This window comes from Geotrypetes seraphini, chromosome 9, assembly GCF_902459505.1.
Source record: "Geotrypetes seraphini chromosome 9, aGeoSer1.1, whole genome shotgun sequence".
In the NCBI taxonomy this organism is placed as follows: domain Eukaryota; kingdom Metazoa; phylum Chordata; class Amphibia; order Gymnophiona; family Dermophiidae; genus Geotrypetes; species Geotrypetes seraphini.
Genome location: NC_047092.1, coordinates 148,604,942 through 148,893,299, shown reverse-complemented (window position 1 = coordinate 148,893,299; position 288,358 = coordinate 148,604,942). Strand labels below are relative to the sequence as shown.

At 42.1% G+C, this 288,358-nt stretch overlaps 1 protein-coding gene across 2 annotated transcripts; it reads left to right on the top strand.

Moving 5' to 3' along the window:
• Positions 1–74,460: 74,460 nt before the first annotated feature.
• Positions 74,461–281,730, top strand: SPHKAP (SPHK1 interactor, AKAP domain containing). Of its 2 annotated transcripts, none has more exons than XM_033959773.1 (12): positions 74,461–74,568; positions 171,591–171,702; positions 196,298–196,408; positions 217,110–217,169; positions 221,682–221,816; positions 247,692–247,947; positions 250,052–253,760; positions 258,039–258,212; positions 272,569–272,655; positions 275,310–275,362; positions 277,559–277,743; positions 278,445–281,730. In XM_033959773.1, exons 2-12 carry the CDS (start codon positions 171,610–171,612, stop codon positions 278,586–278,588), a joined length of 5,007 nt encoding a protein of 1,668 aa, XP_033815664.1. In that variant the 5' UTR covers positions 74,461–74,568; positions 171,591–171,609; the 3' UTR covers positions 278,589–281,730. The 2 variants fall into 2 exon arrangements, with proteins under 2 accessions (XP_033815664.1, XP_033815663.1); XM_033959772.1 differs by having other exon boundaries at positions 74,486–74,571.
• The last annotated feature ends 6,628 nt before the right edge of the window (positions 281,731–288,358 follow it).

The following is a 288,358-nucleotide window of genomic DNA, read 5'->3' as shown; positions in this document are numbered from 1 at the left end:
AATTTTATTATTTGGTGTTGTCTGCAAATTTTATTATTTTGCACAAATTTTATTATTTCGCACAATATTTTATTATTTCGCAAATTTTATTATTTCACCCAATATTTTAGAAAAGTGTTAAGTAGCCAATATATTGAGTTACTCCCTTAAAACCTTTTAGTAAACACTCCGCTCAACATGTTAATGCAGTATTTAATAGTAACTGATTAATCTTAGTTATTCAAACTGAATGCCTAAGTCTACTTGCTCAGACTTTGAACAGGTAGATTTAGGACTCTTTTTATTAAGGTGCGTTAACCGATTTAGCACGCTCTAAATGCTAAGATGCCATAGAATATAGTGGATGCCTTAGTATTTAGCACACGCTAAATCAGTTAGTGTGCCTTAATAAAAGGACCCCTTAGTTAGATGGTCAACCATAGAAACATAGATATAGACAGCAGATAAGGGCCACGGCCCATCTAGTCTGCCCACCCTAATGACCCTCCCCTACCTTTGCCTAGTGAATAGATCCCACGTGTCGATCCCATTTGGCCTTAAAATCAGGCACGCTGCTGGCCTCAATCACCTGCCGTAGAAGACTATTCCAACGATCAACCACCCTTTCAGTGAAAAAGAATTTCCTGATGTCACCTCGTAGTTTCCCTCGTAGTTTCCCTCGTAGTTTCCCTCGTAGTTGCCCTCTTGTTACCGTGGGTCCCTTGAAAAAGAAGATATCTTCTTCCGCTTCGATGCGGCCTGTGAGATACTTGAACGTCTCGATCATGTCCCCCCTCTCTCTGCGCTCCTCGAGCGAGTATAGCTGCAGTTTGTCTAACCGTTCTTCGTACGGGAGATCTTTGAGTCCCGAAACCATCCGGGTGGCCATTCTCTGAACCAACTCCAGTCTCAGCACATCTTTGCGATAATGTGGCTTCCAGAATTGAACACAGTATTCCAGATAACAGAGCAAATTTACTTTGTAGGTTACTGAATATATTCCCTATAATAAATATATAACTATAAAAAATATGAAACATTTTAAAACATGAAACATATATTTCATAATCAATCCTTTGTACTATTTATTTATTTAAAAAATTTATATACCGCCTAAAGTCTAAGCAATTTACAAAACAACATACAAAATAAATAATAACAATACAACATATACCTATGGAGGGGCATGAACAAAAGATGCATCTAAGTCTGATTCAGATGTATGGCATTAGACGCCCAAAGTCGGCAGGGGAGAAAACGTTCATTTTCACAAAATACGTCTAGAATTTTTTTTTTTTTTTTTTCATAAAACGTCTATCTGGACGTCCAGGCAATTGCTCATCCAGACTGCCAGTACATCTAGCCTTTATACCACATTTTCGACCCAAAATTTGTCCAAGTCCCAAATGCCCAGAACAAGACCATTTTGATGCAGTAGGGGCCAGCATTGTGATGTACTGGCTACTCAGCCATGGCAACAGAGTAGTGGGGCACCTTAAAGGGCACTGCTGTGAACTTCACAAAAAGGGTGCCACATAAACATCTCACCAGAACTCCCTTATAGGATATGGTGAGCCCTCCAAAACAACTCCAAAAATACACTATACTCACTTGTCTATAAACCCAATAGCCCTTATGGCTGCAGGTGGCACCTATACGACAGTAGCGTAGGGTTTGGGGGAGTTTTGATGGGCTCACATTTTCCACCATGAATGTCGTGGTTAGAGTGGCTTGTGGGCCTGGGTCCTCCTCTCCATGGTTCATTAGCCCACATACCAGGCTACTTAAGACACCTGTATGCAGCTCTACTAGGCTTTCCTATAGCAGGTGCTGATGTTCCAGAGACAGGTATGCACTTTTTTATTCTGATATGTGTGGTAGTGTGAGGGGATCAGTGATCACTGGGGGACTATGTGGGGGTCTTTACTTTGTCTCTGCAGTGGTTATCTGGTTACTTTGGATATCTTTTTGCCACTTATACCTGCTTTTACATCATCTAAGTCAGTGGTTCCCAACCCTGTCCTGGAGGACCAACAAGCCAATAGGGTTTTCAGGATCACCTTAATGAATATGCATGGAGCCGATTTGCATATCTGTCACTTCCATTATGTGCAAATCTCTCTCATGCATATTCATTAGGCGATCCTGAAAACCCGATTGGCCTGGTGGTCCTCCAGGACAGGGTTGGGAACCACTGGGCTAGTGTGCCATAGTAAAAGGATCCCTAAGTCTAGGTCGGCCCACATCCCGCCCAAATACCACCCTAAAAACTCCTCCTGAAATGCTTCTTTCAGCTCTGGGCGCACAGTAGCATTCAGAGACCTAAAAAGTCCAGAAATTTTGTTTGATTATTGGCACTTGGATGACCTGTCTTATAGGTTGTCTAAATGCCGACTTGGGTGGTTTTTTAGACGTGTTTAAGTTTTGATTATGAGCCCCATAGGCTCTCCTACATCTTCCACTGCGAACATACTCATTTCATTCACATACATGCATTGACCTATAACTAAGTCTTCATGAGTTTTTAAAAGTATCACAGAAATACTGTATTTTGTTCACATAACAAATTGACATTGACAAATAACTGCCTTCAAAAGTTTCTTAAAAGTATCCCTAGATTTACATAATCGTAAATAACCTGTCAATGAGTTCCAAAATTTCACCCCTACTATTGAAAACATAGAATTCCCAACCCTGGTATGTATCACATTTCATCAATGACAATCTCATATCCTGTGATCTTAATTCCCTTCTTGGACAATACAACTCCAACATATCTCAAAAACACCCAGGGGCTATATGGTATAAAACCTGATGTACAATCGACAAAAGTGAGAATTCTTAAATTTAAATAAATATGTGGCTCATTTTCAAAGCACTTAGATATACAAAGTACCAATGATATGAAACGAAACGAAAAGTGTGAAATAACTTGTAAGTTTCATGGCTCCACATCATTCTTTTCTTGGTTGGGCTGAGATCTTTTCAGCGGCCCCTCATATATCTTCCAGGACCAGTCCATTTCAGACAAGGGGAGTGGGGGTTTTGCCTAGAAGAGACCCTTATATCCTTATATTCTTTATACTAAGGACAATATATTTTAGTGAGAATCCAAAAGGTCTCTACACTAGCAATGCAAATGTTAAGTAAGAAAGGTTAATACCAATTCTCAACATAGTTAAAATGCTAAACATTATTTTCTGCATCTTATCAACGTAGTATGATGGGTTTCATGCAATAAATTGGGTAAGTTGCTCAGCAACTTTTTTAAAAGCAATTTAAGAGATGAAAGTGTTTTAAGAGATGAAAGTGTGAATCTGGACTTATTACTGCACATCAGCATTCATCAATGTCCTTCAAAGATAATGGTGACAAAATGTAACAGTATTCATTGATAACCTTTTATGTTGTAATATTCTAAGGCAATGTAGGCTGATTTTATTTTGCATAATTTGGATGAAATTTGAAAGTTGGAAGAAAGTGGAATATTGTTTTAGCGTCTTCCTCTGTGACAGCTCTCTCGGAATTCATCAAGCAATTTTAAATTGTATGTCTGAATCATTAGCTATTGGTACTTGAACTCTTCCAGTATTTGCATTTCTATTACGACTTAAATCAAATGATTATAAATTAAACATCCATGTAATAAAAGGTTAAATGCGTTTTGTGCTACCAAGTAGGCTCTCCATATGCATAAGACCTCCTTGATATTGGCTTTTTGAAGTTCTTCATTTAGAATATTTTAACTACGTAATCAAATATTTAGTAAAAATGATTGTTACAGTACTGAACATTCCATAAATAATTTTAGAGAGATGAAAGAGTACGAGTAGGGTTACAGTAAAAAAATACCTCTCATTTGCAGGATTCTGTTGTTTACTGAGATGAGTTTTAAATGTAATGCAACCCAACAACGTCTATAATGAGGATTTGGAGTCTATAACACATATGTTTAATTTTTGATGTGGCTTTTTAGAATATTAATGCAATCCTATATGTAAAAGCTACAGGCATCCCTCTTCTCTTACCTCTTCTCCATCTACCCATTTATCCCCTCCTCAATTAATATTTACAATACTTTAGCTGGCAAGATCCTGAAGTCCCGCCAAATGAAGAAATCCAGAGCCACTACAATCATTTAATGCCTGATAGACTGAAAGTTCTACTGCTGCACAAAAGCAGGTTCATAGACAACGGCGCGAAAGACAAAAGCGTGCGCCGACAATTGAGCGCAGCGCGTGCCACCGCGCCACTCTAAATTACAGTTTTTAGGGGCTCCGACATCGCGCCGGCATTATGGGGGTTTGGGGGGTTATAACCCTCCACATTTTACTGTAAACTGAACTTTTTCCCTAAAAACAGGGAAAAAGTGAAGTTTTCAGTAAAATGTGGGGGGTTACAACCCCCCACCCTCCACAACGCCCCCACAACACGGCACGATGTCTATTAAGTAAAGTGGGGGGTTCCCCCCCCACGCCCCCCGTCGGAGCACTAAAAACAGTAATTTAGAGCAGCGCAGCGGCGTGCGCTGCGCTCAATTGTCTGGGCGCGCCTTTGTCCCGGCGCACTTTTGACCTGACACCCCAAAAGCATGCTCTTTTTTTCCATACATAAGCAGAGCATATGTGAAAACTAGGCATGCACATGGTGCTGGTGTCAGCTGTAGCATTTCAAGCAACTAACATTTGGACTTTAAGGGGCTGATTCTATACACGCCGCCTAAGTCAGCCAGCCATGGGTCAGTTACACTTAGGCGCCATTTACAGAATCACGGCTAGTGGTGCCTATGTTAAAAAAACTTAAGCGCCTGAAATGTAGGTGAGGGTTTTAAAGGCCTACATTTCAGGCACCTAAGAAGAATTGTGCGTAGTGGCACCTAACTTACACTCCACCCAAAGAAATGCCCTTTTAAGCATTAAGGCCCAAATTCTGTAACCAACGCCTAAAGTTAGGCACCTATTTCGGGGGCGCCCAACTAGTTAGGTACCTATCTAAATTGAATAACAAGCTCAATTAAGATTTTTAATCAGCACTTATTGAAACATAGGCGCCTATCGAGAAAGCGATTCTGTAACGAGGCGCCTCTAAAAATTTAGGTGGCCTCTAAAAAAATAGGCACTATGCACGTTAGGCGCCTTCTTACAGAATCACTGCTCTTGAGCGTGCTTAAGTGCTCGCATGGGCGCCTAACTTTTAGTTGTGCCTAGAGCTGGCCTCCAAAATAGGTACCGCTCAGCGTGATTCACTAAAGATCACCCAGTTGGGCTTGAATCACGCTGAAAGGTATCTATATCAGTACCTAACTTTTGGCCGCTTCTTATAGAATTTTACCCTAAGCGCTGCTAAGTACCATGTGATAGGCACTTATCTTTTATAGAATCAGATAGATGCCTATTGCCCAATTAATTTTTTTAAGCAATTATTGAGCCTATTAAGGATATTATCTCAATTAAGTGAGGTGTCTAAGAGGCGTCTAATTTTAGGCACCCTTTATAGAATCAGCCCCTAAATGATCAAGGCAGTTCTGGATTGCTGTAGCCGATGCCACTTGGGGATCTCTGCCAGCAAGATAACTGGTGCATCCAGCAGCTGGGTGGGACTGAAACAAAAGTGGATGGGCTCAGGCCAGTCCTGGCCCACCTGTGGCTATGCCCTTGCTGTGAAGTATTGGTAGAGACTCTGGATAAGACCATGGTGGGCAAGCTGAGTGATTGAAACATTCAAGATAATGAAGGGAATAGACTTAGTAGATAAAGACAGGTTGTTCACCCTCTCCAATATAGAGAGAACGAGAGGGCACTCTCTAAAGTTAAAAGGGGATAGATTCCGTACAAACGCAAGGAAGTTCTTCTTCACCCAGAAAGTGGTGGAAAACTGGAACGCTCTTCCGGAGGCTGTTATAGGGGAAAACACCCTCCAGGGATTCAAGACAAAGTTAGACAAGATCCTGCTGAACCAGAACGTACGCAGGTAAGGCTAGTCTCAGTTAGGGCACTGGTCTTTGAACTAAGGACTGCCGCAGGAGCGGACTGCTGGGCACAATGGACCACTGGTCTGACCCAGCAGCGGCAATTCTTATGTTCTTATGTTTTAACCATTTGGAGTGGCTGCTTCCCAAAAAGTTATATTGCTTATGTGGGAACAGGGAACACAGCAGTCCTCATATGGGTGAGCCTTGTGGTACATTAAAAAGAACTAAATTTGACTGGTCAAGTTGTTCAAGTCTTTTCCCAGATGAAGCTTCAAAGATTGGAATCTTGTAAAGAAAAATTTAAAAACAGAGTTTGATGATTTTTGAAGGTGAAGGAATAGCCTAATGTTTAAAGCAGCAGGCTGAGAACCAGAGACACCTTATTCAAATCTCAACATGGCACCTCATGGTTTTGGGTAAGTCACATTACCCTCCATTGCCTCAACTCTCTAGGGACATAGAAATATCTAGTGTACCTGAATGTAACTCATTTTGAGCTACAACTGAAAAATATGTGGGCTAAATCCTAAATTTACATACCCTCCCCCCGCTGCCCTTGTACAAAGCCACATTAGCAGCTGCCACGCAGCAGTAACACTGAAACATAGAAACATAGAACATAGAAACATAGAAATAGACGGCAGATAAGGGCCCACGGCCCATCTAGTCTGCCCACCTTAATGTCCCTCCCCTACCTTTGCTCTATGAAGAGATCCCATGTGCCGATCCCATTTGGCCTTAAAATCAGGCACGCTGCTGGCCTCAATCACCTGTAGTGGAAGACTATTCCAGCGATCAACCACTCTTTCAGTGAAAAAGAATTTCCTGGTGTCACCTCGTAGTTTCCCGCCCCTGATTTTCAACGGATGCCCTCTTGTTGTCGTGGGACCCTTGAAAAAGAAGATATCTTCCTCCGCCTCGATGCGGCCCGTAAGATACTTGAACATCTCGATCATGTCCCCCCTCTCTCTGCGCTCCTCGAGCGAGTATAGCTGTAATTTGTCAAGCCGTTTTTCGTATGGTAGATCCTTGAGTCCCGAGACCATCCGGGTGGCCATTCTTTGCACCGACTCCAGTCTCAGCACATCCTTGCGATAATGCGGCCTCCAGAATTGCACACAGTATTCCAGGTGGGGCCTCATTAATTCCCAATAGGCTTCTGTGAGATTATCAGAGGCTGCTACGGCAACTGGCTTTGTAAAAGGGGGCCAGAGTTAGCCATATGAGCCTCAGTTAAATATTGGCAGGATCCGCATAACTTTTTACATTGTTCAGCCCTTCCAATTCAACTCCCCAAATCTCCCTGTAGGGTCAAAATGTAGGGTCATGAAATAGTTAACTGTTGTTTAAAATATTGCTCTGGCCTACATAGCTAAAAACAGTGTATAATCTATTGACTGCATCTGCCTGAAATGTATGTCCTTGCCCTACCACATTGTAAGCTGAATAGATAAGAGTTTGAGCCATGATGTGCCCTGCCCTTCTGTACATGTAGCCTTTAGACCTGTAAGATTTAGATAAGCAGAGAAATGAGCTAGTTTCCTATAGGACTATAAGTTGTATCCCTGAGCCTATCATAAGTGCTGGCTTAGGACCAATAATAATTGTAGAAAGTTATAGAAGTAACAAATGAAAATTGTAGTTTTTGCATATATTAGTTTGCGAAAAGGGCATAAAAGTCCGTGTATTTCCTGTTTCTGACACTCTAGTAGGCAGGCTATTAACTGCACTAGAGTCCCGGCATGCTGTGAATAAAACTTGTATTTTCTTCACGCCTCTGACTTTGTGTATCCAAGTGACCTTTCATTTGGCGCCCGAACAGGGACTTGAAGGTCTCTTGACCACTGGTTACTCGATTGGTCACTTGTTTCTGGTCCTACGGCTGATATGTCTGCTTAGCCGGCTGCCTTCCTTTTGGGGGGTTGGCAGACCTCAGGACGTTGGACCGCTTCAACTGACTTATCTAGTCTCAGTTTAAAGTACAAGAATCTGTATCTGTATCTGTATCTGTATCTGTACCTGGAGTGGCCACTATCTGGTAAGTGGGGATTGATCATCCCTATCCTGTCTCTTGTCTCCTGCCTAGTAAGCCACGTGATCTGTCGCTGAAAAGTTGTGGGAAAGAGATTCTAGGAACTGTTATTTTCTGGTTGAGTAACTGAACTGAAATCTGTTGTGTTTTGTGTGTTTGAGAGTGTCTGAGACGTCCTTGAGGACGAAGCGAGTGTGGACCTGTTAGTACTGCGTTTCCCTAGTCCGGAGACGGGCGGGGCCAGGAATTCAGGGAAGTGTTTTTGTCCTCCATTGCACAATGGGGGGATGTCTGTCTACCTGTGGGGATCCCTTGATATGTTAGCTAATTTTAAAAAAGGAATTTGTCTTTGATTATACTTAACAAATCAACCCTTATTTGTCTGTGCCAGTTAGAATGGCCGATATTTGGTGTGGGCTGGCCCCCTCTGGCTCCCTGGAAGAGGACATAACTCGTCAGGTTTTTATGCATTCGTTTGCTGTCAGTTCCTCTTCCAGTCAGCCAATTTTTGCATTCCAATGGGAAAACCCTTCCACTGGACAAACCTCCTAAGTAACCTGGACCCGTCTACCCCAGGGCTTTAAAATTAGCCCCTCTCTATTCAGCACTGCCCTTGCTTCAGACCTTGCCAAATTCTTCCCTTCATCTGATTCCCAAGTCCTGCAGTATCCCGGGTTCTTTATGACTTCTGTCTGTTCAAATGTATCAGTGAAGTTTAAACTGTCAGTTGTTCACAGCATGAGAGGAGAGTACTTTTCCTTTTGTGCTGATAAGGGCCATGAAGTGTGTAGCACTTCCAATGTGGTTTCTCCTGAAACAGATAAGTGGTTTTGCATTTGAAGTTTTTGGCTATGTTATAAAATGTATATGCATATTCAGAAATGCATATAAACGAAAAATATGATTTCTGGAACTTATATTCCATGCTAAAAAGAAGTTCCTTGTCCAAATTTAGTAGTTATTTGTCTAAATTTAAAAGTTCTGAAAAGGACTACATCTGTAATTTGATCTCTTTGATCTTTAAGCAACTCTCTCTCCTTTGTGAAATTCTGTAGGAAGGGGGAGTAAGTCTCTACTGAGACCCATGTTGATTGTAAAAAAAAATAAAAATGAACAATGTTTAAACTTGTGAGTACAGTAAAACTTTGGTTTGGGAGCATAATTTGTTCCAGAAGTATGCTTGTATTCCAGGGCACTAGTGTACAAAAATATACATACTTGTATTGCAAGCCCTTGCTCGTTTGGAACAGTTACTGCATTCCTGCAGCGTCATATAGAGAGGAACCATTGGCTCAGTTGTGAAAATGTGATGCTTCTATACTGTATGTACGTGTATTGCAAGACGTTGCTGGTATAGCAAGTTAAAATTTAATCATTGCTTGTCTTATAGAACACTTGCAAACCAAGTTATTTGCAATCCAAAGTTTTACTGTATATTCCAATCTTTGTTTTGTATTTCTGTATATAAAAAATGTAAGTTTAGGTATAACAATGTAATTTTTAGGAATGCTTTTGTATTGAAGTAAATATTTTTGCCAGTCAGCTGATAGTGAAGGGACTGCTGCTTTAGAGAGCGCTTGTGTCAGACTACCCTGCTTAGTGGGTGGATCCAGAACTGCATTTTACTTAATTTTTACAAGTCAGCTCTTTGGGGTAGGAACCTGATATAGAATAGGGATTGAGAACAATTCTTATGTGTTAGTACACATCTTAAGTTCAATTATTTTGTACCTTCTCTAATCTTTTGTAAACCACATAGCTCTTCAAGGTATTGCGGTATATAAACTGTTATTATTATTATTTATTTGAGTCTTTCAGATAGTGGGTCTGCCTTTTAAATTTTCCTGTGGCCATATTTACATTGATTTCAAGTATGCCTTCCTCGTGTCACCTACCTTGGCTTTCAAATCTCCCAGGGTACCAGGTCCCTTCCTACACCCGTGTCCAGGCTGTCTGTAGTCTCCCTGTCCCTGATAACTGCAAGGCTCTGATCACCTTTCTCAGTATTGCAGGATACTGTCCCATCTGGATCCCTGATTTCTCTACTATTGCTCGTCCTCTGTATGATTCCACCAAAGGCGCTGACTCAGCCCCTTTTGTCTGGACCCAACTTCAGGAGCGGTCTTTTCGCTGCCTCCAAAAACTTCTGACTCAGGCCCCTGCCTTCTGGCCCTTCTGCCCAAGAAGCTGAGCTTTATGCCCTCACTTTTGCCCTGCGCCACTCTGCCTCTCAGTCTTGCAATATATATATACTGACTCCAAATATGCTTTCCTTAACTTGCATTCCCATAGGGCCATCTGGAAACATCGAGGTTTCTTTATAGCCTCCGGCCGCCTGATCCATCATGCTCCCCTCATTCTTGACCTTCTTGAGGCCGTACAACTACCCTCATGTGTTTCTGTTATGCACTGCCATGCTTACAGACGCGTGATGGACCTTGTCTCTCGTGGCAATGCCCTTGCCGACCGCACAGCCCGAGCTGCCAGTCTCTGCCCCCTCTTTCGGCTCCTCTGTATACAATCATTCCTTTTCTGGATTCCCTTACACCCCAGTACGCTTCTCAGGAACAGACTTGGGCATGCATTATTTTGGGCCAGTCTGTCCTGAAAGGGGGGTGGATACAAAATGCACCAATTCAAGTGCCAATCCAGACCCACACACTGATACTTCAAACGCAAGCACAGCACCCTCATAGTTATTCCTCAACACCTGGCCCTCACGATTGTCAAAAGATGCCATGATCTGGCACACTCTGGAGCAGTGGCGTACCTAGGGTATGTGGCACCCGGGGCCCATCATTTTTTGACACCCCCCCCCCCATGTAAAAAAATTTTTTTTTTTTTTTTTTTTGCAATAACCATGAAATGGAATAAATGGTCAGAATAGAAACAGGCAGTGAAAATTTTCTTTTATTGAACCTCATATATGTAACCATTATTCCAAACATAACATAACATAAATTATGTCTAAATTGTCATGACATTAGAAGTACATATGGAGTAGTTGCAGGTGATGCTTGGGACAGTTCTGATTGTGTTAGTTCGGTTTTATGTGTTTTTTGAATAGAAGGGTTTTTATTTCTTTTTGAAGGTTTTGCAGTCTGTGGTTGATATCAATTGGTTGTAGAGTTGGGGGTCGAGTGTTGCAGCTCGAATGGCTAGGAGGTTGTCGAACAGTTTTTTTCTTTTGACGTTTTTGGTTGGAGGGTGTGTGAATGGTGCACAAGTTCTCCTATGTCTGTTTGAAGTGGATTGAATTATTTAGCTGAAGAAATTAGTTACCCCCCATTCCACACACATTAATTCTCTTCCATTTTTGTTCCCATTATAAAAAACACTGATAAGTTCCCAGAAAAAAAATACATTAAAATAAGAAGTGAAAACAAAGGCCCCTACAGATGAGAACATAACATAAGAATAGCCTAACTGGGTCAGACCAATGGTCCATCATGCCCAGTAGCCCATTCTCATGGTAGCCAATCCAGGACACTAATACCTGGTCAAAACCCAAAGAGTAGCAACATTCCATGCTACCGATCCAGGGCAAGCAGACACTTCCCCCATGTCTTAATAACAGATTATGGACTTTTCCTCCAGGAATTTGTCCAAATCTTTCTTAAAACCAGCTACACTATCTGCTTTTACCATAACTTCTGGCCACTTCATTTTTAAGTTTAGATCTTTCCTTTCAAACAGAGACCTTGCTAGATGTCAAATACAGCACAAGGTAACTTCACATGGACTTAGCTGTGCAGGAAATGTGAATCTCCTCATACACCCACCATATAGTGCAAAAATGTGCAAAGGTCTGTTTTTTTCTTTCGATCACTACATAGCCTAATGCCACACAAGCAGCGCTGTTACAAACATATTCTGTAGGTCAATGCTAAGGATAACAAAGTTTCCTTCCTTGGACCAGAAGGAGATAAACCACTGGAAGAGATCCCAAAACAACACCCAAAGACCCACTCAGTGTGTGAATCAGTTGAGTGGAGTGGACTAACTGGGGGGTGGAAATGGGCCCGGAGTTTGCTCAGCAGAATTTCCCAGACCACCTCTTCCTCTCAACACATTGACACGCTGCCACCATCACCACTAGGAACACCTCACTGGGTAGGCCAGCTATGCTATAAACTTTATAAAACACATTATTATATTTTCTTATAAAGCACATATTTTAACTGACCTCTCTGACATCCTCAGCCTTTCTATTCACAAAAATAGAAGGAAGAAAAGTTCCCATTTCCTGCTGTCTCATGTCCCCGGCCTATACAATATTTTTTTTCTGCAGACCCTTCAAAAGTCTGACCAAATCCTCGTTTCACTTGCATTATAAAGTACTGAGGATGCCATCTCTCCCCAATCCCAGGTCCTAAAGTCTAAGACAGTAGCGCAAACTAATGCTGCCAGATACAGGAAAAAAAAAATTTTGATTCGATTCAGCCCTATTGAATTGGTTTTTCAATTCGATTTTCCTGCCCAGTTGGGTGATTTTTTTCAAAACTCCTGGTGGGTTTTATAGCTTTTTCACCCCCTTTGGCTTCTCCTAACCACACTGGCGCTGTGGTGTAAATAAAATAAAGAAACAAAAAGGACTTTTCCTCTTTCTGTTAAATCCTAGCTCACGTTTGCAGTCCAACACCAGCTCTGGCAGGATACACATTTCAAATCTGACATGTTATAATCACAAAACAGAAAATAAAATTAATTTTTCTACCTTTTGTTGTCTGGTTATATTTCAAATCTTGTTAGTCCAAGGCTCTGGTTTTCTTCTGATAACTTGCTTGCCAGGGTCTCCTTCTTTCTGCATGCTAACCATCCATCTGCCAACTCTGTCCTCCCTTTCCATTTCCCTTCCCTTCCCAGGAAGTCTGGTATCTTTCCTTTTTTTCATCTCCCTCCACAGATCCACCTTTTCTTAAATACCCTTTCATCCGGCATCTCTCCCTCCTTCCCCACCATCCCAGAGTCCACCATCTCTCCGTTTCTTTTCCTAATTACCCTCCTATCCAGTATCTCTATCCCTCCTCCACACCATCCCTTGTGTCCAATTTCTCTCCCTTTCTGTTCCTTCCCTCCCTAACTCCCATGGTCCATCATCTCTCTCCCTCTCCTCTATTTTCAGACCCATTATTTCTTCCCCCCCCCAAAGTTTGGCATATGCATGTCTCTTTGAACACCCCCTTCCCTCCGTGTACTTCTAAATCATGGTCCCCCCCAAAGGCCTGTCCCCCCTTAAAGGTCTGCCTGTCCCACCTTGAAGGCCTGCACCCCCCTTGAAGGCCTGTCCCTTCCCCTTGTAGGCCTGTCCCCCCCTTGAAGGCCTGCCTGCCTGTCCCCCCCTTGAAGGTCTGCACCCCCCGAAGGCCTGCACCCCCCCGAAGGCCTGTCCCCCACTTGAAGGCCTGTCCCACCCCCTTGTAGCTTCTCCCCCCCCTTGTAGGCCTGTCCCCCCTTGAAGGCCTGCCTTTCCCCCCTTGAAGGCCTGCCCCCCTTGAAGGCCTGCACCCCCTTGAAGGCCTGCACCACCCCCCTCGAAGGCCTGCACTCCCTTGAAGGTCTGCACCCCCCCCAAAGGCCTGTCCCCTACTTGAAGGCTTGTACCACCCCCTTGTAGCTTCTCCCCCCTTGTAGGCCTGTCCCCCCCTTGAAGGCCTGCCTGCCTGCCTTTCCCCCCCTTGAAGGCCTGCACCCCCTTGAAGGACTGCACCCCCCCCCCGAAGGCCTGCACTCCCTTGAAGGTCTGCACCCCCCCGAAGGCCTGTCCCCCCCTTGAAGGCCTGTCCCACCCCCTTGTAGGCCTGTCCCCCCCCTTGTAGGCCTGTCCCCCCTTTAAGGCCTGCCTGCTTGCCTTTCCCCCCCTTGAAGGCCTGTCTCCCCCTTGAAGGCCTGCACCCCCCTTGAAGGCCTGCACCCCCCCTTGAAGGCCTGTCCCCCCCCCTTGTAGGCCTGTCCCCCCCTTGTAGGCCTGTCCCATCCTTGAAGGCCTGCCTGCCTTTCCCCCCTTGAAGGCCTGTTCCCCCCCTTGAAGGCCTGCACCCCCTTGAAGGTCTGCACCCCCCCAAAGGCCTACACCCCCCCCGAAGGCCTGCACCCCCCTGAAGGCCTGCCTGCCCCCCTTGAAGGCCTGCATCCCTTGAAGGTCTGCACCCCCCCCCGAAGGCCTGTCCCCCCTTGAAGGCCTGCCTGCCTGCCTGTCACCCCCCTCCCCCTTGAAAGCCTGCTTGCCTGCCCGCCCGCCCCACCCTGAAGGCCTGATGCCCCGACCCACCCCGAAGGACCGCTCGCCCCCCTGGCCTCCCCGCACCACCTATGAACAGCCGCAGCAGGATCGCGAAGCCAGCGTCAGCGATCCCTGCGCTGCTTCCTGCACCACGGTCCCGCCCCTCCTCTGACGTCAGAGGAGGGGCGGGATCGCGGCGCAGGAAGCAGCGCAGGGATGCTGACGCTGACTTCGCGATCCTGCTGCGGGCTGCTTCACAGGTGGTGCAGGAAGGTCAGTGGGGCGAGCGGTCCTTCGGGGGTGGCGGGGGACTGAACGGCAAGGCCGGGAACACCCCCTTAGGGCTGGTACCCGGGGCGGCCCGCCCCCCCCCGCCCCCCCCCTAGGTACGCCACTGCCTTCCGATCACCTTCCCACCCATTTGAAAAAGCCCCATCCTGATGTAGTTTATTTGCAAGAAACCCACCTCCCGCCCGCTGATGCCTCGAAATTCCAATTAAAGGGATTCTCCACTCATTTATACTCCTCTGCAACTCACCGAAAGAAAAATGGTGTGTCAATATTTCTCAATGATAAACTTTCTCCTGTAGTTCACTCTTTTAAAACAGACACGGAAGGAAGATGGTGTCTGGTGTATGCTGCGGTGCACTCAGTAAATTTTGTTTTTCTTAATATATACGCCCCGGTCCAAGATCACCCAGATTTCTTCAAAGAGCTGCAGCTGGCGTTGGTTGAATTTGATTCTTGTTCTATGATATTAGGAGGGGATTTTAATCAAATTCAAGACTTATATATTGATAGATCATCTTCTTGCAAACCCTCCAAATCCAGGTCTTTCACAGCTCTTCATGCTTTAAATGATGCCTTCTCCCTTGTAGATCCTTGGCGCTTGCTTCACCCGAAAGGCAGAGAATACACACATTTTTCACCTCCACATAACACGTACACAAGAATTGATTTCTTTCTCTTGTCCTCTTCTCTTATTCAAGATCTTACCAATACTATTATACATCCAATCTCTCTCACAGATCACGCTGCCATCTCTTTATATATATCCATATCTGCCCCACGTAAAGAATCCCCCTCTTGGCGACTGAATAACACCTTACTCTTAGATGAGGAAATTGTTGAAAAAATCAATTCTTTTACTGTGTGGTTTTTTGAAATTAACTCTAAAGATCCTGAAATTTGTCCTTCAATTGTCTGGGTAGCATACAAAGCAACCCTCAGAGGTGAATTGATCAAAATAGCTTCTTGAAAAAAGAAACAGTCTATGAGAAAGGAAAAAGACTTAGAAAATTCTATTAAAGCCTTAGAATTACAACATATGTCTAATCACCTACATGACCCAACTACTTTCCAACGTATCCAAAATCTTAAATATGAATATAACACTTTGGTTTCATGTACAGCCCGACGTGATATCTTCATTTCCACCTCTGGTCACTACATGGGAGATAATCTTATGGGTCGCCCTTTTGCTAGATACCTTAAAACCAAATCCAAAAGACTACATATCACAGCTATTCAAGATCCATCAGGTCATTTAGTCAAAACCAGATCTTTAATTTCCTCTCAATTTGAAAATTTTTATGCTTCTCTATACCAATCCGAATCTGCTGCTCCTGAATCAGATATAGATTCCTTTCTTACCTCCTTAACCCATCCATCCATATCGGACTCTGTTAAATTAGAACTAGATTCCCCAATAACTATATCAGAAATTGAAACTGCCATATCTTCTTTACCCGCTGGGAAAGCCCAAGGCCCAGACGGCTTTACTAATGAATTCTTTAAACAATTCTGAGCCCTCTTAGCGCCTTACCTTCTTACATATTATGATTTCCTCCACTCCACTCCGGACAAACAATTCAATTTCACTGAGGCCACAATTGTAGTAATCCCCAAACCTGATAGAGACGCCACCTTGGTTAAAAACTTCCGCCCTATTTCTCTCCTTAACTTAGATTATAAGATAATGGCAAAACTACTTGCATTAAAACTTACCAAAGTAATCCCGACTCTCATACATAAAGATCAAACAGGGTTTATTAAACAAAGATATATAGGAGATAACCTGCGTCTCTTTCACCATATTAACGCTCACGCTAAAACAATGTCAGACCCTGTAATAGGCCTAGCTATTGATGCTGAAAAAGCCTTTGACCGGGTGGAGTGGTCTTTTCTTTTCCGTGTCCTGAAGTGGTATAATTTTGGCTCATTCTTCACGGATTGGATAGAAACGCTATATCGCCAACTCACAGCTCGTATTCTGATTAATAACTCTTTATCTAATAAATTTTCCCTTCACAGAGGTACTCGACAGGGCTGCCCTCTCTCACCATTGCTATTTAATTTAGTGTTGGAGCCCTTCCTTTCAGCTATCCGACAATGCCCCTTAATTAAAGGCATACCCTCCTCTAATAGAGACTTCAAATTAGCAGCATATGCCGATGATGTTTTATTCTTTCTTAGGAACCCTCTAGTCTCTCTTCCTCACCTTATTCATATTGTCACTCAATATTCCCTCCTCTCCGGTTATTCTGTCAATTGGGAGAAATCAGAGATCTTCCCTCTGAATGATAATATTCTCCCCTCAGATCTAGCTCACTTTCCCTTCTCATGGTTGCATGAAGCTGTGAAATACTTGGGGATCTTAATACATAAAGATCCGGTTCATGCTCAAGATCTTAATATATCCAAAGTCAAAAATATAGTTCTAAATACTACATCTAGATGGTCTCCACTTTTTTTATCCTGGTGGGGTAGAATAACATCCATCAAAATGACTTTGGCCCCTCAAATTAATTACATTCTCTCTATGCTTCCTCTTCTATGCCGAAAGTCATTTTTTCAATGGCTAAATAGGAAGCTATCTGAATTCATTTGGAACAAGAAAAAACCTCGAATTGCTCTCGCCAAGCTGAAAGCCTCTAAGATTAACGGTGGTCTTAACTTTCCAGATTTTTATCATTATTATATTGCTTCACTAGCTAAATATGGTGCTTACTGGCTCACTGACTCCTCTCTCCAAGATCCTCCTGCCTGGTTTGAAATGGAGTGCTTTTTATGCAAGCCTTTACACACCTCCTGCCTACTAACGGTGTCAATTCCCAGACACTTGAGAAGGTACTCTTTGTTGAGTTCAACGCAACATGCTCTTCATCTTTTAGATAAATTGGCTGAGAACTCAATTTATGATAGTCCACTCATGTCCCTTTGGAATAATTCTAAAATCCAAAACCACGGTAAATCCCTCTCATGGAAACGATGGCAGCGGGCGGGTCTATGGTTTGCCCATCAATTGTCTACTCCAACTGTGTCTGTTCCTTTTGATGCAATTTGCTCTACATACTCGCTACCTCCTTCTGTTTATTCACAATGGCTTTCACTCACTGAAGTACTGTCTTCTGTGCATATACGTTTTGACTTCATGACTTCCATCCATACTATTCGTCATTGGTCTGTACTGTCTCTACTAAAAGGCAAGGCAATATCTCTTTTTTATAGTATTTTAAGAGATCACTCCTTCACTTTTTCTCCCCACTCTAAGAAACACTGGGAAACTATACTCACTACTCCGCTTTCTGACATTGATTGGGAACTTTTCTGGTCTTCAACAAATCGCCCACTTTTATCTTCTAGAGTCTCACAATCAATGTTCTTTATTATGTGGCATGCAGTATGGACTCCAATTCGCATGTGGAAAGCCAACTTAAAACAAGACTCTGTTTGCTGGAACTGTTTAAAAGAAGTGGGAACTCTTGACCACATGCTTTTTCACTGTACGCTAGTCCGATCCTTTTAGACTCGCATTTGGATCACCATACAATCTATTACTAACTGCTCGGAAGAGATCTCTATGGACATTGTAATCCTTCGCTCTCAACATCCCTGCTTTGCACAATCAAATTGTCCTCCTAAACTCATTGATACCATGTTTGTGACTGCTCTCATGCACATTCTGAAAAATTGGAAATCATCTTCATTATTAGACTATACTTTTTGGTGGAACTCTCTGTGTATGTATCATAGATTTGAATCCTATGCATATGAGAAAAAAAATGCATCCAGAACCCCCATGAACTTGAAGCTTAACAAATCACCTTGGTCATTCCTGGATACCTATGTACGTTCTGCTCCGTAGACACTCCTGTCTTCCTTTTCTTTCCTTTTCCTTTCTACTTTTTCTTCCTATTCCCCTTTTTTTTTTGTTGTTGTTCTCCCTCACTTTTTTCTTATATATTCTTCACATGCAGTTCTAATAGTAGGAACCTTTCTTACTGTTATGTTCCTCTATAGTTGAATATAGATTTGTAGGTTCTTTATACAGAAAGCTTTATTTTGATCTTATGTATTTGAACTGCTTCCTGTATTTTCTAAAAATACTCAATAAAAAATTATTGGGAAAAAAAAAAAAAAGAAAAAGCCCCCTCTTCCCCCTCCCCTGGCAATCTTCTCCCACCCATTGGTCTCAGCTATTCAGTTCCAGTACCTGGACTTGGCCCAGCACTGAATATCCGGAACTAATATGGCTGTCGACAATTAGCATTTAAAAGAACACCAGTGGCTGAATACTGACCCAATTGCTTTTTGACTGCTGTTAAGGCTTGGTCATTTGTTTCCTCCAGTTTAGCCTGTTGTCATCCAAGAAATATTTATGCCATCTCCCTTCCATTTTGGTCCTTTGAGCTTAAGGGTCCGATATTCTAGAGAGAACTAATGTGAGCATTTGTGTGGGGGGGGTATAAGACCTTTTTAGTTGTGCAGTTTTCTCTGGGGTCTTAGCAAAGTGAACACTCTAAATATCAAGCTGCACTGATACTGTAGTTGTCTTTTCATCTGCATGGGGATAGTTCAAGACCGTTAGGAATCTTAGCGTAGGTTGCAACAGGTGTTATTGGACAGAAAGTAATCAAATACGAGAAGAAGGGGAAAGCCAACAGACGATCTAACAACAACGCTTCGGACAAGAGTATCAAATGAAGATACTGAGCGGGGAAAAAGTAGAGAGAGACTTAAGGATGAGCAGGAAAAATGTGAAAAAGTACCAAAGGATGAAATACAGGGGTTCAAGGAACAAGTGAAACTAGAGGGCAAAAAGAAGAACGAACAGCAGGAGATAGAGGGACATGTGAAATTGGGGAAGCAGGCTGAGGACGGGGAAGGCATGCCGCAGAAGGAGGAAGAACAAAGTGAACCTCAGGAGCCGACAGCCCATAAGGGGGTTGGAGGGAACACAAAACCACGAGAAAAACCAGCAGGGAAAGCAAACAACCGGGACCTAAATTGCTTATACACAAATGCAAGGAGCCTAAGAACCAAAATGGGAGAGCTAGAAGTCATAGCCAACAAAGAGGACCTAGACATAATTGGAGTCACAGAAACATGGTGGTCTGAGGACAACAAATGGGATGTGGTCCAACAAGGGTACAAACTCTACAGGAGAGACAGGACATACAAGAAGGGTGGAGGAATAGCGCTATACATAAGGGACTCCATTCACTCGACCAGGATGGAAACAGCAACAAGGGTGGACGGTTTGGAATCACTATGGGTTAAGTTACCAGGAAGAAATGGGGCTGACATAAAACTGGGACTGTACTATCGCCCACCAGGACAACCGGAAGCCGAAGACCAGGACCTGGAGGCTGAATTGAGGCAACAATGCAAAAGCGGAAGTGTGGTGGTGATGGGGGATTTCAACTACCCTGGGATAGACTGGAGCATTGGACACTCCAACTGCGTGAGGGAAACAAAATTCCTGGAGGCTGTGAGGGACTGTTTCATGGAACAGATGGTCACGGAACCGACGCGAGGAGATGCCACTCTCGACCTAATCCTCAACGGACTAGGGGGACCCGCAAAGGAGGTGGTAGTAATAGCACCAAGATCCAGTGCAAATTAGAAGTAGGAGCATCAAAGGTAAAGAGAACCACGACAACAGCTCTCAATTTCAGAAAAGGGAATTACGACACTATGAAGAAAATGGTGGGGAAGAAACTCAGAAGTGGCTCAGGGAAGCTGGAGACCGTTTAGAAGGCCTGGTCCATACTCAAGGACATGGTGCACAAGGCACAAAACCTGTATGACCCCAGGTTTAGGAAAGGGTACAAAAAGAATCAAACAAAAAACCCAGTGTGGATATCAGATGCAGTGAAAAAGGCGATAGGGGACAAGAAAATATTGTTCAGAAATTGGAAGAAGGACCAAACAGAAGACAACCAGAAGGAACACAAAAAACACCAAAGGGAATGTCACCGAGTGGTTAGGGAAGCAAAAAGAGAATATGAAGAGAGGTTGGCGAGGGAAGCGAGAAACTTCAAACCGTTCTTCAGGTACGTAAAGGGAAAGCAACCAGCAAGGGAGGAAGTGGGACCGTTGGATGATGGAGACAGAAAGGGAGTGGTAAAGGAGGAAAAAGAGGTAGCCGACAGGTTAAACAAGTTCTTCTCATCAGTTTTCACGAGCGAGGACACATCCAATGTTCTGGAGCCCGAGGAGATCATAAGTGGGGATCAAGATGAAAAACTGGAGCAAATAGAGGTAAGCCAAGAGGATGTCCTCCGACAGATAGACAGATTGAAGAGCGACAAATCACCAGGCCTGGACAGAATCCACCCAAGGGTACTAAAAGAACTGAGAAATGAAATAGCGGAAACACTCCAGCAAATATATAACCTATTCTTAAAAACTGGCGAGATCCCGGAGGACTGGAAAATAGCAAATGTCACGCCTATCTTCAAGAAGGGATCGAGGGGTGACCCAGGAAACTACAGGCCGGTGAGCTTAACCTCGGTTCCAGGAAAGATGATGGAAGCACTGGTTAAGGACAGCATCTGCGAGCACATAGAAAACAATGGACAGCTGAGGGCGAGCCAGCACGGCTTCTGCAAGGGAAGGTCGTGCCTCATGAACTTACTGCACTTCTTTGAAGGGATTAACAGCCAGGTGGACAAAGGTGAATCCATTGACATCATTTACCTTGACTTCCAAAAGGCCTTCGACAAGGTACCCCATGAACGGTTGCTCAAGAATCTGGGGAACCACGGGGTGAAAGGGGATGTCTATCGATAGATTAAACACTGGTTGGAGGGCAGGAAACAGAGGGTTGGAGTGAAGGGCCAATATTCAGACTGGTGATGGGTCACGAGCGGAGTTCCGCAGGGGTCGGTACTGGGACCGCTCCTGTTCAATATCTTCATAAACGACCTGGAGACGGGGTACAAAATGTGAGGTTATTAAATTTGCAGACGACACCAAACTCTGCAGTAGGGTTAGAACCGTGGAAGACTGTGAAGACTTGCAAAGGGACCTAGCGAGACTGGAAGAATGGGCAAAAAAGTGGCAAATGAGCTTCAATGTAGAGAAATGCAAGGTCATGCATGTAGGTAAAAAAGAACCCAATGTTCAGCTACAAAATGGGGGGATCACTGCTAGGGGTAAGTAACCTTGAAAGAGACCTAGGTGTGTTGGTGGATACAACAATGAAAGCATCGGCACAATGTGCAGCAGCTTCCAAGAAAGCAAACAGAATGTTGGGTATCATCAAAAAGGGTATCACGACCAGGACAAAAGAAGTCATCGGGCAATGTTGCGCCCGCATCTGGAGTACTGTGCCCAGTACTGGTCACCGTACCTCAAGAAGGACAGGGCAATACTTGAGGGAGTTCAGAGAAGGGCAACTAAATTGATAAAAGATATGGAAAACCTGTCATATGCTGACAGGTTAGAAAAGCTGGGGCTCTTCTTCCTGGAGAAGCAGAGACTTAGAGGAGACATGATAGAAACCTTCAAAATCTTGAAAGGCATAGAGAAGGTAGACAGGGACAGATCCTTCAGACTGTGGGGAACCGCAAGTACAAGGGGGCACTCAGAGAAATTGAAAGGGGACAGGTTTAGAACAAATGCTAGGAAGTTCTTCTTTACCCAGAGGGTGGTGGACACATGGAATGCGCTCCCGGAGATTGTGATAGGGCAGGGCACGCTACAGGGGTTCAAGGAAGGTTTAGATAAATTCCTGAAGGATAAGGGGATTGAGGGGTACAGATAGAGTTAGAGATAGGTTATAGGAAAAGGCAGGAACCACTTAGGTCGTGGACCTGATGGGCCGCCACGGGTGCGGACTGCTGGGCACGATGGACCTCTGGTCTGACCCAGCGGAGGCATCTTTTATGTTCTTATGTTCTTAAATGGAAAAAAATGTATTTCAAAATACCTTTATTTCTTCATCATATTTTTTTCTATTGAACAGACTTTTTTTTAAATTTATTTTTGAAGTTCTGACAGCCTTAAAAAGAGTTTATTGAAAGATTCTTCATCTCTTAGTATCTGGAACAGTATGTGCAGATTGAAAGAAGATCCAAAAGGTTCCCTAGACGACGATGTCTTGTTTATTTTTTTAGGTTTGATACTAGACATTTAAGCAGAAATGTTTTCCAATCAAGTCTGTATGATGAACCCTGTCTACTTAAAACTAGATCATGTTGAATTATATATTAAATTGAAGCACTGATAACATATTGAATTATAAACTTTGCTAAATAGATACTAGAAAATGGAGAATATACTCATAGGATGGTTGCTTCAAGTATTTTGTGCATGTTTTTTTCTTTAAATTACTTTCCTAATATATATTCATTGTTTGTTGGGTAGCAATGTACCTCATGGTGCAAGCTGACATGATATACTCTGGGAGACTGATTTGTTTGCAGACCAGAGGAACAACGTCAGAGCTCCCAGGTTTTCAGCTTGTACTGTTTCAGGCCCAGATTCTTAAAACTTTAATGTCGTCGCTAAACTGTTTTCCAACGGTTTAGCCTGTACACAGTTTAACGGCAGATTATCAAAACGGATTATCTTCGGCTTTAGCAAGGTTTTTAGCAGTCTCCGACATTGACATGCAAATGGGCTCTTCAACATTGAAATGAGCCCTCCGGTGGATTCTTAAAAAATGCTGAGCCATTTTCAAAAAGCAGCATCGGCTTTTGGCAATTAAAAAAAGCAACTGGTCCAAGGGTGCCGGTCAGTGTCAGAGACTGCTAAAGCCTTTGTTGTGATGCCCATCTCTCCACTGCCTCACAAAACCCCTAACCCTCCTGCAGCAGGAGAGATGCCTACTCTCTCCTGCTGCACTAACCACCGCTATCCGACCCTCCCCCCCCCCAGGAAGCAGGACAAAGGGGGACACTCGAAGGAGATACTTTTAAAACCAATAGGAAGAAATATATTTTTCACTCAGAGAATAGTTAAGCTCTGGAATGCATTTCCAGAGAAGGTGGTAAAAGCAGTTAACATAGCTGGGTTTAAAAAAAAAAGTTTGGACAAGTTTCTGGAGGAAAAGTCCATAGTCTGCCGATGAGACCGACATGGGGGAATCTGCTGCTTGCCCTGGATAGGTAGCATGGAATGTTGCTACTATTTGGGTTTTTTTTGCCAGGTACTTGTTACCTGGATTGGCCACCGTGAAGACGGGCTACTGGGCTAGATAGATCATTGATCTGACCTAGTAAGGCTATTCTTATGTTCTTCATCCCACCTTTTACCAGCTCACATTCATATGGCTAATATTAATCTGTTTAGTGATTTAAATGGCCCCCACACTATCTGCATTAGTTATAAAAATAACCGGATTGGCTAATTATGTGTTTGCTCACTACCAGAAAAGGCATGATTGGCTTTAAATACCAAAATATTTTCAATAGTTTATTTTATTTTGTATCTTCTTGCTGATAAAATAGGAAACTTCTGGGGCTGAACTGGAATTTGCAATAGAAACATAGAGTATGATGGCAGAAAAGGGCCATTGGCCCAACACGTCTGCCCACTCAAAAGAACCCTCCCCTTAAAAGAACACTCTCTCTAAGCAATTCCCCGAAGTGAACCCACATGTTTATCCCATCGTTTCTTGAAGTCGAGCACGTTGCTGGCCTCAACTACCTGATGTGGAAGGCCATTCCAAGGGTCAACCATCCTTTCACCTGATGTCATCCTTTTCCTGATGTCACCATGAAATCTCCCACCCTTGAGTTTGAGCAGATGCCCTCTTGTTGCCATAGAACCCGTAAGAAAAAGGATATCTTCCTCCACCTCGGCACGGCTTGTAAGATATTTGAACATCTCTATCATGCCTCCCCTCTCTCTGTGTTCTTCAAGAGAATATAACTTCAGTCTGCTTAGACGTTCTTCTTATGGGAGATCCTTGAGTCCTGAGACCATCTCAGTGGCCATTCGCTGAACCAATTCCATTCTCTTCACATCCTTTTGATAATGTGGCCTCCAAAACTGAACACAGTACTCCAGATGAGGTCTCACCATGGACCTGTACAACGGCATTATGACTTCAGGCTTTCGGCTGACAAAACTTCTTCGGATGCAACCTAGCATTTGTCTAGCCTTGGCCAAAGCTTTCTCCACTGAGTGGCAGTCTTCATATCTTCGCTAATGATTACACCCAGGTCCTGTTCTGCGATAGTTCTTGTTAAGGTTTCACCATTTAGGGTGTATGTTCTGCTGGGGTTGCCGCTACCAAGGTGCATAACCTTACACTTTGTGGCATTAAAACTCAGTTGCAAAGTATTAGATCATTGTTCCAGTAAAAGTAGGTCCTGCCTCATAGTGTCGGGCACGGTTGCACTGTCAACCACGTTGCATAGCTTAGTGTCATCGGCGAATAGTGTAATTTTACCTCGAAGTCCCTGAGGCAGGTCTCGTACAAAGATATTAAACAGTATCGGACCCAAGACTGAGCCCTGCGGCACTCCACTGGTCACTTCCGATGTTTCTGAGGGGGTACCATTTACCACCACCCACTGAAGTCTACCACTGAGCCAGTCTTTAACCCATGCCGTCAATGTTTCTCCTAGTCCCATCGTTTTCATCTTATTCAATAACCTACGGTGTGGGACACTGTCAAAAGCCTTACTGAAGTCCAAATACACGATATCCAGAGACTCTCCCTTGCCAGTTGTTTCGTTACCCAGTCAAAGAAGCTTATCAGATTGGATTGACAAGACCTTCCCTTCGTGAATCCATGTTGGTGGGGATCCCTCAGCCTCTCGTCATCCAGAATTGTATCCAATCTGTTTTTAATCAAAGTTTCCATAAGATTACACACTATTGATGTGAGACTCACCGGTCTGTAATTTTCAGCCTATGACCTGCATCCCTTTTTGTGGAGCGGAATGACGTTAGCAGTTTTCCAGTCCAAGGGGACTTTTCCCTTGCTTAGGGAAAGATTGAAAAGCGCAGTTAACGGCTCTGCCAGGGCATCTCTCAGTTCCTGAAGTACGCTGGGGTGTAGATTATCCGGTCCCATAGCTTTGTTCACCTTTAGCCTCGATAGCTCATGTTATACATTGCTCACGATAAATTCAAAATCCCGGAACGGGTCCTCCGAGCACTCCCTTGTTTGCAGCTGCGGTCTGGAACCTGGCGCCTCACAGGTAAAGACAGAGCAGAAGTATCCATTGAGTAGTTCAGCTTTGTCTGAGTCTGAGTCTACATAGTTACCGTTAGATTTCCTTAGGCGCACAATCCCGTCTGTGTTCTTTTTTCTGTCGCTAACATACCTGAAAAAGGATTTATCCCCTTTGTTTGCATGCCTAGCTATATTTTCTTCCATCCGGAGTTTGGCATTCCTGACTGCTGTCTTAACAGTTCTAGATATCACCAGATATGCTTCTTTAGCTTCCGGTTGTTGTGATTGTTTGTAGGATACAAATGCTCTTTTTTTTTGCTTTACTAGTTCCGAGATCACCGCGAAGAACCATTGGGGTCTATTATTTCTCCGTCGTTTACTCACGGTCTTTATGTAGAGGTTGGTTGCTTCCTGCAGGGTAGATTTCAGAGCCGACCACAGTACCTCCACACTGTCCATTGTGTCCTGGTTTTGCAGCGCCTCATAGACAAAATCTCCCATGCTCTGGAAGTTAGCTCCCTTAAAGTTAAGGACCTTTGTCGATGTATTTGATCTAGTGACTCCCTTCCTGAGGTGAAACCACACCATGTTGTGGTCACTGGAGGCTAAAGCCTCACCTACCGAAACCTTTGTGACACTGTCTCCATTGGTGAGCAACAGGTCCGGAATCGCCAGATCCCTGGTGGGCTCCAGCACCATCTGTTTGAGGTGTGCTCCTCGTATGGAGGCTAGTATGGAGGCAATGACTTAGGAAAATTTATAGTCAAAGTACACATATACATATTCACAAAACAACTGCAGACCATAACAGCTTAGAAGTTATTATCGAAAGGAGAAATTACTCCTGTAGCCATTTGTTTCACAAATTTGAAATCTACTTTGCAAAGTCCTGTGAACTGAAGATTTTACGTTGATCCATCTATGTATAACCCCTCATATTTTTGAGTACTTTGGTATTCCACATGTCATACCAAAGTGGCGAAAACCCATCAAAAACACAATAGGTGTACAAGAAAAACTGATGGCTCACTGAAATGTGGTAAAAAATAAATGCAAAATAATATAGCCCAATAAAAACACTACGGGGCTCATAATCGAAAGAGAAAAACGTCCAAAAACTGGCCTAAGTCGGCACTTGGACGAACATTAGCCAAATACATCCAAGTGCCGATAATAAAAATGGGTTTTGGACGTATTTCTAAATGACCTAGGCCTTCATAGTGCCGCTGAACGACCAAAGCTAAACGGGGCATTTCAGGAGGAGTGTTTAGGGCGGGAGTTGGGCAGGACATGGGCCAGCTTAGACTTAGTCGTACAGCATGTATAACCGAAAGTTATACAGCCCAGGATCGACGGAACTTGGAAGTTTTGACTTAGACCATGTAAAACATGGTCTAAACCACAACAACCCACCTAAACTCAACAGATAAGCACTGCAAACACATAATACAGACCCACCACACACTACCCCAGTGATCACCGACACCCCACCCTCATACAAATATTAATCACACCTTTAAAATTTAGCCTCCAGACCATCATCACCTGGCAGCCTGGCATAGGAAAGCCTAGTCGCCCAGCACAGAGGTGGCTTAAGCCGTCTTGGGGGTGGGTTAGGGACTCATGGAAGGAGGACCCATGCCCATAAGCCCCTGTAATCACTGCATTGATACTTAAACATGTGCACTCCCCTATACACCCACAAGCCCCTTTTTTTACTGGCATATAAGTGGCTCCTGTAGCCATAAGGGCTATTAGGGAGGTAGATAGGTGGGTCCAGGGGATTGTGGAGGTGGTTTGTGGGGCTCACCATGACCTATAAGGGAGGAGAGGAGAAGACATGGCACCCTTTTTGTGAAGTTCACAGCAGTGCCCTGTAAGGTACCCCACTATTTAGGTGCCATGTCTGGGTGTTCAGCCATCAGTTTGCAGACCCCTCCCACGTCCAACAGGGCTTGTTCTAGGCGTTTTTGACTTGGATGAAAAGTTGGATGAAAATGTGGTATAAAGATGGACGATTAGCATTTTAGACGATCAGATCGGCAGGACATATAGTTAGATGATTTTTGAAAGAAAAATAATTTTGGATGTATTTTTTGAAAATGTGTCCTAGGCTGTTTTTTACTTTGGACGACTTGTGACTTAGACGAAAATGGACTTAGACGTTCCTTTCAATTATGCCCCTCTATGCGCTCCTTTTACTAAGCTGCGTTTGGGCTTTAACGCATGGAATAGCGCGCACTAGACCTTAACGCCAGCATTGAGCTGGCATTAGTTTTAGAAGCGCAGCGTGTGGTAATTTCCTGCGTGCGCTAAAAGCGCTAGTGCACCTTAGTAAAAGGAGCCCTATATTTTGTAAATTCTTTATAAAGAGGATGCTCTCCACTTAGCTAAAGAACAATAGAGCAAGTCAGAGCAGTTTTTGAATAAGGTACAGTGCTACTGCAAGAATCTCTCAACAAAAACACTAGTTTTAGGCTGCCTATTGTAACATCCATGGTTTCATTATATTTATTGTTCAAAAGAATAATGTGAATGGAACAGAAAGGTGGTTTTGGATAATAGTCTTCAGCTGTGACTTTCAGAACAGGAATGCATTTTGTTGTGATATTCTTTTGCGTTGGCATCCCTTAAGCGTTAGCAATTTCTATACTAACACCGTGCCCAGTTTCCAAGAACATTTGTTGCACCAAATGTTGAGCCATATGCCATAGGTAGGTAAAGTAAGAAAGAAATAATAAATGATTGTGTTCAGAACCTTGTAATTTGCATAAGAGTTTGCATATACTGACAAAGCATTTATATGGACACAAGTTCCTTTAATGCTAACTTATCAAATATAATCTGTAGAACACAAAACAAAGACAAACGTTGTGCTTAATAGAAGAACACATGGGGCTCCTTCTACTAAGGTGCGTTAGGGCCTTAACGCACGGAATAGCGCACGCTGCATGTGCTAGACCTTAACGCCAGCATTGAGCTGGCGTTATTCTAGAAGCGTACCGCGCGGTCTAGCGCATGGTAATTTCGTGCGTGCGCTAAAAATGCTTACGCAACTTAGTACAAGGAACCCATGGACTTTTCAGAAAAATGTTTCACATGGTAAGTTATTTCACATTAATTATACACTCTCCTTGTGTTGGTAAGCTACTAGTCTCCAGACAAGGGAGCACTACAATCCTGAAGCTGATGCCGTGTGGAACTTTTTAAAATTCATTTACTGAAAAACTAACATAACCCTGGGGCCTATGTGCTTTTAAGTATAATGTAGATGTTAGTGGTACATGCTGAAATTAACATGTATCCCTATGCAAATTAAACTAAACTAAACCTTAAGTTTGTGTACCGCATCATCTCCGAGCTCGACACGGTTTACAGTTAATTCAATAAATAGGGGAAGGACATAATAAGAAATTAGAGGTTATGAAGAAGATAGTTAGCTTTACATTTTAAATAGATAGCTTTATGTTTTGGAGGAAAGCCAGGTTTTCAGATGCTTTCAGAATAATTGGAATGAGCCTAGGTTCTGCAGCAGGGCAGGGAGGTTATTCCAAAGCTCAGTGAATTTGAAGAAAAGGGATTTCCTAATTTACCAGACCAAAGGCTGCTGCAAAATCAGATGGTATTCTTTCATGATTGACCTTTTAGTCAGATCCAATTGACTGCCACTGTATCGTGCATTTCACCCATCACGTCTTTTAAGACTCCTGAGGCAGGCCGGAGGGCTGAAACATGTACATGTCGAGTCATTGAGTCGTGAATGTGTCATTTAGATGTTTTGAACAATAAAGATCTTCATATCATCAGACGGATTGGAGGACACTTTTTTTCAAGTGCACATCTTTCTGATTTGGACAATTCCACTCTGGTCTTTACATATTCAGTTCTGTGGTGTTGTTTCCCCTCTTTTTTTCTTCTTCTTTCTAATTTACCTGCATTTATGACGCCTTTTAAAGAAGGGAAAGATAGTTTGAGTATGTGGGCGGATCTGGTAGTGTCAGGTCTCGAAGAATTCCAGGGTAGTGGGATAAGGGGAGGAAGAATGCCATGTAGGATTTTGAAAATTAGGCAGGTACATTTAAAGTGAATCCTAGAAATCACCGGAAGCCAATGAAGTTTTGACAGAAGCGGGGAAACATGATTGAATTTGCTTTTTGCGAAGATCAACCTAGCCGCAGTGTAAACAGCATTGCATACAATTTAGGTAGAAGCATGGCATAGTATCTTGTACGTGTCATTTCATGTGTACATACTATAGATATGCAACGTCCTGCCGTAGAGCAGGTGTCACTTTTTTTGTTGTTTACATGCTATTTCTCAAAATCCTTCAGCAGAAGACCTCTGCCCATTTCAAAAGTCCCATCATTAAAGAATATGGGGCTCATAATCGAAACAGAAATACGTCTTAAAAACCCGCCTAAATCGGCACTTGGACGATCATTAAGACAAGTCATCCAAGTGCCGATAATCGAACTGGATTTTAAACGTATTTACATTACATTACATTAGTGATTTCTATTCCACCATTACCTTGTGGTTCAAGGCGGATTACATACGATTGTCATGATATTACAAAATACATAAAGTGGATTCCATGAGAACTGTCAAGATATTAGGAGATACATAAGGAGTGGTTTGAACATTTTGATTTGCTAAGAAGTATATAGTAACATAGGTGATGCTTGGGAGGAACTGTTTTGTTGTATAAGTTTTATGTGTTTTTTGAAGGGTAGGGTTTTTGTTTCTTTTTTGAAGGTTTTGTAGTCTGTGTTCGAAGATAGCAGATCGGTGAACTGTCTGTCCAGTTTTGCTGCTCTGGTGGCCAGTAGGTTGTCATACATTTTTTTCTTCGTTTGACATTTTTGGTTGGCGGGTGTATGAATGGTGTGTGAGTTCTCCTGTGTCTGGTTGAGGTGGATTGAGTTAGTCGATTGTTCCAGTAGGCCTTGTCAATGCTGCTGTACACCCAGAGCTAAAGGGGGCGTGTTAGGAGTGGTGGTGAGGGCGGGATGTGAGCTGACCTAGACTTAGTCGTACTGCAAGTATAACCAAAAGTTTAACGAGACTGCCTAGATGGAACTTATACGTTGTGACTTAGGCCATCTAAAAACAGGTCTAAGTGGCAAAAAGGTATCCAAAGTGACCAGATAACCACTTCAGACACAAAGTACAGACCGCCACACTCTCCTGCAGTGATCACTGACCCCCCCCCCCCCCACACACACACACACTGCCATAAAAATCAGAATAAAAACATACACATCTGCCTCCAGAACATCAGCATCTGGCATAGGATAGCCTAGTAGAGCTGCACAGAGGTGGCTTAAGTGGTCTGGGGGGTGGGCTAGTGAACCATAGAGAGGAGGACCCAGGCCCATAAGCCACTCTAACAGCTGCATTCATGTTAAAACATGTGCACCCCTCCAAAAAACCCCAAACCCTTTAGTACTGCCATATAGCTGGTATCTACAGCCATAAGGGCTATTGGGTTGGTAGACAGGTGGGCATTAGTGCGTTTTGGGGGGCTCACTATGACCTATAAGAGAATTGTGGTGAGATGTTTGTGGCACCTTTTTTGTGAAGTTCACAGCAGTGCCCTGTAAGTTGCCCCACTACTGTGTTGCCATGTCTGGGTGGCCAGTCCATCATTTTGCTGACTCCTCCCACATCCAAAAGGTCTTGTTTTGGACTTGGATGAATTTTTGGATGAGAATGGGGTATAAAGATAGATGACTTAGCAGTCTGGACGATGAAATGGCTGGATGTATAATTAGATGACTTTCGAAAAAGCAAAATATTTTGGATGCATTTTTCGGGAATGAACTTTTGACATTGCCAACTTTGGGTGACTAGCGACTTAGGCCCAAAACGGACTTGATTATGCCCCTCCACGTATTCAACCCAGTATGTATTGGCAAATCTCTCTTGAAACTTTCCCAATTTTTCTCAGTGCTGCTAAAAAGCTTCTATCGTGAATCAGCACAATGCACACAAAGAGAGGAGAAACATCAGACTCGTAATTGGAAAAAGGATCATGGGGTTTCTTATTGCATTCAGCTATTCCAGTGCCCACTTCAGTGATCCAAGTCATATAATCATTTGTTTCCCCCCTCCTCCCACTTTCTCCCTTATCCACTTTCTGTACTCATAAAAAAAATACCGAAATGCTAGGAGGGGCAGTTTAGGCGTTGTGCCTTCCGCATCGGGAGTGCCATTTATAGCAGCGCTGGAGTCCTGAGGGACAGTTAAGTAGTGCCTCAGACATTGGAAGAAATTGTGTGATGTTTTATAGTTAGTACAAAGTTATATTTAATTGAAAATATTTAAGGATTGTTTATTTTTTATGAGTACAGAAAGTGGATAAGGGAGAGAGTTGGGGGAGAAACAAAGGTCATGGACGTGGTAAACTTTTTCAGGAGCTGACACCATTTCAGGCCTCCCAGATCTTGCTGCAACTTCGGTCTCAATCTCCATGCTGAAAGTTTGCACACCATTTCTTCACTGTGGAATATGATGGGCATTTGTCACTCAATGTTTGCATCATGCATTCATGGATTTCCTTTGGAATTTTCTTCTGCGGGAATAGGAACTTTATAGTGGTTTGGAGTTACACACTTGAAAATTCCACACGTTTTTTTGACATGGTTCAATCAACGATCTGAAACAATGTCAAAACATAGCATTACAATTCTGCAAATTGGAACATTGCAAAATAAAATAACACTTTTGAGCTACAGTGACAAAATAATGCTTAGAATTTAGGAAGTTGGATGGGCTGAGAACTTTTCAACACCCCCTCCCAATATGATATTTCTTAACTGCGCTGATCTTGATTAGTATATGACCTCAACTATCCTATTACCTCTGTTATATGGCATATTTGGCTACAGTTTACTCTGATTGTTGTAAAAGATTTTGGAAAATCTCAATAAAATTTCTCTGAAAAATAATGGGTTTTTTAAAGACTTTTCCTCCAGTAATTTGTCCAAAACTTTTGTTAAACCTATTAACTTCTTGTAGTGCTTTCTCTAGCTACAAGTCCCAGAGTTTTAATTATATGATGAGTGAAAAATATTTTCTATTTGTTTTGAATGTGCTCCTATGAAACTTCAAAGAGCGTCCCTAGTCTTTGTACTTTTTGAAAGCATGAACAATGGATTCATGTCAACATATTCTACTCCATTCAGGATTTTATAGACTTCTATCATCTTCCCTTGGTTGTCTCTTTTTCAAGCTGAAGAGTTGTAACTTCTTTAACCTTTCCTCACCTGAAAGTTTTTCTATTCCCTTAATCATTTTGGTTGCTCTTTTTTGTATTTTCTTCAATTCCTCTACATCTCTTTTAAGAATTGCACACAGTACTCAAGGTATGGTCTCACTGTAGAGTGAACAATCAAATCCAATCAGCAGTATAACTACTCAAGACCCTTGGAAGAAGGCCAACAAAAGATCAAAAGGATCCCAACCTAAATAGAGACAAAGACTATATATCTCAAGTGACCTAGAGTCTCCCAGCTTAGACTAAATGGGGTAGAAATACATTCTTAATTAATTGCTTTTATATCTCTTCTGTTGTAGAATAACTGTTTAACAAAATGCTGTCCTGAAGAAGCTCTCCATATGTTGATGAGAGCGAAACAGAGATCTTCCGTCGGGAGGATAGCCGGGTGATATATTAAACCCGAGCTAAGTATTATACAGCATAAGTTAAATATCATTACGGCATATTAAGCAATAGCCATATACATACACTGCTCATTGAGAAAATAAGACGTTTATCAATGATAGCCCTTTTATAAGCCTAGTAACTACGACTTGCTCTGGTTACTGGCTTTGGGCACTTGAGATATATAGTCTTCATATATTTTTGAGCAGGTTGGGATCCTTTTGATCTTTTGTTGGCCTTCTTCCAAGGGTCTTGAGTACTCACTGTAGAGTGACACAGAGGCATTACGACATTCTTTGTTTTATTTTCTATTCCTTTCCTAACAATTCCTGATGTTTTTTTGGCCCCTGCCACATGCTGAAATTTAAATTTTTTGTCCATGATGACACGTTTTCCTCAGTGGTGACTCCTAATGTGGTACTTAGAATCATGTAGCTATAATAAGGGTTATTCTTCCCAACATGCATCACTTTGTACTAGAGGTCTGCACAGGAACGGGGATCGCGGGAATCCTGCGGGTCCCGCAGGGGTCCCACGGGAATCCCCCCATAACCCACGGGACTCCCATGGGGACCCACCTCTGGCCCACGGGACTCCCACGGGGATGGAAGGCTTTGAAAGCAGGGTTCATCCATATAATATAATGGACACGTCAGCCTTAGTAAAAGAGGGGGCTTATAAGTTAATTACCTGAACAGAAAATAAAAAAGGGTTCCACCAAAGAGATTCCACAAGGAAAACAGCAAAAGAAACTGTAGAATTGATGATCCTGTCAGAAATAATTGCTGCTTTTTATAGGGATGGAGAGGATCCTGACGGGGACGGGTGGGGACGGAGAGGATCCTGGCAGGGACGGGTGGGGATAGAGATGATCCTGATGGGGATGGGTGGGGACGGAGAGGATCCTGATGGGGACGGGTGGGGATGGGTGGGATTTCTTTCCCCACGCAACTCTCTACTTTGTACTTGTCCACATTAAATTTCATCTGTCATTTGGATGCCCAGTCTTTCAGCCTAAGATCCTTCTATAGTTCCACCCGGTCTGCATGATTGTGTCAGCAATGCAATCCCAGCAGCAGAGGCAACCTAGGGTCTTGGTTCCCATGCTGGAATGCCAAGAGAGGTGCCTAAAGATAGGCACATAAATAAATAGGCACTATCTTACCCACCCCCACCCCTTTTTTACTAAGCCGTGGTACAAGTTTCTATCATGGCCCAGAGTGCTGAATGTTTTGACACTGCTCCGACACTCATAGAATTCCTATGAGCATTGGGGCATTTAGCACCCCGGGCCATGATAGAAGCCTTGGTAGATAGGCACCTATTCTCTTAGATACGATTCTATAAAAGATAGGTACCTATTACATGGTGCCTAATGGCGCCAATAGGGCCTAACTCAAAAGTAGGTGTGTTTAGGGGTGGAGAAAGACTTAGGCACTACTAGGCACAATTCTCTAAAGGACTTAGATGCCTATAATGTAGGCCTTTAAAACCCTGGCCTACATTACAGGTATCTAAATTTTAAGTTAGATGGCACCTAACTTTAGATGGTACCTAACTTTACGTATTACACCTATCTTTTTTAGGCGCCATTTACAAAATCTGTCTCTAAAAGCCGCCCATGTCAAAACCCAACACACTTCTTTTCAAAACATGGTATTTTCTGCATTATCAGCTCATCCATGTGCAGATCTCAGCTATCCCAAAACTGTTAGGTGCTAATATTTCCATGTGGAAATTGTGCATTGAACTTCAAAAATAATTGCTATAGTATCCTAACATCTGTCATGCATCCTTCTTTTCTAAATTTCTTTTGTGGAGTCTCACTTTTATGAAAGTTCTCCTGTTGTAGGCCTTCCATTATGAGAATGGTAGAAGAGTACCAAAAGGACCAAGAATGACATGGCAAATTCTGGCTCTAGCAAGATCATACGAGTACATTCTGCAGTTTATCTTCACTGACAGACATATATGAAGAATTAATTAATGTTTCAAGACATAAGCAGTGGAACACTTTTTTGTTTGGGGGGCAAAAGCTCCACCCCCAGATGCCACCCAAGCTCCACCCCAGACCTTACCCTATAATAGTACTAATTGTAATACTATTTTTCCCATTCATTGTTCATATATATATACAATATAATCTTATTAATAACACATAATGGTTAACCACAAAATTAAACTACACAAAGCACACTGTATGATTCTCAACATTCATTTCTACCAGAATACCTGGCCTTGGTCACACATGCAGAACACAGATAATCCCTATGCAAATAAAGGACCTCAAACTAAAAGTATATATACAAATGAAACCCTAATATGCAAGACTCTGCATGCAGTACAACCCCAGAGAAATAGAAACAAATATATTTCTTCCTGAACAGTGCAAAATATAGACAGCAGATATAAATTCTCAAAATGGACACAATTCAATCACTAAATTGTAAATAAAATAATTTCCCCTTCCTTTGTTGTCTGGTGATTTTATTTTTCTAACCATCTTTTCTCAGTCTCTGGCTGTACTTCCTTCTGTCTGTGCTCTTAACTCTTGTTTCCAGGGCCTTCTTATCCATTTGCTGTTTTTCTTTCCTTCTTCACTTTCTGCCCTACATCCATCTTTAGCATTAACTTTTAACATTCAACTTTCTTCCATTTTTCTGCTTTCTTCTCAAAACTCTACTTTTCCATGTCTTCCCTTCCCTTCTTTCCATGTGTACCATTTCCCACTTTCTTCTCCCCTATTCCCATCTATCCATAAGAAGCATTTCTTCTTATCTGTTCCCTGCCATGCAATCTCCTCCCTCTGTCTCCCCTTCCATCCCTGTGCACTTTCTCCTCTCCTTCTCATAGCCTGGAATCTTTCTCCTCTCCCATGGTCTGGCATCTTTCTCTCCTTCCCTTCCTCTTCCTATGGTCTAACATCTCTCTCTTTTCCTTCCTGCAGTCTGACATCTTTCTCCTTCCCACAGTCTGGCATTTCTTCTCTCTCCTTCCCTTCCTTGGTCTGACATCTCTCTCTCCTTCCCATTCCAGTGGTCTGACATCTCTCTTTCCTCCTTCCATCACCCTTCTCTGGAATCTGACATCATCTCTCCTCCCTCCCAGTGTAATATTTTTCCCTCCTCTCCTTCACTACCATATTCAGCAATTCTCCCTCTTTCTTCCTTTCCCCATATATAACATCTCCTTTTCTCTCCCATGCTACACACCTATGTACAACAATTCTCTTTTTCTCTTCCCTCACCTTCCGGCAGCATCTCTCTTTCCCTCACTTCCCACCACCCCACCCAAGCATCTCTCTTTCCTTTCCTATCCCCCCAGCCTGTGCAGCATCTGTCCTTTCCAAACCCCTCCCATTCCGTACAATAACTGCCCTTCTTGCTTCCCCCCAGCCCTTGCAGCATCTGTCCTTCCCTCATTCCCAACCCCAGTCACCTCCTGCCTCTCAGCTGTATACTGTGGTACGACCTCTCCCTAGTTCCCAACTCCCCCACCTACTACCTCCCCGGCGCTGTAATTTAAAATCTATGGGCAGCCGGCGGCACAATGAAGCGAGCCTCCTGCTGTTGGTCTGCCCCGGAAGTGTTCTTTCTGCAACATCCTGCCTAAGCGGGAAGAGAATGTGCTTGCAGAAAGAACACTTCCTGGGCAGGCCGACAGAGGGAGGATCGCTTCGTGGTGCGGCTGACTGCCCAAAGATTTTCAATTACAGTGGCGGGGAGAGGGTAAATAGGGGAATTGGGAGAGCCATTCTTCAGACTGCCAATTTTTGGGGAGGCCATGGCCTCTGTGGCCTCCCCCGTTCCGATGCCTATGCTTCAAGATACAGCTCCAAAAAGTGAAATTGCACAGAGATATTTGATGAGTCACAGTAACACCAGACCTATGGACCTAAATATATTAACCACTTAATTAAAGGCCTTGTTCATGCTGTTCTATACCCATGGGGGGCGGGGATTCTTGTCGAATTAGTCCTATATAGTGGCATCCTATTAGATAAGAAAGCAATAAAGAATTGTGTGTGAGCATTTAGTTAAATTGCCAGATGCCTCCTCTTCCGCTTCTTGGAAAAGAGACTGATAGGCCGGGGAAAAGGAACATGACCGGCAGCAGCAAGGCAACAAAGCTCAGTTTATTATACATACTGTAAATACCTTTAAATTCTTATGTAAAGGAAAAACTACCATCTGCTTTCATGCACAAATCTTCTAGACATAGAGGGCCAACACTCTTAGCATCAATAGCTGCTACTGTAATAAACTGAAGAACATTATGGTGCATACAGCATTGTACCACAATAAATTCATACTAATAATTACTGCTACAGTATCAATCTTAAGCACATTTACTGGTATCCTGCTGTAATTTGTCAATTCAACTACAGAACAGTACACTTAAGTACATAAAGTAGCTGCTTTACAATGCGATATCCTGTTTAATTTATTGATGATCTTGAAATTATTTCATATCAAATCAATAAATTATAAGTTTGCAAAGCAGCCCAGTTTTCTTTGGGAACAAAAATATTAAGTTCTATAGACTGGATTTGCAGAGCTGTCCAACATGAAGCGTGCAATGCTGTAATTATGAGAAGCACTGTATAGTGTCATTCCAAATGTGGATCCGGACACAGTCCTTACAAAAGAAATTCTACTTTTGCTACCTCAATAATTACTGCATTTGTTTAGCAGCTGACAATATTACCATTCAGCTCTGCGTGTGTACCAGCTGATGAATATCATCAGCGTCATAGTTAATTGTCTCAGAATCAATTAACATATCTTGTCTTCATGTAATTGGGAAAAGGGAAGCAGAAGTCAAAACTAGCTCACAATAGTAAACACAATAATCATTACCTCTTATGGTTCACTGTCACCATCAAGTCAAAGCCAGATGGTTGGAAGAGAAAAGTGGTGACAGGTAAAGAACAGAACTTAATTGAATATGCAAAAACCTACCCTTTATAGCAGAGGTGTCAAAGTCCCTCCTCAAGGGCCGCAATCCAGTCGGGTTTTCAGGATTTCCCCACTGAATATGCATGAAATCTATTTGCATGCACTGCTTTCATTGTATGCTAATAGATCTTATGCATGTTCATTGGGGAAATCCTGAAAACCCAATTGGATTGCGGCCCTCGAGGAGGGACTTTGATACCCCTGCTTTATAGAGTCCAACATATGAAAAGCTTCCTTCCCTGTGGCACTAGTATCATTTCTCACAAGTACAATAATTTTATTTGCTAAGTAGGTGCAATCAGTGGTGTGGAAGGCCATTTTCGATATGACGTCTAAATCTGACTTTGGACGTTTTATGAAGTACGTCCAAAAACATTTTCAAAACCGCAAAGTGTCTGTCTTTATCAAAAATGGACATTTCTAGATATGTTTGCCCTTAGTGTGTCTATCTTTTTTGGTCATTTTCGAAAAACAAAATGTCCAAATGAAAAACGTACAAAACAAGCCATTTGGACGTAGAAGGTGCCAGCATTGTTAGTACACTGACAGACACCAGCAGAGTAGTGGGGCATCCAAGGAGGCACTGCAGTGAAATTCACTTTAAAAGTCCCAGGTATACAGCCCACCACAACTCCCTTACATTGTATAGGAAGCCCTCCATAACTCACCCAAACAAACTTTACCCAACTGTCTACCACACCTATAGCCCTTATTCCTGCAAGTATCACCTGTATGTCATTACAGTAGGATTTTGGTGGGCTCACACTTTCCACCACAAGTATAGTGGTTAGGCTGGGATAAGGGCCTGGGTCCCCTTCTCTGCAGTCTACTGTACTGACCACCAGGCTACTCCAGACACCTGCTTGCTGCTCTAATAAGACTGGCTATTATATCTGCTGCTGTCATAGAGACAGATATGTGCTGTCCTGTTCACATCTTTGAGGGGTTGGAGCAGGTCGGTTACCCCTGGGGGAGCGTGGGAGAGCCATGCCTTTATGTCTCCAGTAGTCATCTGGTCAGTTTGGGCACATTTTTGGCTCTTATTCATTTCTATAACAGGTCTAGCCCCAAATGTCTAAATGGTGCCCTGGACATTTTGTGAAATGTTTGATTATCACTGCAAAATGTCAGAATCCTAAGCCTGCCCTGTTCCTGCCCACAACATACCCCTAACAAGCTCCCTTGAGATTTACACACACTGGAGACAAAGGGCCAGATTTTGTAAATTTTGTCTAACTTTAGGCACCCACAATGTGGACATCCATCAACTTTTTTTTTTTTTTTTATCATTTTTATTAGTAGGAAGGGAACAACAAGATAACAAGGGCAATAAAGATACCAACGGTGTACATACCAAAAATGCAAGTACAAACAGCAATGGGAGAACCAAAACTGTGCCCTAGGAAAAGGGCAGAGAAGGTAGCGTCCAAATAAAGTGGATAATAAGTTCAATTAATAACTTTAACAAGCATTAATTGGAACTGGACGTGATTCTACAAACAGACATCTACAATTTCGTGGATGCCTATTGGAAAAAGCTGCACCTAAAAAATAAGCATGGGCATGGCATAGGCGTGGTATGGGAGTGGCTTTGATTTGGACATCCATTCAGAGAATTGCATGCCGCTCAGCATACAAACGTGTTTACCTAACCCCTAAAATGTAGGTGTTGGAAAACCAGGTCTACTTTTGAGCATGAGCTGGGTGTTAGGTATACACGATTTAGATGGACATGACTTAGGCGTCAGTTAGGCATGCCATAGGCGTCAATTTATAGGTGAACTGGGCTTTTATTTTGGGGGTATAGAGGACTACAGGTTGATATTAAGCTCAAAATATGTTTAATAAGGCATTACTTAAGCAAAGCACATGAAAAAAATATATATATATTGCATACTAAACTTCTATTTTGGGGCTAAATAGGAATCCTATTTGATAATAATAGAAAAAGATGTTTAATAATGCATTACTCAAGCAAAGCACATGAAAAAATATATATATATTGTATACTAAACCTCATTTCCAAAAGGTTAAGAAAAGGAGATACACTACTCACACAATGGCTGCAGTAGTTCAGAGCTAGTAGATGTGCCTGGTGCATAATCTTGACATCATTGTGACATCATCAAGTGCCATCTAGATGGCAGAATGTCACTACAAAATAATAGGAGCCTCAACCTAAACAAAAAGTCCTGTAGCTCAGTGGTTAAAGGCAGTGCTTCCATCTTTCAAAGGTCACAAGCTCAAATCCACACACCCCTCTATTAGAGTCACAGCTTTTTGGTCTCATAAGAGATTATGGATTGTGGACTTTGCCATTTACATTAGCACTCTGCCTTTTCCAGTGTCCAGAGGGAAACTTTATTTTACCCTAAGATGCCTATGATCTCACATCATCTCAAATGGCAGGAATCCCTGCCTAAAAGAAAGTGTCTGTGGTTAAAGGCACTGCTTCCATCTTCCAAAGGTCATGAATGCAAATCCCAAGGATGGTCAGATACCCCAACACACATTCCTATTTTTTTTTAGTGCCATTCTGCCATCTAGGTACATTTTTGGCTAACTTTCAGAGACCAAAATCCCCTTCCTCAGGTCAGTGGCGTACCAAGGGGAGGGGGGGGGGGGGGCGGGAGGGATGGTCTGCCCCGGGTGCAGCCTTAGGGGGGGTGCACAGCCTTAAGGAAGGTGTTTAAATGAATGAAAATAATTTTATTGAGATCTATCTTTTTTGTATACTATTGTATATATGTCCTAATATTAAACCTGTATTTTGTAAGCCACTTAGGTGTAAGCAGGTAAGAAATTTTTTAAATAAATAAATCCGAAGTTAGACATTGCCCGGAACATGTCCAAAATCTAAGTGATAATCAAAAACACCTAAAACATAGAGTGTGTGGTGGAAGAACAAGAACATTGTAGGAAGGACGAAGATACACCCGCAAGGAATAGAGAGCAAGAGCAGTCGGACTCCAAGGAAGAAGAAGCCCATAGAAGAACTCCGCAGGAAGGGGAGGCAAGGTCTTGCCGGTGCCTAGAAGAGGAAGCAGTAAAGCACACCAAGGACACAGACCTGCGACTGAAGCGAAAATTGAAGAAGGGGAAGTCTGCGATCCTAGTGGGAGACTCAATCCTAAGGAATGTAGACAGTCACATAGCAGGTGGGAGAGAGGATCGACTAGTGACCTGTCTCCCAGGAGCAAGAACAAAGGACATCGTGGACAAAATTGGAGAGATCCTGAAAGGAGCAGAGACAGAAGAGACTACAGTAGTGATCCACATCGGGACAAATGATGTCAGCAGGAGAGACTACAGAAGAAGTGCACTGATAGAACAGTTCAAGATTCTGGGAAGGAAGTTGAAGTTGAGGACCCAGAAGATAGCGTTCTCAGAGATCCTACCAGTACCGAGGGCAGATGTGAAGAGGCAGACGGAACTACAATCAATAAATGTTTGGATGAGGAGATGGTGTGAAGAAGAGGGGTTCCACTTCGTGAGGAACTGGACAGCGTTTTGGGGAAAGAGCAAGCTCTTCAGGAGAGATGGACTGCACCTGAGCGCGGCAGGAACTAGACTTCTAGCAAACAACGTCAAGAGAGGAATAGAACAGACTTTAAACTAAGCAGAAGGGAAAAGCCGACAGTCGACCAAAGGTCGACGATTCGGAAGAAGGTATCCTGCGAAGATACTAAGGGGGAAAAATGAGAAGAAACAATGGGCAAAACACAGGAGTTGACTAACCCAGAAGAGGAGGATAAAAGGATTGCAGCACATGAGAAGAAAATAAAGTTCGAAGCACAGCGAAATGAAATGAAGACAAAAAAAAAATACCAGGACCTAAATTGCATATATACTAATGCAAGGAGCCTAAGGAACAAAATGGGGGAATTAGAAGTCATGGCCAAAACCGAGAACATAGACATCATAGGGGTGTCCGAAACATGGTGGAATGAAGAAAACAATTGGGATACAGCACTACCGGGGTTCAAACTCTATCACCAGGACAGGTCAGGTCAGAAAGGAGGAGGAATAGCCCTATACAAAAAAGAAAGCATACGAAGGAAGTCATCATGCTGCTGTATCGTGCAATGGTGCGCCCACATCTGGAGTACTGTGTCCAGTACTGGTCGCCGCGCCTCAAGAAGGATATGGCAGTACTTGAGGGGGTCCAGAGAAGAGCGACTAAACTGATAAAAGATATGGAAAATTATTCATACGCTGACAGGTTGAAAATGCTGGGGTTGTTCTCCCTGGAAAAGCAGAGACTTAGAGGAGACATGATAGAAACCTTCAAAATCCTAAAGGGCATAGAGAGGGTAGACAGGGATAGATTCTTCAGACTGTGGGGAACCACAAGCACTAGAGGTCACTCGGAGAAATTGAAAGGGGACAGGTTTAGAACAAATGCTAGGAAGTTCTTTTATACCCAGAGGGTGGTGGACACATGGAACGCGCTTCCGGAAGATGTGATAGGCCAGAGCACATTACAGGGGTTCAAGTAAGGTTTGGATAGGTTCCTGGAGGATAAGGGGATTGAGGGATACAGATAGAACTAGAGGTAGGTTATAGAAGTGGTCAGAAACCACTTCACAGGTCACAGACCTGATGGGCCGCCGCGATAGCGGACCGCTGGGCGCGATGGGCCTCTGGTCTGACCCAGTGGAGGCAACTTCTTATGTTCTTATGTTCTTATTAACTCACTCAACAATCAATATCCAAGATATAGCAAGAGTGAAGTTACACCTACATATTAACAGCTTTGTGGCAGATAATGTGCAATAGTACCATTATCATATGGTAAGTATTAGTAAATTCATGATTAACTTTTTCATGATTCTTGAAAACAAATGGTAGGAGCTCAACATCATGCCATTTTAATATGTGTCTGCTGCATATTGTCTGTTGTGTATATCTGCCAATTTCTGCCTCTCTGTGGGAACTTAAGCACATGCCAATTTCGCACTTTGTTCCGTTGTTTCCTGGTTTCAATGACAGTGAGTGGAATTGCAGTATTATATGCAGTGGTGACTAATACTACAGCTACATGCTGGCAGATAAAATTAGCAGCTGATCTGCAATGTGCTTTCAAAAGCCATCATTAGAGCTTTCAGAATGTCCATCAGTAGGGTGGCACATTTTCATCTCCGAATGACTTCTTCTTGAACAGATGCTTTATAAAAGCTTCTGGAGATAGACAGGCTCCTACTTATTATGACTGGTGTTGCTTTGCAGATGATCACACGGAATTGGAAGCAATGTGATCATTTAAACTTCTCATTTTGGTGGGAGACATTGTGTATGTATTATCGTTACGAACGGACAATGGCAGAGCAAACTTGTCATTCTCGAAGGTTTAAGACTATCTGGGGTCCTTTGGATACTTATGTTCAGCTCCTTTAAGTTTGGGAATGGTTGTCATGTAATCTAGCCTTTTGAAGATTATTGATGCTTATTTCACAGACCCCTACCAGATTTCTCTTTCTTTTATTGCTTTTCATATACATCCAGGATCAGGGGGGTGGGGGGTTGTTTTCCTTTTTTCCGGAATTAGTACCTTAGTGCTTTTTTGGTTGTACTTATTGTATATGTATCAGTTTTTGTTCTTTATAAAATCAATAAATAGTTCTTTATAAAATCAATAAACAGTTTTTTGGGGAAAAAACTTCTGGAGATGATTACAGTCAGAGTTTGTTCATGGTTTTAGACTCGTATGACAGTTAAACAGTTGGGCCAGTATTCAAAGGGGCTCACATATGTGGAGGGGCATAATTGAAAGGAACTTCTAAGTTTGTTTCCGTCTAAGTCACAAGTCGTCCAAAGTAAAAAACAGCCTAGGACACATTTTTGAAAAATATGTCCAAAATTTTTTTTGTTTCGAAAATCATCTAATTATACATCCTGCCGATCTGATTGTCCAAGTCACTAAATCGTCCATCTTTATACCACATTTTCGTCCAACTTTTTGTCCAAGTCAAAAACGCCTACAACAAGCCCTGTTGGACGTGGGAGGGGTCTGCAAAGTGATGGACTGAACACCCAGACATGGCACCTAAATAGTGGGGTACCTTACAGGGCACTGCTGTGAACTTCACAAAAAGGGTGCCATGTCTTCTCCTCACTACAGCTCCCTTATATGTCATGGTGAGCCCTCCCCAAACCACCTCCAGAATCCCCTAGACCCACTTATCTACCACCCTAATAGCCCTTATGGCTGCAGTAGCCACTTATATGGCAGTACAAAAGGGTTTTGGGGGTGTATAGGAGAGTGCACATGTTTAAGTATCAATGCAGTGATTACAGGGGCTTATGGGCATGGGTCCTCCTCTCCATGGGTCCCTAACCCACCCCCAAGATGGCTTAAGCTTTCCTATGCCAGGCTGCCAAGTGATGATGGTCTGGAGGCTGAATTTTAAAGGTGTGATTACAATTTTTATGGGGTTGGGGGGGTCATGTTTGGGGGTAGTGTGTGTGGGGGGTCTGTATTATGTGTTTGAAGTGCTTATCTGGTGACTTTAGGTGGGTTTTTGTGACTTAGACCATGTTTTAAATGTAAAGCCATCATCCAAAGCTCAAACTTTTAGCAATTTAAGCTGGATTTGAATACCACATAAATAAGCATAGTTCCCCCCCTAAACCCAAACCCAAACAAGAAGATGGTCAAGAGTTGTGCATGACTCAAAAAAAAGGTGCAAATGCCGATGGGGAAGTTTCCTGAGATACAGTATATGTACTATTCTATACTTTGAAGTCCTATCTAAATTATGGCTCCCCAAACTTCTGAGTCACTGACAGTCTATGAGCTTTCATAGTCTGTGTTTAGGCAGACAAAAGTAACTCATAATATCAACAAGTGATCATCATTTATACATTCATGGAACAGTTTCAAGAATTGCACCCATGTTTGCTGTACCTTTAGAGTAGAAGCAGTATCTAAAAATTGATTGCTTTGCAAGGCATACTAGTCAGATATTTAATTATTAGAATTGATGAGAACTAGAGCACTTGCTGTAAAATCTAACGGCAAGTCAATGAAAGAAGCATGGAAGAATGACAATCAAATTAATAGGCTTTAGTATAAAAATGATGAATAGAAATTCTTGAAAGGCTAAAGTCAATAGTCCAAAAGAAATGCTCCTAATGAACAGACTGAACAGAAAACACAGTTTTGCACAAGCAAGATTGATTCTTTAAAACAGCACACCCACATTTCAGGAATTAATTTGTAACAGCAAGATCCATATTCAATGAGCATTGTGGCAACAATTTAGGGAGTAATATTCAGATGATGGTGGTCACTGTTTTTTAAAACAATGAGTGCTGCCAAAGAACTTAGGCCTGACTGGTCAATGCAGGGCTAAGTCCAGGGACCGGCATTAAATATCCAGATATATGTGGGCATCTGATACTTAACTGGCTAAGGGCTCATTTTACTAAGGTGCAATAGGCCTTAACGCGCGGAATAGCACGCGCTAAATTGCTGCTCATGCTAGACCTTAATGACAGCATTGAGCTGGTGTTATTCTAGAAGCATACCGCGCAGTGTAGCATGCGGTAATTTCATGCGTGCGCTAAAAACGCTAGCGCACCTTAGTAAAAGGAGCCCTAAGTGCCAATATTCAGCCTTAACCAATTAAGTTAAACCAGCCAAAGATAACATTGCTATTTATGTGGCCCTAATAAAAGCGTAATATTGACAATCAACCAGTTAAGTACCAACACTGCTTCATCTCCACCCCAGATGGTCTACTGAATAGCTATTTCATTTTAGGCAGTTAGAGGGGATATTCAGCAGCACTGAATATTCCTTTGGAAGGCCACTCAGCACCTTGCTATATGTCTCTATGTCTCCTCTATCTCTACTACCTCTTCTCCTCTCTGTAACTCTCACAAAGAAATGTTTCGCCACTTGTAGCACTATTGTGGGAACATCATCTCGCCACTACGGTACTGTATTCATGTCATTACTGACATTCTCCATACCTGGTAATTTTTTATGAGGTATTTTCGATGCATGGCAACGTTTTTATCGGTGAACGCTGATACTGTCTGTAGATGCCAATTTCCCAGACGTCTATTGTGCAATTTTCAAAACATGCCATATGTTTTAGGTGTTTTTTGATTATCACTTAGATTTTGGACATGTTCCGGGCAATGTCTAACTTCGGATTTATTTATTAAAAAAATTTTGTACCCGCTTACACCTAAGTGGCTTACAAAATACAGGTATAATATTAGGACGTATATACAATAGTATACAAAAAAGATAGATCTCAATAAAATTATTTTCATTCATTTAAACACCTTCACATACAATGATACTAATGTCTCCATGAAATTCATTCATTTAAACACCTCCACAGCCAAAGTAGTTTTCAATACTTTCTTAAATTTGTGCTCTCAATGGTCCTGTCAATTTGTTCCATAAGGGCAGCCCTACAACTGAAACTGCAGATACTTTCGTCTTTTCATAATGTACTTGTGAAAACTCATTTAATGACAGCCGAATTGCCCCTTCCAATCTTAAAGATCTAGAAGGCAAGTAGAGTATTATTACTTGCATTAGATACCAAGGGATGTTAAAGTGAATAGCCTTAAATACCAATTTTGAAGAGGATTCAAAATTTGATAGACAACCAATGGAGTTTTTTCAACCATGGAGTAACATGTTCAAACTTCTTCCCACCACATATCAACCAAGCCGCAGCATTTTGAATCATCTACAAGGCCTTACATTAAGAAGATGCAATCCCTAACTAAGTGCATTGCAATAATCCAACTTTTCAATGATTATGGCCACTATACCATCATCTGAAAATCATACCTTGTTAACATCGATGTGAGTCTACTCAGTAATCTCATCTGGAAGAATGCTGATTTAACCACAGTCAATACTTGATCTTTCATGCTCAATGTTGAATCTAACCAGAACCCTATAATTTTCAGTTTCAGAGAGCATAATATGAGGTTGAGAGGTGGTAGACTCAAGAGTAATGTTAGGAAATTCTTCCTTACGGAGAGGGAGGTTGATGTGTGGAATGCGCTCCCGAGGGAGGTGGTGGAGAAGAAAATGACAGAGTTCAAACAAGCATGGGATGAACACAGAGGATCTCTAATCAGAAAATAATGGGTATACATTGAAGGAACTAAGGCCAGTACTGGGCAGGCTTGTACGGCCTGTGTCCCATATATGGACATTCAGTTGAGGATGGGCTGGGGAGGGTGTCGATGACTGGGATGGTTAAGATGGGCTGGAGTGAGCTTTGATGGAGACTCCAGTAGATGGAACCTAAGCACACTACTGGACAGGGCTCTGGGTGTCTGGCCCAGAAATATCTAAGAAAAAGGACCATTTAAACAAAATTAATTTATGGAGCATGTATGGTTGGGCAGATTGGATGGACCACTTGGGTCTTTATCTGCCATCATTAACTTACTATAAGATTTAAATCATTGCGGATCTTCTCTCCTCCCTATCAACATCACATCTGTTTTTTGCCCCTCAACATAATCATTGCATAGCATGGAGGAAAAACATATCATGATATTTAGCGTGAATTCAGTAACTCCTCGTTTGTAAGTTAGCTTCCTGACGCTAACTTCTTTTTAAATGGCTTTAATGTTCAAGTTATGACCTTCCTACATGACATAAGAACATAACTACGTAGAATATACGAGAGCAGATGAATTGCTTCTTAATATTATTTTGATTTCATTTCTCCTATTATGTATTACTTTGTGTCATCTTGATCTGCTGTTCATTTTTTAATGAAATACAGTAATTATTAAATGTTAATAATCTATCCCAGCTGTAAAGTACTTAGTAAAATTCCTGATGCTTTTCCCATAAATACACAAGTCCAGGAAAGAAGAATCTTTTACTTTTCTATAGCTGAACTAAAACATTCAGACTAGAAGCTAATTATACTTCACCATGCAATTACATCTTTGCTATCAAACAAGTATCATAACAGAAGCTTCACATTAATATCAGTAAATTGTATACAATGGTATAATCTTTAAAAAAAAACCAAAAAACCTGGCGGCCCTGAATCATTTTAGCTCCTAAAATTGATATATAACAGCAATAAGACCCTTTAGGGAGTTTATTGGTTTGCTGAAATTGCACCCTTCCAGTGGCTGACTCAGTCTGTTTATGACCTTCTGTCTAATAACACACCTGAGGCATGTAATTGTAAGGCAAGGCATACCTTGTACCTTATGGAGGTATTAGAATTCAGGCAAAATATCACAGTGACAAAAGCTACTAAGAACCAGATTTCCACCCACGGAAGCACTGTTATAGATGAGAAATTATGAAAAGGAGAGAGAAGAGGAATTTTGGAACATTTCCTGCAATCTACTGGCATTGAATAATAGGGAGAGGCAGCTAAAAAATTTTTGTTCATTTTTTTTTTTTAAATTTCAAAATGAAAGTCATTAATAGTGTGCAGTATTTGCATATAGGGCAGAATTCAGTAAATGGTGCCCACAGTTAGGTGCCAGGAAGACCTTTACTCTGTAAAGGGTGCTCATGCTTAATTTGGGTATGACACCCACGCCTATTGAAAACTTAATCCAGTGATTTTTCCACTTTTTTTCGTTCCATATTTTTGGGACGGAATAAAAAAAAGTGGAAAATCACAGGACTAAGGGCTCCTTTTACAAAGGTGCGCTAGCGTTTTTAGCACACGCACCGGATTAGCACGCACTATAGCGCGCGCTACCTGAAAAACTACCACCTGCTCAAGAGGAGGCGGTAGCGACTAGCGGGTATGGCATTTTAGCGCATGCTAAGCGCGTGCTATAACCGCTAGCGCGTCTTTGTAAAAGGAGCCCTAAGTGTAAAGCTCCCGACGAAGACTGCCCCAACTTTGTTGGCTGGACTGAGAACTTTTCAGCGGCCCCCTCGTAAAATTTAGGCCTGCCTTTGATAAAATAGGGCACAGGGTAGATCCACGCACAAACCCAAATGAGTGGCAATTGACACCAATTATTATTATTTATTTATTGCAGACTTGAGCTGTCAGATCAGGACAAAGTGGAGTACATTCTAAAACAAATCCATAAAGGAATTACAACATCAATAGGAAAGCAGCCATTCATACCAAGGTAGAAAAGCTGAACAAATAATAAACATATACTGTAAATGCAAGCAAATAGGCCAGTAGAGAGACATGGGTGGTCCAGTCAAGAGGAACCTTAATGGATTATTAATTAGTTTATCTGCAGATCTCTCCAGAGCAACCTTGTACAGGCCCCTTTTACAAAGCCATGGTACCGCTGGTGCGGTAAATGCACTGAAGACCCTAGGAATTGAATAGACTTTGGTGCATTTACTGAGGTAGCATCGCTACCACAGCTTTGTAAAAGGGGCCGTAAGTGCAATATACACTATTCTATAAGGTAGGGTGAACATTTGGGTATGTAAGAAACAGAATATTGTGAGTTGCATTGAGGTGCATCCATTTATGCCGCAAGTGAGCACAATGCAGGTTTATCCCATATATTACTTAATGTATATGGGATCTTCAGATTGCCTCTGGTGAAGCATAACATCCCATAGCCGCAATCCTCATTAGTCCCGTTACACCTGCTGTTTTATCTTTTACTTATAGTTATCCTTTAATTTTTCATTTTGTAAGATTTATAAGATTATTAAGTAGTTTCTGACTTATCTTGCAATGTATGTTCTTTAGCCGACACGTTTCCCCCCTGTTTTTTCCGACGTGGTTCGCATCCTTTCTCAGGGTGGGGGACGACTGCTGAGTAATGAGCATTACTGCTGCCCCTTTCAATCTGCCACTGTAAAGGACACGAAACGCGTCAGAAAAAATATATGGTGAAAATCTCTGGTACAGCTCAACGCTCGCATGTGTAGAAGTCTTTGGGGATTTGGGAATTCAAGTTGTGCAGTATTTGAGGAATGCAGGTTTATAACAGTATTCTTGTAGCAGCATATTTGAACACAGATGTCCCTAAGGTCTCACCTGGCAGCTAACAGGCGACAAGCTGAGCCCTGGAGACAGAGATTACTAAAGGTACCAGAATGTTACCTTCACCTACTACTGAAAAAGGTGTAAATTTATTATTATGGAATAAGTTTCCTAGGCATGGTCATTTTGCACCTCCTTAAGAAGGTATTAAAGATCTATCTATTTATACAGGCATTTTTTGAGATGTAATCTTTAAGTTTTGATATGTTTATGAGTGGGAAGATTTTGGCCAGTGTATTTCTATGAATAGGTTTTGTAGAGATGAATCTGCTGATAAAGTTTTGCTTTTATGTGGTATTATTTTCTCTGTTTTATTGTAAGCTGCTTGGTTTCAGACAGTGTAAAAGTTTTAAAATAAATAAATCAGTAAATATATCAAATACCCCCATATCTCACACTCACATATACAGTAGAAGAAATAGAGACAAAAGTTCATAACCCATTATTAAGATGGACAATAAGCAGCATAAAATCTGTTTTACTCCTTGGGAATTTGCCAGGTACTTGTGACCTGGGTTGGCCACAGTTGGAAACAGGATACAGGACTTGATGGACCTTTGGTCTGCCCCAGTAATGGCAACTTTTATGTTTGACTAAAATTTACACACCTAGAGGAAAGGAGATATAAGAAATACGTTCGTAAGCTATAAAGGTGTCAAAAATGGAAAAGGATCAAAAAAGGAAATATTTCTTTTTGGACAGTGTAGTAGATATATGGTTAAGCCTTTGAGGGAGGTAGTAGAAGCAGAAATAAGCTAAAATATGACACTTCTTTTGGAGGGTAATTCTATAAGTGGGTGCCTCCTTTTAGGCACCTTGATACTGCATGGTGAGAGCCTATTCTAGAATGGCATCTGGGCACCCAGATTCCATTATAGAATTTTAGCACAAATTGGTATCTAGGTGTCTGCAAGTTATACCAGCCATAGAATGGCTAACTGTGGCAAGAACATGAGTAACATACAGTATTCTGAAAGTGGTGCAAATAAATGGAAACACTACCCATGTCTTCCTATGATCCTCTCATATGAATGCCCCTCCCCCTCCTCTCATATGAATGCCCCTCCCCCTTGCACTGTGCCACATATACATGTCCCCACATAATAGCACTTTGATGTTTTGCTGCCAGTTATGTTTGCATGTGTACAAAAGAGTTGGAAAATTGTCCATGTGTCCCAGTAATAACGTTATCTTTTAATCCCCTGTTTTATCAGATACTAGCTGATCACCCGGCGTTGCCCGGATATTTATTTATTCCAATCTTCCGGTATCGATAGACTTGTATTCAGTGATTACGCCTGGTAAAACGGGAAGTATTTGACTGTTTATTTTGTGGACATCTTCATTTTTAGCAGCAAGAATGGCCCTGTCTATGGGGCTGAACTTGAACTTAAATGGCATTGGGAGTATCAGTATTCATCTCAGCGAGCCCGAAAACTATGGCTTAGACCAGGGGTCCCCAAAGTCCCTCCTTGAGAGCCGAATCCAGTCGGGGTTTCAGGATTTCCCCAATGAATATGCATTGAAAGCAGTGCATGCACATAGATCTCATGCATATTCATTGGGGAAATCCTGAAAACCCGACTGGATTCGGCACTCAAGGAGGGACTTTGGGGACCCCTGGCTTAGACACTGTTGTTTTTGATAATTTTTACATGTCACCCCTTCCCACCCCATAGTATTTTTTCCCAGATAGTAAGTCATATGTATACCAAGTTTGGTTGAAATCTCTCCATGCGTTTCAGAGTTATTCTGGAACATACATACATACATATACAAACATATTACCACTCAAAGTGGTCTTCATACAGGCACTTCCCCTATTTGGGCTTACAATCTATCTAATGTATCTGGGGTAAAGGTGGATTAAGCAACTTGCTCAGGGTGACAGGGAGCAGCACAGGGTTTGAACCCACAACCTCAGGGTGCTGAGGCTGTAGCTCTACCCACTACACCGCACTCTCATTGCTGTAAGCAAAAAGAGAATATGAGGAGAGATTGGCGGGGGAAGCAACAAACTTCAAATCGTTCTTCAGGTACGTAAAGGGGAAGCAACCAGCCAGGGAAGAAGTGGGGCCATTGGATGATGGAGACAAGAAGGGAGTGGTAAAGGAGAAAAAAGAGATAGCTGACAGGTTAAATAAGTTCTTCTCGTCGGTCTTCACGAGAGAGGACAAATCCAATATTCCAGAACCCGAGGAGATCATAAATGGGGATCAGGATGAAAAGCTGGTCCAACTAGAGGTAAGACAAGAGGATGTCCTCCGACAGATAGAACAGACTAAAGAGCGACAAATCACCGGGTCTGGATGGCATCCACCCAAGGGTACTCAAAGAGCTAAGGAATGAAATAGCGGAACCACTTTGCCAAATATGTAACCTATCCTTAAAAACTGGGGAGATACCGGAGGACTGGAAAATAGCAAATGTCACGCCCATCTTTAAAAAGGGTTCAAGGGGTGACCCGGGAAACTACAGGCCGGTGAGCTTGACCTCGGTTCCAGGAAAGATGATGGAAGCACTGGTTAAGGACAGCATCTGTGAACACATAGAAAACAATGGACAGCTGAAGGCGAGCCAGCACGGCTTCTGCAAGGGAAGGTGCCTCATAAACTTACTGGGGCAAGTTTTATGTCTGCGGACAGGATTTGGATCCGAAGGACTGGGTTGTTGAATGGGATGCCGAGTTGTTGACTTACGGAGTTGGGTTGTTGACTTGGCAGCCATCTATGCGCACATATATGAGCCAATATACCATTATTTAAAACATTTTACCACCGTAATATGTGTTATTCGGCAAAAATCCTATTATATCCTCTTCCTACACTTTTGTAACTACTCCCTTTAAATTCTCATCATGGTGCCCCAGTATTCCACAAAGTTCACTAATCAGAAAAAAAGGTTTTCTTTAAACAAAACATAACAAGACTACCAAACTGCTACTGTAAAGCAGCACAAAATTAATTTTATTCTCTTTTTCTAATACTATCTAAGTTTTGTCATGGTATTTGGGCTTTCACTAACGGAGCATTTACCACATCAGTCCACAGTAGAAACCTCTACCGTAACTTTGTAAAAGGGGCCCTAAGTTTGATGTTGCTATATTATGAACCATGCCTAGAAAATTATAATTGTATTAAATGGTAGTGCAGGTCTGTTTGGGATGGGTTCCTTTTGATAAATTGACAATGAAAATGAGCAGGAGTTTTGCAATTCAATTTAAAACTTCAACTGTCTTATGTATTCCTTTACTATATAAATCAAGATTCTTCCTCTGACATGCCATCTGGAAGCAAGGCAGAACTGCTTGGGCAGGAAATTCACTAGCTGAGCTCATAAAAATATTAATAAAAAAAAATCATCTAAAGCAGTCTGTAGTCATAGTGATCCAGAAACATACATGTAATTCTCTCTGAAAATGAAAAATCTGGAATGTTTTCACCATTTGAATACTGCATGGTAGCTTGAAAAGGGGGAATATGTTCATGTCATCATATGGTTAAAAAGAGATAAAGGGATCTGTGCTGTTTTAGGTGAAGGTCAAAAGTGACTTGGATGATGCAAGTGTATTGAATACTAATGAAAGCAAAAGAGGTCATGTGACTCATCACAACACAATCTCATTCTCCAAGAATATGTAAGTTAAGCCCATTACATTAACGGGTGCTAGAATATATGTCTGTCTGTCTTTCTCCCTACCCCTGTCTTTTTCTTTCTGTCTCTCTCCCTCCCGCTGTCTTTCTTTCTGTCTGTCTTTCTCCCTGGCCCCCTTTGTCTGTCTGTCTGTCTTTCTGTCTCTCTCCCTGCCCCTGTGTCTTTCTTCCTTTCTTTCTGTCTCCCTCCCCACTTCCCTGTGCAGAAGCCGAAGCAGCATTCCCTCCCCCTCCATTTCCCTGTGCAGCAGCAGGATTTCTCCATCCCCCCTTCTCTTCCCGTGGTCTGGCCAGCTCCCTTGCTGGAGTTATTTTTAAGTTTAAAGGTGCCCCAGCGGCTCCTCTAACGATCCCCGCTTGCATCGGAAGTCTTCTCCGATGCAGGTGCGGCTCGTGAGAGGAGCTGCAGTGGCACCTGTAATCTGAACAATAACTCCAACAAGGGGGCCAACCAAGTGGCAGTTCAATGAGAGCTACAGCTTCAAAATGGAGCCCTCTGTCAGGCAGTGGATTTGCTCACCTTTGTAAAGCCTTGGGGTTTTTGAAGCTTCAGTCTGGCCTGCTCCCTGCGTGCCTTGCCGTAGTGTATTTTTAAGTTGAAAGACGCGGCGGTAGCTCCTCTCACTATCCTCGCCTGCGTCGGACTTCCGACGCAGGTGGGGATCGTGGGAGAAGCCGCCGCCGCCACGTCTTTCAACTTAAAAATACACTATGGCAAGGCGAGCAGGGAGCAGGCCAAACCGAACAACAGCACAGAAAACAGAGCCCTAAGCGCGCATGCGCACTCCTACCTGCCGGAGACCTACTGATCGCAGAAAACGGAACACGAAAGTAGGAGTGCACATGCGCGCTTAGGGTTTTATTATAGTAGATGGATTCTTCTCTATTTTTATAAATACAGTACATAGAAACATGATGTCAGATAAAGGCCAAATGTCCCATCTAGTCTGCTCAACCCCATGTAACCATTACCTCTTTCTCTCTCCGAGAGATCCCATGTGCCTATCCCAGGCCCTCTTGAATTCAGACAGTCTCTGCCTCCACCACCTCTTCCGGGAGACTGTTCCATGCATCTACCACCCTTTCTGTAAAATAGTATTTCCTTAGATTACTCCGGAGCCTATACACACAACTATCTTTACCTCTGTAAAAATACTTAATACATTCGTCGTACATAGAGGTAGAGATGTATATAGATATAGTCATTCATTTATTCAATTTTCTAAACCGTTCTCCCAGGAGAGCTCAGAATGGTAGAATGGTTTACATGAATTTATTCAGGTACTCAAGCATTTTCCCTCTCTGTCCTGGTGGGCTTATAATCTATCTAATGTACCTGGGGCAATGGAGGGGATTAAGTGACTTGCCCAGGGTCACAAGGAGCAGTGTGGGTTTTAATCCACAACCTCAGGGTGCTGAGGCTATAGCTTTAACTACATGCTCATATATGCACATCCCTAATACTTACACTTATACAATATACTCAGGGCGCCTGATTTTATAAATGGCTCTTTACTTGTACGTGCCAGTTTGCCAAGTTGTCAATCAACTGCTAGCTGCCACTTTTAGAATCATGCTTAGCAGTGCTTAGGCATTCTTAGGTGTTGTTAGGCATCCTTGTGGTAGGCGCCAGTATATTAATACCTAATAAAGCTCTAAGATCATCTCCAACATGACCAATTTGAAATCCCAGGCCTGAGAGATATAAAACTACAATCAACTAGAAAGAAAGCCTTTTCATATGTAGATCCTAATCTATGGAACTCCATACTTCAAGGATTCATTGAAGAAATCCGGAAACAATCAAAATCAATTCTGTTCCACCAGCACTATGGAACCCCATGTGATTACTCGCCATAGAGGGACATAATTAAAACTTTAAAACATCCAAAAACCTGCCTAAGTCAGCATTTGGATGTCCTAATAGCAGGGAGGTACAAGTGCCAATAATCAAAACAAACTTTCTGGATAAGGAGTGTGTTGGGAGGTGTGTTATAAGTGGGAATCTACAAATAAAGTAGAGATACCAAGGATGGCTAGTCCCCAAACTGGAGATTTACCACCGCTGTGCTGGAGATTGAAGGCTAATGAATGAGGTTTTTCTCACAGGCCCCAGCCATGTTTGAAAGCAGCTCTGACAGATGTACATTCCAAAAAATTTACATATTTATTTATTATTTTTATTTTAAAAATTAATATACCACATACAACTATGCGGTTTCCATATCACATACATAAAATCTTGTTTCCCTACAATTATCACATATAACATAGACATGTCTAAACAACATCATTAATCGTCCCTGTTATAAATTCAATCAATTCAGAAATACAAGCAAGCTTTAAATCATACATTGGTGCTAGAAAAAATTCTAAAAGATGATAATCAACTGAAATATACCTTAACATAAGAAGGCATTGGCAAATAATTGAGTTTTCAGCATTTTCTTAAAATTCATCCTCCCCATACAAAACTATAGGATACAAGGAAAGGCATTCTATAGTTTTACGCCAACCACGCATATCATTGATGCTCCGATCCTAGAATGCATAGTCGACATTCTACCCTCCAAACTTAATTTAATCCCATTTATATCTCTAAGCTCTCTTCTCGGTTTATAGATCTCAAGGAATTGTAAATAGAATTCTTTTCTCTACCTTTGTCATCTGGCCATTTTATTTTTCTAATGATGTTGGTCCCAGTCTCTCTGTCTTTTCTTAACTATCTTGCCAAAGTCTCCTTGTCCATTTGGCATGTCTTTTCTCTCCATGCCAAGGGTGACCCACTCCAAAGACTAGTGGCGTAGTGAGAGTAGGAGACTCCCAGGGTGGTGGCATCTCCCTGCGCCCTCCTCTCTGCTCCCCCCTCCACTCCACTAACCCTATCCCTAACCCCTAACCCCCTCCACTCACACCCTCCCTTCCCACCTCCGTACCTCTTTAAATCTTTGCTGGCACGAACAGCTTCTCCGGTCTGCTGCTTGCACGGGCGTTGGCTTTCCCTCTGACGTCACTTCCTGGCCCCACGACCTGGAAATTATTTCATAGGGAACCAGGCAGGTGCAAGCAGCAGGCCAGAGTAGTGGCTCACGCTAGCAAAGATTTAAAGAGGTTATGGGGTGGGAAATAGAGGGTGCAAGCATGGCATGAGGGGTGGAGAGGTGTCGGCACCCCCCACCAAGACAGTGCCCGAGGCGATATGTCCCCTCCCCCTGCCAAAGACTGAGATTTACATGCCAAGGAGTGAATTGAAGACCATAGATGTGGGGTGGAGGGCTTATCAGCGACATCCAAATAGAAAGGGCTGCCAACTGTCAGACCACCAGTAGAGGAATTCTTTGGCTGGTGGGGCTTAGGGATCTCTTCAGGTATAGGGGGTCAGTCTGGCTATGTGGCTGCAAATAGGCACATATGATGCTCTTATAGAAGTATTTTATTATTACTACTAATCATTTCTATAGCATTACTAGATCTATACAGGGCTGTACACATTGTATAGTAAATAAGTATTTTTTATGTCCCTAGTGGGCTCACAATCTAAATTACTTTTTTTTGTACCTGGAGCAATGGAAAATTAGGTTACAAGGAGGTGCAGTAGGAATTAAACCCTGTTCCCCAGGATCTCAGGCCACTGTAATAACCATTAGACTACTCTTTCACTCCAACTTCTATGCCTTTCTATTCCTTCTCTCCCTCCATCTCATTGTCCACCATCTCTCACCCTCTCCTCTGTTTTTAGACCCACCATCTCCTCTGTTTTTAGGCTCATTTATTATATAATTTTAGTACTATTTAGAGTACTATATTTTTATCATTGTTTGTATAAAGTTATTAATGTATGTGAACCGCCTAGAACTTTGCGGTAGGGCGGTATATAAATAAATTATTATTATTATTATTAACATTTCCCTCTAGCTGAAGTAATGCAGGGCAGTGGTGGGATTTGGAACGTGCAACCCTGGATGCACCCCAGAAAATTAAGTGCCCCAAAAATTGAAATCATGCACCAGAAAATTGAACATTATAGTCTAAAATATTGAAAACTATGCAAAATTGAGCAAAATTAATTATATGTTGTTATTCAATGTATTAAAGAAGTGCATTATAAATCCCTTTTAGAGTTGAGGGGATACAGTATGTAGAGAATGACACGGGGACAAAGTTTGTCCCTGTCCCATCCCCGCAGGCTCTGCCCCATCCCATGCCCATCCCCACAGGCTCTGTTCCTGTCCCCGTGGACTCCATCCTCATTTGCACAAGCCTCAAACACTTACAATTTTATATTTAAATCTTTTTATTAAGGTATAAAAAGGGACAATATTCTGTACAACTGTTTATAAATCACAAATAGAGCCTTCCATTTCGATCTGGTTTCGGTCAGCAACTCTCGACCCCCCCCAACTCCACAACTCCACTTCTACTACTAGATTATTATTTATAATTTCTATAGCGTTGAAAAGCGTACGCAGCACTGTATATTTAACATGTTATAGACGGTCCCTGCTCAGAAGAGCTTACAATCTAATTTGGACAGACAGGGCATATAGGGGTTTGGGAGTTACTTGCAGAGAGAAAATTGGGTGGATAAAGGTAATTTTATGGGAAGTGGAAGTTAGAAATTGAAAGCAGCCTCAAAAAGGCTAAGAATGCTGCCAGAGATGGAGCCTGGCGTAATGACTCAGGTAGCCTGTTCCATGCAGGCGGTGCAACAAAATAGAAGGGATAGAGCCTGGATTTGGCAGTGGAGGAGAAGGTTACAGATAGGAGGGACTTGCCTGATGAATGAAGGGGGGAATATAGGGGGAGATAAGTCTGGAGAGAGATTGAAGGGCTGCAGAGTGAATGCACTTATAGGTTAGTAAGAGGGAGTTTGAACTGTATTTGGAAATGGATAGGTTGCCAATGAAGTAACTTGAGACGAGGGTAATGTGAGTATGGCGGCTCTCACAGAAGTCATGCAGTAGAATTTTGCAAGGATTAAAGGGGAGAGAGATGGCTGAGCGGAAGATCTGAGAGAAGCAAGTTGCAGGAATCTAAGTGAGAGGTGATGAGCGCGTGGATAAAGGTTTTGGTAATGTGCTCGGTAGAAGCGACAGACATTAGCAGTTTCTTGGATCTGAGTGGAGAAGGAGAGAGAGAAGTCAAAGATGATCCCGAGGTTGTGAGCTGATGAGACAGGGAGGAGGAGAGTGTTGCCCATAGAAACTGAGAATGGAGGGAGAGGGATTTAGGAGTAAAGATAAAAAGCTCGGTCTTAGCCTTATTTAGTTTTAGATGACTGTGAGACTAGCGGTTACCAGACTTCTGGGAAAACCCAGACATGTCCTCTTTTTAGAGAATTGTCTGGGTTCCCAGAGGAACTTTTCAAAACCCGGCAGTTTGTCCGGGTTTTGGAAAGCCCCAAGCTCCGGCCACGTCTGGAGGGCCTTCAACAAGCATGCACAGATGACGTTACATGCATCTGCACATGCTGGAGGCTCTCCAGACACAGCCTGGAGGTCAGGAAAAAAGAAATGAGGCTTTGGGAGCAGGGCTGGAGGCAGAACTGGGCAGGGCTAGAGGTGGAACAGGATGGGTTGGAGGCAGCAAGGCGGGGCTGGGGGTGGAATGAGGCGGAGCGATGCGTCCGGGTTGGTCCATCGTTAAATATGGTAACCCTATGTAAGACAAGCATATGGCGATGTAGGATAGGCAGGCTGAGACTCAGGCCTGGTTTCCTGTAGAGATATGTGGTGTGGAGAGGTAGGTCTGAGAGTTATCAGCATAGAGGTGATACTGAAAACCATTATGTGGAAAAGAGGAGAGGTCCCAAGACAGAGCCTTGAGGTATTCCAATGGACAGTGGGATAGCAGTGGATGAGGATCCCCCATTGCATACATTAGATTTCACAGTGGAGTTTAAAATTCAACAAAAGAAAACCATGTTACTTATCTGATGTTCTCAGTGGACAGCAAGGTACCTCAGTGGTCAGCAAAATATCAGACACTACCTTGCATTTTATCTCATCATCTTGTAAACGGGACACTTTCCACTCCATATTGCTCTGCAGTACCACAGCTGATGAAAACTCAGTTCCTAGGGGAAGTGGGAAGCTATGTGATGACTTGTATTCCTCTATCCACAGAGCACATCTGCTACCAGTCAATAAGCTTTTCTCTGAGAACAAGCAGGATAGAAAATCTTCACCGCTGGGATTTCCTAGCTACAGGCTACCTCCAAAAGGAATATAAACAAAATAATACTGCCAATGGATAAATACTCAACATTGGCTTTTCCAGTTGTATATGTTTATGTAGTTATGTATGCAGCTATTAACGCAGTATCATAACGTATCTCCCCTCCTTCCTCTCTCCTCCCTTTTTATTTTTATCTCGATGTATTCACTAACTTACCTTCACCTCTTCCCTCTCGTTTCGTGTACGTTGGTCTGTTCAAATTCCCTTTTTATTTATTTTGTATTGTATTATTATTATTTTTTTTTACTCTAGATAAGTTATATCTTTTATTTTATTTCATTTAAATTTCATTTTATTGTAAGCCATTTAGATACCTATTTGATAAACGGTATATAAAAAATAAAGAAACTTGAACTTAATAGCTATAATATTTTGGCCCAAATTCTCTCACCGGCACCTATGTTGGAGGCGCCCAACTAGATAAGCGCCTATCTAAATTGAATAACAAGCTCAACTGAGCTTTTTAATCAGCAATAATTGAAACTTAGGCGCCCATCAAGAGCAATTCTGTAACAAGGTGCCTCTAAAAATTTAGGCGGCCTTCAAAATAATAGGCGCTATGCATGTTAGATGGCTTCGTGTCAGGTGCCTTGTTACAGAATCGCTGCTTTTAAGTGTGCTTAAGCGCTCGCATGGCCACCAAACTTTTAGTTGTGCCTGGAGCTGGCCTATTTATTGTGCGCCTCCAAAATAAGTTCTGCACAGCGTGATTCACTACACAGCATCCAATTTTGCTTGAATTGCGCTGAACGGTGCCTATTTCAGTGCCTAACTTTTGCCGTTTCTTATAGAATCTGCCCCTTTGAGCCTTGATATGACCCCTATAATGTGAAGTCTACCTAGGCATATGTGAAGGAGATGCAGTCTGTTATCTACCTGGGAAAGTGTACAAGGCCCTCGTATCCGCTGATTCTGTATCTGCACTTTCAATTATTCACGGTTTACCGTGGCCTGAGCGCCTAGCACTATCACCTGAACTCTACCCCGCCACAGCCATGCCCCCCCAACATACTTCCTCGAGCAGCATCAGTATTCTGCCATATGCTCCCCCTCCAAAACTCCGTTCTGTGGAACATGGTAATTTGTGCCGCCTGTTAAACACTTGCATTTGCAGGTTTCGAGGGCAAGTATGTTTTTTTGGAGAGGCCCGAAGGCATGGAATGAGATCCCTCTATACATCTCCGGGAGCAGAGAAATTTGCACAATGTTAAGAAATTACTGAAAAAGTATTTGTTTTGTAAAATGAAATATGGGAGTTGAAGCTTTAATATAATTGTGAGCTCTGGTCGCTTAAATGTATTGTTTGTTTGATTTGTTTTTAATATTATATGAGTACTTTTTGGAACCCACTTTGTATAAAGCGGGATATAAGCCAATAAACCATAAACTATCTCCTGCCTGCCATTCGCTCCGGCCCCAGCTTTCCTTCTGATGCCAGCTCCTAGCATTCTTGCTGTTTGAAGTATTTGTGTTCAGAAGACCCCCCCCCCCCAAACTGGGAAATACCTACTATACTTGAATGCAACTGACCTTGAGCTATATCCAAAAAAATAATAACAAAAAATAAATAAAACAGGCTTTCTATGCAGAAAAAAAGCTTTATAAAATGACTCCCCACATATTTAAATCCTGTGGCATTGTCACTTTAGCATTTTGTAATTGCAAGCTTAATGAAATGAGTACCTAGTTAGATATAGAGCATTACCGTAATCTTAGAGAGAAGATTTTCATTGACATCTAGCCATGTTAATAATAATTACACAGCCATGCTGCCCATTTGAATACCGTCCACTCTTAATGTGGTTGGAAATAAATGTGTTCTGAAACAAGCAGTATGCTTTTCCCATGGCCTCAAGGGATAGTGCTGGGAAGCAGAGTTTGGCTGAGGAAAGTACATGGCAGTTTATTGTATGTGAATTTCCAGGAACAGGTTTGGGAATCTCTGATCTAGACTGATAAACTATGGCCAGGGGACTTATCTTTGATGATATTGCAACAACAACAGCAGCAAGGATGTGGGCAATTTTTGAAATCAGCTCAGATGTGAAGTCTGTGGGAACTTTTCCCAGTAGACTTTGTACCACATTACTATATCCAAGTTTTATATCGATATCAGTCCTTTCCATCAAACATCAAAACGGTTTGCAACAATTATTACATGAAAAGGAAGAAGAAAGGAACTACAAATTACAGAGAGTTTAAAGAGCAAGAAGGTGGAGAAAAGAGAAAGCACAGGCTCAACAGTACTGCTAGGGGAGAACAGGGAGACCCCTAGGCACCTTGAAGGAAGGCTAGAATGTAAAGGTAGGTTTTCAGAGAGGTCCTAAATCCCGCATAATGACCTGAATGGAGGTTGGAAGTGAATTCCAGAGGGAAGGTGCAAGTAAAAATAAATGCTGAACAGTGTATAGACTCCAGACGGGGATTGACCCACCAAGGGAGATTCTGAGATCCTGAGCAAAGGGCATGGGAGAGTAGATACAGGGGAATAAAGGTTCCCTTTTATCAAGCCACATTAGGGTTTTTTTTACTGCCAGCTACTGTGGTAAAAGCTCCAATGCTCATAGTAATTCTATGAGCGAGGGAGCTTCTACTGCAGCGACCAGCGATAAAAAAAAACCCTAATGCGGCTTAATAAAAGGGGGCTAAAGGCAGAAAGGTTCAGAGCCTTATGGGAGAGTATGAGGATTGTATGATGGATATGGAAAGGGACAGGAAGCCAGTGATAGTGAGCCAGAAAAAGAGAAGCAACCTCAAATCAATGTGAATTAAAAAGCAAGCAAATAGCAGTTTTTTTAAAATCTAGTTGCAGCTCTTTTTAAAAGCAACAGAGGGAGGTCAACAAGCATGGTAAAAAGAACTGGATAGATTATACCTGCTTTTCCTGCAGATATTTTTCCTTAGAAAATATGACACTAGTGCATATAAATTCATAAGTTATCTCCCGTCCCCAGCTTATGTTTCCACGCTTGCTTTCTTTTTACTCAGCTAATAATAACGTATTGATCCCTGTGCATACTTTTAGCAACGTAAGTGCAGGGCAATTTTCATACAGGCAACCTATCTGGATAAATGAGCAGTTACCCAAGTAAATGATTTCTAAAAATTCTCCCAAATACATTTAATTTGGTGAGATGAGAGGAAAGGAGTAAAACTTAGAGGTTCCTGTTCCTATGGCAACACAGAACAGCACATAAATACTCTAATGCTCATGTCTTATTAGATCCCTAGTAGGTGTCGAATTAGGATCAAAACTTGAATTGAAAAACCTTGCACTGTAACTATGTCAAATTGCAAATTGCATTATGGGGCTCATAATAATAAACAAAAAGTCTAAAAACCTGCCTAAATCAGTACTTGGACGATCAAAAAGACAGGTTGTCCAAGTACCAATAATTATCAAACAAGGTTTTAGACACATCTAAAACCAGCTTAGGTCTTTTCCCTGCCTCTGTGCGCCCAGAATGAGAAGGGGCATTTTTGGAGGAGTGGGTAAGGCGGGATGTGGGCCAACCTAGACTTAGTCATCCAGCCCTAATTGAAAACTTTGACAGGTTGCCATTATGGAACTTATGCATTTTCACTTACAGCACCAAGTCAAAACAGGTATAAGTTCCAGACTGGGCCGCTGAGCTAATCGTGGCTGCCATGATCAGCTCAGTGGCCCAGGCAACCAATCCCCCCACCTTCGTAATGTTCAACAGCAGCAGGAGGGATGCCCAGTCCCTTCTGCCCAAACCACTGCGACCCCCCCAAATGTTCCCCTGCAGGACAGATGCCCAAGCTCTTCTGCCGCAATCCTCTGAACCCTCCCCTAATGTTTTCCAACAGGAGAGATGCCCAGTCTCTCTTGCTGTGATCCCCCGAACCCTCCACAATGATCATTCGGGGGGGGGGGGGGTAATGCAGATTCCGGCTGGAGAGATTGGGCATCTCTCCTGCCATAATTATTAGGGGGTTTGCGACAGGTGTTGGCAGGAGGGAATGGGCATCCCTCCTGCCAAAATTGTTTGGGGTGGGGTGGGATGGGGTTCCAGCAGGAGAGATTGGGCATCCTTCCTGCCGGTGATGTACCGGGGGGGACAGGCGACTGCTAAACTTATCGCGGCAGGGAGATCCCTTGCAGCAATAAGCTCAGCAGCTGCATCTGCTTACAATGTAGACCAGCATTTTGCTGGCCTACATTGTATGTGTCTACCGTGGGTCTACAGAGTTGCGTATGGCTGCCTAGGTCTGCCTAAGGCTACTTCCTGGCCAAGCCACACCCATGCCTAGCTTTAGGCGAGCTTAGGTGGGCTTGTGTGCTCCCTAAGCTCCTGGAGGCACCTCCAATGTAGGCAGCCTACCTCGGGAGGTTTTGTTTTAGAAAACGTGCATCCCAATTGGCTGGTTAGGAAGCAGTTGGCCGCCTACGATCAGGACGCCATTTATAGAATCCAGGCCTTAGAGCTGAGTGCCCATTGAGACACACAGATTTGGGTGCCAAAAACTTGCATCTGCTGAAAGGAGGTATAAATTCCTTGTGACCAATTTCGTTGCACATCCATGGAATTCTATAACACTATGTGTAAATTTTAGGAACACTCCTGTTCTGCTCATGTGCCTCCCATGGCCATACTCTCTTTTGAGTTGGCTTCGCACCATGGCATTTGAACACACGGTATAACGTATAGCAAGATGTGCACACAAATCCAAATTGGTGCTGATTATTGCTCTATTATTGACACTGATTGGCTTGTGAGCCAATTTAGTTGGGTGCATATATTGTATCAATACCCAATTTTGCACTCCCTTTATAGAATCCAGGGGTCTATGCAGATCTCTCCCTCTCTCTTGCATATTCATTAGGGATATCTTGAAAACCTGGTTTGATTGCAGCCCTCGAAGACTGAACTTGAACAAGCCTGCTTTAGAATATGTCCAGGAAATACATTTCACACACGTTTGCATGTACTAACTTGTTTGTATAGGTTTTTCTAAGGGAGAGAGCGCCAAAAAGCCTGGGTCTGAGCTGCCAAGATTACATGCTGATCTACCAGGATCTACCATTTTAACCAGTCCAATGTGATACTACAGAAAAGGAGACTCCCGAGGAAGCCATTGCATGCCAAAACATGGACCATGTTGGGTCTTCATGCTTCAGATTTCGTGCAGAGTTTGACCACTGCAATCAAGGTTGACAATAGGTCTTCTAGATACAGAGTGTCAATTATCCCACTCCGTTTTGTGTTTTGGTTATCTTTCACATGGATAATTTGTTTATCCCTTTCTGGTTAATATATGTACATACATTTGAAGATGCTAAAGTATGTTTCTAGTTTCAAACCATACCCCAGTCCTACACTAGGAAGGCTCCCTCCCCTTCACTGGGTAACAGTACACTTGAAATAACTCTACAGTATTTTCAGTGCACTGTATGTGTGTTAGGTGCCATCGACTCGTATTCGAGTCCTAGCAACTTGATGAATTACAGATCAGCTTTGTGCTAGTCTGGTAAGGTCCTCCAGTGTCATTCCCATGGTTGTTTTCAATATGCCCAGCCATCTGATTGCCGGTCACCTTCTTTGCCTGGTTCCTTTGATCTTCCCAAACATAGGGCTCCTTTTACTAAGGTGTGCTAGCTTTTTTAGCGCACGCAGAAGATTAGCGCCCACTAAACCTGTGCTACGCGGCTAGAACTAATATCAGCTCAATGCTGCACTGAAATCTGTTTTCAAACACCTTTTCATCAATTAGTCTTAAGGCATTATATATGTTACTTCCTGCTCCTTCCATTTTCATTGGAGATCCTGCTCGCTTGTCATCTGCTTGTATTTTTGGTCTTGGCTATTGTGAGAATTTATTTCTCTTTTTGTGCTATCTAATCTCTGTAGACCATCATATTATGTTTAGCTGATCTGAGGCTTCCAGATCAGATGTGCTCAACTTAGTAATTAGAAACATAGAAACATAGAAACATAGAAAAAAGCAGCAGAAAAGGGCTATAGCCCACCAAGTCTGCCCATTCCAAGTATCCCCTCCCCTGAATTTACTCCCTTAAAGATCCCACGTGAGTATCCCATTTTCTCTTAAAATCCGTCACGCTGCTGGCCTTTATCACCTGGAGTGGGAGTCTGTTCCAATGATCCACTACTCTTTCGGTGAAGAAGTACTTCCTGGAGTCGCCATGAAACTTCCCTCCCCTGATTTTCAGCGGATGCCCTCTGGTGGTCGAGGGTCCCATGAGCCAGAAGATATCATCTTCTGACTCGATGTGTCCCGTGATGTACTTATATGTTTCAATCATATCTCCCCGTTCTCTTCTTTCCTCAAGTGAGTACAGCCGCAATTTTTTAAATCTTTCTTCATACGTGAGATCCTTGAGCCCCAAGACCATCCTGGTGGCCGTTCGCTGAACCGACTCGATCCTCAGCACGTCCTTTCGGTAGTGTGGTCTCCAAAACTGAACACAGTACTCCAAGTGAGGCCTCACCATGGCTCTGTACAACGGCATCATAACTTCAGGTCTCCTGCTGACGAAACCTCTGCGGATACACCCCATCATTTGTCTTGCCCTGGAGGAAGCCTTCTCCACTTGATTGGCAACCTTCATGTCCTCACTAATGATCAGTGCACTGTCATTCTTCTACAGTCTCAGCTATTGCACAGAAAAATCAATTAAGGACGGTTCCATTAGGAGCTGACATAATTAAACAATGATCTTGCGTTGCCTACTGATTGCTCTACCATCAACAGTCTTCCTGAGCTCAGCAGTTCACTAGAGTCACGTCAGCAGAAAAAGACTGGAAAGGCTCTAACTAGCCAGGACACCCCTTTCTATTTCAAAAAACTGAAAAAAAAAACCAAACCAAACCAAATCCTGGGCAAAACTTGCAGTTCATATCCAAGTGTTGTGTTATCCTATTTATTCATCTACCAGGCATTTGAAATGCTTATTATATCGAATGTAGAGGAAACAGAAAAAACAAATGCAAATGAGCAAAAGTAATGTGAAATATTTATTGATAAAAATGAGCCAGTTGATATTCGGCAAGAGTTAGTTGAGCGGGAGTGGCTTCCACCCAGCAGCCTCTACTGAACAGCACCACCACAAATATTCAGTGGCACTTCCATATCTGCACAGACCACAATGGCATACTCTGGCCATACTTGGTTTTTGGGTTTTTTTAAATTCTTTATTGATTTTCCACATATTAACAGTGCAAAATACAAATATAACAACATATAATATATCAAGAAAAGCACATTCATCTTACAAATATACATGAACAACCATTTCCCCCCCACCCACCCATCCTCTCAATGACTCAAATATGTAGTAATTTAATCCTACTACTGAAAGAATTGGCTAAACCTACCCACCCTGGATATATATTCTCAAAGGACCCAAATTAAGATCCCTCTCTCCCTGGATGTGTATGGAAGCAAACAAAAACCAAAGATAATTACAGTGAAGTAACAAAAGACGTCAATGGATCCCAAACCAGTTTAAACAAATTACTATGCCCCAATATATCAGCATTCATTTTTTCATATCTATAGCTGGAGCATAGATTGTCCCACCAAAAAGAAAAATTTAGGAGATCATTATTTTTCCAGTTTCGAGTTACCATCTGCATAGCTATCCCAGTCATAATTAAGAAAAGCCGGCATTTATATCGGTCCATGGGGGGTTTAATATGTAATAATGTACTACATATAACTACCTCCTATGTCGAAGGAATTGTTGTTTCCAGTATGAGATATTGACTTCCAGAAGTTGAGTATCAAAGGACAATAGAACAACAGATGATCCAGTGTCCCTATGTCCAGATGACAGTGCCAGCATCTATTAGATTTAGAACTGTCTAACTTGTGTAACACAGTTTTCTTTTTTGGAGCGTGAAAAATGTCGATATTTTTTATATACAGATTGTTTCAGTTTCCCCTGCTGTAGCACCTTTGAGCTGCGAAACAGGAGTATCCTCTGTCGGGATCTGTTTATACTGATAACAGAAGGACTACATTCCTGGGACTGTCATTGATACATAAGATAAGTGAATGTTTGTTTTCACGCCAATGCTTTTTGCTGCTGGACTTGATTACAATAACTTACCCAGTTGTAGCCACTCTTATTCAAGTTTGTTGGGGTGGAGCCAGTGAATTTGTCAATTAAAAATTTTTGTGCTTTACAAATTTATTTAAAGAACTAGAAGAATGCTTGATTAATTTTTTTCACATGTGGAGTTTTTTTTACAGACCAGTTTTGGGTACCTTGCGGCCCGGTGGTCACTGTATTGAGGTCTGGTTTTCTCCACTGTTTATGTGCTTATGATTTCAATGTTGGAAGTCTTGTTTGAATGATTGTGGTCCCACCCCCACCCCCAACACTTACTAAACAGTGCGCTTTCACTTGTGAAATTGTCTTTGTTTTTACACTCTGGTTAGTGCCAAGGTAATCCAAAAGGCTATATAGCCTACTCATAAAGAGAGGGGCGATCAGCTTAGGCACTCCCTTTAACGGACTTCTTTAATCAGGTGGACGTTTGCGGTCTTCATCAAGATAAGTTTCCATTTTAAACGGATTGTATTTAAGATTGAAGACTATTTTTTCTCTGACATTAGGGAACTTCTTGAAGTGATTTTACATTGTTGAATGTTTTTTGAATTCTCACAAATTATATTTGAACTCAGCACTTTGGGAAATTATTTAGCATATTTATAATTCATTTGGAAAAGATAAAAGAATGTATTAAATTCATTAAAATTGCCTTCAGAATTGAACAGCATGATGTTTGTGGGCTATTCCTGCAATGTACTCTAGGGTGCAAAAACGCGTGGATATACCCTGGTGAACTCTCTGTTGATTTTTGAGAAGTTCCCATGAACTGATTGAACACCCTGGGTTCAAAATATTGAATAATTGTGCTCTGTACCCATAATCCTGAGTGCTTCTTGAGAATCGAGAGCGGGTCTTTAGTGCCAGGGTAGCCCTGGGGTGGAACTAAGCTTCAACAACCACTGATATTTGATGCTAATGCTGGGTAAGTTGGATCACAGAAATAAGTCTAAACTACTCAGATAACTCTTGGTATCAGCATTGAATATTACTGGTACTGTAGTAGGATTTATGGTTCACTCAGCAGTTTTATAAACACGTTACGTCTCTGTTAAGTTGTCTAGGGAAAACCATAAACTCTTATCCAGGTCCAAATATCAAGGTCTATTTATACGACACAAAACCCAGGCTAATGAGAAATATCTTTATTATGAAAATAGAAAAATATAATTCACAAGCCAGCTGCAAAATCTAAATATTGTTCACAAAATATCTGATTACACAAATGAAACTCAGTACATAATTATCACAATACAATTGTTAGACAATTAAGTAATTCTACTTGTTAAACACACACTAAACAATTCCTTATAATAATAATCCCTGATTAGCAAATGATTATATTATCACCAATGGATCTTTACGAACCTTGTCCTTATCACAATTGGATCCTCAACTAACCCAGCTGATAAGAGTGTAAATTCCGTATTCTCACCTTAGGATCAGCCGCTCAGGCGAAATTAGGTGGAAGGGAAACCTTCTTGTTAGCTTTGGAAGACGTCAGGAATCCTGTTGTTAAAGGTACATGTGCTGACAATCCTTGATGAGGCTATAAATCATCGGCAACAAATCCCGTTTAGTGCTGAATTCAGAGCTGTTTTAAAAGTCCGAATTTCACTCTCTTAGGCAGAGAATCACACGAGGTAACTTATAGGTCTAATTATTAAAAGAAAAAGGTTACATATAGAACATCTGTGAGAAGATCTGAGCTTCCCCGCACCTTATCACAGACTAACTAATTAATTAATTAGCCGTCTTTCTTGTATCTCATCAGATGACCTCCTTGGACCAATCCAGAAACAAAACTTGGATGAATAGCCTTTCTGTGGAAAGTATCATATAGGCTGGTAGACCCAGGGCCGTTAGACAGATAAGAACAGGATAATTTCTTCAAGATTCACACTGTCCCATTATGAAAGCACAGATAGATGTCCTTGCACAGTAACATTCTGGTACATACCCATAATGCATCAGACAGAAACAGCAAAGCTGTGTACTTCTTTCTTCTTGCAATTCATGCTGGAAAAATCTCTTGTTCAGCAGAAAGATATCTTGAGAATGGTTCAGGCTTTGATGACATCAGAGAGGCCTAACCCACAGGTGTGAATATGGAAACATCCCTACAGTACCATTAAAACTTATGGTGGTCAATGACTCGAATATTCACAGCTAGTAGCCCTCTGGGTTTAAATTAGCCTGCAGCAGCCAATGTTTAAATGGTTACCGACTGCCACAGGCTGAATATTGACCAGACAATGGTTAAATCAGAAAGTGTGGCAGAATCAGAAAGGATAAGGGAAAAATCAGTGTTGTTCAAAGTACTTATCCAAACCTTTCTTAAAACCAGTTACATTAACCATTCTTAACACATTCTCTGGCAACGCGTTCCAGAGCTTAACTATTCTCTGAGTGAAAAAATATTTCCTCCTATTGGTTTTAAAAGTATTTCCCTGTAACTTGAGTTCCCCCTAGTCTTTGTAATTTTTGTCAGAATGAAAAAGTGATCCACTTGTATGCGTTCTACTCCACTCAGGGTTTTGAAGACTTCAATCATATCATTCCTCAGCTGTCTCTTATTCAAAACTGAAGAGCCCTAACCATTTTAGTCTTTCCACATACGAGAGAAGTTCCATCCCCTTTATCATCTAGGTTGCGCTTCTTTGAATCTTTTTTAGTGCCGCCTTTCTTGAGAAGGAGACCAGAATTGAATGCAATACTCCAGGTGAGGTCACACCATGGGGCGATACAGAAGCATTATAACATTCTTAGTCTTGTTAACCATCCCTTTTTTAATAATTCCTGGCATCATGTTTGCTTTTTTGGCCAACGCCACACATTGAATGGAAGATTTCATCGTATTGTTTACAATAACACCCAGATCCTTTTCTTGGACGCTAACCCCTAAGGTGGACCCTAGCATCTGGTAACTGTGATTTGGGTTATTCTTCCCAATGTGCATCTCTTTGCACTTATCCACATTAAATTTCATCTGCCAATTGGACACCTAGTCTTCCAATTTCCTAAGGTCTGCCTGCAATTTTTCACAATCTGCATGCATTTTAACAACTTTGAACAGTTTACATTATATTATATTAGTGTTTTCTATCCCTCTAATACTTTTTAGTCCTAGGCAGTTTACAAAAAGAATTGGTCTGGGCATTCCCAGGGAACTTACAGAATTGATAGAATGAGCTTACAAGAATTGAAGACTAGCATGAGCAATGGGATCTGAGGAAGGGTTTATAAAGTTTTAGTTAGATCATTTGACAAATTTTTTGAAGAGTATAGTTTTCAGTTCTTTTCTGAATGTTTTGTAGTTAGTCATCTTGGTCAATAGCTTGGAGAGGTGGTGGTCTATTTAGTGTCATCTGCAAATTTAATCACCTCACTCATCATTCCAATTTCCAGATCATTTATAAATAAGATAATAAGCAAAAGTCCCAGTACAGATCCCTGAAGCACTCCACTGTTTAATCTCCTCCATTGAGAAAAATGACCATTTAACTCTACCCTGTTTTCTTTCTGACAACCAATTCCTAATCCACAACTGAACTTTGCCACCTATCCCATGACTCTAATTTTCTCAGGATCCTCTCATGAGGAACTTTGTCAAAAGCTTTCTGGAAATCTAGACACATTACAATAACCGGCTCATCTTTATCCATATGTTAGTCACACCTTCAAAGAAGTCAAGCAAATTGGTGAGGCAAGATCTCCCTCTGCTGAACCCATGCTATTGTCTCATTAAATCATGTTTGTCTACGTGTTCCACAATTTTATTTTTTAGAATTGTTTCCACCATTTTGGCCGGCACTGAAGTCAGGCTAACTGGTCTGTAATTTCCCAGATCTCCCCTGGAACCCTTTTTAAAAATCGGCGTAACAATGGCCACCCTCCAATGTTCGGGTACCCTGGGATGTATACCATTTGGTCCAGGTGATGTATCACTTTTTAACTTGTTGATTTGGCTTATGACATCTTCCAGATTCAGCAAGATTTATTTCAGTTCCTCCACATCATTACCCTTGAAAACCATTTCCTGTTCAGGTAGCTCTGTTACATCTTCTTCCGTAAAGAATGTCATCAGAATTTGAATGCTGGCTTCTTTGACTCTCAGCTAGGACTGAAAAACGATTATAGTACAAAGTACAATGCTATTACTACCTTTTCACTGTGCAGGTTCAAGTATTCAAATTGCAGAAAAATTAACAATAGCTTAAAGAGTTAAAAAAAATCTTGGAATGGTTAATATGCACTTACTTCACTTTTACTTTTTGTTTGTTTTATTTTGGGGGGGGTTAAACTTTTTTATATGATCAAGTTCCTCCATATTATATATCCTAAATCTATTGTTTCCAAAAAAATATGCATTTTCTATCTAATCTAATCTTCAGTTTTTATACCGGATCATTTCACGAAGGAACTCGATTCGGTTTACAATTCATTAAAAATATAGATAATATACCTAATAGCCCATATAGAAAGAATACTATTAGTTAAGATTAGATAGATATTAAAAAGGTTAAAAAGTAGAATATACTTAGTTACTGTTCGTCAGCTAACAGTCTTAAAGAATTTGGGAATCTATTCCAAATTTCCACCAATTTAAATGCCATAGATTTACTGAGCTTCGGCACATTTAACTGTATTAAAGGCCATTTTCTCATTCTTAGAAATCACAAGCTTTCTGTGCAACCACCTTTGGAAAATTTATAGTCAAAAGTAGGCAAGTTTCATCCAAGAAAAAGCATCACAATTGTATTATAGTGCCATATGTTCTTATTAACTGCAGACATTTTTGGAGAACTTCTCCCTGCAAAGTCTCCATCTGCTGTAACTTCTCCTCAGCAACCTTTTATGGTCTAAATAGCATACTAGCATTTTTGTTATGCAAGTTGAATATGATGCTTTCTCTTTATGCATTTCATTATAGAGTCAAGTGATTTATCAAAACAATTATTTGGTCTAATAACTTCTAAATATCCAAAATTAGCTCTTCAATTTTCTTGGACATTCTGGCTAACTCTATGCATGGCAGTGAGATTCAGCCACAACCACTATAACTTAGGGTTTTTCCTTACTAAAGTGCATTAAGCAATTAACACATAAATTGGAACTTTTACCACTTCCAGCTAAGCGTGCCAGTTTGTGCATGCTAATTTGTACATTAACTGCATGTTAGGTTGTGAAGGGAATTAGATGGGTCATGGACATAGAATGGGCATGGAATGCATACTTCAGTTAGCGCATTGTACTTACCGCACACTGTCACTTTTGCAGGTTCATTTAGTACAGGTTCATTTAATGCCTCATATAGGAGGCAATAAATGTATCCACACTAATTGCAAACAGGTTCACATACTTAGTGCAATTTTCAGTGCAGTAATTGCTGAAGGCTTGCTGGACACACTTCCAATAATTTCCAAACAGCCTTTGCTTAGCACATTTTCATTTTTGCTATTAAGGCATGCTAAGTGCCTTAACAGTAAATTTAGTGGACTTTGGTAAAAGACCCACTGGGGGTGGGGGGGGTGTAATTAATCAAAGAGCCCTGCCGCATTAGGAATATAAGAATACAAGTAGCCACTGAAAAGTTCTCAGCTCAACCAAGAATGTCGTGGATCCATAAAACTTACAAATTATTCCACACTCTTCTTGACACTTTTAATTTCATTTTATTGAAACAGTAAGTGTCAAGAAAAGTGTGGAATAACTTGTAAATTTCATGGCTCCACATCATTCTCTTCTTGGTTGGGCTGAGAACTTTTCAGCTGCCCCTCGTATTGTGATGTCATAATGCCTCATTCCACCAATGCCTAAGAGCCAACCTCAACAATGATGTCACAATGGCTCACTTTCTCTATACTTGTGCCCATTTACTAGATGCATCTGCCTCACTGAAACAAAAAGTGTCAAGAAAAGTGTGGAATAACTTGTAAGTTTCATGGCTCCACATTATTCTCTTCTTGGCTGGGCTGAGAACTTTTCTGTGGCCCTTCATATAATGGGCATCTTTAGTGTTTAGTATGTAACACCCTTTGATGAATTCCCTCCTAAGTTATTTAAATTAGGCCAGTAAAAAGGCTGTCCTGATACAACGATGCTGATATTATTTTTGATATAGAAAAATATGCAGGTTTATCTATGTAAATACTGTAGACTGACTAAACAATTTAGGCAAACTACTTATGGATCTTTTCTGCTGTCATATTCTGTTATAGTGGTAGGAACAGGATTGGGCAATTGCAGTATTGCGAATAACCAACTCTTCACTCGCTTGAGAGCTGAGGTGAGGGAAGGGTCAATAAGTAATCCACACTTTGGAACAACTCCAGAGAAGAGGTAGTAAGTTTATGTGTCTTACCTGCCATTTGTCTGTCACTTTTGATGAGCACCTTGGGTAGTCAAAATTAAATGTGTAGTATGAAGTGAAGACCCAATCCCCAAAAGCAATCAAATGTGTTGCGTGAACTTGACAGCACACCACAGGAGTTACTGTCCAATTTCATTTTCTACAGAATCTGTTTCAAAGCTGCAGAAGTTTGAGGTTCTCAGTTCACACTTCAGGTAGGATATCGGCCAGACCTAAACATGTTTTTTCTAGGAACTAACCCCCTTTTAATAAACCACGGTAGAGGTTTCTACCACGGCCCAGAGCACCAAATGCTCCAATGCTGCTCTGGCATTCATAGAATTCCTATGAGTGTCAGAGCATTTAGCGCTCCAACTGAGGTAGAAACCTCTACTACGGCTTAGTAAAAGAGGGCCTAATTCTATTCAGAGGAGAAAAACTCCCTCACTGAGGATATACTAATGGGAAGGTTAGTACATGGAACTAATACTGAAATTAGAAAAATCAACCCTTTTACCAGACTGCAGTAAAAAGTGACCTTAGTGCATCCTTATTCAGGTCATTCCCGCACACTAAGCCATTTTTACTGCAGGGGTAAAATGGCCAATTTTTCTATTTTCATTAATTCCATGCACTAATTTTCCCATTGGTACATGGCCATTGACATGGGAGCTCTTATTGCCACCTGTTTTGTAGATAGTAAGTCACTGCTAGCAACCCTACTAGACACAGCCCGACAGCACCTTAGCAAAAGCAGAAGGATGCTGATAATTCAACTTGATCTCTCTGCTGCATTTGACCTGGTTGACCACTCCATACTACTACAGATACTTGAAGCCATAGGGATCTCAGGCAGGGTATACAACTGGTTCCAAGGATTTCTTAAATCAAGAACTTACAGAGTAAAATCAAACAATCTTAAATCAGAACCATGGTCTAACCCCTGTGGAGTTCCACAAGGGTCACCACTGTCGCCTACGCTCTTCAACCTCTTTATATCCTCCCTTGGGACCTCTCTAGATAACCTAAATGTATCATCTTTCAGCTACGCAGACGACATCATCATGCTCCTCCCTTTTGATTCTCCAGATCCCACTTCAACAGAAAAACTAATAAAAACACTAGAAGCAGTGGAAAAATGGATGATAGACCACAAACTGAAACTAAACTCAAACAAAACAAAATTTCTTTTGCTCGAAAAGGCCAAAACCCTTTCCATTTCAGAATTAGAAAATAATGCCATCAAATACCCTATACAGTCCAATCTTAAACTCCTAGGAGTGATGATAGATAGATGCTGCACAATGCAAGTCCAAATTAACAAGACTACCCAGAAAGCATTTTTAACCATGAGAAATCTATGAAAAATAAGAAAATTATTCGACATAGAGCAATATAGGCTCATAGTCCAATCCCTAGTCCTAGGTCTAGTGGACTATTGCAACATCTTCCATCTACCTTGCCCTGCAAACATGATAAAACAACTACAGACTGTACAAAACACAGCTCTCAGATTTATCTACTCGCTAAATAAATATGAACACATCATCACTGCCTACCTAGACTCACACTGGTTACCAATACAAGCATGAATTCAATTCAAATTATACTGTCTATTATTCAAAGCATTAAATGGCACTGCCCCCACTTACCTAAACAACCGCCTAAATCAGAACCTTACTACTAGACAAAGAAGAACTCAGACCCCATTTACTTACCTCCCATTCAAAGGTACTCGGCACAAGAAGATATTTGACAACCTACTAGCGACGCAGGCAGCAAAACTTGACCACTCCATCTCCAACTTGCTGACAACAATGAGCGACTTCAAATCATTTCAAAAAGGAATCAAAACCCTGCTATTCAAAAAATTTATCCAGATATCTTAACTCTTCCCCTTGTCCTTTCCCCTCCCTTGTAAATCCCCCCCTCAAAGTCTCACCCTCTCTTGTAATTTTTTCTCTCCAAAGTATCAACCATGTAAACAGCTCCCTAAATTGCAAATCCCCTGGAAATGTCGTTATCTTCTTTGTAATCCTAATTCCTAAACTGTAATTTCCCTGGAAATGTCCAGTTAGCTTCTTTTGTAATCCGCCTGGAACTGCAAGGTACGAGCGGAATAGAAGTCACTAATGTAATGTAAGGTCTCACACACTTTTACAAAGGTGCGTTAGGGCCTTGACACGCGGAATAGCGCATGCTAAATTGCCACGCGCACTAGACCTTAATGCCGGCATTGAGCTGGCGTTATTCTAGAAGCGTACCGTGCGGTTTAGCATGCGGTAATTATGTGCGCGCACTAAAAACACTAGCGCACCTTAGTAAAAGGAGCCCTGTGTGCTAAGTGACTAGTGCACAGCAATGTAGCTGCACTAACTGATTAGTGGAGAACATGCCCACTCTCCGAGCCCAGACCTGCCCTCACTGCTAAGAAAATAAATTTTATTTTGGGGTGTGTGAGTAGTGCGCACGCATGCAAAAGTTACCACTGACCAAATCCCAAGGTACAGAATGTTTTGCTGCGATAAGTACATATTAATGCTTACTGCAGCTTAGTTAAAGGACCCCCTTTATTTGCTAGGATTCAAAAACTGTTACAGTACACAGTGCACACCTACTCTCTGTGCAGGTTCAAGTACTGATACTATAAGGCAGGGGTCTCAAAGTCCCTCCTTGAGGGTCGCAATCCATTCGGGTTTTCAGGATTTCCCCAATGAATATGCATGAGATCTATGTGCATGCACTGCTTTCAGTGCATATTCATTTGGAAAATCCTGAAAACCCAACTGGATTGCGGCCCTCAAGGAGGGACTTTGAGATCCCTGCTATAAGGTAATATGCTTAATGAGAAGGATCTTAGAGGTGTGGAGGGGCATAATCGAAGTTCCATGGACGCCCAAATTGGAACGTCCACTGCTGTACATCCAACATCGCGAGACAATAATTGATAGTATGTCTACGAGAAACGTGGCAATCGATTATGGCATGCTATACATCTAAAATATTGCTGCACAAACAAACCTGTACTGTACTTCTAAATCTATCCATTCTATGACCCTCTTTACGTATAAATTTAGCTGTACAGGACGTCCATTATTCAGCGAACTGGTCGTCTAGCGTAGGTGTTCTGTTGGCCATCCCAATGGATGTGTCGATATCACTGCTAGCATCACAAACGTAATGTGCCTGTATATTTATATAGCTATGCACATGGAATCACGATATTTGTGGGTGTTACGAGTTTATAGTGGTGTGAAGAGCTACAATCAAACTCTGCATATGTAGCAGCAAATGAAAAAATATTGATCAGCAAGAGAAAACAGACTTCTGAGAACTATCCCACACCCTTTGGCAGGTGTTGGGAGATAGCAGGGATTATCAAAATGATTTGACTGAGATCTGAAGCAGTTGTTCCCAGCCCTATAATACAGGCCCCCAGGTACTAAATGGACCCCTAAGTATCTCTGAAAAATGATTAAACTAGATGGTGGCTGGGGAGGACAGTGGGTCCCCTACTGCTGTGTAGTTTTAGGCACTGCCCCATTTTCCCAATGAAAGTAAAGATAACCAAATATTCAAAGAATATAATGGGTTGAATGAACACACTGAAAATCACAGTTTGGACTTAACTGGATATCTTATCCAGTAAAATTTAAGACATCATTTTTTTTTTTCAACCAGACTTAACCAGTTAATTTTAACCAATAGCATTGAATATCAGCTTTAAACTGCAGCTAAGAATCCTCCTCCTCATTAATCGGCTACCTTGTGACTGAACATTAAGATGTCTAGAAAACAGACAAATCTTTCAAATATCCACACAAAGTTAGGCTGCGACACAGCATACAGTATAATGCCCGAAGCTGATCATTTTACATTCCTTTATTAAAATTAAATAAAGCTTTAAAGTTTCCAGCATCCATTCAAATTATAACATATCCTTTTTTTTAATCGACTCATTATCAAAATTAGTACTTCGACAATACATCCTGTTGTTTCAGGTGAGACAGTGAAACCAGCAGAGAAGAAGGGAACCAGTAACATTCAAAGAGCCTGAGAAGCAGCCATCTTGCATTCCCCATATTTCATTAAATCATTCACTGAAAAGGCCACTTTCTATAATAATGAGTTAGTTCTTCAGAAGCAAAAGGTCTCAAATTGAGAGCTATATTTCAATTGGAATAAAGTCAAGAAACTCTTTCACACCTGCAATGTATTGTTCATCTACAAGAGAGTTAACGGTACTAGATGAGTCATGGCAGGCTTTCACAGAAGGAAAATGCAAGCTGTTAATCCCAGGGAAAAAAATATAGTGTGAATTTATTTTATAGTGAAATGAAATTTGGTGTAGGATTGTAAGGTTCTGAGCAATCAGCTATTAATCCTGTTTTCAAAATAATAATAATTTTAGAAGTGAGAAGGGTACTTCCTGGTTTGAGGATGACTACCGGTAATCAAGTTGATAGTCGTGTTCTGGTCTTTTCCAAGTTCACTAAAACTGCTTTCAACCATGCAATGCTAAGAAACTTGTAATATAATAATAATAATAATAATAATTGTATTCTTATATACTGCCATACCGAAAAAGTTCTAGGCGGTTCACAACAAGGTGAGCTAATACATGGGATACAGATAAAATACAAATTAGAATAATGGACTTAAAAACAGATAAAGACAGAAAGCATTTACAATATAATGCAGGGAAAGAAATTACCTTGTGTGTTGTAAAGTGAATTGAAGAATAATATAAGAGGTAAAATGGCTCAGGAGTGGCAAAGTGGATTTTGTTTTTCTAATGATTTAAGGGAAAGAAGTAATACATAGAACAGATAAAATACATCAAGTTGAATATAAGGAACTTGATTGAGAAAATGAAGCAGAATGCATTAAGATACCAACCTATCAAAGAGTTGAGTCTTTAACAATTTAATATGAGCTCCTTTGCTATGATTTTAGAAAATGATTCACTTGTTTTCTACCACGGTCAGTAATAACATAATGCAAGATGAATTATAACCAAGGATAATGCGGATTACTGTCACCGCTGGCAAAAATCTAAATATAACTTCATCTTGTAGTGCACAATTCCAATTAAAGAATGCATCATAATCAATAGAACCATGAGAAAACTGGGTAATCTGTTGAGAAAAATAACATAATCATTTTTAGCTCTCCACCACCTGTAAGATGTATAAAAATATACACATACAAAAAAAACCCCAAAAACCTAAAACAGGAGCTGAGTTTATCCTAGTAGTCTGGTAGGGCTATACTACTAGCTCCCAGAACAGAATGAGCAGACAGATGAAAAAATATTTACAGAGATTAGGAAAGCTGGCAAAATGGGCAACAGTATACTATTGAGTGATTTCAATTATCCAGTTATTGACGGGATATAAATAAAGCTATTATTATTATTATAAAGGTGAGCCAGTTGATGTAGTGTGTCTATATTTTCAGAAAGCTTTTGACAAAGTTCTTCATGAGAGACTCCTGAGAAAATTAAAGATTTTTGGGATAGGAGGCAATGTTCTATTGTGAAATCAGAATTGGTTATTGGACAGAAAACAGAGGATAGGGTTAAATGGCCATTTTCCTCATGCAGGAGGGTAAATAGAGTGCTGCAAGGATCTATTTAACATATTTATAAATGATCTGAAAATTGGAACGGTGTCAAACACAGGAGAGAGTTCCTTCTCACACCCAAGGAAGAAAAAAGCACAGCAAAAGCGATCTCTAGGTTATAAAAAGCAACAATACATTGAGGTATGAAATTTTTTTTTTTTTTTTACCATTTTTGTTTTTTTCTTTTCATTTTCAAATTATATTTTATTTATAGTTATATGGTTAACGTTAAATATTTTTTGTTGTCTAGTAGTTCATTCAAACCACAAGTGATTAGATGTGCGGTCTCATAAGTTCCTAACAGATGTCAGGTTATGTTTTTTCCCACATTTTTTTTTGCTAAATTATAAAAATTAGCATCATAACACAATTTAGATAGGACAAATAGGCCATAAGACAATTATCTCCTAGAGTTTATCATTATTATGGGGTATGTTTATTTGTAAAAGTCAAATTTCATGATCTAGTATGGATATATTCATATTGTTGTGATTTTTTTGCTGTTGACTCTCCATAAATAAAGCATGGCAACCTCTCATCCAAAAGAAACTTAGTGCAAAAAGGACTTGGGCTGAGGACAAATGCCTTTTCCCTCTTTTCTGACAATCATCCTGGATTTCCAAAGAATGTTCCTGCCAAAATTCAAATTCATGACCAACAGACTTCCCTATTCTCAATCAGGTCAGTCCAACAAACTTTCCCGCCAAAAATTCAAATTTCTTGACCCACAGACTGCCATTTTCTCAATCAAGTCACTGAATCTCTCAATCTCTTTCTCTCTCTCTCTCTCTCTCCGACTTATCTTTGGGCTAAAAAAATGGAAACACATAACTCCCTACTACCAAAAACTCCACTGGCTGCCCTTGGAAGCACGAGTGCAGTTCAAGTTTGCCTGTCTCTGTTTCAAATCCATTCTTGGTTCGGCCCCCATATACTTGGTTCCCCATTTAACCTTAGATTGTTCATCCAGACCCACATGCAGAGTTCATCTGTTTAACCATACAACACTAAAGGCCTGCCGTTTAAAAGATATCTGAACAGAAAACTTGCCTTCCAAGCGGGTCAACTAAATGATTGGCTGGGCAATATTATCTCGCGCTCCTCATCCTACCTAAATTTCAGAAAATTATTAAAAACAAACCTGTTTAACCGATTTGTAACCTAAGACCTCGTATGCCCAACCTCTTGTTTCCCAAGATCTCTTATGCCTTACCTCTGTATCCTGCTCACCTATATATATTGTACCTGTATTCTGCTCACCTATATAAATTGTATCTATACTCGCTGATTGTACCTATATTCGCTGATTGTCCAGCCCTTCTTTGTTGTAAACCGCCTCGAACTACTACGGCTTTGGCGGTATATAAGAATAAATTATTATTATTATTATTATATATATATATATATATACATATATATATATATATATATATATATAAAGACACACTGCAGACATAACAGCAAACCCTAAAGAAAGCCACAGCATGATGGCTGAAACATCGGTTCTTTTTACACAGACACGGCAAGACCCAGAAATCTGCTACAATCATGACGCCAGCTGTGGAAGCCTAACAGAATATGGACTTATATATTTAATTGATTTTTATACAACTTTGTATTCACATTTTTGTAAGCACAAAAATTTTGGGGTTTTGATCTGATTGGGAACCCTTAAAATTGCATTAGAGATTGGGAACCCTTAAAATTTTGCAGAAAAAATTCTTACATCTGTGAATATGGTTCACTGGGGTCCTTTTTTCCCCATATAAAAAATAACATTATAAAAATCTAAGGATGGCAAAATACTAATTTCTTTTATAAAAATTGTTCTACATGTATTTAGCTACTCAGACCTTTTTATATAGTTAAATTTGTTTGAGTTGTCTGAGTCTATAAGTTTGAATTGTCTTCCAAATTTGGTCCCACCTTCAATGTGTTTACCCTCCCCCCCAACATACTTTATGAGACATTAGGATTTGTATGCCAAGCCTATCAGTATTTTGCTATTATCTAGGTGTATCTCCTCTACATTTTCTCCCTTTTTTCTATGTTTTTTCCCAGGGAGCTGGAAATACATCTGTTTTATTTGGTACATATACTTGTAACTGGTTTTGTAAAATATGTCCCTTTTTCTGTACATTTTTTGCTAACACATCAACATTCACACATCATGACCTATCTAAAGCGACACAGTATCCCTCAGATTATATATATTGTGTTTTGAGTTGCATGCACAGATTTGGACATGTGCCTCAATGAACCAATTTGCACTGATAATTGACATCTTAACAAGCAATTATTAGTGCTAATTAGATATAATTGAAATTTAATCACATAAATTTAGGCGCAGAATCCATGCATAAATATTACATATGGCTCCAAAAAGGGGCACACCCAGGGAGGTTCATGGGTGAATTAAGAGTGTTCCTCAAATTTACACATATTTCAATCGGTGTAAATGGTCAAGCCTAAATTTTGTTGCAGCTCCTGGGTGTAAGCACTATTCCATAAACTGCGCCTAACTTTAAGCACCATTTATGGAATAGCATTAAGCATGAATTTTTTTTCAGCACTGATTTTTTAAGTGTCATATATAGAATTTAGTCCTATATGTTTGGCATCAGGAAGCAAAACTTTGGTATTACTCTTAGAAAGGGCCACCCAAAAAGAAAGTGATGTGGAGCCATGAAACTTACAAGCTATTCTACACTTTTCTTGGCACTTTTGTTTCATTTCATATCATTGAAATGAAACGTGTCATGAAAAGTTTAAAATAACTTGTAAGTTTCATGGCTCCACTTCATTCTCTTTTTGGTTGGAGTGAGAACTTTTCAGCAATCCCTCGTATTGTGATGTCATAATGCCTCATTCCACCAATGCCTAAGAGCCAACCTAATCAGTGATGTCACAATGGCTTGGTTTCCCTATACTTGTGCCTATTTACTAGATGCATTTGCCTCACTGAAACGAAAAGTGTCAAGAAAAATGTGGAATAACTTGTAAGTTTCATGGCTCCACATCGCTCTCTTCTTGGTTGGGCTGAGAACTTTTCAGCAGCCCCTCATATATTAAGAGTCAGTACAGGGTTCTAATGCAAAGTTTCTACATCAGCTCCTTTATTTCTATTGAACAATTGAACCATGCCCTTACATTTAATTTGCCCATACAATATTGCTAGGTATTATGGGAAACTTAGCATGTTTTCATAGATTTTTTTTTTTACATTTTGAGTTCTAAATACCAGTAAATGAAAGGTGGAATAAAATATAAGAAAATTTCTTAGCAGCAAACATAAAAATTTGAGATTGTGTCAAGTGGGAGGTGAACTTGCTCACACTAGGATGGAAAGGTTGCAGTTCACATTACAATTAACAATGATTTCATCACTACAATAAGTGACCGTTTCTTCAGAGAAGCTGCTCAAGAAGATCCCAGAGGACCCATTGCTGTTTTTGATTACACTGCTTTAGAGTGTATAACCTTCAAGATGCATTAGGTAGATGCGACTATGTTATTTCTCTGACAACCCCCCCCCCCCCACACACACACACACACACTAAATACAAAAGTTAAACTTCATTTCTAGAACAAAGTGAACTAATTCAATATGAAACAATGCAATCTTCTGAAAGCCTGTTAAAGATTGATTTTACTTGGGTTCAATAAGATACATTCTAAGACTGTAGTCTCCAATTTTGGGATCTTGCTAGGCACTTATGACCACTTATGGGTTGGTCAATGATGAAGACAATATACCGGCCTTGATGGACCTTCAGTCTATCCCAGTAAGGGAACTCTTATGTTCTTATGGACCACAGTGTGAATACAAGGAAGCTCTGAAGGCCACCAAATGATTTCAAGCTCACACATGCTACTAATTTTGTAAACCGCCTTGACCTGCATGTTCAGACTAGGTATTAAACAAAAATCAATTCTAATATTGATTCTGCAACAAGGATATATTTTTAAAACTCACTATATTTTAGATTATCAACAGTAGCAAATTCCATAAATGAGTCACCCAAGTAACACACTTAAGAAATAATTTGCAGTTATTAGATGAAGTAGGCAAGGTTGAAATGAATGCATTTAAAGGATTTGAACAGCATTTCAGCCAAATGTTTGAGGGTTGCAGTGGAGGACTTTGGGGGCCGCATGTCACCCTGGAACCATGCATCGCCTGTTTGCGCCAAATCTTTTGTCAAACTGTTGAATTCCATATGGTTGTTGATATATGTGACACATAACATCCTGGAACCTGAGAAAAGGGTTTCATTTGAAACACGGACTGTGTCGAGTCCTGTCTTTTTAACCCTCTTTTGGATCACAACATTTTATTGACTTTAATAAAAGTTCCTGTGCCTTGTACATCAACTCTGCAGTCCTTCCTTTATTTTTGCCATGCGTTGGAGACCACGTTTCTAAGCTATATATCATTCTTTTACAGAGAGTTATTTATTTAAAACCAAAGTACAAAACAGGCTAAATATATATGGGGTCAATATTCAGTGTGGTTTAACTAGGTAGGAGGACTCCCACCTGGTCTGGGATTGATATTCTTTGGAACCCAGTTGGAGACTCTGAATAGTTGTATAGACTACCAAGGCACTCAGGTTAGTACCACGGTAATCTGGGAATAGTGTAAAGGTGGAGCCAGGAGTTATCCAGGCTCCTCCAATATTCAGCGCCATTGCTTTGACAGGGCTAGCCTTAAGCAGGAGTAACAAGGGTAGCAGACCTCCCCCTCCCCCTCTTATAACATACATTGCTCTGTAGAAGATTCAGATCAACAGCAGCGATTCACATAGGCCTTCTGCAACCTGTCACATCTTGCCCTATGTCCTGCCCTCTTCTGAAATAACTTTCTGCTGTGGGTCACAACAGAGAGCAAACTCTAGGATCGGCGGCAAAAAGCCTATGTGAATCGCTGCTGCCCTTTCCCTGAGCTCTCCAAGGAGAAATACATATTTTAGGGTGATGGGGGCTCAGAGAAAGGGGAACAAACTAGATCACCGGGGCTCCCCCCCAAAAAAAAAATTGATCCAACAGAGGTCTCACAATTGGTAAGGCTGGCCCCATTTCCAGATAACTATTGGGGTGAGTAGGACAGGTTTTTTGTTTTCCTATCCACAATTATGCAGATGGCTATATTCAGATACTGGCACTGAATGCTGCCAATCTCCATATAAATCCCAGCTTTGCCCAAGCTTGACCCCTGAACTGCCTCAGTGCTATCTGGATAGTACCAGTCAATCTGTAGTGGTTTTCAGTGGCATTATCTGATAGCAGGTGCTGCTCATCAGATAAGGAACTTTGAATTTCAGGCCTTTTGTTGAGATTTCTGGAGGGGAAATCAGAATCCTGTTTTTCTCCCTAAATATGTCACAGTCAGGTCAGAATTGACAACCACATTTCCTCAGTCTAACATAACTAGGAAATTAAACCATAGCTGACTCATCCATTCCTATTTTGAGCATTGCGATGTATTCTGTTCTTCTGCCTCTGAGCACCACATTTAGACTGAAAGTGAGAATATTATGAAAGATACAAGCATGAGGATATGAAGGTAGTTGCCCTGCAGGAGTTCTGTTGTCTGACTCACAGAAAAATGGTCATGGATATCTACTTTTCTTTCCTGTTCTTCTCAGTTCTCAGTGTGGCTTTTGATACTCTTGATTTTGTTTTGTGGAACATTGATCCTTTTCTGTGGACTTTGGTCGAGTTGTTCTCGCAGTGGTTAAAGCAATAGCCTCAGCACCCTGAGGCTCAAACCCACACTGCTCCTTGTGACCCTGGGCAAGTCACTTAAGGGCAAATTCTATAAGAAGCGCCCAAAAGTTAGGCACCGATGTAGGCATGTTCAGCGCGATTCAAGTAAAATTGGGTGCTGTTTAGTGAATCACGTTGAGCGGCACCTATTTTGGAGGCACCCATTAAATAGGCCAGCTCTAGGTACAGCTAATAGTTAGGCGCTCATACGAGTGCTTAAGCACGCTTAAGAGCAGTGATTCTGTAAGAAGGCGCCTAACGCATAGCCATGCCCATGCCTGACATGCATAGCGCCTATTTTTTTAAGTTTTAAGTTTTATTAGGATTTTATATACCGCCTATCAAGGTTTTCTAAGCGGTTTTACAATCAGGTACTCAAGCATTTTCCCTATCTGTCCCGGTGGGCTCACAATCTATCTAACGTACCTGGGGCTATGGAGGATTAAGTGACTTGCCCAGGGTCACAAGGAGCAGCACGGGGTTTGAACCCACAACCCCAGGGTGCTGAAGCTATAGCTTCAACCACCGCACCACACACTCCTCCTAAATTTTTATAGGCGCCTTGTTACAGAATCGCGCTTTTCTTGATAGGCGCCTATGATTCAATCAATGCTGATTAAAAAGCTTAATTGAACTCGCTATTCAATTTACATAGGCGCCGAACTCATTGGGCACCTCCAAAATAGGTGCCTAACTTTAGGCGCTGGTTACAGAATTTGGGCATTAATCCCCCCCGTTGCCCCAGGTACATTAGATAGATTGTGAGCCCACCAGGACAGACAGGGGAAAATACTTCAGTACCTGAATACATTCATGTAAATCATTCTGAGCTCCCTTGGGAGAACAGTATAGAAAATTTGAATAAATAAAGCTGATTAACAGAACTGAAACTTATTTGTCAATTTATTATGTTAGCTTAAAAATTCAGAATGCAATTAGGACTCAGTTTTATAAATGGCTCCCAAATGTAGGTGCCAAAAAAAGCTAAGCACTATTCTATAAATGGCGCTCAAAGTTGGGAACTATTTATAGAATGGCACTTAGTACTGGGATCTCCGCCCAGTTATAAGTGCAAGGATTTACACCAACTGAACCCTGATGTAAATCCCCGTGCCTAGGGCCTCTTTTAGCAAGCCACAGTAGAGCATTTTAGCATGGGCCGGTGAGGTACATACATAAGAACATAAGAATTGCCGCTGCTGGGTCAGACCAGTGGTCCATCGTGCCCAGGAGTCCATTCCCACGGCGGCCCCTAGGTCAAGGACCAGTGCCCTAACTGAGACCAGCCCTACCTGCGTATGTTCCGGTTCAGTAGGAACTTGTCTAACTTTATCTTGAATCCCTGGAGGGTGTTTTCCCCTATAACAGACTCCGGAAGAGCGTTCCAGTTTTCTACCACTCTCTGGGTGAAGAAGAACTTCCTTACGTTTGTACAAAATCTATCCTCTTTCAACTTCAGAGAGTGCCCTCTCATTCTCTCTACCTTGGAGAGGGTGAACAACCTGTCTTTATCTACTATGTCTATTCCCTTCAGTATCTTGAATGTTTCAATCATGTCCCCTCTCAATCTTCTCTTTTCAAGGGAAACGAGGCCCAGTTTTTCTAATCTCTCGCTGTACGGCAACTCCTCCAACCCTTTAACCATTCAATTCTTATGAGCATCGGAGCATTTACCTCGCCAGTGCTCTACTAGGGCTTAATAAAAGGTATATAAATTAGGTGTGGCTCTCCTGAATTCTTTAACACTGCATGCAAATCCTAGTAATTTCTTTTCACCAATTCATGCCACTCTCATCACCATATTCCCTTTTCAGATCTGCATAGAAAAATGTATGTACATCTTTATAGAATAGCAATTCTTAAGATGGATACATAAATTCCAATTAATGCCTGAAAGGGCCGATAATTGTTAGTGCCCAATTATCAGTGCTCATTATGTAATTAAATTGTGCACACAATTTTGAGCACTATATATAGAATTAGGGGTGTTAGTGCTTTACACAGGAAATATGTACAACAAAACATGCGTATCACAGCGCATTGTCAACAGGAACGCCAAGTGAAGATTTCCTTAAATAGTAGCATAGAAAGGTGACAACGAGGGCATACAGATACTATTTGGAAAGGGGATTATTTACACGAAGCCACAGTTTTCTGGTGAAGTCTATTTTCATTTAAAGCTCCTATAAATACTTCAAAACCTCCAAGTGCCATAGTAGAATACATGAGCTAACCCATATCTGTTGGAGTTCTTGATCCCCACAAAACCCCTAATGAAGAGATCAGGTGACTGAGAAACATTTTAGACATTTTTTAGGTTATATATTTTGCTCCAGTTCATTGAGATTTGAATTATGCATAGTAACATAGTAGATGATGACAGATAAAGACCCAAATGGTCCATCCAGTCTGCCCAACCTGATTCAATTTAAATTTTTTTTTTTTTAATTTTTTCTTCTTAGCTATTTCTGGGCAAGAATCCAAAGCTCTACCCGGTACTGTGCTTGAGTTCCTACTGCCGAAATCTCAGTTAAAACCTACTCCAGCCCATCTACACCCTCCCAGCCATTGAAGCCCTCCCCAGCCCATCCTCCCCCAAACGGCCATATACAGACACAGACCGTGCAAGTCTGCCCAGTACTAGCCTTAGTTCAATTTTTAATATTATTTTCTGATTCTAGATCCTCTGTGTTCATCCCACGTTTCTTTGAACTCAGTCACAATTTTACTCTCCACCACCTCTCTCAGGAGCACATTCCAGGCATCCACCACCCTCTCCGTAAAGTAGAATTTCCTAACATTGCCTTTGAATCTACCACCCCTCAACCTCAAATTATGTCCTCTAGTTTTACCATTTTCCTTTCTCTGGAAAAGATTATGTTCTACGTTAATGCCCTTCAAGTATTTGAACGTCTGAATCATATCTCCCCTGTCTCTCCTTTCCTCTGGGGTATACATATTCAGGGCTTCCAGTCTCTTCTCATACGTCTTCTGGCGCAAGCCTCCTATCATTTTCGTCGCACTCCTCTGGACCGCTTCAAGTCTTCTTACGTCCTTTGCCAGATACGGTCTCCAAAACTGAACACAATACTCCAAGTGGGGCCTTACCAATGACCTGTACAGGGGCATCAACACCTTCTTCCTTCTACTGGCTACGTCTCTATACAGCCCAGCATCCTTCTGGCAGCAGCCACTGCTTGGGTTCCAACTGCCAAAATCTCCATCAAAACCTACTCCAGCCCATATACCCCCTCCTAGCCATTGAAGCCCTCTCCAGCCCATCCTCCCCCAAACGGCCATATACAGACCATGCAAGTCTGCCCAGTACTGGCCTTAGTTCAATATTTAATATTATTTTCTGATTCTAGATCCTCTGTATTCATCCCACGCTTCTTTGAACTCAGTCATTGTTTTTGTCTCCACCATCTCTCTCGGGAATGCATTCCAGGCATCCACCACCCTTCCATAAAGTAGAATTTCCTAACATTGCTCTTGAATCTACCACCCCTCAACCTCAAATTATGTCCTCTGGTTTTACCATTTTCCTTTCTCTGGAAAAGATAAATACAATACAATATTGCAAAAGGTGAGGTGGTGAAATATAAATAAAGTAGTGCAAAAAAACTTCACTAACAGGTAGCTGAGAGTCTGCTCAAATGGAAGAAAAAGCCTCAGGTTTTATTGGCAGAGCTCAAGCTCAAACCACCACCTCCACATTATTGGCCAAAAAACTTCCATAGAGTGACAACTTGCTGTTGTGGTTTAAAATAATTGAGGACTGGGATATTTTGCAACTGAAACCACTGTGAGTGTTTAAAGCAGTCTGTTAAAATGCCAACGTTTCATAGCACTAAGCTGTTTCTTCAGGGCTAATATGACCTTGCTTGAATCTTCACAGAGTGACAGTGTTGTGCTCACGATCTCACCACTGGATCGGAATTACTCTTACCTACAGTTGTGTTGGCCTGTTCGGTTCCTGAGGAAGGGGCTCTCCTTGTTACTATTTGACTACAGCACCTTAATTCAGCTAAGTAATTGGAGGGACAAGTGACTAACTTTTTATCTCCTGCTTGGGTCAGTAGGTTTGAAATGAAAAAAATCACTCTGTAGACCTATTCAAAGAGTTATATGGATGATATAACACAGTTCACAAAGATTTGCTCAGAATCAAGGAGGGGAAAACTGGGGCTAACCCCAGAAAAAACCACCTCACAGCCCAATCATCGTATGGAAAGTAAACAGAACGTTATATCATTTCATATATGCTTTTTGTATTATGAAAAAACCACTGACGTTCAGCACACTGTTTACTAAGCTTTTAGTCAAAGAACTGAGCAAACTTAACTTGCAGCTTGCGGGTTCCGACGTGGTTTTTTCTGGGGTTAGCCCCAGTTTTCCCCTCCTTGAAGTGGCTTTTTCTGGGGTTAGCCCCAGTTTTCCCCTCCTTGAGGTGGTTTTTTCTGGGGTTAGCCCCAATTTTCCCCTCCTTGATTCTGTGCAAGTCTTTGTGAACTGTGTTATATCATCCATATAACTCTTTGAATAGGTCTACAGAGTGATTTTTTCATTTCAACACATGCACTTTATCACTCTTGTTACATTGGTTGTAACTTGTCCCCTTTTTTATATTTGACTGGGTCAGTAGGTTTGGCATTCGGGGCATTGCAGGACTGTGGACTTTTTGTCTTCCACCTATATAAGAACATAAGAACATAAGAAACGCCTTCACCGGATCAGACCGAGGTCTATCTAGTCCGGCGATCCGCACACGCGGCGGCCCAATTTAGTACTCCTTTATGGAGTCCCGGATTTACCGTATCCCTCAATATGATATGCTAGAAGGTGTGCATCCAACTTGCGCTTGAATCCCAGCATAGTAGTCTCCTCCACAACCTCCTCCGGGAGCGCATTCCAAGCACCCACCACGCGCTGTGCGAAACAGAACTTCCCGACATTTGTCCTGAACCTGCTGCCACTCAGTTTCAGTCTATGACCTCTAGTCCGTGTCACATTTGAGAATGTTAGTAATGTTGCTTCTTGGTCTATATTTATTTACTTCACATTGTACTTAATTTGCACTTTAAAGCACCCAGGAGCACCCAGATGATGGTGTGCGGCTGGCAGGAGTAGTAATTTCTGCTCGGAGTTTTCTGGTTTTTGCTTTTCTAAGCAGTAGAGCTGCTTTATTGAGCTGCTCATTAAAGCTTTCAAACCCATGCTGAGGATGCTCCTCATTTCAAAAATTTAAATTTGAGGTTTGTATTTTATTCAGTGTGGAGACTAGGAAGTCAACTTGCCTGCAATGCCCTAGGGCACGCCTAGTTCATATCTTGGTGCCTCTCATAGGAAATCTATGACATTGGAGCAGCGTGGGATCATTTAGCGTTCCAGGCTGTGGTAGAAACCTCTACCATGGGTTAGTTAAAAGAGCAGGGTGGGGGGAGTGAGAGAGAAAAAGAGACAGAGAGACACTACAAAAAGATTCAGTGAAGATCCTAGTACTTTGAAAAGGACAGAATAACTTTTGATCTAACATAGTAATTTCATTATTTCCAGACTGTGGTCAAAGATGCAGTGAAGAATAGCTTTGAGTAACAGTGTCTGCACGATAATGGAGAGAGCAAACAGTGTGATTATGTTAGAAGAAAAGCTTAGCATCCTAGCTGACATTCTGTTTTATTGATCTTCCTCTAAGGCCATTCCCTCGTACATATTCATCACATTAAATAGCTTTACTTTATTGCTTACTGTATCCAATTTTATCCTGATTATTTTAACAACAAAGAAGAATCATTGCAGGCATACTACTGAATTTTCTATTTGTATGGAGGTAATTTATAGAGGATATGGTCCAGGAATACATATAGAAATGGCATTTACATAAATATATAGAGTGTTATGTGCCCAGCATTATTTTATAAAGGGGCCAATATGCATGGACACATATGGAGAAGTGGAACAACTAAAAAATAGGTATGTTTTAAGGAGATGCGTGTGTATATACCAGGTGGCAAAATAAAAAGAGCGCCATGGGCCTTCAAGTGTAGGAGAGTCAAGAGTATTTATATTGACGGAATTGACACAGGCCATGTTTCTGCATTAAATGCCTATGTCAGGCAACATAGCCAGACTGGTTCTTTTGGATGGGCCTAATTATGTGGGGGCGGGACTTCAAAACCTCTACCCTTTGTCCTGTATCTCTTTCCCTCTCCTGCTTCCCTGGTGTACTTCACCACGTTCGTGAGCAGAAGCAACAGCACGCATCTGCTTACTTTGCTGGTCTCTGCAGGCTTCCTTCTGCTAAGTCCCACCATAGGAAACAGGAAGTGACAACAGTGAGGGTGGGATGCAGCAGATGGAGGCCTGCAGAGACCAGTGCAGGCAGCAGATGTGCATTGTTGCTACCACTCGTGAACATGGTGAGTAGTTAGGGAGGAAGCTGTCAGGCTAAGGACTGATCCAGGGAAGGAAGAGAGGAAGCAAGGGGAAGGATATAGCGGCACTAGAAAAGGTTCAAAGAAGAGCGACCAAGATGATAAAGGGACGGAACTCCTCTTGTATGAGGAAAGACTAAAAAGGTTAGGGCTCTTCAGCTTGGAAAAGATAAGGATGAGGGGAGATATGACTGAAGTCTACAAAATCCTGAGTGGATCGATTTTTCACTCCGTCAAAAATTACAAAGACTAGGGGACACTCGATGAAACTGCAGATAAATACTTTTAAAACCAATAGGAGGAAATATTTTTTCACTCAGAGAATAGTTAAGCACTGGAATGCGTTGCCAGAGGTTGTGGTAAAAGCAGATAGCGTAGCTGGTTTTAAGAAAGGTTTGGACAAATTCCTGGAGGAAAAGTACATAATCTGTTATTAAGACATTGGGGAAGCCTCTGCTTGCTCTGAATCTGTAGCATGGAATGTTGCTACTCTTTGGGTTTTGGTCAGGTACTAGTGACCTGGATTGGCCACCATGAGAATGGGCTACTGGGCTTGATGGACCATTGGTCTGACCCAGTAAGGCTATTCTTATGTTCTTCTTATGACCCATGTGGTTACCCCAGAAGTCTGTTGAGAGGTCATACAGGGTGGGCCTGAGCCAAGAATGAGCAGGCCTGTGCCCACCCAGGCTTACTTATAGCTACACCACTGATGTCAGGGGTCTATACAAAATAATAATACAAGTTCACGATCCTTTATCTGAAATGCTGCCTAAGCCCATTTGGTTAAAACTCATTGACTGATGTTAAATGACAGCATTCATGTAAAAATGTTGAATATAAGCAGTTTTCTTTATTATGAGAGAAAGTCTTATAAAGGCAGGTCATTATTTCTTAGAATTCAGACCCTCAGAGAAACAAAAATGAATCACAAGAATTTAAACAAACACATATTTCACACTTGGAGAGATGCCTAGAATCAAATATTAACTCAAAGTAGTAATTTACCTTTCTTCTTAACTAACTTTCATATTTATGACCAGGGCAATCTGTCAGAGAAATATCTGTCATAACTTGTCATCAGTCATGCTGAGTCTATTCATATCAGCAACTAAGAATTAAGTGGGAGTGAAGGCAGAACTTACTCAGAAAGGTACAATAATGTATTCTCTTTATATTATCCCCAAGCTCTATTGTTCCAGAAGCACACAGGACAATCAAAGATGCTTATACTTTTTCTAGACACACACACAAACATTCAGTACACAATGTACAAGTGCGAGATAATAAAATTTGCGGATGACACCAAACTATTTAATGGAGCTCGGACTACAGAGGACTGCGAAAAGCTGCAAAGGGACTTGAACAAATTAGAAGAATGGGCGGCGAAATGGCAGATGAAGTTCAACATTGAAAAATGTAAAGTATTACATGTGGGGAGCAGAAACTCGAGGTACAACTATACAATGGGAGGGATGTTATTGAATAAGAGTACCCAGGAAAGGGACTTGGGGGTAATGGTGGACATGACAATGAAGCCGTCGGCGCAGTGTGCAGCGGCCGCTAAGAGAGCGAATAGAATGCTTGGTATAATCAAAAAGGGTATTACAGCCAGAACGAAAGAAGTTATCCTGCCGTTGTATCGGGCGATGGTGCGCCCGCATTTGGAGTACTGCGTCCAATATTGGTCGCCGTATCTTAAGAAGGAAATGGCGTTAGTCGAGAGGGTTCAAAGGAGAGCAACACGTCTGATAATAGGTATGGAAAACCTGTCATATTCTGAGAGAATGGAGAAGCTGGGTCTCTTTTCCCTGGAGAAGAGGAGACTTAGAGGGGATATGATAGAGACTTACAAGATCATGAAGGGCATAGAGAGAGTAGAGAGGGACAGATTCTTCGAACTTTTGGAAAATAAGAGAACAAGAGGGCATTCGGAAAAGTTGAAAGGGGACAGATTCAAAACAAATGCTAGGAAGTTCTTCTTTACCCAACGTGTGGTGGACACCTGGAATGCGCTTCCAGAGGACGTTATAAGGCAGAGTACGGTACTGGGGTTCAAGAAAGGATTGGACAAATTCCTACTGGAAATGGGGATAGAGGGGTATAGATAGAAGATTACTGCACAGGTCCTGGACCTGTTGGGCCGCCGCGTGAGCGGACTGCTGGGCACGATGGACCTCGGGTCTGACCCAGCAGAGGCATTTCTTATGTTCTTATGTTCTACAGCTCACCAGTAATACCGCTATGGTCAGCAATATAAAAGCCTAACACGGCTTCATAAAAGGGGAGCCCACGTGTAGATATAAAAAAACAACTGCCTGGAAAAATGAAGATACTGTATCTCCCCCACCTACAATCATTGCCTACATTGTGGGTGTTGTTCACCTCATCAATTTTGTAAATAAAAAAAAGGTGTGTCCCGATTGGTCCATTAGATGGCAGTAGGATGCCTTCCGCCGCCTACAACTGGGATGCCGTTTTGAGAATCAGGCCCTTGTTGTCTATTTCAGAGGCAGTTTAGAAGGGAGACATGTCAGTTGTTGTAGTCAAGCTCTAATCCCCCTGAAGCAGAGTGTTACTCAAAACACTGACAGTGTTGGGGCAGAGAGTAGACCATAGAGCACAATAATTTAAGCCAGTGCATTACTGTGGAAATAAAGTTAGTTTTTTTCCCCTTCTTTTACAAAAGTGTAGCGTGGTGTTTAGCACCAGTTGTGACGATAACAGCTCCAACGCTCATAGATTTCCTATGAATGTAGGAGCTGTTACCGCGAGAGCGGACTGCTGGGCACGATGGACCTCTGGTCTGACCCAGCAGAGGCACTGCTTATGTTCTTATGTTCTTATATAAAATGGAAAATTGGAAAGTTAGCAATGTACTAGAAATTGAGCAGTCTTTCATTATTTAAATTAATGAGACAAAGGGCATCTTCTATTAAACTGCGCTAGCAATTTCCAGTGCCGGGAGCCGCACTGAATGGCCCGTGCTGCTCCCGATGCTCATAGAGTTCCTATGAGCATCCGGAGCACCACGGGCCATTCAGGGTGGCTCTCCGCGCTAGAAACTGCTAGCGCAGTTTCGTAGAAGAGGGGATAAGTGATGTTTTATTATAATGAGACATTTGCAGTGGTTACTTAGTTTTGTGTACTGGCTGATGGTCCCATTTACAATTTTTGGATATATTCAGCAGCCATATTTAATATTTGGTCATAAGAAGGGACGCTAAGAAGGGGAAAAAGATGTAAGATGCAAAGGTGCTGTTGATATGAAAAGGATGCAAACCAAGACTTCTTATGGCCTCTTTTACAAAGCCGCGCCAGTGGCTGCCGTGCAGCAACAGCCCTGAAGCCCTTTAAATCTCTATGGGCTTCGGGGCCGTTAGCGCAGCGTAGCTGCTAACACGGCTTTGTAAAAGAGGCCATTAATCTTTTTTGGTCCCCAGACCCCTTTAACTGATCAATGAAACCCTTGCATCCTCTTCCTAAATCATGTGTCCACTAGTGACTACTAACAGCTGCATAGGCACCTAGAAAAGAGGAACTCAAAGTAACCACTTTGGGTGAATCTCTTCATGAAAAGGCGGTTAATAAAATTCCAATAAATAAATATAGGTACGTGAGGCAGAGTTCCACATTAGGATTCACCATCCACAAAAAGGATTTAGGTTTGATCGATGATTATATGAGATATCGCTGAAAAGTACACAGCCCAACCAATATTTGAGGTACGGTCACACCATAGAGTGATACAAAACATTATAATATTCTCGGGGGGGGGTTCTCCATTCCTTCGCTAATAATTCCTAATTTAATATTTGTTTTCTTACCACTGTTGCGGAACGAGCAGAGGATTTCAATATATGAGGCGCCGCTGAAAAGTTCTCAGCAAAAGTATAGGGAAACTGAGCCATTGTGACATCACCAATAAGGTTGGCTCTTAGGCATTGGTGCAGTGTCTAAGAGCCAACCTTATCGGTAATGGCACAATGACTCAGTTTCCCTATACTTGTGCTCATTTATTTGATGCATTTGCCTCAATGAAACCAAAAGTGTCAAGAAAGGTGTGGAATAACTTGTAAGTTTCATGGCTCCACATCATTCTTTTCTTGATTGGGCTGAGAATTTTTCAATGGCCCCTCGTATGTTGAAATCATCTGCTCGGTCTGCAGCAGTGGTAAGAAAGCAAATACTAAAATTAGTAATTATTACGAAAGGAATGGAGAGAAAAAAACAGAGAATATTATGTTTTGTATCGCTCTATGATGTGACTATACGTCAAATATTATGTGCAATTCCGGTCACCGAATCTCAAAAAAAGATATAACAGAATTAGAAAAGATACAGAAAACGGCAACAAATATTATAAAGGGGATGGGATGACTTTCCTGTGAGGAAAGGCTATAAAGACTAGGCCTTGTCTGCTTGGAGAAGAGACAGCTGAGGGAAGGTATGATAGATCAGTGTTTCTTAGCCCAGTCGTTGGGAGCATACCCAGCCAGTCAGGTTTTCAGGATATCAACCAATATGTATGTGCCCCAAGAAATGGGCCAAAAAATGCCGTGATAGAGAGCTATAAAATACTGAATGGAGTGGAATTGGTAGACATGAATTGTTTGTTTACTCGTTCCAAAAATACAACACACTAAAGCCCAACCAAGAAGAGAATGACCTGAATATGGTTCAATCAATGATCTGAAACAATGTCAAAACATTAGAATTTTGTTTTTGCAAATTGGCACTTAATAAAATATGATAATACTCTTTTCAGCAATGGTGGCAAAATAACGCTCAGAATTTGCAAAGTTGGTTGGGCTGAGAACTTTTCAGCACCCCCTCGTACCAAATAACAAATTTATAACATAGCAGAGAAAATATTTATTCACTCAATTTGTAATTAAGATCTGGAATTTGTTTCCAGAGAATGTGGTAAAAGCAGTTAGCTTAGCAGGGTTACAAAGGGTATAAACAAGTTCCTAAAAGAAAAGTTCATAAATCATTATTAAGATGGAATATTGCTACACCTTGGGTTTTGGACAGGTACTAGTGACCTGGATTGGCCACCATGAGAACGGGCTACTGGGCTAGATGGACCATTGGTCTGACCCAGTATGGCTATTCTTATGTTCTTACGTAAACCAAGTATAAGACAATTAAGCCATTGTAAGATCACTGATGAGGTTGGCTCTGAGGCACTGTGGAATGAGGTATTATGACATCACAATCTCAGCTCTGGAATGTTGCTCTCATTGGGGTTCCAGAATCTTGCTATTCTTTGAGATTCTGGAATGTTGCTACTCCTTGGGTTTTGGCCAGGTACTAGTGACCTGGATTGGCCATCATGAGAACGGGCTACTGACAACGGGTGGATGCAAGGATAGATCTCCTGGGCACACCACAGGGTAAAAGATAAGAGAAGGAGAGGAAGAAGATCGTACTTGGAATGATCTATGTGATAGAACGACTGGAACCACTAGAGATCAGAACCAGTGAAACCCGAAGAGTGAAACCATGCATAAAGAAGGTTTTGATCAACAAACCCCTCCTACCAGATTTAATCACTAAATATCAACCCCTGACTTTCTTTCCCCTTCTTTGCTTTCTGAAACTTGGTTGTTATTATTATTACTAGTCTTTAAGCCAGTTTACATGAACGGGTGCTAGAATAGATGTGTGGTGTCTGTCTTTCTTTCTTTCTTTTTTTCTTTCTCTCTCTCTCTCTCCTTGGCCACTGTCTGTCTGTCTTTCTTTCTTTCTTTCTGTCTCTCTCTTTCCTCGGCTGTCCACCACCACTCCTTGCCTGTTCCCCCTGACCAGCAGTAGCCCTTCTACCTTCCTTTTACCTCCCCCCTGTCCAGCAGCATCTCTTCTCTGCTTCCTAATACCTGCTCCCAAACCGCCATTCCTACCCTCCCTCCATCCCGGCTTCCTGGTCTCTTCTGGCCCACCGGCACAAACAGCTGCTGCCGCCGCTGCTCTTCATTCTCGTATGCCCTCCTCTTCAAAGCCCTCCTCTATTTCTTTCTGTCTGTCAATGTCCCTGCCTACTACCTGTCTGTTTATCATGCCCCTTCTCCCACCTACCTTTTCCTTGTATACAGTGGAAAGGGCAACCAGCACACAGTAACCACTGCTGGATACAGTAAACCACCATGTGCACACTCGTAGCAAACCGTCATGCGCACACGACAAACGTGCATGCGCCGCACACTTTAACACTTCTCTGCTGGCCACAGAGCTACGGATCACGGATCACGCAGGTAGGAGTGCGCATACGCTTAGGGTTTTATTATTAGTGATTAATTAATTATTTCTATAGCGCTACTAGATGCATGCAGCGCTGCACAGAGTCACAAAGAAAAAGAAAACAGTCCCTGCTCGAAAGAGCTTACAATTTAAATATCCAAGATAGACAAACAGGATGTCATGGATACAGTTAAGGGGAACGGTTAATCTGCTGGCTGGGTTGGTGGGCAGTGGGGAGTAGGGTTATGGATTGAAGGCTATATCAAAAAGATGGGTTTTCAGTCTGCTTTTAAAGAAGGGAAGAGAAGGGGCTTGAAGGACAAACTTGGGTAATTTATTCCAGGCATAGGGGGCAGCTAGATGAAAGGAACGAAGTCTGGAATTGGCAGTGGAGGAGAAGGGTAACGCTAAGAGTGGCTTAACTGAGGAACGGAGTTCTCCGGTTACTATTTGTCTCCTACATTGTTTATCAGTATCCCACTGAATATGTTCATAGCAAAAGTTAACTGAAAAGTGCTGAAATACCGAAGAAATGAAAAGATCTTAATATAAAAGGCAGATTGATACGTTAAGTGGCATGAGCAGGCTTGCTGATTTGAAAGCTTCAGGTTGAGAGTGCTGTACAGTAGCTAAGCAGCAGGAATGAGTCACTGCTTTGCCCATTAATACAAAAAGAATGCCTTCAAAAGATATACACAAATGGGAGAGAATGCAACAACTTCCTTTTCTACCTTTCCAAGAAGGTAATTTACATCTGACATTTATTCACTTAGAGCAATATTGTTTAAAGTACCATTAAAAAAAAAGATACAGCTATCTTAAATAAGTATAAATATTTTATTTTCTATAAAAGCCTTGTATCATATTGTCCACTTTGTTTATTAGGGCTGTTGTCATTATAGATTAAATATACATGAAGTAGAGTACTACAAAATAGTAAGGGTAAATATAAATGGGACTTGATATACTGCTTTTTCTGTGTGGTTACAATCAAAACGGTTTATCTATTTTATCCCCCCACCCCCCTTTACAAAACTATAGTGTGTTTTTTTAGCACTGGCCACGGTAGTAACAGTTCCAACGCTCGTAGGAATTCTATGAGTGTTGGCGCTGTTACCGCCGTGACCAGTGCTAAAATTGCGCTGTAAAAGGGGGTGGGGGAGGGGTTAGACAGTTATCTATTTTGTACCTGGGGAAATGAAGTGTTAAGTGACTTGCCCAGAGTCACAAGGAACAGTAGTGGGAATTGAACTCACAACCTCAGGGTGCGGAGGCAGCTGCTCTAACTACTAAGCTACTCTGTTGTTTCAAATAAATGATATCCGCTGATCAGAGTTTGCAATATCCCTCAAATTCTATAACTGGCACTTTGGGCTCCTTTTATCAAGCCGCGCTAGCGGAGTTAATGCGTGCGACTTTTAATCACGCATTAACCCTCGTGCTGGCCTAAAAACTACCGCCTGCTCAAGGGAGGCGTTAGCAGCTAGCACGGCCGGCAGTTTAGCGTGTGGTATTATGCATGTTAAATTGCTAGCGCGGCTTGATAAAAGGAGCCCATTGTGTTGTGCGCCCAATGTGGGTATGCAACTTAATTGAATAACAAGCTAATTAGCACCGGCTTCTTAATAAGCAATTTTATTAGAGTTAATTGGCTTAAATTTGGGTGTGTAAATTAAGGCACACCTTCTGTGCCTAGAATTTATGCACAGTGTCAAAAATGGGGCACAGAAATGGGAGGGCAATGAGTGGATTGGGGGTCATTCCTCAAAGTTATGCACGTAATTATAGAATAAGGAGCGTCTGCACCTAATTTTAGGTACAGGGTTTTGCCCCATGTTTTCAACGATGCAAATGGTCACACTTAAAGTTAGGCGCTGCTCCCAGGTATAAGCGCTATTCTATACACGGCACCTAAGTTTTAGCGCCGGCAGTGGCGGTAACTGCTCCAACGCTTATAGGAGCGTCAGAGCAGTTACTGCCGCTGCCGGCGCTAAAACCCGCACTATGCGTTCGTAAAAGAGAGGGTAAGTTATTTAAAATATTTATGCGGCTTAAAAGTTTTATAAAGCACGGTATGAACACTAAGCACTTTTCAAAACAAGTTTTTTTTAAAAAAAGCAGATCTGATGGTATGTATGCCATTAAAACAATGTTGGTTGCACTGCCGTTGAAATAGAGATTGGCTGGCTGGTGGCATTTCTGAGGAATCTGCAAAAAATATTATCTTGAAGTATCACTTTGAGGCATATATACTATCATCAAGTTTCAAGTTTTCAAGTTTAATAAAATTTTTGATTAATCGCTTAATCATATTTCTAAGCGATGAACATTTTAAAAAATTACAGTATTTGGGGGACAATATAATACTTAACAATATTTTACATCCGAGCGGACTAAAAGACATACTTAACAAACCATGAACACAAGGAAAAAGGAGAATGAAATACAAAATCATTAAAGAAAAGTAAGACAACCAGGGTAAAAAAACGAAAGGCGGGGAAAACAAAAGTCATAATATTAAACAATAGAAATAAAAGTTTAACCAGCGTACTGCTAACTAATTATCAAAAGCATCCTTAAAAAGAAAAGTTTTTAAATTACTCTTAAATTTCTCCAGATTACGTTCTTCCCTTAAGTAAATAGGGAGAGAATTCCAAATTTGAGGTGCAGTAACAGAAAAAATAAATTGCCCTCTTGTATTAATAACCCTAAGAGAAGGGATCGTCAATAGATTTTGTTCATTGGATCTCAGTGTTCTATTTGGAATATAAGGGATTAATAATTTATAAATGAATGCTGGAGTTTTATAAAACAGGGATTTAAAAGTAAGTATACATAATTTATATGTTATCCGGTGAGATATAGGAAGCCAATGTGCTTTCCATACTTATATATGTATGACACTACTTGGACAGTTTAAAAAAAAGTATATTGGGCTACATTTGGTAGAATAGTACTTAGGCATATTTACTTCGGTGCCAATTTTATAGGCGCAATATATAGAATTCAATCATATGCACGTGGATAACTAAATTCTTTAAATGATGCCAGTAAAATTTCACGCTAACACTTGTTTATAAACTGTCACCTACCAGGGCATGGACTGGCAAGTTACAGTGCCTCTGAGGGTGGCCTTGACGATCCAGGCATGCTCCCCAAAAGGAGGAAGCCCCACAAGGTGGTCAGTAGTGCTGCCCAATTTAGGAAAAAAAAAAATTTCAATTCATTCGATTTAGCCTATTGATTCGATTTTTCGATTCGATTCGATTTTCCTGCCCAATTGGGTGGGGTTTTTTTGTTGTTGTTTTTTTTTTTCAAACATCCTGGTAGATTTATTTTATAGCCTACTCACCCACTCCACCCTCTTTGCCTTCTCCTACCCACACTGGCGCTGTGGCATAACCAAAATAAACAAACAAAAAAGACTTTTCCTCTCTCTGTTAAATCCTAGCTCTAATACCAGCTCTGGCAGGATACACATTTCAAATCGGACACAAAACAGAAAATAAAATTATTTTTTCTACCTTTTGTTGTATGGTCATTATTCAAATCATGTTGGTCCCAGGCTCTACGACAAACGTCTTCTGATAACTCACTTGCCAGGGCTGTGTTTTGGCAAAATAAAAATACCTTCTTCAGGGGTCTTTGGCTGTCTTAAATATAAAAGCATAAAAGTCACAAAAAAATCCAAGTAGTCAAGAGGCTACAAACACACACCACACCTCACAAGACTGAGGAAGGCATTTTTATTTTGCCGAAACACAACCCATGTTGGATAATTTATTTATTCATTTTATTTTTAAAAATTTCTATACCATTTATAACTAAACGGTTCACAAAGTTACATACATAATTTAAAAACAGAATCATCATGACATACAAAAGATCCTAAAAAATCATGTTAAAACATTATTAGAAAGTAAAACCATAATAAAAATGATCATGAACAGTTCATCAACACTGCCAACAAAAGGCAATTATTAACTATAACATAGCATAACTTTATTCTTCTATACCGCCACAATCAGACGATTTCTGGGTGATTTACAATAAAGAGAGCTGGACAATCAGCGAAGTACAAAATACAAATAGCAAGAATAAAACAATTTTCTAAGAGTGGTCAGAGTAGAATTATTGTTATTAATATAACTTCTATTTAGGAAATGAATTTATCAAACGGTCCAGTCTTCATTTCTTTCCGAAATGCGCCGTAAGACAGCCTGGCTCCACTGATGTAATTACCTAACCAGGACTGCTGCTTACTTGCTTGAAACAAAAAAAGTCCTATCCAAAAAAAGACCTGCATCTACAACCAGTAATTTTTGGATAGGCAAATAAATTATGATTTCTGGTTATCCTCGTAGGGTTGTATAGCACGAAATGAGTCAAAAGATAGGTAGGGGCCAATCCCCAAACCAGCTTAAAGCAAATACACGAGAACTTAAATATTACTCGTGTCTCCACCGGCAACCAGTGCAACAGTCTATATAGTCTACAAATAGCTGTGTCATGAGTAATTTCCTGAACATACCCTTTACACGGCAATTTCATATTTATCCTGTGGGTCACTTGTGACTGTATACACCCTTTGTGGATTGTTTTTAAGATTACTCTTTTTGTTATTTGGATGCTTATTAAACTACAAATGGGTACATCTGATCTTGTGTTCCACAATCTTTTTGTTGTTTTAATGTAAAAATTCACCATCTTAACTATCATTTTCTGAAAAATGTCCAGCACCATTTGAAATAGGCAGATGATGCTTCTGCTCTAATAAAGTAGAAGAGAAATCCTTCCTTGATAAAGTGAGAAAAGCAGACGGCCAAAGCGTTTTAGATCATAATTTTATCAAAAACTTAAATGATGTTGAACATTGCACGCTGAACTGTGTTGAACAGCAGCGGCCAAACATATATTTTTGTGATTTACATTCTAGGGCACATTATTGCACATCACAATTTTCACTGTTATTTGCACTATGGGAGTAAGTCCAGGGATGTTTCACAAGTGAACTCTTCTGGGTATACAGAGTGACAACTTTGCCTTCAAGGTTAACCTGGCGTAAGTTGTGGAAAATGAACATAAGAACATAAGAATTGCTGTTGCTGGGTCAGACCAGTGGTCCATCGTGCCCAGCAGTCTGCTCATGCTCGTACCCAGCAGTCTGCTCATGCTGAACCTGCGTACGTTCTGGTTCAGCAGGAACTTGTGTAACTTTGTCTTGAATCCCTGGAGGGTGTTTTCCCCTATAACAGCCTCCGAAAGAGCGTTCCAGTTTTCTACTACTCTCTGGATGAAGAACTTCCTTATGTTTGTATGGAATCTATCCCCTTTTAACTTTAGAAAGTGCCCTCATGTTCTCTCTACCTTGGAGAGGGTGAACAACCTGTCTTTATCTACTAAGTCTATTCCCTTCATTATCTTGAGTGTTTCGATCATGTCCCCTCTCGGTCTCCTCTTTTCAAGGGAGAAGAGGCCCAGTTTCTCTAATCTCTCATTGTATGGCAACTCCTCCAGCCCCTTAACCATTTTAGTCGCTCTTCTCTGGACCCTTTCGAGTAGTACCGTGACCATCTTCATGTACGACGATCAGTGCCAGACGCTGTACTCCAGATGAGGGCGCACCATGGCCCATTACAGCGGCATGATAACCTTCTCCGATCTATTTCTGATCCCCTTCTTGATCATTCCTAGCATTCTGTTCACCCTTTTCGCCGCCACCGCACATTGCGCGGATGGCTTCATCGACTTGTCGATCAGAACTCCCCTCACATAACAATCTTTATTATTATTATCATTTATGTTTTTGATAAAATTGTGATCTAGCACGCTTTGGCCATCTGCTTTTCTCACTTTATCAATGAAGGATTCCTCTTCTAGATATTGTTATATTCTTTCTTAGTGGGTTTATGTGATTGGAAATTATCTACTCTAATAAAGACAATGAGAGATGTCAATGTACACTATATAAGAATAAATCAACAATATCACATAATATATAAACCCACTTATTTAAACAATATAATATACATTATTGATTTTCATATTATCATGTAGTTATAATGTACTTTTTAACTTTTTATCCATATTTATTTTAGTTTATATTGTGTTTTCCTTATTCATTAGTTTTAATGCTTGTATTAGTTATTTAGAATTTTATTATGTATGATGTTATTATTATTATATTGTATGCCAAGTACCTACTGTGTAAACCGCTATGAACTGCTGGTTAGGCGGTATATAAAAATAAATTATTAAGACAAAAAAACCCTAGTAGATGGAAATCCTTTTCAAGTATAGACAAAAGGACCTCAAGTGTTCACATCCAACTGTAAATGGAATATATCCAAACAGATAGACTCAAAGTGAACTAGCACTGGTCCAGAAATGTCACATTTCTTTTTACCCTCTGGTAATCTTGAAATATTTTAAATTTCTTTTTAAATTTGATTGCCTGATTTAAATATGCTGCAATCAAGCAACCTATCCAATATTGCACCTTGTCCTCGGATAAGCAGATCAAAAATAATGTAAAACAAGGAATACTTAGCTTTTATCCGGGACCCAGACCAAAAGATAACTGTATAAAATAGTCAATACAGTAAACGCTCAGCTATGTTCTACTTTGCTGCGCCTTCCTAGTTATATAGGTAATCCCTGGGAAAATGCCAAGGAAACTCAACTCTTTTCCCCTTCCCAGCTTAATGCAAGTGCATTAGAGAGAGTAGCTGTCTACTAGAGGTCAGGCTTATGTTTCTGATTAGAATAGTCGCTCCCTGAGGAGCACAAAGGAAAAATATTAAGTGCTTCAAACCACAGTAGGAGCAGTTGAAGGCCATAGTTATAAGAGCTAAGAGAAATCCACTTTCAGTAAAAGGTGTGTGTTATAGTATTAAAGAATTGCTGATGATCAAGTTGACAAATCATTAGCTGTATTATCTTCATGTGGATATCTTATTTAGAAAAGCTTATCATTTCACTTATTTATTGTATGACAATTTGTCATATCACCTTTCAAAATATCCACATTCTTTAAAAAAAAACCTATAACCCATTTGTCATGGTTGTCACATTAATAGCTTTATTTATACAAGTGTTTCTATAAACACCCGTTACTTTTTGTCATACCCTTGAATATGATTTATTTACTTATGCATTTTTTGTTATGTTGCATGCTTTATGCATACCTGTCAACCATACATTTCTATTTTTTAAAATTATTTTATATATAATTACTATTTGCATTTGTACATGTGATCACTTAAAATTTGAATTTGTGATATTTATGTAGACCCCCGATGCAGGTGGCGATGCCGAATCATGGTCCCTTTTGGGTCCATCGTTACAGTAGAATTACCCAGAACTTGAAGTCCCTTTGTGCTTTTTTTATGTTTCTTTGTGGTTTGTGTACTCTGAATCCCTCTTCTCTTCTGTGTAATTGTAAAAACCCCTAGTGGTGATGTGATGCAATTATATTACAACTTAATTTTTTACAATTACATATATGAGATGTTATAATCATGAACTTCTCTGTCTTATACACAAAGCTCTTCATACTAATCCGCCTGTCTCTCCTGACTTTTACTAAATTGCGGTAGAGCTTCTTAATGCAGACTGGTGAGGTAAATGCTCCAATATTCATAGAAACTGAATAAGCGTTGGAACATTTACCTCACCTTCCCGAGGTTTAGTAAAAGGAGCCCTAAATTAACTAATCTCTTTTTACCAGCATGGTTCTTACGCTCAATGAATGACCATAGGTTGGTCTTGCTGAATCCATCTGAAGCTTGCTGGGAATTCTTCAGATGCAGAACTTTTTCTATCTTGGCATCTTTTCTTTGGAACAATCTGCCTTTAAAAATTCATTCAGAAACGTCATTCAAGAACTTTAAAATTAGCATACAAACTTCTTTGTTTTCTCAAGCTTTTGACACTGCTTCTTAATTCTATTGGCTTAGACGCTGCCATTAGAAGAACATGAAGAGCATGTGGGAGGGAGATTGGCATGCTCAGTGATTTCAAACTTTGTTTTATTCTTTATCTATTACTCTCTTTTGTCTACTGTATGAATATGTAGGAAATCTTTCCTTTTATTTCATGGAGTTCTTTTGGTTTTCTGCTTCTTATTGTTCCACGCTTTGATTTGCATTATGTACAAAAAGGTATTTTTAGCAAATACAGGTAAACATAAATACACATTAATAAATCAGGCCTTGTAAGTCTTCTGTGTACACATGAATGTCTGTTGTACTGAAATAAGATTTCTTTGTGCTATCAATGAAATGGCATGCATTAAATCTAAACATTTAAAAATCTACAAAGACCTCAACTACTGACTCACTGGCACTTTGAAATCAAAGCCTTCATCAGAAAAAAAAAAAAAAAAATTCAAGGTACACTAACATTTCCACATCTTTGTAAAGTTCAGAAAAGGGCCAGCAAAACAAATGAACCTTAAAAGAGAGGGTAAGCGAAACATTCATGGTGGTTCATTTTCTATATAACAAGACAGGAAACAGCTGGAAGAAATGTAAGGTAATGAAACTTTACTACCATAAAATAAAGGAAGAGATGTTTTTAAACAGACAAATAAAGGACGAGATGTTCTTGGACATACAAGTCAAATGTTAAACAAAGTCATCTCTAAATCAACAAGCTTCATAAAAGAATGGGAGAAAGACCTCAGTGCTAAATTAACTTCACAATGATTTTCACTTCAGTTTAACATTATCATAATATAAGTCATTTTTAAAACTCCATTCTTTCAAAACCACTTCAAGAGAACATCTTCAAATTTCTGTCATGTTCTAAATGTTACAAATAAATTTTTAACTATTTAGGGTCATCCCCCCTTCTCCCTATCATTGTTTACATATTTTCTAAATCACTCATTGCCCAAAGAGATCCCTTTATACATCCACCTTAGAAAATGGGCTTAGAACTTGATAATGCAGCCACCATCAAACGAAGACTGATCGCTGCAATTGTGTTCCCAAATGCGATATATGGCTGTGAGACATGGACATTCACAAAAGCAGATAGAAGAAAAATTGACGCCTTCGAGCTGTGGTGCTGGAGAAGATTTCTACAAACCCCATGGACAGCTAGGCTCACCAACAAAGATGTTCTTGAGCTTATAAACCCAGAGTTGTCCCTGGAAGGCAAGATTACGAGACAGAAATTGACCTATGTTGGATATATGATGAGGGCGAATGCACTAGAAAAGGAGGTGCTACTTGGAATAGTCAGTGGTGAAAGGCAGCAGGGGAGACCAAAGGCCCGTTGGCTACATACCATCAAGAATGACACGAGAATGAACATCAAGCAATTGAAAGAAGTTGTGGAAAACAAGGAAGCATGACGGGAACTGGCCTACAGAGGTATCCAAAGGTCGGACATGACTGAATGGATAGCTATAGTAGTAGTAAAGCAGGAGTTTTCCATGTGCTTAGCCCATTCTACTGTGGCTGTGAAATGGCCAGTTTCCTATTTTTTTCTGTGATCGTTAGTATGGAACAAATGGAAAAATAACAACACAGGTGCACTTACTGCCTCATGTTTAGGAGGCACTAAGAGCTCCCTCGTTAAGCACACATAAGCTAGTTAGTACAAGGTAATGTCAGCACAGTAACTGGTTTATGCCTCCAACCCAAAAATTGCAAAAAATAAAATTAAATTAGCACATGATTACCACACACTAATGACAAAATTAACGCATGATGCTTTACCGCATCCTGCATTAGTCAGTTTTGATGCAGTGAGGCCCTGATTCTATAAATGATGCCTAAAGTTAGGCACCTAGATCTAAGGTTGGGTAAGTTCCTGCTGGAACAGAACATACACATGTAATGCTAGTCTCAAATAGGGCACTGAGCACATAGGGCACTGAGCGGACTGCTGGGCACGATGAACCATGGTCAGTCCCAGCAGCGGCAAATCTTATGTTCTTATCCTGGAATGGGCGGATTCTTATCGGACACTTTGCTCGAAATTGTTGAGTTGATATTAAAATGACATTTGATGGGAATAGATAGTTATATTAGTAAACAGGACATGCGTATGGTATGACATAGATATTATGAACCAATTAATAAACTGATAAATGTAATGACATTTGTAAGTGACCAATAAAAACTAACAATATGATATGTGCCAACGTGGCCTCAAGCTGTCAAGAATTGTATAAGAGATAGATTTTGTGATTATGAAAGGAGGACAGACATCCAGGTATACTCAAGCGCTTGATGCATACTATCTGTCAGCTCCATATGCTGTAAAGATTTGTTCTTGCAACCTGTCGTTGATTATTAATAAAATATATATTAATTAAACCAGCATATTGGGCTTCCGTGAAGTCAGTCAGTTATTGAAGGCCGTAAACAGGCGGCTTTTCACTATGTTGGAACTTGGACATCTTAATTGGGACATCCAAGTGCTGATAACCAAAACCAACTTTCTGGATGTGCAGCAGCACTTCTAAGCTGTTGTTCATCTAGAGATCAAAGGGGCATATTGGGAGGTGTGTTATGGGTGGGAATCGGGCAGGCTTCAACCTGGATATACCCCGACTATAATCAAAGCTTTCCTAGTGGGGACTTAGACGCCGGCAGTAAGACCTGTTTGAGTTGTGTCTAAGTTCCACAAAGGTGCCAAAACGGGCAAGAAGACCGCTGGAGGATTTAAGGCATGACTCCCCCCCACCCTTATTCCCCCAGTGGTCTCGACTCCCTCCCACCACCCAAAGAGCAATCCCCCCAAAAAAAACCTGTAGACTTCCCATCAGCTGATCGCAGCGGAGGAATCTCCATCAGCTGAGTCAGTTTTGGGGATTCCTGGTGGATCAGCTGATGGGGATCTCCCTGCCAGGATCAGCTGAGCCATGGAGACCTACACTCCTCCCCCTGACATCCCCTGACCAGCCCATCCCCCTGAAATCCCCCACATCTCCCCAAAATTCCTGGACCCCCTTTCACATTCCCGGATCCACTGAAGGTACGGGGGATGTGGGGGTGCCCAGGAGCGGAGATATCAAGGGAGGTCAGGGGATGTCAGGAGTAGTGGGGGAGATCCGGGAATGTCAGGGGGAGAGCTGTAGGGCTCTGCGGCTCAGCTGATCCTGGCAGGAATCTCCGAACCAGCTCAGCTGATGGGTGTTCCTCTGCCGTGATCAGACAAGGTAGTTGGTGGGTACGTCTACAAACCATGCTTTTGTACTTTTTCATGTGGTACTTTTGTACTTTTCTTGATGGTTTTTATTTTTGAAAATGGGCAAAAAGGTAGATGTCCTTAGGACCAAAACTTATACCTAGCTCATTTTCAAAAATAAAAGATAGATGTTTGGCAACATTGAAAATGGACATTTTTCTACTGGGGTTTTGGACATCTTGCACAAAACGTCCAACCTCAAACTTGGACACACTTTTGAATATGCCCCTCCATGTATTCAATGCAAAGACCATCTTTATTCAAAGCCTTTACAAATTGTTTCATCAGGCTTAGCTTTATATGTAGTGGTGGCAGTATAATTCTCTCTTATGCTAACAAAGGTTCATTTATTACATTTTGTCCTCCAACCACCATATATTTCCTTGGAGGCCAATCTTTTTTTGCCCATTGTTCATGTTTGGCTCTACAATCCCAAAGGCATAAATTCAACCATATCTAAGAAACTAGAGCTGATGTGGACTATCCAATGCAATTTTCTGATTCAGTGCCCCAAATAACCCCAACAGGTAAAAAGAAACCAAGGCACCAAGAAATGTGGTTTTTTTTGTTGGCCTCTGTAATCCAAGTCAGGCATGAGGAGAGGTGAGAGAGTAATTGGGGTCATGGGATTGGAATTTTTAGAGTGTTTATGTAATAAGCACCTTTTGTTTTACACTGGGAGTGTTTTGTGGGTATTTAACTATTAAAATCTAAAATCAAAAGACTTATCTATGCCATAGGGGATCTGGGATGTCCTGTCTGTTTGGTCATTTGGCCCTGGGTGCACTATAGAGATGGTGCACTTGGGTCCAGGGAAGGAGAGAAGGAAAGGTTTATAAAATCTTGAGTGGAGTGGAACAGGTAGATGATTAAGGGGATGGAACTCTTCTCGTATGAGGAAAGACTAAAAAGGTTAGGGCTCTTCAGTTTGGAAAACAGATGGCTGAGGGAAGATATGACTGAAGTCTACAAAATCTTGAGTGTAGTAGAAGTGGATCGATTTTTCACTCTGTCAAAAATTACAAAGACTAGAGGCCACTCGATGAAGTTACAGGGAAATACTTTTAAAATCAATAGGAGGAAATATTTTTTCACTCAGCGAATAGTTAAGCTCTGGAACACATTGGCAGAAGTTGTGGTAAAAGCAGATACCGTAGCTGGTTTTAAGAAAGGTTTGGACAAATTCTTGGAGGAAAAGTCCATAGTCTGTTATTGAGAAAGACATGAGAGAAGCCACTGCTTGCCCTGGATCAGTAGCATGGAATGTTGCTACTCTTTGGGTTTTGGCCAGGTACAAGTGACCTGGATTGGCCATTGTGAGAATGGGCTACTGGGCTTGATGGACCATTAGTCTGACCCAGTAAGGCTATTCTTATGTTCTTAGGCTTCCCAAAAGTACAAGGATAAGGTAGCGCTCAATGAAGCTTCAAAGTACAGGCAGTCCCTGGGTTAAGAATGAGTTACATTTTTTTAAAGCTGTTCTTAAGTCGGATTTGTGTGTAACTTAGAACTTGTACATTTTAAGGTTCTTGCTGCTTTCCTCTGCTCCCAGCTGACAAAAGGGCCAACTGTCCCTATCAGTGTTCCCTCTAAGGTACAGCATGCACAACACATGTTCTTAATATGGCCATGCATCATTCCTGAATCTGCCGCAAGAGAAATGTATGAGTCTATGCCATTGAAAATACTGCTCAGTGAAATCAAATGAAGCCGAGTTCTTAAGTACGAGTCGTACTTAAGTTGGGCGTCTGTAATTCGGGGACTGCCTGTAGTTCATTTAAAACAAATTGGAGAAAATATTTCTTCACTCAACATGTAATTAGGCTCTAGAATTTGTTGCCAGAGAATGCTAGCATTAACGGGGTTTTAAAGTTCATAAACCATTATTAAAATGGATTTGAGAACATCTGTGTTATTCTTTTGAGTTCCTGCTATGTACTTGTGATAGGCCACTTTTGGGAACCAAAAACTGGGCTTGATGGACCTTCAGTCTGTCCCAGTGTGATAATGCTTATGTACTTCTATGGCAGCTCCTACTTCCTGAAGAGGAGGTACTGGGTGTTTGTCTTGGGGGAGGGAGGTAGCTCTGTAGCTTGTGATTTAGTGAGGATCCCCTAGTCTCTCCTGAATATGCAATGTGGAGCAGGGGAGGAGAGGATTTGGAGAGTAAAGGGAGAAATGAATAAAAAAAATAAAAAAAAATAAGGTGCATACATTTCTGAATGTGTTTTATGGTGATTTATTTTTTATTTTTTTTTTGCATGCAAAGGTCTTTTAGATGCACCTAAAAGGACTGACATGTCAGAGTATGTGCAGTGGCAAGAAGGCAAATACTTTTATACGACCTGGTAATAGGCATGTTTGGAGGCAAAGGTTGGACAAAGCAACTTACATGTGTTATTTTTAAAATACATGTGTACACAATTTCATTCTTGGGCTTCCAAACACTTCTCAATTGATCTTTCAAAGTTTTTGGGTATGCAGTGATCATCCTATTATCCTCTATAATAAAACCCTAAGCGGGCATGCGCACTTAGGGTTTTGTGATCCGTGGCAGTGTGCTGTGTCCTTCTGTGGCCGTATTCTATTTATTGGTATATCTGGCTGGTATACAAATCTGTTATTTTTACAAGGAAATATCACTGAATCATCTAAGGTGAAAACTGTTAATTCACCCTTTCTACCTTGTATCCAAAAGAAAGTGTAACGTTTGTTTTTAGACCCTCAGAGACGCCACCAGAAGATCACATTATCATATCCTCTGGCTTTACGCACCTGATCCTCATCGGGTCAATATATGGTGTGTGTCTATCTCTAATTTTTATCTATTTTTAACTTTTTTTAATTTTAGTTCATTCTAAAACAATAAATAGTTTTAAAGAATATTGTTATGTAGATAAATACTTAGCTTCACTGGTGGTTGTTGGTTAGCAAGGGATTAAAGAGCCAACATGTTTCACCCGTAGAGGGGGTTTCCTCAGGGCTACTATCCCTTATCAGTACCAATTATTTTTCCACAATACGACCACCTAATCTGAGTCTTTTAACATCTTTTGGATACAAGGTAGAAAGGACGTATTCTATTTATGGCACATGGTGCCTTGAGGCGCGCATGCGCCGGCTTGCGCCAGCTGTCGGCGGTGCAGGCATTTGAGCGGTGATGGCGGTTTCACTGCTGATAGCAGGCACCTAGAGGAACGGCTGGAGGGTGTCTTGAGGTGTCCCATGCTGGTAAACATTCTCAAATGCTCAGGGAAGTGGAGGGGGAGCAGGGAAGAGGTGCTGATGGATGGGGGGGGTAAAAGGAAGGGAGAAGGCCTACTGCTGGACAGGGGGAGCAGGGAAGAGGTGCTGCTGTACAAGGGGGAGATAAAAGGAAGGGAGAAGGGCTGCTGCTGGAGCAGGCAAGGGGTGGGGATGGACAGCCGAGGAAAGAGAGAGACAGAAAGAAAGACAGACAGACAGACAGAAAGTGGCCAAGGAGAGAGAGAGAAAAAAAGAAAGAAAAACAGACACACACATCTATTCTAGCACCCGTTAATGTAACGGGCTTAAAGACTAGTTCTTTATAAGTTCATCAACCTCTCTCATGTGAGAGTTGCCTGTTATTGTCATGGGTTGTCCACTTCATTTTTCATCGCACAGATCAGCCCTTCCCAGTTCACAACCTACATTTTTTTGGCCCAGCGATGCACAGTACTTACATCAACACAGTCGTTGACATAAACAACCTACATGCAACAGTGACTTTCAATTGGACTCCTTCAGCAGCTGGAAATTGTATCACAGCAGGTTGCATAAATCGTACTGAGTACTCACTACAGGCTTCCATTTCACAAGCAACAGCAAAACAGCCTCTTCACATAGAAACTTCTCACCAACTGAAGTGAAGGAAAAGATTTCAAAGACAGTATAGTATAGTATTGTTTTGGTATTATTCCTGATGGTAATGATGGATGGGGGAGGGAATTTTTATCTTTTGTATAGAGACTCATTGATTATAAGTGCTTGGTTGATTATTATTATTTGTATATAAATTGTATTGCACTTTTGGTTGGCATTAAAAACTAAATAAAGTTAAAAAAAGACTATATAGGCTAGATTCTGTATATGGTGCCAAAAAATCAGCACCAAAAAACGAACACTAAAGGCTAACAGTTTTAGCGCGTGCTTGCATCGCTTAGAATCGCTTAGCATTGCCCCACGCGCTAGATGATAACACCAGCATTGAGCTGGCGTTAGTTCATGGCGCGTAGTGAGAGGTTAGTGTGTGTGGCAATGCAGCACGCACTACAAAAGCTAGCGCACCTTAGTATATGGAGCCGTAAGTGCTGTCCTATGAATAACACTCTGAATTAGCTGCCATTTAGAGCAGTGCCCCGCAAACTTTTTTTTTTTTTGCTCCGGCACACTAACGGAGCAAATATTTTTCTGTGGCACACCCGTAACCCCGCCACACACCCCAGCACCGTCCTACTCCACACCAGCCCCGCCCCGCTCCACCCACTTGCCCTAACCCACATGAGCCTCGTCTTGTTTTCCCCGAGCTCAGGGCCGTGTCTGGAGGGTCTCCGAGTATGTGCGGACATGCGCGCATGTGCACGACGCCATCACATTCAGTGAAATGTCCATTGGTCAAATATCCAGCCATGGTTTCTAATGGGAGGAAGGGAGCATAAAAGATTTTATATGAATGATGCTGCTTGATTAATAGGAAATATAAACTTTTATGGTCCATTTTAAATATCTGGACTGCCTATACAGTACTTTCAAATACTGTATACCTATTTCAAGTTTTTTGCCTTTCAACCTCTCTCTTTTAAACCTGCTGTACAGTACAAAGCTTATAAGAATGAGAATTTGGGGCATGGTAACATATCTAAATTGAGGTTGAAGGGTGGTAGATTCAAAGGCAATGTTAGGAAATTCTACTTTACAGAGAGGGTGGTGGATGTCTGGAATGCGCTCCCGAGAGAGGTGGTGGAGAGTAAAGCGGTGACTGAGTTCAAAGAAGCGTGGGATGAACACAGAGGATCTAGAATCAGAAAATAATATTAAATATTGAACTAAGGACAGTACTGGGCAGACTTGCACGGTCTGTGTCTATATATGGCCATTTGGTGGAGGAGGGGCTGGGGAGGGCTTCAGTGGCTTGAAGGGTGGAGATGGGCTGGTGTAGGTTTTGGCGGAGATTTTGGCAGTTGGTACCCAAGCACAGTACCGGGTAGAGCTTTGGATTCTTGTCCAGAAATAGCTAAGAAAAAAAAAATTAAATTGAATCAGGTTGGGCAGACTGGATGGATCATTCGGGTCTTTATCTGCTGTCATCTACTATATTTTTTTATATGGGGCCCATTGACATCATATGTTACCTCATTATAATTTTTTATTGAATGCGAGTTAATTTTTGTTATTTTGAAACATATTCAGGGAAGGTTGGGGGGGAGTTATTATCTGCTATAAATTGATTTTTAAAAATTTACACATGGGGTAGGTGGGAATATATCAGTATTATGAGTGGATAAGGTTGTTACGGTAATATATGTTTTTATGTTTTATTGAATAATCATTGGGTGGGGGAAAATGGTTGATTATGAACATGTGTAAGTAGAATGTGCCTTTATTGTATAATTATAAGTTACATTTGTTGTATGGCACTATTGAAGGTTTGAAAATTAATAAAATTTATGAGCTGGGTTGGCCAGTATCGTTTTAGATCTTGGAAAGCTGTCCTTTTCAATTCTGTGATCTTAAGCTACAGTATTGGAACTGCTTTCTGTGTCCTTCCATAGCCGTATTCTATTTACGGCACACGGTGCCTTGAGGCGCGCATGCGCCGGCTTGCGCCAGAAAGGCAATTAAATGGAAAACAGATTTGTATGTATTATGTCTTCTAAATTAACAAAGCTTCTTTTTAAATACTGGAAAATATCTAAATCCATATATAGCTAAAGAACAAGTAATGCAAGTGCCAGAATAATGGCTGACAGACATTTTGCAGATGGACATTCCGCCGAGTGTCAGTTAAATGTCCGTTCCGTGAAGTATCTATTGGTGAAGTGTCTTTTGGCCAAAAGTCCGTCAGCCAAATGTCTGGCCACAGATCTAAAGTATATTGTGGCAATCCTACAAATCCAACTGGCTAGGTGTTTCTCCAGGACAGGGTAGAGGAGAACTCACCCATGGCTCCTAAAACACTTGCACTGGTGCTGTTGCTTACACCTTCCCCACACACAAACCCAAATCCATATCCCCATCCTAACCCCCTCCCTACTTACACATTTTCTGACAGAAATATCCCCACTAATCTCACAGCTGACATACATAGCCACGCATTGATACAACTCTCAATACACAAAGGTTCTTACACACACACAAAAAAAAAAAAACATGTCCAACCTCTCAATCAATCACCACCTATCATCCTAGACACATCACTACACCCCTTCCCATTGACTCTCTCTCACAGACCAGATGAAGTCTGCCAGCAGCAGAAATAGAAACCCAATTGTATCAGGCTGTAAGTATACACATTTCAAATAGTTCTGCATTTGCTTTGTGTCACTGTATAATAATCGGATGTTGGTAGTCTCTGTTTAATCAACATTGTTTGCTTTTATTATTTTCAGGGTTCACACTGTACACTGCTTTGAGATTTTATAAGACATGGGATGAATGTATATTTTAACTCAGCTTTACAAAAATGGAGATGAAGCCTAAAAGAAATAAAAGTGCTGCAAACCTTTAAAAAAAAAAAAAAAATCTACAAAACGGAGTAGGAGATAGAGGTACAGCTTCCCAGTTTACTAGAGTGAATTAATGATTTCAAAGAATGGAGAGGAAAAATATTAAATAGTGGAGAAAATGAGCCTAGAAATAGGGAAACATAGGAGAGGCCCTGAAACGTTCTCAGCCCACCCTAGAGCATGAAACTTACAAGTTATTCCACACTTTTGGTTTCATTGATATGAAATGAAATGAAAAAAAAAAGTGTGCAGTAACTTGTAAGCTTCATGGCTCCACATCATTCTCTTGGGTGGGCCGAGAACTTTTCAGCGGCCCCTCATAAGATTATGACAGGGAAGGAGCGAGTACAAAAAAAAACCCCAAAAAGGGCCACCCATAATAAAGAGAGAGAGAGGCAAAAGATGAAATGGTAGAAAAAAGGGTTAACGAGTAAAGGGGAGAGATAAGAGGTGGTCCACAAAGGCAGAGGGAGGGGTTAAGGGAGGATCTCACTTGCTGCTATCCCAAAGAAAGCGATTTACAACAGAGAGTGTAATGAAGTCTCGCTGTACCATTCTGCCGGGTTTACTTATGAATCCGTCAGCTCAAAGGATTTCAGTTCCCGCTGCTCTACGGTCTTCGTGATGGCGGGCAACTCTCTGCTGACTGTTCCAAGGTAGGAGAAGCTGTAAAGTATTTCTGCTTTTTTTCTTTTCACCTCTCAGTAGCTTACATCTCTTTTTGCGTTCCTCGGTGGATTTTTCTCCTTTTTTCTTTTTTTTTTCTGGATGCCTTCTTTGATTAGCTCCTCGTTTTCAGCACAATCTAAATGATCTCCTAGACCATCGAGGCTTCAAAAAATATTCTCATTCCATTTGTGCTGTCAGCCCCCCATCATCTTGCGAGTGTGCCTGGAAGGTTGCGCGCTGTCGGAGGGCAGCAGGATTCAAAACTGCTCAGCAGGAAAGCAAATTTTTCCAGGTCACTGTAGGTGGGTTTTGTTTTTGTTTTTTTTCATAGCGTCAGACCTATTCTCTTGCGAGTGTGTTGGGAAACTAAGGAATAAGACAGGGTTTTAGCGAAAGGTCAGCTTTCGCCCTCCCAGTGTGGGAATGCTGAGGTGCACCGCGACCCCCGCGATGGAGCTTTGGTTTGCTTAACCCCCTTCTCAGCTAACTTCAGCATCCCAGAGTCAAATCTTTGGGGGCTCACGTAGGAAAAATCCCCCCTCCCCGAATGCAAAAATGAGAGGACACCCTAGCCTGGGGGGCGTCTTTATTTTTCTCTCTTGCGGTCTGGTGTGTTAGTTTGGTTTGGGACAGCGAGATTTAGAACAGCACTTGCCCTTGGAAACGAGGAGTGGTGTAGTGGTTACAGCTACAGCCTCGGCACCCTGCGGTTGTGGGTTCAAATCCTGCACTGCTTCTTGTGACCCTGGGCAAGTCACTCAATCCTCCATGGCCCCAGGTACGTTAGATAGATTGTGAGCCCACTAGGACAGAGACGGAAAATGCTTGAGTACCTGATTGTAAACTGCTTAGGTAACTTTGATAGGCAGTATATAAATACCAAAAATAATAATAATGCCGCTGAATATATCAGACAGATTATTTCCTGCAATCTAGAAAGCACAATAGAGCCCATCTAATAAACTTATTATAAAAGTGAGAAATGCTTCAATCCCTAAATTATATTGGGTCTTTATTTTTTTTCTATTGTGCGGCCCTTGAACTGATTTCTGATGACCTTAAACCGTGTAAATGTGAGCTGAAGATCCACCCTAAAGAAAGGAAAGATTTGGAACTCGCCGATCAGGGTCTGAAAGAGAAGAAAACCAAATTGCTTTAGTCTTCTCTTTTCTATGTGGCAGCCGGTTGATGTACCGTCATTCCCTCCGTGTGGAACAGTCACCTTTATGTTATGTTCCCCCCCACTCCCCCCCCACCCACCATCGTTTTTCTTTGGAGCCAACAGCAACGCAGTTCAGGGCTATGACGATGAAATCGCAATAGAACTGAATGTATACCTTTAATGTCTTTCCTTCCAGTGACTGATTTTAGAAAACCGTCGGTGCCAAACTTAGCTGGTTCGGTTTCTAGAAGCTGAGACCCCTCTAGGTCAACAACTGTCTGATTAGTATCTGCAAGGGGCAAAACAAAGAACAGAATTTTTAACAGTGTCTTGCTTTTATTTAAACGAACTGCCTATACCCTGCATGACACTTAGTCACTATATAGTGAGATTTAAAGAACAGATGAGAATACACTAACTAAGACACTGACAAGCTGTGTTCAGGGCCAACTATTTGGTGTGTTGTTGAAGCCCATGTAGATTGCTGTTGCAATTGAGTAAGTTTCCGTAATAGTAGCTTACTATTTTATTTCATTTATTTATCTGGTTTTATATCTCATACTCCCGAACTCAGAACAGATTACAAGTTTACATACGTAATAAAACATAGCATGGCAAACATAGTACAGTGGTGCCTCGCATAACGGACGCCTCGCACAGCGAACGCTGCGCACAACGAACTTCTTGTCTTGATTCGTACAACGGACTTCGTTTCACACAACGAAGTCGCCCGAGCTGCATCGTTCAGTGGCGCTACATATTTTAAACCTCCCCCCGCCGCCACCGCATATTTTAAACCTCCCCCCGCCGCCACCGCATATTTTTAAACCTCCCCCCGCCGCCACCGCATATTTTTAAACCTCCCACCCGCCGCCTGGGCCTGCGCTGATCTCTGAATGGCTGCAGTCAGCTCTCGCGGGACTCACAAGAACTAACTGCAGCCAGCTCTCGCGGGACTCACAAGAACTAACTGCAGCCATTCGGAGATCGGCATGGGCCCACACAGGCGTGCAGAGGAATTGCTCCTGATCTCTGCGCTTCTGGCCTGTACGCCACTGGCTGGGAAAGATGGGAGGAATTAAAAAAGGTACTGGGGAGTATGTGGGGGGTGATTATAATACACAGCAAGGATCAACAAAACCCCTGTCTCCCCTCCCCTTCACATATATCCCCTCTATATCATGCTAACAGCTCTAACAAGATAAATTTATCTTTTTTTATGTCATCTTAGCATATTTTATGCTACAGAACAAATTTTTTTTTTTTACATGTATTGTTATGGGAAAACGCGTTTCACATAACGAACTTTTCGCATAACAAACTTGCTCCTGGAACGAATTAAGTTCGTTGTGTGAGGCACCACTGTATTATATTCAGGATCCTCAAACTTTTTAAACAGGGGGCCAGTTCACGGTCCCTCAGACTGTTGGGGGCCAGACTATAGTTTTGGGGGAAAAAAACCCCCATGAACGAATTCCCATACACACTGTACATATCTTATTTGTAGTGCAAAAAAACCCCATGAAAGAACAATATCATATTTAAAATGAAGAACAATTTTAACTGAAAACAACAAACAAACTGCAGGTAATGTACAAGATGCAGGCGTTGTTTATTAGTAAAAAAAATGCAATAATATATACAACCTTATTACCGACCAAGGGACCCGACACGGTCCGTGTTTCAGATAACACACCTTCCTCAGGAGTCCATGGTCGTTAAGGTATGAGACAAATCGCACAAAAGATATCAAACAAACACCTAAATGGCGCACAAAAAATATAAAACAAATGCCTAACCAACATAAACTTACCAGTATTGGAGCACCAGCATGAGGCTTGACATATACTGAGAAAAGTTATTGGAGCACCAGAATGAGGTTTGGAATTCAGAAAAAGAGCCGAAGCAGCATACTGAAGTTTGGAACGTTCAGTGAAGTACTATCAAGCCCCTGCAATAAAGTAGCCCAAATATCCGGCAACTCACTAATGCCAAAAGTTTCCCGCCAGCTGTACTGAACTTCCAAGAAACCCTCCCAGCGGCAGCACGGCTGTGCACACCAGCCCACGCGTTCAGCAGAACGGTCACGCGGCACAGAAACGTGACGTCAGTGCTGTGTGTCTGGCCATCCAGCTCACGTGAGGGGGTTGCTTGCGGTGTGCAGTGAGGGGCGGTGAGAACTGCAGAGCACTATAGTGAGAAAGCCACAATAGAGCAGGTCAGCAATGGTTAGGAACATGAGCAGTAAACTCTCGAGCAGAGGCTGGGTAAATGACTTTGGAGGGCTATATCCGGCCCGCGGGCCGTAGTTTGAGGACCGCTGTATAATATATACAAGAACTGCATAGCATGACATACAATATTACAAGTGTGGCTAACATAGTATTTATTATATAGTATTGTCCATGGTAAACATAGTATAGTATTGTATATAGAAGCATAGTAGCTCACTAGTATCTGAGCAGTCTCACACGCTGACAAAATGTTTGTGACAGTACAACAGAGTGAAAGCTGCAAAAATCTAAAGTCCAAGTTTCATTAAAATTTGTTATTCCATTTATCAGATTTCTAAGCGGTTTTACAATAATAAAATTATTTTAAAAATGGGAGATATACAAATATTCATCATTAACAAGACAACGCAGTAGTTCACATAGACCAGGGGTAGGCAGTTCCAGTCCTTGAGAGCCAGAGCCAGGTCAGGTTTTCAGGATATCCATAATGAATATGTATGAGATGGATTTGCATGCACTGCCTCCATGAGATGCAAATCTATCTCATGCATATTTATTGTGGATGACCTGAAAACCTGACCTGACTCCGGCTCACGAGGATCGAAATTGATAGACAATATGGACTAACAGTGATTACAAGAGGTAAGAGGAAAGAAATACAATTTTGTATAGGATAGGAAGACGTAGAAGGTTAGCACAAGTAGGAAGGGTGGTTTTCGTCTGTGGTAGAAGTTAGTATCTTTGTTATCATATGTGATTTTCGTCTGTGGTTGTCAGAAGTTATAAGTCAAATGCGTCTTTGAATAAAAAGGTCTTTAGGTATAATTTGAATCTTTCGAGGTTGGATTCTTCTCAGAGATGGTTAGGTATTGAATTTCATAGTTGAGGGGCTGTAATGGAGAATATAGATGAGCGTGTGGTGTCGTGTCTTATCTTCTGAGGTGATGGTATAACTAATAAATGTCAACATGGAAATATCAGGGCCATGAGCAAATACATTTGAAGGCTCTGTCAAATGTTAAAACTGATATCAGGAAAGGGCACCTACAGCTTACAAGTCAATATAATCAAAGTTCTAATTGCTTATTCAACATCCGGAACTACAACAAAGATAACAGATATCAGATACACAAATACTACAGTATAATTTAGTGAAGAAATTAAGAGGGAAGTTTATTAAATCATCCTAAGCAGTTAGCATAGGAGTTATACAGTAGTCACCTACCGCAAGCTAAAACCAGCCACTATGATTTAAAAAGAAAAAAAATTCCACACTGTTTAGCATGTTTTGGACTGGATCTGGGTGGGATAGGTGTGTAAATGTGGCATGTCCAGCCACGACAGCGTGTGGGACATTGCCCACACTATTCCCCAGATTCTATATAGGTTGTCCAAATGCAGGCACCCAAATTTGGGTGTGGATCCCAGATCCAGGCACAGACTAATTAGTCATAAGAACATAAGAAGTTGCCTCCGCTGGGTCAGACCAGGGGTCTATCACGCTCCCGCGGCAGCCCATCAGGTCCATGACCTGTAAGTGATCCTTTGTCTAAAACCTTTCAATCCCCATTTTTCTTCTACCTATACCCTTCCATAATTCTATCTCTACCTCTATCTATATCCCTCAATCCCCGTATCTTTCAGGAACTTGTCCAATCCCTCCTTGAAACCCCTTAATGTACTCTGTCCTATCACATCCTCCGGAAGCGCATTCCAGGTGTCCACCATCCTCTGAGTGAAGAAAAATTTCCTAGCATTGGTTCTAAACCTGTCCCCTTTCAATTTCTCCAAGTGCCCCCTTGTTCTTGTAGTTCCCAATAGACTGAAGAATCTGTCCCTTTCCACCTTCTCTATGTCCTTCATGATCTTGTCTCTATCATGTCTCCTCTGAGTCTCCGCTTCTCCAGGGTGAAGAGCCCCAGCCTTTCTAGCCTGTCTGCGTATGAAAGTTTTTCCATACCTTTTATCATTCTTGTCGCTCTTCTCTGAACCCTCTCAAGTATCTCCATGTCTTTCTTTAGGTACGGCGACCAATATTGGAAATAGTATTCCAGATGCGGGTGCACCATCGCGCGATACAGCAGCATGATGACTTCCTTCGTTCTGGTTGTAATACCCAACATACTGTTTGCTTTCTTTGAGGCTGCTGCACATTATGTCTTTAGCAATCAGTAATTGGTGTACATTTGGGTTTATGAGCAGGTGTTCCCTTCACCCTATGCTATAAAATGCGCACCTATATTTTATAGCATGCAACTCCTAAAGGAGTATGGCCTTACGAAGGGCATGGGCAGATCAGAGACATCCGCAGAATGTAGGGGCAATGTTATGGAATAGCGTCATTTATGTGCCCAATTGCCATTAGTTGCATGCCAGCATTTACAGCAGGTTTCAGTAGGTGTAAGTGTAGTGCCCAAAATTAGGCGGGAGATCCATATTCAAGTACATATTATTCTTTAAAGGGCACTCCGCAGAGAGCGTCCTTTGCAGAATACTAATTAAGTGCAAATCTTCCCAATGCCTAACTTTGAATGCCATTTATAGAACTATTACTATTTATCAGTTCTATAGCGCTGAAAGGTGTCTAGAGCGCTGTACATGTGCATTTAACATGTAATAGATGGCCTCTGCTCAGAAGAGCTTACAATGTAAATTAGACAGACAAACAGGTCATATAGGGTTTGGGGAGTTTCTCGCAGAGAGAATGGTAAGATGGACATAAGTATCTTATGGTGAGTGGGAGTTAGGAGTTAAAAGCAGCCTCGAAAAAGTGAGCTTGACGTAATGACACAGGCAGTCTGTTCCAGGCATACGGTGCAGCAAGATAGAAGGGACGGAGTCTGGAGTTGGCAGTGGAGGAGAAGGGTGCGAATTGGAGTGACTTAGCCAGTGAATAGAATTTGCGGGAGGCAGTATAGGGAGAGATAAGTGAGGAGAGATATTGAAGGGCTATCGGGTGAATGCACTTGTAGGTCAGTAAGTGGAGTTTGAACTATCTTCGGAAATGGATTGGGAACCAATGAAGTGACTTGAAGATAGGGGTAATATGTGTATGGCGGCTCTCGGGGCATATAAATCGTGCAGCAGAATTCCAGACAAATTGAAGAGAGAGATGGTTGAGCAGAAGACCTGAGAGAAGCAAGGCTTAGGAGCAATCTAAGGAAATACTTTTTTTACAGAAAGGATGATAGATGTTCTTTGCAGAGGGGGGGTGTTTCGGCAGGAGATACTGGGCCTCCTTCTTGCCGATGTTCTTTGCGAGGATGGGGCTTCTGGCAGAAGGGACTGGACATCCCGCCTGCCGGTGGTCTTCGTGGGGGGGACGAGTCCCTGCCACAGCCACTAAATTGATTGCACAACACAAAAATAGAACCCAAAAATGTATAGGGAGGAAAAATATATAACTTCTGCAAAACCTCCCCAACCCCAAGAAAACCAACTGACAAGGGGGAGAGACAAGAAAAAACCTCAATCTAAGTTAATCGGCAAATTACACATAGTGTGAAACAGGAGAACCCTCAGTAACACAGCCACCCACTAAGGGAAAGGCTGTCACCGGCTGACACTCAGAAAGAGTGTAAACTGTGAAACATCCCCGGGTTCTTCCTGTAAGTGAGAATAAATCAAGTGCACCCCCAAAAAGTGCTACGTGTGAAAAAAGATTCTAGAAATCAAAAAAACACACTATGAGGTTAAGAAATTCTTGTCTCTACTCCTTGCCAGGGGGGCCAAACCCCTGGCAAGGAGTAGAGACAAGAATTTCTTAACCTCATAGTGTGTTTTTTTGATTTCTAGAATCTTTTTTCACACGTAGCAATTTTTGGGGGTGCACTTGATTTATTCTCACTTACAGGAAGAACCCGGGGATGTTTCACAGTTTACACTCTTTCTGAGTGTCAGCCGGTGACAGCCTTTCCCTTAGTGGGTGGCTGTGTTACTGAGGGTTCTCCTGTTTCACACTATGTGTAATTTGCCGATTAACTTAGATTGAGGTTTTTTCTTGTCTCTCCCCCTTGTCAGTTGGTTTTCTTGGGGTTGGGGAGGTTTTGCAGAAACTAAATTGATTGCGACAGGGAGATTCCCTTTGCTGTGATCAGTCTATTTCAAATGTAGGCCAGCATTTTGCTGTTCTACATTTCAGGTGCATATCATGGCCCTAGGTCAGCTAGGGGCACCAATCTAGGTGCCTAACTTTAGGTGTCAGTTATAGAATCGGAGCCGTAGTACACCCTCTTTCTTAAGAGTTACTCAACAACTTTGCTTCCATGCTGAAAACATGGAAATGATATGAAACAAGAATTTTTGCCTGCCTAACCCTTCCCTATTTGTCCCATTTGTTCTGTCTTTCTGTCCTAATTAGATTGTAAGCTCTTCTGAGCAGGGACCATCTATTACATGTTGATTGTGCAGTGCTATATATGCGTTTCAGCGCTATAGAAATGATAAATGGAAGTATTAGTAGTACCGCAAATTTGTCCAAACCTTTTATAAACTCAGCTGCATTAACTGCTTTTACCATGGAACTCTGGCAGCGAGTTCCGCAGCTTAACTGCTGTATGTGTGAAAAAATATTTTCTCCTATTTGTTTTATATGCGCTATTATGTAACTTCGTGGAGTGCCCCCTAGTCTTTGTACTTTTTGAAAGAGTAAACAATCAACTTGCGTTTACCCATTCCATGATTTTGTAGACCTCAGTGGTCTCTTTTCTAAGCTGAAGAGGCCTAACCTCTGAAGCCTTTCCTCAAAAGAGAGCCATTCCACCCCCCCTTATTCATTTTGGTACCAGGGCACCTGATCCTCCTGCAGCAATCGCCTCCACCCTCCCCCTCCCCCAGGACATCATCCAGAACCTCTCTTCCTCCCTCACAATACTAATGCTGAAGGTGAATCTACAAAATAAGGGAACCTTCTGTGTAAGATGTGATTTTAGAATAACCCTCTGTTTAAACATGTAACGGTCAGTGACCTTTTAAACACCATGAGGTTGATATTCAGGCCACAGGAATCAGTCGGGTTGACTCCCTTGCTCAGGCGGATATTCAATGCTGGGCTTTTTCTGGTGACTGGTATTGAATATCTGGGTGTTTTTTTTTTATTTGTCTAAATTTAACTGGTCAAGCTGATATTCAGCACTGGCTGGTTAGATTTAAAATGACAAAAGATATTCCACCTATGTCAACAGCCTAAATTGACCACCAAACCTAGTTAGTGAGGTGCTGAATATCAGTGGATAGTCAAAATTATCATGTGATATAACCAGTATATTTAGTGGGAGCACTCATGCTGAATATTGCTGTTCCTGGCCTGTTAGATGGTTTTAAATATTGGACTGCAAGTGTTTAAAGATACAGTAAAACCTTGGATTTGAAGTAACTTGGTTTGCAAGTGTTTTGCAAGGCAAGCAAAACATTTTATTAAATTTTAACTTGATATATAAGCAATGCCTTGCAATACAAGTCCTTACAGTATACACACATCACAACTGAGCCAATGGTTCTTCTCTCTCTGATGCTGCGGGAGTGTAGTGACTGTTCTAAACAAACAAAGTCTTGCAATATGAGTACATACAGTATACACGTGTCACATCATCACAACTGAGCCAATGGTTTTTCTCTCTCTGACGCTGCTGGAGCGTAGTGACTGTTCTATACAAGCAAGGTCTTGCAATAGAAATATGTATAGTATTTTGTATTAAAGTTTTTGGGTTGTGGAACGAATCATCTGAGTTTCCATTATTTCCTATGGGGAAATTCGCTTTGATATACGAGTGCTTTGGATTACAAGCATGCTTCTGGAACAAATTATGCTCACAAACCAAGGTTTTACTGTATATCCAACTTTTCAGTGTCAGCTAATATCCAATTATTCCGGAATAGAAGTGGCCACTGGCATTAGATAACTGCACAATATAGGGCTCCTTTTACGAAGCCAGGGTAGCGGTTTAACATGCGTAATAGCGCGCACTAAACTGCCGGCTGCGCTATCCGCTACCACCTCCTCTTGAGCAGGCGGTAGTTTTTCGGCTAGCGCAGGGGTTAGCGTGTGATTAAAAGTCACGCGCGTTAAAGCCGCTACCGTGGCTTCGTAAAAGGAGCCCCTAGCTTTTTGTCTGTCTTAAATTGCTCAGATAGCAATCTGGATACCTGCATGAAATGTCACTAGTACCTGGATATAGTCCAGTCCCACCCAGGCTTTGTCCCTGTGCCACCCTGAATGTTTGCAGATTATATTTCCTGAAAAGCACAATAGAGTCCATCTAATAAGTTTATTATTCAAATGTGGAATCCGCCAATACTTAAATGATATGCTGTACAAGTCGTTTTATGATTGCTCTTTCTCTGGCTGAGTTTTTCATCTTGCCTTCTTAAACTTCCAGTTTGTTCAGTCACTGTCTCATACTTCCCATACAGCCTAGGCCTAGATTTAGATATAGACAATGTAGGCAATTGTCTCTAGTGGCAAATTTTGATAGGTGCTTGAACATCACCACTGCTGTCAGGCCTCCATCTGACCTCCTGCCAAGGCGCAGATTGCCCTACTGAGTGATTGAGGTCCTGGTTCTACTGCAACAGCAACTCTGGAAAGAAACATCAGCCCGGGGGTTCCATGACCCTGTGTAATAATAGACCCTGAAGTGTCACACTCCTTGTGTAAGTTTCTATGGTAACAAGGTAGCCATATAAGAGGAAGGAGCAGGGAACAACAGGCTTTGTCAGTATATGAAGGTATGCAAGCTTTATATTGAGATTTTTTTCTAGCATTGTTACTACTGTAAGGATCATGGCAGGACCCTCTATACTGCGACAGATTGGAACAGACTACCTAGAGAACAGAGGATCTCAGCTGGAGCAATCTAGCAGAGGACCCCTTTCTTCAATGACTTCTGAGGAACCTTGCCTCTTCTCCATTGCCTATAAGAGCTCACATTTAAATCCAGCCCTCCATACCTGGTTCTTTCTGAGTTCTGTTATTTCAGGTTGCCTCTAAAAGCTTCAGAATTGTCCCACATTCTTGCTTTCATAAGGTCCTCTGGGGCTCCAGTATCTCATCCCTCTCCAGATCTATTTTCACTCAGTTTCCAGTTTGTTTGTTTTTTCAAATTCTCCTTCATCTCTTATCTTTCTACCCCAATTCCCTTCCATCTCTTCTTGATTTTTAAAATCCTTTTTAAAAGGGACATTTTCTTCAAGTGAGGGTGGGAAGAAAAAAGGAAAAATTACCCCATGTCTTCCGTGATTAAGTTCAAAATGACAGAGGACATTTCTGGCATATTAGATTGGTCTAGAAATGTCATTGCTTATTAAAAGCAATCAATATATAGAAACACTTAACACAAGAAAAGTTTGAGACTTCTTGACATACTACAGTTCAAATATTTGGTTTCAAAAAATGGCATCTCATTTTCCTTCAAACTGTTCTATAGCACCCTACCCAAACTATAACAAAATACTAGTCTTTTCATACAGTCATTCCTCACAGAATATGACCATGAACCAAAAACAGTTTGCCATAAATGATCACTCTGTGTGTTCCTTCTATTAGATAACACGTGTAAAATGCACACAAACTAGGCTTGCACAAATGTTCATGTCCTGATGTTCTTGTATACTGCTTTACAACTATAACATGACTGACAATTAGATCTAAATCATTATCCCACCTCCCCTTTTTATGAAGCCACATTAGGCTTTTTTATCGCCGATCGTGGCGGTATAAGCTCCAACACTCATAGAATTCATATGAACGTCAGAGCCAATATCACTGTGGCTAGCGATAAAAAAGCCTAATGTGGCTTCATAAAAGGTGGCCTACGTTTGGTCTTTAGAGCAGACTCCTCGGCCCAGATGCTCAAACTCTAATGCAGGAGCAATTAGCGCTGGAACTGTATGCATATTAATGTGCGCAGCATGCATTCAACCTTACAGCACATGTGTTAAAACTGTGCTCTGAAGATCAGTGTATTGTATTTAAGTGCACTGAACGGGATTTAGGTCAGGTGATTATATATTCACTACGGTGCCCAGAAGACAGTACAGAAACTAATGCTGGCCTTAACGCCAAAAAAAACACTACCAGGATAGGGGTGGCATCTGGGTTTTGAGGAGAGGATTTTTTTCTGCATCTTTCACATTAAATTGCCAGTTTTCTGGCTTCTTTTGAAAGAAGCCCATGCTTCTTTACATTACATTAGTGATTTCTATTCCGCTTGCGCCTTGCGGTTCTAAGCGGATTACATTAGAAGATGGCTGGTCATTTCCAGGCGATGACAATACAATACTTTACATTACTTTAACAAACTTTGCATAACTTTTCGTACATAACTTTACATTTTAATTTATTCTTTTTATTTATTCAATTTTTCTATACCGTTCTCCCAGGGGAGTTCAGAACGGTTTACATGAATTTATTCAGGTACCCAAGCATTTTTCCCTGTCTGTCCCGGCGGGCTCACAATCTACCTAATGTACCTGGGGCAATGGGGGGATTAAGTGACTTGCCCAGGGTCACAAGGAGCAGCGTGGGTTTGAACCCACAACCCCAGGGTGCTGAGGCTGTAGCTTTAATCACTGCGCCACACACTCCCCTCTAACTTTACGTGGATTTACTTTGCATTACTTTACATTATCTTACAGTACTTACATAACTTTACATTACATTATTTTACAAAGCATAACTTTACATTACAGAAAAGCTAGATTCTGTTTATAAGTAGATGTATCGAACGTTTTGAGATATTTGGTGGTGGTTATGTTTCCGGGTATGTATTGACTTATCGTCATTGCGACTTGATTAGATGTTGCCTGTGGAGAGGAATTGCAAGGAAGGTGCGAAGGGGATAGAAAATGATGGGAGATTATATTGTTGGGATGTGTTTTTTGAATAGTATGGTTTTGATATCTTTTCGAAACGCAAGTCAGTAGTTGTGATTAGCAACTTGGAGATGGAGGGGTCAATTTTTGCAGCCTGTGTAGCAAGTAGGTTGTCATATAGTTTTTTGCGTCTTGTGCCTTTGAGTGGGGGGTAGGTGAACAGGATCTGGGTTCTCCTTATTCTGGCTGAAAGGTTTTGGTGTAGGCGACTGTTTAGGTAGATAGGTGCAGTTCCGTTTAGTACTTTGAATAATAGGCAGTATAGTTTGAATTGGGTTCTTGCTCGTATCGGAAGCCAGTGAGAGTCTAGATAGGCATTAGTGATGTGATCATATTTTCCTAGCGAATAGATGAGTCTGAGAGCTGTGTTCTACTGTCTGTAGTTGTTTGATCATGTAAATGGGACATGGTAGATAAAGAATGTTGCAGTAGTCTACAAGTCCTAGCACAAGTGATTGGACTATGATCCTGTATTGAACTTTGTCAAAGAATTTTCTTATTCTGTAGTGCAGATAGTGAGAAAACAAAAGTCTGCGAGTCTGAGCAAAGCCGGAGCTGTAAGCAGGCATCGACAACTGTTTCCTTGCACTTTGATGTGAACTTCTTAGGGGATTTAAGCTGCAAAGATTTGGTGGAGGGGGGCTTATATTTCATGGTGCAGGGAGGGGTGTTGATAGGCTCTTACACTTCCTGTTTTGCCTGCCACAAGCACACAGCGCAGCTCTTACGCGCATGCGGCAATCACGTTCCTCCCCTATGCTGTTGCTTTACTAGCGCACATAAAATTTGCATCCATTTGTTTTGGGCATGGGGGAGGGGCTAGTTTTTTTACTCTATGGCAGGGGCCTCCAAAGTCCCTCCTCGAGGGCCAAATCCAGTCGGGTTTTCGGGATTTCCCCAATGGATATGCATTGAAAGCAGTACATGCACATAGATCTCATGCATATTCATTGGGGAAATCCCGAAAACCATAGGAACTCACTCGCCATTAAGTTGGTCTGTGGCACTCCAATTCCTGCTTAGTCCTGGGTTTCCTGTATTACCCATTCTTCTTCCAGTAATGACATCAAGAAGGGGGATTGATGCTCAATGGGTTTTGTCCAATAAAGTTTAAGCATTAACCAGTTAATAATTGCTTTACTTTTGAATTTCTTGCCCCTTTCCTCCCCCAGACCATTTAAATGTTGCCACAATTTATCCAGTTAGGAGAGATAAGGAGCGTGGTGGATTGTGACTAGTTAATTAGATAGTGCTGATAACGAGCTTTAAATCTAGATCACATATTGTAAATAGCTTCCCTACATTAACCTCCCTTTTATGAAGCCACGTTAGGCTTTTTTTTTGTCAAATGTGACTCGGACAAGAGGTCATGGACTGAAACTGAGGGGCACCAGGCCCAGGACAAATATTAGGAAGTTCTGTTTCGCACAACGAGTGGTGGACGCTTGGAACGCTCTCCCTGAGGAGGTCGTGATAGAGACCAGCATTCTGGGATTCAAGAGCAAGTTGGATGCACACCTTCTTGCAAATCACATTGGGGGATACGAGTAAACAAGGTTTCTCAGCAGGGAACACCTGGCTTGGCCTCCGCGGGTGCGGGTCGCCGGACTGGATGGACCTAGAGTCTGATCCGGCGAAGCCATTTCTTATGTTCTTATGTTTATTCCTGGCCACAGTGGTATTAGCTCTGACGCTCAAAGAATTTTTATGAGCATCAGAGCTAATATCATCCTGGCCGGCGATTAAAAAAATCTAATGCAGCTTCATAAAAGGGGGCCTAAATATATAAGTTTAAAAAAAGTTAAGTGGCGAGCAAAGGTCTGTATTCCAATGAAAACCCCAAGATACTGGCCAAATTGTAAGCTGGATTAAGCAGTCACCCTTCACCTCCCAAGATACTGGCCAATAGCCAGATTCCAGCCTGGGTAATGCAGTCAGTCCCTTACCTCGCAAGATACTGGCCAAATTCTAGCCTGGGATAAGCAGTCACCCCTCATTTCCCAAAATACTGGCCAAATTGTAAGGTGGATAAAGCAGTCACCCCCTCACTTCCCAAGATACCTGCCAAATGTTAGCACAGTCAGATCCGTCCTGCTCCCACCCCCATCGCTTAAAACACCTTTAGCTCTTTTGATGATTCAGTGTACCGTAAATTGTTTTTCCACCTTGGCTGACTATATGCCTTAGTAATTATATTCCATAATAGCCCAGTGCAGGGCATCATAAATCAAATGTTGTACAGTGCAGTCTAAAGTCATCAGCTTTTGCTAAATGAAGGCATGTGATAAAGCTGAATCAATTATGTTCAGGCATTCTCTTTCTGTCTAAACTTAATACGCTGTGAAATTTCTGAAAAAGCTGGATTCTTTTTTTGGCACAGGTGCAGTTAGTAGTCCTAGAAATCAGAATAGCACATATGCTGATAGGTCATACAAAGGTGGGTGATTGTTTGCTTTCCTGTCACGACTAAGCTCCAAACAAAATAGAAGAAAGACCACAAAAAAATGTGCATCACATGATAACGTACCAGCTGTAAATTTCCAAGTGTAATATTTAAAAAATTGCGCAGTAATGCATATTTTATATCAGGTCACCTCAGAGCCAAAACAGAGTATGAATTAGTTTATGATAGCCATTATCACACTGGCATGTCAAAACGTGCTAACTGCCTAGCCTGTAATGGGGAGGGAGATAGGTGGCTATGGGTGGAAGATGAGTATTGACCATGCATTGTAGTTAGCACACTGTCATTGGTGCAGATACCCTGTTTCCCCGAAAATAAGACCTAGCATGATTTTTTAAAGATGCTCCTAATATAAGCCCTATCCCAAAAATAAGTCCTAGTTAAGATTGACCCCTGAAGCCACCCCAACCCCGACTCCATCCTCGACACTAGTGTTGCCTGATTTGCCAATCATCTCTCCCTCTCCTCCACCCCAATTCTTCCTCTTTCCTTTCTCTCCCCTCCCCCTTGTGAAGCATCTTTCCTTGCCTCTCAACCATCCCCTTGTGCAGCAGCTCCCGAGGCCTCCAAAAACAGCGGCAGCACTCTGAACGGGCTGCTTCGCTGCCTGGGCCTTTCCTCTGCTGCTGTTATGGATTCTTGAAGTGGAGGTATGTCAGGCTCATAGTGGGAGGATCAGTGGGGTTATGCTGCACAGAGGGGAGGGAGGGATAGAAAGATGCTGCAGAGGGAAGGCCCAGCCCCGTCGGGGAAGAGCGCTGCCACTGTTTTTGGAGACCTCGGGAGCTGCTGCACAAGGGGATGGGTGAGAGGCGAGGAAAGATGCTGCACGGTGGGGGGGTGGGAGATAAAAGAAAGAGGAAGAATTGGGGTGGAGGAGAGGAAGGGAGAGATGGTTGTTGTACATGAAAAAAATAAGACATTCCCTGAAAATAAGCCCTAGTGCGTTTTTTGGAACACAAATTAATATTAGATCCTGTCTTATTTTCTTATTGCCTTTGGAAATGTATATTTCCATGTGTTAACTCTATGGGATCATCGTGGGAATGCTCCAACAGTTAGCACATAGATATTGCACTTTAGTAAAAGGGACCTTAGTCGTCTTAATGGGCATCAGATATGATACATTAAAGCATTTGGATTTGGGGGCAAGTGACGGTGTCATATTTTGTTAGCATTTTGTAATTAAGAGTAAAAAAATGTCTGTCTACCTCCTTTATTTACATCTGACAAGCCAATGTCTACATGCAACTGCAACGTTAATTGAGTTTGGTCTGTAGCAGGGAACAAGAAAAAGAACCTTCAGGAAGGTAACTCTTATCTTCACAGCTGTTGATGTAAGCCAGGATCGCGATCCAAAGACGCAACGATCTTACTGCAGTCATATTTCCGGCATTGAAGTGAAGACAAGGAACCGATGTCCAGATCCAACAAGGGAATTCCCTGAAGCAGCCATTCATTGGTGAAACAAGTGCCTTCCTGAAAGTTCTTTTTCCTGTTCCCTGTGCACAGTGGTGAAATATTTTCCAATTTTGAAAGATTTCATTTAGAAAGTAGTGGAGTTTTTATGCCTATGATACAGAGTAAGAACGGCTAAAAAACTCATTGGGTTGCCGTCTGCATATAAAATTAGTTGAGGCTTTTTATCTCCACTTTACTTAAATGGTTTTTCAAAGGATAGTTCCACCACTTGGCTTATAACATTTTTGCAACAATTTTTTTGCTGCTGTAATTTACTTAAATGTCTCTGTCATATCTCATATCATAATATCATAGAGCAACAGCCTCAGTACCCTGTGGTTGTGGGTTTAAATCCCATGCTGTTCCCTGTGACCCTGGGAAGTCCACGTAATCCCCAGCTGCCCCAGGTACATTTGATAGAGTGTAAGCCCACCAGGGCGGACAGGGAAAAATGCTTGATTAACTGAATGTAAACCACTTAGGCAATAAGTGGTTTACTTCTCCCTCCGTATTCGTGGTTTCAGCAATCGCGGTTTTGATTATTCATGGTTGTTAGCTTGCTGGCTCCTCCCCCCAAATTACATCAGCTTCCATAGAGAAATCGCTGATTCCAAGCATTTACAGAGAAAATCGCTGAATCCCAGAACTTTCTTCACCGTGCTTTGCCTCTCTCCTTCAGGAGGCCAGGTCTCCCACCATGTTATTCGAGGTTTCACCATATTCACGATGGTTTTTTAATAGAAAACAGCGAATAACATATGAAAAACATATTGTTCTGTATTTGCGGTTCTGTTAATCCCCTATCACAGCGAATACAGAAGGAGATGTGAGATCTTTAAGACTGTCACTATATATTTTATGATGAAGACACTAGCCCCTGGACTCACTCGACCTTGTTTATATACAAAGACTCTATTACCTCCTATTTCCTGCTGGCCATTTCTCTCCCTACATAGCCAAGCATACTGCTGGCTTTTGCTAGTTAAAGACTCATTAATCAATTAAATTGCGCATGCATCTTAGGCGTGCGTGCACCCAAATATAGGCACAATATTTAGAATCCAAGGAATAGTGCACAAATGCAAGAGGGCATGAATGAGAAAGTGCATGAGCATATCAAATGTTGACATGCATATGTTATAGATACTTGGATTTACATGCTAAATTTAGGAACATGCATTGCCACCTGTGATTGACATGGCGTAAGAGAATGGGCTAACTAAATGCTGACTTATGCTGGCATTTTATAATAAGCTTCTAAATTTGGCTTTATAACTTAGTAATCACACTTATATACACAACCATCACCATGAATAGTATGTGATCCTGATTTATCACTTAGCAATATTATTCAGCCACTCGTGGATCATCAGATAACGATGCAGTAATCCGTCATATCTTCTTAAGGAAAAACTGCTTAAATCGTCATTGATCCGTTTCTTAATGCTTTATTTTTAATTTTGTTATCTTTTCTGTCCTTACTTATAATGCTTAAAACTCCTAACTATGGCACTTATCTTTTAAATTGCGGCTCTTGGTTGTAGCTCTGTCGGCTGGGGAGTCCTGCCGACATGTTTCGCCCCTTGGGCTGTATCAAGGCCGTCCCCATTTAATACCGCACGCCAGCATCCACTCGCTTCAGTGCTTTGACAAGATCATTTTATAATGGCATCTGGGCACACTGCATTTTGCTGCCTAAATTTTGGTGCACTTTATAGAATTGATTCCTCTGTGGATAGTATTACGGAAGAATACAGGCAAAGCCTGAGCAATTTCAGAATTTATCTGGATAATAATAATAACTTTATTTTTGTATACCGCAATACCACAAGCAGTTCAGAGCGCTTTACAGAGGAAGAGACTGTATACAGCAGCGATGTTACAGAAAAGTACTTTCAAATTATATTAGCATGCCAAGAGTAGTCAAGATTTGTCCGGAAACATTTCAAAGATACAGCAAGGCAGGAAAGGATAGGGTATATTTACTTTGCTCTCCAGATAACATAGGACAAAAGCAGACTGAACATAAGAACATAAGAATTGCCATTCTGGGACAGACTAGAGGCCCATTAAGCCCAGTGGCCAATCCAGATCACATGTACCTGGGAAGATCCCAAACAATAAAATGGATTTTATGGGGCTCATAATCGAAACTGAAATATATGTCTAAAAACCCGCCCAAGTCAGTACTTGGACATCTAAAAGACAGGTCTTCCAAGTGCAGATAATCAAAACAGCTTTTTAGACATATCCAGGGACTTCTTAGGCCTCTGAATCCCGCTATGCATCCAGAGCTGAAAGGCGCGTTTTTGGAGGAGTGGTTAGGGCGGGATGTGGGCTGACCTAGACTTAGTCATACTGCCTGGATGGAACTTATACGTTATGAGTTAGATGATGTAGAGACAGGTATAAATGCCCAAAAGGTATTCACTGCAAGGACAAAGTAAAGACCCCCCCCCCCCTGTATTCACTGACCACGTTGCACCCCCACAAAGTTCAGAATCAAAATGCACATGCCTGCATCTGGAACATCAGCACCTGGCATAGAAAGCCTAGTAGAGCTACACAGAGGTGACTTAAGTAGTCTGGGGTGGGCTAGTGAACTATAGAGAGGTGGACCCAAGCCCATAAGCCATTCTACCCACCACATCAATGGTGGAAAATGTGAGCCCAACAAAAAATCCTAAAACCCTACTCTACTGCCATATAGATGCCACCTGCAGCTATAAGGTCTATTGGGGTTATAGACAGGTGGGTATAGTGGGGTTTGGAGGGGCTCACCATGACCTATAAGGGAGTTGTGGTGAGATGTTTATCTGGCACTCTTTTGTGAAGTTTACAGCAGTGCCTTGTAAGGTACCCCATTGCTCTGTTGCCATGTCTGGGTAGCCCATCCCACATCCAAAAGGTCTTGTTCTGGGTGTTTCAGACATGGACAAATTTTTGGTCAAGAATATGTTATAAAAGACGTTGTGGTGGTCTGGATGATCAAATGCCTGGACGTATAGGTAGATGATTTCTGTAAAAAAATTATTTTGAACATACTATTCGAGAATGAACATTTTGCCGCTGCAGACTTTGGGCAACTAGTGCCCTACGTCCAAGTCGAACTTAGACATTTCTTTTGATTATGCCTCTCCATGCTGTTTATGCCAGGTACTTGTGACTTGGATTGGCCTCCGTGAAGAACATAAGAACATAAGAATTGCCACTGCTGAGTCAGACCAGTGGTCCATCATGCCCAGCAGTCCGCTCACGCGGCGGCCCTCTGGTCTAAGACCAGCACACTAACTGAGACTAGCCCTACCAGCGCACGTTCTTGTTCAACAGAAACTTGTTTAACTTTGTCTTGAATCCTTGGAGGGTGTTTTCCCCTATAACAGCCTCTGGAAGGGCTTTCCAGCTTTCTACCACTCTCTGGGTGAAGAAGAACTTCCTTACGTTTGTACGGAATCTATCCCCTTTCAACTTTAGAGAGTGCCCTCTTGTTCTCCCTACCTTGGAGAGGGTGAACAACCTGTCCTTATCTACTAAGTCTATCCCCTTCAGTACCTTGAATGTTTCGATCATGTCCCCTCTCAATCTCCTCTGTTCGAGAGAGAAGAGGCCCAGTTTCTCTAATCTTTTGTTGTACGGCAGCTCCTCCAGCCCCTTAACCATCTTAGTCGCTCTTCTCTGGACCCTTTCGAGTAGTACCGTGTCCTTCTTCAGGTACGGCGACCAGTGCTGGGCGCAGTACTCCAGGTGAGGGCGTACCATGGCCCGGTACAGCAGCATGATAACCTTCTCTGATCTGTTCATGATCCCCTTCTTTATCATTCCTAGCATTCTGTTTGCCCTTTTTGCTAGATGGACCATTGGTCTGACCTAGTAAGGCGATGGGCGGGGCCTTTTCCACACTCCCTTCCTCCTACCCTCTTCCCACATAATAAAAGCCTGACAAAACCTCTACCCTAACATTCCTTCACTAGAACTCTTCCCTTCCTCTGCATTCCCCCTAGCCTTCCCTAGTTACATCTCATACCCATTTAACCCCTTCCTACCCAACCACCTAATACTATCTCCAAACCATCCCTTGTGCGCACTCGGCCAAGTTAATGGGCCCATGAACCTTTCTTATTGAAAGCAAACGGGAGTAAGAATCTTCTACCATTTTCTTAATTAGAGGATCTGAAAGAAACCAGTAAATTGTGCATTGTTCCACACTTCAGCATGGCTGTACATTTTTAAAATTTAATACGTATTAATCTATAAAAGGCTTTCCTCTATTTTGTGACTGCAAACAAAATCCTTTTTTAAAAATATATCTCGGTATGTCTATTGACGCAGAAAATTACATTTAACTACACTCATGGCTTTGGACCATTTCCTGTCAAACTTCCCATAGTAATTTCCTCTCTCATTTCACACTAACTCTTCTCAGATGGGTTTAAAAGATAAATCTCAGCTCCTTTCCATTATCTTGCAATATTGTAAGATTGTTTACCTCGTTTCAATTTGAGAAGAGAAGAAACTAAACGTTTGCATCTATGGAGATGTAAGATGCATTATGAGGGGCATTAAAAAAAAAAAAAAGTCTTAAATCCAGAAAAAAAAAATTGTCCTGCTCATAATGTCCAAACAAACCTGGCCATAATCAAACAGGGGAAATGTCTAGATTTCCTCTCTGATTTTGACTGTGAGATGGACGGTTTTGCACTAAAAACATCCAAAATGAACAGCCATTTTCCAAAGCGAAGCCGCCCACAGCTGCCAGAAGCCCAAAGCCACCCAAAGCTGCCAGAAATCCAAAGGCACCCACAGCCGCCTGAAGCCGCCTGTAGCTGCCCCGGTACCTTTTTTAGTGGTGGTCCAGCACGGTCTCCGGGACAGCTGCCTGTCTCTTTAGAAGAGTGACGCACAATGCAGGAGTGTGACCTTTGCGCTTCCTGCCTGGTCCTGTGCCGCTCTTTGATGGCTTCAAAGGTTGTGCTCCTGCAGTGTGCATCGCTCTTCTAAAGACACAGGCAGCTGTCCCAGAGACTGCACTGGACCACCACTAAAAAAGGTACCGGGGGAGTCCATAAGACGCACCCCCTTTTGGGAGTGGAAAAAGTGTGTTTTATGGTCCGAAAAATACGGTATATAACTCAAGCATTGTTCTGTCTGTTTGAAGTCCTGTAAATCTTAATGTCTGTTTGCCATTTATTTATAATTTTATTATTGTAAACCGCCTAGAAGTTACTATAGGCGGTATAACAAATTTTAATATAACTTGAAAAAAAATAGGAAAATTTATAAATCTCAGGTTTCTTGCTCTATCAGCATTTTCAAGCATTTCCAACCTAAACTGTATATTATACAAATCTTTAATTGCGGAAGTTGAAACTGCCTGTAAAGTTGGGACCTGAGATTCTACTGCTACACAACGTTTATCTAAAAGGGAAATATTTTAATCTACATTAGTTAGTTTATCAACCACTTCTTGAGCAAAAACCCTTTTTTGAGAAATAACAGACTTTAACATTCCTTCCATCCTCTGATTAATGTCCCATAAATCTTTTAAAGTATAATCGTGCTTATCTACAGTCACAGGTTCCAACAATTGGGAGTCACTCAAATTAGTAACTTGATGTATCTTAACATAGGCTAATTTTGAACGAATTTGAGAACCCTTTTGAGTCCCTGTTCCTGATGGAGAACCTTCTAGTGGGGTCTCCTTATCACGATGACCAGGAGGAGGAGGGGGACAAAGATGCCTCTACTGATGGATTGTCCTGATCATAGTTAAAATTTAAGAGACTTGGTGGAACTACACAACGATCCATTGGGCCAGTGGTCACAGGGGTAGATATCTTAGTTTTTTGTTTTTCTTTTTCCCATTTGTAGTAAAAAAAAAACAAAAAACAAAACCCCAAAACAACCAAAAACCTAAAAAGTAATTTTGACCTTAGTTCCGTCACTCCTTGGAGCTCCAAGGGTTCCCCAACAGGCAGAGCGTGCCCCTCTGGACATGCCCTGCGGCCATATGCCACAGAGGCACAGGTCTTTAGTAGGGAGCCACCAGGCCCCCCTCTGACATCCCAGAAGTGCCCGCTTCCTTGCCTGGTGGTATTGGCAGTCACAGACAAGCCGCTGCCACTACCCAAAATGCTGGAAACGGGTAAGGCAATTTGAGTCCTCAAACAAGAACGCTCTCTCCAAAACAGCTTCTCCCCATTTGCCAGAGGATTTCAGCATAGTGTTTATAATGACACACAGATCAATTTCTTGGGTGCTAATTCCTAAGGTAGATTCTAGCCCAGACATGGGCAACTCCGGTCCTCGAGGGCCAGAATCCAGTCATGTTTTCAGGATTTCCCCAAGGAATATGCATGAGATCTGTTTTCATGCACTGCTTTCAATGCATATTCCTTGGGGAAATCCTGAAAACCCGACTGGATTCCAGCCCTCGAGGACCAGAGTTGCTCATGTCTGTGCTAGCATAAGGTAACTATGATTTGGGTTATTCTTCCTGATGTGTATCAATTTAGGGCACTCATTGTTAAAGAATAGTATGTGAGCCCACTAAAAACAGGGGAAATATGTACCTGAATCTAACCTGTCATAGACAAAGGCATGAGAAAAATGGCTAAATAAATATTCTCAATACTTAAACTCAGTACTCGCCGGCATCGCCACATATTTTCTCTGGGGCACTCCTTCCTCATTTGTTCCTGTTGAGGCACTAACTTGGATCCTGATATTAAGGCTCCTGAAGAAGGGAATTATCGTGAAACTGGGCACAGTAGAGCCACAGTTCCCGGCTGTTATTTAGGCCTGGAACAAGCACAAGCATAGGAAAAGTCTCTATTAAGGAACGCCACGAATCTGAAGAATGCCTGAGATAAGTACTATGAATGCGCTGTTTTGAGCACTTATTTAGTTTAGTGGATAATTATTTTGTAGGCTATTAAATCACTTTATTATTAAAATAGCACAAGATGTACACCCATAATGGTGCTAGAGCGGCTTGAGATAGAGCCTCCAAAACACAGGTTTAAGCCTGGAACTCTGGTTTTCCCCAATCCCAATAGCTTTGACTCATTGCACTGAGGGTACATCTACTCACAAAAATTAAAATTTTAATTTTACATAGGGGCCAATTGACCCTGTTAGGCGTCCGACTTTGTTACCTACCATTCTAAATAGGAATAGAGGGATTGTTTAAGTATTGTTGATTCTTTACCCTCTGGGATTTTTGCATTGGTGTAAATAAATATTCTCAGTAGGGAATCCCATTTTTTTAAAGACAGAATTGACATCAATGTGTTGCAGCTCAAATGAAACATGAACAAGGCTGATGTGAGTCACCAAAAATTCTATCAAATACAAAGAAGAATTGTAGTTGTTGACCTGCCTTGTCAAGACTGGACAATTATGATTCCAAACTGCTCACTTGTTTCACGTCTACTGACAAATTGTTGTAAAGTTTAATAATATGGATAGGAAAACTGCTTGGAAGGTATCTTCCTACTCACAACCTATTTTTGAGTTGACAAAATCAAAGACTAAATAGAAATTTCAAAGTACTGTACCTCTCATTAGCCAAAACATGCTGTACAACTAGGCCTTAAAAATAACACTAGTTTTTTAGCCCGTTACATTAATGGATGCTAGAATAGATGTGTAGACTTAGGTATTTCTTTCTCTCTCCCTGCCTGCTGTCTGTCTGTCTTTCTTTCTTTCTGTCTCTCCCCCCTGTCCAGCAGCACCCCTTCCCTGCTCCCCCTGTCCAGCAGTAGCCCTTCTCCCTTACTTTTACCTCCCCCCTGTCTCTCTCAGGCAAGCTCTCCTCCCTTTTACCTTCACAACGGCAAAGAGCTGCGGTCATGTTCCCACACGCTGTCTGTGCGCCTGGCAGCGGTGCCTTGACCCCTAGAGGCCTGGACATTTGCCGTTTGGTGAGGCTGGCTAGAGTGTGGGAGAGGGGAAGCCATTGCCACGTATGTGCATGAGAACGAAATTGCCGCTCCTACTGCGCATGCGTGGGCACGGAGGCATGAATCACGAATGCACGGAGTTTCAATTGCGCATGAGCGCTAAGGGTTTTATTATAGCGGATATATATATTTATATATTCACCATAAAAATTCAGATTTAATTCATATTAGAATTATGGGCACAGACGCAAGCTGGGATAAACTTTATTTGTGCCATCATTTAAACTGGGCATGAGATTTGAGCCATCAGCTCATTTCCATAGAATACTGTATTCACAAAGTGAACTAAGGGCTCCTTTTACTAAGCTGCGTTAGGACATTAACGCGCAGAATAGTGTGCACTACAATGCCGCATGCACTAGACGTTAATGCCAGCATTGAGCTGGCGTTAGTTCTAGCCATGTAGCTCGGGGTTAGCACGTGCTAATCTGCTGCGTGCGCTACAAAACACTAGCGCATCTTGGTAAAAGGAGCCCTAAATGATGCAAACATCAATCATTATAAAAAGCCCAAAGTTTAAAGCATGTATTAAAGGTCGATGCTGGTCAATGCTGGTACTTTTACAGTATTGCTGGAGATATGCAATAATATACAGTGGCAATATAAGAGTTCAGATACAATATGTTCCAACTCTGAAGATTTTACAACCTCAGTGGGCACCTCAGGCAATGGGAGATGTACAAAGCAATTTAGAAAAGAAATGAAGAGGGGAGCTGAGATGTCTGGGTCAGGATGTGCACGATTCCTTCTGTATTTTTCAAAGGTTCTGCCAAAACATAGAGCCTCTTGCAAAATACACATGCAGAACTGAATGTTCATGTCTCACATCGGTCAGATGCAGCGATTTTAGGAAGTCGCATGTGATGAAGAACATGTGCTTTAATAATACTCCACATTTGTGTGGAATTAGCTTTCTTAAAATTGCTGCTCCTCTTCTCTATATATACTCCAATACTCCCCCCCCCAGCCTTCTATTCATCTCCAAGCATTCCAGTCCCCTGACATCTGTTCCCATTCCAGACATACAGAACCTTCTCCCTGTCAACAAGAAACTCTCCCAGCATCCCACCTCCCTGACATAAAGAATCCCCCCAACAGACCTGGGCAGAACCTCCCCCACCTCCTGATCCTCTCACCCCCAACTCTTACTGGGGGTTCTATGTCCCCTAGCAGGAGTGCACCTTATGCTCTATGTCCCAGGTTCAACAATAATCTCATAGTAGTACTACCGAGAGTCAAGCGTAGATTTCTCATTAACGATAACACACATTATCTTGTGCATGTTAACCTACAGTTTTGGGGAGATAACGTAAGCACGTAGTGTGAATTACCAATTGCATTACCATTAGCACAGTTTAGTACATTGAGGCTCTGATTGTATAAAAAGTACCAGCCATTAGGTGCCTAGATTGGTGCGCGTAGCCAATCTAGGCGCCTAACTTAATTTTTTAATTGGTTCAATTGGCACTGTTAATTGAACCGCACCATTAAAAACCAATTGAAAACCTTTTACTTATGGTGTGCTAACGGATTTAGCCACACAACTCATTGTATACCCATGGGCTGCATAGCACTTAAGCCCAGTGGCGTACCTAGGGTATGTGGCACCCGGGGCCCATCATTTTTTGACACCCCCCCATGTAAAAAAATATTTTTTTGTAATGACCATGAAACGGAATAAATGGTCAGAATAGAAACAGGCAGTGAAAATTTTCTTATATTCCAAACATAACATAACATAAATTATGTCTGAATTGTCATGACATCAGAAGTACATATGGAGTAGTTGCAGGTGATGCTTGGGACAGTTATGATTGTGTTAGTTCGGTTTTATGTGTTTTTTGAATAGAAGGGTTTTTATTTCTTTTTGAAGGTTTTGCAGTCTGTGGTTGATGTCAATTGGTTGTAGAGTTGGGGGTCAAGTGTTGCAGCTCGAATGGCTAGGAGGTTGTCGAACAGTTTTTTTCTTTTGATGTTTTTGGTTGGAGGGTGTGTGAATGGTGCGTGAGTTCTCCTATGTCTGTTTGAAGTGGATTGAATTATTTAGCTGAAGAAATTAGATACCCCCTCATCCCACACACATTAATTCTCTTCCATTTTTGTTCCCATTCTAAAAACACTGATAAGTTCCCAGAAAAAAATACATTAAAATAAGAAGTGAAAACAAAGGCCCCTACAGATGAGAACATAACATAAGAATAGCCTAACTGGGTCAGACCAGTGGTCCATCATGCCCAGTAGCCCATTCTCATGGTAGACAATGCAGGACACTAATACCTGGTCAAAACCCAAAGAGTAGAAACATTCCATGCTACCGATCCAGGGCAAGCAGACACTTCCCCCATGTCTTAATAACAGATTATGGACTTTTCCTCCAGGAATTTGTCCAAATCTTTCTTAAAACCAGCTACACTATCTGCTTTTACCATAACTTCTGGCCACTTCATTTTTAAGTTTAGATCTTTCCTTTCAAACAGAGACCTTGCTAGATGTCAAATACAGCACAAGGTAACTTCACACAGATATTGTGTGCAGGAAATGTGAATCTCCTCATACACCCACCATATAGTGCAAAAATGTGCAAAGGTCTGTTTTTTTCTTTCGATCACACAAGCAGTGCTGTTACAAACATATTCTGTAGGTCAATGCTAAGGATAACAAAGTTTTCTTCCTTGGACCAGAAGGAGATACTGATAAACCACTGGAAGAGATCCCAAAACAACACCCAAAGACCCACTCAGTGTGTGAACCAGTTGAGTGGAGTGGACTAACTGGGGGGTGGAAATGGGCCCGGAGTTTGCTCAGCAGAATTTCCCAGACCACCTCTTCCTCTCAACACATTGACACGCTGCCACCATCACCACTAGGAACACCTCACTGGGTAGGCCAGCTATGCTATAAACTTTATAAAACACATTATTATATTTTCTTATAAAGCACATATTTCTTATAAAGCACATATTTTCTTATAAAGCACGTCAGAGGAGGGGCGGGACCGCGGCGCAGGAAGCAGCGCCCAAGCAGCTCAGGGATCGCTGATGTCGTGATCCTGCTGCGGGCCACTTCACAGGTGGTGCAGGAAGGTCAGTGGGGCGAGCGGTCCTTCGGGGGTGGGGGGGGACTGAACAGCAAGGCCGGGAGCACCCCCTCAGGGCTGGCACCCGGGGCGCACTGCCCCCCTCGCCCCCCCTTGGTACGCCACTGCTTAAGCCCAAATTCTATAAGCAGCGGCTAAAGTTAGGCGCCGACTTTGCAGGCGCTTAACTAGATAGGCGCCTATCTAAATTGAATAACAAGCTCAATTAAGCTTTTTAATCAGCATTGATTGAAACATAGGCACCTATCAAGAAAGCGCGATTCTGTAACAAGGCGCCTATAAAAATTTAGGTGCCCTTCAAAAAAATAGGCACTATGCATGTTAGGCATGGGCGTGGCTACGTTAGGCGCCTTTTTGCAGAATCGCTGCTCTTAAGCATGCTTAAGCGCTCAGCTAGGCGCCTAACTTTTAAATGTGCCTAGAGCTCACCTATTTACTGGGCGCCTCTAAAATGGGTGCCGCTCAGTGTGATTCACTAAACAGCACCCAATTGTGCTTGAATCGCGCTGAACGGCGCCTAATTAGGCGCCTAACTTTTAGACGCTGCTTATAGAATTTGGGCTTTAATATCCCAAGCTAAGTACAAAACATTATTGGGTAAAGGGTTCCTACCATGGTCATTTGAGAAAAATACAGAAATTATACTAAGAAAAACGGACAGAAGAGACAAAACAGAAAATAAATTATTAAAATTATTTATAAAATTTCCAAAAAAGTGGTGTTCTGACCGGTGATAACCTGCACACAGCTGACTTATCGAGACAAGTTCTAATATATAAGCAGCTGCGGGCGCTTGAGGTCATCTTCTCCCTTATAGAAGATTTATCTATGATTGATTATTTAAAGGAAAGTACTGCAAAGTACTTACACACACTAATTCATTAGCACAGCAGTTCTTAAACCTGTCCTGGGGGACCCCTAGCCAGTCGGGTTTTCAAGGCATCCCTAATGAATATGCATGAGAGAAATTTGCATGCCTATGACCTATGTCGGGTTTTGCAAAGTCCATCTGGGAGCCTGGACAGTTTTCCCAGACGTCTGGTAACCCTAGTTTTAGAGCCTCAGGGCTCCTTTTCCAAAGCCACGGTAGCTATGATGCTGTGGAAAATGCACCGAAGCCCATAGGAATTGAATAGCCACATTTATTACCACAGCTTTGTAAATTATGAGACACTGCCTCTTGAAGAACCTTTAAATACAGCTGAATTGTTTCCATAGGTGTGTTGGCTGAGGGCACATGGGATGTATAAGAGAGGCAGACTGGTTGCAAGTCTCTATGTTGGTGTAGATAGGGCTACCAGATTTTCGGGAATGAAAATCTGGACTCATGGTCCCGCCCCCTAGGCCTGCCCCATTATGCCCAGTCCCGCCTCCTTCTGCCCCCAGCCCCACCTCCAGCCCCATCCCCCTCAACCTGGTCGCTTGTCGTGAGGGCATTTGCACATGGGCTGGTCTGACACGATGACATCGCATGCATGCACGTGACATCACCGCTTTGCATCCGCACATTCGCAGATGCATCCTGACATCGCTGCTACCTGGAAAGCATTTCAAAACCTGGACAAGGGAGATTAAGGGTAGTCCAGAATACTGCTCATTTTTGGTTTTAAAAAATGGGAGCATATCACCCCTTTCTATCACAAACTGCACTGGCTGCTGGTGGAGTTTAGAACAGTGTTCTTCAACCTTTTTACACCTGTGGACCGACAGAAATAAAATAATTATTTTGTGGACCGGCAAACTACTAGGACTGAAATTAAAAAAACCCATTTCTACCCCGTCTCCCTGAGCTCGGTCCCCGCAAATTATCTGATCCCATCCGCACAAGCCTGTTATGATTTTATATTGAATGTATTTTATTAAAGAATAAAAAGAAACAATATTCTGTACAATTGTCATTTTATAAATACAAATAATACAGAGCACGAATGAACAAAACCCCTGTCTCCCATCCCCTTCACATATATCCCCTCTACTATCAAGAAAACTGAATAAGCCAAATTATTACAAAATGCTACACAGAAATATCATGCTAACAGAATACCGCAGTCACACATGACAGGAGTAGTGTTAGGGGAGTGCAACTAGGGCAACTGCCCCCTGGTCAGAGAGAGCCCTAAGCCAGCTGGAAGCTTAAGATGCACTGCCTGGGCTTTTCAGTCCCCAGTTATGTCTAACACCAGCTCTAGCAGGATATATATTTCAAATCTGATATATTCTAATCACAAAATAGAAATAAAATTATTTTTTTCTATCTTTTGTCGTCTCTGGTTTCTGCTTTCATCTTCTTTTCACTCTCTTCCTTCCAGCATCTGCTCTCTCTGTCTCTTCAATCCTGTCCCTTCCATCCAATGTCTGCCCTCTCCCCCTTCCATTTGATGTCTGTCTTCTTTCTATGCCCCTCTCCCCTTTCCGTCCAGCCTGTGCCTCCTCTCTCCTTTTTATATGATTCATTCCAGCTTCACTGCTCTCTTCATTTTTATCTCTCCTACACCAGATCTAGCATCGTTGTCCCTCTCTGCTTATTTCTCCCATCATCATTCTCTCTACTTTCTTATGCCTATCTTTCCCCTTTCTCTCCTCTAATCTCCCTGCCAGCTGTTTCCTTCCTTTTTTCCTTCTTCCTTCCCTCCTCCTCCTGACCAGCAGTAACTCTCTTCCCTTCCCTTTCCTTCCTCCCCTCCCAGCAGCATCTTTCCTTTTCCTTCCCTCCAGGTCCAGTAGCAGCTTTCCTTTTTTTCCCTTGCCCAGCAGCTTCCCAGACTCCTTTCCCTCTTCACCTCCCAGTAGTATCTCTCCTTCTCCTTCCCGGTCCAGTAGCAGCTGTCCCTTTTTTTCCCTTGTCCAGCAGCTTCCCAGATTCCTTTCCCTCCTCCCCTCCCAGCAGCATCTCTCCTTTTCTCTCTCTCTCTCTCCAGGTCTAGTAGCAGCTGTCCCTTTTTTTCCCTTGCCCAGCAGCTTCCCAGCCTCCAATAGTGGCTTTCTCCCTTCCCAGCAGCTCTCCTTACTTGCCAGCGCAGCGATTCACTAAGGCAGCCTTGAGTCCTTTGATGGGCTGTGCCGCCTCTGAAGAAAGAGGAAGTTGCATCATCAGAGGCGGCCGCGACTCAGCAAAAGCCCCATGGCTGCCTTAGTGAATCGCTATACTGGTAAGTAAGGAGAGCTGCTGGGAGGGGAGAAAGCCACTGTTGGAGGCTCCTCATGATCTTGCCGGCCCTGCGCGGACCAGCTGGAAATGACATCTCGTTGATCTCACCGGCCCTGCGCGGACCGGCAGAAATTTCCTGCGGACCACCACCAGTCCACGGACTGGCAGTTGAAGAACAGTAGTCTAGAATATTGTTTAAGTTTTCTTGCATCTGTTACAAAGTAGAATTTGGTTTGTCACCAGGCTATCTTCTTTCTCATTTTTCTTGGAATCATTCTAATAAAAATACACGGAGAATGCAGTTATTTACTTATCCTTCCATAAAATCTTGCCGCTAAAATGTATATATGGCTCGGAAAAATGATGTTAGAAGCTTCTTCTTACTTAGATTTTAGGAAATTACTAAAGACTCAATTATTTAATAGGCTGATATCATAATGTTTTTGTCTTTTTCTTTTCATTTCAACCATGTTGCATTTTATTCCTACATTTCTTACCTGCATGGTTTGCACTTCCATTTTGATCAATTTTACTGAAATGTATGTATTGCCTTTTTTGCTGTATTTTATTAAGATTTTTTATTGAAATGTATGTATTGTTTTTTCATGCTGTGAGCCGCTTAGAACCTCTCCGGTATGGCGGCATATAAATAAATTATTATTATTATTAACATGTCTGGGGAAATCTGGACGTCAGGTATCATCTACAAGCACTTTTTTTTCCAATCTGCTTTAATTTAATTGCCTAAGAAACCTGCATATAATCTATTGAAGGTTGCACTGTTCATTTTTCTTGCCATTTTATTCTTTTGCAATTGATACATATTTACAGACTTAAGCTTCATGCCCGGTCATGCCCACTTTAGCCTCCGAAAACAGTCCCTTGTTCTGAATTTGATGTTTTATGTGTGAAAAAATCAACTCATTTAAAGTTGTTTTATGTGTGATGATAATGACAGGTGGGGAGATTGGGGGGTGAGGGGGGGGGGAAAGGCATGGAGGATAAATATTGGGGGCCCCTCCTTAATTTCTGCTCTGGGCCCAAGATGTCAAAAACCAGCCCTGCTTATATGCAGTCTAGTTTTGATTCCTGAATTGCTTTTTCTGGATGACAGACTGTCCTGATTCCTGTTCGTAGGTCCAGCGCCAGCCAGTGGCGTAGTAATTGTAGGATGCATCTGGGGTGGTGTTGCTCCACCCGTGCCTTTTCTGCACCCCCCCGTACCCCCATGCCCTCCTCTTTACGCCCCGTTCCTTCCTGCCCCCACTCCATACTCGTGTTCGCCCTTCCCCCATCCCACACTCTAAATCTTCGCCAATGCGAGTGGTTTCTTTCCAGCATGCTCCTCATGCCCCATGACCCGGAAGTGATTCAGAGGGGAACCAGGCTGGCGTGAGCAAAAAGCAGGAGAAACTGCTTGTGCTAGCAAAGATCCACAGAAGTACAGAGTGGGGGGAGGGATGGTGCGAGTGTGGTGTGGTATGGCGGGGCGGAGAAGTGCCGGCACCCCCACTAACACAGCACCCAGGGCAGGCCGCATCCCCTGCGCCCCCCCCCCACACACACACACACACACTTACAACACCACTGACGCCAGCTACTCCTTCTCTGTTTCTCTCTTGAATTATTCTTAGTTTTTGCTTACTCTGTTCAGGGTCTGAACCCACCTATCTTTACTTCTCTCTATACATTTTGGCTCTGTATTGCCTGGTTCTGACTTTGAACCATGGACTTCAAGTTCAAGTTCAATTTATTTAACATACCACAAATATAAAACCAAAGGTAAATCTAAGCGGTGTACAATAAAAATTTAAAATTTAAAATAAACAAAATTAAATTAAATAGGGTAGGAAACAGAAAGTCAACCAAAACGTAAAATATGATTGAGAACATGAGGAAAGAGGGAATCAGCGGATTACAATAAAAATAAAAAGGTTGGGGTAAGAGATGAACAATATGGCAGGGGAGGAAGCAGAGAATTTAGATCTGCCCACACTAATTTCATAAAGCCAGGAATGCATCGTTTGAGAAAAGTTGCAGAGAAAAGAGCTTAGAGATATAAATGGGATGAAATTAAGTTTGGAGGGTAGAATGTCGACTATGCATGCTATGATCGGAGCATCAATGATATCCGTGGCTGGCATAGAACTATGGAATGCCTTGCCTGGTATCCTGTGGTTTTGTGTGGGGAGGATGAATTTTAAGAAAATGCTGAAAACTCAATTATTTGCCAATGCCTTTTTATGCTAAGGTATATTTCAGTTAATAATTGCCTTTTAGAATTTTTCTGACAGCAATGTATGATTTAAAGCTTGCTTGTATTTCTGAATTGATTGAATTTGTGCTCTATCCCTATTATAACAGGGACAATTAACAATGTTTAGACATGTAAGAACATAAGATCTGTCACTGCTGGGTCAGACCAGTGGTCCATTGTGCCCAGCAGTCCGCTCATGCGGCGGCCCTTAGGTCAAAGACTAGTGCCCTATTTCAGTCTAGCCTTACTTGCATATGTTCTGTTCCAGTAGGAACTTATCCAACCTTGTCTTGAATCCCTGAAGGGTGCTTTCCCCTATAACAGCTTCCGGGAGAGCGTTCCAGACCTCCACCACTCTCTGGGTGAAGAAGAACTTCCTTACATTTGTACGGAATCTTCTCTCTTCTAACTTTAGTGAGTGCCCTCTCGTTCTCTTCACCTTGGAGAGGGTGAACAATCTCTCCGTCTCTACTAAGTCAATTCCCTTCAATATCTTGAATGTTTCAATCATGTCCCCTCTCAGTCTCCTCTTTTCAAGGGAGAGGAGGCCTAGTTTCTGTTTGGGATAGGCATGAGGTGGGATGTGCCCCCTCCTTCAAAACTATTGGGGCTGCTAATGCTAAATTGATTCCTCTCCCCCCCCCCACCGCTAATATATTTATTTATTTGATTTAGGGAGGGGTGTGTGGCCTAGTAGTTAGAGCTGCTGCCTCAGCAACCTAAGGTTGCATGTTCAATCCCAACCTGCTCCTTGTGACTCTGGGCAAGTCACTTAACTCACCAATGCCCCAGATACAGTTAGATTCTGAGCCTGCCAGGACAGAGAGGGAAAAATACCTGATTACTATTCTGTAATCCACCTAGAAACTGATTGATAGTACAGAGTAAAAATCCTATAAATATTTATTACCTTTTTGAAGAAATCCACCCAAGAAGACATACAGCAAGAATGGATCGAACATAGGCAATAGACAATTACAGCAGAAACACTTTTAAATAACTGTGCAACAAATATATATGTCAACAAATATATATTAAAATTATATAATACATGGCATAGGATATGAGTGGAAGTGAAACATATAGTCAGATAAGAGCATAATATGACTTCCTTGCTCTTTCCCCCATCCCAGCACTTTGTCCGGGTTTTGAAAAGCAGATTGCATGGCTGCCCTCCCAACCGCGCAGGCTGAAGGGGTGGGGCTGGGGGCGGGGCTAGGGCACAGTGTGGGCATAATGGGGCAAGGATGGGTGGAACTGGGCGGGTCGGGAGGGCGGGTCTATGGATCCAGTTTTTACCACAATAAAATCTGGTAACCCTAGTTAAGTGCCACTAAAAATAATAATAATAATAATAATTTTATTCTTATATACCGCCATACCCAGCGAGTATATTTACATTAATTAGATTAGGATCCGCATAGACATGTAGATTTACAACAAATTTATCGGATTTACAACAAATTTAGCCAAACTTGGCAGATGAAAAGGAAAAATTACAACAAATTTAGCCAAACTTGGCAGATGAAGAGGGAGGAATTACAACAAATTTATCGGATTTACAACAGATTTGGCCAGACTTGGTAGATGAAGAAGGAAGTGGGTAGAAGAAGCAGGGGGAGATAGGAGCTATCGTGAAGGAGGAGAAGAGCCGGGTAAGGGGCCCTGAGATTATCTGAAGGGTCGGTTAAGGGTCTTGTTTGCTGAAAAGATAGGTTTTGAGTGATTTTCTGAAGTCGAGGTAGGTGGGGGCCTCGAGTATCATTTGGGCTAGCCATGGGTTCATCTTGGCTGCTTGGAAGGCGAGGGTTTTATCTAGGAATCTTTTGAGTTGACAAAGCTTTAGCGAAGGGAAGGCGAACAGCTGAATTCTGCGGGATTTCTTGTTGGTGCAGTATAGATTAAAGTGGGGAGTGATGTATCTTGGCGAAAGACAATTTATCGATTTGTAGCAGAAGCATGCGAATTTGAAAAGAACTCTGGATATGAATTGCAGCCAGTGAAGTTGGTGGTAGTACGGGGTGATGTGTTCCCATTTCTTCAGACCATAGATGAGGCGAATGGCGGTGTTTTGGATCATTTTTAGTCTCCAGGTGGTTTTCTTTGTGGAGCTCAGGTAGATAATGTTGCAGTAGTCCAGAATGCTGAGAATGGAAGATTGTACTAGTAGGTGGAAGGAGGTGTCATTGAAGAATTTTTTTATGGTACGGAGTTTCCAAAGTACCGTGAAGCATTTCCTGACGATGAGGTCGGTGTTGTTTTCTAAGGATAGGTTTTTGTCTAGGATGACTCCCAGTATTTTTAAGGTGTGTTCTAGGGGGAAAGTCATTCCTTTCAGATGAATTGTGGTGTTTTTGATTTTTTCCTTGGGGGTGGCTAGAAAAAATTTTGTTTTGTCAGGGTTTAGTTTCAGCCTGAACGATAGCATCCAACATTCAATCTGATTGAAAATATTTGTAATGTAGTCAAGTAGTTCTGGTGTAAAATTGGTAAGGGGGATGGCTATTGTGATGTCGTCTGCATAGATGAAAAATTTGAGTTTGAGGGTGTGAAGGAGGTTGCCTAGGGAGGCCAGGTAGATGTTGAACAGAGTGGGGGATAGGGGGGAGCCCTGCGGGATGCCACAGGTGTTGTTCCAGCTATATGAGATAGTGTTGTCCTTGAGTACCTTGTAGGATCTATTTTTTAGGAACCCCTGGAACCAGTTGAGGACCTGATCGGATATGCCAATGTGTGCCAGGCATTCGAGGAGTATGGTGTGGTCGACCAGGTCAAAGGCACTGCTTAGGTCGAGCTGTATGATCAAGGCACTTGAGCCTTGACTAAAGAGCATGTGAAGATAGTCAAGGAGGGAGGCTATTATGGTTTCGGTGCTGTGGTCCGCGCGAAAGCCTGATTGATTGCCGCTGAGGATGTTGAATTTTTCTAGGTATGTGGAGAGTTCAGTCTTTACCACCCCTTCTGCTATTTTAGTGAAAAGGGGGATGTTTGCGATCGGTCTGTAATTAGATGGGGAATTTGGAGATTCTTTTGCGTTTTTTATAATTGGGGTAATCAGAATATGACCTTGCTCTGGTGGGAAGTTTCCTGTGGATAGTAGGTGGTTGACCCATGTCATCATGTTTGCTTTAAAGTGGCATGGGTAGTTTTCATGATGTATGGTGGGCATGTGTCCAATTTGCAGAAGGAGTGGGTGTATTTATTGTAGTAAGTGTTAAAAGTTTGCCAGTCAATTGTTGAGAATTGTTTCCAGCTAAGGTCTGTTCTGGATCCTGGGTTTGGGTTAGATATATCTAGGTCTGGGAGAATGGGGAATAGTTCGAGGGGATTCGTCTTGGTGGGTAAAGTTGATCTCAGTTTTTGAGTTTTGGTGTTGAAGAAGTCTGCGAGGGCATTGGCAGTTATAGTGGGTTCTTCATAGATGTTTGTGATGGTTTCGATGTTGTATAGGTCGTTAACCAATTTAAAGAGGTTACTACTGTTGGTTTTAATGTTGCCAATTTTGTGGGAATAAAAGGTTTTTCTTTTTTCGTAGGTAAGGTTTTTGTAATTTTTTAATTTTAGTCTCCAGGCCAGTCTATCAGCTGCCGGCTTGATTGGGGGTTTAACCACAGAATACTTTAAGGCTAAGCATAATGCAGGAGCATTAAAACTATGTCTGAGGAGGTGCAGAAGGGTTAGCTCATTGTGCAGTAGAGTCTCTGAGGATTTAATGGCAGTTTCTTCTTTTCTTGAAGAGAATCATTGCAGCGGTGGCTCATTTTTTTTCAATAACTTCCCCTGATGCAGCAGTAAACGCGAAACAGGGTCTGTCAGGAATTCTATAGTTTTCTCTCCTGTGCGTTACAGTTGCAGCAGCACTGGGAGAGTAAGATTGTGAACTGCTAAGATTTTTACCATGTCCAGAGTTTGGTTTCCTATTTTTGATATGAAGTTTTTCTACAACAGTGTTGTTAAAGCAATGGACTTACTATTATTATACGGAGATTTTGCAGACCAAGGATATTTTTTCCTATGGTAGCTTTATAGCTAACATAGAGTTTTCTAGGTGACAAATATCCCTGGAAAGAACTGAGGTCTTTTCCCCGTTGTTGATAGGAACCCTATCTAGATAATCTCTAGTATAGTGGGGTTTTCTGAATATTTTGTGGTGGAGTAATTTATAGATATTCAGATTGTATTGATTTATTTTAGTTTCTTCTTTTAGCCATGAGCATAATAGTACCTACCAGTAGTGTAGCCATGGGGGAGGGGAGGGCCTTGGGTGCCTGGGTCTCCCCACTTTGGGCTTAGGCCCCCTCCTGAACTGCAGCACCCCTTTACCTTTGCTGGTGGGGATAAATATAGTGCCCCACCTGCATTCTTCCTCCTTGCGTTGCTTCCTTAACGAGGAAGTCAGCAGCATGCCTTCAGCCACCTATGCCAAGAATTTGTGTGCTCTCTCTATATATTCTTACTCATGCTACTACTACTCAGCTGAGCTTGCACAAGAAGTCTCGGCGTTGGCGGCTGTAGGCATGTCACTGATATCTGCATTAAGGAAGCGGCTTGGGAACGGTATTTATTTTGCTGGCGGGGCTTTGGCATCCCGTCCAGCAAAGGTATGTTTATCATGTGTGCACATATGGGGGAAGAGGGAGGAATGTGTTGCTTTCCAAGTCAGTGGCATAGTAAGGGAGGGGCAGACCACCCCAGATGTAATCTTGTTGGGGCACTGGCGCCTCTCCGCCCCTCATGCCACGCTCGTGCACCCCGTACCTCTAAATCTTCACAAACGCAAGCAACTTTTCTGGCCTGCTGCTCGCGCCAGCCTGGCTCCCTTCTGAAATCACTTCTGGGTCATGGGGCCAGTAAGTAATGTCAGAGGGAGTGTGTGCTGGTGAAGATTTAAAGAGGTACGGGGGAAGGGAGGGTGAAAGTGTTGTGTAAGGGGCAGGGAAGGAGCTTCTTTTGAACCAGAATAGCTTCAGCAGAGTGTTCCCTGAAGAAGGCAATCTCCATATGCCAAAACTGGGATCCTTGTTGGGACCTACTTTTTCCAATAAAGACTTGTTTTGGTTGTAAAGACATCCCCCTTATCTTTTCTTCTTGTTTTGCTTGTATCCCAAGGCGAGGGGCTCTTCTGTCTGCCTGCTTATCAATTATGTTAGGACATAATTATTTTTATTCTCCAAACTTAGCAAATATTTAGGTCCTGAATTTAAATGATTTTTTTTTTTTATATTATTACTAACAAGCCAAGCAACAAAGTACAAGCTCGTAGGAGTGTCAAACCACAATTCTGGAGGGCCGCAAACCAGTCTGGTTTTCAAGATTTCCCTAATGAATATCCATGCAACCCTTTATTTTAAAATTTTCTATCCTCCTATAACCTACACAGGTCACATATACAGAATAAACATAATTCTAACACTTCAAAATAACATTTACAAAGCAAATACAGTATTATGTTGTGTTGCCAGCACTACATATATAACAGTCAGTGCGGTGCTACTTAGCCCTATTAGTGAGTGAGGGCTGATTTGTACTTCTTAGAAAGTTTTGGATTTTCAAAAACACATTAATTCACTCTTTTATGGTGACATGTAATACATTTGCCCTATCGCTTGTGAAACTGAGCCCAACATGGAGCACAAGTGATGTACTTTCAGATAATATCTTCTCAGATTAAGTTCGGAGAAAATTGGGCATTTCAGTTATAGATGTTGGCAGTTATTCTACCCCCAGGACAATTTCTTCTTCATTCTATATGGCATTGATATTCAGTGTAGTTGATTTATTCAGAGGCCCGCTAACCTTTTTGTGATGTTCGCCTGTGATCCTTCTGCTCTAAATTTAATTAAATTTTCTAGCTGTATGGAAGCAGTATCCTTAAAGTAAAACAACCATCCAATGAGATATTTAAAGAATAATAAGATCAATTACTTGATCTGTCCAAGCGAAGCCTAACTGATAAGGAATAGATTTCATCATCTTGTAAAGGAAGAATCAGTTATCTCAAGGTTAGCCTCATACCACAGCCTAACACTAATTTCAAAACAGTAGACAGACATGGGGCAAACTCACAGCTATTAATCTGAAAACCTCTGGGGATATGTGGGTATGATGGAACTAGGAGAAATGATATGTTCTCTGTACTAGCTCCCCAACTGTGGAACACCCTTCCTCTTTTTATCAGAAAGGAAAAAGATCTTATTTCTTTTAAAAAATTATTGAAAACTTTTTTATTTAACGATGCTTTTAACGATTAATTTCCTTTCCTTTCTCCCTTTTTTTTATATATTGTCTTTCCCTTCCATTTGTTCTTTCCCTTTATTAAGAGAAATATTGTAACCCTTTCCCCCCCTTCCTCCCTGTTATGTCTTATGTTTTTGTTAATTGTTAGGTAAAGAGAAATTTTCTCTATTTTATTTAATTAATTAATAATTATTTGTGATTATGTATCGGATGTTTTGTAATACTAATGTGATATTATGTTTTGTTTTCTTTTAACTTGTATTTTATTGTACATCGCCTAGAAAGCTTTATATAGGCGATTAATCAAAATAAACCTGAACTTGAACTTGAACTTGAAGTCAAACTAAGCTCAAAACTAAAAGTTAAGTTTTAGTGTGAAGAAATGTAAGGTGATGCATTTGGGCTGCAAAGATTCAAAGGAATTGTATGCAGGGGCATACCTCAAGGGGGAGTCATGCAGCAGGTTTTGATCTGGGAAACTGGGTTCAGTTCTCACTGTAGCTCCCTGTAACCCTGGGCAAATCACATAGCCCTCCATTGCCTCAGTACAGAAACTTAGATTGTGAGCCTACTAGGGACAGAGAAAATATCTGCATCCAGTGGCAAAGCGAGGGAGAGAGGCTGAGGCGTCTGAGCCAATCAGGACCTTAGGCCCCTCCCCTTGCATCACATGATGCACTGGGGAGGGCCATAAGGCCCAGTGTTGTCGCGAAGAGAGAAGGAGCATCCCTCCTGCCATTTTTTTGGAGGAGGTAGGTGGAGGGAGCAGGCGCCTTTGTGGCAGGATGGAGTGAGCATCCCTCCTGCCTTTTTCTTCAGGGAGGGGTGGAGGGGGAGGTCTTTACTGGCAGGAGGGAGTGGGCATCCCTCCTGCCATTTTTTTGGAGGAGGTGGGTGGAGGGAGCAGGCGCCTTCATGGCAGGATGGAGTGAGCATCCCTCCTGCCTTTTTCTTCAGGGGGCTGGAGTGGTAGGGGGAGGTCTTTCTGGGAAGGAGGGAATGGGTATCCCTCCTGCCATTTTTTTCAGAAGGGGTGAGTGGAGGGAGCGGTCACCTTCGTGGTAGGATGGAGTGAGCATCCATCCTGCCTTTTTCTTCAGGGGGGGAGGGGAGGGAGGAGGTATTTACTGGCAGGAGGGAGTGGGCAGTATCCCCCTTTCTCCCCTCCCTCCCTCCCTTCTCCTGAAGAACAAGCCTTTCTTCCTTCCCTCCTCATCAGAAGCCCTCTTCCCACCCCTAGAAGGCTCAGGCAATCAAATAGTCTTCTGGGCAACTGTAATGCCCAGTTGTTCCTGCCTAGGCCAGCTGCAGCATCAAAATGGCTATTGGAACCTCTAGCAGCAGTCTTGCAGTACTACCAGTTCAAGACAGGCTTGAGCACTTCTGCTCCATCTCTGGAGCTGTTTCCTTTTGCTTCAGTGTTGCTCCTGTCCAGTTGTGCCATAAAAGAAACTTATGAAAACCAAAAACAAAACAAAATGAAAAATTTATTAAAGCAAAACAAAAAGTAGAAGCCTACGAGAGGACACAGGAAACTGAGCAAAACAATTATTTTGCCTGCAGATCCCAAACTTAACCCTTGGCTAGCTCGAATTATACTCGAGGCCCCCACCTACCTCGCCTTCAGAAAACAACTCAAAACACACCTATTCAATGAACAGAACCCTTAACACCTTCCACCACCACCCTCCCACCCACCTTGTACTGGAACCCCTACCTACTCCTCCTTACTGTACTCCCCAAACCCCAATGACTTCATTGTTTGTAACTTCTGTTTAACTGACTTCCTAATTTCCACGACTTCTTCATTTGTAACTTTGTTTAACTGATATGAACCGCCTAGAACTCTCTGGGTATGGCGGTATACAAAATAAAAGTTATTATTATTATTATTATTGTATCAGAGATTTATTGTCTAAGAATATTGAATATGGCCACATCTCTTCTGGATAATTGATTGACAAGTCCATCTACAATTTTGACAGATATAAGAGCAATGAAGCCGACGGCACAGTGTACAGCGGCCGCTAAGAGAGCGAATAGAATGCTAGGTATAATCAAGAAGGGTATTACAACCAGAATGAAAGAAGTTATCCTGCCGTTGTATCGGGCGATGGTGCGCCCGCACCTGGAATACTTTATCCAATATTGGTCGCCGTACCTTAAGAAGGATATAGCGTTACTCGAGAGGGTTCAGAGGAGAGCGACAAGTCTGATAAAAGGGATGGAAAACCTTTCATACGCGGAGAGATTGGAGAAACTGGGTCTCTATTCCCTGGAGAAGAGGAGACTTAGAGGGGATATGATAGAGACTTACAAGATCATGAAGGGCATAGAGAGAGTAGAGAGGGACAGATTCTTCAAACTTTCAAAAAATAAAAGAACAAGAGGGCATTCAGAAAAGTTGAAAGGGGACAGATTCAAAACAAATGCTAGGAAATTCTTTTTTACCCAACGTGTGGTGGACACCTGGAATGCGCTTCCAGAGGACGTAATAGGGCAGAGTACGGTACTGGGGTTTAAGAAAGGATTGGACAATTTCCTGCTGGAAAGGGGATAGAAGGGTATAGATAGAGAATTACTGCAAAGGTCCTGGACCTGTTGGACCGCCGCATGAGCGGACTGCTGGGCGCGATGGACCTCAGGTCTGACCCAGCGGAGGCATTTCTTATGTTCTTATGTTCTTATGATGAACAGCAGAGAAGTCAACCAATGTCCTTTATTTTTAGAATTAGAAAGTAGTACAAAGCTTTGAGTATATTATCAACCCAATATCCAGCTACTGTGGTAAGTGTCCCTGAATATCCAGAAGAAGCAGTGAACAGCAAGAGAATGCCCTATCCAGAGAGTTACCATATCCAAATCGCTAACCGCACAAATTCCTAACCCCCTGGATTGATATCTGACTAGCAGTCTGAATAGTTCTGCTAACTGGATAACTGCCAGAATCATCCATACACCTCCTTGACACTATACAGTTAAGCCCGGATTCTCTTGTATTTTTATTTGGGGAAAGGAGAAGTGAGCTACATCAATCATACAGCTCAGCCTTCTCTTCTAAATCCAAACATTTTTAAACTGTCTATTTATTTATTTACTTTGGCATATATCATGCACATTTATGTAAGATCTTGTTTCTGTTTAGATTGTAACAGCGGGATCTGGTAGTCCCTACTGCCGCCTATACACCCACCCACCCTTCCTCCTGTACCAACTAACTAATAAGACAACACACAGAATTATGGAACATAGCCGCAGCTCTTTATTAACAATAGCAAATAAATTAACTTTGCATATATTAACATCATTAACACATTAAACATCAATTGAACAACATCAGCAAGCTCCTCCCGAGCTACCCAGTGTAAATATCAACATATTGCCCCCGACTCCGCCACAAACAGCAAGAGTCTGAGAGGTGGCATAACCTCATGCCCCTTTAACCGGGTCACCTGACCTCAAGACACGGCTCCCAGCCGGCCCACTGCTCATCGCCAGATGAGCCCCAGCACCCAGTAGTTCGGGAGACCCGCCCTCCTGAGCTACCATAGCCACCAACACAAGGGCGGGCAGGTGGGGGAAAAACCGCCTTGGAGGACCCTAGAAAAACCAAGTCCTCCAAGGTCACGGCTTTATCACCTCCCCCGCGCCGTCAATCACCCCACTGGCCCAATCATTCGCCAGCTTTTTGGCGTGAACCACTCCTCCTCTATTTCCTCCCTAACTCTCCCCTACTACAGTCCCTCCCCCCTCAACATGCCTCGCGGGCGACACACGGGCCTCCCAGTCCCATGTTACAATACGTCCATCGAGTCTTGGGCTACTCTTTATATAAACTATTTTTGATACATATGTGTTATGTTCTCTTATTTAATGTGTTCCATGATTTTAAATGCTTATTTTATATGTTGGATGTTTTTAATAGTGTCCCCTGAGGAAGGCATCTCTGAAACTGGGATCCTTGTTGGGACCACTTGCTTGAATGAAGACTAATCATTGGTTAAAAAGACACCTCCCTTGCCTTTTTTTCTTAGACTAAACAGTCTATAAGCCATAGCTTAGAATTTATCAAGGCAGAAAGGGTTTTTCTCCTGGGTCTTTTACAGTATGTTTTATTTCACTAGTGTTTGGCTAGAGAGACACCGTCATGTCAACACTAGTTCGGTGACTGGACATATCCGTTTTTGCAATTCTGCAGATGCTGTAATGCCCTTGTCTTTATGGGATAAGTCTATAGTAGACTGTCGTACTACTCTCCCCTCTCTGTATTCGCGATGATAGGCGAATAACAAGTCAGTGAATATAGAAAAACCGCAAATAACTTTTCATATGTCATTCCACAGTTTTCTGTTATGAAAACCCTAGAGAATATGATAAAACCGCAAATAACCTGACCTGTTCCTGTGAAGAAAGTGCAGCAATTTTCTCTGTACAATGCTGGGAGCAGCGGTTTTCTCTGACATAATTTGGGGGGAGGAGCCTGCAAACAAAAAACTGCAAATAACCAAAACCGCGATTGGTGAAACTGCGAATACAGAGGGGGAAGTGCACAGCCTTTTCTGAGTAAACAATCAGCAATTTTGGATTGTCTCCTGAAGAGGGCAGTTTTTACTGCCAAAACCTGGATCCTTTGTTAGAATTATATATAACTAGTCTTTAAGCCCGTTACATTAACGGGTGCTAGAACATATGTGTGTGTGTCTGTCTTTCTTTCTCTCTCTCTCCTTAGCCGCTTTCTTTCTTTCTGCCTTTCTTTTTCCTTGGCTGTCCTCTGTTCCTTTTTCTTCACCCCCCCCTGTCCATCAGCATCTCTTTCCTTCTCCCCCTGTCCAGCAGTAGGCATCCCTTCCTTTTTTATCCTCCCTCCTCCTTCTTATCCCTATGATACTCTTACCTTGCTCTGCCCCTGAACAGAGGTTCCCGACAGCTGCCCAGTTGCACCCATTGGAAAAGTTCCCACTGCCGCATCCCGCACCCCTCCTGACGCGGCTCCCGCTGTCCTTTTTGTCTTTCTCTGTCCCGGCCCCCTTTGCCTGTCTGTCTTTCTGTGTATCTCCCTGCCCCTGTGTCTTTCTTCTTTCTCCCTCTGTCTGTCTGTCCAAAGCAGCATTCCATCCCCCTCCATTTCCCTCCCCCCCACACCAGTTCCCTGTGCACCTGCCCCTGTGTCTTTCTTATTTTCTTTGTGTTTCCCTTCCTCTCTCTGTCTGTCTGTCCAAAGCAGCATTCCCTTCCCCTCCCCCCCACCAGTTCCCTGTGCAGCAGCATTAGCGTTTCCTCTAACCCCCCCCTTCCCTTCCCGCGGTCCGGACTACAAAGGTGGTGATTCCAGCAGCGCTTGCATCAGTCTCCACACGCTGCTTCGGGCCCTTCTACTGCCCTGATTTACTCTGGCACGTCCCTGATGACATCATCAGAGACGCGTCAGAGCAAATCAGGGCAGTAGAAGGGCCCGAAGCAGCGTGTGAAGACTGAATCGCTGCTGGAATCGCCATTCGGGCCCGCGGGAAGAGAAGGGGATGGGCGGCAAAGGAGAAACGGAGATCGGCGGCGGCGGCAGGAGGAACGGAGATCGGCGTCTGGCTGCGGTCCGGCTTGTGGAGGTGACGTATTAGCCGCGCATGCGCACTCCTTCGGCCACAGACCTACAGCGCACAGAACACGCAAATAGGAGTGCGCATGCGCGGCTAGCTCTTTATTATATTAGATTGCCTATATTAAAGATTGCTTTGGTTGGTTTGGCAATCCCACTTGCCTTTCTTTTGTACTGGCTGTTCTACCCTTGTCATTTTCATGACACTTGCATCCCATCCCGAATTCTTGTGTTAACTGAAGCAACTGTGGAAGTGGAAAATGCACAGGACACTAATCATCAAATCTTCACTGCATTATCAGCAGAATGAGGCCATCTTTCCACACTGCTATATCCAGCCAACCAAGTAATATTTTTTTCACTGACCCCATTTGGTCTTTTTTTATTTCAGAGATTTGGATTATGTTATCTGGCAAGAGTTTCTTTCAGCCTCTAGGGAAATCATGAAAGCCTACAGTCCTATATTTTACTGGGAGATTAATTCAGGACTCTAAAGAGCCCTACAAAATATCTTTTACTATTAACAATGCAGGAAAATAATGATTAACCCCTCTGGTGTGAGACAGACATGGGGGAAACCACTGCTTGCCCAGCAATTGGTAGCATGGAATGTTGCTATTATTTGGGTGACCTGGATTGGTCACTGTGAAGATGAGATACTGAGCTAAATGGACCATTGGTCTGATCCAGTAAGGCTATTCTTATGTTCTTAAAATTCCTAAAGAATATTTTTTTCCCCAGAATGCAGATATTACCGTATTTTCACCCATATACCGTGCACCCGTGTAAAACGCGCACACGGGTATAGTGCGCGGGGAACACAAATTTATGTTAAAAAAAATTAATATAGCGTGCACACGCGTATACCGCGCATGCTAAAACCTCCTCCCGCCTACTCCGAACCGGCATCATCCCCCCCGCTCGCTTACCCGCATTTTACAACTTTTTTTTTCAATCCGATCAGCATCCCCCCTGCGAATCGGCATCCTCCCCCCCGCTCACGTCACCCCCCCTCCCCCGCGATCCTACATCCCCCCAGCACCGCATCTCTTACCCGATTGGGCACCGGCACCAGCACCAATGCACAGGACGTGCCAGTGCCAGTGCCCGAAGATCCTCCCTCGTTGGTTTGGGCTGGGCTGGGCTGGGCGGTGCGGTGCGGGAGAGATCCTCCTTCTTACTGCGCCGGGCTGGACTAGACAGTGAGCATTTGCGCATGCTCAAAGCCTTCTGGTCTCGCTTTCTCCGAGTGGCGCAGAGTACTCCCAAACTGACACACCTGTTAGACCCGCTCCTCCTTCACAGGTCATAGCGTATCTCGGCAGAGACTGGCAGAAAATGGTGGTGAAGCAGAGAATCCAAATGGCCAACGAGAAGCACATGGGCTGGAGGCCCCTTGCTGACACGTTTCAGGGAAATTACAGCTTTAACAAATCTGAAAGGTACTATCAGTATTTATCTGTAACGTAAGAGCAATTGTGGACAGCCAAAACAGCTTTATGCATTCAAAAAGAGACAGAGACTCAAAGAGACATTTTAAATATGAAAATTAAGTATTTTATACTACTTTTCTCGTGGTTGGGCGTCGTTTCTGAATTTAATTTTAACCTGCTGAGTTTCACTCACTCTGTATTTCTTATGTAAGCTCCAAAAGTTAATTTAAAAAAAAATGGAGAGTGGCACCATATTCTACCCTTCAGCATTCCACAAAATAAAAAGGAAGCACCGTGATTCTTACTGCAATATTAAACATATTCCTGATCTTGCTTAAACTGATTTTTGGTGAAAAGAACCATTGAAACACAAAGCATTTTCTGCTGTGCATTTTTGCCAGCTCTTACAGTCCTTCATCTGAAACAGAGCTGTGATTCTTTTAATCAGACATACTGTTATCCAGGTCTGCAGTTAAGTTTAAGAAAGGATCCCCTCTTTCCTGTTCGCTAGTGAATTCCAGAGTTTGGATGGAGTGAGAAATAAGATTCTCTCACACAGGTCTCAATTCTCCAAATCTGGAAAAGGGGGGAGGGGGGGAGTAGTTTGCGATTACTTATTCCATATTAGGTGAGGGTGGTTCTGTGTCCTGTTAGCATTGACCAGCCTTGTTTGGCATGGTTCCTGGGATCATCTTAAATAAACCTGATTTGAATCTCCTTATTGTCAGCTGATCTTCTTTTGTTCCGTATTGGATTCTTTGGTGGACCGTTGCCTTGTTGTTTTGTTACACATTAGCATACATGGAGTGGAACGTACCAGAGGAGATACAGATTTGGTTGTTTATACACACATACGGGTTAAAATTGGATGACAGAATGAGGCAGTTGAGAGAGTTGCTAACTTGGTTATTAGTATAGACTTATTTTTCGGATAGTATTATTGCTTTACAATGCATTTCAACACTTTTATAGAGTTAAAGCCCTGGGTAAGTAGGTGGGAAGGAAGGGGGGATTTGTTCAGAGATGTTTGGGGCTTGCATAGAACTAAAACTGTACACTGGCACTGGTATGGTATGGCACTGGTATGGTATGGCACTGGCATCTTTGTTGTTTGTTTTGAATTTTATAATAAAAGAAAAAAAAAAAAGAAGTACAAGTGGAAATAAAGAAGTAAATAAGAAAACAGGTAAATAAATGGGTAGCAGGGCATGGACGGGGCAAGGCTAGGGGGCCCAGTGTACTTGTGTGCCTAAGGGCTCTTGAAGAATTAATCCTGCCCTGGAAGCAGGGAGAAATTGTTGGTGGGGTGGGGGGGAGGCAGGAAGAAAGAAAGAAAAAGTGTTGCGGCAGTGGCAGCTTTGGGGGGAGGAGGGCAGGGAGGCATATTTTTTCTCTCTCTCTTTGCCTCAGTTTAGCCCAGTGCCTGATAACTCTAAAAGAGATAATACAGGGAAAAGAATGGATATGAAATACTTGCCACAGGTCCTGACACGATGAGGACTGTCCAGTGGAGGAAGACAGAATGGACTTATATTTTCAAAGCCAGGACAGGACCTCTTTCTTGCCCAGCAACTACTAGCTCCCTTTCTGCCCACCAGCAGAAACGGTTGTGTTTGTCAAGGCATGAAATAGTAGACATGTAGCCTTCACAAATGACACCCTACATCCCCTGTGAAACAAGGACAAAGCCAAAGTTTCCTCTGAGAAATCCCATAGGGAGCACTGAAGGTCACACCCAAGGAATCCAGACAGTTGCTTGTGGGAAGGAGACAGGCTACAATAAATCTGACACCTTCTAAATGCTTTTGCTGTTTTAGATTGTTAGTGCGGCGGTAGCATGGAGAAATAGGCAGCAGTGGCATGGAGGGGGGCCGAAAGAAAGAAAGACCGTAAGGGGAGGCAGGAGAGAGAAAGACAGAAAAGGGAGTAGGGAAAGAGAAAGACAGAAAGGGGGAGTAGAGAGAGAGAGAAAGAAAGAAAAAAAGGGGGGGGGGGAGCAGAGAGAGAATGAAAGAAAGAAAGGATGCACACAGTCAGAAGGAAGTGCAACCAGAGACTCATGAAATCATAGACAACAAAGGTAGGAAAAATGATTTTATTTTCAATTTAGTAATCAAAATATGTCAGCTTTGAAAATTTAAATCTGCTGTCTATATTTTGCACTCTATTTGTCTATTTTTCTGTAGTTACTGACATTGCATATTTTAAAGTTATCTGCCTTGACATCTTTGAAAAAAACCTGAAACTCGTAAATAATTAACATTTTCTCTGCATACAGTGTGCTTTGTGATTTTTTAAAAAAAATTATGTTTACCATTATGAATTAATAAGATATTGTGTGTACATGAAAAATGAATGGAAGAAATTGGGGGTGGAGCTAGGATGGAATTGGGGGCGGGACTGAATATTAATAGATGTCCCGTTTTGATGAAAAAAATAAATGGTCACATTAGGCATCCTGCTCAATGCAGTAGTGTGATGTGAATGTGTGGACTGAAGACCACAACTCAGCCTTGCATGGACATAAGCAAAGGAGATGCAATCTGCTAGCCAATTAGAAATTGACATTTGCTGATGGCTACCCCTCATCCTATAAAACTTGGTAGACTGTCTATGGGCTTTAGTCCACTCCAGATAGATGGCTACGGCTTGCTTGCAGTCTAAGTTATGCAGTATGCGTTAACCAGGATAAGCTTGAGGTTTAAGGTTTAGTTTAGTTTAGGGGGAAATGTTGGAAGAATGACCTGTAACTCCGACACCATCGTAGACAGTATCTGGATTTTCATAAAGCATTTGACAAAGTAGCTCCTGAAGGACTCATGAGGAAATTATAAAGTTATGGGATAGGAGGTAATGTACTATTGTGGATTAAGAACTAGTTAAAAGATTAAAAAAACAAACAGAGAGTAGGGTTGAAAGGCCAGTATTCTCAATGGAGAAAGGTAGATAGTAGAGTTTCTCCAAGGGTCTGTGCAGGGACTGCTGCTTTTAAACATATTTATAATTTAACTAGAGATGGAAATAACTAGTGAGGTCATTAACCCCATCTTTTATCAAGCTGTGTTGCCAAGCAGCATGAGCTAAATGCTGAGCCACCCATTGGGCAGTGCAGCTTGATAAAAGGAGGGGTAAATTTGCTGATGAAACAAAGTTCTTCAAAGTTGTTAAATCTCAAGAGGATAGTGAAAAATTGCAAGAAGACTTAGCGAGTCTGGGAGATTGGGCATCAAAATGTCAGATGACATGTAGGGCTCCTTTTACAAAGCTGCGATAGTGCTTTGAGTGCACGCAGAATTTTAGCGTGCGCTAAACCCGCACTATGCGGCTAGAACTAACCAGCTCAATGCTGGCGTTAGCGTCTAGCATGCACAGCAATTTAGCGTGTGCTAAAACCGCTAGCGCAGCTTTGTAAAAGGAGCCCATAATGTGAGCAAGTACAAATTGATATATGCGGGAAAGAGGAACCCGAACTATATCTATGTGATGCAAAGTTCCACATTAGGAGTCACTGCCTAGGACGGGGGTCGGCAACCTGCGGCTCCAGAGCCGCATGCGGCTCTTTTCCACCTTTGCTGCGGCTCCGGTAGTGTGTCACGCAGGCATGCAGCTTAAGTCCGGCGTCGCGGCGGGAAATAGCCATGCTGAGCAGTGAGCTCAGCACATACACAGATGAAAGCCTTGCTTGCTGATTGGTCGGCGGCCCCGCCCCGCCCCGCCGGACCAATCATCAAGCAAGGCTTTCATCTGTGTAGTGCTGAGCTCACTGCTCAGCATGGCTATTTCCCCCGCGACGCTGGACTTGTAAGGTGCCTGAAAAAGAAATCATCCTGGCCGGGGTCGGTGTCATGCTCCGGAGATCTACAGCCTTCCTATCTCCCTTCTACCTGCTTCCGGCCACATCCCCTGCTCCGCGGCTCTCTTCGGCAACTCAGCAGCAGCTTCTGACGTCGGGGCCTACCCTCTGCGAGTCCCGCTTGTTTCAACTTCCTTTTTCCACAAAGGCGGGACTCGTAGAGGGAAGGCCTCGATGTCGGCAGCTTGTCTTGATCACTGCTGCTGACGAGTTGCTGAAGAGAGCCGCGGAGCAGGGGGGGTGTTGCCAGGTGCAGGTAGAAGGGAGAGGGCCAGATGCAGGACTCGTGGGTGAGGGAGGAGAAGAGAGAGAGAAAGAGAGAGGGGAGGGAAACAAAAGGGAATATTTCATACTGTGCTGGGCCGAAGTGGAGGGAGGGTGGAAAGATTCTGGCTACAGGGTGCATTAACAAAGGAAAAGGGGGAAAGCTGAAAATGGAGATAGTGACACAAAGAAGAGAAAGGGTAAGCAGGACCTACTGAATAAGGATAGAGATACAGAGGGGACATGAAGAGGAGGTGAAATAGAGACATAGAAGTAATGCTGAAAAAGTGGGGGGGGGGGAGATAAAGACATTGAAAGGGCAAATGGTGAACATGGCGTAAAGATAAGGACAGAGACAAATGAAGATTCTGAAAAAGTGGTGAGATAGGGATATAGGTGAGATGGACACAAAGAAGGGTGATGCTGGAAAATAGGTGGAATGGTAATTCTGACAGACACAGAAGGGAAATGCTGGATCAAGGAGAGATGGGGCTCAGGCTGGATGGAATGAGGAGAAATGCCTTGTTGGCCCGGAACTTCCTCTCCTACGTCAGGGAGCGGAATGCTGGTCAGCGCAACACTTCTGCAGGGAAAGCTTGGGACGGCGGTGGCTTGGGGGCTGTTCCCCGATTGCGGTGGCAGCAAACCGAGTGGCTTGGGGGACGGCACGGAGACAGAAAGAAAAAGTTGGGGGAGAGAATGAGGTCTGGAGGAGAGGAAACATACAGGAGGCTGAAAGAAAGGAAGAAAGATTGGATGCACAGTCAGAAGAAGAAAGTGCAACCAGAGACTCATGAAATCACCAAATAGCAAAGGTAGGAAAAATGATTTTATTTTCAATTTAGTGATCCTGTATATAGCATTAAGATAAGAAACAATATATGCAGTGTTAGATTTGTTTTATAATGGTTTTGCGGCTCCAAGTTTTTTTTTCTTTTCGAAAACGGGTCCAAGTGGCTCTTTATGTCTTAAAGGTTGCAGACCCCTGGCCTAGGAAAAGTATCTAGGTATGGTCGTTGAGGATACGTTGAAACCCTCAACTCAGTTTGCGGTGGCAGCTAAGAAAGCAAATAGAATGTTAGGAATTATCAGGAAAGGAATGGAAAACAAAAATGAGAGTGTTATAATGCCTTTGTATCACTCCATGGTATTACTGCACCTCAAGTACTGTGTGCAATTCTGGTCAATGCGTCTCAAAATAGATATAACAGAATTAGAAAAGGTAAAGAGAAGGGCTGTGAGCTGAAGTGACCTCCATCAAAAACACAACTTTACAGATCAGATGATTTAAGTGATAAGAGTCAAGTGGCTCAAAAGGAGCTTTCATCAGCTGAGTGAGAACAACATTGAGATCCCTAGGAGGTTTTACCAGGGACTTCATCAAAAGCAAACTTTTCATGAATCAAATTAGAAGCTGTATAGAGATGAGCTTACACCCTACATCAGTGGTTCCCAAACCCTGTCCTGGGGGGCCCCCAGCCAGTCGGGTTTTCAAGATATCCCTAATGAATATGCATGAGAGAGATGTGCATACCTGTCACTTCCATTATATGCAAATCTCTCTCATGCATATTCATTAGGGATATCTTGAAAACCCGACTGGCTGGTGGTCCCCCAGGACAGGGTTTGGGAACCACTGCCCTACATGGAGCTGATAAGCACTGAGGTGTACCGTTACAGAGTTGATATACAAAACAGAGAGGTGCAGGAGGTATTCAAGTAGTTTTTGAGTAAGACAAGTAAGAGGATCTAGGGCCTTTCCCTCACTCCAGACAGCAAGCTTCCTCCATTTTAAAGAATAACACCTCTCAGTGGAATCTCTTCTGGAAGATTCTGGAGATACCATCAGGACTGAAACTCTATGCTCTCAACATCCAGGCCATGAGAGCCAGGGACTGGAGACTGGGGTGCAGAAAAGACTCCTCATTCTGCATGATGAGGGTTGGAAAACACTCCAATCTTCACGGTTCTTCGTAGGACAATTCCAGAACAAGTGGGAACCAGATCTGTCTTGGTTAATACGGGGCAAATAGGATCATGGTTCTCTAATCTGTGAGTTTCAGCAGAATCTTTTTTTATGTGAGGTATGGGAGGATATGCATACAGAAGACCGGAGGATAAAGACATCTGATGCTAGGCTGCCATGGGATATGAGTCTAGAGCAGAGCTGAGGGGCTTTGTTGTTGAAATGAATAGCAAAAAGATCCTCTGAGTCTTTTAAATATCCATTTTCAAACAATGCATTTACCCTTTTTAATCTGCAATGGAGGAGAACTATTGAAGGATGTCAGCTAAGGAGGTGGTGCTTGAAAGGAAGGGAATGTCTACTTCTTGGCAGCATCTGTGAATGTCGGTGCCATTTTTTTTCCTGTGTGAGAGCAGCACTATTTTGTATGTGCTGGGAGTTATAATTTGATTTGGACTGTACAGCAACCCCTGAAGCAGCTGTTGGTGACACAGGGACTCCCTGTTGGGTTGAAGATATATGGCCTGTTACTTTGAAGATCAGATGTTTTTCGAGTGTTACTTTATCCCTCCAGCTAAGTATTTTGCTTTGGTTATTTACTACAGTGAAACATGGAACTTTACAATCAGTGAATGCATGGTTTGAAAATGGATATTTAAAACAGTATAAATACATTGGATGAACATTAAGGGGCTCATAATCGAAAGAGAAAAATGTCCAAAAAATGACCTAAGTCGGCACTTGGACGAACGTTTTTCAAAAACGTCCAAGCGCTGAAAATAAAAACGGGTTTTGGATGTATTTCTAAACGACCTAGGCTTTCATAGTGCCGCTCAACGTCCAAAGCTAAACGTGGCGGTTCGGAAGGCGTGTCAAGGGCGGGAGTTGGGCGGGACGTGGGCTGGCTTAGACTTCGTTGTACAGCATGTAAAACCGAAAGTTTTACAACAGAGCTTAGGGAACTTGGACGTTGTGACTTATACCATGAAAAACATGGTCTAAGTCACAAAAGCCCACCTAAACTCACCAGATAAGCACTGAAAACACATAACACAGAACCCCCACACACTACCCCAGTGATCACCAACCCCCCCACCCCCATAAAAATTTTAATCACAACTTTAAAATTCAGCCTCCAGACCATCATCATCTGGCTGCCTGGCATAGGAAAGCCTAGTCATCCAGCACAGAGGCAGCTTAAGTCATCTTGGGGGTGGGTTAGGGACCCATAGAGAGGAGGACCCATGCCCATAAGCCCCTGTAATCACTGCATTGATACTTAAACATGTGCACTCCCCTATACATCCCCAAAACCCTTTTTACTGGCATATAAGTGGCTCCTGCAGCCATAGGGGCTATTGAGGTGGTAGATAAGTAGGTTTAGGGGATTCTCAAGGTGGTTTGGGGGGCTCACTGTCACCTATAAGGGAGCTGTAGTGATGAGAAGCCATGGCACTCTTTTTGTGAAGTTCACAGCAGTGCCCTGTAAGGTACCCCACTATTTAGGTGGCATGTCTGGATGTGCAGTCCATCACTTTGCAGACCCCTCCCACATCCAACAGGGCTTGTTCTAGGCGTTTTGGACTTGGACGGAAAGTTGGGCGGAAATGTGGTATAAAGATAGACGATTTAGTGGCTTGGACGATCAGATCGGCAGGATGTATAATAGACGGTTTTCGAAAGTAAAAAAAAGTTGGATGTCTCTTTCGAAAATGTGTCTTAGGATCTTTTTAACTTTGGACGACTTGCGAAATGGACGTAAACGGACTTAGATGTCCCTTTAGATTATGCCCCTCCACTTCTATAAAGTGGAGTTTTTCTAAACTATGCAGCACATCTGAGGTCATTTTCATCACTATATTTAGTTTTGTAAGTTCTTTATAGGTTCCTCTCTAATTTAAAACTAGATTGCTGTGTGTATATTAATATATACCTATATAGTACTTTTATACATATAATACTAGAGACATTAACTATACCCCTTGAGGTGTACTTAATTTTCTCAGAGTACAAAGATTTTTCATACACCACACTACTACTTAGCATGTAAGTGTGCTATTTTGTGTGGTTTTGCATTATGTGACTCATTAGCATGTTTGCATTAAGCCCAATCCAGAGGTCAGGAAATAGTGTGACAAAAATTAGCAATAATTGAAATATTCATGTTATTTCTCAAGATAATGTATTTTACTGCACAGCAAAGAGCTTTATCACAGCTTATTAAACAGGATCCTATATTTGTTTAATTTTGAGATATATATATCTTTACAGTTCTTTGAAATGTTTTGCTCAATAGAATCTGTCTTTGCTTTTCCTTCAGCAACTTTGAATCCCCCCTAATGTATGAGGTCTCCGATCAACAGGTGAGCAGCTTCAGTAATACAGAAAGCTCAGTAAGCAGCCTGGGAAGTTCCGTGACAGCATGCAAGAAGGTATGTTAGTTTATTACGCTTTATGACTGAATTACCTATTATTGACTACTTATCCAAATTTTATTTAATAGCTTGTCTCCAGTGGCATAGCTAGGACTGAATGAACCCCAAACAAAAAATTAAAAGATCCATTCCTATGACACCATTTTTTCCAAAGCAGTGGGACTGAGAGCAGATTCTCTTCAGTGCTTCATACAGGAAGCAAGAGTGGGGGTGTTTGGAAATTGAGGTGTATCAAGGATAAAGTGTGGGTGGGTGGATTTCAGGAATGGGATTGTGTCTCTGAGTTTGGAGGTTTTGTATGTAAGGCACGACAGTAAATCTAGGATCAGAAATGGAGTACCTAGGACAATAGGAATATGTAGGGGTGCCTGCTATAGTTAAGATGTCTAAGGCAGGGATGCCCAAAAGGTCGATCGCGATCGACCAGTAGATCGCAAAGGCAACGTGAGTCAATCAGGGAGCCCATCCTGGGCTCTGCGATCAACTCGCGTTACCTTTGCGTTCTGTTCTCCCTGCTTCCCGAAAGCCAGGCCAGGCACGTACAAGAGCCGGGCCCACAGCCTTCTCACCCCGACATCAATTCTGACATCGGAGAGGAAGTTCCAGGCCAACCAATCGCTGCCTGGCTGGCTCAGAACTTCCTCTCCAACGTCAGAATTGATGTTGGGGTGAGAAGGCTGTGGGCCCAGCCCTTGTACGCGCCTGGCCTGGCGTCAGAGAAGCAGGGAGAAATTGGCAGAGGTGGGGAGGGGGGGCAGAGAGAGAGAGAAAGACAGACCAACAAAAAGAAAGAAAAGGGGGGGCAGGGAGAGAGAAATAAAGACAGAAAGAAAGAAAGGGGGAAGGGAGAGAGAAAAAGAAAGAAAGAAAGAGAGGGAGGGGGGAAATTTTGGGTTGGATAGTATTGCCTTATACTGAAGAATACCAGTATGACTGTTTATGCTTTGGAGTGGGGATTTGGCTATCTGGTGTATTGATTGTATTGTTTTGTGTTGTATTTGCCATTGTGAAAATTCAATAAAACGTGTTAAAATAAAAGAAAGAAAGGGAGCAGGGAGAGAGAAGGAAAGAAAGAAAGGGGGGCAGAGAGAGAGAAAGAAAGAAAGGGGAAGGGGCAGGGAGAGAGGAAGAAAAAGTTGGACTTGTGGAGGGACAGAGAGAGATGTTGGTTGGGGAATGGAATGAGGTCTGGAGGAGAGGAAGCATGCAGGAGAAAGAAAGAAAGAAATATATTTATATATTAAATATATATATATATATATATATATTTAATATATAAATATATTTCTTTCTTTCTTTCTTTTCACAATGGCAAATACAACACAAAACAATACAATCAATACACCAGATCACTAAATTTAAAATAAAATCATTTTTCCTACCATTGGTGTCTGGTGATTTCCTGAGTCCCTGGTTGCACTTCCTTCTTCTGATTGTAAATCCTATATATATATATATATATATAGGATTTACAATATATTTACAATATATATATATATAGGATTTATAATATATTTACAATATATATATATAGGATTTACAATCAGAAGAAGGAAGTGCAACCAGGGACTCAGGAAATCACCAGACACCAATGGTAGGAAAAATGATTTTATTTTAAATTTAGTGATCGAAATGTGTCCGAATTTATATCTGCTGTCTATATTTTGCACTAAACCGCGATAGCAGTTTTTAGCACAGGGAGCTTAAGAGTATCGGGAGCAGTGCGGAGTATTCAGTGCAGCTCCCTGTGCTAAGCACCGCTATTGTGGTTTAGTACAAGGGGAGGGGGTATATTTGTCTATTTTTATATAGTTGCTACTGAGGTGACTTTGCATATTTTAAAGTCATCTGCCTTGACCTCTTTGAAAAAAAACCCAAATATAATGTGCTTTGTGGGTTTTTAAATTTTATTTTATTGTTGGTAGATCATTTTGACTTGACCATTTTAAAAGTAGCTCGCAAGCCAAGAAAGTGTGGGCACCCCTGGTCTAGGGGTAGAGACTTGTGTATATCAGAATGCATTGAGAATGTATGTATGACATGTGTCATGTATGATTTCTGGGGCTGTAAAGCATTGTGGAGGGTGTATGTGTCTAAGAGACCAAGGAAATGGGCGTTGGGTACTCAGTTAATGCTGATGAGTCAGAGAAACCGGAAGACGTATAGGCGATCCGATAAATGAATGGGTAGCAAATTGTCTGGACCAATGGTATACATCCCAGAGTACTGATAGAAATGAAAAATGAACTTATCTTTAAAATCGAGTATGGTTTGGAAGATTGGAGCATGGCCAATGTAACTCCAGTTTTTAAAATAGGTTCCAGAGGTAATCCAGGAAATTATAGACTGATATCTGTGCCAGGTAAAATGGTAGGGACTATTATAAAGAACAAAATTACTGAGTATATACATATGCATGGATTAATGAGACAAAGTCAACATGGATTTAGTCAAGGGAAATCTTGCCTCACCAATTATTACATTTCTTTGAAGGGGTGAATAAACGTGGATAAAGGTGAACCAGTCATTACTGTGTATCTGGATTTTCAAAAGGCATTTGACAAAGTACCTCATGAATGACTCCTGAGGAAATTAGAAAGTCATGGGATAAGAGGTAGTGTCCTTTGTGGATTAAGAACTGGTTAAAAGTTAGAAAACAAAAAGTAGAGTTAATGGTCAGTGTTCTCAATGAAAAAAGATAAGTAGTGGGGTTCCTCAGGGGTCTATGATGTGACTGCTGCTCTTTAACATATTTATAAATGATATAGAGATGGGAATAATTAGTGAGGTAATTAAATGTGCTGATGACACAAAGTTATTCAAAGTTGTTAAATTGCAAGAAGATTGTGAAAAATTGCAAGAGGACTTTACGAGACTGGGAGATTGGGCATCTAAATGGCAGATGACATTTAACGTGAGCAAGTGCACAGTGATGCATGTAGGAAAGAGGAAGCCAAACTAAGGGCTCCTTTTATCAAGGTGCGCTATGGGGGTTAGCGCGTCGGACATTTCATCACGCGCTAACCCCCGCGGCAAGCCAAAGAACTAACGTCTCGTCAATGGAGACGTTAGCGACTAGCACGGCAGGCAGTTGAACGTGCGGTATTCCTACCACACCTTGATAAAAGGAGTCCTAAGTTTGGAGGGAAGAATATTGATTATTCATGTTAGGATTGGAGCATGAATGATGTCTATGGCTGGTGCAGAACTGTGGAATGCCCTGCATGGTATTCTGCGATTCAGTATTGAGAGGATAAATTTTAAGAAAATGCTGAAAACGCAATCATTTGCAAATGCCTTTCTATGCTAATGCTTATTCCACCTGAAAATACTTTTTTCAGATTGCGCCGACAGTAATGTATGATTTAAAGTTTGTTTGCATTCTTTAATTGTTGGAATTTGACTTGTTTTGCCTGTATATGTGGATCAGTTTTGTTACCTACCTTGAAATAGATTTTTGTTTTCTTAACTATTGAAATTTGATTTGACTTGGTATAATTGGGGGGATATCAATGATGTTGTCTAGTTATATCTATGTTATATGTGTAAATCACAGGGAAATAAGATTTTATGTATGTTATATGTAAACCCTATAGTTGTATGCGGTATATAAATTTTTTAATAAATAAAAATACTGTATAGGTATTTGATGCAAGGTTCCATATTAGGAGTCACCACCCAGGAAAAGGATCTAGATATCATTATTGATGATATGTTGAAACCCACTGCTCAGAGTGCAGCAGCGGCTAGGAAAGCTTCAGCATGCATACTGACAAGCCCTACACTTCAAGGTTCCTCACTCTAACGTCCTCATTCAATCTCCAGCTATGCTCTACCACCCCTACGCACCAGAATGGCCACTGCCTTGTCTTCTCCTACAACTGCTCTACCACCAATTTCTGTACCTCAACTCTTCCCCTCTCTGACCATTGTCAGCCCTAGCATTGCTAGCAGTCAGCAGTTTTGGTTGCCCTAACCAATGTCAGCAGAGGCCTATGGGAAATTATATCAGTCTGACTCTGGAGTGTGGATGCAGATAGACCCTGAGTGCTCATGCACAGAATTCACATACAGAAAGCATCCAGGCAGACTGTTTCAAACAGCCCTATTTAAATCATGCTTAAAAGGTAACAAACCAACTTGCAGCTAAGAGGGGTGAAGAGGTGCTAAGAAGATGTGTTAATGTCTGATGCTTAGGATGGACAGCTGAAGATATACAATGGATCCAGGTGCACAGTCTTTGTCAGAGGCATACTGGAAATTACATTTGACTTCAGTCTATTCTTCTCCTGTCTAGCACAGTTTACTAAGGATGGGGATGCTTAACTTCTATTGAAGTTCAATAGATTCTATATTTAGAATAAGTTTCCAAGTTATAAAAGGCTCCTCTTGCATCACCCTCCCCCCACCCCCCACCCTCTCTGGCCTATCTCTGGAACCCGAAGTTTAGACCATCACCCCCATCCTCCATTCTCTCTCTCTCTTTGCCTCTCCCTGGAACTTCACACTTCTCTCTGGACTCTATAAGGCAGGGAAACTGCTTTGCTCTCACCTTAATTGTAATGCTTATGAATATTACTTTTCTGTAAGCCTATTTCTATAATATATTCTTTATGCCATCACTTCTGGCTATGCTTCTTATTTGATTCTACTCCTGGTGGATCTTCTGTGAAGGTATTGAACTCAGGACCTGGCATTGTAAGGACGCCTCACATAACCCCTACAACCTAATATTGTGGGGGCGCTACCAACCTTACAACCATCATCTGTTAACATTCATAATTCAATACCCCTGCCCCCAGACCTGGCCAATCACTACTAATACATTTAGGAACCTTCAGGATATTGACCCCGGTGCACTCCCCAGCACTTTCTCATCCCTCCCCTCAACTACTATGTCACACAAGTATGTCAATGAAGCTGTATTCTTCTATAACCCCATTCTTTCCTCTTGAGATAGATGACAGGAGCCTATGGGAGAGTTTTACAGGTTGTGAGACCTATTCCTGCATTTTGCTGGAGTTGCTGAAGTCACGGGCTTGTACAAACTGGTTTCAGTTCAGATGCTGAGATACTAATGTGTGACATGTGAATGTGTAGATTTCTTGCTGTGAAGTTTCTCAAGGACACCAAGCAGTGCTGGAAAGAACAATGAGCTATTTGACTGCTGAAAGCAAATGCAAGTCAGCAAGACACTCCATCTGGGAACCTAAGAACTGATAAAGTGATGTCAGGCTGAGGCATTGATACTGATGTACCCATGTGAAGAATGGAAACTTCAAGAAGAAGAAAGTTCCAGAAGCTATGCCCGTCCAGGGCCTCCAAGGGAAGAATGGAGGCTTGAACTAGGAGAGGGTTAGATATGCAGTTTGTCTGCTCCAATAGGGCGATATATATTCACAGCCAGGGGAATAGTCTAAGACAAAGATACTTTCTGTATAAAACCCCCATGCTTTGCCAGAGTTTTCTTTAGAGAAGCTGCGCCATGCTTACAGAAATATGCTGGCACTGTTTGTATGAGGTTTTTTCTCTCCGTTGAATATGTCCAAACTGATTTATTTCTGATTTGACAAATGCTGCTATAATACTTATTACTAGAATAAAAAGTTATTTGCTTTGGAATATACAATGTAATCTTGTGGGTTTTATTTTTATTTTTGGTTTTTTTTCCTTCACGATGGATCCCCAGTGAGGTAAAGTAATCAGCCTTTTACTTCACTCTGCTCTAGATACCCTCATGGCTCCCATTCCATGTACCGTAAGGCACGTCAAACTCTAGCTCTGGCTGACCTCCAACATCTGCTACATGTGCTCCTGTGCCCAATCAGTTGAATGTCTTTGGCTTAAATCCTGCACGCATGCTGACTTCATATATTTCAAAGTCATGCTGATATCCTTCCAGTCTGCCCTCTCACTTGCCAAACAAGAATACTATGCCCATTTAACTAAGTCTCTCATCCCTAACCCTTGCTGTCTCTTTACCACACTAAACTCCCTACTCAAAATGCCCTCACCTCCTATACCCCCTTCACTTTCTCCTCACTACTTCTACAGCAAGGTTTAGAAGATTCACCTTGTGTTCTCAACTAGGTCACCCCCTCCACCCCTTTCATCTGTCCTTTATTTATGTTTTCAAAAAAACAAAAGGATTAGGGGGCATGCAATGAAACTACTAAGTAGTAAATTTAAAACAAACTGGAGAAAATATTTCTTCACTCAACATTTAATTAAACTCTGGAATTTGCTGCCAGAGAATGTGGTGAAAGCAGATAACTTAGCAGGGTTTAAAAAAGGCTTGGATAATTTCCTAAAAGAAGAGTCCATAAGCCATTATTAAAATGGACTTGGAAAACTTCACTGCTTATTTCTAGTTTAAGCAGCATAATATCTGTTGTACTCCTTTGGGATCTTGCCAGGTACCTGTGACCTGGATTGACCACTGTTGGAAACAGGATATTGGACTTGATGTACCTTCGGGCTGTCCCAGTATGTCAACGCTTATGTTATGTTCTAAGTGAGCATTTGGGGGGTGGGAGCCTGTTTTGAGAAGGTTTCTGCCTTCAGTGATGGTACATTGGGAGGTGGAAATGTCTGAAGTAGCCCCCTCCATGCTTTCCTTCTGATGCGGTTCACCTCCAATGACACAACTTCCTGTTTCCTCTTGGGCAGACCGTGGCAGAAGGAAAGCACAGAAGGGTCTGCAGCAGTGCTTCAGAATTGGTGCCACAGCCAGTTTGTCAGTGAGACAGTAAAGGCAAGGATGACAATGGACCAGTGCTGAAAAAAGGGGGAAGGCATGACAGCCTACAGAAAACCTCCCCAGTGCTGTGGAGCCTAGGGAAGTTGCCCTGTTTGCCCTCCCCTAACGCCGACCCTGATTGTTTCATTTGTTAAGATTCATATTGTGTGACTGTATGAGTTTGTTTATATGTTTTTACTATAACCTGATTTGGTTTAAAGCAGGATATAAATGGAAAAAAATAAATTAAATAAGGCAGCCTGATCTCTAGAGCAAAGAATAAAATGGCACCCAACCCACACCTCCAGCTATCCAAAAGAGGAGCCCCCCTGCAAACCTTGGTCAGGAGGAGGGTGAGGAGGTCCTCTCTCTTAAAACATTGGTTAGGCAGTTGCCTCAAGAAAAAAAAAAGAATTTTACTTATGTTCCCAGGCTATATATGCTAAAAAAAAAAAAAAAAAAATTTTGCTGACGTTATAATTAACAAAAATAGTTTAAGTTTAAATTATTTAGCCTTGATATTATATACTAGTCTTTAAGCCCGTTACATTAACGAGTGCTAGAATAGATGTCTGTCTGTCTGTGTTTCTTTATCTCTCTCTCCTTGGTCGCTGTCTGTATCCTTCTGTCTCCCCCTCCCCCCCTGAGCAAAGCTGTCTGCACTCAGCACCCACCTCCCCTCCAAATGTCTCTCCATGGCCCTCTTCTGTCTTCCCACCCCAGAGCAAAGCTGTCTGCCCCCAGCACACCTCCCCCCAAAGCATCCCCCTTTCCCTATCTCTCCATGGCCCCTTCTGTCTCCCCCCAGCACACCCCTACTCCCAAAGCAGCCCCCTTTCCCTCTCCCTGTCTCTCCATGGCCCCTTCTGTCTTCCCCCCCAGAGCAAAGCTGTTTGCCCCAAGCACCTCCCCCCCCTAAAGCAGCCCCCTTTCCCTCTCCCGCTGACTCTCTCTCTGGCCCCCTTTCTTTGTCTGTCTTTCTGTTCCTCTCCCTGCCCCTGTATCTTTCTTTCTTTCTTTCTGTCTCCCTCCCTCCCGCTGTCTGTCTGTCATTTTTCCCCATTTCCCTGTGCAGCAGCATTTCCATCCCACTTCCCTATGCAGCAGCAACAGCATTTCCCTCCTATCCCCCCCTTTCCTGTGCAGAAACAGTAGCAGCATTTTCCCCCACCCCCCTTTCCCTTCTCTTACCTTCTCTTCCCTGCTCCGTTCGGCCCCTCCCCCTTCTTTTACTGCCGTTGTCCTGCTTCATCCGGCCTGCTCCTGACCCTCCCACCGCCGACAAACCTCGGGGCTCCAGCCGCTTAGGCAGCAATTTAAACACGCTGCTTCGCGGCCTTCCACTGCCGATTTCCACTGCCGCGTCTGTCTCCGATGATGTCATCTGAGACGCGGCAGAGGAAATCGGCAGTAGAAGGGCGCGAAGCAGCATGTTTATAGTGCTGCCTACGCCGCTGGAGCTGGGAGGTTTGTGGAGGGTCAATGGCCGGAGCGGGGCTGCTGTCCACCGGAGCGGGGCTGCCACTGCTGCAGCCTATGCTGCTGAAGCCGGGAGGTTAGGAGAGAGAGAGAGAGCACAGTTGCGCGCCTCCAGCCCCCGCATGCGCCCTGAGGTTTAGAATGTTGCCACAGAAGCACACTTCAGGGTGCCAGCGCTCACAAATTTTCAAGAGCGCATGCGCCTCTAGCATTTTATTATTATTGATATATAAAAGACTGACCCCTGATCCTACACCATCATGGTGGTAAATACAAATATATATTCTGCATTCACAGAAGCCTTTCTTAACACAACAATGGGTGCAGAGCAAAACAAATGCATTTCCCTTTCCGAGTCACCACAACAAATCCGGTTATGGTTTTGCCTCAGTGACAGCAATATAACTCCCTTCCAGTAGCAGACATGTTGTCATTCAGGACCTGTAGAACAAATTTAACCATAACAGCACCAAAAAGGTCCTTTCTAAGAAAAGGCAGTATCAATACACTCAGGGCTCCTTTTACAAAGGTGTGTTAGGGCCTTAACACGCGGAATAGCGCACGCTAAAATGCCATGCGCACTAGCTGCTACCGCCTACTTTTGAGCAGGTGGTAGTTTTTCGGGTAGCGCACGCTATAGCACACGCTAATCTGGTACGTGCGCTAAAAACGCTAGCGCACCTTTGTCAAAGGAGCCTGAAGAGAAAATGCTGGATTGCTACAAATCACTATCAACACTCATTGCTAGCAGAATCACACATGCAGAACATAGATGGACCATCTCCAAATACAGAATGTGACTATAAACTCAAAGTAAAAACATGTATGTAAACAAAAATGAACCCCAAACCCCAAGCCAGACCCGGCATGTAATGCAATACCACAGCAATAAAAAGATGCATTTCTTCCTGTACTGTTCAAAACATAAAGACAGAAGATGTCAATTCCCAATCACTAAATAAGAAATAAAACTATTATTTATATTTAGTTGTCTGATGATTTTATTTTTTTAAAATCATATTGGTTCCACTCTCTGTTTCTTCTTTTCTCTATCTTCTGTACTCATTATCCAGTGCCTCCTGTCGATTTGCTATTTTTTTTCTCACCTCCTTCACTTCTTCCCAGACATTCTTCTATTTTGCTCCTTCATGCTCATTTTTCTTCCATTTATTTTTGTGCTTGTCAGCCAATTCACATTTCAACCCTCCTCGCCGGCCATTTTCATGCTCTCTCTTTTTACAGCTTCGGTTTATAGCTTTCCATCTCTGCCCATCCATGACCAACATAGCCCCTCTCTCTTCACTTCACCTCCATCTATGTCAGGCATCTCTCCTCTCTTCCCTTTCCCTGTGTTCAGCAGCTCCCTTTCTTTTCTCTTCCTGCTCCCTTCCCAACATCTTCCTAAATCTCTCCTTCCATCTCCCATGTTCAATATTTCCCATTCCACCTCCCCATGCCCAATATTTTCCCTCAAGTTTCAAGTTTATTTATTATTTGATTAATCGCCTATTCCAAATTCTAAGCGATGTACAAATTGGTAAAATACATTATCTAAAATAGACATAAAATAGACCTACATAATTAACAAGGGGATAAGTCACAAAAAAACAAAAAACAAAACTAATTAAGTTAAGACATGAATACAATAGGGAAGGTAGGATAGAAATACAATCTTTAGAAAGGAAAGAGTCAACAATTAAAGGTTAAACACAACAGGAATGGTAGGACAAATAAATAAGTAAGATAAAAGTAAACAAAAGAGCAATTAACGAAAGAGCAAATTAACATTTCAATTAAGTATTGAACGCATCTTTAAAAAGAAAGCTCTTAAGTTGGCTCTTAAATTTTTCCAAATTATTCTCCTCTCTTAAGTATAGTGGGAGTGAATTCCAAGTCTGAGGCGCCGTAACAGTAAAAATAAATTGCCTACGAGTATTGATAATTTTAAGAGAGGGGATGACCAGCAAGAGTTGGACATTTGGTCTCAGAAGTTTGGGAGAATTATAAGGTATCAATGCTTTATAAATAAAAGCTGGAGTTTTATAAAATAGAGATTTAAATGTAAGTAAAGATAATTTATATAGAATACGATGGGAGACTGGAAGCCAATGTGCATTTTGAAGTAAAGGAGTTACATGGTCAAACGTCTTTGCTCCACTTCCTTTCCATGCTGCTGCCGTCCTCAGGCTGAAATAGAAAATGACAGTGCAAGGCCTTAGCAATCATTCACTCAACATCTCTCCTGGTCCTCTTCACCATGACATCATATGCCACAAGGGAAGAGGCACCATATCGCCTCTGCAGCCCTTACCATCGAGCAGCTCCCAGCTTTTTGCCAGACTCATACATTGGTAGCTGTACCACTGCTTGATCCTTCCTACAGCATAAAATTTATCCAATTTCAATGTTAACGTTTTAAAAAGAAATCAGTGGCATCGCCAGACATATCAAGATAGGAACTTATCCAGGTCGAAGCCGTCCCTCTCACCAAGACCATATCAGGGCATTCAGAGGTATTTTCTGGATAATACTGCTAAGAATCCAGACAGGTTGCTTAGCAATGTCTGGGTAGTGCAAGGCAAGAGCTAAGGCAGACCTGGAAGTTACCTGATTAGCAGTGATAGTCCACTAACCCCCAAATTCATACATGGTGCCATTGAAAATGCATTTATAGAAAAGGGCAAGTTATATGCATAGCATAATTACCTAATTTGCACTAAATTGGCAAATAATTGATGATGAATACCATTAATTGGTGTCAACAAGCAGTAACTAGCGCTAATAGACTTACACTATTATTGCATAAACAGCTCGCCAACTTCTCCCATGTGCAAATGCAAAGGGGGTGTTCACATGGAGGGAGCATGGGTGTGTCAGAGACGTTCTGACTATTCTTGCTTGCATTTTATAAAATATTTGCATTTCATATCCAAGTGCCGCCTTTTATGCCAGCCATAGGTAGGAATCCCAGATTTTAGTTGACCAAAATCCGGAACCATAGCCCCACCCACAGGCCCATCCAGCCCTGCCCCATTACACCCATGTCTGGAGCTGTCAGTAGCTGTTTGCGTGTGATTTGTGAGGGTGTGTCCTCTGCGCCTATTGTCAGAATGCAGCCCTTAGGCGCGGGACACACATTTACACAAAACATGCACAACAGCTCTGTCCATATTGCATGTGAAACCAAATAAATGCAAAAATCAACTTGCTTGAGAGCTATGGCAATCAGGAACCATACTGGGCCTGCTCAGCTCTTGTGTGCAGGTAACAGACACAGTTCCTCCCCCTTTCACCGGGATTCTCATTTCTCAGCACAAATAGCATGCATTTGATTTGCATGCTATTTGTGCTGAGTATAGCCCGGCACATCATAATCACTCCCAACCTTGTGTTTTCTACCAGGTTGGAGCCTTTTGCATCCTACCTTGACTATCCAAGTCTAAAACCCTGTGACAGCTAGTGTTTACGCTGACTGCTGCAGAATCAATATTACCCTTGGAAAGTTTCTTATGACAACAGGATCCTCAGCCCTTAATTCTGCATTTCTGAAGAAATCTGATGACAAAAAATAATTATAAACAAGCACACTTCAATTAATTTGTTCTCCTAATATACATACAGTACATATGTTCGAACAGCTTGTAAATTAGTTTATAGGCACACTTCACTGAAGACCGTGCTTGGATTTGCTTTCCGTTTCATTTTTCGAGCTGAGCTCCTTAGATTTGAATTTTAACAACATAAGAGCATAAGACTAGCCATACTGGGTCAGACCAGTGGTTCCTCTTGCCCAGCATCTGGTTTTCAACAGTGGCCAATCCAGGACACAAGTATGTGGCCCAAACCCAAATAGTATGACATTCCATGCTACCAATGCCAGGGCAAGCAGTGGTTTTGCCCATGTCACTCTCAATAGCAAACTATGGTCTTTTCCTTCAGGAACTTGTCCAAAACTTTTTTAAACCCAGCTAGGCTGAGCACTTTTACCACATCCTCCAGCAATGAGTTCTAGAACTTATCTATTCTTTGAGTGAAAAAAATATTTCCTCCTATCTGTTTTACAAATATGTCCATGTAATTTCATTGAGTGTGCCCCGGTCTTTATGCTTTTTGAAAGAGTGTCATCCCTTGGCGAGGAGTTAATAGCTAATTATTGGCGTCAAACACTTGCAAACCAAGCTACTTGCTATCCATATTTTACTGTATATGAATTTTTATATGAAAGGTTAACAAAATGGCATAAAAGTACAAGTTATTATATGCACACCCATCACTTGTATGCTAGCAACTGGCCATCACATATTTAAAACTTGTGTACATGAGATCCCAAAGTCTATATTTGTTATTCCATAGACTCTATAAGTGTTAGCAATGTAAGTCATTTTCTCCATACATGACAGAGGTTTATCCAGTGCCAGAGCACAATAGGAAGTCAAATGAATAGCTTTATGAATCCTTTCTGCAAAGCTGCTTGCACATCATAGTCCTTGTTTCACCCTGGCCTTCTGGGTTTTTGATTTTTTATAACTCCCAGTCAACCCAAATAAAGGAAATAGATATGAATCTCAGATATCTGAATTGCTGTTAATGGCACTGCTATAGGCAATCAGTGTAATGGGTTACCTTTGTCAAACAGTCTTTCCCTGAAGCAAATTAGCTAAAGTGATTACATAGACTAGTACTGCTAAAATCATTAAGCTAATATTCAGAGTAGTGAAGATGCAGAAGGATTGCGAAGACCTGCAACAGGACATAAACACGCTCGAGAAATGGACCACGACATGGCAAATGAGGTTTAATGTGGATAAGTGTAAGGTGATGCATGTTGGTAACAAAAATCTTATACACGAATACAGGATGTCCGGGGTGGTACTTGGAAAGACCCCCCAGGACAGATACTTGGGAGTACTGGTCGACAAGTCGATGAAGCCATCCGCGCAATGCACTTCGGCGGCGAAGAGGGCGAACAGAATGCTAGGAATGATTAAGAAGGGGATCTCGAACAGATTGGAGAAGGTTATCATGCCTCTCACCTGGAATACTGCATCCAGCCCTGTTCGCTGTACATGAAGAAGGACACAGTACTACTCGAAAGGATAAAGAGAAGAGGAACGAAAATGGTTACGGGGCTGGAGGAGTTGCCGTACAGCGAGATATTAGAGAAACTGGGCCTCTTCTCCCTCGAAAAGAGGAGATTGAGAGGGGACATAATAGAAACATTCAAGATACTGAAGGGAATAGACTTAGTAGATAAGGACAGGTTGTTCACCCTCTCCAAGGTAGGAAGAATGAGAGGGCACTCTCTAAAGTTAAAAGGGGATATATTCTGTACAAACGTAAGACAGTTCTTCTTCACCCAGAGAGTGGTAGAAAACTGGAATGCTCTTCCTGAGGTTGTTATAGGGGAAAACACCCTCCAGGGATTCAAGACAAAGTTGGACAAGTTCCTGCTGAACCGGAACGTACGCAGCTAGGACTGGTCTCAATTAGGGCACTGGTCTTTGACCTAGGGGCCGCCATTGGAGCAGACTGCTGGGCGCGATGGATCATTGGTCTGACCTAGCAGTGGCAATTTTTAAGTTTTTATGTTTATGTTTTTTTATGCAGTTGAAAGGCCAAGAACAACAAATCCTTTCCAGTTTCCCCCTTGCACAAAACAGCTCTGGAATAGAGAGTTGCGCGGGGACAGAAATCCCACCCGTCCCCGCCAAAGTCCCACCCGTCCCCGCGAGGAATTCCCTCCGTCCCCACCCGTCCCCGCGAGGAATCCCCTCTGTCCCCACCCGTCCCTATAAAATACAGAAATAGTTATTTCATTTAATTATGCTACTGAATTAAAGGCTCTTGTAGAAACCCATTTACAAATAAGCAAAAAGACTTTATTAATTTGGAAATATTAATTGGGAAGAATACATACTTTGTAAACTGGTTTCTACCAGAGCCTCTAATGTTTATAAATTTTTATCAATACAACTAATATACTACTTTATCCTAAAGCAAAAAATAAAAAAGAAATAGAATTTTTTTTCCTACCTTTGTTGCCTGGTTTCTGCTTTCCTCATGTTCTCATTCAATTCCTTCCATCCACTGTCTCTCTTCTCTCTGCGTCTTCCATTTGCTCTGTTACTGTGCCTCCCTTTCTCCCCCCTTCCAAATAGGTCTGGCACCCATCTTCTTCCCTCCACTCTCCCCATAGTCTGGCATCTCTGTCTTCTTCCCTGCCAGCGTCTTCTCCCCACTCTCTCTTCCCCATTTCCTTTTAGCATCCTTCTCCCCCCATCTTCCCCATGTCCTGTCAGCGTCCTTCTACCCCTCTGTCTTCCCCATGTGCTTTCACTGTCCTTCTCCCCCTCTGTCTTCCCCATGTCCTTTCAGCGTCCTTCTCTCCCTGGTCTTCTCCATGTCCTTTCAGTGTCCTTCTCCCCCCTCCCCCGTCTTCCCCATGTCCTTTCAGCATCCTTCTCCACCCCTTTGCCTTCCCTATGTCCTTTCAGCATCCTTCTCCCCCCCCATCTTCCCCATGTCCTTTCAGCGTTCTTCTCCACCCTTTTGTCTTCCCCATTGCTTTCAGTGTCCTTCTCCCCCCTCAGTTTTACCTTAAGCGCCTTTTCCTCTCCACTCCACCTTTCCTCCCTTTCTCCCTCCCTGCCCCTTACCTTTGTGACGCTTACCCGCCCGAATGACAACAGAACAGGTCCGGTCCAACAAACCTCCCTGCCCTTTAGCCGCGAATCTAAATTACCTTCTTACAGCAGCTGGAGTATTGAAGCTGCTGTAAGAAAGTAATTTAGATTTGCGGCTACAGGGCAGGGAGGTTTGACGGACCGGGCCTGTTGTCAGTCGGTCGGGGGACCTGGCTGGCTGTGCTGCACCCGGGGCGGACCGCCCTCTGCCTTGTACCACTGCCTTTTCCCTGCCTGCCCTGCCGCAGTACACGAATGGAAGTCTTCACGATGTCAGCGCTGACGTCGGAGGGAGGGAGGGTTTTGCTTAAGCCCTCCCTCCGACGTCAGCGCTGACATCAGGAAGACTTCCGTTCGGCTGTGTGCGGCAGGGCAGGTAGGGAGACGAGCCTCGCGGCTGAATACACCCAGCCCCGAAGGAACCCCGTGACCCTTGGAGGCGTCCCCACGGGATCCCTGTGACCCTAGGGGGCGTCCCCACGGGATCCCCGTGACCCGAAGGGGGAACCCGCGGGATTCCTGTCGTCCCCGTTCCCATGCAGCTCTCTACTCTGGAACTCCCATCTGGGTAATTGATTTAGGTTAAGACAGCCTTTTTTGCTGGACTAAATTAATCCATTAGCTATGTGGATAGTGGCTTATTATCAGGGCTGGCTCAGCTAGCAGGCACAACTAGGTAGTCACCTAAGGAAGCAACTTTTTCGGAGCAGCAAAGATAAGGTTATCAGATTTTCTGGAACTAAATTTGAGGTTTATATATTTTTGGTGGAGTCTAGTTTCAGAAAATAAAATTAATCTATTCCCGTTACTGAATTCTTATTACTATACTAAAGTACTAATTTCCTGCCTTCACTACAGGAGAAGCTAGAGTTCTGTTGTGCTGTCAGCTTCTCCTGCTCTGGAACCCACACAGCTGCATTCACACTTTCACCCACAAATGTCTGAGAAATGGAAAGAAACCCTTTTATTTCTTTTCTCTTTAAAAAGCCCAAGGCAGCACTAGCACCTTTGAGCTCCTGAAAGAGCCTTTTCTCCCTCCTACCTACAGTGGGGTTTTGATATCTCAGAAACCTTTAAAACAAATTTCCTCCTCAAACAGTTCTAAAATTAAACAAATTGTACAATTGCTCGCTTTTACATTTTAACCCTTATGAATAGAACCTAAGAGGGAATCAATTAACAGCTCTTATTCTTTAAGACAGAGCTTCAGTAGCACTTCCTCTATTTTAATTCCCTCCATTATTTGGGGAAAACTAGCAAATAAGCTGGAATAAGTCAGTAATTGTTTTTTTATAAATCTTTCTTGGTTCAGTTACTTTTAAAAGTACTTTAAAAGTTACAGCCTAACCCTTTTTCTCAGGAAATTCACTGCAAAACCTCTTTCTCTCATTGCAAGCATCTAGCTTTATTTTTCCAATCACTATCTCTCACAAACCCCTCTAACTCTCAATTTTACAGTCAAATATTCTTTCACACAGACAGCAGCTTTTCAAAACCCCTCCTGTTTTCCACTATGTCCATTACTCTCCACCAACTGTCTTTGGAACTCACACACTTACAGCCTTAGCCAACCATTCAGGAGAGAGCTTACATCCAGATTCAAACATCTTGAGATTCCAATCTCTATTTTTAATCAAAAATAATATACAAGGCCTTCATTTTTGGCTTAAAACACACCAACTCAGGTCTCCAACATTTGCTAAACTGAATTCAGCTGAAACCCCCACTCTTAAAAAGGGAACACTATTAAACTTCAGGGGCTTTACATAAAATCAGGACTAATTTAAACCTATGGCCTACTCAAACAATCTCTCAGGACCCCCCAAACAATTGTCCCCAAATGTTCAAACCTATCAGGGGCAAAATATTAATAAATATTCATATCAGGTGTCAGTCCAGGCCTCCTTTAACTGCACTGCACATGTGTGAATTTTAGTGCCATTTCGTCTTTCCTGAGCCCCCTCTCCCTTCATCCTCAGCACTCTCTGGGGCTTAATCCTGAAATGATGCATGTTTCATGCATATGTGACAGTAGGGTTACCATATGGCTCCAGAAAAAGGAGCTGACTCTATATTGAATAGTAATAGGAAGATATACAGTGATATTCTGTGAATTATTATCAATTGGTTTACTACTAACTTTCACAGTTATTAATTTTTTTCCGTTTATATTTAATCCTTATCATAGATAAATATCTAAAATTGTTTCGGTGATGTGCTCAGACCTGTAACCCAACAAATAGTGAAGCCACTACCATGAGTTTAACAAGGGGACCATCATTGCAACCACCTGTCCCCGGCCCTCCCTAAGTGATCTTATTACTATTCAGATACTCTTTTTGTACTTATCTGAATGGAGAGGTTTCAGCTGTTCATCTTTGTCTTTGTTAAATCTCACTGGTGACTGTGTTCTACCCAATATAGTGAAGTTTAAAATTCAAAATTCAAAATTCAATGCTGATTGTATTTGTCCTCATTTACTCCCGTCCCCCCGACTCGAGTTTCGTCTACTTCGTCGGGGAGGGACACTCATACCGGCTCGCTGAAAACAGACCTGAAGACTTTGAATGACTCTGTTTTCAGCGAGCCGGTATGAGTGTCCCTCCCCGACACTTAGGGAGGTCCGGGGACAGGTGGTTGCAATGATGGTCCCCTTGTTAAACTCATGGTAGTGGCTTCACTATTTATTGGGTTACAGGTCTGAGCACATCACCGAAACAATTTTAGATATTTATCTATGATAAGGATTAAATATAAACGGAAAAAAATTAATAACTGTGAAAGTTAGTAGTATCCAGAAAAAGGAGGACAGATTGAGACATCTGGGTTTTACTTCCATTGAATCCCTCTCTGGAATTCTTTCATTATACATATCTGCTCGATCCCGTACAGCCAAGCATGCACACGCCATGATGTCACCAGTGCACACAATTGTGATGAAATCACATGAATGCGCGGATGTCATTGCGCATCCGGCCTGACCCGGTCCTGAGTCGGGCCCTGCCTGCAGCCTCCCCCTCGCATGGAAATGAGTCCCTATGGATCGCAATGAAGGCTGGGCTCCTCACTCTGACCTTCTTGGCCCAACACTAAGGCCCAGATTCTCAAACCAGAACCAATTTTTTAGGTGGTGGTAGGCACCCAAACTCAGTTACATACACTATTCATACAGCATTTTTAACTGAGTTTTCAAGGCACCAAAAAAAAAAAAAAAAAATCAGTGCCAGAATTGAGCCTACAGAGGCACTTTAGGCCACAAGACCCCATTGTGGGCATGGCTAATGCTGGAAGTTGCAAATGGTCTAAAGCGCTTTCATAGGCACGAAAACCCTGGCCTACATTTCTGGCTCCTACTTTTGCCAGAGACGCGATTCTGTACTCAGTGCAGTCGTGTGATTGACACGTGATCAGCTGCAGTTTATAAGGCGGCAGCCAACCACTGCGCCAGTTACAGAATCCAGACCTAAATGCTAAGACACGCATATGAATATAACGGGCATCTTAAAATTTAACGTGCTGTAATCATTAACATTAAATTGGTTAGCACACTATAGTAAAAAGACCTCTATGTCATTCAATGATACTAGACCACAGTTTCCCAATCCTGTTCTGTTCAGCAAATACAATCTGTTGGATATTCATGGTATCCAGAATGAAACTAATGTGCATACATTGTACCACCAATGCATCTCTCACCAATGCATCTCTCATCTCATGCATATCTCATACCTGACAGGTTGTGGGGGTCAGCAGAACAGGTTTTGGGAAGCTCTCATCCAGCTGTATGGAAAAAAAATTCACAAGTCAAAGTACAAGGGATCTTTAAAAGTTTCCACACTTTTATTTGTTTAAACACTATTTATTAAATATCTGAAAAGCAAATTACAGTACTCCCCCGCGAACTCGCGGGTCAGTGTTCGCGGGTTTTTCCCTACACAAAAATATCATTTTTTGCGACCTGGGACACTGCCGTGCGTATCCTCCTGCCCTTTGATACGCCGCAAGCGCCACCGTCCATATTGGCACTCGCAGCAGCCACCGCAGCCACCCCTGCAGCCCTTTCCCGCCTCTGATCCGCGTTCCTAAACCGCATCCAATTATCGTGGTTTTTTAAAATTTGCGGGTGCTCCTGGAACCAACACCCGTGAATTTCGGGGGGGAGTACTGTATATCGCTTTTCCGTATAATCACCCTGTTTTGCCTGACTCTCTAGTCACATGACATTCTACGACACACTTTCTTACCACTTTTCCCGCCCCAACCTTTTCCCGTGTAAATATGAAAGTGTGGAAACATTTTGAAGAACCCTTGACTAAAATGGTAAATAGTGCGGTTAGTTTTCAAAACATTTTTCTGCAGGTACTTATAGGTAAAGCATGTTTGAAAAATGCACCCCTCCTTTTCGTGAATAAACACTTTCAGTGAGAAACTTGGGGAGAGAGGTGCTTTATATAACTAGTTGAAAAATTAACTCAACTACAGTTTCTGCATCTCAACAAGTGTGCGTGGGTAGGACAGTTATCTTATATAGTATGACTAAGAATGCATTAGCTGAGAGCAGGACGCCATGCAGACAATACAATGAAATAACTTCAAGTTCTTAATTTAGTTTCACTGTTAGATATGTGTATGCACACACACATTTGCTTATGTCAGTCTAGAAAAATGTGTGTTTGAATTAATAAGAGATCATATCTTTATTAAACAATCTATAAAGTAAATCTTGCATTTCCCATTCTGCCTGCATAAATTCCAAACGGAGCAGACTGTTATTCTTATGCAAGATGCTTCCATTTCACTATAAATAAGCAAACAATGGGACTCTCTTGTACTGTTTCATTTACCAGTATATCTCAAGAGAGGGAAATACCATTACTTTTTGAAAAATGCACTTAAGAAAATGCACCACAATTCACAGCTGCCCTCAAATTGATGTTTTCGTAAGAAGTCTTAGCAAAATTCTCTCATCCTTCAGACACATTTCTTCTAGAGCACTGTTCAGGAAATGAAGAAACTTTCCCTATCACTACCCATTCTGCACTTATCCCTTGGATAAATTAAGGACATTTGTTTTCAGTGCTTCTGCCTGACACATTTCGTTAAATTGACTTTACAACAGGTGACTAGATCTGGGACTTTGTTCATCTAAACTATTTGTAACCTCTATAGGGCATATGGGAATTTCTTGGGATTTGTCAAAAGATCAACTGGTTTAAAATAAGATATTCAGAAGATATTTAGCAGAAGAAGAAAAATTTGACAAGACCTAAAATAACAACATTTGAGGGCCACAGGAAGATGATTCTCTATTCACACTTCATTATCTCCCTCTGTTCAACCGCAAACACCCCCACACCTGAACACATGCATAAAAACTGATTCAACTTTTTCCTAAGCTAACACTGGCCAACATTCATTTTGATGCTTCAAATGTTAGACCTGTTTCTGGCTATATTTGACCTGCTGATTCCAAAAATGGCACCGGTTTTTCCTATCAGCTCTAATTTTTGAAATACAGATCATGTGCCATATATAATGTAACCATTTATTTTTTCCTCAAAATGGAACAGGAACCCTCCCTCCCCCCGCCCCCCGGATCCTCTCCCGGACACCGTTAAATATAGTGCAAAATATAGACCGCAGATATAAATTTTCAAAACTGACACATTTTGATCACTAAATTGAAAATAAAATCATTTTTCCTACCTTTGTTGTCTGGTGATTTCATGAGTCTGGTTGCACTTCCTTCTGGTTGTACATCCAATATTTATTTCTTTCATTTCTTTCTCTTTCTGTCTTTCTTTTTCCATTTCCAGCGAATTCTATAGTAACCACATTTCTTTTTCTCTAAACTAAGAAACACATGTTTTTGCTCTTTTTCTGTAAGTGCCATTGTCCTGGGGGGTAGAAAGCTTGAATCTTATCACTCCAAGCAGGCTGTAGCAGGCAACCAGCTGACTGCGGGGCCAGGCTCTTCTGGATGCAGCCACTCCAGCGAGGACCCCAGCAACACCTGCAGCTTGTGCGTGAGTTTCACCAGTTCCACCAACTCCTTGCTGTCTGGGTTGAACACCTCCAGTTCCTTCGGAGAGAACAACTGTCTCAGGAACACCTGCTTGTATAACTCCGGCTCGGTGATGGTGGCGAAATCAACCCCAGAGAAGCCACAGCAGAATATGTGGGGTTGACATCTTTCTCTCTCCCTGACCCCTCAAGCTGCCGCCACCAATGATTTCTCCAAGCCACCGCCACAGCAACAGGCCAGGTGCATGCAATGACTGCACAAGCCTTCCCCCCTGATGCCAATTCTGATGTCGGAGAGGAAGGTCCAGGCCAGCCAGGCAGCAATTGACTGGCCCGGAACTTCCTCTCCGACGTCAGAATTGATGTTGGGTGGGGGGGGGGGCAGGGGGGGAAGGCTTGTGCAGTCACTGCACACACCTGATCTGTTGCTGCGTCACGTTGGGGAAGCAGATCACCTGTCCTGTTGTCCCCATGTACAGCTTCGGGACGTTCTTTCTGAAAACGGGACATTTCATTGTCCCGAAGCTGTGCGTGGGGACAGCGGGACAGGTGATCTAAAAATGGGACGGCCCCATTCAAAACGGGCCGTATGGTCACTTTAGCCATATGCCACTCTTCATTCTGCTTGCCCATTAAAAAAATCACAATATTTTAATGTGGTGCTTAAATTAATATCTTTTTGGTATCGATTTGCATCAGATTATGTTTTGGGGACATTGATCCTGTCCTCAAGGGCATTGTTTGCAATAGCAGAGACAATATTTTGCTTTGCATTTCTATATTGATTTATATAAAAATAAGCACATCAAATATACCATATTTGTGTAGAGTTAAAATCCCGTAGGAATATTTGACTGCAGGCTCTACTTCATGGCTATTATTGTTGAGGTAGCTGTAGCAGCTGTAGCAGTATTGTGCGTCATCCATATTCTGCTAATGATGGATCCAGTGGCGTAGTAAGGGGGTGAAGGGGGTGGTCTACCTTGGGCGCCATGTTGGTGGGGGCGGTGACACCCCTCCTTCTCTCTGTCCCCCCACCTCTTCCCATTCCTCCCTTCCACACGCTGCCCCCCTTCCCTTCCCTCACACCTCTAGTTGAAGTTGTTGTTCGCAGCGGTCAACAATGTGCTCTTCGCGACCCCATTGGCTCTCCTGCTGACGTCACTTCCGGGAGCCATGCATAGGAAGTGACATCAGAGGGAGAGCCGACAGGGTTGCGAAGAGCACGTTGTTGACTGCTGCGAGCAACAACTTCAACTAGAGGTACAAGGGAAGGGTGAGCACGGCAGGCGGGATCAGGGAAGGAGAGGGGGGTGGAGACAAGGGGGGCACCACTGCCCCGGACGCTACTGGATGGATCTCACCCTCACTACGCTACTGGATGGATCTGTTCTGTGAGACAGATGAGCTTCCCTTTTCCCATCCCCCATCCATTCAAATTGTGAACTACTGAGTATAGCCAATTTTGACCTGTCATAACAACATAAGAATTGCCATACTGGGACAGACCGAAGGCCCATCAAACCCAGTATCCTGTTTTCAACAGTGGCCAACCCAGGTCCCAAGTACCTAGCTAGATCCCAATTAATAAAACAGATTTTATGCTGCTTATTCTAAGAATAAGCAGTGGATTTCCCCATAGTGGCCTATGGGCTTCCCTTTTAGGAATTTATCCAAACCTTTTCTAAACCGCGCTAATCTAACTAATTTTTCTACCTTTCCTATCCTAGGAATGGAGGAGTCAAGATTAATACAGAGTAGGAAAAATAAAGAGACATGTTATACTACTTCAAGAAAGAATGACTGAAATATGGAAAACAGCAAAAAAGATATTTGTACCTCCCTGCTGTCTGGGGAAGAGGGGGAGCACAGTGGGTTAGAGCCACAGCCTCAGCACCCTGAGGTTGTGGATTCAAATCCCATGCTGCTCATTGTGACCCTAGGCAAGTCATTCAATCTCCCATTGCCCCAGGTACATTAGATAGATTGTGAGCCCACCAGGACAGACAGGGAAAAATGCTCGAGTACCTGAATGTAAACCACTTGGGCTATATTTATTTATTTTAAAATGTTCTATTCCGCCTATGAACTAGGCAGATTACAAGGTAAACGTGCATAAAATGTCAGACCTACAAAAATACAAATTCAAATAAAAACATACTAAAATACGAACTCAATAAGAAATAAATTCAACAAGAAGAATGATCCTGGGAAATGAGTACTGTACATCAAAGCAGTGATTCCGTATTAATAGAAGGCTTTTACAAATAAATGAGTTTTCATTAGTTTTTTGAATGATCCAAAATTAGAAAATAATCTTAATGGTCCATTCAGTGCATTCCACAGTTTTGGGCCAGCTACAGAAATGGCCGACATCCACTATAAGTAGTTTATAAATACTTAAATAAATAAAACACACACACACTTTTTAACAAACAAAAGTGTGTATGTTATTTTGATCTCCATTTTGTGTGTACTTTTACCCATAGACAGATTATGAGATAACAAAATTCTATCTCCACAAGTGAAATATTTGGCCTGTTAAAAGGACTTTCATTCTTGTCCTTGAGTTGACATGAGAAATCATTTCTGTAGCTGATAACACATGATCCTTCATACCTGCCTAGATATTGCATTATTTCATTCTGTTATCCCATACGCAGATGCAAACAATGATTTTGTTTTGTTTTGTTTTTAAAGCTTGGTGCTCTCCCAGTTCATCCTTTGCGAGCCCTAATGTGGGATAGGAGTTATTTAGAGTATGGATTATCTTGGGAAGCATGAAATAGGGTTGTAAGCCCCCAGGGAGGGAACAGGCAGTTCTAGGCAAGAGCCAGGCCAAAACAAAATATGAACAAACATAAAACACATTAATATATTATGATGTGAAGGATGATAAAAAGTTCTCTACACATCCAAGGGTAGCTGCTATGAAATGCAATTTTAAAAAGCATGGGAGGGAATGGTTGACAGAGGCAAGAAATGAATTCAAATGAGCAATATCTAATAACAGAAAAAGAGTGGCAGGCTGGCAAAATGTACTAGGTGTGTCGTCCCCGTCCCCCCGTCCCCACAAAGCTGGGCTTTGCTTTCAATATAAGGGTTTTGTGGGGGGAGAGGAGGGGGGAAATTGTCAAGTGCCTCCTGCATTAAAACTGGACAGATTTGGATAGGTTTCATTATTTGATACATTTTTAGTGGCACAGAAACAACTTCACTTTATTAAGTGTGCTGAAACCAACGAGCACAGCCATTTTGCCAAACGCTTTTAAGTGGCCCAAAGAGATAAGGAAAGGCTTTGCAAATAAACCTTTCCATGACAACCTTGTCCAGGCGTGACAAGTGCTGTCCTAAGATTCATAAATGTGCAATCTGTTGCACTTATTCAAATGATAAAGACTAGAGAGGAACATATGGTGGAGTCTACGACATCTGTCAACAGCAACTACATGTGACCTGAACAGCTCACTGGTTTGCAAAGCTTGTCAACAAATTCATTTCCCTGAATTGAGTTCTATTTAGGAGTATGGAAGCCTTGCATCCTCTATAATAAATATTAGTTTTGCGAAAGTAAGTGGACAGTTGTTTGTAAGACTAAATGCGCTGATGATAATGGACAATCGCATATTCACACTGAAATTAATTGGCACATCTCTTTCATTACTAGGTTCTATGCAGTAACAGTCCACTCGAATCATTAGACTACTGGCTACAGAATCAGAAAACGCTATGTCGAATTAGTTTGGTGGAAGACAAGTCAGAAAACCGCTGTGGTTCAGTAAGTGTGGAAGTATTAATTTTCTGTTCATTGAAAAAATGTATTCAAACCCATGGCCTCCATATAAAGCTACTGTAAGTGGGTGGTGATAGACTTAAAGGTCTAAATATGTATTTTAGGACTGCAGGAAGATACAAATTTTTAATCATGATTAATCCCATGATTAAAAGTTGCCTACCAGCATCTTATTTCTACCTCTCCCTCCCTCCCCTCTGGCCGCTGGTCCAACATCTCTCCCTCTCTCCTTCCCCCCCCCCCTTTTTTTTTTCTGGTCCAGTCAAAGGGGAGCTACACCTTCAGCAGAGCAGAAAACTTTTCTACTGTCCCTTCCACAATATTTACTTCACAGTAATGATAAAATAAAGGAATAAAAAAAAAAAAAGATCAAAAACGGCACACTACCTTTACCACAGGCTCAGAAAGAAACAAGAATAACTTCACATACCATCAGAGTATCTATGCCACTCTCTGCCTTAAACCCACAGAGCACAAGGAGAAAGGGGTGCTAGAAACCCCAACATACCCATACATACTGCAGCCTTCAACCAAACAAGAGATATTACCCCCCCCCCCCCCCAGGCTGGCATCTGCCCCCCTCTCTCATCCCTCTGTGTGACAAGAAGTACAGCATTTAAGAGAACATCGTGTTGCTATCTTTGAGAACATACAGGTTATAGCGTGTTGCTATATTGTGAATTATATGCATTTCACTTTAACTCTGAAGCACCCTGCTCCATCCTGCAGAACCGGAAGTCATTTATTCTACGCCACTAAAACAATCTGTCAACTTTAATAACCAGCTTTTTGCACAAGAATGCCTATTTCTCTCTGTCCTGTAAACAGCCACATTTATCCCAGACTGCTACTCCACTTCACTGCCTTAAAAACAAATAAAGCCACTTTCATTCCTCAAATCTGGTACTAAAATTAGTTCTTTATAGAAAAAAAAAAAAAAAACAACTGTTACAGAAGCTTCTGCTGTGGCTCCAAGATCTGCTCAATGTCCTTCCTGTGAATGCAGTGATTGCAAAAATGTTTAAAATAATCCATGCAATTTTAATGTAAATGTTGTGTGAAAACTGAAGCGCAAGCTTATGTCTTTACAGACCCTGACCAATTTAAGCGCTTTCTCGACGCTAGGACTCCACCTGGACCAATTTCTGTATTCACTCCTTCATCCAATGCGACTCAGATTCTCATTTTTAAATATTTAGCTGGATTGTTTGACTAAATTTCTTTGTGTTTTCTAGTTTAATATTAGCTAAATACTCTCCTGCTTAACGAGGGGGGCCCTTTTACTAAGCTGCTCTTAAAAGTGAACCGCGGTATCACTAGTGCGGGCTTTCCCGCACTTTGTGGCTTCTTTTAACATGTTTATTTATGTTTATTAAGATTTGATATAGCGTTCCAGCATTTTACTGACCTAAGCGGTTTTACGATGCAACAATTGACTAATGAAAGGAACTCCATTGAAGATAGGAAAGATAAAGATGGAGATAGAGATAGACAAGATATGTATCTCCTAACAAGTATTCAGTGAGGATAAAAATAAAGATTAAAAATAACATAATAGTTAATTATTAATTTAAAAGATTAAAAATTAATTATTTAATTAAATTAAATTTAAAAAAATGAAATAAACATACATCAAATATATATGCGGTATCCCCCCCCAAGTAAGAGTGGATACCACATATATATTTGATGTATGTTTACATTTCAGAGTTATACAGGGTTGGGGGTAATGATGTCTTTTAATTTCTGTAGTTCAAAAGTGCTTTGTAATGGGTTTGATGTGTTTCAGATGTATATATTTATATTGCACTATTCATATTGGAAAATAATAAAATTTATTTAAAAAAAATAAATAAATAAAATAAATTCTAGTCAGATATTAAGTCCTGATACTAGAAGGCTTCTGTAAAATAGCCAAATTTCCTATTTCCCCCATTTGCACACTGAAAAAGCTTTATAAATATACCCCTGTAAGCAGTGGTTTTGCAAGGGAAAGTACATGTTTACTTTTCCTTTCTAAAATTTCGTCTAGCTACATTTACCCGGGCTTCATTCATTTAGGTAGCCGATTTTCTAATTGTCCTTGAAATGCATGCACGAAGGTTGGTTTGAAAGAAGAATTTCCATAGCTCTGTAACAAAGGCACCTTAAGGCTGTCTAGCAAGTTAGGATGGTTTTCATATGCAAAATGAATTATTTGATGAAGGGGTCCCATCAAGTCTATTTGCCTTTTTTTTTTGCTATTCTGTCATCATTACTTCGGAATCTTACTATACCTGCTGTCTTGAGTTGCTGATGATTGCAATTTGCATGCAATCTGGAATGAAAACAAGCACAACAGGGAAAACAATATGCTGTGCATACATTGCCTGGATAACAGAGAAAAAAATATCCTCCAAAAGCTCAATTAGGGAGTAAAGTCAGGGGGGTGGGTCATTAGAGTGGGCAGACTTGATGGGCTATAGCCCTTTTCTGCCGTCATATTCTATGTTTCTATGTTTACCACGGGGACAAATTTGTCCCCATTCCCATTTTCCCGCCCCTTCCCCGTGAGTTTTGTCCCTGTCTCTGTCCCTGACCCATTCCGGTAAGCTCTGCCTTAACCACACAAGCCCCAAACACTTATGATTTTAAAGTGTTTGAAGCTTGTGCAGATGAGGACAGAGCTTAGGCATTGGTGGAATGAGGCATTATGACATCACAATCTGAGCTCTAGAATGTTGCTACTTATGATTTTAAAGTGTTTGAGGCTTATGCAGATGAGGACAGAGCTTAGGCATTGGTGGAATGAGGCATTATGACATCACAATCTGAGCTCTAGAATGTTGCTACTTATGATTTTAAAGTGTTTGAGGCTTGTGCAGATGAGGATGGAGCTTGCAGGAATAGGGCAGGGACAGGAAAAGAACTCACGGGGACGGACGGTGAAAAATTTGTCCCCGTGTCATTCTCTAAGCTCAGTCCTTTTTCTTTACTACCAGATAAGCCTTATTCTTGCAAACTGTGATGCTGTTCTCTTAACGCCATCTTTTTATTTAACCGCTTCTTAATAAATATTAGTTTTGCACAGTTGATTTTGGCATAATTTGAATTAATGGATTCTATAAATAGCTGCTCTGGGTCTGTTAGAAAAACTGAAAGTGAGGTTCCTGATGGGTTTAGTGATGTTAGCAGATCAGCATGGGAAAAAAAATGTTTAGTGATGCACAATTAAGCCTGTTAATTTCTAGATTGCCCTGTGAGCTTTTAGGAATGTGTATGGAATCAGCAACAAATTTTGCAGGATAGAAGGAGTAGCCTGATGGTTAGAGCCGCAGGTTGAGAAGCAGCTGTACCAGGTTCAAATCCCCTAGATCTTGCTTTTGATCTTGGACAAGCATTCTGCTATTCACTGTTTCATATACAGTCCTTATACCAAGCTGCATTAGGCTCTAAAATGTGCCTAATACAGCAAAAATGGACTACCGCAAATTGCACTCCCCACTTTTTCGAGAGTTACACTGGTTACCGGTCTCTCACCGAACTACATATAAAATTCTCCTAACTTTTAAAATCAAGACCTCTCACCTCCCTGTCTTTCTAGATAAATATCTCTTTCCACATACCCCTCCTAGGGTCCTTAGATCTACGAATCAAAACCTGTTGACAGTACCTTCAATCAAGGACCTATTCTATACTAGAAATTCCATTTTCTCAGTAGTTGCTCCCTCGCTCTGGAATGCAATGCCATTTTATCTTGGCAATGAAAATTCCTTAAGTAAATTTTAAACAAATCTCAAAACATTTCTCTTTAAAGATGCCTACCAATAAGTGAGGGGGGGGGGAAAGCTTTTAAGGAGCGACATCCCTGTTTCCCTCTCGTTGCTCTCCATCCCCCTACCCTTCCTATTATTTTTATTTATCATTGTAATTAAAACTTCCCTATCCCCCAAAACCTTTCATTTCTAATCAGTCCTAATTCGTCTTAGTTTTAGGTTTACCCTCTTTTTATTTTACCCCACCTAAATCAAAAATTATATTAGACCTTTCTAATTTTTAATATTGTAAACCACCCAGATATATGTGATGGTCGGCATATCAAGCCATGAATAAACTTGAAACTTGAAAACTTGAACTTCAAAATATGTGCGTACTGTGCGCTGAAAAGGTTCTCTTTTTTTGAGAGGGCATGTCAAATTATCTTTAATCTTCTTAAAAGAGGAATGATTTTATAAAATACCTGCGATATACAGTGGTGCCTCGCATAACGGACGCCTCGCACAGCGAACGCTGCGCATAACGAACTTTTTGTCTTGCTCCCTATAACGAACTTCGTTTCACACAACGAAGTCGCCCGAGGGGCCCGGGGGGGGGGGGCGGAACTACTCTCGCCGCTTCCTAATGTGAGCCGGGAACAGCAGCACCCTCTTGTCTGAATGCAGTGTTCCATCATCTCCCTCCACCTTACCTTAGATGCCGAGTTTTCCGGCTTTCTTTTTCGGCCAGCCACACACTTTCAAAGAGCAGCACATGCGCGCATGCTCTGTTGTTCAATCTTCTCCTCTGACGCAACCGGAAACCGGAAGTTGCAGGAGAGGAGAACATTGATCAACTTCAGCAGCTGCGCGTGCACAGCTTTTTGAAAGCGTGCGGCTGGGTGAAAAAGAAAGCTGGCAAACTCTGCATATAAGGTGAGGTGGAGGGAGGGAAATGTAGGGCTGCAGAACGAATTATTTTGTTTTACATGTATTCTTATGGGAAAACGCGTTTCACACAACGAACGTTTCACATAACAAACTTGCTCCTGGAACGGATTAAGTTCGTTGTGTGAGGCACCACTGTACTTCATATACTCGTAAATCTTGACCAAAATCATAGCTAACTCCTGCTTGCTACCAAACCGATAGTCTGGAGCGTTGTTGTCACGGCCCTGAAACAGTGGCTTAAAAGCCATGAAACAATTGTCAGCCTGGCTGTTTCCTAACTAGCTTGTTGTTTTCTAGTTAGTTTTGACTATTTTCAGGCTCCCGCCTGCCAGTAATAAGTTATATGCGAAAGTATTTTTTGTCAGTGATGCTTCGGTGGAAGACAGTGGGAACACCTCTCCGTGTCTGAGGTTTTTCTTTCGCCTTAAAATACTTTTTCTGGCATTGGTGTGTACTGACCAAATGGCGTGATTGTTTTCTAACACACAGATATCACATGAGCTCTTACCACCTATAAACTAGATGGTAGTAACTGGCAAATTCTATAAAAGATGGCTAAAGTTAGGATCCTAAATCAATGCACCTAGCTAAGCTAGTTGCTTAATTAACCCCCACCCCCACCCCCACCACCCCCACTCCCTTTTATGAAGCCATGTTAGCATTTTTTTTATCGCCGGCTGCAGCGGTAAAAGATCCAATGCTCATAGAATTCCTATGAGCATCGGAGGTTTTACTGCCATGGCTGGTGATAATAAACACTAACACGGCTTCATAAACAGGGGGGGAGGAGGAGGGATAATTATTTAAAAAGCTTAATCGGAGCTGATAACAAGTAATTAGCACTTCATATTTGGCGTAATTAATTAATTTAATTTAGTTTTTAAAATTTCATTCATGCTGCAAATGTACAAAGCTAAGCGGTTTACAACATACATACATAGAATATATATAGCATTAGAACTTACATTTTTCCCATGCTTAAATTAAAATTTATTAGATGGTAGGCTCCTAGATTGGTAGGTCCCTGCCACTTTCACTTAGGCGCCTAGTCCAATGGCCTTACCAGAAAGTAGGCGTGGTTAGGAGCGGATTGTGGGCGGATCATGGGCGAACACAATTTACGTGAGTAACCAACCATTTAGTGCCAATAATTGGGTGCTAATAATTAAGCGCTAATTGACAACAATTAGAATTTACATGTACATCTTGGTAGGCATCTATATACGTATATAAAATTGGATGTATCTGTATGTATGTTCCAGCATAATTCTGAAATGCATGGAGAGATTTCAACCAAACTTGGTATACATATGACTTACTATCTGGGGAAAAATACTGTGGGAAAATGCAGGTGGGAAGGGGGTGACATGTAAATATTATCAAAAACGACAGATAATTGGGATAAATAAATATCTGGACAATGCCAGGTAATCAGCTAGTTGTTCTATAAAGATTCACACATAAATTTTTGTGCATGGATCTACAAAGGTGATGTGGCCATGGTAGGGTCATGGGCATGCCAAGAATTTGCACACAGTGTTACAGAATACTGCAGATCCATGCCTTATTTAGGTACAGGGATTTACACCAAATTTCATTCATTTGGTGTAAATCCTTGCCACTAAAAAGATGTGGATTCTGCCGCTAGCTGCTATTGTATAAATGCTACCCAGCTCAGAGCACCATAGATAGAATAGCACTTTCGTAGCACTCATTTTTACAATGCCGATTTTTTTTTTTTTATTCACACTAAAGATGGCACTATTTAACTCTATTTCATTAATGGTTGGGAGTTATACAACACAAGTCTCCAATACTTCACCCAACCTCCACGGTATCCAACATCCCTCTCCACAAAATTACAAGTTGTTCCACATGCTCTCATATATTTCAAATCTGGCAAAAATGTGGCCTCAGGTACACCTCCTCTGAGTAAGATGGTGGACATAATGGCTCTGGGGGATCCTTGATAAAGCAAATTGTTGCGAAACATGTCGGATCATGTAACCCAGTAGCATACTAAGCTAAGTATACAATTTATTTGAATATGTTTAAATAGAATAATCTCAAGGAAACTTCTAAAACTTCTAAAAAGATGATGGTGGATAAAAAAGTTAAAAAGTAAAAAAAAAAGTTTACCTAAATAACTGCAATAAAAGAATGTGGGCCAATGAGGAATAAAAACACCGGTATCCCTATCGCTATTGAACATTACTAAGGGTGGAGGAGGTGTACCTGAGGCCACATTTTTGCCAGGTTTGAAATATATGAGAGCATGTGGAACAACTTGTAATTTTGTGGAGAGGGATGTTGGATACTGTGGAGGTTGGGTAAAGTATTGGGGATTTTTTTTTTTCTGGCACTATATATAGAATTTGGTCTTCTATGTGTTCTAGTTCTGCTTTTATCTGACATGTGCCAATACACTTCTTGAGCCTGAAGGGATACATATGAGATACAATATCAGAAAGGACAATTTCACCATTAATATGAAGGCAAAAAAGATGGTGTTTATTATTCATATGCTTGTTAATTGGAGGTGATGCTTGATACTAAGCTGACTATGGGGGAACACTTTTCTCAGGTGGCTACAGTACCCTTTAATCAGCTGCTCATTACAACACATCTTAAGCCTTATTTAGAGCATGAAGATCTGTGGATGGCAACGGTTCATCTATTAATCATTGCAAGAATGTTTTACTGTAATTCTAATCTGCCAGGCAGCCTAAATGTAAGGTGGACATTCATCACTCGTCCAGAATACAGTGGGATGACTTCTGGTTGGGTTAAAAATGTTGGTCATATCATGCCAACTTTGCTTCACACTGGTCGTCTGTGGTTTTAACCCTCTCTTCTATGAAATCGCGCTAGCAGTTTCTAGCGTGGGGAGCCGCGCTGAATGGACCGCGCTGCTCCCGACACTCGTAGGAACTCAATGAGCATCGGGAGCAATGCGGTCCATTCAGCGCAGCTCTCTGTGCTGAAAACCGCTAGCGCAGTTTCGTAGAAGAGGGGGTAAGAGTCCAGTTCAAAATGTGGGTGTTTCTGGCTTTTGACAGGGAATGGTCTGATATACTTGCAGAAGTGACTAGAGCGTTTTCAGCTTACTAAGACTTTCCATTCTTCTCAAGACAATTTGTAAGGCAGCCAACTTTGAAGGCTGGGAAATGGATCAATACTAAGGGGGGGAAAAATGATTGCTTTGTGTAAGAAGATCAATTTGTGAAATGCTATCCCAAAGGGATTTGGAGCAATAGAATCTTATTCATGCTTTTGTAAACAATGTGCAGCATGATATTTAGTAAAGTGTATCTATTTGAATCATTTATATTCCACATATCCTACAATTCTAAGTAAGCAAGCATTTTTCCCTAACTGTTCTGGTGGGTTCCCACTCTATCTAACGTACCTGAAGCAAGGGGGGTTAAGTGATTTGCCCAGGGTCACAAGGAGCAGTGTGGGATTTGAACCCACAACTTTAGGGTGCTGAGGCTGTAGCTCTAACCACTGCACCACACACTCACCACACTCCTTATATTCATGTGATTTGTGTTGTTTGTGGGTTTTTATGATGTATCACCCTTAAACCAATTGATAGACACTATAGTGTGGTCTGTTCTTCTACGATATGATTTTCTTTAACCCTATAGTAGTAACTTAAGGAAAAGGTTACGTCAAGTGCTTGCAGCTGCATGATTTTAGATCCAGTCTTATCATACCAGCCTAATACAAGCTATCATTGGTGCCTTTTTATTTTCCCTTTTATTTTTGACTAATTTATTTTTTTAATTTTTTACTATTCATTTAATTAAAAAATTTTTTTTCCAAAACTAAGCAAAGTATCTCTATTAAATTATTGTTTATTTTATGTTAGTAATCCAGGGGCTGTCAAGCTATTTCTTATAGTCTATTCAATATTATACTTAGCTTTAACTCCCCAATAAGCCGGGAATATGATCTTCTCTTCAAAGAAGAACTTAGGGGGGAGGGTTATTTGAGTGGGCAGACTTGTTGGGCCGAAGGCCCTTTTCTGCCGTCATATTCTATGTTTCTATATTTCTCTCAGCTTAGCATGTAGCTGATAAGTTTCGGCGTCCTCCTTTTCTGTAGTGATGTGCTTCTATGCTTAACGGAGCATCCCCGTTTCACTCTACCCAGAGCTTCATCAGAAATACGTCCACACCCTTCACTGAAGTAAGCTACGTGTTTTCACACAAGGACATTATTGTTGAAGGATTCAATTTTTATGATGTATGGCATGTGAATTTTATGTGCCTTTTGTTTTCTGAGTGTTTCCCTGTCATTCTTTATTGTATTGTATGTTTGTTGCCCCCTTGAGCTTGCGGGATGGGTGGACCCCTTTTTTGCCTTGCCTGGAATCACTCTGACCTACAGCCATGTTGGCCTGTTCAGTTCCTGAGGAAGGGGCTATTGCCTTGAAACCCTGCTGGGTCGGTCTTTGATCCAAAAAAAGCTGGACTCTCCTTACTATTATTTGATTACAGCACCTTTATTCAGCTAAGTAACTGGAGAGACAAGTGACTAATTTTTTCATTCTCTGTTCAGGTCAGTGGGTTAGGCATTCAGGGCATTGCAGAACAGTGAACTTTTTGGCTTCCACTTTTATATATATTTATTTAATGCACATTGTTTGCACTTGACTTGCACTTTAAAGCACCCAGGAGCACCCAGATGATGGTGTGCGGCTGGCAGTGAGTGGTAATCTCTGCTCAGTGTTTGCTGGCTTTGCTATTCTAAGCACTAGAGCTGCTCTTTGAGTCGCTCTTTAAAGCTTTCAAACTCACATTGAGGGTGCTCCTTATCTAAAAAATGTAGATTTGAGGTTTATATATTTTTGGTGGCGTCTAGGGAGTTTACTTTCCTGCAATGTCCTAGGGCATGCCCAACTTATATTTTGGTGTCTTTTAAGGATATTTTGTCTTGCGGTTTTTGCTATAGATCAGGGGTGTCCAACCTGTGGCCCAAGGACCGCATGCGGCCCCGTGAAGTATTTTGTGTGGCCCCGGTCGAGGGCGATGCAGTGTTTTCCTCTGCTGCCCCCAGGTGTTTACCGTCTTGCCGGCTCCCTCCTCTGTCTTGCTGCAGCGTTTGCGCATTTGTGCGGCCCCAGAAACATTTTTTTCGGCCAATGCGGCCCAGGGAAGCCAAAAGGTTGGACACCCCTGCTATAGATATAAAATACAAGACATCTCACAGCAAATCATTCAACTACCAAATAACAAAAGTGTGGAATTCACTTCCCATCACAACACAGTATGCATACTGTTTCACAAAAATCTAAAAACATGGCTTTTTAAGAAATCCCTACCGGGGATACCCAAACCTATTACTACTACTATTTATCATTTCACATCGCTGTACATTTAACATTCATTAAACGGTCCCTGCTCAGAAGAGCTTACAATCTAATTTGGACAGACAAGACATCTCAGAGTTGGGGAATTTCTAGCAGAAGGAATTTAATGGTAAGCTGCTATTTATGATATATTACCTCAGACTCTATGCACAATTTGATAACAATGATAACTTTATGAAGCATATATAATTCTTTACAATATCTCATATAATTCCCAAAAATTAACATGTTTAACTCTATATAGAATTCTATGTAGCCATATGCTGCTTCTAACCATGAGGATTCAGCGGGATATAAGATCCTCATAATATTTGCGCATGCAACTCAGAGCGCCCACGTATATAGACTTCAGGAGAAATTAAAGTAATCAGTCAATCAATAAATATACTGATTTGGTTAATGTATGTCGCCCTCAACAGTACACATTTTACCAGCCTCATTCATAATATAACATTTACAGGGACCTGAATTATAGATGAACAAAATTCCTTCACTGAAGTAAGCTACGTTTTTTCACACAAGACCTTTCCAACTGCTACTCATTTTCTTCTCAAAGCCAAAGCTAAGAATCCATTCGGTGCACAATCTACTTTTCCTGTATTTTAAGCACTTCAGAATAATAACCAGCAGATTTAATTAAAGTGCAAAGATGATAATGTTAGACAGTATAGTTCAAATATGATATAAGAAAAAGGTTAAATATTGTAGAGTGGCACTCAACACTTTCAGCCATAAGAGAATTAGAGAATGCTAATAATTAATTATAGCCGCCTTCCTTAAAAGAGGCTTTTTCTTCATTTGAGTGGCATTCTAATCAAATCTTAAAATATACTGAAATACACAGTGATAAGCACATGTATTGCAGTCAACCAGTGCTATATGAGGATAAAGCACACAAAGGAATAAGGTGTGGAACAACAATAAATATTGTAAAATGTAGCATGGATTGTGAATTTTTGTTCATGTCATTTCGCATCTGTAAAAGCCAATACAAAATTTATGCAAGATCACTAATGAACTGAAGAATCACGCAAATTGGCTCATTAGAAATTTCCCTAATTTAAGGCCCTCTTATTAAGCTGCGGTAGAGATTTCTAGCATGGCCCAGGGCCCTAGATGCTCAAGTTTCAAGTTTATTAGTTACTTGATATATTGTCTATTACAAATATCTAAATGGTTTACAATAAGATTAATAATATAAAAAAATAAAAACTCTAGTTAAAAATAAAAGAGGAATAGACAGACTAAATGAGACTAACACAAAACCAGGCGGAAAAGGGGGAATGGGAAACATAATTACATCGAGATCATAAGTTTTAAAAAAGTAAGGGAAATGGGAAATCACAATAGAATGGGATGCTCTTAGGAATTCTATGAGCGCTGGAGCATTTAGCGTCCCAGGCCACAGCAGGGGAGGAGGGTAAATTTTCTGCAGAAAATCTCACAGATTGACAATTCAGTGAGGCATAATTAAATTTTGGGGTCCCAGAAGTGACATCAGAGAGAGCGCTGGTGCTGAGCGGGCAGCAACCTTGCGCCGGGGAAGTAAAAAAAAAGTATGGGGAAGGCAAGGAGAGGAGTGTGGGGGAGGAGAGGAGGAAGGGTACTGCACCCTTAGCAAAATGGCACCCAGTGCAGACCGCCCCCCACCCCCCCACTCTTACTAAGCCACTGCGTATGACTACTATAAGGGGTCAGATCGTCTATATTTCTTTATATGGATATTCTGACCCCTAGCCGTAGTTAAGCAAGACTACCACTAGGGGTGTCATTTTGCAGCTGAGGATGGACAAGGCAGGAGCAACCGAGCATTGGTCTTGCCTGACAAGCCCCCCTGGATCCTAGAGGACCTTTGGATGCCCTGGACCCCCAGAGGACCCTCACCCTGAACCCCCAGTTGATGCACTGATTTTTAGAAAGCTATTGACAAAGGTCCTCATAAGAGACTTCTGAGAAAATTAAAGAGTCATGGGATAGGAGGCAATGTTCTGTTGTAGATCAGGAATTGATTATTGAACAGAAAACAATGGTAGGTTAGGATTAAATGGCCATTTTTCTCTGTGGAGGAGAATGAATAGTGGAGTACCACAGGGATCTGTACTGGGACCAGTGCTATTTAACATATTTATAAATGATCTGGAAATCAAAACATCAAGTGAGATGATTAAATTTGCAGATGACACAAAACCACTCATAGTAGTTAAAACACATGTGGACTGTGAAAAATTGCTGGAAGACCTTAGGAAATCAGTAAACTGGGCATCCAAATAGCAGCTGAAATTTAATGTGGACAAATGCAAAGCGATGCACATTGGGAAAAATAATCCAAATCATGGTTACCTGACATTGGATTCCACCTTAGGGATTAGCACCAAAGAAAAAGATATAGGTTTCATTGTAGACAGTATGCCGAAATCTTCAGACAAGTGTGCTGCGGTAACCAAAGAAGCAAATACTGTAGGATGCTAGGAATTATTAGGAAAGGTATGGTAAATAAGACCAAGAATATTATAATGCTCCTGTATTACTCAATGATGCAACCTCACCTTGAATTTTGCATTCTATTCTAGTCACCATATCTCAAAAAAGATATAGCGGAATTAGAAAAGGTTCAAGTGCAGTCATAAAGGAAACAGAAATCCTCTCATATGAAGAAAGGCTAAATTGTTAGGGCTCTTCAGCTTGGAAAAAGAGACAGTTGGGGGGGAGGGGAGGATATGATTGAGACCTACAAAATCCTGACTGGCATAGAACAGGTAAAAGTGAACTGATTTTTTACCCTTTCAAAAATTACAAAAAACTAGGGAACATTTAATAAGGTTACATGGAACTACCTTTTAAACAAATAAGAAGAAATATTTTTTCACTCAACGAATAGTTAAGTTCTGGAACTTATTGCCAGAGGATTTGGTAACCACAGTTAGTGTAGCTGGATTTAAAAAAGGTTTGGACAAATTCCTGGAGGAAAATTCTATAGTTTGATATTGAGACAGTTGTGAAGGAAGCCACTGCTTGCCCTTAAATCGATAGCATGGAATTTTGCTACTATTTGGGTTTCTGCCAAGTACTTGTGACCTGGAATGGTCACTGTTGGAAACAGGGTACTGGGCTAGATGGATCATTAATCTGACCCAATATGGCTGTTCTTATTTTGGCACTAAGGTACACTTTGCAGCCAATTGAGACACCGTTATCTATCGGTCTTCTCTAATCAAGGCATCCATCCTGTCAATGTGCTCTTGTGTGCACGATGTCGATGAGTGACCAGAATGACCTTTGTCGGTTACACCTGTTTTCCCACTTTAACCCTTTTTACCCACTCATGAACCTTTCATTGATTCACGGTGCAATATCTGACGGTGAATTTCCACAGTTTTCACTCCCTCTGCCAAAAGAAAGTTCAGAGAAGGCGCTGCAGCCACCAGCTTCGGCCATGAAGAGGAGCGACCCCCACGACCACCACCGCCACCGTGAAGGGGAGGCCATGGTTGGCCCGGATGGCACGGTCATCGAGGCGCCGCGCATGGTCAGAGAGGCATGGGCGGTGCCTGTCCAGAAAGGAGACAGATTCAGCGAATTTGGCATGCAGGAGGAGTGTGTGAATGTCTCAGACGAGTTGAGGACCGGAGACACTGGATTTGGGGCTTCCGGTTTGCTGACTAGGATCGGATGACACCTGGAGAAGTTTGGCAGCCAGAGCAGTGAAGTCATTTCAAGCTGGACTTCAGTCTTGACTGTTTTGTTTTTATTTTCACTTTGTTTTTAGTTTATGATATATATTTTTTTAATCTCATTCATTAAGAACATAAGAAGTTGCCTCCGCTGAGGCAGACCAGAGGTCCATCTCGCCCAGCAGTCCGCTCCCGCGGCGGCCCATCAGGCCCATTGCCTGATCAGTGGTCCCTGGTTATTCCTATACCTGCCTCTCACTCCTATCCCTGTACCTAACTCTACTCTTATCTGTACCCCTCAATCCCTTTGTCCTCTAGGAACCTATCTAAACCTTCTTTGAAGCCCTGCAACGTGCTCCTGCCTATCACAGCCTCCGGAAGCGCGTTCCATGTATTCACCACTCTCTGAGTGAAAAAGAACTTCCTAGCGTTTGTTCTAAACCTGTCCCCTTTCAACTTCTCCGAGTGCCCCCTTGTACTTGTGGTTCCCCATAATTTGAAAAATCTGTCCCTGTCTACGTTTTCTATGCCCTTCATGATCTTGAAGGTTTCTATCATGTCTCCTCTAAGTCTCCGCTTCTCCAGGGAGAACAGCCCCAGCTTTTTCAGTCTGTCAGTATATGAGAGGTCCCCCATACCTTTTATTAGCTTAGTTGCTCTTCTCTGGACTCTCTCAAGTACTGCCATGTCCTTCTTGAGGTACGGCGACCAGTACTGGACACAGTACTCCAGATGCGGGTGCACCATTGCACGATATAGTGGCAGGATGACTTCCTTCTTCCTGGTCGTGATACCTTTCTTAATGATGCCCAACATTTTGTTTGCTTTCCTTGAGGCTGTGGCACACTGCGCCGACGCCTTCAATGTTGTGTCTACCATCACTCCCAGGTCTCTTTCAAGGTTACTTACCCCTAGCGGTGATCCCTCCATTTTGTACGTGAACATCGGGTTCTTTTTCCCTACATGCATGACCTTGCATTTCCCTATGTTGAAGCTCATTTGCCACTTTTTGGCCCATTTTTTCCAGCGTCGTCAAATCCTTTTGGAGATCTTCGCAGCCTTCCGTGGTTTTGACCCTGCTGTTTTGCTACTTGTTTTGTTTTTATTTTATTATTTAATTTTCATTTAAATTTCCCCAGAATTCCATTGTTTCAATGGTTCTCCCTTCTGCATCTATTCCTATCTCCCCTCTTTTCAACCTTTCAAAGTCCTTTAGATCATTGTAGTCTTATTAGAATGTTTTTTTTTTCTTATTTTTCTCCTCTATCTCTATTTTTTATTTCTTTATTACTCTACTAATTGTCATTTTTCCAGGTACTTTAGTTAGATTGTGAGCCTTCGGGACAGTAAGGGAATTTCTAAGTACCTATCTTACTTATAATTTTAATGCACCCTAATGTATATTTTCTGTAAACCGCTTAGAACCTAACGGAATTAGCGGTATACAAGAAATAAATTACATTACATTACATTACTACTACACATTGTTTTTTGATGGTACAATCTTGCAGTGGAGCATACATGTTTCTAACCTCATGGCTGCCACGTGGCTAAAGGCCGAGCGCTGCACTGTGCGTGGCCAAACTATTCAACAGGCAATGTACGAGTACTTATGTGGCATTTTGCTTGCTCTGTTCCAGTTATCGTGTAATTTAACAATTGCCTTTCATTTTTGATTCGCCCTCGTACACATGCAGAAAATAAGCAGCAGAAACCCATTACTATTTCTACATGTAGCTGTGCAGTGTTGCATACCTACACATGTATGCATGGCCGACCAAGTAAGGAGTTTACATTTTTCTTCATTTCAGAGGCAGAAATAAGGGATTAAAAATGAATCCCTTAATCTCTCATGCAAAGCTCAGGCCAAAACAAGCACTTTTTAACATTCTGTTTATGCTTTGAGCTAGTGCAAAGCCTGGCTAGGAAATTTATTCCCATAAAGGTATATTCCCTTTGTAAAATGAGGAATATGTGTGTAGATTTTTGTTTTCCATCCAAGGCAGCTTTAACCATCATCCCTTCAAATCTCTGTGTGATGTGGATCATCAGTATACATAACAGCCTTCTGAAATTGCTGTTCACAGATGCATGAAATCTGGAAATGTATAGGGTGAGGGAAAAAATAAAACTAAGCTCTAAGAGGGGTTTTTTGTGGGGTTTTTTGCTGCTTTCTCAGCAACCGCTTGAAATTTTAGTGTGCTGTGAGTGAAATAAGATTATCTTCAAACACCCCCCTCCCCCATTACAAAACCACAGAAGAAGTTTTTAATGCAGGCCGGCGCGCTGGATGCTCTGCTCTGCTCCCGACACCCATAGGAACTCTATGAGCGTCGGGAGCAGCACAGAGCATTCAGCGTGCCAGCCAGTTTTGTAACCGGCGTGCTTTCGCGGTTTTATAAAAGGGTGGGGGAGGGGTGTTAGTGAAGTTACAGACTTTGAGCATGACCAACCAGCGGTTTTTGCGCATTCAAAAATGTTTGCACTGTAAAACTACTCTATTATACTGTTAATGATGTCACGGTGATGTCTGAAGGGCACCCAAGCTCCACCCAAAGCCGCAAACAATTGCTGACTTGAAGGAAGCACTGCAGATTATCTGGGACAGCCTAGCACAGGGACCAATCGACAAGGCTGTTAAGAGCTTCCCGCAGTAACTGCTGAAGGCCTATGTTAAAGCTGGGGGTGGATGCTTTCAACATTCACAATGACTGCAAAATTCTGACAATTGTTAATTGCATCGTTTGAATGACATTATTTTACTATGTTCTAGCTGGAACAAAAATCACTGGGTAGTAACTTTAAAATGTCACTAGCATCAAGATAGCTTACAATAATTAAAAGTTTGTTTAATAGTGATACGTTTAAGTATGATAACTAAATGAAGATGTGGCATTCCTTATTGAAATTCAAAGTGGTTGCTTGGAAAACTGTAAAAATAAACTATAGGGGTTACTTTTTTTGCCTCAACCTGTGCCTCTAATGACGTGGAGATGAATCTACAATAAGCCCCTTTATAATCTACACATGCGATTCCACTCATACCCTACACCAGGGATTATTGTAGCGCAAGAATAGATATCAAAACAGAAATTTGTAAAGGTGAGGACCACAGTAATGTTTAAAATTTAATAAACATACTATAAATGATGACGTCAAGCAGTATCACTGCTACATAAATGTCAGCTCCAGAATGGCTGTTTTCTCAGCTTATGTTCATCAGTTTTGTTTTATATCCTCGGGAAGGTATTAAAGACTTGCAGACTGTGTATGTTGGCTCTTGACCTTTAATGGCAATCAATAGGCTAGAGCAGAGGTAGGAAACTCCAGTCCTCGAGAGCCGTATTCCAGTCGGGTCTTCAGGATTTCCCCAATTAATATGCATGAGATCTATTTGCATGCACTGCTTTTTCATTGGGGAAATCCTGAAGACCCGACTGGAATACGGCTCTTGAGGTCCGGAGTTCCCTACCCCTGGACTAGAGTGAGAGAAGACTTATGTGATCCAGCCACTTCAGGTATAATGACTTGTTTAGATGACACGTTTATGGGGCATGTATATCATTTTCTTTTCAACTCTTTCAAGGGTGCTGCAGGAAGAACGCCTTTTATTTATTATTTATTTATTTATTTAAAAACTAATCTTATAGCCCGTTACATTAACGGGTGCTAGAATATATGTGTGTGTGTCTCTCTTTATTTCTTTTTCTCTCTCTCTCTCCTTAGCCGCTTTCTTTCTTTCTGTCTTTCTTTTTCCTTGGCTGTCCATCACCACCCCTTGCCTGCTCCCCCTGTCCATTCTCCCTTCCTTTTACCTCCCCTGTGTCCACCACCACCCCTTCACAGCTCTTCTTATGCAGCAGCAGCCCTTCTCCCTTTGTTTTACCTCCCCCCTGTCCAGCAGCACCTTCCTTCTCCCCCTGTCCAACATTAGGCCTCCGTTCCTTTTTCTTCACCCACCCCCTGTCCATCAGCACCTCTTTCCTTCTCCCCCTGTCCAGCAGTAGGCTTCCCTTCCTTTTTCTCCCCCCCCTCCTCCTTCTTATCCCTATGATACAGTTACCTTGCTCTGCCCCTGATCAGAGGTTCCCGACAGCCACCCAGTTGCACCCATTGGAAAAGTTCCCTCTGCGGCATCCCGCACCCCTCCTGACGTGACTCTTGCTGTCTTTCTTTCTGTCTGTCTCTGTCCCTGGCCCCCTTTGTCTGTTTGTCTTTCTGTATATCTCCCTGTACCTGTGTCTTTCTTCTTGTCTTTCTGTCTCCCTTCCTCCCTCTGTCTGTGTATCCAAAGCAGCATTCCCTCCCCCTCCATTTCCCTCCCCCCACACCAGTTCCCTGTGCACCTGCCCCTGTGTCTTGCTTCTTGTCTTTCTGTCTCCCTTCCTCCCTCTGTCTGTGTGTGCAAAGCAGCATCCCCTCCCCCTCCATTTCCCTCCCCCCACACCAGTTTCCTGTGCACCTGCCCCTATGTCTTGCTTCTTGTCTTTCTGTCTCCCTTCCTCCCTCTGTCTGTGTGTGCAAAGCAGCATTCCCTCCCCCTCCATTTCCCTCCCCCCACATCAGTTCCCTATGCACCTGCCCCTGTGTCTTTCTGTCTCCCTTCCTCCCTCTGCTTGTCTGTCCAAAGCAGCATTCCCTCCCCCTTCCATTTCCCTCCCCCCACACCAGTTCCCTGTGCAGCAGCATTATTGTTTCCTCTACCCCCTTTCCCTTCCCACAGTCGCGACTACAAACGCGGGCCCGAGTCCTTTGCCGCCCCCCCTTCCCTTCCCGCGGGTCCGACTACACTTGGCGATTCAAGCAGCGTGTCCAGCAGTCTTCACACGCTGCTTCGGGTCCTTCTACTGGCCTGATTTACTCTGGCACGTCCAGCGTGTGAAGACTGCTGGACACGCTGCTTAAATCGCCAGTCGGGGCCGCGGTAAGGGAAGGGGGGGTGGGCGGCAAAGGACTCGGGTGCCGGGCAGCGGAAATCTTCTTCTACCTTGCCTCTCCTCCACCGTCGGGAGTCAGCGCCAGGAGCTTTAACAGCTGGTGGTTCCGCGTTGAAACAATCCCGCGCCTCTTTTAAAACTGTCACGCCGCTGGAGCCGGGAGGCGATGCAGAGGGCAGGGGGTGAGCCGCTGCATGCGCACTTCCTAGCTACAGCTCACGGAAAATGGACGCACGCTTAGGAAGTGCGCATGCGCGGCTTACCGTTTTATTATATTAGATTTATATACCCCATAAAAACTATGCGGTTTACAAATTTACATGCATACATATTAAAAATGCTAAACATGTTTCAACAAGACAAACATAATAAAACATTAAAACCTTCTATTAAATTCGTCCTACAAGATGGAAAGACAAAGGGCTCCTTTTACGAAGGCGCAGTAGCGGTTTAACGCGCGTAATAGCACACGCTAGCCGCTACCGCTTCCTCTTGAGCAGGTGGTAGTTTTTCGGCTAGTGTGGGGTAGCGCATGATTAAAAGTCGCACGCGCTAAAGCTGCTAACGCGGCTTCGTAAAAGGAGCCCAAAATCCCATAAAAACATTTACAGGATGGGAAACACAAATTTCCCATGAGTGAAATTTCAGTATAATATAAGACTGGTCATATACCCTTCTCCTTTACAAAGCTGCACTAGCATTTTTAGCGCCGGCCGCGGCGGTAACAGTGCCGACACTCATATAAGCACTAAAAATGCTAGCGCCCTTTTGTAAAGGAGGGGGATATTGAGTTCCAAATTGTAAAACTGAATTTTAAAAAGTCTCTGGCTTCTAATACAATAAAGAGATTGCTTTAAAAGGCCTCTGCAATGTTCTTCCCTCAGGTCTTCTACTTCAGTCCATTCAATATACTGTACTGCTGCACGACTCAAATTCCATGAGAGCCGCCATGCTCACATTACCCCTCGCCTCAAGTCACTTCATTGACTCCCCATCGATTTCTGAATACAGTTCAAACTCCTCTTACTGACTTACAAGTGCATTCACTCTGCATCCCCTCCATATCTCTCCTCACTTTGCACCCTATATGCTCCCCCCCTCTCCTTCTCCTCCTCCACCAACTCCAGACTCCATCCCTTCTATCTTGCCTAGAACAGGCTGCCAGAATCAATGCGTCATTCTGTCTCTAGAACAGGGGTAGGGAACTCCGGTCCTCGAGAGCCGTATTCCAGTCAGGTTTTCAGGATTTCCCCAATGAATATGCTTTGAAAGCAGTGCATGCAAATAGATCTCATGCATATTCATTGGGGAAATCCTGAAAACCCAACTGGAATACGGCTCTCGAGGACCGGAGTTCCCTACCCCTAGAAGTATTCAAATCCAAGCTGAAAGCCCACTTTTTGAAGCTGCTTTCAATTCTTAACTCCAACTCACTTCTGCCAGATGCTCCCCTACTCTGAGATGTCCTGTCTGTCCAAATTAGATTGTAAGCTCTTCTGAGCAGGGCCTGTCTATTGGATGTTAAATGTGTAGCACTGCATACACCTTTCAGAGCTATAGAAATGTTAGGTAGTAATAGTAGTAGTAGTAATAGTATGTTAACAGATCCTTTTGTAAAATACAACTGGAATTGGACACATTCTGATTGCACATATAATTTCTGATTTCTACTATTAAAATGAACCTTAATGTCTATTCAAGTCTTTGTCAAACACAGTCTGTGAAAGGGAATGGCCTAATGGTTAGGTTACTTAGCCCAGAACAAGACCCCATGGTTTAAATCCTGCTTTCTTTGTGACCTCGGACAAGACATTTTGTCTCTCATTGCCTCTGGAACCTACTTTAAATGATAAACTCTTTTAGGGCCAATGACTTCAGAAACCTACATGTAAGTTGTTGGGAGTACCGCATAAATGCTGAACTAATGAACCCACACCCTTGGTTAATTTTGAGCATTCATCTTACACTTAGTAACGTTCAAAAACTGTTAATGCATTTTCACTCTTTTACTTACAGATTAGTTTTGTGAATCTAGATGTCAACAAGGAGGATTACAACCTTGACATCTTATATCAGGTAAAGAAGTCAAAAAAACTTTCCATGCATTTATTCTTACTAAGATAAAATATGTCTACACATATCATTCAAGTGAAGAAAAAATTGGAAAGTTGTGATTTGTAGCTCCAGCCCTATCTGTCTTCCATGCAAGAACTGAATGCTCTGTGCTGCTCCGACGGTCATAGAGATCCTATGAGCGTCGCAGCAGAACATTCAGCATACCGGCCAATGCTAAAAACCTCTTGTGTGGTTTTGTAAAAGGAGGAGGGGGAGTAGTGTTAATGACACCCTGACTGGTTTATCCTAGAGGAAAAATCAAACCTTGACAATCAGTCCAATCTCAAACATCAAAAATTAATGAATACTAGTGTGTTCCCACATGTCCAAAAAAAGGTATAAAAAATGTGGAGAAAAAAAGAGAGACCTCAGTGGGTTTGAGGGAACAAACAACCATACAAACAATTCACCTCAAAACTGCCTTTGAACCATTGCAGGTCTCCCAGAAAAAAAAAAACTCCACAAATCTTATTACTAATATTCAATACAATACAATAAAGTGTCTTATATACCATAATTCTCTACCTGGAATCTACGTGGTGTATTATAAGAGTTAGATCAAGTTCTTGAGGTTACATTTCTTAAGCCCAATCTTGTAGTTGTTAGAGGGAAGAGGTGAAGGGAAGGAGATTGGCTATATACTACTACTACTGTCCATTGATTTGTGTCCGACCCTTGGATATTCTTTAGATCAGTTCTCACTATGCTTCCCTGTTTTCCACGGCTTCTTTCAATTGCTCGATGTTCATTCCCATGTCATTCTTGATGGTATCCAGCCAACGGGCCTTTGGTCTCCCCTGCTTTCTTTTTCCACCAACGATTACAATTAGCACCTTCCTTTTCTAGTGAATTCAGATAATCTTGCCTTCCATGGACAACTCTGAGTTTATATGATCAAGAACATATTTGTTGGTGATCCTAGCTGTCCATGGGATTTGTAGAAGTCTTCTCTAGCACCACAGCTCAAAGACGTTGATTTTTCTTCTATCTGCTTTTGTGAGTGCCATGTCTCACAGCATATGTTGTGATTGGGAAGACAATGGCAGTGACCAGTCTTTGTCTGATGGTGACTGAGATATCCTTGCACTTCCAAATTTGGTCCATGCTCACCATAGCTGCATGCCTCAGTACTAATGGACACTTGATCTCTGCTGTCGAACCACCATTGTGATCAATGAGGGACCCATGGAAAACAAAGCTGTCAACCACTTCTATTTCTTCATTGTTGATCTTTATGTGGACTTTCTTGTTGACGGTAGTCATGATTTTGGTCTTCTTGATGTTCAGGTAAAGTCCCATCTTCTTGCTTTCTTTCAGCTTAGGATCAACTTCTTGAGGTCCTTCTCACTCTCTGCCAACAGGGTAATATCATCTGCATATCTCAGATTGCTGATGGTCCTTCTGCCTATTTTGAACCCAACACTCGAATCATCTAAGTCCAGCTTCTTCTTGATTACTTCTGCAAAGAGGTTGAAAAGAAAGGAGAGAGGATGCATCCTTGTCTTGTACCTACTTGATCTTGAACCATTCTGTATCGCCATACCTGGTTCACACTGTAGCTTCTTGATCATAGTAGAGTGATCTGATTAACCTAATCAGTTGCGCTGGACACCTACCTCACTCAGTGCTTCCCAAAGCTTGTCATGCTCAACACAGTCAAAAGCCTTGGTATAACTGATAAATAAGGGACTGTAAAAGATGAATTCTCTGACCAATCATTGTTTTCCTTTGTCTTGTTGATTAATTTTGTGAACCAGATCGTGTCCCTACTAGGAATGACCCAGTTTATAAGACTAAGGTTTGGATTGGATTGGATAATCAATGAAGCACAAGTAGAGCTTCTTCTGGTATTCCCTCACCTTTTCTATGATCCACCTCAAGTTTGTGATGTGATCACAGGTCCCTCTGCCCTTACAGAATCTAGCTTGGGCATCAGGAAATTCTCAATCAAGGATGTTGCCCAAGCGTCTCTGGATGATCTTTAGAATCACCTTGCTTGCATGGAGGATCAGGGCGATTGTTATATAGTTGGTACAATCCCTGGCATCGCCTTTCTTCAGCAGTGGGATAAAAACTGATCTTTTCCAGTACTTTATCCATGTGCAGGTCCTCCAGATCATCTGCCATAGTGCTGGCAGTGTGGCTTTTGGGACTAGTTTGAGCAGCTCTGCAGGGATTCCATCAATGCCAGGTGCTTTGTTGCTGGGTAGCTGCCCAGCACCCAATCTACTTCACTTTCCAATAGGTCTGGTTCTGCTTCCTCTTGACCCCTAAGCTCTTTAAGGTAGTCAGTGCTGGTATAATTCCTCTGTATATTCTTTCCATCTTTGCTCGATGTCCTGCTGGTTGCTAATTTCATTCCCATCACAGTCTTTGATGGTTGATTGGCATACTGAGAAAGGCTTTTTTTACTTGTTTCACCATGGCAAATAATTCCCTGGTGTGGTTCTTGATATAGGGTTCTTTGAGTTTCATGCATCGAGCATTCAGGAAGTTCTTGTCTTTCCTGGCTGCTTTTTGGAAATCAGCATTGAGTCACCTCGCCTCATTCAACCTGCCCGTAGCCTTTGCCTCTCTCCTCTTATTAGTGATTTGGAGGGTGGTTGCATTTAACCAGCTCCTACCACGTACTGGCTTCTTGCATGACATATGCTTTTGAGCAGTTTCAGTGATGATTCCTTTGATTTCTGTCTACAATTCGTCTGGGCCCCCTCCTTCCTGCCTGAGCAGGTTGAACCTGTTACTTCAATTGCATACTGCACAGGGATCTCACAATATGGAGAAGAGATATCAAGGGCATTCTCAACATTCATATTTGCAATACTGTATACTTTCTGGAAAAATTACATCTATAATCTACTTTATCTGGTGTAGAAACTCATAGCCAAAACATTCTACTCTTCACTCTTCCGTTGTCCATCTTCAATAATTAAAGTGGACACACTAGCATTCATTAAATTTTTGATTTTGAGATTGAACTGATTATTCTAGAGGAGACAGGGCAGAATGGTTACAGCAATGGGCTGTTATCAGGTTTCAAATTCTGCTTAGGCAATGGATTTCGGATTTGGTTTTCAATTTGATTACTTGTCTTTCCAAACTCAAACTCATGATGAGTTAATTCAGGTGTAGCAAGTATTTCACTGATTCAGAGGGCTTAAAATTTAAGTTGATACCTGAAACAATGAAGGGCACAAAGGGTTTCAGTGGGAGAAGAAGGATTTGGAAGCTTGGCTTTCCTAGGGTTACCATAGGTTCTCCAGCAAAAGGAGAATGGATAGAGATATCTGGGTTTTGCTTTCTAATGGTTGGTTTATTGTGTTCATGTGCAAGTCACTTACCCCTCAATTGCCTCATGTACCTGCTGTAGACTGTAAGCCCTCTGGGACAGGAAAAAACCTACTACACCTAAATGTAGCCTTGAGCTACAACTGGAAAAAAAAAAGTGAGAGCTACATCCAAAATCTCTTCCTTTCTCAGATACCCTCATATAGTATTCTCCATGCCTGGTATCTCCATAAAAATAATAATGTTATTATCATTGTCTTGTTAGCATGAATGATGGGTATAAGTGGAGGAGGGTGACTGCATGTGTATGGTATAGCAGGGACAGACTGACCATTTGGACAATAGGGCAGTGGCCGAGAACCCTCGAGGGTTCTTCAAAAAGTTTCCACACTTTCATATTTTCACAGGAATTGATTGGGGTGGGAGAAGTGGTAAGAGGGTGTGTCGTAGAATGTCATGCGACTAGTCAGGCAAGTCGGCTCACTTTGCAAGTAGTGATGTAATTTGCTTTTGAGATATTTAATAGTGTTTTTTAAAAAAAAAGTGCGGAAACTTTTTGAAGATCCCTCGCACAACGGTAGAGGCCTACTCTCCCCTAGCTTCCATCTAGTTTAATCATTTTGATGGGTGGTTAGGGGCCCACGATCCTTAGTGCCTAGAGGTCAAGATCACTGTCGGACCACCCCTGAAATGTAAGTTCCCAAAAGTGGAAAGGTTATGGAGTATGTAGTGCTAAATTTAGTGCTAATCTTATCTTACACAAGGCTAGCTCAAGGGAATGTGGCACCCTGAACCAACTTTTGCATGCTCCCCCTAACCCCACAGTCTGGTATTTTACCCTCCCCCACTTGTGATCCAGTATCTCCCTCTCTCTCTCAATTCTCTCCTTCTGCTGGACCAGGTGAGGCACTGGCTCAGGACACTGATAATAAAAGGTGTCAAAATCCCAGTCTGGAATCTATCCTAGAAGTCTGTAGGTAGATGGACTTGGATTTTGGCGAACTTTATAACCGGCGCCCTGGATCAGGGCCTCACCTGGTCCATAGGTTGAGCTGGCCCTGACCTTATGAATCGCCTATGAGAAGCCACAGTTTAGTCATTTGAGATGAACAGTGAGATAAGGTGGCAGTTAGAATGGAACAAAATTAATCTTGCGTTGCTTCATATGTACTTCATATCCTGCAGAAACTGATTGCAGTCTCTCCCGATCTCCCCAAGTTTATCAGCTCTGTGAATGTGCAGCAGCCAAAGGAAAATGAAATTGTCCTGCTGAGCGGATTAACCTCAGGAAGCCTCCAGGCTAGCTTTGAAGTTCCCCAGGTAGGAACTGCAAGCTGACATTTAAGTATACATCAGCACTTTCATAGTCGTGGCATGAGATTGAACAGAAAGGACTGCAATTACTTGTAAGCATGGATAGGGATCCTGTTAGAAAAACTGGGGCTGATATTCAGAGCAGTTTAAGCAGGCAGGAAGCTCTCCTGTCCGCTTAAATCCCCTAAGTGGGGATATTCATAGCGTTACCAGATTTTCAGAAAATCCAGATCCCTTAGACCTGCCCCCAAGATTTCCCAGTTCCACCCATCCCCGTCCCATCATGCCCAGTCCCGCCCCCCTTAACCCACCCTAGCCCCGCCCCATCCCCACTCCCTGCTGCCTGCTCTGGTCAGGCAGGAGGGCACCGCGCCTGCAAAACGATGACATCACGCACAAGCGCGTGAGTGTGATGTCATCACCGTTGCCTTCATGCCTGACAGTGATTTTGAGGGAGGCTTTTCAAAACCCGGACAAAGTGTCAGGTTTTGAAAAGCCGTCCGGACCTCCGGACATAAACTCAAAAGGAGGACATGTCCGGGGAAATCCAGATATCTGGTATCCCTAGATTTTCAACTGCACTTAACCAGACAATATCCCTTCAGACCGCCCAAGTAAAAGATGGACAGGTCAAGGGAGGAACTGGGGGTGGCACTAGGGAGGAGCCCTGGGTTATATAGGTGCCAGTTATCTCCTTTCTTCATAAGACCAAAGTTTTGAAAGAAGCCAATCTTCAAAGTCTGAGGAGGCCCCCAACATAAAGGCCCACACATTTAGGCAGCATCAGAAAACAACCACTAATGGGTGTATTCTACAGCAGTGGTTCCCAACCCTGTCCTGGAGGACCACCAGGCCAATCGGGTTTTCAGGATAGCCCTAATGAATATACATGGGGCAGATTTGCATGCCTATCACTTCCATTATATGCAAATCTCTCTCATGCATATTCATCAGGGCTAGCCTGAAAACCCGATTGGCTTGGTGGTCCTCCAGGACAAGATTGGGAACCACTGTTCTACAGTATAATTTACCTGTATACTCAGGTAACATCGTCCCAAGCTCAATCTGGAATGATCTGAAGAATGGAGCAGAGCTCTCAAAAGCTAGTCCCAAATGTTCGATTTAGTCCAGTATAAAGATATCACCTGCAATTTGTTTGTTGCCATTTATATCTATCTATTCAGGTGAACTGCCATAGCAACCATACTACCCTAATCAAGATTCAAACGTGACACAGGGTTGTTTAAATCAACTGAAGACTAGAGAGAGTTTGTTTTAGAAATAGAATTTTGCTTAAGAAAATGTATACAGTGATGAAGACGTGATATAATTATTTGGCATCCTGGGTTTTTTTGTTATGACAAAAACAATATCCGATCAGTATTCAAAGCGATTTGTCTTGCAGGACAACCTTCTTCCTTCATGTGTTGTTTGTACTTGCCTAACCACAAATATTCAGTGGTACTTAACTGGACAGTGCCACTGAATATCAGCACTAACCACCCCTGAATTGTCCAGTTAGTGCTGGGTGGAGCTTAGGTGGAGCCTATATTTAACTGGTTAGTGGTGATATTCAGACTGCCAACCAATTAAGTAAGTGGCTAGCAGGCCTTAAAGTTCCTACATGGGGCGGTGGTAGGGGGAGGAGGTAATTGAGCTTAGAAGGGTGCTTAATCAGGGGAGGTGGGGGGCTTAGTTAGGGGTTTTCTGCATTCAGGGATGGGAGGGAGAAGGGAGGAAAACAGAGGTGGTTAGGGCACCTGCCTCCCTTATGCTGGTGGCGGCTGATATTCATGTAAGTATCTTATGCGGGTCCAGGCTGAATATGAGCCAGAACTCACATAAGACCTGGTGGCCAGCAAATGCCGCATTGAATACCTAGGTCTAATTGTTCCCACTGTGATCAGCATTTTTTAAAATGCTGACCATCACAAGCTGAATATTGACCAGCAAGTACTGTATATACATTATTGTGTAAATTGAATACCACAGTTTCTAGTGCAACAGGCACATCATTCCTGAACCTTCAGGTAGTCAATCTATTCCTGTGAGAATTTGTGTAGAGAGCCTCATTAGAATTTTTTTCTTCACCTCCCATCTCTGGACTGTGCTCCAGTTCCTCAGTTTATCTCTCTACCCGCGAGATGATAGGAGCCTGTCTCTTCTGTTTATATTTTTCTTTCATTTGATGTTGATGGGGGGGATTTATCCGATCATAAGGCTTTTTGGTGCTGCAGAGGCTCCTAGTTCTGGGACTCCTCTGACTGCAGGAGAGCTCAGATTCTGAGACCAGAAGTCTGTAGCCAGGGGGCAGCCTGCTTGTCAGGGCACCTACTTGGCTGGCCTACACTAACAGTTTGGAAGCAAGGCTCAATCCAGGTTCTGTCCGCAGAGGGCTTCAGCACAGGCTGAGTGGCTGTGTGGCAGTTTTCTCCAGGATTGGGGCTGACTGGGTCCCCCCCCCAACTCTAAGTATGAGGTCCAATGGAGTCTCAGACTGGTCGTGAGGTCTAAGAAACAGTCTGAAGAAACAGCAGTCAAGTTTCTAGGCTTGTTTGAGGCAGAAGTTCTCCCAGTAAGCTAACTGCAGCTTCAGTACAAGCAGCTTCCAGCACCTGCCTCATTCCACCAATGCTTAAGACCCAAACTCATCAGTGATATCACAATGGCTTGATTAGATGGCAACTCCAGCATTTGGAACCTAGGTCAATACCAGACTATACAGTCTACGGCCTAAAAATATCAAAGAAGAAACAAGGTAATCAAATCATGTATTTTTTTTAAATGAGTATCACTTATGGGCAGACTGAATGGACAGTTCAGGTCTTTATCTGCTGTCATTTACTATATTACTATGTTTTTCAGTTACTCAGCATGCCCATTCTGTTATTCTGCATATATTGAAGCAGATATATCTTTGCTGAGTTACAGATTCGCACAATAGATTTTATTCTTGGTTAACTGATCTATGATTACATCTTAAGACCTCTATCTAGATAAGAAAGATAAACATATTCTAAGAAGAAAAAATAAACATGCATTACTGTATTTTCTCACAGATAACGCGCGCGTTATACGTGGTTTTTATGTACCGTGCATACCCTTGCACGTTATACGCGTGAGCGCGTTGTACAAAATTTTTTTTACATAGTTCCCCCCCGACGTCCGATTCACCCTCCCCCCGCAGGACCGCTCGCACTCCCACCCCGAAGGACCGCTCGCACGTACCCGCACCCCCACCCTGAAGGACCGCTCGCACGCACTCCCACCCGCACCCGCACCCCCACCCTGAAGGACCGCTCGCACCCCCACAGCCTCCCGACACCCCCCCCCCATCATGTAGAAGCTGCTTCCTCTTGGCGGTCCCGACACCCGACATGATCGGGGCAAGAGGGAGCTCAAGCCCTCTTGCCCCAGCCAACCGCGGCACCCCCGACACGATCGGGGCAAGAGGGAGCTCAAGCCCTCTTACCCCAGCCAACCGCGGCACCCCCGACACAATCGGGGCAAGAGGGAGCTCAAGCCCTCTTGCCCCCCTGACTCCCCGACACGATCGTGGCAAAAGGGAGCCCAAGCCCTCTTGCCCCGCCGACTCCCCAACTCCCCGACAATATCGGGCCAGGAGGGAGCCCAAGTCCTCTTGGCCCTGACGACCCCCCCCCCCCTAGTTGTTCGGGCCAGGAGGGAGCCCAAACCTTCCTGGCTATGGCGACCCCCCCTACCCCCACCCCGCACTACATTACGGGCAGGAGGGATCCCAAGCCCTCCTGCCCTCGACGCAAACCCCCCTCCCCCCAACGACCGCCCCCCCCAGAACCTCCGACCGCCCCCCAGCCGACCCGCGACCCCCCTGGCCGACCCCCACGACACCCCCACCCCTTTCCCCGTACCTTTGTGTAGTTGGCCGAACAGACGGGAGTCAAACTCGCCTGTCCGGCAGGCAGCCAACGACGGAATGAGGCCGGATTGGCCCATCCGTCCAAAAGCTCCGCCTACTGGTGGGGCCTAAGGCACCTGGGCCAATCAGAATAGGCCCGGGAGCCTTAGGTCCCACCTGGGGGTGGGGCCTGAGGCACATGGGCCCAACCCGACCATGTGCCCAAGGCCCCGCCCCCAGGAGGGACCTAAGGCTCCTGGGCCTATTCTGATTGGCCCAGGCGCCTTAGGCCCCACCAGTAGGTGGAGCTTTGGGACGGATGGGCCAATCCGGCCTCATTCCGTAGTTGGCTGTCTGCCGGATAGGCGGGTTTGGCTCCCGTCTGTCCAGCCAACTACACAAAGGTACAGGGAAGGGGGGTGGGGGTGTCGTGGGGGTCGGCTAGGGGGGGCGTGGGTCGGCTGGGGGGGTGGTCGGAGGTTCTTGGGGGGGTGGTCATTGGGGGGAGGGGGGTTTGCGTCGAGGGCAGGAGGGCCTGGGATCCCTCCTGCCCGTAATGTAGTGCGGGATGGGGGTAGGGGGTCGCCGTGGCCAGGAGGGTTTGGGCTCCCTCCTCGCCCGAACAACTAGCGGGGGGGGGTTGCCAGGGCCAGGAGGACTTGGGCTCCCTCCTGGCCCGATATTGTCGGGGAGTTGGGGAGTCGGCGGGGCAAGAGGGCTTGGGCTCCCTTTTGCCCCGATCGTGTCGGGGAGTCGGGACCACCAAGAGGAAGCAGCAGGACATCGGTAGGAGCTTCTACATGATAGGGGGGGGTCGGGAGGCTGTGGGGGTGCGAGCGGTCCTTCAGGGTGGGGGTGCGGGTGCGGTTGGGAGTGCGTGCGAGCAGTCCTTCGGGGTGGGGGTTCGGGTGCGTGCGAGCAGTCCTTCGGGTGAGGGTGCAGATGCGTGCGAGCGGTCCTTCGGGGTGGGGGTGCGAGCGGTCCTGGGGGAGGGGTGAATCAGACGTCGGGGGGGCATCAGGCTTTCAGGGTGGGGACAGGACTTCAAGGGGGAGAGGAGAGTCGGGGCGGGCCAAAGGAGAGTCGGAGTGGCCAGAGGAGAGTCGGGGCGGGCGAAAGGAGAGTCGGGCAGCATGCACGGTATACGGGTGTGCGTGGTATATAAAAATTTCTGTACATAAATTTGTGTTTTTCGCGTGCTATACCCGTGTGCGCGTTTTACACGGGTGCGCGTTATCTACGTGAAAATACGGTATATGCCAGCTTGCATCTCTGTCATAAGAAAAGTTTGTCATTGATAGCATCTCTATTATCAAAAGTGTAAGATCATGATTGCAAGACATTGATATTCTAATCCACAATTCTACACTTGGAGGGATAGTAGGTGGCATAAATAGGCAGACCAGATAGGTCATATGTAGGGCTTTTCAAAACCCGGCGCTTTGTCTGGGTTTAAAAAGCTTCCTCCACATCACATCGGGCAGGAGGCATCCGCAAATGCACAGACGTCTTGCCCGGCGAGGGCGTGGATGGGATGGGATTGGGGGCAGGAATGGGGCATGATGGGGCGGGGATGGGTGGAACTAGGTAAGCTTGGGAGGCGGGTCCAGAGGGTCCAGATTTTCCAAACGGAAAATCTGGTAACCCTAGTCATATGGCCTTTATCTGCCTTCATCTTTTCTGTGTTTTCTGCATATCTTTATATCATGTACAAACAAAGGGAAAAACCAACAAAAGCTGCAGTGAAGGATGCAAAACAAAACCAAAGAGAACTGCAGAGACACGTACAATGCTGCAGGCTAAATTTATTTGTATAAAATAATTGTGTGTGGTTAATAATACCACCTTAAAAACAAACCTAGGTGACATTGGTTAGAAATGCAACCATTATGAGATGCAAGTCAAATATTGCACTTCCTTATTATAACTACTGTTGGATAAGTTTAATTGCTTTTAATCCACTAAATGGGGGGTGGGGAACAGGTTCTCTTTTACCCTTTATTTTCTAATTCAGTTTTGGGTTCTATCAATCCTTTCATACCACTTTTTTTTTACTGGACAATAAGCGAAAAAAATGCAGTAGGTGAGAGAAAAAATATACATAATAGTAAAAAAAAAAAAAGCTAGCCCCAAAAAATACAGTATATCACAGCGGCCAAGATGATAATTGGGCTGGAACTCCTCTCATATGAGGAAAGACTAAAGAGGTTAGGGCTCTTCAGCTTGGAAAAGAGATGGCTGGGGTGGGGGGGAGATATGATTGAAGTCTATAAAATCCTGATTGGAGTAGAACGGGTACAAGTGGATCGATTTTTTTTTTTTTTTTTACTGCATCAAGATTAACAAAGACTAGGAGAAAAATCGATGAAGTTACAAAGTAATACTTTTAAAACCAATAGGAGGAAATATTTTTTTCACTCAGAGAATAGTTAAGCTCTGAAATGCGTTGCCAGAGGATGTGGTAAGAGCAGTTACTGTGGCTGGTTTTAAAAAAGGTTTGGATAAGTTCCTGGAGGAAAAGTCCATAAACTGCTGTTGAGACAGACACGGGAGAAGCCACTGCTTGCCCTGAATCGCTGGCATGGAATGCTGCTACTATTTGGGGTTTTGCCAGGTATTTGTGACTTGGGGCTCCTTTTACAAAGGTGAGCTAGCGTTTTTAGCGCACGCACAAGATTAGCATGCGTTATAGCGCACGCAAGCTGAAAAATGATCGCCTGCTTAAAAAGAGGCAGTAGCGGTTAGTGTGCGCGGCATTTTAGCCCGTCCTAAAACCGCTAGGGCACCTTTTTAAAAGGAACCCTTAGATTGACCTCTGTGAAGACAAGATTCTGGGCTAGATGGACCATTGGTTTGATCCAGTAATACTATTCTCATGTTCTTATGGCCTGTCAGCAAAGCATCAACTCTGACTGAAATCCTATTGTGCAGGACGTTTTCCACAGTTCTAAATCTAATGTATAGTTCTCTGCTCCTCTGCATTTCAAAAATGACGTGTCAGTAATAAGATACTAATTTATGGAAGATTTCTCATGTTCCATGCCTACAGGCAGTCTAACGTACAAAAGGGAAAATATGTTAGCATTGGAGTGAAATGATTAATGCTATCACAACCATACAATACAACACAAGTACTAGAATTCCATAATAATCCAGGTCCGCCATTATATCACAGAAGCGATAATCCAAAACAACTGTTTTATCTTGCTGAACCCAGTCTTTCCATTAGAACACAGAAATCATCTTCATTTGGCTCTTTTGTAATCAAAATTAAGACACTGGTAATTAATCATGTAGCATGAGGCAGCACTCACAAAAGATAAGCTATAAACTATGTAGCCCGTCTCTTTTAGAATGTCAAATGTGTTAACAAAAATCAGTGCTTCCTTTAGAGAAATCATGAATGGATCACCATCATTGAATGGTAAATGTATTTAAGTGCAATAGATTCATGCTTTAGGAATCAGAAATAATTTATAGCACAGCACCCAAATATACAATATCTTCTATGAAAATGGTCTACAGGTTCCCTGTTTTATTCAGTCCCAGTGCAATTATATCACCCCCTACCTCACCCCAGCCCCCTACCCCCACCCTTGTATTACAGCAGCATCATAAGCAGAAAGTGAACATACGACTAAACCACTTCTCCCTAGAGCCTGTGAATACATGATTCTCATCCTAATTTGTATGTTCTTATTGTGATTTGCTTAGGAGTTATGTGGAATAACAACTATAAATAAAATAAAATAAATAAATACCACACTCAAACCACTACCATAAAAAGCAATAAATAAATTCCAAATCATACTCCGCAGTTCAAGAAATAGCCATATTTTCCATTTCTTTGAAAAGGCACTCCAACTTCATTTCTCTTGGTATTTCGTTTAGGGGTCCTTTTACTAAGGCGCGCTTATGCGTCATAGCGCGCACTAAATGCTAACATGTGGCAACGCATCCATAGGATATAATGGACGTGTTAGTGTTTAGTGTGCACTAATATTTAGCGTGCCCTAAGACACATTAGCGTGCCTTAGTAAAAGGCCCCTTAGTTTCTTTGAGGCCGTTCCCACAATATCTGTGGTAAAGGGGATTTTCAAATGAGCCTCATGTTTTGAGTGAACAGACCTCAATAGAGGATACTAGTGGAGCATGCCATCGAAGAAGGATATTCTTGAGCTTGTAAAGATTTTAATACCAGGGTTAGAAGCGTAAATAGTATTTGAAGATTAGTAGGTAGCCAATAAATCTATATCAATAATGGCATTGCTGTATCCCACTTTTTAACTCCCATAACAATTTTGGCTGCAGTATTTTGTAGCTACTGTAAAAAAAAAAATTTTGAAACATTTAAATGTACTGGACTAAGGGCTAGATTCACTAACCTGACTTCCGGGGCCGATTCCAGCAGGCCCGACCAATTCACAACAGCAAAATATTGAAATGAGGGCGATCGGAGGAATTCCCCCCCCCCCCCTCCGACCGCACAGATCGCTAGTGTGCACTCCTGACGCATGTGCAGACCATCTGCTTTCCCGACTCTCTTGCTCTCCCAGGGAAGGGCAATCCCCGGCGGCAGCAGCCTGTTCCCTTTCGCCGACACTGATTTGTTGCTTTCTCCTGTCAGCCAGTCATGCCCTGCTCTCTGCCGCCTTCCCTGCAGTGCGAGCCCGCAGGTTTAAAGCGGAGATGCACGCCGCAGTGCATCCCCGCTTTAAACCCATGGGCTCGCACTGCAGGGAAGGCGGCAGAGATCCAAAGCTCGGAGCAGAGAAGACATGATCGGGGAAGAAAGCAGGTCTGGAAGATTGGGACTGGACATATTTTCCTGTACTGCTCAGTCACAGTTAAAAGCCACAAACACAGCCCACTTTCACCACAGGAACTGTGCAAGGATCGAAAGAAGCAATGCAGGCTTCCACGTTCATATCTGTTTGTTGCTTGCACCCTCTATGGGAGGCAGAAATCCCCTCTCCACACACTTTTTACCTTCTGTTTTCATGTTCCAAGACTGACAGCTAAGATCAGTTTAGATAAAGAAACTGTCATAAGCCTGAAGGCATGGCTGGAAGATTGGGGCAGAGTGCAGGGCGGCAATGGAGCAGGAGAGTCGGCAGAGACGTGTGCGGCTGGTCCCCAGCAGTCGCGTCGTCTCTTGATCGGCTAGCCCAGTCGGTGTCCTAAATTAGTTTGGCGAATCGTGTCCCTGCCTACTTTGCATGGCGTTTCCTCTCATTTGCATGCACGGATCAGAAGCGGATGGCAGGAGAGGTTAGTGAATCGGGTCGGAGGGAAATTGGGTCGGAAAGGGGTCGCAAACCGATCAGTTTGCTTAGTGGATCTAGCCCTAAATTCTATATATGGCATCTAAAACATCAGCACCAAAAATACCCTACTTACTTCCAGATAGTATATATCAGGAGTAGGGAACTCCGGTCCTCGAGAGCCGTATTCCAGTCGAGTTTTCAGGATTTCCCCAATGAATATGCATTGAAAGCAGTGCATGCAAATAGATCTCATGCATATTCACTGTGAAAATCCTGAAAACCCGACTGGAATACGGCTCTTGAGGATTGGAGTTCCCTACCCCTGGTATATATGTTGCTTTAAGTTGCATGCGCAAATTTGGGTACTCTCCCAATTTGTGTGCACCACTTAATTGGATAACAAGCCAATTCACAGTAATTGGCATCTTAACGAGCAATTATTCCAAGTAGATTGATAATTGAAACTTACATATCTAGACTTAGGCACAGCGCATAAATTGCATTCGCTTTATGTGTGACTTCAAAAAGGGAGCTTGGCCAGGGGAGAGTCATGCGTGGTTCAGGGGCATTCATCAAATTTATGCACACACAAATAGAATAAGGGGGATCTGCACCTAATTTAGGCATGAATAGTACTAAACATTTTTTTCAATACTGATCTTTTAGATGCCATATATAAAATTTAGTCCATGGTGCTATTCTATAAATAAATCAAGGAAAAAATGATCAAAGGGCTTCGATGATGCTAGGAATCATTAAAAAGGGATGGTTAACAAGACTAAGACTGTTATAATGCCTCTGGATCGTTTCATGGTGCGATCTCACCTAGAGTATTGTGTTCAATTCTAGTTTCCTTATCACAAGAAAGATAGAGTGGCACTAGAAAAGGTTTGAAGAAGAGTGACCAAGATGATAAATTGGGATGGAACTCCTCTTGTTTGAGGAAAGACTAAAATGGTTAGGGCTCTTCAGCTTGGAAAAGAGACAGCTGAGGGGAGATATGATTGAAATCTACAAAATCCTGAGTAGTGTAGAACAGGTACAAGTAGATCCATCAAAAATGACAAAGTCTAGGGGACACTCGATGAGGTTACGGGGAAATACTTTTAAAACCAATAGGAGGATATATTTTTTCACTCAGAGAATAGTTAAGCTCTGGAACGCATTGCTAGAGGTTGTGGTAAGAGCGGATTGCTTAGCTGGTTTTAAGAAAGATTTGGACAAATTCCTGGAGGAAAAGTCCATAGTCTGTTATTGAGACTGCGGGAAGTTTCAAGTTTTATTAAAATTTGATTGAATCTCATCACAAATTACTAAGCGAATTAACAAAATGTTAAATCAGTTATCACAAACTATAATCAATTAGACAAAAAATAAGAGAAACAATATTATACAGACTGACTGGAACATAAGGAAAGGAGACGGAAATATATTATTTTTATAGGAAAGAAAACATTTAAGGAAAAGACAATTGGAGGGAGATTAGAATAGGAGCCAGGAGAATAAAGCAGATAATATTTCTATTGTTAGCGAATTATAAACTGAACGCGTCCTTAAATAAGAAACTTTTCAGGTTACCCTTAAATTTATTAATATTTGGTTCCTCTCTAAGGTAAATCCAGATTGCCCTGGATTGGTAGCATTAAATGTTGCTGCTCTTTGCGTTTTTGTCAGATACTAGTGACCTGGATTGGCCACCATGAGGATGGGCTACCAGGCTAGATGGACCATTGATCTGACCCAGTAAGGCTTTTCTTATGTTTTAAATCTACTACTTAGTAGCTTCATCGCATGCCCCCTAGTCCTAGTATTTTTGATTTACATATAACCTTTCCACTCTACTCATTATTTTATCGACCTCTATCATACCCCCCTCCCTGCCAAGCTCTCTCTTCTCCAAGCCGAAGAGACCTAGCTGCTTAGCCGTCCCATCTATTTTATCATTTTCGTCACCCTTCTCTGTTCCTTTTCTAATTCTGCTATATCTTTTTTGAGATACAGCGACCAGAGCTGCATACAATATTCAAGGTGTGGCTGTACCATAGAGTGATACAAGAGCATTATAACATTTTCATCTTTGTTTTCCATTCCTTTCCTGATAATTCCTAACATTCTATTTGCTTTCTTCGCTGCCGCCACCGCCACAGATTGAGCTGAGTGTTTCAACATATTCTCAACAATGAGACCTAGATCCTTTTCCTGGGCAGTGACTCTTTTTTTTTTTTTATCTTTATTTATTGGATTATTCATTACAATACCTTAGTAACAAACATTCATGAATGAACACAAAAAATGCAAATGTAAATTCCCTACAAGGAACAACAAAATATATAAGGAAACTAATCAACCATATCCTAGTCCACATTATTGCTGATCGCCAGTACTTTAAAATAAATCATCAAATCAAATCTTTCTATCTACTATCTAGGAACAGGCAAATGGCTTTTATATATATTACATCACAAAAAATTGCACCCTCCAAAATACAGGACAAAAAAGTCACCTTTCTTTACAAAAAGGGAGAAAAGACCTCAGTGTCTAATAGGGGCTCTTTAAGCTTCCCATATAGACAGGCTAGTTTTAAACAGAATTTAATCCTAGCAGACACATTCTTGGTCAGAAAAACTCCCAATTAGTAAGTGAACCTCTATTCTAATATTCTAATAGTTTTATATATTTTCTTATAGTTTTATATATTTTTTAAAACTTTTCTTCAAACAACAATTGTCAAAAATAGAAGTCACTTATCTGAGCACTTCGATATTCAGGTGTAGTCCTGGAGTAAAGCAAGCAGGAAAAACTGCTCTACGGAAAAAAGCTATCAGTCAAAACATTCTTCCAAAATATCCAACAGGGGCCCCTGTTTCGCAACAAAATGCTTCGTCAGGGATTTGAGCGATCACACACCCGCTTCCACTCCTGTCTGTGACTCTGTGGAGCTTTTTTCCATAGAGCAGTTTTTCCTGCTTGCTTTACTCCAGGACTACACCTGAATATCGAAGTGCTCAGATAAGTGACTTCTATTTTTGACAATTGTTGTTTGAAGAAAAGTTTAAAAAAATATATAAAACTATAAGAAAATATATAAAACTATTAGAATAGAGGTTCACTTACTAATTGGGAGTTTTTCTGACCAAGGATGTGTCTGCTAGGATTAAATTCTGTTTAAAACTAGCCTGTCTATATGGGAAGCTTAAAGAGCCCCTATTAGACACTGAGGTCTTTTCTCCCTTTTTGTAAAGAAAGGTGACTTTTTTGTCCTGTATTTTGGAGGGTGCAATTTTTTGTGATTTATTTTGGGCATCCTTTTCTTGATTTTTTGGATATTTTTTTTTATATATATTATACATCATCCTCCAAAAGTAAACTCAATATTAGAAATTAAACTTTCAGCAAAAGTTTCTCTTTAATAAAATCTTCCACCTGGGCTGGATCAAAAAACACATATTTATCACTTCCATATGAAATCAAGCATTTACATGGAAATTTCAAAAAGAAAGTAGCTCCGACTGCCAAAACCTTTGGCTTTAGCTGAAGGAACTGTTTCCTCTTGAACTGAGTTTGTCTAGCGACATCTGGAAAAATTATCACCCGTTGACCACAAAACATCTCTTGTTTTTTCAGGAAATATAATTTCAAAATATCTTGTTTTTCAAGCTCTGTGGGCAGTGACTCTTAACATGGAACCCTACATCATGTGGCTATAGTTTGGGTTCCTCTTTCCCACATGCATCACTTTGTATTTGCTCACATTAAATATCATCTGCCATTTCAACACCCAGTCTCTCAGTCTCACAAGGTCCTCTTGCAATTTTTCACAATCTTCTTGTGATTTAACAATTTTGAACAACTTTGTGTCATCAACAAATTTAATTAATTATCTCACTAGTTATTCCCATCTCTAGATCATTGATAAATATGTTTTTAAAAACTGTGGTTCCAGCACAGACCTCTGGGGAACCGCACTATTTAAAGGAGGAAAATCCTCAGATCCCCATCTACTGCCATTACTTTTATGCAGAGCAGACTTGAAAGGGAAACTACCTCATTGCCTGACAAACCTCCTTCCTTCCAAAGTATTTGCTAGAAATGTCAATCTCAAAAGGCTACAAATGTTCCATTTAGTTTCAAAAGGTTACCAAAATCTTATTTTCACCTGTGTGAGTTAAACATTTCAAACTCATGCAAAATAAATATACTGGATTCCTAATAATGAAAAAAAAAAAATCACTTTATAAGTTACTTATCTTCCATATTAAATTGTGGATGAATGTCAGGCCACTTAAATCTTTGTGATCAAACTTTTACAATCCAACCAATCCGACGATGACCAGCCAGCGCTTCACTGCGTGCTTCATCAGGAAAAAGATCATTTCTTCCTGCACATAAATTCTGTGCTCACAAAAATGCAAAGAGAGAGCTACTTTTTCTTTGTTTGATAAAATCCTATCTCTCTGTCTGTTTGATTTATTGTGCTTGGAATACCACTATTTACCCTTCTCCATTGAGAACATTGACTATTTAAACCTACTCTGTTTTCTGTTTTTCAACCAGTTCTTAATCCATAATAGGACATTACCTCCTATCCCATAACTTTCTTATTTCCTCAGAAGTCTTTCATGAGGTACTTGGTCAAATGCTTTTTGAAAATCCAAATACACAATATCAGCCAGTTCATCTTTACCCACATGTTCATTCTCCCTTTCAAAGAAATTCAGTAGATTGGTGAGGCAAGATTACCCTTGTCTAAATTCATATTGGCTTTCTCTCATTAATCCATGCTTATTTATATGTTTTGTTATTTTGTTGGTGGCGAGGCATCAAGGTAGTGATATTAGACAAGCAGCCTGAAACCTGGGACTGAATGTCTGTCAAGATTTCAGGTTTATAGAGATGGATCTGTGAGTCATCGGCATAAAGGTGATACTGAAAGCCACGGGAGGAGATTAGAGTGCCAAGAGAAGTATAGATGGAAAAAAGACATGGTCCCAGGACAGAGCCCTGGGACCATGTGAGATTGTGATGGAGGAGGAAACAGCAGAGCATACACTAAAAGTGTGATGGGTTAGATAGGAAGAAAACCATGAGATAACAGAAGCCTGAAACCCAGCATATAAATGAGTAGGTGTTGATCTACCGTGTCGAAAGCCGCAGAAGAATCAAGGAGGATGAGAATGGAATAAAGGCCTTTGGATTAGGCCAGGAGCAGGTCATTGGAAACTTTAATAAGGACTGTTTCTGTAGAATGAAGAGGTTGAAAGTCCAATTGAAGTGGGTCAATAATAGCTTGAGATGAGAGAAAGTCAAGACAATGGTGGTAAACAGCATGCATCTCAGTGTAGGCTTCTACATGGCACCTATCCAAAAATTAATTTGTTGAATCATTTTTAATTGGTTTTTAATGCCGCTGTTTCTAATTGAACCAATTTAAAAAATTAAGTTAGGCATCTATAGAATCAGGCTCCTCCATTGCAAGTGATTCCATATGAACAATTTTCATTTTGTGATTTAATTGAGCCTTTCTTATGGTTTTCTATACTATTTTCACTGTAGAAAAAAAATTGATATTGTTAATATGATACCAGATATTTTTGCATTTTAATACATTTAGCAATGTTTTGCAGCATTGCATAACATGCTAAATTCATTTCACTTGGTCAAGCATGAAAGCCGCCATGTTGAACAAACATAACCAGTCCTCCAAAATGTCCAAAGCAGGCTCTGAATTTGCCAAGGATACGGTTCGTCTCATCTCCTCTGTCGCACAGAACATTGCTCAGTGAGATGTGGCACTTTACTTTTGGCTGCCAAAAATAATAGGTCATAAAGAAAAAGAAATGTCTATATTCTACATTTACCTTATACTTAAATCATTTCTAAATCTAAACCTTCTTATTTGCTTAGTGGCTTTCTGTCAAGAAGGATCAATATATTCTATTTCCATCTAAATATATAATAATAAAGATGATATACAAATAATAAGAGGGATAAATACAGCCTCATAAATTTGTTAGTAGCAAAGAAAGATATATAAGGGGGTGCTGAAAAGTTCTCAGCCAACCAAAAAGAGAATATGGATATGGTTCAGTCAATGATCTGAAACAATGTCAAAACAGAGAATTTTATTTCTGAAAATTGATACTTAACGAAATAAGATAACATTCTTTTCAGCTACAGTGGCAAAATAATTTTCAAAATTTAGGATGTTGGTTGGTTGGGCTGAGAACTTCTCAACACCTCTTCATAGAAGACTTGAGGCGGTCCAGAGGAGGGTGATGAAAATGATAGGAGGCTTGCGCCAGAAGACATATGAGGAGAGACTGGAAGCCCTGAATATGTATTCCCTAGAGGAAAGGAGAGACAGGGGAGATATGATTCAGATGTTCAAATACTTGAAGGGTATTAACGTAGAACAAAATCTTTTCCAGAGAAAGGAAAATGGTAAAAACCAGAGGACATAATTTGAGGTTGAGGGGTGGTAGATTCAGGGGCAATGTTAGGAAATTCTACTTTACGGAGAGGGTAGTGGATGCCTGGAATGCGCTCCCGAGAGAGGTGGTGGAGAGTAAAACTGTGACTGAGTTCAAAGAAGCGTGGGATAAACACAGAGAATTTAGAATCAGAAAATAATATTAAATATTGAACTAAGGCCAGTACTGGGCAGACTTGTACGGTCTGTGTCTGTATATGGCCGTTTGGTAGAGGATGGGCTGGGGAGGGCCTCAATGGCTGGGAGGGTGTAGATGGGCTAGAGCACAGTTCTTCAACCGCCGGTCCGCGGACCGGTGTCGGTCCGCAGGAAATTTTTGCCGGGCCGCACAGGGCCGGCAAGATTGACTTACTTCAACTTCCTGCCGGTCCGCGCTGAAGTCTGAAGTCTGTGCTAGAGAGCTGCACGGGAATGGGGAAAACAGGCATCCCGCGGGTTCCCCCTTCGGGTCACGGGGATCCCGTGGGAACGTCCCCTAGGGTCGCGGGGTTCCTGCGGGGCTGGATATACTCAGTCGCGTGGCTCTTCTCCCTACTGCTCTGCTTGCAGCACAGAGTCGAACGGAAGTCTTCCCACGTCAGCGCTAATGTCGGAGGGGAGGGAGGGCTTAAATAAAGCCCTCCCTCCCTCCCTCCGACATCAGCGCTGATGTCGGGAAGACTTCCGTTCGGCTCTGTGCTGCAGGCAGGGCAAGAAAGGAGAAGAAGAGTAGCCTCGCGGCTCGAGTGGCGTACCAAGGGAGGGGGGCGGTCCGCCTCACCCCAGGTGCAGCACAGCCGGCCAGGTCCCCTTACTTTTGTGGCACTTCCCCGACTGACAACTGCCCCGGTCCGACAAATCTCCCTGCCCTGTAGCCGCGAATCTAAATTACCTTCTTACAGCAGCAGCAGCTGTAAGAAGGTCATTTAGATCCGCGGCTACAGGGCAGGGAGGTTTGTCCGACCGGGCCTGTTCTGTTGTTGGTTGGGTGGGGAAGCGCCACAAAGGTAAGGGGTAGGGAGGGAGAAAGGGAGGAAAGGTGGAGTGGAGAAGAAAAGACGCTTAAGGGAAATGGGTAAAACTGAGGGGGGAGAAGGACGCTGAAAGCACTGAGGAAGACAAAGGGGTGGAGAAGGACGCTGAAAGGCCATGGGGAAGGCGGGGTGGGGGGGTGGGAGAAGGATGCTGAAAGGCCATGAGGAAGACGGGGGGGAGAAGGTCGCTGAAAGGACATGGGGAAGACAGAGGGGGGGAGAAGGACACTGACAGGACATGGGGAAGATGGGGGGGAGAAGGATGCTGAAAGGAAATGAGGAAGAGAGAGTGGGGGAAGATGCTGGCAGGGAAGAAGACAGAGATGCCAGACTATGGGGGGAGCGGAGGGAAGAAGATGGGTGCCAGACCAATTTGGAAGGGGGGAGAAAGGGGAGGCACAGTAACAGAGCAAATGGAAGACGCAGAGGGAAGAGAGACAGTGGACGGAAGGAATTGAATGAGAACATGAGGAAAGCAGAAACCAGGCAACAAAGGTAGGAAAAGAATTCTATTTCTTTTTGCTTCAGGATAAAGTAGTATATTAGTTGTGTTGATAAAAATTTATAAACATTAGAGGCTCTGGTAGAAACCCGTTTACAAAGTATGTATTCTTCCCAATTAATATTTCCAAATTAATAAAGTCTTTTTGCTTATTTGTAAATGTGTTTCTACCTGAGCCTTTAATTCAGTAGCATAATTAAATGAAATAACTATTTCTGAAGTTTATAGGGACGGGCGGGGACGGAGGGGATTCCTCACGGGGACGGGCGGGGATGGAACGGAATTCCTCGCGGGGACGGGTGGGGACGGAGGGATTCCTCAAGGGGACGGGTGGGGATGTGTGGGATTCCTCATGGGGACGGGTGGGGATGGGTGGGACTTCTGTCCCCGTGCAACTCTCTAGTCTGCGCAGGGCCGAAGAAATCTTGGGGAGCCTCCGACAGTGGCTTTCTTCCCTCTCTGAAGCTCTCCTTTACTTCCCAGCACAGCGATTCACGAAGGCAGCCTCGGGGCTTTTGCTGAGTCGCAGCTGCCTCTGATGATGCAACTTCCTCTTTCCTCAGAGGCGGCGTGACCCAACAAAGGACCTGAGGCTGCCTTCCTGAATCGCTGCACTGGGAAGTAAGAAGAGCTGCTGGGAGGGGAGAAAGCCACTATCAGAAGCTGCTGGGCAAGGGAAAAAAAGGGCTGCTTCTGGAGAGGGAGAAGGAGAAGAACAGATGCTTCTTGGAGGGGAGGAGAGAAAGGAATCTGGGAAGCTGCTGGGCAAGGAAAAAAAGGGACAGCTGCTACTGGAGAGGGAGAAAGAGAGATGCTTCTGGGAGGGGAGGAGGGAAAGGAATCTGGGAAGCTGCTGGGCAAGGAAAAAAGGGACAGCTGCTACTGGAGAGGGAGAAGGAGTGATTCTGCTGGGAGGGGAGGAGGAAAATGAATCTGAGAAGCTCTTGGCAAGGGAAAAAAAGGGACAGCTACTACTGGACCTAGAGGGAAGGAGAAGGAGAGATGCTGCTTGAAGGGGAGGAGGGAAAGGAGTCTGGGAAGCTGCTGGGCAAGGGAAAAATGGGACAGTTGCTACTGGAGAGGGAGAAGGAGAGATGCTGCTGGGAGGAGAGGAAGGGAAGAGAGTTACTGCTGGACAGGAGGAGGAGGAAAGGGAGAATGAAAAAAGGAAGGAAACAGCTGGCAGAGAGATTAGAGGAGGGGAAGGGGAGACACAGGCATGAGAAAGTAGAGAGATTGATGATAGGAAGGGGTCAGCAGAAAAATAAGCAGAGGGACAACGATGATAGATCTGGTGTAGGAGAGATAAAAATGAAGAGAGCAATGAAGCTGGAATGAATCATGTAAAAAGGAGAGAGGGGTACAAGCTGGATGGAAAGGGGAGAGGGGCATAGAAAGAAGACAGATACCATATGGAAGGGGGAGAGGACAGACAGTGGATGGAAGGGGCAGATGCTGGATTGAAGAGACAGAGAGGGCAGACGCCGGAAGGAAGAGAGTGAAAAGAAGATTGAAAGCAGAAACCAGAGACGACAAAAGGTAGAAAAAAATAATTTTATTTCTATTTTGTGATTAGAATATATCAGATTTGAAATATATATCCTGCTAGAGCTGGTGTTAGACATAACTGGGGACTGCAAAACCCAGGAAGTGCTTCTTTAGCTTCCAGCTGGCTTAGGGCACTCTCTGACCAGGGGGCAGTTGCCCTAGTTGCACTCCCCTAAAACTATTCCTGTCATGTGTGACTGCTGTATTCTGTTAGCATGATATTTCTGTGTAGCATTCTGTAATAATTTGGCTTGTTCAGTTTTCTTGATAGTAGAGGGGATATATGTGAAAGGGAGGGGATTATTTGTATTTATAAAATGACAATTTTACAGAATATTGTTTCTTTTTATACTTTAATAAAATACATTCAATATAAAATCATAATTGAGGCTTGTGTGGATGGGATCAGATGATTTGTGGGGACCGAGCTCGCGGAGATGGGGCGGAAATGGGGTTTTTTAATTTTAGTCCTAGTAGTTTGCCGGTCCACAAAATAATTCTTTTTTTTTCTGCCGGTCCATGGGTGTAAAAAGGTTGAAGAACACTGGGCTAGAGTAAGTCTGAACAGAGATTTTGGCAGTTGGAACCCAAGCACAGTACTGGGTAAAGCTTTGAATTCTTGCCCAGAAATAGCTAAGAAGAAAAAATTAAAAAAATTTAAATTGAATCAGGTTGGGCAGACTGGATGGACCATTCGGGTCTTTATCTGCCGTCATCTACTGTGTTACTATGTTTATTTATATAAAATTAATTTTTTTTCCCCAACATATCATCAGATTCCCAACCGGCTCACTATAAAACATGAATATGTTGTTCTAGGTACAAGATTCTCTCTTCAGTTGTCTTGTGTCTTAACATTAAAATAATATTGCAATATTTTCTTTCAATAAAATACTAATTTGTGACTAAAGTGATTAGACAGCACCAATGACCTCGAACAATAACCTTGTGTTACTGTGAAAGAACATTCAGATACCCTGAGATAATGCCACTACTAATGGCTTTATTGTTCTAAGTAATGGCTTCATTGTTCTAATGTTCAATGTACAGCATGTCGTGGGCAATGATTTCCCAAGGACCAGTGAGTTATTCCTGTAGAAGAAAATTTACTTTAACTAGAGAGAGAACAAAGATGATTTTAAAAGGCCACCTGAGAAAATACCTTGTTAAATAAAATGAGATAGAGATATTACAAGGCAAGAAAGAAAGGCTATGACAACATAAATAAAACCTCTGTTTCAGGTATTCAAAAAAAATTAGAGTCATGGGATAGGAGGTAATGTTCAATTGTGGATTAGGAATTGGTTATCGGACAGAAAACAGAAAGTAGAGTTAAATGGCCATTTTTCTCAACGGAGGAGGATAAATAGTGACGTGCTGCAGGGATCTGTTCTGGGACGGGTTCTATTTAACTTATTTATACATGATCTGGAAATTGGAACGATGAGTAAGGTGATTCATTTTGCAGATGACACTAAACTGTTCAAAGTTGTTAAAATGCATGCAGTCTATAAAATATTGCAGGCAGACCTTAGGAAACTGGAAGACTAGTGAGTGTCCAAATGGCAAATGAAATTTAGGTGCGCTAGCGTTTTTAGTGCACGCACAAGATTAGCGTACGCTAGCTGAAAAATTACCGCCTGCTTAAAAGGAGGCGATAGCGGCTAGCGTGCGCAGCATTTTAGCACAAGCTATTCCATGCGTTAAGGCCCTAACATACCTTTGTAAAAGGAGCCCTTAATGTGGCAAATGTAAAGTGATGTATAAAAATAGACACAATAAGAGCACTGATATCTTATTTCTTCAATAAGGAAAAAGACCTCAAATAAAAGTTTTCTTATAGAGACACACAAAGGGGGCAAAGGTATTATCATAGGTCAAAAAGCCTCATTTGCAAAACAAGACTGTGCAAAAAAAAACATTTTAAAGAAAAATTCAAACATTGTAATACTGCACAGAAATGCTCGATAATGTGATTAAATATTTATTTTTTCAATTTTTTCTTTCTTATTCTCAAAAACGTTTTTTTTTTATAATGACCTGCTGGAAACAACAACGCTATGAAGCACAAGCGTGCCACTTGCTTGAGTGAATAATCAGAATGTGAGGTGCAACCATGGCCAATGTGTCATGGAAAAACAAAAATCATGAGCACAAAAAATGAATCGCACAAATAAATCTAAAAAACAAATAAAAAATGAAACATATATAATAAAGGTGCTCAGTAAATGAAATAAACCACCAACAGGTAATGGTTAAATCTAAAACATCATAGCACTACTCCCTACCTGCCTATAATTCAAAAAAGAATGGAAAAAAGAGCACTTATCTCTGAACAAAGATCCAGAGACGTTCCTCGAACAGCTCAACAATTCAAAAGGCAGCAGATCTTAGTCCAAAGACAGTTGAGGGTGAGTACAGTCTATTACCATTTCATGTTGAGGAAGATGGATGTTGGACATTTTGGAGTGTGTGGTTTTTTTGGACTGATTTTTTCACGAGGTTTTACTTTTTTGGTTTGGATGTGCTTTTGGTTCACGTTTGGACTGAAGAAATGGTAATGGACTATGCTCACCCTCAACTGTCTTTGGACTAAGATCTGCTGCCGATAGAGATGTTTTCAACTTAGTAGGATGCCAACTGGTATACAGTATTGTAATAAATTGCTCCTCTCTTTGGGTTTGTGAAAAACTGTAGTATATTAGTTAGTTCCTACCTTGTATACTCTGGTATCCAGGAAAACTACCGAACTAACATCAAACATTACTGTGAATTTGAGATTAGGATTCAAAGTGTTTAACCTTTCCACAAATAAAACCAGATCCTGGGAAGAGGCTGTCCATATACAGTAGATATCATCTATAAGTCGTATCCATTCATTTATGTTCTTAAATTTAGGATCTTGATATAGATGTTTTTCCTCAAATTCAGTCATGAATAAGTTCGCTATGCTAGGAGCAGCTGCTGTACCCATTGCTACTCCCTGACACTGTTGGAAAAAGTGTTCATTAAAACTGGAAAAAAATGTTTTTAAAGCAAAATGTGCCAATTCCATAAGAAACGTTGTAGGAAGTCTATGAGGCTGAGTTCTAATGTTCAGTATTCTTTCCACCACATTAAGGGCCTGCTCTTGTATACTCGTATATAGAGATGCCACGTCTAATGTAACCAAAATATCAGAGGATCTCAAATGTGTAAACGACGGCATCCTCCTTAAAAAATGTGTGGTATCCCTGATGTAAGACTTCACAGATGTGGCTTGAGGCCGCAGTAAATAGTCTAAACATTTTCACAATGGTTCTAAAATAGTGCTTCGGAGAGACACTGTTGGTCTTCCTGGAGGACATGTGTCAGATTTGTGTATTTTGGAAATGGTGTAAAACATAGGGACCCTTTGGCTAGAACTCTTCAGAAAATGATTCTTGTTTACCTCGTGGTAAGTTCCCACTATTGAAATTCTCTTTGCTAATTAAACGGAACACTTTTAATTGACGTGTCCAAGTCATAGATATAAGGAGAGTCTTACAAACGAGGTTTTTTGGCTACTTGACCTAAAGTTAGGCACCATTTATAGAAAAGCACTTATGCCCAGTAGCAGCGTCTATGGGCATAACCATTTGCACTAATAAAAGCATGGTGCAAAACCTCATGCCTAAAGTTAGGAACAGATACCCCTTATTCTGTAATTACATATTTAACTTTGAGGAACACTCTCAATCCACTCATAACTGTCCCATTTCCATGCCCCCTTTTTGATATCACATATAAATTGTAGGCATGGATTAGAGAATGACATGGTGACAAAATTCATCACCGTTCCCGTCCCCGCGGATAGCCGTGGGAAATAATCCCATGTCATTTTTTTGTCTATTTCAACCTCAGTCCTTCTACACCAGCATTCTTCAAAGCAAAGCTTGAGGGTCAGTGGTTGTGGCCATTCATACTCTGATTCTTATGTGAGCCAAGGATAATGAAGCCATTGTGACATCACTGATGTGATTGGCTCTTAGGCACTGGTGGAATGAGACATTATGACATCACAATATCTGCTCTGGATACCAAAGACTGCCATTCTGTAGTGTCTATCTCAACCTCAATCCTTCTATACCAGCATTCTTCAAAGCAAAGCTTGAGGGTCAGTGGTTGTGGCCATTCATACTCTGATTCTTCCCTCTCTCCTTAAAGAATGACATGAAGATGGTTTCCCGCGGTTATCCGCGAGGACGGGAACGGTGATGAATTTTGTCACCATGTCATTCTCTAGCGTGGATCGCATGCCTCAATTTATATACCTAAATTAAAACAAATTAGTGCTAATTGTCTTATTCATTTATTCAATTTTCTATACTGTTCTCCCTGGGGAGCTCAGAACTGGGGACCCCTGTCTGTCCTGCTGGGGTCACAATCTATCTAATGTACCTGAGGCAATGAGAGGGATTAAGGTTCATGGGTTTGAACACACAACCTCAGGGTACTGAGACTGTAGCTTTAACCACTGTGCCACACTCTTCTTATTCAAGCTAAAAGCATCTGCATACTTTGGACATGCTGTTTGTGCCTAATGACTATACAAGGATAAAATAGCCCGAAAGAATACCCAATTTAACTCACTTAAAAGTAATATCCATTATGGAAACCTACAAGTACTTTGGGTGTGGTGCATCAGAGAGGGATAAATTACTTATGTTGAAGAATTACTTTATCAAGCAAGTAAACCGCATACCTTAACACCTCGCTCTTACATAAATTTCATAGAAAACCTTCACCTCGCTCCTCAGCGAGGCCACCTCCCACTCAGTATTCACTCATAATGGGCGGCTTTATGCCTCAAATCGTCACTGGATCGGTCAATTTTTTGGTTTTTACATTTTTCTCTTTCTTTTTTTCTTTTTATAGTTCTATTTCACTATATTTATAATCTGTAGCATTTAGTTTTCATTATTTGTACTTAGCTGTATGGTCATAATTCAAATGAGGGAGATATACCGACATGTTTCACCCATGTGTTACCAACGGTTTCTTCAAGGCTATCACTCCCTATGATTATAGAAAAGTATATTTAGTCTCACACCCTCACATATAAAACCAATCAATAACTTATCATTGTTTTATTTAAAACCATTTTCTCTTACCATCTTACCTCATAAATAATACTCCATTCTGAACAGACCACTATGCTCCGCAAGAATGGAGAAACCACTTCTGACTTCCTGTTTTAAGCCCACCCTGGCTTCAGCAGCCACCGTGATCCAACTCTCAACCATGCTAGCATCTTACGTCAAGCCGAGCCCTCTAATGATTCTATACTTTACATTCACTCATTGTATTTATTATAATTATAATTAATTATTCTTTTATGGATGACATATATTCAGACATAAGAAGGATATTTTCTGCGGGAAGGCAATTCAAATTCATCCAGGTGTTACAAGAGTCACTCAGGAACATAGGAAACAGTTCCTGGCCCTGAAACCCAGGGTGTTGGCTATTGGTGTATGTCGTTCCTGAGATTCCGCTGCATATAGGTGTATTGTCCATCTGCAGGAGAAACCATGTATTTTCTTTGATTTTTCCTATTTGTTTTGGAGCATGAAAAGGGTAAACAAGATCCAGGGAGGAATTAATATATGTTTGGCTAGTGTGATAGTAAGAGGGAGGTGTGGGGTCGGACCGCCCCGGGCGCTGTCTTGGTGGGGGTGCCGGCACCTCTCTACCCCTTGCTCGCGCCCTCCCTTCCCCCCTGTACTTCTTTAAAATCTTCGCCAGTGCGAGCAACTACTCTAGCCTGCTCCTCACACTGGCCTGGCTCCCTCTGAAATCACTTCCGGGTTGCGGGGCCAGAAAGTGATGTCAGAGGGAAAGCCAATGCCAGCGCAAGCAGCAAGCCAGAGAAGCTATTCACGCTGGTGAAGATTTAAACAGGTATAGGGGTTGGGAAAGTAGGGCGTGAGTGTGGTGTGGGGGCATGAAAGGAGCGGGGGGGTTAGTGCGGGAGGAGCAGGGAGGGGGCGCAGGGGGGGCGCCATCGTCCCAGGCACCTCCTACCCTCGTTACGCCACTGAGTTTGGCCTAAGTTGATGAATAAGTCATCCTATTGCAAGACTCAGTTTTGTCATTTCTTTTTCATTTTCTATGCTCTTTCCATGTGGTGGACTTGAGAACAATTGCTTGTGGCTGTAATTGGAATTGCTGAGATAATATTCTTTAAAGTAGTTTATTTTTCTTGATTATACATTTTCTGTACAATATATTAAAAAGTTAAAATTTAAAAAAACTTTGGGTGGAGGGCAAAAGGGCAACTTTCATTCAAGTCATTTTTACCTGGGTAAACTGGTTTTCAGACTTGTCCTATCAGTTGTACAACCCAGTACAGTGTTCCCCCGTGAATTTGCGGTTCGCGAATCGCGGACTCAGTCATTCGCAGTATTTTCTGACTGCCTCTTCCGGTCCGAAAATACAGAGAATGAGTCCACGATTCAGCCTTCTGCACAGCCGATTCCTCCTCCTCTCCCCCCGCCCCCCAGTCAGACATTCGGCCTTCTGCACAGCTGATTCCTCCTCCTCTCCCCCCCCCCCCTTCAAGAGCAAACCGGGTATGATTTACTGCACCTGCCGGCACCCCAGCTGCCCTCTCCTGCCTTTTTAAAGACTCAAAACTAAATTTGCGTTTTTTTGAAATTTGCGGGTGGTACTGGAACGGAACCCCCACGAATTTCGGGGGAGTACTATAAAGACAATTATCAACCATAGACTCCAAGAATACTGCTACATCTTCAATCTGAACAAACTGAAGCCCAATGAAATTAGATTAAGATTGTATTTTCATAATGACTTCATTGACAGCTCTAGTTTTATCTTGCATTATTTAACTATTACAGTATATTATAATTTTTTGTAATATTGTTTGGTTTGTTTACATACGTGTAAATAGTCAGTTTGCTCATTTTAAGCCCCATTTAGAGCTTGCTCCTGGAAGGAAAGGTAGTAAATAATGGAAAGAAATTTGCAAAAAGCACCTTCTAATGAAGAATATATTTCATATAAATTTACCTTAAACATATCTGCACAATGTGCCAAAGACATCACATAGATAACCTGTATTGCTTCTTTGCAATTGCTAAACATTTATGAGATAATAATGCAGCATAAGAGAATCTAGATAAATTAACTTCTTTTCCTTGTAGTGCTCGTGGCTGGCAGATGTATGCTTGGTGCAGTGTGCAAGGAGGAAGAGAGAGAACAGCACAGGCTGCATCATCTTTGAAATAAACAAGTTTCTGATTGGATTACAACTTGTGCAAGAGAGACAGTTGCAGCTGGATGCGAGCGGGTTAAAGCCTGAGGACGATACAAACTGCTCTCTGTCCTCAATAGAAGAGGACTTTCTGACCGCCTCGGAACACTTTGAGGAGGAAAATGAAACCGAAGAAAATAAATATGGTAATCTTATTGCTTGACATCATTCTCAAACTTATCTTTCTGAAACTGAACAGAAATTGTCATCTGTATAAATGCATTTCTTCAATTACATGAGACTTTGAGGAGAAATTACTAGGGTCACACAGTTCTACCTTTACAGCTACGAAAAATGGTATTGGCTATGTATGAAATTATGGAGCATTTTTGCAATTAGGGCAGCCATAGTTATAGTAAACAGTGGTTGGCGCGATAATGTAGATGGGCTCTAGGATAAAGTATTGATCTAGTGATGTAACCTGAATGCAATATTTGACATCATGAAGGAATTTCTCTGCTTTAGAACTGCTATAAATACCCCAGGAGGAAGCTTCATTTTCCCACAGAATTAGCTGTCGGGCAATTAGACTTGATAAGCCAGTGGCCTTCCAGTCAAACCAGCTATACAACTGATACATAGCTACGAGGTGCTAACCAAAAGTTGAGGGAATGTGAACAGCGCGTGTGAACTGGATATAGCATGCCCTTCCACCGCTAAAGGTGTCTAGCAGTATGCTTTGCGAAATAGTTGCCATAGTTTTGTTCTGTGCGATTTTGTAAGGTTGTGTTTTAGTGACTCGGCGGATTTCGATATGATGGATTTTACCGAGCAAAGAATCTGCATCAAATTTTGTTTCAAACTTTAAAAAAACTGCTGCAGAAACCCATTGTATGCTCCAGGAAGCCTTTGGAGATAATGCCATGTGCCAAAGCAAAACCTTTCTTTGGTACAAACGCTTCAAGGACAGTCAAACATCTGTACATGACGATGACCGTTCCGGATGACCGTCAACAAGCACAACACTGAAATCATAGAAAAAGTTTGTGAGACTATCTTTCCAGATCGTAGGCAAATGATCCATGATGTTTGCGAGATAGTAGGACAGTCATACAGTACAGTTCAATGAATTTTATTGGATGAATTGAGCATGAGATGCATTTCTGTGAAGTTTGTGCCAAGACTGCTAACCGGTGAACAGAAGGCCGTTCACACATCACTCGTTGTTCGACAATTCCTGACTTCTAGAAATATTACAGTGATTACGCACCCTCCCTATTCGCCTGACCTTGCCCCCGTGTGATTTTTTTTCCTATTCCCTAAAATGAAATTACAACTGAAAGGGCGCCATTTTAACACGATTGAAAAGATCCAGGCTGAATCGCAGACGGTCCTCAAGGCACTCACCCAAGATGACATCCCTAGATGCACGGACTCGTGGGAAAAACGCTGAGATCGCTGTATACATTCTCAGGGGGACAACTTCGAAGGAGACATTGGAAACTAGGAGTTTCGGTAAGCGATTGTGTTTTTTACAATTGAATTCTCCAAACTTTTGGGTAGCACCTCGTATTTTCAAATTATTGTTGTAGCTGCTTGTCTTCCTCCACACTGATATTTACAAAGATTTAAGCAATTAAATTGAAATTATATATGTTGAACCTGTAACCCGTTCTGAGCTTTGTGGGGACAACAGGATAGAAAATGAATTTAATTAATTAATTAATTGCATCAATGTTTTCTCATTGCCCAACCAAACATTGCAAGCACAAAACAGAAAGTATTCTGAAGACATGGATTCAACTTAATCTGATAGCGGCAATATTCAACCTTTATCAGGTTAAGCCTACCCACAAAGATAGAACCGCATAAACAGAAGTCTTAAAGCAGTGGTCCCCAACCCTGTCCCGGAGGCCACTGGGCCAATCGGGCTTTCAGGCTAGCCCTAATGAATATGCATGAGAGAGATTTGCATATAATGGAAGTGACAGGCATTCAAATGTGCTCCATGCATATTCATTAGGGCTATCCTGAAACCCCGATTGGCCTGGTGGTCCTCCATGACAGGGTTAGGGACCACTGTCTTAAAGGGATAACTTATCTGTTTACTCTTAGAATCACTGAATAAGTGCTCCTATTTAAATAGATCATGTAGCTAACATATGAATCATCTCCTTGTCTTCAAGCAGTGATCATCCCACTGAATATTCAACTCTATGATGCTGTATTTTGACAAACCAGATCATTTTCATAGTCACATATTAAAAAAACAACAAAAAACAGCTAATCATGAATCCTTCTCTTTTTCAGGTCAAGAAAAATTAGAAGTTTTAGAAACTTCAGAAGTCAAAAACTCAAAAGCAAAGGACAATTTGCAATGTAAAAAGGGCAGATTGCCATTTGCCTATGAAGTAAATAAAGACAGCAAAGACAACACAGCTTCAGGTAAAAACACATGTTATTCAGAAGGAACCCTGCATGACATGGCTGAAGACCTAGCTATGAAAAATGTAGATATGGCTTTCCAGCATCTAGAGGGAACTCTATCAGAAAGCAATCCATTATCTGCTGGCATTCATGTTAAAGCAAAGTGTAACAGCAATGCTGAAAATTCGAATATATCAGGTGATTCTCATCTACCAGCAGTGGCGGAAGAGCAGTTGACTTCATTTTGCAAGGCACATCCAAAAGGAAATAGTAGCTCCTCAGACATCCAGCCCTTCAAAGAAGAACAAACAATTCAGGGGGTTGTGCAAAAAGAAGTTACTACAGGTCAATTTGCAACAAATTTAGCAGAGTCTGTTCTACAGGATGCATTTATCAGACTATCCCAGTCAGAGCCCACATTTACTGAGGAAGCTGCTGTCTGCATTTCTGCCAGAGACACTTTAATCTCAGCCAGCAAACTGAAAGAAGAGGTAACAGCAGCATCCCGGTCGTGGAATGAACTTCCCAAAATTGTCATTGTGCAAAGTCCAGACAGCTATGAAAATGCATCAGAATGGACAGGGCCCAGTTTTGCAAATGCTCCTCAATCTCCTGACGTGGAGAGCTCTACAGACGTTTTAGACTCCGCCCAAAAAGATGTCAGTTCAATTACAGAACCCCAAAGTATGTTAGAAGTAGCTTTAGCTTGTGCTGCCACTGTTATCGGAACAATTACAAGCCCCCATGCTGCAGAAAAAATCAAACTAGAGCACAACAATACAGATGGCAAAAAGCTAATTGCCACGCAAGAACTTCAATCAGAAAATCTCCACGCACCCCAAAATGAAACAGACATAAATTATTTCTTGCCATCTGCTGGTTGTGATATGACCCAGGTGTCAAGCGCTATCACAGTTTGTGGACTCGGAGAAACAAAAGAGGCAAAACATTCCGGACCTTCAAGAGGGCATTTGTCTGTGGCTGATGCCTCCTCTGCAGTCACCCTAGTAGGTGTAGAAAGCAATATGGAAAAATGTAACGACAGTATTGCAAAAGTGCTCCTTCAAGAAGCATCCATCATTTTAGCTGAGCCAAATACTTATAGAAATGTAAAAGAATTTATAGAATTGATGAATGGAAGAATTATTGAAACTGTGACAAGTCCAAAACCTTTGCATCTCGATAAAGTAAATAAGGATGAGCTGGCACAAACCTTATCGAATGTCATAGTGAAACACTCTGTTGACGAAGCAGACAGAAAAAAGCAATTGTTAACTCCCAGCATAGGTGGTAAATCAAATGTGAATGCGCCAAGCGTGTTTATGGAAACTGCAAGCGAACTGCTTTTTAATGTGATATATTCCACATGCAAAAAGATGAGCGATATCATACGATCTAGCAAACTGCCATCTCCCTTTTCTGAAGACAGGAATAAATGGAGTATAATGGAAGCAGCCCACGGCCAACAAAAGGAGGAAGTAGACAGTGAAACATCCCAGCAGCAACTTTATCACTCCACCAGCAATCAGATCCATAATCTTTACAATAATGGCACTGTGAAAAAGGGATTTGTACAAGAGACACATGCAAATGATGTTATTCAAGGAGACGCCATATCAGCTAATAAGGAAAATAATTCATTTGATTCAGAACTAGCATACAATAATTGTAACAGTGGGCATAAATCAACGGGCATGAAAACATCAACTAATAAATGGTATATGAAAAGTGATGATTGCAAAGCTCAAAATCGGAACAAAGTCCTAGAAAATACTTTTACAGATGAAAGCCAGCTCAGTGCCTATGCGCAGGTGCCTTTTGAGGCCACAATGAACACTGAACCCCTGGAAAAACAAATGTCGGATGCCTTATTAAACAATGAGTTTCCAGTCTCTGTGTCTGTGCATCCATCTCAGCCTCTGCCACAGGTAAAACATGCAGAGAAATATTATGTTTCTGATTTTGCGGATGAGTTGGCAGAGACCGTGGTGTCTATGGCCACAGAAATAGCTGCCATCTGTCTAGAAAACTCAAATGGCAAGCAGCCTTGGTTCTGCGCATGGAAACGAGGCAATGAATATTTGATGGCACAGAGTCTTTCTTGTCGAACCATGAAAAGGAAAAAAGAAGCGCCGCCCAACGGCTCCGTCATAAGAAAGCACAGACCACCAAGGCTGAGTGAGATCAAGAAAAAAACAGATGAACATCCAGAACTAAAAGAGCGACTGATGAACAGAGTAGTTGACGAATCAATAAACCTCGACGACGCTCCTGATTCTGTAAGCATGTTTGCAAATGAAGTGGCCTCTAAAATAATGAATTTATCTGAACAGGCTGATAGCACTTGGCAAGGTCAAAATCATTCTAGAAACAGATTGCACTGTGAACGGTGGAGCAGGGGTAAAGCATCCAGTTATGAAAGCATACCAGAAGAGGACTCTGATTCTAAAACTTTAGCCAATACTCTGGGTACCCTGAGCATTTTTGGCCAATCAATTAGCAGGGCTAGTTCTATCTCAAAGCAGTCTAGCTGTGAAAGTATTACAGATGAATTTTCTAGATTCATGGTAAACCAAATGGAAAATGAAGGGAGAGAATTTGATTTGTTGTTAGACTACTATGCTGGAAAGAATGCAAATAACATCTTAAACTCTGCAATGCAACAGGTAACTCAAAAAAATGGTCACCTCAATGTGAGGCCAAATTGCCCTTCCAAACAGTCTAGTACAGAAAGTATCACCGAAGAATTTTATAGGTATATGCTTAGAGAAATTGATAAAGAAAATGTATCCAGCAAGAATGGAAGAGACTGGAACAGTAATTTGTTGCCTCCGTCTCCTCGAAGCCCTTTTTGCTTTCGACAGTCTTCAATGCCCGACAGTAGATCATCGAGCACACGCCTAACAGTAAATGCACCAGTGAAAGCAAACTCTTTGGACGGATTTGCTCAGGACAGTCATCTTGATTTCCTAAGTATACAGCCAGTCAGCGCTGTGTTGTCTTCTGGGCTTTGCAAGTCAGACTCTTGTTTATACCAAAGATGCAAAATGGACCAGATCACAGATATGTTGATTCATGAGACATGGACAAATTCCATTGAGGCTTTAATGCGGAAGAACAAAATCATAGGGGATAATATGGAGGCCGCCAGTCAGGAGCACAGTCCTAATGGTTCCCCTTTGCATGTGGAACAATACGCTAATAGACTAGCTGCAGATATTGTCCAGAGTGGGAAGTCTCTCCTTTTTGTCCATCAAGATTCCTTTGATTATACAAATAAAGACTCCAAACCTGCAAGCAGACATTTTTCCACACCTTCTGAAAGCCCATCTAAATCTATACAAAACAGAACAGATTTAGAAAAAAAGAGAGAGCATTTTGCAACCAGTGAATCTTTAACGGTCTGCCATGGAAGAGAAGTGCCTTTGATTCAAATAGAAACAGATCAAAGAGAAGAGTTTAATGGAATCACAGAAGATCTCATTGCTCACAGCAGCTCCTCTGGGAGAACAATGGTCTGTCAAGTCAAGGAAAAACCTTCAGGAATAGACTCTGAAGAAAGCATTGTACGAAACACCAATATGACTAGCGGGTAAGTGACTGGAAGAAAGGTTAGAAACTGCTTTTATGTTTCAATGGCATAAGTACATTATACATATGAATCTTTAATCAAGGAGAACTGAGTTAAAGAAAGAGAAGGGGTTTTAACCTTCCAGAATCAAATCTGTTAATAGTAAATGTATTATCTAATTTGAAAAAGGTCATAACAAGAACTGATTTGTTTGGTTTTGGTTGTTGTTTTTTTTTTAATAGATATGCCAACCAGAAAATTATTATCCATTTTTACTATAATTCAAGTCTACAGCTTGTCAGACATTAAAATGCATGTAGTAAGGGGTCATCCTAGCGGCTCTGCTGAGATACCTGGGTTTGCCTTTCTGAATGTTTTATTTTGCTGATTTTGGATCGCCAGGCATCCTCAATGTTGATGCCTAATCTAAGCACCTCTTCATGGCTCTTCATGCTTAGTGTGTATCATCCTGGCACCTACTGTACATTTTGATGCTCTTTCATGAACCTACGCCATAATAACAATATTCATCTTAGACCAGTGTGTCACAAACTTTTTAAGCTGCGGCACACACGTCTCAGGGCCAAGGCTGGAGGGCACCTGGAAATGCGCGGACATCAATGCAATGATGTCATGCGCTTGTATGATGTCATCACATCAATATCCATGCATGCGTGGATGCCCTCTAGCTGTGGCCCTGAGCCTCCTATTACTGCCAGTGGGGGGGGGGGGGGTGCTGCAGAAGGAGAAATGAGGAGAAGGAGCAGAGGTGCCGGAGAGGCACAGGCATAAGGGATTTAAGGGATTGGGACTTGTATACCGCCTTTTTGTAGTTATACAACCACACTCAAAGCAGTATACATACAGGTACTTTAAGTATTTTCGCTATCTGTCCCGGTATTTTTGCTATCTAATGTACCTGGGGCAGTGGAGGATTAAGTGACTTGCCCAGGGTCACAGGGAGCAGTGCAGGGTTTGAGCCCACAACCTCTCCTCTTCACTGGCATCTCGCGGCACACCTGGAATCTGTGATACACTACCTTAGACCAATTGAGCCATTTGACCAATTGTCTTTTAGACCAACTGACCCATTAAGGGGTAATTTCTATATACGGTGCAGAAAAATTGGCACAGAAAAAAGACGCACTTAGCGCTATTCTACAAACCACACTTAACAGTGGCTGCCCCATGAATAAAATTTAGGCATGATCATTTACACCAATTAAAACATGGTGCAAATGCCCATGCCTAAATGCTGAGTGGATTGGGCACATCCTATAAGCGCACATGATTTTTAGAAATGCCCACAGCCTGCCTATGCCCATCCCATGGCCACTCCCCCTTTTGAGAGCTGCGTATTAGAATTTACGCACACCACTTTAGAGAATAGACTTGGAAAGTTAGGTGCATAAATTCTAATTAGCACCAATAACGGCTTGTTAGTGGTCAATGATTGGCACTGATGGTCTTGTTAAACAGTTAAGTTGTACACACAATTTAACCGCTGGCCAGATTTGCACACACAACTGTAGTCACCATACAGAAAGCAGGAGTAGATGTTTAGCATTTAGGACCAGTTGACAGGGACCTTCTATAATGGAACCTGGGCATCTAAGTTTCTTTATAGAATAAGTACCTACCATGAGCCCTCTTTAAAAATTGCTCCAATTGTGCTGCTGAAAATTCAGATAGGAATCTTATGTGTTTGGTATCCCACCAGTTGTGGTCAGCGTTTTGCTAACTGCCGCTAGCATTAAACCCAGAAATTTCATGCTGGGCCATATCTGTGCATCGGCATTGAATTTCCTGATTTTTGGAGCCCACTAAGATACAGTCAGCTAAGTGTGATATTCAGCACTTAACCCCATAAGATAGGATTGAATATTTTTTTATTTTATTTTTATTATTTATACACCACTTATAGCCTAAGTGGTTTACATTCAGATAATCAAGCATTTTTCCCCGTCTGTCCTGGTGGGCTGACACTCAATCTAATGTACCTAGGGCAATGGGGGGATTAAGTGACTTGTCCACAAATACAAAACAAATCCCACTAAAGCTGTGGTCTCAAACTCGCGGCCCGGCCAGGTACTATTTTGAGGCCCTCGGTATGTTTATCATAGTCACAAAAATAAAATAAAAGAGTTTCATGATCATATGTCTCTTTTGCTATAAATTACAATATTATTATTAAGGCTTAGCCAAAAGGAAAGATTTACAAACTATAAAGAGTTTTACCTCATGCAACATTGTCATTTCTTTAATAAGACTATTTTTTTCTGAGGCCCCCCAAGTACCTACAAATCCAAAATGTGGCCCTGCAAAGGGTGTTGAGACCACTAGTGGCAAGGAAAATGGTCTCAGAAACCTGCCTGGATAAGGACATATTCAATCCAATACCAAGCTTTTAACGGTTTGTAGTTTCCATCACTGACCAAAAATACCTCCATCTCCTTTTTTTGTGTAACCAATTGCTATTGTGTCAGAAATTAATAATTTTTTACTTTTTTCTAATTTTTATAGACAGCAAGAAAAACACTTATCTTGAAGTGTGCAGAGTGCTGACAAGCCCGACAGGAACCCGTTTTGCCACAAAAGTGGCTTTTTCAAGGGTTCTCAGGACACTTCTTTTTAACGTCCCGCCTCACTTAGGGCTCTTTATTTCTGCTGTCCTTAAGCGAGGCGGGACATTAAAAATTTAGAAAAAAGTAAAAAATTATTAATTTATGACACAATAGCAATTGGTTACACAAAAAAGGAGGTGGAGGTATTTTTGGTCAGTGATGGAAACTACAAACTGTTAAAAGCTTGGTATTGGATTGAATATATCCTTATCCAGGCAGGTTTCTGAGACCATTTTTCTCTCCACTATCTTATTCAATACGCTTTAGTGGGATTTGTTTTGTATTTGTGGATTGTTCCTTAGGAATCCCACCGTCTTCTTGCTTGTATCTAGTGGATTAAGTGACTCGCCCAGGGTCACAAAGAGCAGTGTGAGATCTGAACCCACAACCTCAGGGTGCTGAGCCCATAGCTCTAACCACTGCACCCCACACTCATTTAACGGGCCCTTTGATGCAGTTAACCTGGCCAGTTAGGTTCCAAATATCAGCACTTCAGATTTCAGGTTTGTTGAATTTGATTAACAGCCCAAGGATACAAAATCCATCCAGGTGGCGTACAGACACAAAATCAAACAGAGTAGAAAAAAAAGAACCCTCCATACCATGATAGGATAGCAAGAAGGTTATTGCTTGCCAAGTGTCAACTCTGCACCGGAACGTCCTGAAAATAGCTGGTTTTCAGTTCAGTGCTAACCGGTTATTAAACAGTTAAATGCCACTGAAAATTAGCAGCTAGCCCCAAATACTACTACTACTACTACTACTATTTATCAAGTTTTAAGTTTAATTCATATTTGATATAATCGCTTTTTTCATAGATTACAAAGCGATGAACAATAAAAATTAAAATAGAGGAGACAAACAATTTATGGGGAATCACAGACGTACATTCAATAAGAGGGAAATGCAGGGAAGAACTACAATTTGGTACAGAAAAGAGAACAAAGAAGGGATAAAACAATAGGAGATGTATTAGATCAGTGCTTGCCTTTTTTGTAATGATTAATACAAACAACTATATACATTCTACATTTCTATAATTTCTGAAGAACTGAAAGGCATACACATGTGTATTTAATATGTAATAGATGGTCCCTGCTATGACGAGCTTACAATCTAGGTTACACAGACAAACAGTACATAAAGGGAGGGGTTGGGGAGTTTCTCACAGGGAGAATAGTAAAATGGGCAAAAGTAGCTTATGGAGAGTGGGAGTTAGGAGTTAAAAGCAGCCTCAAAAAGTGAACTTTTAGCTTGGATTTGAACACTGCTAGTGATGGAGCTTGACTTAATGACTCAGGCAGTCTGTTCCAGGCACACGGCGCAGCAAGACAGAAGGGACAGAATTTGGAGTCGGGAATAGGCAATTTAACTGGCCAAGAGCTGTTTTGGCCAATTAAATTTCTTTGAACATCGACCCGTATAAGTTTTATGGCAGCCACTAATACGTATTGTCCCTTTGACTATTTAGCCTATTCTTTTGAGAAACTGTGCATTTGTTTGTACAGTTCTCCTTTTTGTTGTATAATATGGTCACGAAGGGCAGAGAAGGTCATGACTAAATGTGTCAAGCAGCAAGTGAACTGTTGCTCATTTTTTTTGTTATTCATAAAATGCTAAAATCTGGCGCCCCCTGACACTGATGCGGTTCTGCACTGGATCATTCCACAATTAGGCACAGAAGTACCCTGGATGCCGAGGCACCTGCTACTGCCAGAAGAATAGAGGAGCTCCCAAATCACCTCAGCAGCAGTGAGGAAAGCACCGGCAGCTGGTCGCAGCTCATGAATGATGAGGACAATCCAGATGACGCCAGCAGCTTTTTACAATTCAGCGAGAGGTCAATGAGGTATCTCTGCCTTCTGTGTTTTCCAGCAACTGGATAACGATGCAATTCGTGTCCACGCAAAAGGAGAAAATCTATTCATCACTTATGCATTATCAGGGTAATTCTATAAAGAAGGCGATTTATTCACATGCCAATTATAGAAACATAGAAAGATGACGGCAGAAAAGGGCTATAGCCCATCAAGTCTGCCCACTCTACTGTCCCACCCCATTAAGTCAGAGTGCTGCTCGACCCACGTAGAGATCCCACGTGGATGTCCCATTTATTCTTAAAGTCGAGCACGCTAGTGGCCTTGATCACCTGCACCAGTAGTTTATTCCAGTGATCCACCACCCTTTCTGTAAAGAAATACTTCCTGGTATCACCACCAAATCTCCCTCCTCTGAGTTTGAGCGGGTGCCCCCTTGTGACTGAAGGTCCCTTAGGAAAGAATATGTCGTTTTCCACCTCGACACGACCTGTGACGTACTTAAATGTCTCAATCATGTCACCCCTCTCCCTGCGCTCCTCTAGAGAGTAGAGTATATGCATAAGTGACTAGAACCCTGGTATATATATGTGCATATGTATGCACATACATGTATAAATGCTTACTGAACTGAAAGCCTTTTGTAAAATACTCAAAATATAAAGCACAAAACTGCAACAGAGCATGCACATAACAGGAGCACTGACAGGTCAGGGGCATGCCACACATTTACATGCTAAGCTTCTAGAATCATGCCAGTTATGCACACAAATGTAACTTTTAATCATGGACATTCACACCAGCTATTGGCATGGTGTAAGCATAGAAGCAAAGAATATGAAGACAGAGAAAGACTATATGGCCTATCTGGTCTGCATAAGCTTGCCATCAACTATTCCCTCATCTCCATCAGAGATCCAATGTACTAGTCGCAGACTGTCTTGAATTCAGCTTCTTCACCAGAAGGCCTTTCCTTACATTCACCACCCTTTCTGTGAAAAAGTATTTTCTGAGGTTACTTCTGAATCTATTTCCTTTTACCTTCATCCTATGCCCCCTCATTCCAGAGTTTTCTTTCAATTGGAAGAAGCTCACCTCATGCGCATTTATGCAATATAAGTACCTCATATTTACATGTCTCTATCATATCTCCCTTCTCCTGCCTTTCCTCCAAAGTATACATATTAAGATCTTTAAGTTAGTCCCATTATATTTTATGATAAAGACCACTTAGTAGCCGTCCTCTAGACCAACTCCAACCTGTTTATGTCTTTTTGAAGATGCAGTCTCCAGAACTGTATATAATACTAGTCTTTAAGCCCGTTACATTAACGGGTGCTAGAATAGATGTGGCCGCTTTCTGTCTGTCTTTCTTTTTCTCTCTTTCCTCAGCTGTCCGCCACCACCCCTTGCCTGCTCCCCCTGTCCAGCAGTAGGCCTTCTCCCTTCCTTTTACCTCCCCCCTGTCTAACAGCACCTCTTCCCTGCTCCCCATGTCTAGCAGTAGGCCTCCCTTCTTGTTACCTTCCTCCCTGACTCCCCTCAGAGTTCCTGCTGCTGCCGACAGTGCCGCTGCTGCTGCTGCTCCTCTTCCTCTGCCACCCGTCACCTCGTGGCAATTCCCCGGTCCCACTCCCCTCAGAGTTCCTGTTTCTGCCACTAGTGCCACTGCTCCTCTTCCTCCGACACCTGTCGCCTCGTGGCAATTTCCCAGTCGCACTCCCCTCAGAGTTCCTGCTCCTGCCACCAGTGCTGCTGCTTCTCCTCCGCCACTACCCGTCGGCCCGCATCGCCTCTGTCGCTGCCGCCCCTCTGCACTCCGGAGGCCCCGAGTATTTCCTTCCAATCTAATAGAACCCTAAGTTTACATGCGCACTCCTACCTGCCACGGACCTACGGATCACGCAGGTAGGAGTGCGCATGCGTGCTTAGGGTTTTATTATTAGTGATTCTAAATGAGATCTCACCAGTGTCTTTTACAGAGCATCAATTCCTAATGGCCATTCCTCTCCTTAGGCACCCAAGAATCCTTCTAGCTTTTGCCATCACCTTTACAACCTGTTTAGCCACCTTAAGATCATTTGGCCATGTCTAAATGTCAGTATATTGGGAGTCCTTTTTGATTCCTCACTTTCCTTTAAGGACCAAATAAATTCCTTAGCAGGTTTCAAAAGAGTTCAGTTCCCTGCCATGTTTCACCAATATGCAACCAGTCTTAAATAATAAAGCCTCCAGCTTATCTTATCACACTGCTGGGTCTAGGGGAGTGCCTCAAGTTTGCCTTACAAAAGCACAAAAAACAGCTTTCAAAAACCCTCCCAGTTGTTGGCAAACTTCTCCCCACAAAAGCACTCTCAGCTTAATAAATTGTGCAGTTAATCAAGATAGAAAAACAAACAATTTCACAGTTCAGGTTTTGTTGCTTATATTTAAAACTTTGGCTTACAACGAACCCCAATTTATATCAAGAATGCTAATTCCCCACAGCTCTGCGCGTACACTCAGATCATCTTTTCAAAATCTATTAGTTGTTCCTTTTCTAAAAATAATAGGTACACGAAGATCAGACATGTTTTCTGTAATTGGTCCCCAATGGTGGAACTCTTTGCCTCAACACATCAAAAACGAAAAAGATATCCCTTCTTTTAAAAAATCCTTGAAAGCACATCTTTTTAAAGATGCTTTTAACATTTAAACCTTTTTTGACTTTTATGATATTTTTTTTTTAACTACCCTGTCTCCTTTTGTTTTTTCCCTTATTTGTCTTTCTCGATATAACAGATGTATCTTTTTACCCTCCTCCCCTTCGAACTAATGTTTGTCCTGTCTTAATCTCAATGTTCATGTATTTTGTATTTTTTTTAACTCTATCCTATTTTATAATTATGTACATTGCTTTGTAAACAGATTCAGCGATTCATCAAATATTTAATAAACCTTGAACCTTGAACCTTGACTGAGGCAACAAAAAACAATCTCAGCCACAACAGCAATAAAAAAAACCCTCACAGTTTGCAGCTCAGGCTTTGAAAATGGCTGCCAAGCTTACTTCCATCAACTCAGGAGCCCCCTCCAAGCCATCAGGGACCAGTTCTCCTTGCAGCTCCATTGGCATTTCCTGATCTGCTTCTAGCAACTCTGAAGTGGGTCCAGCCTCTTCCACTTCCATGGGGTCACAGGTATTGCCCATGCTTGAGCTGGGAAGCTCTTCTTTAGGGAGAGACCTGAGCTTCCTCCCTAACCTGCCTAGTAGCTTGCTAACATCTACTGGCTTATCAAGAGGGGAGCCACGCCCTGCTCTAGCTGAGCTTGCTCTCACCTGGGCTTCTCTCTGGCTCCCCCGGTGGACATTAGAGCAATAGTCTTCCTCCCTATTCCTAGGACTAGGTTTAAAATCTATGTTCCTAGTCCTGCTGTGTGGATGGTAATGATTGTGCAGGGCTTCCCCTTCCCCCCATTCTATGTCGGTGCCATCCTCAAACGGGGCAGATTGGTACTGGGAGCTGGCTTTGGCAATTCCTTTTATGGGCTTCTTGCCACCCTTTCTTCCAGCTTTCAGAGGGACCTTGGCAGGCCCGGTGCCTGACTGGTCACAGGAGGTGGTAGATTTTCAGCTACCACGAGCTATAGTGTGCGGTAATTTTGTGCATGCGCTAAAAACCCTAGCACACCTTCATAAAAGGAGCCCTTAAACACTCCCTTCCTTCTAAAAAAAGGGATTACCGTATTTTCACGCATATAACGCGCGCGTTATACGCGTTTTTACCTACCGCGCATACCCCTCGCGCGTTATATGCGTGAGCGCGGTATACCAAAGTTTTAAAACATAGTTCCCACCCCGCCCGACGCCCGATTCACCCCCCCAGCAGGACCGCTCGCACCCCCACCCCGAACGACCGCTCGCACGCGCTCCCACCCGCACCCGCATCCACGATCGGAGCAAGAGGGAGCCCAAGCCCTCTTGCCCGGCCGACTCCCCGACGTCCGATACATCCCCCCCCCCGGCAGGACCACTCGCACCCCCACCCCGAACGACCGCTCGCACGCGCTCCCACCCACACCCGCATCCACGATCGGAGCAAGAGGGAGCCCAAGCCCTCTTGCCCGGCCGACTCCCCGACGTCCGATACATCCCCCCCCCCGGCAGGACCACTCGCACCCCCACCCCGAACGACCGCTCGCACGCGCTCCCACCCACACCCGCATCCACGATCGGAGCAAGAGGGAGCCCAAGCCCTCTTGCCCGGCCGACTCCCCCACGTCCGATCCAACCCCCCCCCCCGGCAGGACCACTCGCACCCCCACCCCGAACGACCGCCGACTTCCCGACAATATCGGGCCAGAAGGGAGCCCAAACCCTCCTGGCCACGGCGACCCCCTAACCCCACCCCGCACTACATTACGGGCAGGAGGGATCCCAGGCCCTCCTGCCCTCGACGCAAACCCCCCTCCCCCCCAAGAACCTCCGACCGCCCCCCAGCCGACCCGCGATCCCCCTGGCGACCCCCACGACCCCCCCACCCCCCTTCCCCGTACCTTTGGTAGTTGGGCCAGAAGGGAGCCCAAACCCTCCTGGCCACGGCGACCCCCTAACCCCACCCCGCACTACATTACGGGCAGGAGGGATCCCAGGCCCTCCTGCCCTCGACGCAAACCCCCCTCCCCCCCAAGAACCTCCGACCGCCCCCCAGCCGACCCGCGATCCCCCTGGCGACCCCCACGACCCCCCCACCCCCCTTCCCCGTACCTTTAGTAGTTGGCCGGACAGACGGGAGCCAAACCCGCCTGTCCGGCAGGCAGCCAACGAAGGAATGAGGCCGGATTGGCCCATCCATCCTAAAGCTCCGCCTACTGGTGGGGCCTAAGGCGCGTGGGCCAATCAGAATAGGCCCTGGAGCCTTAGGTCCCACCTGGGGGCGCGGCCTGAGGCACATGGTCGGGTTGGGCCCATGTGCCTCAGGCCGCGCCCCCAGGTGGGACCTAAGGCTCCAGGGCCTATTCTGATTGGCCCACGCGCCTTAGGCCCCACCAGTAGGCGGAGCTTTAGGATGGATGGGCCAATCCGGCCTCATTCCTTCGTTGGCTGCCTGCCGGACAGGCGGGTTTGGCTCCCGTCTGTCCGGCCAACTACTAAAGGTACGGGGAAGGGGGGTGGGGGGGTCGTGGGGGTCGCCAGAGGGATCGCGGGTCGGCTGGGGGGCGGTCGGAGGTTCTTGGGGGGGAGGGGGGTTTGCGTCGAGGGCAGGAGGGCCTGGGATCCCTCCTGCCCGTAATGTAGTGCGGGGTGGGGTTAGGGGGTCGCCGTGGCCAGGAGGGTTTGGGCTCCCTTCTGGCCCAACTACCAAAGGTACGGGAAAGGGGGGTGGGGGGGTCGTGGGGGTCGCCAGGGGGATCGCGGGTCGGCTGGGGGGCGGTCGGAGGTTCTTGGGGGGGAGGGGGGTTTGCGGCGAGGGCAGGAGGGCCTGGGATCCCTCCTGCCCGTAATGTAGTGCGGGGGGGGGTTAGGGGGTCGCCGTGGCCAGGAGGATTTGGGCTCCCTCCTGGCCCGATATTGTTGGGGAGTCGGCGGTCCTTCGGGGGGGGGGGGAGGGATGTATCGGACGTCGGGGGGGGGCATCAGGCTTTCAGGATGGGGACAGACCTTCAAGGGGGGACAGTGCACGGAAGTCAGGGGGGGTGAACGGAGAGTCGGGACAGCGCACGGAAAGTCAGGGCGGGCGAAAGGAGCGTCGGGCAGCATGCGCGGTATACCCGTGAGCGCGGTATATCAAAGTTTTTGTGCAAATCATCGTGATTTCTGCGCGCTATATTCGTGTGCGCGTTTTATACGGGTGCGTGTTATTTGCGTGAAAATACGGTAAAGGAGTCAAGATCTTCAGTCAATCTTTGGTCTTTAAATTCTCTCAACTCTGGAATGATCTCCCCTTTTTTTAAGGCGTTCCAGTTCGTTTCAATTTTTCCGTAAATCTTTAAAAACTACTCTATTTGCCAAACATTTTGAAAATTAATTCTTTTGAAATTTTGCTATTATCTTCTACTTATCATTTGTAAATCATTCCCTGTTTAATTAATTGCTGTAAACCGAGTTGAGCCTTCTCAGAATGATGACTTGGTATACAAAGTTAAGCTTTAGTTTAGTTAGTTTAGTCTAGTATGTAACTGTAGGCCTAGCTACTAGATTATAATGGCAATTAATGTGTAATTGCCAATCTAGAATTTGCATTTCATGTACAGTGTCTTAGCACCTAACTTTAGATTTAGGTTTTAGATTTTTTTTATTATTTCTGGCCTGCCTTTATCCAGGGTGGAGAACAATAAAATGTACATAGCAATAAACAAAATTACACAAAGGGCTCCTTTTCCGAAGGTGTGTTAGGGCCTTAATGCGTGGAATAGCGAGCACTAAAATACCGCGTGCGCTAGCCGCTACTGCCTCCTCTTGAGCAGGCGGTAGTTTTTCAGTTAGCGCACACTATAGCACGTGCTAATCCGTTGCATGCACTAAAAATGCTAGCGCACCTTCGTAAAAGGAGCCCAAAGAGTTATAATATCAAAAACACGACATTTCAAAACTCAAAACCCATGTTTATCCTCTCCTACCCTAGATAAGATCATTTTCAAGCACCAGTCATAAGAACATAACATAAGAACATAAGCAATGCCTCCACTGGGTCAGACCTGAGGTTCATCGTGCCCAGCAGTCCGCTCACGTGGTAGCCCAACAGGTCCAGGATCTGTGCAGTAATCCTCTATCTACTCTTCTATCCCCTTTTCCATCAGGAAATTGTCCAATCCTTTCTTGAACCCCAGTACCGTACTCTGCCCTATTACGTCCTCTGGAAGCGCATTCCAGGTGTCCACCACACCTGGGTAAAGAAGAACTTCCTAACATTTGTTTTGTATCTGTCCCCTTTCAACTTTTCCGAATGCCCTCTTGTTCTTTTATTTGTCGAAAGTTTGAAGAATCTGTCCCTCTCTACTCTCTCTATGCCCTTCATGATCTTCTAAGTCTCTATCATATCCCCTCTCTAAGTCTCCTCTTCTCCAGGGAAAAGAGACCCAGTTTCACCAATCTCTCAGCGTATGAAAGGTTTTCCATCCCTTTTATCAGACGTGTCGCTCTCCTCTGAAACCTCTCGAGTAACGCCATGTCCTTCTTAAGGTACGGCGACCAGTCTGAGCCCATGTGCAACTTTCTTCAAATCAGTCCCTGATTTCCTAACTTACTACTACTACTATTTATTATTTCTTTAGCGTTATCAGCACTCTACACTCTGTTATTCTATCTCTCGTATATACACCTTGTTTGCTTGCACCCTATGCTTTCTATTAAAATGTTTTATCACACATTGTGTTTACATTGTAATATAACATACTATGCCTTATTTTGAATTGTAATCTGAATATTTTTTTTTTCACTGCTGTCTGTTGCTTATATTTGATTTATTCTTGCTGTACACCTCCTTCAAAAAGATGGTAAATAAATCCTAATCAATAAATAAAATAAGCAGGGCAAATAAGTGTCCATTAGACAACCTATAGAGAATTTAGATCGTAGCGCATTTACACTTTACTCCTAGGGGAATTCTGTGCAAAAGGTTTGAAAATTCAGCTAAATTCTGTGTTGTTTATTTGTAGTATTTTTGCACAGAATTTCCCTATCCTAAGGCCCAAAATGTCCTCCTATTTTCTTCTTCAAACTTCAGCCTCCCTCAACCTCCCCAATGGCACACTGACCTTTGTCCCCTCCCACCCTCCCCAATGGTATATTCCCATTTCTCTGTCACCTCCCCCCTACATTGTACTCCTGGAGCTGGCTCCCCCATCATCTTCATAGATTGCGTGGCAGGAGGAGGAAGTAAACTGCTGCACATTGGGTCATTTCCTCCTCCTCTGACTGCTTATAATTGACTGTTTATGTGAACCACGGGACTTCCACAGTTCACATAAACAGATCTGCACGCACTACTTAATTGTTTAACAAGCTAATCAGCACCGATAATTGGCAATTAGCACCTGAAGACACTGGCACTAATGAGAAGTTTCACGCACAACTTTCTAAGTGCACTTTGTAAAGTGGTGCTTGTAAATTCTAGTTCGCAAATCTCAAAAGGATCATGACCAAGGAAAGAGCATGGGTGGATCATGGATGTTCCTAAAAGTTAGGTGCACTGTTATAGAATACACCCAATCTGCGCACAACTTAGGCGCAGGTATTTAAACTTGATTTTCATTGGTCTAAATGGATACACTTAAATATTAATCACACATACAGGCGCTAAGCAAGATCCTTTATATGGTGAGTGCCTTTTAAAGAATTGTACTACGCACCATTCTGATTGGTGCTGATTTTTTAGGTACCATATATAGAATTGGGGGACATGAATGGTCTGTCCTGCAAATAGCAAGAAACAAAGAAAAGTGACCCAATCCAGCATGGGAGAACAGAGGCCGATGCCAGACAGACTTATATGGTCTGTGTCTGAGAAGAGATAGGTAAAGGTTTGACATTTCCAGTGTGGTGCTTTCCCCTCCCGTGGGTGGGGCTCTAGTCACCTTATTGGGCAGATTGGATAGATCATGAGTTTCTTTTTTCTGCCATCATTTACTGTGTTACTCTGTTATATGTAGGGATTCCTGCTAAATTACAGTATAATCTTCCATTATTAAAAAAAATACAAGAGTTAAATTTATTTTTGGCTTCTCCATTAATGAATCAACTTCATTGGTTGTCTATTCAAGCTTGTATTTGGTTTTAAATTGAATGCATAGAAGGGCATAATCGAAAGGGACATCTAAGTCCGTTTTCGTCTAAGTCTCAAGTCATCCAAAGTAAAAAACAGCCTAGGACACATTTTCGCAAAATACGTCCAAATTTTTTTTTGTTTCGAAAATCGTCTAACAATACGTCCTGCTGATCTGATCGTCCAAGCCACTAAATTATCCATCTTTATACCACATTTTCATCCAACTTTTCATCCAAGTCAAAAACGCCTAGAACAAGCCCTGTTGGACATGGGAGGGATCTGCAAAGTGATGGACTGAATACCCAGACATGGCACCTAAATAGTGGGGTACCTTATAGGGCACTGCTGTGAACGTCACAAAGAGGGTGCCATGTCTTCTCCTCACTACAGCTCCCTTATAGGTCATGGTGAGCTCCCCAAACCACTTCCAGAATCCCCTAGACCAGGGGTGTCCAATGTCGGTCCTCGACGGCCGCAGTCCAGTCGGATTTTCAGGATTTCCCCAATGAATATACATGAGGTCTATTTGCATGCACTGCTTTCATTGTATGCTAATAGATCTCATGCATATTCATTGGGGAAATCCTGAAAACCCGACTGGATTGTGGCCCTCGAGGACCGACATTGGACACCCCTGCCCTAGAACCACTTATGTACCACCCTAATAGCCCTTATGGCTGCAGGAGCCACTTATATGCCAGTAAAAAAGAGTTTTGGGGGTGTATAGGGCAGTGCACATGTTTAAATATCAATGCAGTGATTACAGGAGCTTATAGACATGGGTCCTCCTCTCCATGAGTCTCAAACCCACCCTCAAGACGGCTTAAGCCGCCTCTGTGCTGGACGACTGGTGGCAAGTCAAATGCGCGCAAGACAAAGGCGCGCGGACAAATACACAAAGACAATTGAGCGCAACAACAACTGCGCGCAAGACAATTCAGCACAACGACAATTCAGCGCAACGACAATTCAGCGTAACAACAATTCAGTGCAGGTCAATTGAGCGCAACAACAATTGAGCGCAATGACAATTCACCGCAGGTCAATTGAGCGCAAGACAATTGAGCGCACCACAAATGGCAGAGAATACAATCACGCGCACATTCATCGGTGTTTTGCAAGTGCATTTTTATCACTATGGTTACCTAGCCTCTGTGTGCTTTGAATATAAGTCACGTGAATGCATTGTCGTTACTATGGTTATATGTATATGTGCTCAGAAAACGCATCTGACTATGAACCGGACGACTAGGCTTTCCTATGCCAGGCTGCCAGGTGATGATGGTCTGGAGGCTGAATTTTAAAGGTGTGATTAATATTTTTATGGGGGTGGGGGGGTTGGTGATCACTGGGGTAGTGTGTGGGGGGTCTGTTTTATGTGTTTGCAGTGCTTATCTGGTGACTTTAAGTGGGTTTTTGTGACTTAGACTACGTTTTACATGGTCTAAGTCACAATGTCCAAGTTTCGTCGATCCTGGGCTGTATAACTTACAACTAAGTCTAAGCTGGCCCACGTCTCGCCCAACTCCCGCCCTTAACACTCTTCCTGAAATGCCCCGTTTACCTTTGGTCATTCAGCGGCACTATGAAGGCCTAGGTCATTTAGAAATACGTGCAAAACCCGTTTTTATTATCGGTACTTGGACATATTTGGATAATGTTCGACTTAGGCTGGTTTTTGGACGTTTTTCTCTTTCGATTATGAGCCCCATAGTCTTTAATATCTTGAATGACTTGAAATCTGAATATCTTTTTCAATTTGTTCCACATCGTATGCAATTACTGTTTCACAATTTTTTAAATATCAAATCTTGACTTTCTCTTCAGTTAAAAATATCCATTATAATTTTCATCTTCCAATCCAGTAAAATCTGGAATAAACTTCCTTTACAGCCCACAGTCTTCTGATATTCTTTCCCACAAATTTTTGGAAACCTTTCTATTCCAAGAAATCTTTCTATTCCAAAAAATAGAAATTTTTGGAAACCTCTCTATTCCCAAAATACTTAGGAAGTCAGTAAAATTAATTCTACCTTCTGTCCTTCTCACACTATATTGTAGCAATATTGAAATTATAATTTCCAATAAGATTTGTTGACTTCTTCATTGTTAATCCTCCCTTAACTTATTGGGAGTGAGCAGACTACAAATGATAAGAAACTGAATTGAATACTGCTGGCATCCATGTTTCTCACCAGCACCCATGGAACAATTTCAACTGTACCCAGCCTTTGGTGTTTCAGTTTAGTTTGTAGTCTTGGAGAGATGGGGTAAAGTTGTTAACTTTTATTTTCAACCAATTATACATGAAATTCCCGTACTATGCCCAAACATTTTTAACCTATCGCATAAAGCATGAAGAAATACTTTTTCAAATAAAGAAAAAATAATAAATAAATAAAAAAGATATATAAAGATATATATATGTTTGCAAATACTATGGGCTCCTTTTACTAAACTGCGGTAGCGTTTCTAGCGTACGCTAACCCCCTTGCTACACGGAAAAACTAACACCAACTCTATTGAGGCATTAGTGTCTAGCACACGTGGCATTGTAGCATGCATGTTAAGCGCGCGCTAAAACCGCTAGCGCAGCATAGTAAAAGGAGCCCTATGTGAATTTATGTGAAAAGTGCCCAGTGTCCACGTCTCCTTCAACAGAGCCGCTTAAAGGTAAGTCTGGAACCATCATCGCACTCTTCCTATCCCTAGATTACTCCACACATGGCATTCACCACTTTTTAAAAAACTTTCTTCAATAATTAATATCTATTTTTTTTAAAAAAATTTTAAGCTACACTTATCTGATTTTCCAAGGGATAGTGGAGGTCCCAACTGATCAGCAATTGCAGTTCACCAATTGCTCCAATGCGGCTCAGCAGGAGGACTATTCCAAGTTATATATCATCACCCGTGCTTCAAAAATTGGTCATTGCTCCTCTACCCAGACCTGAGTTTTGCCACAGAGGCTTCTCCGGGAGGGGTAGCAACTAAAATAAAAATGCATAAACATATAATAACACATACAAACTCCCCTACTCAAGTCACCATCATTACTATCTGCAAATTATAGGTTCATAGTCATTCGTGCGTGAGACTTCAGCATGCCGACATTGGAGTGCAGACAATTCTGTGCAAGAGCGCACCGCCAAAAAACTTACTTTTAAAGAGCTACGACGCGGGATGTGAGTGGGGAAGCCTCCCAGTTTACTTCATACTCTTCGCGCTGCCGTTGGAAGGGGTTGGGGGTTGGAACCATCCATTATAGAGTAAACTTAAGTTTTTCCCGATTTTTTAGGAAAAAGTTAAGTTTTCTCTATAATGTGGGGGGTTGCATCCCCACCCCCCCAACAGCAGCGCAAAGACTATGAAGTAAAGTGGGGGGTTCCCCCCCACACACCCCTGTAAAAGTAAGTTTTTTGGCGGTGTGCTGGGGTCTTGCGTCGAATTGTCTGCGCTCCAATGTCGACGCGCTTTTGTCCCGTCACCAAATTATAAACTTAAAACTAACCCATTTAAACAAACTTTTCTTTTGTGGACTAGTATGGCAACCACACAGTTTTACCCATGGAAACAGAACTTAAGGGGCAGAGCAAGTACTCAGTTTATGAGATAACATTAGGTTGTTTGTACAAGGGTGGTGTGAAAAGTTTGGTAAAAAAAAAAAAGAGCAAATTAAATAACATAGGGGTCCTTTTACTAAGACGCACTTACCGGTTTAGCATGCGCTAATTGATTTAGCGCATGCTAAAGATTAGCGTACGCTAAATGCTAAGGTGCCCATTATGTTCTATGGGTGCCTTAGCATTTAGCGCGTGCTAAATCAGTTAGCACACCTTAGTTTCAAGTTTCAAGTTTAATAATTCTCTTGATTAATCGCTTAATCATATTTCAAAGCGATGAACAATTTAAAATACATTCAATAAAAAACAGTACGGTACACACTTTAAATAATAACATTGGGTTAAAAACTAACACATCATTTTGGGAACATAAGGTAAAAAGGGATTGTGAAATACAATTCAATATAGAAAAGTAATACAGAGGAAAAGTACAAAAGGAAGACAAGTAAAAACATAGTTTAATACAGTAAAGTCTTTGGCCTAAGGAGTAGTAAATTAAGCACCAAAGGCATCTTTAAAAAGAAATGTTTTTAGATTACTTTTAAATTTTTCTAGATCCTGCTCCTTTCGCAATTAAATTGGGAGGGAGTTCCAAGTCTGTGGGGCAGTTACTGAAAAAATAAACTGTTGTCTAGTATTAATGATCTTAAGCGAAGGAATCTATATATATAAAATCGGATGTATGTATGTATGTGCCGCGATCACGCAAAAACGGCTTGACCGATTTGAACGAAACTTGGGATGCAGATCCCTCACTACCCGGGGTGATATGTTCTGGGGGTCTCGCGGCCCACCTGCACACGTGGGCGGAGCTACAAACAGATAATCGGATTTCACCCATTCATGTCAATGGAAAAAATGTAAAACAGCTGCCAACGCAAAAACGGCTTGCCCGATTTGAACGAAACTTGGTATGCAGATCCCTCACTACCTGGGGTGATATGTTCTGGGGGTATCGCGGCCAACCTGCACACCTGGGCAGAGCTACAAACAGAAAATCAGATTTCACCCATTCATGTCAATGGAAAAAATGTAAAAACTGCCTCCGCAAAACCGGCTTGCCCGATTTGAACGAAACTTGGTATGCGGATCCCTCACTACCCGGGGTGATATGTTCTGGGGGTATCGCGGCCAACCTGCACACCTGGGCGGAGCTACAAACAGAAAATCAGATTTCACCCATTCATGTCAATGGAAAAAATGTAAAAACTGCCTCCGCAAAACCGGCTTGCCCGATTTGAACGAAACTTGGTATGCGGATCCCTCACTACCCGGGATGATATGTTCTGGGGGTCTCGCAGCCCAACTGCACACGTGGGCGGAGCTACAAACATAACTTCAGATTTCACCCATTCAAGTCAATGGGAAAAATGTAAAAAGCTGTGGGACCGATTTGAACGAAACTTGGTATGCAGATCCCTCACTACCTGGGGTGATATGTTCTGGGGGTCTCTTCACCCAAGAATTTATATGTTCTTGCTCCTGGAGGTGAAACTAAAAATGTTGTTTATAATCAAGTTTTGTGTTTGTTGTATTGTATTCATTTTGTCAAATATTTCGCATTATAATTTGATTATTGTACTTTTTATAAAGCTGTAAAAATATAATTTCATTCACCACTATAAAGTATCTTTATTTGAATCCATTTACTGTGTTATTGCTATAATTAAATACCCGTGCAACGCCGGGTCATCAGCTAGTAGTTAATAAATGTTGTTCATTGGATCCTTAGTAAAAGGATACCATAGTCTCCATCAAGGGTTTATACCCTTAGTCCTGTGACTGTCCATTTTTTTTTCATATCGTAGGAAAAATAGCTTACAACAAAACTGGAAACTTGCTGGATTCAGTATATAGCCCTCAATGGAGACTACCTTGTGTAACTTGTATTTTTACCAAACTTTTCAAACCACCCTCATGCTTATAAAATGAATACTAGCCAAATTTAATGTCAGTATAAAGGACAGATGGTGCTTATTGGCATTAATATTTCTTCTTTTTATTTTTCACTTTATTAGCAATGGTAACAGCAGCACCTCCAGCAGTCTTGGCATTATGGACTTGGAGGTTTATCAAGAAATCACGCAGCCTTCTACAGTAATTAAGTAAGTAGACAGAAGATGATGTCCAGTACACAAAAGTGGCTTATTAGCTAACAGATAACATTTATCTTAATCAACACATCATTGCAATTGACACACTACAGTATCGTTCTCATTTGAAGAATCTGTTAAAAAAAAAAAAAAATTTAGCACCCAATATACAGTACAGACCAACTGTATACCTTCTATGTTGACACTGGCACTTACAGATGAGTTTTACTGGGCTGCTTATACAAAGTTTAACTATGTACCTGAAGTAATGAAGGATTAAGTGACTTGCCCATGATCACAAGGAGCCACGGTGAGATTTGTACCAGGCTTCCCAAATTCTCAACCTACTGCTTTAACCAATAGGCTACTCCTCCATTGTATGATACAAACTGTGAGCAGCAAAGGAGAACATGACCTGAGCAACTACTGTCCTCCTTCCCACTGACATTTCCACCACTGCTAAAGCCCCAGCCACTGGGAATGGGAAAATTCCACAGGAGGAGCCAGATTTTGCCATCCTTCCTGCAACTGTGGACTCATAGTAGACTGGGAGCCCTGTGGAATTGTTTGAAAGAACCCTATAAGACAGAGTGAAAGGAATGGTACAGATTAGAGGGAGGGGGGTGAAGAACACAAAAGAGGAGCTGGACTTATGAGTGTGACCATATGTGATGATCTTAAGGTGGCAGAACAGATAGAAAAGGTGATGGCGAAAGCTAGAAGGATGTTTGGACCACAGGGAGAGGAATGCCCAATAGGAAAAAGGAGGTAATGATGCCCTTGTATAAGGCTCCGGGGAGACTTCATTTAGAATATTGTGTACAATTCTGGAAACCGCACCTTCAAAAAATATAAAAAGGATGGAGTTAGTCAAGAGAATGGCTACTAAAATGATTGGTGGTCTTCATCATAAAATGTCTAGGGACAGACTTATGCATACTTTGGAAGAAACAACACAAAAATAGGGGCAATGCACTTGAGTTGTTCACAAGTCGAATGATGAAGGAAGGTATTTAAAATACAGAAACATCACTCTTGTACTGTTTATAAAAGTGCTATATTAGTAATTCATAACTTGTTACTAAGTTTTACGCTCAGAATCATGGAGGCAAAAACTGGGGAAAACCCCGAAGCTATTGCCTCACCGCCCAATCATCGCGTATGTAAAGGTGAACGGAATTCCAAATATATAAACTTATAACGTACCACTAGGGCTAAGCTTGTGTACGTCTAGTTGGAAAAGAACAGCAAACTTATCTTATAGCTTGCTGTTTGCTGTTCTTTTCCAACTAGACGTACACAAGCTTAGCCCTAGTGGCATGTTATAAGTTTATATATTTGAAATTCCGTTCACCTTTACATACGCGATGATTGGGCGGTGAGGCAATAGCTTTGGGGTTTTCCCCAGTTTTTGCCTCCATGATTCTGAGCGTAAAACTTAGTAACAAGTTATGAATTACTAATATAGCACATTTATAAACACTACAAGAGTGATTTTTCTGTACTTTGGAAGAAAGGCAGGAGAGGGAAAATATGATAGAGACATTTAAATACCTGTGTGGCATAAAAGCACATGAGGCGAGTCTCTTTCATCTGAAAGGTAACTCTGGAATAAGAGGGCATGGGATGATGGTGAAAGGGAATAGTCTCAGAAGTAACCTAAGGAAATACTTCATCACAGAAAGAGTGGTGAATCCATGGAACCACCTCCCAGTGGAAATAGTGGCGATGAAAAATGTATCTGATTCCAAGAAAGCTTGGATCTCTAAGGTAGAGGAAGGGATAGTACATGGCATAATTAGGTTTTTATGTGCCTTCATTTTTCTATGCATCTATGTCAGGGAATATAGAAACATGATGGTAGATAACGGCCAAATGGCCCATCCACAGCATCCACTATCTCCTCCACTCCCTATTGGTTAAGGCTCTTTATACTTGCATTGTGATGTCATAGAACTTTATGGTTATAGAAACATAGAAACATGATGGCAGATAAAGGCCAAATGTCCCATCCAGTCTGCCCAACCGCAGTAACCATTATCTCTTTCTCTCTCTAAGAAATCCCATGTGCCTATCCCATGGCTTCTTGAATTCAGACACAGTCTATGTCTCCACCATCTCTTCCGGGAGACTGTTCCACAAATCTACGACCATTTGAAATTATATAGGAAATGAGAATAACATTTCCAATATTGTTTCCTAATGTTTACTAAATAAAATAATGGGGGGGGGGGGGGGAAACAAGCAATACTTTGCTTTTTGTTATTGGTTATTTTGCAAGCACGGAAAAAGGAACTAAACTAAATGAGAGGAAAAGGAAACAAAAGAATAGAATTTTTAAAAATGTATTTGTACTTGCAAACTCTTTCTAAAATTTCAGGACTGCTAAAGTTATTTGAAAACAATTTATACACTCTGCATTTTGTTACATTGGCCCTCTTTTACTAAGCCGTGGTAGAGGTTTCTACTGCAGCCCAGGCTGCTAAAAGCTCCGATGCTGCTCCCGTGCTCATAGGAATTCTATGTGCATCAGAGCATTTTGCACTCCGGACCGCAGTAGAAACCTCTACTGTGGTTTTGTCCGGGGGGGGGGGGGGATTTGTAATTTTCTTTTTTTTTTTTTTTTTTGTATCTCTAAAACTGTTCTTATTTTACTTCTCATGAAGTGATTTAGTAGAAAAGAAGGAATTCCCTAAGGAGCAGCAAGAAAATTTAGATGGTAAGCCTGCTAATTTATCATTTGTTTGGCTTTGAATTAGAGAATGACATGAGGACAAAATTTTCCCCATCCACACGGGAACTCATTTTCCCGTCCCGTCTCCATGAGTTCTTTTCTTGTCCCTGCCCCATTCTTGCAAGCTCTGCCCTCAACTGCATAAGCCTCAAACACTTTAAAATCCTAAGTAGCAACATTCTAGAGCTCAGACTGTGATGTCATAATGCCTCATTCCACCAATGCCTAAGCTCCGTCCTCATCTGCACAAGCCTCAAACACTTTAAAATCCTAAGTAGCAACATTCTAGAGCTCAGACTGTGATGTCATAATGCCTCATTCCACCAATGCCTAAGCTCCGTCCTCATCTGCACAAGCCTCAAACACTTTAAAATCCTATGTGTCCGAGGCTTGTGCGGTTAAGGAATAGGGCAGGGACAGCGACAGCAACAAAACACATAGGGATAGGATGGGGATATTGAGTTCCTGCAGGGATGGGAAAAAATTTGTCCCCGTGTCATTCTCTATTTTGAATTCTTGTCATATGAAATATAGGGGGGTTATTTTAGACATATAGTAACATTTGCATATAAAGATTACAGAAAGCTGTAAATGGTGTTTTCATAAAGCTTCTGTTTCCATGTAGAGATCTACACCAGGCAGATTCCCCCCTCCCGATTCTGTACACTGCTCCCAAAGTTCTGCATTCAAATATGTGCTCTTGGTAGATTTGCATACGCAACTTAATTGGTTATCAAACCAATCAGCACCAATAATTGCCAATTAACAAGCAATTAGAGGCACTAGTTGGCACTAATTAGAATTCATGTGCACAACTTTCTAGACACATTCTATAAAGTGGAGCATGTAAATTCTAGTGCGTGGATCTCAAAAGGGGGTGTGGCCATGGGAGGAGCATGAGTGAGCCGTGGTACTCCTAAAAGTTATATGCACTATTATAGAATATGCCTGATCCGACACAGGCGGGGATCGTGAGAGGAGCCACCGCCGCGTCTTTCAACTAAAAAATACAATAGGGCAAGACGAGCAAGGAGCAGGCCAGACCGAACAACAGGACGAAAAACAGAACCCTAAGCGCGCATGCGCACTCCTACCTGCGGGTCCCTACAGCTCACGGAAAACAGGCGCACGCAGTGGGAGTGCGCATGCGCAGCTTAGGGTTTTATTATATAAGATGCCTGATCCACACATAACTTAGGTATAGGTATTTAGGCATGGTTTTCATTGGCTTAAATGCCTCTGCCTAAATATTAGTTGCACCAATAGACTACATGTAATTCTATACACCACGCTTAACCATGGAAGCAGTCTATAGGATAGCGCTAAGCACCAATTTTTTTAGGTGACATATATAGAATTTACTCTTTAAAGGGGACATGCTGGGGGCATAGTTTGTGCCTTGCATGGGACAAAAATATACACGTATCTTCCCTTTGTAAAATGCTCGCTTCACTTAGGGCAGGGGTGTCCAATGTCGGTCCTCGAGGGCTGCAGTCCAGTCGGGTTTTCAGGATTTCCCCAATGAATATGCATTGAAAGCAGTGCATGCAAATAGATCTCATGCATATTCATTGGGGAAATCCTGAAAACCCGACTGGACTGCGGCCCTCGAGGACCGACATTGGACACCCCTGACTTAGGGCTCTGTTTCTGCCTCCAAAAGGAAGAAAAATAAAAATTGTGGTCTAACTTCTTAATTGTCTAAACTTACTTATCTAAAGGGCCCTTTTACTGAAGCTTAGTGCATGCAACAGAATTAGCTCAAGCTAAATGCTAAGAAGACTATTTCATACCTGTGGGCTCCTTCACATTTACCGCATGCCCTAAGTTTGTAAAATAGAACATACCAGGATACAGTGACACATATGGAAGTTCTGAAATTGCCACTTCTATGTGGAAGTGCCAGCATTTTAATGTGGAAGCTGCCGAGTTCATGCTGTTCCCTTTTTCAACCTGTATATTTGTAAAATGTCTGCTTCTACTGCATGTACAGGCCCTCTCATATGTTCTCATTTGGATCGATATTTTGCAAAATGCTCCATGTTCAGCAGAGCCTCTGTAAAATGCCACTGAAATTCAGTACATCTCAGCTAGACATCTTAGTGTCCATCTTGGCATTCTATATAAAATGAACATTCATATCTCATATTGCTTCATTTTTTTATTTTTATTTTTTTTAAGAGTGTACCTCTGACTTATCAGTGGGAACAGTCAGCTGTCAGAAAGATGCACTGATAATAAACTTTGACCTGGATCCTGATTGTGTGGATGCAGAGCTGCGAACCACCTTGCAGTGGGTAGCTGCCTCTGAACTTGGAATTCCAACGATCTACTTTAAGAAATCTCAGGAAAACAGAATTGAAAAGGTATACAGTCTTTATATCAAGGATTCTACCCTCATCAGTGTCCCCAGGACTGGTCAAAGTCCCCCATATCTCACCCTATCTGAAGTTCAAAAAAGGGGCTTCAGGGATACCAAGTCAAGTGCATTCAAGGAATAGTTAAGTTCTGGAACACGTTGCCAGAGGCTCTGGTAAAAGCGGATAGCGTAGCTGGTTATAAGAAAGGTTTGGACAAATTCCTTGAGGAAAAGTCCATAGTCTGTTATTAAGACATAGGGGAAACCTCTGCTTGCCCTGGATCGGTAGCATGGAATGTTGCTACTCTTTGGGTTTTGACCAGGTACTAGTGATCTGGATTGGCCACTGTGAGAACAGGCTACTGGACTTGATGGACCCAGTAAGGGTACACTTTTAAATTCATAATCTATCTATGCATTATGCATGCCAATTTGGTTATCCGTTCTGAGCTCGTTGGAGAGGATGGGATATAAAACGAACCAAATAAATAAATAGATACCTAGATATCCAATGCCAAGAGCCATGCTTGCTTCAGTACTGAATATCTGAGGTTAGTTCAGCCTGCAGCAGGAAGCTACTTACCAGCTACTTTCTGCTGCAGGCTGAATATCAACTCAATACTCTTCTCATGCGTATGGGTTTTCCTATAATAAAAAGTAAAAATATATAATTAATGAAATGATGTTCTTGTTCCCATTCTTACCTAGTTCCTGGATGTTGTGCGCTTAGTTCATCAGAAGTCCTGGAAGGTGGCCGATATCTTTCACGCGGTGGTACAGTACTGCAAACTTCAAGAAGGCAGCAAGGAATTCACCCCAAGTCTCTTCGACTGGCTTCTTGAGCTGGAATAAGAAGTCATTTGTAGTTCAGAGTTTTCTTATTTGGCTCCAGCTTCACTTGATGTGCGATGTGTAATGCTATCACTTTCAGGAAAATTCCGTAACTGTAGATGTTCCAAAACCAAGCAAACAAACAAACCATTCAAACACAGGCACAACTATCAATTACATTACTGTGCAATTCTAGTGAGTTAATAAGAGTTCCTTGACACAGGGTCTAGGTTGTATTGTATCAATTATTTTCTGGAATGTTATTCATATCAATTGAGTAGTGCCATACAAACCTAATAGCATTTTTCATAGTCTAATATTTGTACAGTTTCAGACAGTAAAAGACTCGATCTCTGTTAAAAGACTTTATAAAAATTAATTTTTGCTTCTGAACATACACTATTGCAAAAGCACTGCAACTATCTGGTAAGACTGCTGTCTACAAAAATTTCTGAGTCACATAAATCGCCAAATATTGTTTAGTGGTCTGCACTGCAGTGCTTTCTCACGGTACAAAAATAATAAGCATTTTGTCTCACTCTGGGAATATTTCTTCTTCTTTTTTCTTTAATTTCTTTGCATGGCTTCACGATTGAAAGAATCAGGACCGAGGTGCTCTGGAATTTTATCCTGCCAAATTGCAATTGTACAGGAGATAGGCTGGAAATCATGATTTTTCAATGGATACAATAATGAAAGGTTGTTGTTGATAATTGAAGGCAACAATCTATTTGGCTGCCATGAGGGAGAGGGAGAAGAAAGGCATTTCCTTGCTTTTTAAATTCATATATTGTGTGACATGCTAATTGGCTCATATCCAGATGGATGGACGGTCACGATTGACTCAGCCCCCTAAATCTTATTAAAATGAGCATCTTTTAAGGTTTGAATCTGGCCCAACTTAGACCCATCTTTGACAGGTATGAGGAATAAAATGTTGAACATATAACTGGATGACAACAGTCTGTCAAGTTAGGGCAATTTCACCAATATTGATTACATTTTTCTTTGAGCCCTGTAATTCCTCCTGTCTCCTTTATCTTTAGAACCAGTGCTGGGATCCAGTGCCATTTGCCTTCATTCTCAATTACCTGCCACCCAAAATCCAAAACAATTGAAATGGCCCTGAGAGGCTTCTGGCTGTTTAAATCGCTTGTCCGTGAATATTCAGCAGCACTTAACTGCTTAGTGCCTAAGCCGAAACTGGCTAATGTGGGCATTCCAAGGGATAATCAGCCCTTAACCACAGAAGGTAACCGCTTATATTGAGTCACATAAACAGCAGTCCTATCTTTAAATGGTTCAGTTTTTGCAGTTAAGGGATGAACATCACAGTGAACTGCATAAGTTTAAACAGCCTAAAATATAACCAGATATTCAATGCCAATGCTCAGACATGGCCCAGCACTGAGTACATGGAAAAACATCCAGCGGGAGACATAAAAATGCTGACTGCCATTGGCTGAATATCTAGCCCCAGGAGATTTATGCCCTATTTTGAAAAGACCTTCCCCATCACTGGTCCTAGTCAGGTCAGTGCAGCAATGGTCTTGAGGCTTAGAGCTGTGTATCATAGCATGGAGAAAAAAAAAGACCAGCAGGAAAAAAAATAGAGGTGATAGTGTCTCAGTGTAAGTCTCTGGTGAGACCTCATGTAGATTACTGTGTACAATTCTGGAGACTGCACCTTCAAAGAGGCATAAACAGGATGGAGTTGGACCAGCAGTTGCTTCTAAAATAGTTGGTGGTCCATATTATGGAGACTGACTTAAAGATCTCAACATGTATGCTTTGGAAGAAAGGCGGGAGAGGAGAGATATGATAGAGATATTTAAATACATAGGCGGCGTAAATGCACACAAGGCAAGTCTCTTTCAATTGAAAGGAAGGTATAGAATGATGGGGCATAGAATGAAAGTGAAAAAGGAGGTAGAATCAGGAGTAATCTAAGGAAATACTTCTGCATGTAAAGGGTGGTGGATGCAAGAATGGCCTTCTGGTGGAGCTAATAGAGACAAAGAACTCATGGGACAAGTACTTAGGATCTGTAAGGGAGAGGAAGGGATAGTAAATAATGATAGGAGTGTACTACTAACCAACTGACTGGGATGGACAGACAGATGCAGAAATGTTATCAGAGATTAGGGAGGATAGCAAACTGGATAATACAATAATGGGTGGTTTTGATGACCTCATTGACTGGGTAAATGTAACATGGAGGCATGCTATAGAGGTAAAATTCCTTGATGAAAAGGACTACTTTATTGAACAGCTGGTTCAGGAGCCAACAAGAGGGGAAACAATTCTAGACCTAGTCTGTAGTGGAATATATGATTTGGTGCTGGGATCATGGTCATGGTCAGATTTGATATAATACCTGAAGTAAGGGCACACATGAAACTACCTGAACCCCTACGGTGGGCTCCATCTCCAGTCAAAGTTAAAATCCCACCTCTTCGAGACTGCTTTCAACTTCTAACTCCTCTCACCTTAGATTCTGCATCCACCAAGCCAATGTGCCATGTCTGTGTGTCCGAGTTAGATTGTAAACTCTTCCGAGCAGGGACTGTCTATTAAATGTCAAAATGTGCAGCGCTATGTACGCCTTTCAGCGCTATAGAATTGATATACATATATATATTTATTTATTTAAAAATTCTCTATACCATCTAAAACCTAAATGGTTTACAAGATAATGCATATATATATATTTATAAAACAAAAATTTTAAAAAACTCATGAACATAAATAGAGAAATCCTTGGAGAATCAACGTCAAAGTATCAGTAGGGTGGCTACAGAACATCCAGGCATATTACAGTAGTTAGGAAGCTGGTGTAATTGTTACCTCTAGTGCTGCTACTACTACCGGGTTTCCCTGAAAATAAGATAGTGTCTTATATTAATTTTGGGTCCAAAAAAAACACACTAGGGCTTATTTTCAGGTATGTCTTATTTTTTTCATGTACAACAATCATCTCTCCCTTCCTCTCCTCCATCCCAATTCTTCCTCTCTTTTCGTTCTCTCCCCACCCCCATGTATAGCATCATTCCTCCTCTCTTACCCATCCCCTTGTGCAGCAGAACCCCACCGACCCTCCCACCGTGAGACTGACATATCTCTGCTCCAAGGCCTCCTAAAGCATTGTGGGTCGGGGTTGCTGAATCGACGAGTCTGATTTTTTCAGCAAATCAGGCAGCACTAGTCAGGGATGGAGTCAGGGAGTGTCAGGGACATTCGGGGGGGAGGGGGGCTTCGGGGGTCGATCTTAGCTAGGATTTATTTTTGGGGTAGGGCTTATATTAGGAACATCTTTAAAAATCATGCTAGGGCTTATTTTCAGGGAAACAGGGTATTACTAAATATTTCTATAGCGCTGTACACATTATATGCAGGTACTGTCCGTGTCCCTGTGAGTTCACAATATGTAGTAAACATAAGTGTGTATTTTATAACCTCAGTCCAAACTCTTCCCCCCACCTCTACTCTTACACTCAGGAGATATGCAAGTGCACACCTAAGGGTTGATATACAATATAATTGAATTGGCAAGAAACTGCTCTCGGCCGGATAAATCACCTGGTTGAGGCTAACCAGTCATTTTCAGTGGTACTTAACTGGCTAGCATTGAGCTCAAAACTGCCCATTTTGGGGGATTCTGGAGGCAGAGTCAGCACTTGGCCAGTTAATGTGATCACATACAAGTCAGTCCTATTTGTATGCAGTAAACCCTAGCTAGTAAAATGCTGAAATCTTAATGTTGCCATATTTAAAGAAGGAGAAACCCGGATGCATAGCTCCACCCTGTTCCGCCCTCAGCCTCTCCCTGTTCCGCCTCCAACCCCACCCCAAAACACCTTGTCTCTTTTTCCCTGACCTCCAGGCCGTGTTTAGAGGGCTTCCAGCATTCATGAATGTGTGTAACATTATCCACACACTCTCTAGTCACAGCAGGAGCTCGGGGCTTTCCAAAACACTGACAAACTGCCGGGTTTTGAAAAGTCTATCCAGGAACCCAAACATTCCTTTAAAAAGGGGACATGTCTGGGTTTTCCCAGATGTCTGGTAAACCTATGAATAGATACTAATTACAAAAATACAGAAAGTAAAGTTATATATAAACTCATGGACCGATGATAGTTCACTGTTAGTTATACGCCGAGACTTGTTCTAGTGGCGGTATAACTGTGAACACTTGAGATCCGTGATAAAATCTGTAAAGAGTTTTTGTGTGAATAAGAAGTTGGACTGTGGATTCTGCAGTAGCCTACATATATTTTTGAAGATTGGGAACCCTATGAATACTACACTTAACCAATTACCTCTTAACTGGCTCCACCAACTTGGAAATTCATTGTCAGTGCCCAAACATGGTCCAGCATTGAATTTCCAGGTTTGGTGCTAATGGCAGTCAGCAAAATGCTTATTTGATTGCAGCCAGCTGAATTTCGAGCCCCTACTTTTCTTAGCATGTGCTTGTACACATAGGGTAAGTTAATAAAAGAGAAAATAGATCGTCAAGCTGGGAAATATACTTTATTGAAATACACATGTAAAGTAAAACCAAAACCAAATCTGACATGGACTGTGTTTCAGCATGCATCAGGAGTCCAAAGAATTCTTAAGATAGTCCACTAATCAGTTGACTGAAAAGTTATATAACACAAGCTGATCTTGATCAAAGTCTTCACAGCCACAAAAGAGGACATAGATGTCATCAATAGATGTCCACTTCTCAGTCAACTGATTAGTAGAATATCTTGAGAATTCTTTAGACTCCTGGTGCAGGCTCTGTATCTGAAACACAGGTCCATTTCTTGGTTCCACCTTACATGTGTATTTCATTGAAGTGTATTTCCAAGTTGATGGTTTGGTCTTCTCTGCTATCTTTTGCTTACCTTAATTTTGGTGCAGCGTTTTTTCTCCTTTTTGTCTGTGTAAGTTAATAAGACAAATTTTACACAATGTATACAGGCATATAAATATGAAAAAGTCTTTAAAAATGTACACCCTACATGTCTCATTCTTAATATTCCAGTATCCTGTTTTTAATCCATCAAGATTAGATAGTTATTTTTAATGCTGGAAAAGCTCATCAATCCATCCTTATCATGCTGACATTCTCACAGCAAAGCATCTTGTCCCAAGTAAGAACCACCAGACCCCAGTGCATCAGTCCATGAAAATACGATCAAGGAAGTTGGGTTTATCAGACCATTGCTTTGTGCCTTATGGTTAGATAGTACCTGCCTGCAACTGGAGAAATCCACTGAAGACTATGAAAGGGATCTGGGATGACCATAAATCATCCTGATTGATAATGTAGTGAAAGGCAGTATGTCAGACTTTAAACTATCACCACTGGGAAGAGGCGATCAACAGTTTTTCTCATGCATCATATTTATCACACTACAATCTTCCTAAGCCATGGTGTATCTTATGATCTGGTTCATCCTATAGCCCATAAATACGGTATATCTGGATTCTGTTAGAAATTATTAGGATTACTTACCTAACAGAATAAAAATTGCCTTCCAGTAATTTAATATACAATTTTCCACTAAAAATTAGGAAGTTATGTCAATTGTCAAATCATCTGTGTATTTTCATTAACTAAACAAATGTAGGCCCTCTTTCACTAAGCCACAATAGAGGTTTTAACCAGGGCCCGGAGTGCTAAATGCTCCTAGTAACATAGTAAATGACGGCAGATAAAGATCTGAATAGTCCATCCAGTCTGCCCAAACATACACTCTCTATAATTTAATGATTTAATTTAAGTTGTTCTTTTTCTTAGATATTTCTGGGCCAGAAACCCAGAGCTCTGTCCGGTATTGTGCATCTACTGGAGTCTGTCGAAGCTCACTCCAGCTCATCTAGACCAGTGTTCTTCAACCACCCGACCATGGACCAGTGCCGGTCCACAGAAATTTCCTGCCAGTCCACAGGGCCAACACAAGCATCAGGCCCAAAACAGTGCTCTTCAACCGCCGGTCCACGTTGCGATTGATGCGGCGTTATCTTTGAGCCAGCTCCCTGTTCCTAACTGATTCAGTGCACAAAGTCACGGGCAGTGGCTCCTACGGGCATCCTGCACCTGAACCGGAAGCCTTCTCTCTGACATTGCAACATCAGAGAGAAGGCTTCCAGATGAGGCACGGGACGTGCAAGGTGCAATTAGTACTATTATGGGGGCGGGGTCTGGGGTGGAGATTGGGTAGAGATGGGCGGGGTCTGGCCCACGACTTAGCCCCGTGTTCTTCAACCGCCGGTCCACGGACCGATGCCGGTCCATAGAATAATTATTTTATTTCTGCCGGTCCATAGGTGTAAAAAGGTTGAAAAACACTGACCTAGACCATCCCATCCTCAACTGAATGGCCATCGTGACACAGACCTTACAAGTCTGCCCAGTACTAGCCTTAGTTCTTTCATATATACCATTATTTTCTGATTAGAGATCCTCTGTGTTCATCCCACGTCCTTTTGAACTCTGTCACCGTTTTCCTCTCCACCACCTAGTGCATTCCTGTGAGCGTTGGAGCAGCGTCAGAGCATTTAACACTCTGGGCTACATTAAAAACCTCTATTGCAGCTTAGTAAAAAGGGGGGCGGGTAATTATTTATTCCTCCAGTTGGTTATTTTTTTTAAATAATTGAATGAATATAAATGAGTGGCGAGCACATAATAACATTTAAGACTGAGAAAATGAGCACAAATGTTTGTCTTACCTGCACAACATACAAATGTTAAAAGTCTGGAATGTACTTGTTAAAAGACTTAATCTGACACCCACCAGTCTAAACAATAGCACAGCACGTGACATGGAGCCTGTTCACACATTCTCAGTTGCCTTCTTTCCACATAGCACAATTCCTTTGCCAGAAAAGGCTATTTTCTTTATTTTCCAGGCTGTATGAAACTCTCTACACAAGTAACATATGACATCAAAAAAAGGTTTCGATCAACTTGTAGACAGGCACCTGTATCATGTCTGTATTTATAGTGAGAAGTATATGTATTATATCTTTCATTGCTGTAATCATAATAGTGTATATGGTTTATTTAAATAATGCCTGTCTATTAAATCCTGTATATTTTCTAAAGTAAAATCTTTTTGTACTATTTTTGAAAGTTGAAAAATGATTCTATATAAATAGCCATACAATCAGTTATATGACTGTAAATTCACTTTTGCATCAACATGTCTTTTAATACACAGTATTATAAAATAAGTCATCAGTTTATCATATCCATAAAAATATGTACTCGTACATATCCGAAACGGAGAATTAGACATGTTCAGTTTATGAATTATTGCAAAAGACCAAGTTATTTATCTGTAGCAGATGTTCTCTGTGGACAAGAGGATCTAGTTCCTCAACTTCGAAAACTGGCACCTAGATATCCAAGTGCTGATTTATTATTTATTTATTTAAAATTTTTCTATCACGTTTATCAGCTTATGATGGTTTTTGGACATCTTCAAACTCTTCATGCTGCAGCCCCTCAGTATCTCTCCTCTCTTATCTTTCCTTAAATGCCTCCTTGAGAACTCCACTCCTCAGATAAGCTGTTTTTATCCTTACCCTTCTCCACTGCTAATTCCAGACTTTGTTCCTTTCATCTAGCTGCCCCATATGCCTGGAATAAACTACCTGAGTTCATCAATCACGCCCCTTCCCTTGTTTAAAAGCAGACTGAAAACCCACCTTTTTGATATAGCCTTCAATCCATAATCTTACTCTCCACTGCTCACCACTCTAGCCAGCAGATTAACCATCCCCCCTAATTGCATCTCCCACCCTTTTATCCTGTTTGTCTTGTCTTTAACTAGTAAGCTCTTTTGAGAAAGGACTGTCTCTGTAGTGACTCTCTACAGCACTGTGTACATCTGATAGCACTCTAGAAATATTTAATAGTAGTAGTATTAATAGCATGGGTGACATCACTGACAGAGCCAGTGTGGGAAGCTAGTCCAGCTTAGTGACACCTCAAAGCTTTTGAGCATTTATATGTGTCATTCCCTGCCTGTCATTGTTAGGCAGGATCACCTCAGTATAATTATTAGCTAAGAGTACAATTCAACTCCTTGGGAAGGTGGACATGCGAGGACTTATATCTTGGAATTGATAGAGAACACCTGCTACAGATAAACAACTTGGTTTGCTCCAAGGACAATCAGAATAGCAAGTCTTCACAACAGGTTGCCTTCAACACAAAAAGGGAGATTAAATAAACAGAATATTATAATGGATATACACCAAACTATTTCTGGTGGCACATAGCCTTTTTCTTATTTTATTCGCTTATTAATTTTTTTGGAAAGCAGCCTGAAACAGAAAATAAATTGGCCTACAGGGAAAAATGTCCATGTTTCATCCTTCCAAATTTCCTCCGTGGAGGCTGATCTCGAGTGAACTACTGATGCCACCGTAATTCTTGACATTATGGGCTGTTTCGTGACTCTGAGCAAAGCTAAAGGAAATGTAGCCTACTAGTCAATTGGATAGTGTGTTTGTTGATGACAGACTATGGATTGTTGGGGGTCATATAAACAAAATGCTGGGAGGCCTTCTTATGGGTTTTAGTCTGCTCTAAATACAGTAGAAGGCTAAGAGGCTCATTTAAAAAAAAAGACAGACATCCAAAAGACAGCTTAGACCAGCACTTAGATGTCTTACTAGTCAAAACGTACAAGTGGGTATTTTCGAAACTGACTTTCTAGATGTTTTCCTGGTCATGTTGTCTCAACTGTGTCTAAATCTTAAGGGAGCATATTAGAGGTGTTTTTTGGATGGGCTTAGGGCAGACTTAAGACTTAGATGCTCTGCATGGATAATCACACTTTTAACAAAACATCCAAGGCACCATTTAGATGTTTGGAGCTAGACCTGTTTTAAAAATGAATAAGGGCCCCTTACACCCCCCTGTGGTCACTAGCCCCCTTCCACTACCCAAAGATGTGAAATAGTACATTCCAGCCTGTATTACAGTTTCAGATGCCACACAGATATAGCTCAGCAGATCAGAGGGGTACTGCAGTGAACATCACATTAAAAAGTCCCAGGTATACATATCACTATAACCTGTTTATATTGTATGGTGAGCCCTCCAAAACTTGCCTACTGACATTGGTGACAGGTCTTGGATGAGGATGTTGAGACATTGAGAAGCTCTGATGTTTTAATGAAGCTTCCTCACTGGGAACACTAGAGATCAATAACAGTACAGCTGACATCAGCTCCAAGACCTTTCAAGAGTTTATGGTTTTTATTTATAGCCTGCTTTATACAAAACAGGTTCCAAACATACATACATAATAAAATACACAGAGACATACACTAAAAATACATAACTATACAAATACAATACCATCTTAATAAACACAAGCACTCATAAAATAAACATCCAGAATTAAATCATCACATCATCGTATTAACTGATAACTCCATTGCACTTTTTCCTACAACAGCCTCTTTGTACCAAACTATACAAACAAGAGTAAGCAAGGGTTGATGCCTCTCCTGCAGGTAATACATGAGTCTCAAGCACCAGCTAAATCCCTCTTTGAATTGACATCAACATCATGTCAAGCAAAGTATTCTATCCACTCATTAAATCTCCTTGAACTGTTCCTCGAAGGTAGCCTTAAATAAAGGCAAGAGAAACACAGTAGGAGTAGCCACATCCTCCGGAATCACTTGAGGAGTATCGATACCAGGTCTCAGGTCACTGGAGGCCATTATACTCCCTCTTGATACAGAGGATACACAATCCTCACATCATG

What these genes read in the sequence shown, in the direction of transcription:
- SPHKAP (XM_033959773.1), top strand. Translation starts at nt 171,610, where the DNA reads ATGTATGAGGTCTCCGATCAACAGGTGAGCAGCTTCAGTAATACAGAA. An exon ending in CCGTGACAGCATGCAAGAAG is followed by an intron (nt 171,703 to 196,297) that starts GTATGTTAGTTT and finishes TTTCATTACTAG; the next exon opens with GTTCTATGCAGTAACAGTCC. An exon ending in AGGAAAACAGAATTGAAAAG is followed by an intron (nt 277,744 to 278,444) that starts GTATACAGTCTT and finishes ATTCTTACCTAG; the next exon opens with TTCCTGGATGTTGTGCGCTT.